The sequence below is a fragment of the Schistocerca nitens genome, chromosome 11, assembly GCF_023898315.1.
Source record: "Schistocerca nitens isolate TAMUIC-IGC-003100 chromosome 11, iqSchNite1.1, whole genome shotgun sequence".
NCBI lineage: Eukaryota > Metazoa > Arthropoda > Insecta > Orthoptera > Acrididae > Schistocerca > Schistocerca nitens.
In genome coordinates, this window is record NC_064624.1 from 29,645,041 (window position 1) to 29,933,398 (window position 288,358).

At 43.1% G+C, this 288,358-nt stretch overlaps 3 protein-coding genes across 7 annotated transcripts in view; all 3 read left to right on the forward strand.

Moving 5' to 3' along the window:
• Nucleotides 1-17,387: 17,387 nt before the first annotated feature.
• Nucleotides 17,388-116,444, forward strand: LOC126213407 (zinc finger protein 676-like). Of its 5 annotated transcripts, none has more exons than XM_049941132.1 (7): nt 17,391-17,464; nt 18,486-18,564; nt 19,072-19,160; nt 39,661-39,723; nt 57,376-57,468; nt 95,312-95,349; nt 112,382-116,444. In XM_049941132.1, exons 3-7 carry the CDS (start codon nt 19,089-19,091, stop codon nt 113,955-113,957), a joined length of 1,842 nt encoding a protein of 613 aa, XP_049797089.1. In that variant the 5' UTR covers nt 17,391-17,464; nt 18,486-18,564; nt 19,072-19,088; the 3' UTR covers nt 113,958-116,444. The 5 variants fall into 5 exon arrangements, with proteins under 5 accessions (XP_049797091.1, XP_049797089.1, XP_049797093.1 ...); XM_049941133.1 differs by having other exon boundaries at nt 17,409-17,519; XM_049941134.1 differs by lacking the exon at nt 18,486-18,564 and having other exon boundaries at nt 17,388-17,464.
• A 107,903-nt stretch (nt 116,445-224,347) lies between these two features.
• On the forward strand, nt 224,348-246,470 carry LOC126212584 (ankyrin repeat domain-containing protein 2-like). The gene is made up of 2 exons (XM_049940014.1): nt 224,348-224,463; nt 245,990-246,470. Exons 1-2 carry the CDS (start codon nt 224,348-224,350, stop codon nt 246,468-246,470), a joined length of 597 nt encoding a protein of 198 aa, XP_049795971.1.
• Nucleotides 246,471-285,551: 39,081 nt separating this feature from the next.
• LOC126212585 (uncharacterized) overlaps nt 285,552-288,358 on the forward strand; it is a 17,253-nt gene continuing 14,446 nt past the window's right edge. Inside the window, exon 1 of the mRNA XM_049940015.1 lies at nt 285,552-285,722. Coding sequence (XP_049795972.1) covers nt 285,554-285,722 — 169 coding nt within the window. The 5' untranslated portion in view covers nt 285,552-285,553. The remainder of the gene's footprint in view (nt 285,723-288,358) is intronic.

Genomic DNA, 288,358 nt, shown 5'->3' on the forward strand with positions numbered 1-288,358 from the left:
GGACGAATGGGGACGTGTCGTCTTCAGCGATGAGAGTCGCTTCTGCCTTGGTGCCAATGATGGTCATATGCGTGTTTGGCGCCGTGCAGGTGAGCGCCACAATCAGGACTGCATACGACCGAGGCACACAGGGCCAACACCCGGCATCATGGTGTGGGGAGCGATCTCCTACACTGGCCGTACACCACTGGTGATCGTCGAGGGGACACTGAATAGTGCACGGTACATCCAAACCATCATCGAACCCATCGTTCTACCATTCCTAGACCGGCAAGGGAACTTGCTGTTCCAACAGGACAATGCACGTCCGCATGTATCCCGTGCCACCCAACGTGCTATAGAAGGTGTAAGTCAACTACCCTGGCCAGCAAGATCTCCGGATCTGTCCCCCATTGAGCATGTTTGGGACTGGATGAAGCGTCGTCTCACGCGGTCTGCACGTCCAGCACGAACGCTGGTCCAACTGAGGCACCAGGTGGAAATGGCATGGCAAGCCGTTCCACAGGACTACATCCAGCATCTCTACGATCGTCTCCATGGGAGAATAGCAGCCTGCATTGCTGCGAAAGGTGGATATACACTGTACTAGTGCCGACATTGTGCATGCTCTGTTGCCTGTGGTTCTGTCAGTGTGATCATGTGATGTATCTGACCCCAGGAATGTGTCAATAAAGTTTCCCCTTCCTGGGACAATGAATACACGGTGTTCTTATTTCAATTTCCAGGAGTGTATTTCATTTATAAACTTGTCCTCCCTTTACAGATTCTCAATTTTGTGTGTTTTCTTGGAAGCTGTTATTTTGGTTATTATATTTCATGCGTCATAGTCTTCTGTTTGTGAAATGCGATAGAATCTGCAGTTATTTTAGTATCACAAAGTCCGATAATCAGTTTAATACTAATTTCCGCAAGGACACATATTTCAGTTCACAGTCAGTAACAAATTTTACCAAGCTGTGGGCCATTTGCTACTTTCAGAAGACATTGCATTAACTTTTGTAAAATTTCTGAATTAAGTTAATCATTTAATGAAAGAAGCTCCAGTTTCTTTTAACGTAGCCGCCATTGCTTCTCGTTATGATATAAAAATAGTTTACAACCTGAAGATGTCTTTCATATTGTGTATATAATTCTTACAATTTCATGTTTGCAATTACGTGTATTTTCTGTTCCATGTATGAAACACATAACTAATGTCTGCAATTGAGCAGCATAAGGAGGGTGAACCAAGAAAAGGAATAACAAAAGTAAAAGCACGATAAGAAGTCGTAACTGTAAGGTATGGGACAACAGTGTTTATCACGCAAGAAATACGACAGTGTAATGTTGACAGCACAGTGTCTCCCATCGCCTTTCTCTCTCTCTCTGTCTCTCTCTTTCCTCCTTATTTTTGTAATGTCCAGTGGAGGAAGACTAAAAAATATGAAAACTACACGAACGTAACCTGCAAGACAGCTCAACAACATTTTACTGCATCTCTTTCTCCCGATATATCGGAAATAAATAGCATTTGCGTATTACCATCGACCATAGTGCTGATCTCATTAAATATATGTGTATTTGTGCACTGGAGCAGGCCATCAGTGATCGAAGTCTCTCCCATGGACCTGTGTACACTACTTATCTCCTTGTTGTACCTCCCTGCAAGTTGCAGTGGGGATCAAGTCAGCATGCATAACTTTTCCAGACTTTTGAGTTCCTGTCAACTGCAGCACTACACGAGTCTGCTGGTACATTCTATGATGTATCGGTGTCAGACATTGAAATGTTTCCAGGCTTCGAGTTTTCACTATATCCTTCACATTCTGCACTCGTAGTCTCACAGAGCTACAAAACGACTATCACTATACTTTCAGCTATGTAGTTCGATTACGGTACTTTCATGCTCATCCCATCGGAAATGGGTGCATGTAGATCATCAGAAAGAGGGATATTCGTATGAATTTTTTAGTACGTTGATGTATATTACATGTATAAAATCAAAGCACACCTGGTTATCTTAGCAATATGAGCATATTCATATAGAAGAAATGTGGAGAATATGACCTAATAACGGTAAAAAAGTACGAAAATAGAGGGAAAGTACATATAAACTCAGGAGAGATACGACAAAATGCGGGAAAATTAAGGGAGAATGAGAGAGTACTTTCGTGTCTGTTTACTGCTGGCAAGTTCTTGTTCATGGAAACGAGTGTGTGACAGCAAAAGAGATATGAGAAAAAACTCGAAATGGAAGCACTGTGGCCCAGGGAAACAGTGATCATCGACAACAATAAGCCAGCCTGAGTAGACTCTTTAATATGGATGGCATAGAAATGTAGAGAAACAAAATTAAATATGTCAGATCACAAGCCCTGGTGTGATCACAGACTTACCTGTAACCTTAGAAAAGACATCATATTTGCGCCAGTGACTGTAACACTTTTTTTTATTTCACGGTTGCAATTTCGGCCTCAGGCCATTATCAAGTGAGATGTTATGGCTTTAAGCCCCGTCAACCTAAAATGAGTTGACACATTTATATGCCGTTGTCATTACAGTTAAATACACTCGTGACTTTGTTACATAGTGTGAGCACACATTCCCATATGCCATGAAACAACGTGGTCTGTAGATACACATGTTCATTAGTCCATCACTAGTCACTTATGCAGCAAACTGCAGCGGCAGATTACTGTTTACAGGCTACTGGTAGCCTGATGGGCTAATGAACAAGTGTATCTACAGACTATGTTGTTTCATGGCATATGGGAATGTGTGCTCACACTATGTAGCAGCATCACAAATGTATTTAATTGTAATGACAATGGCATATAAATGTGTCAGCTCATGTTAGGTTGACATGGCTTAAAGCCATAACATCTCACTTGATAATGGCCCGTTTTAAGGGCAGAATGTTGTAGCCTTAGGAACGCATGTGTTTATGTTCTCTCTCTTACCAATACCTTCCAGGTACCGATCCTAGACTCTATAACAATACTCTATAGTTGATAATCGTTTCTTGTTCTTCTTAACTGTCTGCTATTACACCATGGCACTTTCACCTACTATACATCGACAAGGAGTGCTAAGCTCCTCGACATGGTCGCATGTCGAGAAATCTTGTGCACTTGGAGGGATTAGGACTTGGAAAGCTCCACTCAGTCATGAGGCGTGGAGTGTAGCGGTCTTCTTCTGATCGGTTGCAGGTTAATTCAGTAATTGTGCTGCAGGGCGGCTCGGTCAATGACAGTGTGAGGAGGGTCTTTGACTCTCTAACTTTACCCTAAGACAGTGAGAATGCCCTGCGACTCTCATACGAAGAGAGGTAGATCGTAAATTAAGCACTATGCTCGAGATGTTAGAAATATGTAGAGTGCCTTCTGGTATACTTTGATGATTGTTGTGTTCGAGAATTAACACTGAATGGACGTACTGAGCAGTCATCTATATACATTCGCAATGATACTCGCAAAGTAGAGAAGGGGTGGTTTAGCTATGATACTGAAACTGGGGGAGACATGCTGTCACATCATTGGCTGGTGTTGGAGTTACTGTAAAATTGCTAAACTTGTTCGCACTATCAACTGTGATGCTCATTATTAGACCACATCGATGGTGTCTTTTCCATCCCATCCGTGCACTGGCATGCTGTTCGTTACCACGTAATGATTGAGTGATACCTGTTGTTTCAGTTGGGGAAAAACTTTTGGTGGATGGATAGCATCTTCTGGGGTGGAAAGCACCGAAACGCTGATCACGTGCATGAGTGCAATATGAGGAAATAGTGGAAGAGAATGCAGAGACATCATCTATTCTGTCAGTGTGAGAGACAAGTCTAAATGTAGAGCTCATGAATCACCTTCGGACTGCAGTTTGGAAACCCACTCCAAAGCCATAAAAGCATGTTATGCTATCCACCATAAGAATATGATTTACATCATGCAATGTCTAGTTTCCTGTGGAAGGCCATGGATCAGAACTTCCTAATGTCAGTTTAGAACCTGGCACAGACCTCTGAGTCGTGACAGAAAAAACGAGATTTAGGCATTGTGCAAAAGCGTGTTAGAAAAGAGTGTTTGAAACAACTAAACAGGACCATTGGGAGCATCTCATGCGATTTAGTATAACCTGTCGAATATCATCATTCACCTAAAGTATAGGTGATCAGACTTTAAAGTGGCCTCTACAGTGCCCGTACATTTAATAGGCGGCAGTAGCAGCAGCCGTTTGAGGGACTGGGTACACCGTTAGGAATGCTTGGATGGTTGCATGCTGCGCTATTCTGTGGAGTATTGCGAAGTCTCTTTCTCGGCGCTGGACCGGACTGCAGGTATGTGTCATTGCACCCGCATCAGTGCCTTGATGATTTCTAAATCGTATCAGCTTTTATAGTTCGTAATTTTTATCTGTTGGGCTGATTGATTTGAATGGGTGTGGATCTGTAGTACTTGTATCTAGTTTGGGGATGTACCGCATTGCGTGCATTTCCACCGAATGGTCAAAACAGGGTCCTGTTGCAGTAACTCAAGTCGTTCTGTTTCTACATGGGTTGCAGAAGATGGTGGATATGTCTATCTCCGACTTCTGCTCAGTTCCGACTTAAATTAGAACGGTCACATACGGGAAGCTGTAGAAATGGGAGCAGTTGCAAGATGCGTAGGGGGTGACTAAAACCACGCTGGAATTTAACTGTATCAGCTAGGCTCAGGGACAGGTGAATCGTTTCGAGGTATGGAAGTGCCAGAAATATGATTGAGTAGTGGTTGTAATCATTAAAGGAGTTGTCAATAGGATCCAATGCAGGTATGTGCCTGAATGGAAAGACTCAATTCCAAATCATGGCTATCATTTCTAGCAGATAGCGTAACACTAGAGATCTGGGAAGCCAGTGTACATTTTTTGTGGCCTCAATCGGCACATCATCTGCTACTACTGTTTGGGTTCCTTCTCAATCAGTCATCGCCTATAACCCAGTGGATATGTCGCAGAAGCTCTGATATTGCCTTGAGACAGAATGCGCTACAAATAGTATAGAATTATCTAACTGGGGCAGAGTGAGGGAGTCGCAAATATCGCTTACATACCACGTTCCTTGGCCAATTCACTTTCAAAGTTCAGTGATTTTATCACGAGGTTGCATCGTGGTTGTTAGTACGCATTCCTCCTATTACTGCAACGGTATTTGTCTGGAAGAGAACCACCTCATTCAGAGGTAATGTCGCACCTAGATTTGTAAAGCAGGTATACCTTTTAACATGGATACTTGTGTGCACCTGTTGAACCAAGACTGCTTGTGACAATAACATACAGTAGTTGTTGCGATATGGCCGATTTCGTCTCTCTTTCCAAGACACAGTGGTAGGACTCGCAAGAGAAAACGTATGAGACATGTCCACCCATCGCTAATTTTGTCCCAGTAATATTTCGTATCATAGGCAATCAGTTATTGACGAAGTATTATGTTTAGTAGTACTGGGGGGTGTGTGACATGTTCGCAATTGAGCATCAGGCTTATAAACTGTGTGTTCGTGGAAAGGAAATGACTATGTCCAGTCGTAAGGAAGGTACAGATATTTCCATTTCCAGAGCCACGGCCTTCAGCAGGGTGTATTTCCGATACTTCGCTCATTGTCGAATGCTGTTCAATTGAGACCACTATCGCAACATTTAGTTGTAAGTACAGGGATAAAAGATATATGTCACCGATTTCTTAGGATGATTGATTGTACCTGTGCATGCTCGACCTGCAGCGCCTGTGACCTGTGTGGGAATGATTCACGTTTCTCGTTAACGGCAGCAGGCGTCCGAATGCAGAGGCATTTTGGAGTGTAGAAATATATCTGAACTTCGCCGTCCTCTAGACGACAGAGTAGTGAACTAATACTTAGTATGTGTTGGGCGGATTTTGTGATCAAGTGGAAATTTGAGATTGCGTATGGAGGTGCATTTGCGCTGGACTGTTATTCCCTCCCATGTAAATTGTTCGATTGACTGCATCTGCACATTTCATGACTTTATTTAGTTGAGAGAAGATCGACTGTGGTGTGTGGAAGACACGTTTGCCGGTTCTCTAGACATCGGAAAGACATTAGTTGACCTGTAAATTATAGGAATGATTTCGAATCTGTTACATCACCGACATCGGTATTCTAGAGTGGAAATATCAGTTTCCTCTATTTGTTCCTAGTTACTCAGTGGTTTACAGCACGCTGGACCTCGCTAAAGTTTGGGGTTTGTAGAGAAGTAATTTCCAGTCTCTGTATTGGGAATTATGTAGCGTTAGCGATCGGTGGGATGGTGCCTAGTGCTTGATATCGAGAAGCACCGCGAAAATGGTATAATATTATGGCAAACCATGCGGAAATACGTGTGTTCTTGCAATCCCCGAGTCTGGAGATGTGTGTAGAAAAGAGAGCAGGCAAGGAAGCAGGTTTGAAGCAGAAACATCAACGCGTTTGTTCCGAGGGGGGGTTTGCATAGAAATATTTCCCAGACTATATCTTAGGAACTATACTGCGCGAGCGATCGGCGGGATGCTGCCTAGAGCTTGATATCGAGAGGTACCGCGAAAATGGTATAATATTATGGTGATTCATGCGAAAATACGTGTGTTCTTGTAATCACCGAGTCTGGAGACGTACGCAGAAAAGCGAACAAGCAAGGAGGCACAAACAGTAACGCGTTTGTGCTGAGGAGAAACGAGTGAACGTTAGTACACTTTAGGGCACGTTAGTACATGCTAATGCTCGTTATTACACGTTTATGTACGTTAATATATGTGACACTCTTCGCCTGAAATATACCACTTGGAGTTCATCCTATCGTGTAGTCATTGTAGCTCAATATTCAGACTCCTGTCTTCGGTGGGGGAGCACTATAATTGAATAAGTCTTTCCGTACTTGACGATATGTATGGCACTTTGCGAGGTTTAGTTGTCGGTGCAATATGGTGGTCAGTGTAAAATAACTGCTAAAAGTCTCGTCTGCAGAAGGAAAAAAAGGCTGATGGTGCTTCGATACCGGCAGGATCAGTAACTCGGCGGGTAAATTCGATAAGAGCCTATCATAATGCTCGATTCATTCACATCCTTTGTGCTGGGATATAGGAGCCTCTACAAAGCGGTGAGAACATTTTGATATGTTGGCAGCAGGAAGACTATCACGTTAGGAGCGCTGGGAAGAGTACATTCGATGTTATTCTGCGCTATTTTCGTAAACAGGTTCTGTTAGAGGAATAATTTTCGTGCACACAAGCTGAAACATCAAGTAAGCGAGCGTTAACTATTTCTGGGACAATTCCCGAGAGGTCGACTTGTCTATTATTTTTTACAAAGCCATGTGACGTAAGAATAACATTGAGAACCTTTTAGATGGTGAGTCACCTCGTGGATGTTTCTCAGCGAGGTGTCAGTGACACTGGGGTGGGTACGCAGCTCATATTTTCGGTTAGGGAGAAAGCAGCTTGTGCTATTCTGCTATCAGCAGTAAAGACAAATGCTGCCCTGAGGTATCTCGCATATGGGGGATGCGCCTTGGAGTTCTGTGACATCGGTATAATCGTGACTGTATACTCAGAAATAGAGACAACTTTCACCTACATCCGGTGGTGGCTCGCATTTGTGACGGCTCACATGTCCAGTCGCATCATCAGCAGTGTCTAGGTGAACACATATTTAGATAGGAATTTCTCAGGTATAAAGTATGAATGGGATGTCACCATCTCATGCTTGAGGGCATCTGTACATGGTTTGACAGCTGACAGCCGCGTCACTTCATGGTGGTTGCCTCTAACATCCTGTGTGCTCTACTGGGTGGGGGGTGGCGGAGGGTTCTTGCGTGTCTGTTGCATTATTTTGCGAGTGGTCCTGTAGGCTGTGCTATACGTTATTTGGACAGTTTACGAATACTGAGTGTGTCTATACATCTGTGTATTGTATTATTTAGGAGCAGTTTGCAGGTCTGTACTGAAATTGTTTCGGAAAATTAGGAGTTGTTTGCGTGTCTCAGACTGTGTATTGTGACCCCAAGCACACCAGGGCTAGTGTTTTGTGTCAGTGTGGTATATATTCTTTATCCCTAAATAAAATGTTCCAAAATAAATAGAGTACACTCCTTCCTTACTCCGCCCTCTCCCCAGCAGCCCAGTGCAGGCAGAGTCATTTCCGCACCATTTTCCCCTACAGACCATCATCTTGGATTTCATCACCGGGTGGAGGACAGCATCATCTGGTGGCAGTACTTTGTACTAGGTCAGTTGGACTCTGCATCTCATGGTTGTGAGACAGCCTGCTAAATAAAGACTTGCGTCCAGAGTCGTTTTCCTGCCATTATCCCCCACCATCTTGGGTTATGTCACAGGAGGAATGACATCACCCTCTGGTGGCAGTATTGTGTACTAGGTCAGTTGAACTCTAGATCTTGTGGTGGATGCAGTGGCTGAAATTGTTTAAATAAAGACTGGTGCATGATTTTGACAGTTGACGATTAGCAGGTATGTTTGCAGAGACTTTTAGTGGTTTGCATGTCTGTAGGTTGTGTGGCGTGGTTCCAAGCATGCCAGAGCGTGTGTTCTGTGATAAATAGACTCCATCCCTAAATAAATTGGTCCAAAATAAATAAAGTACAATCCTCCCTCTAACCACCAGCCCAGTGCAGGCTGACTCCTTTTCTCACCAATCCCTAGGAAGAGGTAGCCCAAGTGACCTATCTTTCCACTATTTTCTTAGGATAGTAGAGGTAGCATTATCCTGTTGGAATTTGAGCTTCTCACCATTTTCTGGGGGAGGGGAGGCGAGTTGGGTTAGTGGAGGTAGCCCAATTGACCTATCTTCAGCAACGCAGGATTAGCCAAGCAGTCTAAGATGCTGCAGTCATGGACTGTGCAGCTGGTCCCGGCGGAGGTTTGAGTCCTCCCTCGGGCATGGGTGTGTGTGTTTGCCCATAGGATAATTTAGGTTGAGTGTAAGCTTAGGGACTAATGCCCTTAGCAGTTAAGTCCCATATGATTTCACACACATTTGAACATTTGTACGTATCTTCCAGCCAGAATTCAAACATCAGACCATTGGGGTGGGGGCATCTTGGATGAGGTCATGCGCTGTGCACGTTAGTGCATGTTAGTACACATTAGTACATGTTAGTGCACATTAGTACACATTAGCCTGACAACATCGGTTGGTAGTGAAGGGGATGTGGTGGTCGGTTGAGTATCATGGTGGAGACTTTAACTATTTCCTTGTGAGTCCAGGTGGGTGTGGAACTTGCATCATCAGCTGATGTCACAGTAACGCTCTCTGGCGGTGGTAATGTGTACTAGACCTTGTGGTGAACACACTGTTTGCTGCCATCTTGGATAATGGTACTTGTGTCATCATGGCCATGTTGGATGACAGCGCCCTCTGGTGGTGCCAATATGTACTAGGCCTCATGGTGAAAACACTGTTTGCGGCATCTTGGATAACGGTACTTGCATCATCAGCTGATATCACAGTAGTGCTCTCTGGCAGTGGTGCTGTGTACTAAGTCAGTTGGGCTCTGGACCATGTGGTGAACACAGTGTTTGCCACTGCTGTCTTGGATTACATAACAGACGAGAGAGCCCTCTGGTGGTGGTGCTGTGTACTAAGTCAGTTGGGCACTGGACCTCATGGCGAACACACATGAATGAAATTGTTTACATATAGACTTATGTCCAAGTCCTTTTCCCACAAATCATCAGGAGGAGGTGGTGGTCAGGTGATTGAGGTTAGTACAAGTGACCTTTCTTTCGCACCATTTTCTTAGCTTAGTAGAGAAACCCCAAGTGACCTTTGTTTACCCCCAAAATTCAAACTTGGCGCCAGTTCATAGGAGGAAGTGGTGGTCGGGTGACAGGTTAGTGAAGGTAGCCCAAGTGAGCATCTTCCCACGATTTTCTTTGCTTAGTAGAGATAACCATGGTGTGGTACATTATCCTGTTGGAGTTTGAACTACCCGCCATTTTTCAGGGGGAGAGGGGGTTAGGTTATGGATCATGAACCAAAAACGAGCTTAATATTCTAGTCCTTTGAATCAGGACATGGCAGATATTAATCTGAAAATAACATATTTTTCTACCTGATGAGGGCATACTTAGGAGAAATATAGTCTGTGCCACAGTATTGTACAGGATTTTCATAACAAGTGGGGCAATGGTGTTGGAAACCTCACAACTTATCCAGTTTGTGGAATGATGGTGACATGAACTGTTGTCTGTGGTCCATTGTAATGTGTACCAGGCAGTCAAACCAAGTGGGTCCTGCACAAAGAAAAGTCTTGGCTGGTTTTTCTACAGAAATGTACATAATTTGAGTCATATCAGCCCAACAGGTGTATCTCTCAGTTGCCTTGAGGACTTACCAGAGTCCTCCAGCTGGAGGCAGTAGGCACATAGATTCAATGTATACATAGGAAAAAACGCAGTGTGGAATCATAAAAATGACCTACTGGCCAATGTACATAGTGGTAGCTTCTGCTGTCTGAAGGGAAACACATGATCTAGTGCTTGATCAGCAGCCTTTCCTAGTACTCGGCCAAATGTAGCTGACCTTGACAAGTGTAATTGTGGTAATAGCTCCAAAGTGACTGTTCTTGTACACCTTGATAAACACTTCCTTGCGAAAAACAGCAGCAGACATGATAAGGTGTGGGATGTAGTTGAGATGTACTGCACCACAATGAAGCTTTTTACTCCCTTAAAATACAGCTTTTCTGAGCTGAATTGCCATGTCTCCACTCATATAAGCTCCTCTGTCTGCATGTTGGCTGCTTATTCTGACACGTATTTGGCCAATCAATGATATAGCAAATTTCATTTACCTCGAAAGATAGTTGGCCACCATCTTTTCAGTCCCTTTAACATGTCTCACATCTGTGGCAAATTGACTAATTATTCTAACTGCCAAAACCACGTCAGGGAAAGGCTTCCTTAGGCTATGTAAAAGCAAAAGTGGTGGGCTTGTTGTCTGCATTAACTGTATACAGTATACAACGATAACCCAAAAACAGCATCACTTGAAAGGGTAAAAACAGCTTACCTGTTACCCAGTGACCAGCTACCGATTTAGCACCAATCTCATTCGTCACAGAAAGCGATGAGCAATTTCATCGAAGCACAGATGGCAGCACACCTACACCAACATACTCTACTGAGGACACCCTTCGTGCTACACAGTCCCTGACAATTGTTTGCAGCGGCATAGGTCATCAAGTTGCCCACAAATTTCCTCACTTTTTGAAGATCGGATCTGCTACAGAAGGGAGGGAGAGGGGGCGACTTGTGGGACTAGATGTGTCTCGAGGTTGACATCCAGTATTTTGGGGCATGTTGCATCTCTGTTGTGTATGCAGCAAACTATCAGATCTCATTGGTACATGTTAATTATGGATGCGTATCTGCAGGATGTGAACAAATTTTGGTTTTTGTCTAGCATTTTTATATGTGTGATGTTTATTATGGTTGAAATATCTACAAGTATGAATAATGATATGTGGTAACAATAAGTAAATTACATGTCATAACAGTCTGGCGAGTTTAATCATTTCTTACCATTACCTAAGATGCACTTGATGTGTAAAAGGTGATTAAGATTAATATTTCATTACAGAATTTGGCTGGAGTACACATACGGGGTTGGTGGCTCTTGCATTGTGTGCTGATGGAAGTTTATTGATACTGGTCACAGGCAATTGGATGGCAGTATATGAAAGCCAATAAGAATCACTTAACATAATTATTCCTTTCATTAGGTGAAATGAATTGATTGTTTTAGTTTTAATATGCAGAGCGCCAAAATAACTTATACATTTCTGGTTATTATGAATTTTAGGGTGGGTTACTGATTTTCATATTTGTCTGATGAATGGAAAAAACCAGATGTAGTGTCACAATGCCCTTAGTGAAGCCTGAGGCCTAGGTTAGGGATGGAGTCTGATCACTTTACTGTGAGTTGGCGAAGCCAACAAATGTGAATGGAAGAAAACGTAGGTGTGCTGACAGGACTCATCTGCAGAGTACTAGTAGTGCAGGACCTTGAAACATTGGAATGTGACAGTGCAGTTGTGAGCTACAAAGCCAATGAAGCTCAAGACAGAAGTATGAATGAAATAAAAAACTGATGTGTACTGTAGCCTGAGATATATGTTCAACATTGCAGTAATCTACTTGTGTGCCTTACTTGCGATTTGGCCAAGAACTATGACTAGTTGATTAAATTGTAACCTAACAGAATAAAATACCAGCTAACTTTCTTTAGGGGCCATAGAAAATTCCGAATGAGCTTCTAGATTTGCAGTTCACAGCTGGCTTTGTAAGTGCACTTTCATTCAGTGTTTTATGTATTTGCCTGTCTGCTGTCATGCAATAAAAAAAGACATATGCCATCTAAACAGTGATTTTTGTTTTATTGTGTCTTGTATCAGCAGTTAAGTTTTGCCACTAATACAGTAGACACTACAGTCAACTTCAATTTGGTGCATAATTGGCACATACCTCTCTCAAAAAATGAAACTTCATTTTATATGTAAACTCTATTGAACCTAGTATGAGTAGCTTTGTGGTATGTATTTTGTACTGAGCTTGAATATGAGTACTTTTTTAAACACTACAGAAGAAGGAAACCTATATCCTTGACAAGAAAAAGAAATTAGATAAGTCAGAGTAAGTGTAGCTAATGTTGCAACTTTCTATTATTGGGTTTTTGTACTAAATAGTTAATGAATAGACACTCTTTTAACATGTTCTCTGAGCAATCATTTTGCAAGTATGAAACGTAAACAAAATTTTTTTTAAGTGGCAAAATATACTTTAACTTTCTGAAATGAATCTGGTTATATACTTCAGCAATTACTTTCCTTGCTCAGGAATGCCAATAATTTTAGAGAACACTGACTATAGGCACATAGATATTTACATTACTGCAAAACTATTAGTATTTTAAGATTTCTTAATTCCTGCATAATAAATTCATTTTCGTTTATCGGTCACAAATGTTTCAATGAAATGGCAACATGAAATTTATTAGTGCTTTCAGATGTTTAAGCTGAATTTGAACTGACATCAGATCCCATCAGAACGAGAAACTGTTCTTATAAACACAAACGCCGATTTACTACGAAATATCCTACGCATAGCATTTGCAACTTCCGAAAATTCTCGAAACTGCATTTTGTTTCAAGTTGATATACATTTAAATTCTGGGTGAAAGACTTTTTGAACGAGGGTGACATTTCTAAAATGGGGTCAAGCTTGCTTTACTTCCATTTCTTTAAAATCTGATGGATGCTTCCAGATAAAATATTAAGCTGAGATATCATTCCTTATTACACATTAAACTACGCGGAGCTTATGGCCTCTATTTTGTTCATAATATATTTTGTAACTCAGCATTTTTTGTAATATTTTTTCTATTGTCATTTTCAAATATTGCTGGCTGCTTTGAATAAGGTTATTTTTTCTATTGTGGTCATTGTGTCTTTAGCTGCTGTACAGTTATTCATAGTATTTCAACCAATCTCTACAACTGCTAAAAACTTGAGTCATCACTATTACTCTTCCCTCTGCCATAACTAGGTATCTCTCAGAATTTACTGATACATCACAATACTGACTTCAACAAATATGCAAATATTATATCAGTGAGCATTTCTCTGCCACAAATAGCTATCTTGAATTGCCCAGGTGTTCCTTAATAAGAACTGTAAATGATATGATAACTATAATGCCGGAGGCAGATATCTTGAGCTACACAACTGTAACACCTGAACTTCATACAGTGAAATATTTGTTGTCTGTGTGTGGTGGTAACACTGTTTATATTGGAAACAAAGTTTGGTGAGTATTTTCCCCATTTTTTATGGTTTTGTCCTGTTTATGTCATAAAGACTGAAAAAATCAGGGGTGTTTGTTTGGTTTCAGAGCTCTCTTGTAGTACTAATTTGTTAGTAATGAGCTCTAGAGGGAAAATATGATTGAATTTGTTCTATAGAATTTGCAGTCTCTTGCTTGTATGTATAACAATATTCTTCTGAAATACTGTAGCTTTGAAATCAAATTTCAACACTTTCTTTATCTTTTCAGTTTCTTTCATTTTCTATGGATGCAAAGTGGAAACATTTTTGTTTAATTTTTGTCAAGCTGAAGAGTACGGAAAGTTTGAAATATAGAATGCACAATATACTAGAATATGTTTCTCTTCTTCTGTAAGTACTCTTGATTCTTCATGTTTCCTGAGTGAGAAACCACTCATATTAGTCACTTTCCCTATACTTTCCTTGCCAGTGACCACAATCATGATTCATATTCGCCTTCAGATCATCATCATCAGTTATCTGCCATATTAGCGGGTCCTTTGCCTCTCCATTTTCTGTGATCCATTGCTTCCTTCTTAAGGCTGCTGTATTTTGTACTGTCCATCATGTCATCCAGTATCTGGAATCTCTTCCTTCCTCACTTCCTTTTCCCTTCTACATAACCTTCTAAAACTGTTTTGATTAGTCCATCATTCTTTCTTAATATATGCCAAATCCAATTTCTTTTTCTTCTTTTTATTACATCTAGTAACTGTCTTTTCTCTCCCGCTCTTCTCAATACCCCTTCATTTTTTACTCTGTCCATCCAACTTATTCTTTCCATCCTCCACCATGTCCAGATCTCAAAAACCTCCAGTGTTTCTTTGTCTTTCTTCCTCATAGTCCATGTTGTTTCAGCACCATATAGAAGAACACTCCACACAAGACGTTTTATGAGTCTCTTCCTGAGTTCTCTGTCCAGACCGCTGCAGAAAGTTCTCCTTTTCTTATAAAACGCCTCTTTTGCCATTGCTATCCTTGTTTTAATTTCTGTGATGCACTTCCAGTCGGTGTCTATCCTGCTTCCAAGATACTTAAAATTTTGCACCTGTTCTAGTATTTCTCCATTCAGCATAATTTTTATTTCCTTATTTCCTCCTAGTGCCAAGACTTCTGTTTTATTTGTGTTAATTTTCATTCCATATTTTTTTCTGTTAGTTTCAATTGTGTCCACCAAATCCTGTAATCCTTTTTCCCCTGTGGCTAGAAGGACCATATCATCAGCAAACCTCAAACACCCTACTCTTCTTCCTCCAATTTCTATACCTTTGTCATCTAATGAGCATGGGTCAATCATATTTTCCAAGTATAGGTTGTAAAGAGTAGGTGATAGACAGTATCCTTGTCTTACTCCTTTTCCTAGTCCGATCCAGTTTGTACTTTCTCCTCTCACTTTAATTGAAACTTTTTGATTAAGATATAATGAGTTTACAAGTCTTCTGGTTTTCCAGTCCACTCTCTTTTCCCTCATTATAGTTGCCAGCTTGCTACAAACCACATTGTCATATGCCTTTTCTAGATTGATGAAGCACATATATAGGTCTCTTCATTTTTCAATAAACCTTTCGCACAAGATTCCGTCTATAGCCAAACTGCTCCTCGCCAAGATTCTCCTCCATTACTTTTTCAAGTCTTTTATTAATTATTCTTAACATCACTTTGGCTGCATGTGAAATGAGGCTGACTGTCCTGTGCTCGCTGCATTTCTTGGTTCCATTTCGCTAATGGAATCACTACTGCTGTCAGAAAGTCCTCAGGCCATTCACCACTGCCATATATTTTATTACATAATCTCAATATATCTCTTATTCCGTCTTGGTTTAAGCATTTTAATGTTTCTCCCAGTATTGTATCTATACCTATTGCTTTACATTTTTCATTGGAGCTATGGCAGACTTTACTTCTTCCATTATGATGGTTGGTCCTTTCTTGTCGTCACTTACACTGTTGTGTGATTCAAGTTCCAGAGTTTCTGGTTTGCTATTTGTATCATGTAGCTCTTTTAGATATTCTTCCCATCTCTGGAGGACATCGTCAAGATCTTTGTACACTACCTCTTCATCTTTACTCAAAATTTCCATAGTAGCAATTCCTGCTCTGTTTTGTTCCCATGTCATAGTCTTTACTCTGTGGTATAGTAGGTTGTATCTTTCCTTCCTGTCCAGTTCTTCAATTTCATCACATTGCTCTTTTAGCCCTTTTTTCCTAGCCTGCTCTGTTTCTCTTCGCAGTTCATTATTTAACCTTCGGTATGTCTTTCTTGCATCTTCAGTGCTCTTATTTTTCAATTTTCTTCTCTCCTCCATCTTGGAAATCATTTCTTGTGTGACCCATGGTTTTTTTTTACCTTTTCCCTTTTACATATCCTATATTTTGCTTTCCTGCTTTAATGATTCCTTCTTTCAGCATATTCCAGTACTCGTTGGCATTATGTGGTGGTTCTTTGTCTCTTAATGTGTTGAGACACTCCCTAGACAGCATTTCTGTAATTTGTTCTTTGTTGGATCTTATCTTCTCTAGACCTCATTTCTTCACCATGGTCGCCTTCTTCAGTTTTTTTCATTCTTATTTCTATTTCTGCCATAAGTAAGTTGTGGTTACTATTAATATCTTCACCTGGTAATGTGAGCACCTTCTTGATTCAATTCCTGTGTCTTTCTTCTACCAGTATAAAATCGATTTGGTTTCTATAGTTATCCCCTGGTGATATCCAAGTGTAGAGCCTCCTCTTCTCGTTCTTGAACCATGTGTTTGCCGCTATTAGCTGCCTTTCCCTGTAGATGTCAATTAGCCATTCACCTCTATCATTTCTCTTTCCAAGACCATGACTGCATACTATGTCTCCCTCTTTCCCTTTTCCCACAAAGGCGTTGCAGTCTCCCATTACTATTTTGCAGCATTTTTTATTTTCATCCATTAATCTCTCTATTACATTATACGTTTCCTCTACAATTTGGTCATCATGTTCTGAAGTTGGCATATACACCTCGACAATCAATAAATCTTTTTGTGCTCCTTTCAGCCTTACACCAATAACCCGGTCATTTGCATAGTCTACATATTCCACACATTTAGCCAACCATCAGATATCTCTCCTTCTATTTTGGAATATTAGCTAACATCTGGTGATGAATCAGATGAAGAGCCACAAAAATGAGCAAATGTTAATTTGAAGCAATTAAAGCCAACTGATGGTAACAAAGTTCAGAGCTATTGTAGGCAGCCAATGAAGGTGACATTACTGATGTGCACCCCTTTAAAGAACAGAATTTAGAGACATAGGAGAAACACTTTCAAGGACAAGCAACGCCATAAAAAATATAAAAACATTGATAACACAGGGATATAAATGTTTTCAAAATCAGATATTTTAAGTTATGTAGTTGTTATACTAAAATAGCAATAAGGATTTACCAAAGGGATAGAGTAGGTATCCTATCTAATTTAATTTTCGCATTATATCTTTCCGGTTTTTCCGTACTGGTTGTCTCACAGTCCACGGCAGAGTGCTTTGTCTTGCTGCAAGATCTTTGGTTTACCTGGTTTCTTTCAGTGCGAGTGTGTAGGCAGGTGAATCCTTATGGTTTAGCGGAATTTTCTGTTTGACATTCTCCAGGTAATTTTTAAGCGTTTATAAACTGCAAACAAGAGTAAGTGAAGAAAATTGTTTCGTAAGTAAATTAGTGCACTTCTTCATTTTTATCACAATAACAGTTGAGTTTGACGAGTGTAATAGTTCACGAATATCTTGTGATGACGCTGTGGTAGCTATGTTTGAGTCTGCTGTCTTTTAATTTTTAATGGATGCGTAAGGATGAGATTTTATTCTGTATTTGTGATCACATCACCTATAGTGTGTTTGGTGAAGGTGTACGAGTGTTGTAAATTTTCAGGTTATGTTCATATCAACTAAATACCCGAGTTACTAGAGCTTGTTGTTTTTGGCCTGTCCGGTAAAATCGCTACGTGTATCTTAATAAAAGAAATGGCTTAGATTGTGACGTGTTGTCAGGAGCAATTTGCCCATGCAGTGATCTCCGTCATGTACTTCGTGACTGACGAGAAAAGGCGGACAGTGAAATTCAAACATTCGTTATGTTAGTACGGTTATGTTGACTTAAATATAATAATGATTGTTATGATAATTTGCTGTGATGTAGACATATAGCGGCTCCAGATTTTAGAGCTAACGTAAGCATGTTTACAAGTGCCCACAGTTACTTCATTTCATGCTTTGAGTATTTTCGCATGAAAGGAAATGCTGTAATTCTGTTGCATTTTGCTAGTTTTCCCTGTGCTTTGATTACTCGTGTCGTTAATACTCATCTAATCATGTTTAAATACCAGTTTGTTGTAGTGTGTGGGTTTTAATGGAGTTCTGTATAAGAATACTGTAATTTAGGAACTGGCGAAATACACGGTACAAATTAAATGTAATTCGTCTAACATAAAGCATTACATGTCATCAGAACTTAATAGATCATTCATCATAGTTAGTTAGTAGGAAGTCGTTTTAGTAAACCAGTTTTGTAAGAAAAAACGAACCACTGTTTAATCATGATGGTAATCAAGAATGAGAACTTTCGCACTGCAGTGAGCAATCTATGGTACATGTATATGGTTTTCTTTAATTGCAGGTAGAGATTCCAAAATGATGATGCTTACTATAAAATGAATACACATCCGTGAATGAATACAGATGAAGGAGGTTTCAAGGTAATACCTATGTTGAAAATGCATATTCACTGATAAACAATCTGTAAGTCTGGATTCTCATCATGTCCCTATCAGACTGAAATTAACGCAATGAACGAAGTGTAGAATGAAATATTTGATGTTATTCAGTAATTTCGCTGCAATCTCTTGCCCACTTTGATTGTTTGTAATGCTGAAGTTAGTGCATGCACAAAAAAATACACATTTTCCATAACTGTCACAATAGAAAAGTATCCATGAGCCAGTGATAAAAACGATCAGTATCATCTATCAATACTCAGTTTCCAGGGCATGTTACTTTGAGTGTTCTCACTCTTCATGACCTGAGAAATGTAAATGAGTTTGTATCACTGAACCTACTTTTCCTCATCCTTTCTGAATCTGTTTCCTGTGTAATCACCCATTTGCTGCACCATTAGATGAGTGAAAATACTGCCTTTGAGCTATACTTCATGGTAATAACGGAAACTGAGTACCACTGTTCTTATCTGATTGCTTTTTTTTCAGACTGTAGAACTAAAGCAATGGACCAGGAGCCAGCTATGTGGATAAGAAAAGAGGGAACAGACAAAGTAAAAACAGAGCTATACTTCATGGTAAGTGGCTTACTTGTATTTCTTAAGTGTTTCATTAATGTGCACAGTATGGTGTGTGAATACATAAAATTAATGTCATACTGCTGGAAACATGAGTAATTCTGTTTACTAAACAACTGATGAACTTTCACTCTTAAATATGACATTTTGCACAGTGCATTGAAATAAGCCTGTTATTAAACCTCACATAGAATTCAGCAAGAGTTTCAATTTAATGTTCAGTAAACAGGGAAAACTTTTTAAGGCACAATTCAATTATACTGATAAAGTGGGTATATTCTGCTCTGATACGCTTCTTTTAAATGACAGCCTTAATGTGCAACTTAAGAATAACTATGACCATAGTGAATCTTAGCAGTGCCATTAAATTTATAAATGGTATGGCTGCAGTTAATGCATTATTGCAGTGTATCATGGTACGGAATAAGAAGTGTAATTTATGGATGATGAAGTGACATTTGCACGCCACTAATCCGAAAAGTAAATTTTGTAGTGCTATTAACCAGGTGTTGACCTTGAATATGTGAACAAAGTGTGAGAACTGTCAGCAGAGTCATTCCATGTCAAGTGGCCTAAGGATCCCCACTCGACCATCTCCAATTTCCATGAAATTTTTACAGGTTGTACATATAGACCTTACACAGAGACCTTACATATAGCACTGCCGAATTACAGCTTCATAAGTAGTATGGTGGGGCTACTAGCCACCTTTTCATAAAGGCTCAATTTTTGACATTGCGACTGACCTGAATAAATGATGAACTTTGTTTTACCATTGTTCAGGATCTGAGAGACCTGTTGTTCAGGAACTTTGTGATCCTGTTCAACTTTTTGGGTACAATTTCTTAGCTGTAAAAGAAAAGGTCAAACTATAGTAAATTCATCATAGTGTGCTATCAAAGTAGCTCAAATCTTTTCAAGCCAAATTTTGACTCTAGTTCATTGCCTTGTATCTACTGAAAGAATAACTTTCTGAAGCTGGTACTTTAGTTATCTGCAGCCTGTCAGCATTTCATAAAGCACTGCCAGTGGCATCCAGATTGCTCAAAGAATAACTGAGTTATCTGAGCTCACCTTGTCTGATCAGAAAAAGTTTTTATTTTAGAGACAGACCAGTTTAGTGTCAACAGTTGAGTTTAATAACATGCTTCAACAATGTCTGAACCACATTGTTGTGTAGTGAAGAGTGTTTCAGATGTTGTGTGTGCCTTTTTAAATGATGTAAAGTGTGTTATCACTGAATAAACATCATTTTTCGGTAAGTAAAAATTATTTCAAGGTATGGGGTGACTTTTTAGAAATGTTTCAGGTTATTTAATTTTTCTGTTGTATTCTCAAGGAAGTTCCCATTACCTATGATTGTTTAATATTTTTCATTTGGAAATATACACCACTTTTACTTTATCTAATATTGAGGGTCAACAGAAACATCCGATCTCACGCGTCGGCTTTGACCCGTGACGTAAGGGTGTTGTGGTGTGTGACGTCATTACAGCGCGGAGTTTGGTTTGTGAGTGTCGCGTGTTTGTAGATGTTGCCTCGTTGACGTTACCTAAGTAGGAGTTTTAGGGCCTGTAATATATAGTTTACCTTTTTACTGTACTTTTTGTTTTAACGTCGTCTATGAGGCTTTTATCAGTTTGCCATTAGATTGTTCAATCTTTATGGTCTATATGTTTTGTCGCTACTCGTTATGTCTAATGAATCAATATTGTTTTTTTATTTTTTTTTATTTGTTTCTTTTTTTTATCTTATGATTGACCTACACATTGATCTGTAGCGTAGCCCTGAATATGAGGTTAAGTTGGGAGTTTTTTTTTGGCGGGGGGGGGGGGTCGGGGGGTGCAGCCCCCCCCTGCCTGGCCTTGAGTACCAATTGTTTATTATTATCTTTGTTTGCTATCAATGTTAGCAGATTGTTCTTGTGAAACCTTTGTGTGTGTTGTTTTTCTATGTGTTTTCGTCTTTGTGATACGTATGCAACGTTTCTATATCCGCCATATTGGAAATGTCGTTTCCGCTATATTTGTGACATCATGGGTCAAAGCCGACGGGTTAGATCGGACGCTTCCGTATTTCCAATATTGAAACAAACAGCAATTAGAAGCATAAATTAAATGTAGTGTAATGGATATCAGTGAGGTTTCAGTACGGTGTGTCATTGGTCCTGCAGATAATTATGCATATCAGCTGAAAATATACACACATCAATGAGACTCCATTCCAATCAAAGAATTTTAAGTAGAGTGATAGGAATTAATAAACCAAAGAAGTGAGGTATGTCTTACTGAAAATTCATAAATATGCTTTCTTCACAAAGCAATACTTGTGGACAAATATGCCTTTCTACTGTGATATTGTTGTAACCCTTTTGGTACAAAGAACCACTCTGTTAAAAAGGGTTTACAGATTGTCAATGTGGAAACAGCGAAACAATTGCAAGCAGTGACTAAGAGCAATGTGAAACCTGGTCGGAAATCTGTCCAGCTTGCAGAAACAATTTTTAGCAAAGAAAGCAGAAAAATCAGTCAACTTCAAACCAGTCAGAAGACAAAGCATATTCAGAAGTATCAATTGATTCAATTCTCACTGCTTTTCGGGTCTCCCCTCTAAAATCTCAGAGAATATCCAAAAGGGTTGTGAAAGGTTACGCAAAACAAAAAATAAGTGAAGCTCGACAGGCAATTGTGAATAACATTTCTTCTGCCGGAGGATTCGCCCCAAAAGATCTTCAAACACCTAGTACAAGCAAGATATGTCCAGATTGTGAAGATTATAAGCAGCTGATTAAGGAATTGAAAGAGAAGTTGCAATTGTCAAGGCAGCCTGAAAAATTGCAGATACTGACATTAGTACCACAAAGCTGGACTTTAAAAGAGAGAATGCAAGAATTTGGTGTTTCAGAGAGGATGGTAAAAACAGCTAGGAAGTTACAGGCAGAAAATGGTATACTAACTCTGCTAAAGAACAAGTGTGGCAAGAAGATTCCAGATGCTGTAAAAGAAAGAGTGGTAACATTTTTTCAGAATGAAGAATTAGTCAAATTTCTCCAGGTAAAAAGACTGTGTATCAATTAGAATAGAAAGAAAGATAGTTTTGATGCAAAAATACCTACTCCTGAATAATTTGAAAGACATGTTTGCTGCATATCAGCTTCAGCATGGGCCTGAAATTGGATTTGGCAAATTTTGTGAATTGAGGCCAAAATGGTGCATTGCTGTGGGTGCTGAAGAACCCACTCAGTTTCCGTTTGCACTTTACACCAAACTGTAAAACTGATGCTTGCAAGCACTCAAATTAAAGAAGATTATAAGAGTCTGATTGCTAAAACAGTGTGTGATTTGGAATCCACAATGCATGCTTCATCGCTGAAATCTGTCCTGGAAAAGAATTACTTGAACAGTTTTTAGAAAGTAGTTTAGAAGACAGTGATCCAGTTGATACCATTGAGTTCAAACAATGGGTGAACAATGATATAGATACATTAGAAACAAAGCAGATGACCACTGAGGATTTTATTGAAGATCTGATTTCAAAAACTGACAAACTTTCCACTCATTCTGTTGCAAAGCACCAGAGCAAGCACCTAAATTGTATAAAAGAAAACTGTAAGCCAGCTGAAATGATCATATTAATTGACTTTGCTGAAAATTATTCCTTCATTGTGCAGGATGCAGTTAAAGGCTTTCACTGGAATAACAGCCAAGCAACTTTACACCCATTTGTTGTGTACTTCAGAAATAACTTGGACATCAGCAGTATCAGCTACTGTATAATAAGAGAGAGCCTGAAACGTGATGCAATTGCTGTAAATGCTTTTATAGTGGACTTAATAGAAGATCTAAAGTGTCTCCTTGGAAAAATGACACAAATTTACTACTTCAGTGATGGGTGAGCAGCGCAGTGCAAAAACTTCAAAAATTCTCTGAATCTCTGCCACCATCAAAATGACTGGAATCTCAGCTGAATGGAACTTTTCTGCTACAAGCCATGGTAAATCTCCATGTGATGGAATTGGAGGAACTGTAAAGTGCCTGGCAGCAAGAGCAAGCCTTCAAAGACCAACTGAGGACCAGATTTGACACCAACTGACTTGTTTATATACTGTACAGAGAATAACAGAGGAATCCAATTCATTTCTGTTTCAAAAGAACAAATTGAAACATTAAAAACTGAGCAGGAAGCAAGGTTAAAAAATGGCTGTACAATATCAGGAGCAAGAGAGAATCGCCATTTTGTGCCATTAAATGAAGAGCAAGTTTGTATTAGAAGAGTATTCAATGATACAAACTTCTTTGTGGCAAATGTTGACCAACGTCAAGTGTTTCATTCAGAAATATTAAAGCCTTACAACTGGGCCAATAAATTGCCTGTATATATGATCAGAAATGGTTGATTGGTACTGTGTCTGATGTTTCAGAAGAGGAAAATGTTTCATTTTCATGCACCCCAACTGACCTGCACATTCATTCTATTGGCCAGCTAGGCAGGATGCTTGTTGGATTCCAAACCAACACATTATTTCTGTCATTTCAGCTCCATCAGCAAAAAGAATGAGCTGACATTATAGCTCAACTGTAATTTCTATTAATAACAAATTTCAGCAAATGAATTAAGAACTGAAATATTTGGCCTGGCAACCATAAAGAGTACGACTGGTACATGTATTTTTTAATCTAATATAAATGTAAGTTTATTTGATATGACAAGATTTATGAACCACTTCGATATCACACTGATGAATTTACCGTAGTTTGACCTTTTGTACTAAAACAAAGCTATTGTTCCCAAAAAGTTGAACAGGATCACAAAGTTTGAGCACAACAGGTCTCTTAGATCCTGAACAGTGGTAAAACAAAGTTGATCATTTATTCATTTGTCGCAATGTCAAAAAACGAGCCTTTATGGAGAGGTGGATGGTGGCCCCACCATACTACTTATGAAGCTGTAATTTGGCAGTGCTTCATGTAGGGTCTATATATAATCCTTTAAAAATTTCATCAAATTGGAGATGGTCAAGTGGGGAACTAGTCTAAATTTAGGCCAACTTGACATGGAATGACCCAATAGTAATGTTAAATTTCAGACAAATACCATATGAAAACATAAATTGTTACACAGCCTGTATCTGCAGAATGAATTTGTATGTTGGCAGCGAAGTTTTCATGAAGCAGTGGTGTTACACATTACATATTGACAGGTTTGTTCATAACCACTTTCTGTGTTTGCTGCATGTTGTTACACATACTTTTGTGAAACTGCCAGAATGTTACAGTTACTGGTGTAAATAATCTTACATATACATGTCACTTGAAATCTGATGCAGTGCAGCCATTTGTAGGGTGTTCAGCTATCAGCAGGAAAACAAATTCACTTGGTGCGACTAGTATTTTTATTCTGCCTACCAGAATTGAGGTTCCTGACACAATCACAACTACTTGTGTACTATCTGTGCTGAACAAGTGTGCTTAAACACCCATATTGGGTGCAACTGCAGAAGTACTGTGATAGCATTAATGCAGCATTTGCATTTGAATATATGTGAGTACTTCATTATAGTTTGTATGAACTATGTGATCAGCTTGCAATTCATTTGACGAACAGTATCACAACAGTAATCCTAAACCATCACTGTGAGGAAATTATAGGAAAGTAAATATACTACATTTTATTAAATACAGTAAAAGAGTGGTTAGACCCAACATACTTAAAGCCTTTGCCTTCACCCCTGATGTAATGATGGTTTGGCATACAGAATGATATGTATGCACAACACACATCATGTGAATGAAAAGCAATTTGAAGAGTCATTGACCTTGGACCTGAACCTGAGAACTGTTCAAAGACTAGAAGGTCAAAATGTTGTGCTAGACCCGCCCCCACCCCCCCCCCCCCCTCCTTGAAATATATGTTGTGGTGAGAGACTGATCCATAGTCCAGCTCAAGGCGTAGCCTAAGTTGAAAGGTGGCAGTGTGATTGTGAGCTGACAAAGCCAAGAAATGTGAAAGCCAAGTAAAGGATGTGGTAACAAATTGACCAGTAACACAGCCTAATGTCTACCAAAAAATCTAAATATTGCCCAGAATGTAACTTCTACCTCTGACATTGTGTGCTGTGTTAGTGGGACTGAACTTCCCTATGACCTTAAGAAATGCATGTAGAGATTATTAGTTGAAAGCCAACCTTCTTTGCAAAATTAATAAAGCTTAGTTTTTAAATGGTGTATATTTTGGCATGAGCACGTGCTGGAAAGTAATGGTACACAATTTTTATTTGAAAATTATTGAAGCATTTTAATCAAAACAAACTGTGCTAACATTTTACAACTTTATTCTTAGTGTTTAAATATTTATTTCAAACATAGTCACCATGGCACTGAACACCTTTCTCCCAGTGAGACACTAGGTTGTTGGTGTCATCACTGTAGAATGTTTGACTTTGTTGGCAGACCCACAGCCTCACCTCTGCTCACCCCAATTCACCACTATAAAACTGAAGTCCTTGAAGGTGTTTTGGGAATAGTTGAAAATTAATTTGGTCAAACTGGGACAGTATGGAGGATGATAAATAACAATGGATCAAAGGTGTCAGCCTGTTGCAGGTGCAAAAAAAGTTGTGTGTGGTCTAGCATTGTCATGCTGAAGGAGAGGGTGCTCCACATGTGGATGAACTATTTGAATTTGTGTTCTGTTTTCTGAGGGTTTTCTGACGTGCTGACACAGTTAAATAACACACACACGTTACACACTGCAGTTCAGAACTCTCCAGCAGGAGGGTGCTACATATTGTCAGCAAAGTTGTAACATCAACAGAGTAATATGCATGACAACTGACATGAAGAACAGAATCAAAGCTTAGGAGGCATTATTTTCTGGTACACCCTTGTAGTAATTTGATGCGTTTGACATTTGCCTCAAATGTTGCAGAATGGTTCCCTTGGCATTGCCCAGCATCCATTTGGAAGTCATAATACTATATCCATAACATCAGCCAAAACATTATAACCACTGATCTGCTGTCAGTATAAACATATCCAGGGAATAGCACTTCACCTTGTCTTCCAGTCACACACACTGGGTGAATGGAGTATCAGTGAGCATGCTGTCTGGGTGTAAAATAGGGAATGCACACAATCTGAGCTTGACTGAGAGCAGATTTTGATGGCCTGAAGGCTGCGGATGAGCATTTGGGAAGCTGCACAGCATTAATGCTGGGCTGAGTAAAAGTGGGTCTGCATGCACAATGCTCCAAACACTCCTAATGATGAGTCTGTGCTGCTGATGACCCATGAATGTGCCAGTGTTAACGTCATGACATAGACAACTACAACTGAAATAGGCATGTAACTATTGGCATTGGGTGTTGGCGCAATGGGAGAGCACTGCATGGTCTGATGAATCCTCATACCTTCATCATTCCTTTGGGAGGATGCATTTCTTGTTGTGATCTTCAGTCCGGAGAATGGCGCCTTTAGCTTCTCGGCCTCGGCCTTTTCATCCTCTGCCTTGGCACATTCTGTCAATGCCTCTGCCTCCACTTTGGCCTTTTCCACTCTGCCTCGGCCTTGCCCTTTCGCGCTCTGCCTCGGCCTTGCCCTTTCGCGCTCTGCCTCGGCCTTGCCCTTTCGCGCTCTGCCTCGGCCTTGCCCTTTCGCGCTCTGCCTCGGCCTTGCCCTTTCGCGCTCTGCCTCGGCCTTGCCCTTTCGCGCTCTGCCTCGGCCTTGCCCTTTCGCGCTCTGCCTCGGCCTTGCCCTTTCGCGCTCTGCCTCGGCCTTGCCCTTTCGCGCTCTGCCTCGGCCTTGCCCTTTCGCGCTCTGCCTCGGCCTTGCCCTTTCGCGCTCTGCCTCGGCCTTGCCCTTTCGCGCTCTGCCTCGGCCTTGCCCTTTCGCGCTCTGCCTCGGCCTTGCCCTTTCGCGCTCTGCCTCGGCCTTGCCCTTTCGCGCTCTGCCTCGGCCTTGCCCTTTCGCGCTCTGCCTCGGCCTTGCCCTTTCGCGCTCTGCCTCGGCCTTGCCCTTTCGCGCTCTGCCTCGGCCTTGCCCTTTCGCGCTCTGCCTCGGCCTTGCCCTTTCGCGCTCTGCCTCGGCCTTGCCCTTTCGCGCTCTGCCTCGGCCTTGCCCTTTCGCGCTCTGCCTCGGCCTTGCCCTTTCGCGCTCTGCCTCGGCCTTGCCCTTTCGCGCTCTGCCTCGGCCTTGCCCTTTCGCGCTCTGCCTCGGCCTTGCCCTTTCGCGCTCTGCCTCGGCCTTGCCCTTTCGCGCTCTGCCTCGGCCTTGCCCTTTCGCGCTCTGCCTCGGCCTTGCCCTTTCGCGCTCTGCCTCGGCCTTGCCCTTTCGCGCTCTGCCTCGGCCTTGCCCTTTCGCGCTCTGCCTCGGCCTTGCCCTTTCGCGCTCTGCCTCGGCCTTGCCCTTTCGCGCTCTGCCTCGGCCTTGCCCTTTCGCGCTCTGCCTCGGCCTTGCCCTTTCGCGCTCTGCCTCGGCCTTGCCCTTTCGCGCTCTGCCTCGGCCTTGCCCTTTCGCGCTCTGCCTCGGCCTTGCCCTTTCGCGCTCTGCCTCGGCCTTGCCCTTTCGCGCTCTGCCTCGGCCTTGCCCTTTCGCGCTCTGCCTCGGCCTTGCCCTTTCGCGCTCTGCCTCGGCCTTGCCCTTTCGCGCTCTGCCTCGGCCTTGCCCTTTCGCGCTCTGCCTCGGCCTTGCCCTTTCGCGCTCTGCCTCGGCCTTGCCCTTTCGCGCTCTGCCTCGGCCTTGCCCTTTCGCGCTCTGCCTCGGCCTTGCCCTTTCGCGCTCTGCCTCGGCCTTGCCCTTTCGCGCTCTGCCTCGGCGTTGCCCTTTCGCGCTCTGCCTCGGCGTTGCCCTTTCGCGCTCTGCCTCGGCGTTGCCCTTTCGCGCTCTGCCTCGGCGTTGCCCTTTCGCGCTCTGCCTCGGCGTTGCCCTTTCGCGCTCTGCCTCGGCGTTGCCCTTTCGCGCTCTGCCTCGGCGTTGCCCTTTCGCGCTCTGCCTCGGCGTTGCCCTTTCGCGCTCTGCCTCGGCGTTGCCCTTTCGCGCTCTGCCTCGGCGTTGCCCTTTCGCGCTCTGCCTCGGCGTTGCCCTTTCGCGCTCTGCCTCGGCGTTGCCCTTTCGCGCTCTGCCTCGGCGTTGCCCTTTCGCGCTCTGCCTCGGCGTTGCCCTTTCGCGCTCTGCCTCGGCGTTGCCCTTTCGCGCTCTGCCTCGGCGTTGCCCTTTCGCGCTCTGCCTCGGCCTTGCCCTTTCGCGCTCTGCCTCGGCCTTGCCCTTTCGCGCTCTGCCTCGGCCTTGCCCTTTCGCGCTCTGCCTCGGCCTTGCCCTTTCGCGCTCTGCCTCGGCCTTGCCCTTTCGCGCTCTGCCTCGGCCTTGCCCTTTCGCGCTCTGCCTCGGCCTTGCCCTTTCGCGCTCTGCCTCGGCCTTGCCCTTTCGCGCTCTGCCTCGGCCTTGCCCTTTCGCGCTCTGCCTCGGCCTTGCCCTTTCGCGCTCTGCCTCGGCCTTGCCCTTTCGCGCTCTGCCTCGGCCTTGCCCTTTCGCGCTCTGCCTCGGCCTTGCCCTTTCGCGCTCTGCCTCGGCCTTGCCCTTTCGCGCTCTGCCTCGGCCTTGCCCTTTCGCGCTCTGCCTCGGCCTTGCCCTTTCGCGCTCTGCCTCGGCCTTGCCCTTTCGCGCTCTGCCTCGGCCTTGCCCTTTCGCGCTCTGCCTCGGCCTTGCCCTTTCGCGCTCTGCCTCGGCCTTGCCCTTTCGCGCTCTGCCTCGGCCTTGCCCTTTCGCGCTCTGCCTCGGCCTTGCCCTTTCGCGCTCTGCCTCGGCCTTGCCCTTTCGCGCTCTGCCTCGGCCTTGCCCTTTCGCGCTCTGCCTCGGCCTTGCCCTTTCGCGCTCTGCCTCGGCCTTGCCCTTTCGCGCTCTGCCTCGGCCTTGCCCTTTCCCCCCCTGGGCCCCTTTCCCCCCCCACTCGGCCTCGGGCCCCTTTCCCCCCCCACTCGGCCTCGGGCCCCTTTCCCCCCCACTCGGCCTCGGGCCCCTTTCCCCCCCACTCGGCCTCGGGCCCCTTTCCCCCCCACTCGGCCTCGGCCACGGCCCCTTTCCCCCCCACACGGCCTCGGCCACGGCCCCTTTCCCCCCCACTCGGCCTCGGCCACGGCCCCTTTCGCCCCCCCCGGCCACCACTCGGCCTCGGGCCCCTTTCCCCCCCACTCGGCCTCGGGCCCCTTTCCCCCCCACTCGGCCTCGGGCCCCTTTCCCCCCCACTCGGCCTCGGCCACGGCCCCTTTCCCCCCCACTCGGCCTCGGCCACGGCCCCTTTCCCCCCCACACGGCCTCGGCCACGGCCCCTTTCCCCCCCACTCGGCCTCGGCCACGGCCCCTTTCGCCCCCCCCGGCCACGGCCCCTTTCGCCCCCCCGGCCACGGCCCCTTTCGCCCCCCCGGCCTCGGCCCCTTTCGCCCCCTCCGGCCTCGGCCCCTTTCGCCCCCCCCGGCCTCGGCCCCTTTCGCCCCCCCGGCCTCGGCCCCTTTCGCCCCCCCGGCCTCGGCCCCTTTCGCCCCCCCGGCCTCGGCCCCTTTCGCCCCCCCGGCCTCGGCCCCTTTCGCCCCCCCCCGGCCCGGCCCCTTTCGCCCCCCCCGGCCTCGGCCCCTTTCGCCCCCCCCGGCCTCGGCCCCTTTCGCCCCCCGGCATCGGCCCCTTTCCTCCCCCCCGGCCTCGGCCCCTTCCCCCCCCACCCCCGGGCCCATTGCCCCCGGCCTTTGGCTCTTAGCAAGTCATGCACCTGCCCCTGTATCTGTGGAGCTAATGTAACCTGCGGTGAATAGAGATTACATTGTGGAATATCCCACAAGTGTGTGACCCTTACTTTTCTCGGCGAATTGAATGTTCAAATAACTTACGGGTTTGCTCTCAGGTGTAATCGGTGGACACCGCCAATATTTCGACAGGAGCACACCTTGCCATTCTCAAGGCACAAATACAAGGAAGAAAAAATGTGCAAGCTAATTTAATACCTCGGTTCACAGAGGAGAAACAAAGAAGATACCACACACGGAACAAGTGTCAACACAACCAACGATAACCAACATCAGAAGTGTTGGTGGTTACTATTTATCAATAGGTGAGGTCGCACTAATTTTGTCCCTCTGTTGTTTGAGGAGAGACAGAGCCGGATTCCAAGCAGCATTTAAACAAAATCTACCATCTCTGTTAATAAGGTTGCTTGATAGTCTGATTTCAACAGCTTCCTTAATAACACTATCCCAATAGTTTGACGTGCAAGCCCGAATCTCCGTGTTGTTGTGTTCCATAGTATGATCGGTGTCAAGGCAATGTTCTGCAATAGCGGATTTGCTCGGCTGTTGTAAGCGTGTGTGACGCTTATATTCAATACACTGGTCTTCCACAGTCTTGCTTGTCTGACCAATATATGACATGCCACAACTGCAAGGAATACGATAGGCCCCAACCTTACGCAAACGAAGATCATCTTTTACGAACGCCAACAGGGCCTCAATCTTGGAAGGTGGTCGAAAAACACATTTCACATCATATTTCTGTAAAATACGGATAATCCTGTTGGAAATGCTTCCTGCGTAAGGCACAAAGGCCGTAGACTTAAGTGCCACTTAGTTACTATCGTCACTCATCTGTTGCACAGAAGGCTGATGGTGCAACGCACGTTTGATCTGCCTCTCATTATAACCATTCTGACGAAAGGTGACTTCGAGATGTGCTAGCTCAGCTGCCAAACTTTCAGGGTTTGAGATAACATGGGCCCTGTGAACCAAGGTGCAAAGTACTCCTTCACGCTGAGCTGGATGGTGACAACTATCAGCTTGCAGATAGAGGTCAGTGTGGGTGGGCTTCCTATAAACAGAATGTCCCAATGTACCATCAGTCTTCTTTTTGACCAACACATCAAGGAAGGGAAGGCATCCCTTCTTTTCCACCTCCATAGTGAACTGAATATTCTGGTGGATTGAATTCAGATGTTCCAAAAACCGGTTTAAATTCTCACTACCATGAGGCCACACAACAAAAGTTGTTGTTGTTGTTGTGGTCTTCAGTCCTGAGACTGGTTTGATGCAGCTCTCCATGCTACTCTATCCTGTGCAAGCTTCTTCATCTCCCAGTACCTACTGCAGTCTACATCCTTCTGAATCTGCTTACTGTATTCATCTCTTGGTCTCCCTGTACGATTTTTACTCTCCACGCTGCCCTCCAATGCTAAATTTGTGATCCCTTGATGCCTCAAAACATGTCCTACCAACCGGTCCCTTCTTCTAGTCAAGTTGTGCCACAAACTTCTCTTCTCCCCAATCCTATTCAATACCTCCACATTAGTTACGTGATATACCCACCTTATCTTCAGCATTCTTCTGTAGCACCACATTTCGAAAGCTTCTATTCTCTTCTTGTCCAAATACTTTCAGAAACGACTTCCTGACACTTAAATCTGTACTCCATGTTAACAAATTTCTCTTCTTCAGAAACGCTTTCCTTGCCATTGCCAGTCTACATTTTATATCCCCTCTACTTCGACCATCATCAGTTATTTTACTCCCTAAATAGCAAAACTCCTTTACTACTTTAAGTGTCTCATTTCCTAATCTAATTCCCTCAGCATCACCCGACTTAATTTGACTACATTCCATTATCCTCGTTTTGCTTTTGTTCATGTTCATCTTATATCCTCCTTTCAAGACACTGTCCATTCCGTTCAACTGCTCTTCCAAGTCCTCTGCTGTCTCTGACAGAATTACAATGTCATCGGCGAACCTCAAAATTTTTGCTTCTTCTCCATGAATTTTAATACCCACTCCGAATTTTTCTTTTGTTTCCTTTACTGCTTGCTCGATATACAGATTGAATAACATCGGGGAGAGGCTACAACGCTGTCTCACTCCTTTCCCAACCACTTCTTCCCTTTCATGCCCCTCTACTCTTATAACTGCCATCTGGTTTCTGTACAAATTGTAAATAGCCTTTCGCTCCCTGTATTTTACCCCTGCCACCTTCAGAATTGAGAGAGTATTCCAGTTAACATTGTCAAAAGCTTTCTCTAAGTCTACAAATCCTAGAAACGTAGGTTTGCCTTTTCTTAATCTTTCTTCTAAGATAAGTCGTAAGGTTAGTATTGCCTCATGTGTTCCAACATTTCTACGGAATCCAAACTGATCTTCCCCGAGGTCCGCTTCTACCAGTTTTTCCATCCGTCTGTAAAGAATTCGCGTTAGTATTTTGCAGCTGTGACTTATTAAACTGATAGTTCGGTAATTTTCACATCTGTCAACACCTGCTTTCTTTGGGATTGGAATTATTATATTCTTCTTGAAGTCTGAGGGTATTTCGCCTGTCTCATACATCTTGCTCACCAGATGGTAGAGTTGTGTCATGAATGGCTCTCCCAAGGCCATCAGTAGTTCTAATGGAATGTTGTCTACTCCCGGGGCCTTGTTTCGACTCAGGTCTTTCAGTGCTCTGTCAAACTCTTCACGCAGTATCTTATCTCCCATTTCGTCTTCATCTACATCCTCTTCCATTTCCATAATATTGTCCTCAAGTACATCGCCTTCGTATAAACCCTCTATATACTCCTTCCAACTTTCTGCCTTCCCTTCTTTGCTTAGAACTGAGTTGCCATCTGAGCTCTTGATATTCATACAAGTGGTTCTCTTCTCTCCAAAGGTCTCTCTAATTTTCCTGTAGGCAGTATCTATCTTACCCCTAGTGAGATAAACCTCTACATCCTTACATTTGTCCTCTAGCCATCCCTGCTTAGCCATTTTGCACTTCCTGTCAATCTCATTTTTGAGACGTTTGTATTCCTTTTTGCCTGCTTCATTTACTGCATTTTCATATTTCTTCTGTTACCCAAGGGTTTCTACTACCCCTCGTCTTTTTACCTATTTGGTCCTCTGCTGCCTTCACTACTTCATCCCTCAGAGCTACCCATTCTTCTTCTACTGTACTTCTTTCTCCCATTCCTGTCAATTGTTCCTTTATGCTCTCCCTGAAACACTGTACAACCTCTGGTTTAGTCAGTTTATCCAGGTCCCATCTCCTCAAATTGCCAACTTTTTGCAGTTTCTTCAGTTTTAATCTACAGTTCATAACCAATAGATTGTGGTCAGAATCCACATCTGCCCCTGGAAATGTCTTACAATTTAAAACCTGGTTCCTGAATCTCTGTCTTACCATTATATAATCTATCTGATACCTTTTAGTATCTCCGTGATTCTTCATGTATACAACCATCTTTTATGATTCTTGAACCAAGTGTTAGCTATGATTAAGTTATGCTCTGTGCAAAATTCTACCAGACGGCTTCCTCTTTCATTTCTTACCCCCAATCCACACTCACCTAATTTGTTTCCTTCTCTCCCTTTTCCTACTCTCTTATTCCAGTCACCCATGACTATTAAATTTTCGTCCCCCTTCACTACCTGAATAATTTTTTTATATCATCATACATTTCATCAATTTCTTCATCATCTGCAGAGCTAGTTGGCATATAAACTTGTACTACTGTAGTAGGCATGGGCTTTGTGTCTATCTTGGCCACAATAATGCGTTCACTATGCTGTTTGTAGTAGCTAACCCGCACTCCTATTTTTTTATTCATTTTTAAACCTACTCCTGCATAACCCTATTTGATTTTGTATTTATAACCCTGTAATCACCTGACCAAAAGTCTTGTTCCTCCTGCCACCGAACTTCACTAATTCCCACTATATCTAACTTTAACCTATCCATTTCCCTTTTTAAATTTTCTAACCTACCTGCCCGATTAAGGGATCTGACATTCCACGCTCCGATCAGTAGAACGCCAGTTTTCTTTCTCCTGACAATGACGGCCTCCCGAGTAGTCCTCGCCCGGAGATCCGAATGGGTGACTATTTTACCTCCGGAATATTTTACCCAAGAGGACGCCATCATCATTTAATCATACAGTAAAGCTGCATGCCCTCGGGAAAAATTACGGCTGTAGTTTCCCCTTGCTTTCAGCCTTTCGCAGTACCAGCACAGCAAGGCCGTTTTGGTTAATGTTACAAGGCCAGATCAGTCAATCATCCAAACTGTTGCCCCTGCAACTACTGAAAAGGCTACTGCCCCTCTTCAGGAACCACATGTTTGTCTGGCCTCTCAACAGATACCCTTCCATTGTGGTTGCACCTACGGTACGGCTATCTGTATCGCTGAGGCACGGAAGCCTCCCCACCAACGGCAAGGTCCATGGTTCATGGGGGGGACAACAAAAGTATCATCTATATATCTGAAAAAGTATCATCTATATATCTGAAAAAACACGTAGGTTTCAAGGTCGCTGACTCCAATGCCCGTTTCTCAAAGTCCTCCATAAACAAATTGGCCACAATAGGTCACAACGGGCTTCCCATTGCAACTCCATCAGTCTGTTCGTAGTACTGACCATTGAATAAAAAGCAAGTGGAATTCAGCACATGTCGAAACAAATTTGTTAATTCGACAGCAAACTTAACCTCAATTAGCTGTAACGAATCAGAGAGAGGAACATGAGTGAAAAGTGAAACCACATCAAAACTGACTAAAATATCAGTCATTCAAACACAATCCCTGCAATCGACGTAAGAAATCTGCAGAGTTCTTAATGTGTTGTTCACACCTACCTACTAGTGAGCTCAACAAACTATCAAGATGTTTAGCTACACGAAATGTCGGAGCACCAATATTAGAAACAATAGGCCTCAACGGGACAGCCTCTTTATGGACGTTAGGGTGGCCATATAATCTAGGTGGTACAGCACAGTAAGAATTAAGACTCTTGATAGTCTCCTGTGTCCAAGAACGTTTCTTCAGGAGGCTATTTGTCTTTCTCTCAACACTCTCAGTAGGGTCAGCACCGATTTTGCTATATGCCGAAGCAGAAAGTACACACTGCGTCTTTTTAATGTAATTGTGCTTCTTCAACAAAACGGTGGCGTTACTCTTCCTTTGTGCCTTGAGAATAGCAGGGTGTGCTCCTGTCGAAATATCGGCAGTGTCAGACGACGTCACCCAGCAGCAAACCTGTAAGTTATTTGAATATCCCACAAGTGATTATCCCATTGGATCAATTGTGCCTGGATTGTATGTATTTGCTTATGGTGGGGCTGACAACTTTCTAAAAACTCTACGTTCTGACACAAGGGTCTCGTGGTCGGAGCTCAGTCAGCTAGTGCAACATATACCTCCCCGGTGCAGTTCGTACTAATCACCAAGGGGTTATCCACACCGGCATGCAGACAAGCCACAAGTTTGGCAACACTGCCCTTACTACATGGAAGCTGGTGTTAGAACTTAAAGTTTAACACATATATTTCGGAACGACACAACAACACATATAAGTCACAGAGTAAGTTGACAAGTAAGACGTGTACACGTTAGCATTCGAATGAGCACTGAGTCCCAGTCTAGCGGCCACTGCTCGGCTGGCCGCTTAGGTGGCGCAGCTGCTGCATGGCTGGCAGACAGCGCCGCACGTAGAGGACGCGCGTAATTGTGTGGCGGCACTTTGATCGGCGAGTCACAACAGCTGACACACTTTTAATTCGTAGATTAACTGTTGCTTCTTCAACAAGGACAAACTGGGTGTCATGGGACCCCATGTTCAGCAATGGATACCTACACACACACACACACACACACACACACACACACACACACACACACACACACACACACACACACCTCATGGTGAATTGACAGTATGAGGATACCTCTCATTTACTTCCAGGAAAGTAACCATCCTCTGTTACCAACCAAACATCCAGCAGGAGAAAGGGAAATCAAGTGGAAGGACTGGATGGATTGGGGTTCACACGGGTCTCCATTGTTTATTAAAATGTATTTATTTAAGAAAAAATAACTAAAATCAGATGCATTAGCAGGATTACAAACGACACTCTGAACTTTGATTTTATCCATACTGGATGAGAGTTCGTGATTGTGATTGTCAATGTGAAAAAATATATCGGCTCAACTACTTCTTTATAGTTTAAAAACACTAAGATTGACAGCTGGAAATTGATACATAGCGTAGATAATCAGAGCAGACTGAATGAACAGCTAACTGGTGATACAAATAACTTTTTCAAACATTTCACTGGTTTCTTTTAGTAACTACATTTTTAGCAATTGGCAGGATACCATCATTCATGACGTCCTTGGAACATGTATTCATTATCTGTTTGTATAGACATCTGTGACTTCCTTGTTAACTTGTGCGTGAGCTCACTCGCATTTCAGTGTCGTGTTTGGTTACATGGTGTGTGGTATCAATGAAGACACAAGGGCAGTTACGATAGAGGAGAGAGCCATGTGGTTAGATGTTGAACACCATAGGTGACACCATTTTGAGGTTTTTTTTAATATTTTGTCGACTATGTGGAGATGCACCTCGAAAGACACGGCTGCAACTAGGAAAGTAGCCACGATGTTCTAATTTTATTATCAATTTATTGTGCCTGGTGCATGTTCCATTTTAGCCAGTTTTAACAGAATCTTTTACTTTTTATTATTCTGATGATGGAAACTTGACTTCCGAAATGCGTCAATCTTAGTGTTTTAAACTATAAACAAGTGGTTGAGCCGATATATTTTTTAAGATTGACATTCTGAACTTTTCAAATTTAAGACGTTACATACCCTAGTTTAGTGACAATTCAATTAAGGCAATAGTGAAAGAGAAAAGCTGTGTCTGACATCAGTCCTTAGATTTTACATTCAAAATTTTCACCTTCACAAACTGCAACTCAGAAAATGCTTCAACAAATGAACAAATAATTGTTTCGAAACACGTGGCTAGTTAAGATAACACAGAAGCATAACTCATCTCAAAGGTTAAAACTGAATAGCTATACTGGAAGACAGAGCAATTTATATCTGCCTCAAGACCACTAGAAAAAGGAAATTATTAAGATACACCTCAAAGTGCTTCTAGATAGTTTAATAAAGTAAACAGGTGCACTGATTTCTAGAGCTTCGTTCAGCAGACAGAACAAGTTGCTTTAAATCTTGCCCCAATGAGCAGTTAAGTAATTAATTGTGAGTTAGTGTGCACAGATTGATATAACTGGCTTCAGACACGGTAAAAATTCTCTTAAGTTATACTGTAGCAGATGTGTAAGTGAGTCAGTAAGTGAATGTGCATGCATAGGAGCTCAAGAATGCCATTTAAGAACGAAAAGCAGTAATTAGTACTCAGAACAGACTTTTAGCAGTACATAAATAAAAGGTGAGGAAAGGTCACGCCATGACAACTTTAAAATAACAAACAGTTGGACAATTAAATCTAGTAAGCAGTAACTAGCCCTGAGATGGAATAAATTTCTTTCACTCTTCACCTCACAAATGGCCAGTGAACAAACACACAAAAAACGTTCAGAGCTCAGTAAGACTTACAGTTTTACACACTTTTGCTTCTTCCAGCCCGTGAGCCTCTAATGTGCCAGTTACTTACCAACAGGCTATATTTTCACAAGTCTGGATGACATCTAAATATGACATGAGTGATTCACATAGAGCTGATCAGCATGTGGCCATTCTAACAGTGCGCAGTGGTATGTACAAGAACAGCACTCATCCCATCAAACCCCCAAACATCAAAATGTACAAAATTTTTGTACACGTTTCAAATAGTAATTTACATAACTTGAGTGAAGGCAGCCCATCGGTAGCTGGCAGTGGTGCATTCCATGAGGCTGATGTACAGAGGCAATGTTAACAGCCACAGTGTGACGAGTACACCCTAAGAGTCGAGGTCCAAAACAGTGGGCCACAACAGTAGAAAACTGGAGCAGACAGGGAGTATCTAAATTCCACTGTCATTCTCACTTACTACAGCCACATGACCACAGTAGTTCTAAGGCTAAACATGGTCACTCTTAAAATAGTGTTCAGGATTACCAAATTATTGAATCCACCGCTGAACATGGGGAATTGAATAGCAATAAAAAGCTTGTCTGGTTGCTAGACATTACCCTAACCCCTTCCAAGGCAACACCACAAAGTATCAAGTCGTGCATCACAATCCAAATCAGGCAGTTGTTTGGATGGGAAAGCTCCTTGCATAATGTGACTTTTACAGAGAAGAACCAACAGCAAATACAGACAGCCAAGACCACACCAATGTTCCATCTTTTGTTAACAGTTCTGCCTGCAACTATTAACTTGACAGAACTTTTAAAGGGCTACCAGTCTCTCCAATCTGTCAATTTCGGCTGAATGGCAAATACTGTTTACGTACCCTGCATGGCTGTACCGTGCCCCACGGTGCCACAAGCTCCAAGGAAAAGAAATGACATACACCAGGTGTGGGGCAGGAATTCAAAGAGGAAGCCTGCCATGGCTCAGTTAGTAATAATAACAAAATCATTGTTATCATTATTTGTACTAGTATTATTACTGTAGGCAGTTAATTAATACAAAGATCAGTTAATAACATGATGTTGCTGTATTCTTTCTATCTCCTGCCCAGCATCTCTCTTCAAGGCATCCTCTTTGCGTACACCATGTTGCTTCATTATTTTGTCAATATGCTCTTTCTTAAAGTAAATGGTCTACTATGTTGCTGTCAGTACGGTGATTTCCAATCAAAAATTCTTTGGCTGCTAATTATCTAACATTCTCAACAGATGTCGATATCAGTTTAACGAATTTCATTCTAATCAATAACTGTTTCATTTGTTCTCATTCCAGCACTTAATTCAACATTGCTGGTTTTTCAGTCTTGGTATGCTGGTGCTGCTCCTTTAATAATTTTTCTAGAATTTTGTCTTCTTTTGAGATCAGCTAGTAAAACCCATAGTTTCAATCCAAAGAATAGGACTGGTTCAGCCTGTAGCTCATACTCTTTTTGTACTGTTAGAAATGTGCTTGTCCCACCAAAAGGAGCTAATGATGTTAGAAAAGTAGTAAGTAGTGTGTCAAGGCAGGGTGTGTGTTTTTTAAATAATTTTATCACAAATAAGCATTTACTGAAATGAAAGGTTTTGATGTAACTGTTCTAGACATTTTATGATTGTGATCGTAATAGTAGTATGAGTGATGTGGCACTTGACAGTCCAGTTCCTGCTTCCCCACACAGTTGATGTACACTGTATTGTGTCATTTGATGTGAACAACATTGATTTCATTGTTTGAGGTAGTAGCTGTGTTATTTTATTTGATTACACTACCATTATATGCATATGAAGATAATGAAGCTAGAAAATATGATTGAAAACAATAGCATAGGGAGAAGGCTAAAGTTGAAGATCATAATGGATTTTCAAAGGTGTCGTCATTAATTAGTCTTAAAATTTTTTGCTGCCTCCCATTGAAATATACCATGGTGAACTCGTCACTCAGAATTTCGAACTCAAAAGAGAACACTTAACCAGAAATACTATTTAGTTATTAAGTAGTATGACAATTGGGCTTTATATATGTGATACATTTTATATAATATGGGAGGACTGTGACTGCTTAAGAGTATTTATTACAGTTCGTTATTTTTACCGCAGGCCGAAGTTCACCCATTCAACATGAATATAAAAGAAGAGCTGGAGGAGGGTGTGAATAAAGAGGTAATTATAGAATTTATATGACCGCATGGAATTAATCATCGCTGAGTTGTGAAAAAATGAGATGGTTATCAATTGTGTGTGTATTCACTTTAGCAGTCCTTTGTTTACTTTAAGTTACAATATTATAGTATGACAGGTTGGAAACGAGGGAACAGGTAAAATAGAACATTTTGTTATAGTATACCCATATGGATTTAAACATTGCCTTTGAGCAGGTAAAGTAATTTAGCTGGTGAGTTCATAGAATTGCTTCTTTACATTATAAGCACAAATAAGAATTACATGAGATTGCATTGATGAAGTTACATGAAAATTCGTACCAAGTCCCAAGACTCAAGCTTTGATTTCCTGTTGTAATGAGTAGTTCCCTTAATGGTTCCATGTATGTGAACGCCAGCATTATATGTTTTATGCGCCATGTGATACTGCTGTGACAGTTACATTCAAGGAAAATCTACACAAAGTTGTGCAGAAAAAACTGGTGATCCTAACCTACTGAGTAGAGACCAAGATGTCTGTGCATACACTGCAGGTGTTACGGACAGGCAGTCTTGTGAAGTACTATTGAGCAGTTTTCTGAAAGCTGTCGTAAGCTGCTAGTATAGTAGTGCACACAAAATTGAAATACTTTAGACCTTGTAACTATGAACAGGCATGTCTTTATAGATGGTGTTAGTGCAGGGAGGGGTTACTGGTCATGATGCCAGCACAGCAACAATGGCGAATGAAGCTAAATGAAGCCTTCAAGAAGGCTAGGAGAATAGATTTTCTAGAAAGAGCAGGTAAGTAGTTGTTAGCATCCCATTTAGACAATGAGTGAATATAATTTAATTCCAGTATGATTTACATAGAGGAAAATGGGCATGTGTTAAAATGAATGTAAATCACACACTGAAAAAATATGTGGTGAGTAACTGGATTACAGACAGAAAAGACCCACATGAGAATAAAGTGTAGTTAGCAGATTGTTACACAAAAAATGGTGCTGAACTGGCCCCCCTCTGCCATGTGAATTGTTCATTTATGGAAAAGTGGTTTGTCGCGTGTATAGAAAAAGGCAGAGGTCATTCCAGTTTGTGAGAAAAGTCACAGGAAATATGTGCAAAACTACAGACATACCTAGTTGGTGTAAAAATCTTCATGAATGATTTTGTGATTCTGTATGATGGCTCTTGAAAGAAAGAAATTAATCTGCAAGAATGGAAATGGATCCCATAATTACTGGCCATGTGAAACTGTTTAGTCTCGCGGTTCTAGGCGCGCAGTCCGGAACCGTGCGACTGCTACGGTCGCAGGTTCGAATCCTGCCTCGGGCATGGGTGTGTGTTATGTCCTTAGGTTAGTTAGGTTTAAGTAGTTCTAAGTTCTAGGGGACTAATGACCACAGCAGTTGAGTCCCATAGTGCTCAGAGCCATTTGAGCCATTTTGAAACTGTTTAGTCTGCTTCTCCACAGTGCTGCCATAATGTAGTCAGCCTGTAAAATGAGACCATAGTTCTGAAGCAGTATCTGTGGGATGTAGTATCTGAAGGCTAAGTTGATGTGCCTTTCAATGACTCAGCACTTCTGCTATGCAGTTAGTCATTACTTTATGCCTTAAAGTACATGAAAACAGTAAGATACATTAGAACTGAATGGTACAAATGGATAGGTGTGATGTACCTGCCATTACCACATTGTAAACTAAAGAAGTACCTTTTCTTGTGATGGTGTCAGTCATAGCTAACACACACAACCTGTGGAATGAAAATGAATCTTTCCATAACTGCCTACCTATTTGTTGCAACAAGTATTTTAAGTATAGTTATATGTTGGCAATATAAAAATATTATTGAGTCTGAGAATCCGACTTTCACTACTGTTTGGGGGTTACCACCAATAGCATGCACTTTCATTTATTGCACAAATTTCATCCATATTCATTCTTGCCCTTCGTCCCCCCTCCATTCTTCTGATGCTACCATCCCAGAGGTGTGTCATCTGTCTCTTCAGTGTACATTCCATGGCTTGCTAAATATTTCAAGGGTTTCTGCTCATGGTTTCAGCCAGCTTTGGTCCAAGAGTATTTTGAACATGACAGCTTTCTTGGAGGGCATTACATTCAGGAACTACAAATACATCAGGAATTTACTGTTCAACAGTTTGATGGTAGTATGGTCTTTACATTTTATTCAGTCTGATTTCTGTTACTCCGCAGTGACTCTCCACACAGCGTGCACGTTATGTCCATTCCAGCACTACTATTCAAGAATTAACTATAAAAGACACAGAGAAAGCAATATATCTAACTTGCTATTGTTCTGATGTTTCACCAGTGGAGGCTAATGCATTACTGTGCTGTATAGCTGTTCATTCAAAAGAATTAAGCTGTGTAACAGACCGCGTATACACTTTAAAGTTACTAAAATATGGGATTGCACCTTTTGACTAGAACAACATGGAAGGAATGTAATCAAGAAACAGAGAAGGGGACAGGGAGGAGGAGGGCGAGAGGAGCGCTACATATGTAACTTGATTCCGAAAAACCCCAATTAAATTACGGTATTGTTAGCAGTTGAATAAAGTACAGGCTTAATCTTCGTTTTAAGTAACGGTAATGTAATGCGTACATGCTAATTGGTTTTGATTGCTATGAGTGTTGTTTCAGCCATAATTTGACTGCTCAATAATGCTACTGCTCAATAATGCCACATTCAAGGAGCAGAGATTTTTGACTAAACAAGGTCATGAAAGTTAGCCCGAAGTAACGTTACATAATTTTGGTTAAAGATAAATGGAAGGAGTCACTATCACTGCAAAATAAATTTTTATTCATATCTAATCTCAACATGTCAAATATGCCTGTGTTGTCCATTGTTTTGGACATGTCCAAGGGGACAGACAGTATTTTGATCCTGCAACCACTATGACTCAGGGGACAAAGTAGAGACATGGGTTATCTGTGGGCATTAATTTATGTAAGTGGGGAGTGTTGTTAGACACTGTAAAGGATGATACTACTACTTCAATAGCACCAGGTGAGTTTCTCACACTTGTAACTTCGCAGCTGCGAGAGGCAGCTAGGTTGAGCTGACGACTTCGACATGGTGCTGCTTGTATATTGATAGCTTTCTTTTTTATTGTAGCCATAGCTTCTTTCAATTCTGACATCTTAACTGAGCAACTGTCACAGCCTATACCCACACAGTTCTCCAGGGACAGAGAAAGGCTTTCCATTCTCCTTAGAATTGTAGTACCTATACTTCACCAGCAATGCTACGCTCTTCATCTTAACACACTTGAGGTTCATAGTCTTCCACTACAATCCTTGTCTTTATTTGTATCAATGAAACTCAAAAATCTTTCGTGTAATTTGCCATCACCATCAACATATCTTGCAGCTAAACTCAGTTGGGCAGTGTGTGCTATGTCCATAGCCTCACCGAAGAGTATCCTGTGATAATGAGAATCTTTGATTTCCTCCAGTAATCACGATAACATCACTGTTTCACAGCATGAATTAAGTTCCTTACACATTGTTTTACATATGTAAGTGGCATTCGCTTTAGTGGTCTCAAGGTGATGGTTTAGTTGCAAGTCTCCAGCGTCAATTCAAAATCTTAGAAGAGCTCTAAAGTTTCCCGTGTTACTCACTATACTTTCACGATCATTATCGTTTTCTAATAGACTCCCATCATCTGTATGACCACGCAGGGGAATATTTTGCTTTCCATGAAATATGATTGTTTTTATTATAGGTACAAGATGGTCTCTGTTTTCTCTTATGGATTTATGACATAAAGTTTGCGTTCCTAGTGTAGCGATTTAATTTTGCATCTGTTGGTGCTTTAATGTGGTACTTGAGCTGAGAGTGAGTCTCAAGGTCACCATATTTACCAGTAAGTTTGGCAGACTTTGGTAGTGGTTCAGTCACAAGTTTCTTGGCGATAATGGATTTCTTTCCTCCAGCCATTTTATTATTCACAAAAAGTGAACAGTTAGTGCAAAGAAGTCCCTTTTTAACTTTCAAGAACACCAGCTGTGGATACTGTTTAAAATTATCTTGCACTTGCTTACGTTCAACCTGCCCTTCCTTGTTGTGCTCAGAAGTAGGAAAGACAACCTTTTCCAGGTTTCCTTGGATCTGTGAGAAGCTTGTGTTTTATATAATCAGTAATATACTGATAGTAATACATCTTATTAATTGCCAATATCTGTGTGGTTAAAGGAATTGGTCGATGAACTTCGTTGTGGAAGTTTTGACGAAATGCTGGGTTGTGCCTTTACACCTGGTGGTGTTTTTGCGCCCGAATGGTGACCGGAATCGTCAGATGTGTCTACTTTTTTCCTTTATTACATACCAATCCATTTTATTATATTGTTATGGTGTAGGTAAATTACATGCAAATTATTCTCGAATAAACACTTCATTTGCACTGAAAAATGCAACACTGGTACACTTAGCACTGAAACACACTCGGTCATGCTCCCCATATTTCTAATATCACTAAGCACAAGACTCACTTAAGTCCGTGGTAATAGCCAATAATGCAGTTCACTTTTTATCACTTCCAAGTTACCGCGGAGATTGTAGCTTTCAAACTGACTACCTGGCAGCGACTCTGGTTCTCATATGTGGCTCGGTTGTTTTGAGAACATTCACTGCCAGAATGTCAAATGTACTTTTGGCCACTTCTAAGTCACACTAGTGATGTTACCTTCTGAGCTAGGTTTTCAGCAGATGCTTGTCTGTCACATGGCAGTGGCAGCTACAGCAGGGTTAAGATTAACGACATAATTAGTGAATGACGGCAAGGCTCTCACATTCCCACAAACAAGGAAAAGCTAAATGCAGATAGAGAAAAGCTTCCCCCCTGCGGGTTCGGGGGTTAGAATAGGCCCGCGGTATTCCTGCCTGTCGTAAGAGGCGACTAAAAGGAGTCCCTCCCCCTCAAGGGGGTAGTTACCGCCTGCGTCCGGAGACGGACGGTTCCACGACCTCTATTTGCGGTCATTTTGCTTTTTCACTTCTCGTTTCTTCCTTCCTTTGGTTGGTTACTTTCTTTGCTCTTCTCCACCTCACTGTCTTCCTTACTCTTTCCCCTGCCTAATCTCCTTGCCTTCTCATTGCATTCTTCTCATTGCCTTCTTCTCATTGCCTTCTTCTCATTGCCTTCTTCTCATTGCCTTCTTCTCATTGCCTTCTTCTCATTGCCTTCTTCTCCTTGCCTTCTCTGGTCTCCGCCTCGGCGTTTGAGACACTGTCCTCTCTCTCTCTCTCTCTCTCTCTCTCTCTCTCTCTCTCTCTCTCTCTCTCTCTCTCTCTCCCCTTTTTCCTCTTCTTCCTTCCTCCCTGTGCGCGCCTGAAGGCCGACCCACGCGTTCGCACGCGTAGCCGGTGACGGGGTAACGCGTAATTCCCCGCCCTGGGTAGACATGTAAGGCACGCGCGTACCCCCTGGTAAAGGCCAGGCCCAGGGAGGGGTGATTGCCTGAGCTGATACCTTCTGACCATGCCGATTGGTCCCTCCGTCTGTTTCTCGGGAGGTGTGACCTGAGGTGTAAACATTCACCTAAGGCGGGAGTGCCCTCTGAGAGGGTCCCCACAAGGAAGGAGTGCGCCATCGGAGACGCTGGCAATCATGGGGGATTCCTCCGCAATGGATTTCACTCCATCTCTCTCGACTTCTGCCCAAAAACGGAAACGTGACCAGCTACCAGTGACAAAAGTACTACCGCCTGCCCCACAGTTCCTCGTCGTTTCTCGATCTGAGGACGGAAAGGATTTTTCCTCCGTCAACCCTTTCGTTATCCAGAAGGGCGTCGATGCCATAGCCGGATCTGTCAAATCCTGTACCAGGTTGCGTAACGGTACCTTATTACTCGAAACTGAGAGCGCCTTTCAGGCACAAAAACTGCTTCGGGCCACACTCCTGTACACATTCCCTGTCCGGGTGGAGGCTCACCGAACTTTGAATTCGTCTCGTGGTTTTGTGGTCTATACTAGATCCCTCGACGGTTTGACTGACGAGGAGATTCAATCTTTCCTCGCTGAGCAGGGCGTGACGGCTGTCCATAGGGTCATGAAAAAGGTCAACAATGACCTTGTACCGACCCGGACACTTTTCTTGACCTTCGATAGTGTTCAGCTGCCATCGCGCATCAAAGCGGGCTACGAGGTTATTTCTGTTCGCCCCTATGTCCCGACACCTACGCGCTGCTACCAGTATCAGCGTTTCAATCACACTCGCCAGTCTTGTTCGAATGCGGCTAAATGTGTCACTTGTGGCAGGGATGCCCATGAGGGTGACTGTCCACCTCCGTCTCCTCGTTGTGTGAACTGTCAGGGTGACCATGCCGCATCCTCCCGCGACTGTCCTGTCTATAAGGACGAACGATGTATCCAAGAAATTCGGGTCAAAGAGAAAGTGTCCACCTCGGCTGCTCGCAAGCTATTGGCTAGTAGGAAGCTCACGCTGCTCCCAGCGGGGAAATACAGTACTGTCCTCGCCTCTCCTCGGACTACCAGGGAGGTGGCAACCCAGACATGCGATCTGACCTTCAGCACCACGGTCGTCCGTTCGGCCAGTGCTAAGATCGCGCGGTCGACGTCTCCTCTTCGTCCCATCACCCCACAGACACCAGCCCCTTCATCAGCTTCTGCTAAGACGAAGACCCAGAAGTCAGATGCACGGGCCTTCAAGAAGGAACCGTCCCGTGCAGACTTCCTACGTACCTCGACCTCCCAGCCTTCGTCCGGTACTGTACTTCCACCAAACGACCTTCCGAGAAGGCACATAGGAAGCACAGTTCTCCTTCTCCGCCGCGGCGCATTTCTTCTCCTGCGCCACCCAGCAGTTGCCGCCCCAGGCCGTCATCCCTTTCGCCTGGCCGCACTGCTGGTAGCCGAACATCTGGCCGTTCACCGGCGGAGGAAGCTCCCCCTCCCGGCCATCTTCCCAAGATGGCCGATGAACCTATAGACCCAATGGACGATGACTGTCCGCCTACTGATAGCGGCGGCAGTGCTCGCTCGAAGCCAGGCCCTCAGTGGCCTTTGAGGTGACCCCTTCTTTCATCTTCCCCTTTTTTTTTTTACGATGGCACTTATTCACTGGAATATTCGCAGCATTCGCTCCAACCGAGAGGACTTGAATTTGCTGCTTCGCTTGCACCGTCCGCTCGTCGTAGCCCTCCAGGAAACGAAGCTACGCCCATGCGATCAAATTGCCTTGGCACACTACACCTCTGTGCGTTTTGACCTACCCCCTGTGGTAGGTATCCCAGCTCATGGAGGGGTTATGTTGCTGGTCCGGGATGATATTTACTACGATCCCATCACGTTGCACACCGGCATGCAGGCAGTTGCCATCCGCATTACTCTCCCCACTTTAACATTTTCCATTTGTACCGTTTACACTCCATCGTCGTCTGCCGTTACCAGGGCAGACATGATGCAACTTATTGCTCAGCTACCTGCACCATTTTTGTTAACTGGAGACTTCAATGCCCACCATCCTATTTGGGGCTCTCCAGCGTCCTGCCCGAGGGGCTCCCTGTTAGCAGACCTTTTCAACCAGCTCAATCTCGTCTGCCTCAATACTGGCGCCCCTACTTTTCTTTCGGACACATCTCACACCTATTCCCATTTAGATCTCTCTATATGTACTCCCCAACTTGCACGCCGATTCGAGTGGTATGCACTTTCTGATACATATTCGAGCGACCACTTCCCGTGTGTTATCCATCTCCTGCAGCATACCCCCTCTCCGTGCTCATCTAGTTGGAACATCTCCAAGGCAGACTGGGGGCTCTTCTCTTCCAGGGCGACCTTTCACGATCAAACATTCCCAAGCTGCGATAGTCAGGTCGCACATCTCACGGAAGTCATTCTCACTGCTGCTGAATATTCCATCCCTCACCCTACTTCTTCTCCACGTCGCGTACCGGTCCCCTGGTGGACCGCAGCATGTAGAGACGCTTTACGTGCTCGTCGACGTGCTTTACGCGCATTTAAACGCCACCCTACAGTGGCGAATTGTATCAATTATAAACGATTACGTGCACAGTGTCGTCGTATTATTAAAGAAAGCAAGAAAGCCAGCTGGGCTGCTTTCACAAGCACCTTCAACAGTTTTACTCCTTCTGTTGTCTGGGGTAGCCTGCGCCGGCTATCTGGCACTAAGGTCCACTCACCAGTTTCTGGCTTGACGGTCGCGAATGACGTCCTTGTGGCCCCTGAGGCTGTCTCCAATGCCTTCGGCCGCTTTTTCGCAGAGGTTTCGAGCTCCGCTCATTACCACCCTGCCTTCCTCCCCCGCAAACAGGCAGAGGCGGCTAGGCCACCTAACTTCCGCTCCTCGAATTGTGAAAGTTATAATGCCCCATTCACCATGCGGGAACTCGAAAACGCACTAGGCCGATCACGGTCCTCCGCTCCAGGGCCTGATTCTATTCATATTCAGATGCTCAAGAACCTTTCTCCTGCGGGTAAAGGTTTTCTTCTTCGTACTTACAATCGCATCTGGATTGAGGGACATGTTCCCGCGTGCTGGCGCGAGTCTATTGTTGTCCCGATTCCTAAGCCGGGGAAGGACAAGTACTTGCCTTCCAGTTATCGACCCATCTCGCTTACCAGCTGTGTCTGTAAAGTGATGGAGCGAATGGTTAACTTTCGATTGGTTTGGCTGCTCGAGTCTCGACGCCTCCTTACCAATGTACAATGTTGATTTCGTAGGCGCCGGTCTGCTGTTGACCATCTGGTTACCTTGTCGACCTTCATTATGAATAACTTCTTGCGGAAGCGCCCGACCGCGGCTGTGTTCTTTGATTTGGAGAAGGCTTACGACACCTGTTGGAGGGCGGGCATTCTCCGCACCATGCATACATGGGCCCTTCGCGGTCGCCTCCCTCTTTTTATTCGTTCCTTTTTAATGGATCGACAGTTCAGGGTACGTGTGGGTTCTGTCCTGTCAGACACGTTTCGCCAGGAGAATGGGGTGCCACAGGGCTCAGTTTTGAGCGTCGCTCTCTTCGCCATAGCGATCAATCCAATAATGGATTGCCTCCCAGCTGATGTATCAGGCTCCCTTTTCGTGGACGATTTTACCATCTATTGCAGCGCGCAGCGTACGTGTTTCCTGGAGCGCTGTCTTCAGCGTTCTCTTGACCGTCTTTACTCGTGGAGTGTCGCCAATGGCTTCCGTTTTTCTGCCGAGAAGACGGTCTGTATTAACTTCTGGCGCTACAAAGAATTTCTCCCACCGTCTTTACGACTCGGTCCCGTTGCTCTCCCATTCGTGGAGACAACAAAATTTTTAGGTCTTACATTTGACAGGAAACTTAGTTGGTCTCCACATGTGTCTTATTTGGCTGCCCGTTGTACCCGTTCTCTCAATGTCCTCCGTGGTATGTCGTGGGGAGCGGATCGAACCGTCCTACTTCGCCTATATCGGTCGATCGTCCGCTCCAAGCTGGATTATGGGAGCTTCGTATACTCCTCTGCACGGCCATCCATCTTACGCCGCCTCAACTCCATACAACATCGGGGTTTACGACTTGCGATTGGAGCGTTTTATACTAGTCCCGTCGAGAGTCTTCATGCTGACGCTGGTGAGTTGCCTCTCACCTACCGGCGTGATATACTGCTTTGTCGGTATGCCTGTCGGCTACTGGCAATGCCCGACCACCCATCTTATCGTTCCTTTTTTGATGACTCTCTCGACAGTCAATACGGGTTGTATGTCTCCGCCCTGCTACCCCCTGGAGTTCGCTTTCGTCGCCTCCTTCAACACCTTCATTTTTCACTCCCTGCCACCTTTCGAGTGGGCGAGAGCCACACGCCACCTTGGCTCCAGGCTCAGGTTCGCGTCCACCTTGACCTCTGCTCGCTCCCGAAGGAGGTTACCCCCGATTCCGTCTACCGTTCCCGTTTTGTCGAACTTCGTTCGAAGTTCATTAATATGACCTTCATTTATACAGATGGCTCAAAGACCAATGACGGGGTCGGGTGTTCTTTTATTGTCGGGGCACAAAGTTTCCAATATCGGCTCCATGGCCATTGTTCGGTCTTCACAGCTGAGCTCTTTGCCCTCTACCAGGCTGTCCTTTACATCTGCCGCCACCGACATTCTGCCTATGTCATCTGCTCCGATTCCCTGAGCGCTATCCAGAGCCTCGGTGATCCGTACCCGGTTCACCCTTTCGTGCACCGGATCCAACGCTCTCTTCAGCAGCTGGTGGACGTCGGTTCTCCGGTTAGCTTTATGTGGGTTCCTGGCCATGTCGGTATCCCTGGGAACGAAGCTGCAGATGCCGCGGCCAAGGCTGCGGTCCTCCAGCCTCGGACAGCTTCTTGTTGTGTCCCTTCGTCAGATTGTAGCAGGGTAATTTGTCGGCGCATTTTATCGCTGTGGCATGCCGATTGGGCTGCGCTTCCAGACAACAAGCTTCGGGCCTTGAAAGCTCTACCCGTGGCTTGGACGTCCTCCTCACGCCCTTCTCGGCGGGAGGAGGTAGTTTTGGCCCGGTTGCGAATTGGCCACTGCCGGTTCAGCCATCGCCATCTGCTGACGGCTGCGCCGGCGCCGTTCTGCCCATGTGGGCAATTGCTGACGGTCCGCCACATTTTAACGTCGTGTCCGAATTTTAACACCCTACGTCTCGATATTGGCCTGCCCTGTACTGTAGAAGCCATTTTAGCGGATGACCCACGAGCAGCTTCTCGCGTTCTTCATTTTATCAATTTGACAACCCTCTCAAAGGACATTTGATTATGCTGTTTTCTTTTTTAATCCTATGCCTGTCAGTATGTCTTTCATCGTGTTTTCCGTTTCGTTGCTGTTTTAAACTTGTGACTCGCGGTGCATTCCTAAAGTAGTCTGGGCGCTAATGACCGTTGACGTTGTGCGCCCTAAAACCACAAAAAAAAAAAAAAGAGAAAAGCTTACAATATTGGTTTCCACACAGAAAGACAGAGTAAAAGGAAATTAACACAAATATATTTATGCACCTGCTAATATTGCTACTGCAGAAGTGCTATATTTGTTCTGCACACATTGTACCACTCAATTAGCTTTTTTCACGCACATGCCATGAGAACCTTTCAGTTGAGTGGCCCAAAAACAAAATTTCTTATGCCACTGCTTTTCTAGGGATACATTTGAGATACCGGATATTGTGGATGCAGAGAAAGTGCACCCAACAGGTAGGAGATTTCACAAAAATCATGGAAGAACAAATATGGATGTAACAAGAGGGAAATTGCTGTAAACTTAACTTTGGTGGCTTGCATGGATATTCACTGACAGCTATAATTGTACCAAGTGTGTGACTGCATCATTACACCATTTGACTGGGAAAAGTGGTGGAGAGTAAACCAGCTGTGAATTTGTACTCTACTGCACATAAAACAAGTGGTCACTGCTTTTTACATAAAAGGCTATTCCCTGTGCCTGTTCATTATAGCGGAAAATTTGTTTTTAGTTTTGAGGTACTAGGACAAAGACCATGGGTGTCCAAATGGCATATACGTGAGTTGTTTCCTGTGACTTCTGAAGGATTCTTAGTGGTGCACGCAAAATGATTATATTTATTTTTATTTGTAAAGATTTAGGACAAATTCACAATTACATTCAATTGTAAGATAATTAAATTTGTAACTTACATAGCATCCATAGTTTACGACATCACTACCGTGACTGTGACACTGGAGGGAAGCAGAAAGTTGTCATGATATCTTACATGTTTTATATTTTGTACAATAATGATATGGCATTGTTCTTCAGAAGGAAAGAAGTTTTATTTAAGGAAAATTAGTGCACTTCTTGGCTTCACCTGGGTATGCATTTACTCCAATTCTAACCTCCTTGACTGCCATTACCTTTCATTCCATTCTCTGTCCTTGTCCCACCCCTCTTCCCCAGGGGCCTTTTAGGGTGATTCATTGGCTGAAAAGGTCAAGGTGGTGGTATACTGATGTGATGTGAAATCATAGATCTCTTCCCCCCACCCCTCTCCCTGTGGTGCTTAAAGTGTCTGGAATTTGGGCACATGTTTGCATTGCAGTGCTAACCTCATCTGTAGAGACTGTGGATGAGTATTACCAGCAAATGCTCAGTGTGCCTCTCTCCACATCTGTGTTGACTGAGGAAAGCACCACACTCTCTGCTCACCAGATTACACTGTTCTCTAGAGAGTGAAGAAGGTACAAGAATACAAGACTCAGGACAAATCTACTGACAAAGAGGCCAAAAGGAAGTACAAGCATTTGCCCCCAGCATGTACACAATATCATATGCTACAGCTACAAAGACTGATGGTACTCTTGCCTGTTACTCATTCTGTAGTGGGCCCTCAGGGCCATTGAACTATCCTAGGCCCCCTGTTGGTTTGGGGGATCCCCTTTTGCTGCTTTTTCCACACCTGCTTTGGGATCGATAGCTTTCCATCCACCAGGGACATTTGTCCCCACCTCCCAGCCTGAGATGAATAAGCTTCTTCTGGCTTCTCTTGCAAGGAAGAGGTCCTTGGGGTTATTTCCTTCCCTGGGTTGTACTGGTCTACAACTGGACACCAGCAAGTGCTAAAGGAACCACAAACTGATGGTCACACTGCTTCATGATCATTATCTTTACCTGAAACTGATTCAGAGAAGTCCTTGGCATAATCAAAATCCTGTAAGGAGAGAAAAGACAAGAAAAGTGTTTAAAGGAGGAGGATCTTCCAGTGGGCCCCCATACTAGCAGATCCACTTGTTCAACTCCTGCGGCCAAGGCAGAGATTCCAGCAACCCCTGAGGCCCTAGTTTGAACCACACAATGGTACCCAGAAAGGAGTTCGAACATATGTTCTGGATACACTGTATATCAAACTTTTGCCTCTTGATACACCTTTGAAGGCTGTGGCTGTTCAGGTAAGTGCATTTCGGCATAGTAGTATCTGCAGTGTTTACCTCCCTCCTGATGATAAAGTATCTCATGCGATATTGTTTGCATTGGTTTCTCCTCCCCCCCCCTCCCCATCTTTCCTAATCTTGGGCAATTTCAGTACATATAACCCTTTGTGAGCTTCAACCATGATCACTGGCCATCATAAGGACCTTGGAGTCTGACTGGCACAACTTGATTTGCCTCTTAAATACTGATACCCCCCCACCACGTTTTGGCATGGCACACAGAGTGTTCTTGGTCATTAACCTTTTCATTTGCAGCCCTTGGCTTCTTCCATCCATCCACTGGGGAGTTCATGATGATCTGTGTTTGTAGGGACCATTCCAAAATCTTCCTGTCCCTCCCCCAGCATCACTGCCCTGGATGCATGACCAAATGGGGTCTCAACATTGCTGACTGGAGTGCTTTTGCCTTTGCTGTCGGCCTTGACTCCCGGCTGCATGGAGGCATCAACAAGGCAGCCCAGAATATAATTACAGACATTCATTTGGCAGCTGATTTAGCAATCCTCTGTTCCTCGGGCCTGCTCTGACAAGAGATTACCTTGGCAGTCATCAGAGTGCAGAGGCCATTAGTGATAAGTAGGCAGGCTCTTCAGTACCATAAGTGGCACCAATTGATGGAGCATCTTATTTACTTCAAGTGGCTTCATGCCCAGTTCTGCCACCTGATGAAATAATAAAAAGAAGGATGCTGGGAGCAGCATGTTTCAACCATCGGACCACGTACCTCTTCTCTTCATGTTATCAAGCAATGGGTTGAGCAAAAGCAATTATCCTTTACTACATGCCACCTGGAGCTGTATAAAGCTCCATTCATTGAGTGGGGATTCATCAGTGTCCTAGTCCTCTGTGCTGATACAGCACCAGGGCCAGGTCACATCCACAACCAAATTATCAAGCACCTATCAATGGATTGTCAGCATCATATCCTTGCCATCTGTAACTGGATCTGGAGCGACGACCAGTTCCCGTCATAACAATTAGAAAGTATCATTGTCACAGTGCTGAAATTGGGTAAGATCCAGTGAGTGTCACCAATGTTCTTCGTAAATTGCTGGAATGCGAAGTGAGCTAGCAGCTGTGTGGCTCCTTGAGTCTCAGGGTTTTCTGGCTGCATCCCAGTGTGGTTTTCACCAAGGCTGTTCCACTACAGATAATCCGGTTTGCCTGCAGTCTGCCAGCCAATTAGCTTTTGCCCAATGTCAATGCATTATAGCCATCTTCTTTGACTAGCAAAAGCTGTATGACAGCAGGAGGTGATGCTATATCCTTGCTGCCTTACACAAGTGGTGTCTGTGCAATCCACACCCAATTTTTATGTAGAATTTCCTGTCACAGTGTATGTTCTGGCATCTAGTTGGAGCTTCCCACAGAACTCCACATATCAAAGAGAATGGAGTCATACAGGGCTCTGTACTGAGTGTCCCTGTCTTTCTACAAGCCGTCAGTGGTCACCTCCAGCTGTGATGTCATCAGTATCACCATCCTTACATGCTGACTATTTGGGCCTCTTACTATTGCTCCTCTAGCGTGGGTGTCATTGAATGTAGACTGCAAGGCACCATATGAAAGATGCTGTCATGGGCACTGACCCATGGATTTTGGTTTTCAGGTGCCAAGACCCATGTCATAGTTTTCTGTCAACATGGTATGGTTCATCCACAACCAGAACTTTATCTTCCTGACAAACTACTCAATGTGGCAGGAACTTACTGCTTTTTAGGACTGGTATTTGTTTCTTAGTTGACGTGAATTCCCAGTATTTTTCAGTGTAAGTGAAAGTGCTTGCTGCACCTCAGTACACCTTATCACGTGAGTAACACCAGCAGGTGTGCATAGTGCACTACCCATCTGCAGCTTTACAAAGCCATGGTACAACCCTGTATTGGTTATGGGAGTCTGGTATATGGTTTGGCATTATCCTCAGCATTGTGAATACAGGATCTGATGCACCTCTGTGGTGTTTGATTTGCAACAGGAACCTTTTGAACTAGTCCTGTGGACAGATTATGTATGGAGGCTGGGGTCCATTCATTGTGTATCAAGAGCCAACAGCAGCTTCTCAGTTATGCTACCTATGTTTGCAACTCTCCTAAGCATCCAAACTATCATTCCCTCTTTCCAAACATGGAAACCCATCTTCCATAATGGCGGCCCGGATCAGGGATTTTGATCACATTCCACACCCTGTCCCTCCCCTCTGAACTCCAGTTACTTCTTCCTCCACCACTCCTCTGGGCCCACTCACGTACACCTATGTGGGGAACCCATTGGCCACAGCTTTGTTTTGACCCATTATGAGGTCCAAAAGACACGGACCCTCCTGAGGCCCTCTGCCACCAATTTTTCTCCATCCTTGGTACATCCTGGAGTTCAGCAGTAGTCTATACTGATTGCTTAATGGTTGCTGATCACATAGGCTTTGCTTACACTGTCACGGGTCATACTGAATTGTCTTCCCTGCTGGAAGCTGTAGAGTTTGTAGCCATCTCTCATGCTCTTGAGTATATTCTTTCCTCCACTGGTGGGTCCTTCATTTGCAGGAACCTCTTGACCAGTTTTAAAGCTTTCAAACAGCATTACCCTCAGCATACCTTGGTCATTGCTAACCAGTATTCCCAGTATGCCCTTGAGCACTGTGGATGCTCAGTGATGATTGTTTGGACTCTGGGTTGCGTTGGGATCCCTGGGAACAAACTTACTGATAGCTTGCCCAAATGGGCTACCAGTAAACTGGCTCTAGTAATCAGTATTCTGGAAACAGACATCTGATCAGTATCACACCATCAAGTTTTAGGAACCTGAAATGTGGAATGAATCACTGTGACTTCAAACTACCAGTGATAAGGAGACTGAATCTATGGAGGTCCTCCATGCAGGCCCATCACAAGCATTCTACCATACTCTGCCACACCACTGTCGTCATTCCGGTTCAACAGTGGTCTACATTTTGCTGTACTGTCCAACCTAGCCTCCCTGTGGCAGAATCTTAATCTCCCTGACTTGCTACCCCTGATGCCTCAGTGGCTGACTTAGTTTCATATTTAATTCATGAGGAGGGCTTTTACCACTGTCTTTAAGGGAGGGCAACTTAACCTTTTCGGCCCATTGAGGGGTTGGCAGAACACTCTGTTGCCCCCTCTGCCCAGACCAGGCTGTGGCTGGCTAGACTTGGTGGACCAGCCCGGTTCTCACCCTATCTGCTCTTTTACTCTTCTTCCCCCCTCTCACATTAATCTTTTGTCTCTGTACTTTTCTTGCCCTGTCTGTGTTGCTAGCCTTTCCGAGGCAATTTCTGAGTGGAGTACCTCTGGTAAGTGGTGGGGACTGGGGGATATATGTCCCCTCATTGCATTCTGCTCTCTGGTGCTTCTGGCTGCTCCCTAAATGGGGCGCCTTGGCCTGCCTTTCGTCCTCTGTCTCCTGTTTTTCTTTTTGTCCCTTATATCAGTTTTATAGGCGTCAGGGTTTTCTTCCTCTGGATTGTGTGTGGTAGGCTTTCTCTTACAACAGTCATGTAGACCTTCCTGCCTGTTTGAGAAAGAAGGGATGTATCACCCAGTAGTTTGGTGCCTTTATTCAATCAGCCAACCACCTCTGTCCATCTGCTACCCCTCTCTGTCCATCTGTTTCTGCCACCTCTCTCTTTGTCTGTTTTTCTTCTGTTCCTGTCTCCACATCATCCTGCCCACCTCCATAGGAGGTTGCTGGTTCTTACCTTCTTAGTATTTTAGTCTAGATAGTAAGTAATATGTGTACCTGGCTTGGTTGAAGTGGAACGAGTGGTTTAGGTGGTGATGTAAAATACATCCACTTTCATAGTTGTATGGTTACTGTCTATGCTGGTTGCTGCTTGATATTTAAGAAATAATTTAGATTGATATTTTGGGGTCAGTTGCTTATTGTTGTACCTGCCTTCAAGAATAAACAAAGCTTCGGTTTCAAATATCAGACTTGTGCACCATATTTTCTTGCTGCCTGTTTCTAATTGATGAATATATGTGATTATTAGTGTTGTGGCCTTGACAGCTTCTACACAAGATATCTGTTTGAGAGTCGGTCTCTCTCTCTCTCTCTCTCTCTCTCTCTCTCTCTCTCTCTCTCTCTCTCTTCCCCCTCCCCCTCCCACTCCCCCTCCCCCTCCCCTCCCACTCCCCCTCCCACTCCCCCTCCCCCTCCCCCTCCCCCTCCCCCTCCCACTCCCCCTCCCCCTCCCCCTCCCCCTCCCTAAAGAGCAGGCACTGGAAATACATGGTGTAAATATCATTAAATTTGGTTAATTTTACTGATAATGTGTGGAATGCCATATTCATTTGATTAATGAACAAAAAGTCCTCTTGTTTGTGGGTTAACAGCTGGAAGATTATTTGCATCTATTTATTATCTGAGCTTAATTTAGAAATGTTGCCGCACTCATATATAAAGTTCATATGTGGGAGTACGACCACCCGATAAAGCATGCCATAGTGCCTTTGAAATCAGAGTGGATTATGTGACAGGAATAGAAAGAGAAAGTATGTCAAATAAATACTAAACAATGGCTGATAGCAAAATCAGAGACAATAGAACTGATTTGGATGCATTCTGACACTCACTCTTCCCAATCGATAAGAATCTCTGTGAAGTTGGATGATACTCATGAGAAAGGAATAGGGAGACCTGTCATATACACACAGAAGTTAGCAAGCAGTTATAATTCACAGAATGTTTCCTTCTTTCAGTCCATTGAAGATCCATTGGGAATATCGTGGTCCGCTGATTTTATCAAGGAGGATCCTGAATTAAATTTGGAAATGAGTGTAACTGAGAATATTGTAAGTATTTACATGTCTGATGTATTGCTTGTAGTTCAGTAATAAGTCTTTCGTTAAGTTTGTAGAGTAAAAGATGCATTGCTGTGAAATTGTGACATTGTCAGTTTTTTGGAACGTGTTGCTGTTCATAATTGTAGAGTATTCATGTACTTCTGCACTTGACTTTCATTTCACCTGTAATGTGCTGACTGTTTTAAATAGAAATAGAAAGGGAAGGGGATTGGTGACTGGTATAATCTTGTTTTATGTAGCCCTTGTTCGTATCAACTATATTGTATAATGGCTGTGTGCGATGGTCGCAAAATTCACATTTAGGTGAAGTGTAAGTTCCAATAGTGTAGGTCATTTGATAAATATTCCTCCTTTCAATAACTTCTGATAAATGCAGTTCAAAAGATCATTGGCTGTTGTTATCTTTTGTGTGAATATTATTCTTACATTTGACGTAAAAATTTTTTGGGTTATGAAAAAGAGATAAAATTTGTGTGTTGTAGATCAGCCCTGATACTTTGGCCACAACCTGTATATATTGTGGCAGCTTCTGTGGTGCCTGTTGTATTAGTTTCAAAATTTTCAGTAATCATCACAAGTAGACAGGACAGTAAGTGAAACAGTAGTACTGTTTCACAAGAAGGGTTTTACAGAAATGAGAATGCCACACATAGTAGTCAGGGATGTGCAAATGAGGAGCTAGGCCAAAACAACGAACTGTACAGTGTCCTAGGGCATGCCTGTAGTTGTCAAAGTGGCTTGATTGTAGTTGGTGACCACTTACCATGAAAATACAAAAGGCCATACTGGCCTTTGTATGCAGCGCAAGAGATCACAGGTCAAACAAGATCTCTCCATGGCACCAGGGCCAGGGGTTCAGGGATAGTGTCCACTGCATGGAGTGCTGCTCCCATAGAAAGTGTGTAGAACAGTGTGTTTCTGGTTGTGTGGTCTGGAAAACCATGTCATGTGGTTGGCACTGAAATCACTGATGTGTACCCCCCCCCCCCACTTGTTGCTTTGAAAATATGTAACTTACATTAAATAGTGGTAGACACTTGAGCAAATCTACAAATAGGATGTGTGACAATAACAGTGACCCTGAGTGGCACATGCAGTTTTGCAGTTAACGTCTTAGCTCTGTCAGCTAGTGACATGCAGTGTATGTGGTCTCAGGAGCATAAAATGCTAGGGCTTAATGATGCAGAAAAATTGGGCTGACCATTTTGATACTGGCACATGGCCAGCAATATTCTGTATTAATTGTGGAATTGGGAACTTCTAGGTAATTACATGAGAAGCTAGCAAGATAGCAAAGTAATACTTTGTGATAGGCTGCTACATCTGTCATTGGTAGGTTCAAACAGTACATAGGTGTTGTGGAGATGCTACAGGAACTCAAATGAGAACTTCCAGAAGGAAGGTGATGTTCTTCGGAGGAACACTATGGAGAAAATTTCGAGAATTGCCATTTGAACCTGATTGCTGAACAATTTTGTTGTTTCTAACATACATTGCACATAAGGACTATGAAGATAAAATTTGAGAAATCAGGGCTGATATGGAGGCTCATAGACAGTCCTTTTCCCTTGTAATTGCGAGTGGAATGGGAACGAAAATGACCAGCAGGGTTATGGGGTACCCTTCCCAATGCGCCATTAGCTGGATAGCGGAGTATAGATGTATGTGGAGATACTACGTATAATAAGTAGCTGACTAATGTAGTAGGAGAAACAGTGATACTTTTCATAGTAGTAAATGTACATTAACATATATACAAAATACTCCATTAGAAATTCCCATAATTAGCAGTGTCAGTAGATTAGCACTAGTCACCAACAGCTGGTTGTCAGTATACTTTAGAGGTAAATTTCCTGTGGGAGCTTCTGCCTTAAGATTTGCAGACTGGCTCACCCCACTGCCATCCACATCTTCATTTATGGAATGCGATGTGTAAATCAAGGAATGAACAAATGAATAACATTCTCACCCCATCTCTAGCCAGAGCAGAGGTTACAGTGTTGAAAGCAAATTTAATTTTGTGGAAAAATTTCTGAAACACAACCCATCAAGACAAATTATCATATTTTACTGAAAGAAGCTATACCTGTATAAGCAATTCTTCAGGATGTTTAAAATTATCAGATTTATAAAGAATTTAATATTTTCTCAAAATAATTCTGATCCCCCAGTAAGGTTATGACTGAGTAAATGACAGAAGATGCTTAATTTCTTGTCACGAAATGATGTGCTCTGTTGAGAGATTAATGTAACATATGCACTGTTGTTTCTCAGGACATTTGAGTAGTAGTGTTGGGGTCAGCTGTGTTGTGACAGTTATCCAACATAAAAGCTAATTACTCTCGTTCTGAGGTATTGGTTTAAATAATTTTAATGAACAACGCAAAGGGGGCATTGAAATATTATCAAAAAATGAGCATAGCTTCTAATACTAATTACGTATGAAAAAATTCAATGACGAATTGACAGAATCTGTAAATTAGTTATTAAATTTGTTTACTTCAGTGTAGAAATGACTGAAGCACTGCCGGCCGAAGTGGCCGTGCGGTTAAAGGCGCTGCAGTCTGGAACCGCAAGACCGCTACGGTCGCAGGTTCGAATCCTGCCTCGGGCATGGATGTTTGTGGTGTCCTTAGGTTAGTTAGGTTTAACTAGTTCTAAGTTCTAGGGGACTAATAACCTCAGCAGTTGAGTCCCATAGTGCTCAGAGCCATTTGAACTGAAGCACTAAATATCCACCAATTGATGTTGGATGTTGGAAATAATTTGAATTTGTTGGATAATCAGTAGGCCTGGTAGTTGCAGTGGATAGAGATACAATTATTTCTTAATGGAATACAACAGTATACTTACTCATTAATGGTCAGTTGAATCAAAAGTAGAATTCAGCTGAGGAAAGAGTGATTCCAAGTTTCCTCTTCCAGTTGGCTGTGTGGAATTAAAGGTAGCTCCTGAAAGAATTTTTTAAAATTATATTTATATCAGAAATTGTTTGAATTGCACCCTTCCTTTAAAATACAAATACATACGGAATGGGTTACATTAGGCATGCAGTAATTGTATCTAAAACTTGTAATCTTGAAGATGAAAGTCAAAAACTAATTGCATTTTGGACACCATAGATTCTATACATGGCTCACACAAATAGCGTCATTCATAGTGCAATTTCGGATACTCTAAGAAACTAAAACTATACATAAATCATGTGATTTAAACACACAAGTCTTTCAGTTTTTCATTATATTACATTTTCTTCTTAAAAAAAGATTCATGTTGCACCACAGTCATATGACACATAAGAAATATCTGTTGCTTTTTAAATCATTGGTTGATTTATGTTCAGATCTGTTCAGTTCCAACAAAAAGTGCTGTCACTTTTGTATTGTGAGAAAAATTTTTAGCCTGTGGAATGGGTTTCAAAAAATTACCATAGCTTCTGCATTTTCAGAGATGCTATAGAAATTGTTTTATACTTCTCTTATTTAAAATTTCTACAGTGAGAAACAATCCAGGATTTATCAGATCAAGATGCACATCTTTGCCAGCATCTGTTGCAACTGTCTTCATCTGCAGCATTTGATCCCCGCAATAACCACTTTCCACCGGAATACCCAGCATCCTTAGATATGAGAAGACGTTTGGTTTTTTCAACCTTCAGGGTTGTTGGGTGAACAGTATTATGATAGCATAAGGTAAAAAATAATAATAGTTTTGAATATGAGCAAAAAGTTTGACCTGAATGTAATATATGCTCACTCTGTTGTCCAGAAACCATCTTCCAGTACCATAAAACATGGTTTTTCCTTGAATCTGATTGTGTGCACATTCATAAAAATCAGCCAGCATACCATTTTCTGTGTTTCATCTGATTCCACTCTCCTCTCCTCATTGTACCACCAATAGCCTCTGTCACAACTTCACCATTACATGCAGTAAAGAATAGCAGTCCATTTCCACTTAAAATACTTTCGAACACAAACTGGATATCGTGTACTTGTTTTCAAATAGGTAGGTACAGCCATCTCAAAAAATTGTCAAATTTTTTGGAGACATGAGATCATAATCTTTACATCAGCTATTATTTATGTGACAACACAGCAACAGAAACTGTTTCATGTGTTAGATCTCATTGGCGATGATGGCATGATATAATATTCCTGCAGCATTCAGGTGCAACCTGTGAAGACTGTACTTGTGCATGTGATGAATGAGCACCTTTACATTTGTCTTCATTAATCAAAGAAACATTATCTACAAAGTCTGTCTGTAGATTTCCAGATTTTAGGGATCGATTTTGCACATATCCCTAATTCATCAGATCGTGAGTTTTTCATGAAGCAGTGAAATGTTAAATATAAAATTTATCAATTTCTGATACATCAGTGATGGTACCATTAACTTCTTTATATCTTTGTTGCCTGTCAACAACAATAAATTTTTTTCCATTTTACTTCTTTGTCAGTGGACTTCATTATTTAATGTGAAGTGAAGTTTAGGAGTTACAGCTTTTACACTTCTTTCATGAGTTCATAATATACATGAATTAACAGTAGATCACACGTTCCAGTAATTCCTTACCTCAAGAAAAAATGCTCTTGCCAGTGCATTCACCAGATAGTTGGCATGATACCTACATACATACACTCCTGGAAATGGAAAAAAGAACACATTGACACCGGTGTGTCAGACCCACCATACTTGCTCCAGACACTGCGAGAGGGCTGTACAAGCAATGATCACACGCACGGCACAGCGGACACACCAGGAACCGCGGTGTTGGCCGTCGAATGGCGCTAGCTGCGCAGCATTTGTGCACCGCCGCCGTCAGTGTCAGCCAGTTTGCCGTGGCATACGGAGCTCCATCGCAGTCTTTAACACTGGTAGCATGCCGCGACAGCGTGGACGTGAACCGTATGTGCAGTTGACGGACTTTGAGCGAGGGCGTATAGTGGGCATGCGGGAGGCCGGGTGGACGTACCGCCGAATTGCTCAACACGTGGGGCGTGAGGTCTCCACAGTACATCGATGTTGTCGCCAGTGGTCGGCGGAAGGTGCACGTGCCCGTCGACCTGGGACCGGACCGCAGCGACGCACGGATGCACGCCAAGACCGTAGGATCCTACGCAGTGCCGTAGGGGACCGCACCGCCACTTCCCAGCAAATTAGGGACACTGTAGCTCCTGGGGTATCGGCGAGGACCATTTGCAACCGTCTCCATGAAGCTGGGCTACGGTCCCGCACACCGTTAGGCCGTCTTCCGCTCACGCCCCAACATCGTGCAGCCCACCTCCAGTGGTGTCGCGACAGGCGTGAATGGAGGGACGAATGGAGACGTGTCGTCTTCAGCAATGAGAGTCGCTTCTGCCTTGGTGCCAATGATGGTCGTATGCGTGTTTGGCGCCGTGCAGGTGAGCGCCACAATCAGGACTGCATACGACCGAGGCACACAGGGCCAACACCCAGCATCATGGTGTGGGGAGCAATCTCCTACACTGGCCGTACACCACTGGTGATCGTCGAGGGGACACTGAATAGTGCACGGTACATCCAAACCGTCATCGAACCCATCGTTCTACCATTCCTAGACCGGCAAAGGAACTTGCTGTTCCAACAGGACAATGCACGTCCGCATGTATCCCGTGCCACCCAACGTGCTCTAGAAGGTGTAAGTCAACTACCCTGGCCAGCAAGATCTCCGGATCTGTCCCCCATTGAGCATGTTTGGGACTGGATGAAGCGTCGTCTCACGCGGTCTGCACGTCCAGCACGAACGCTGGTCCAACTGAGGCACCAGGTGGAAATGGCATGGCAAGCCGTTCCACAGGACTACATCCAGCATCTCTACGATCGTCTCCATGGGAGAATAGCAGCCTGCATTGCTGCGAAAGGTGGATATACACTGTACTAGTGCCGACATTGTGCATGCTCTGTTGCCTGTGGTTCTGTCAGTGTGATCATGTGATGTATCTGACCCCAGGAATGTGTCAATAAAGTTTCCCCTTCCTGGGACAATGAATTCACGGTGTTCTTATTTCAATTTCCAGGAGTGTACATCGAGGTGTATTCAAAACCAACAAAATGTGTAATGAATGAAAGTATTTTTTATTTGCCCCATTTCTGTGTCTGCATAACATTGTTTATAAGCTCCCTGAGGTAAAAATACTATGCAGTGTTTTTGCAGCACTTTGTGCATCTTAGTCTTTGGATCCTTAAATATTCTAGTATCCCATCTGTCAGGTGCTTGACAGATTGTCATCTCTGTTGTAAAAACAATCAACTGTTTGCTTCTCTTTTTCTGAAACCTTGTTATTCAGTTTGTGTTAATGTTTGTTTAAACATTATGAAGTTGTGGCACTGGAACAATCAATTTGTTTGTTACTGCATATTTCCAAGTTTGGACTGTCTGGAAGTAGCTGTTCTGCTTTTCCTTAAGTTTTTGGGGATTAGTATGAACCTAAATAGGGGTCTGATGACTACACTCCAGTGAAATGAGTTGTTGCACATTTACTTTCTTTGTACCCACTCTTCCCAACTCTTTCTTCCTCTTTCCATTTACTTTAAATTTAGACATTTGCCAAGTTGCTCTCTTTCCTTTCTTCTGAAGTCTTTTAACTTTTTCTTATCTTTTTCTCTGCATTGAATCAGTTGTAATTGATTTGAATATAGTTTTGCAAAATTTCTCTCTCTCTCTCAAACTTACTATCCATTGTCTTCAACAGAAAGCTAGTATTAATAACGTGTAACAATGCACCAGCCTTCATATACAGATGTATTACTGTGTAACTTATTCAGCAAATGAAACTTTTATTGTTTCACCACAAAATAATTCCCCCATAAATTATTTTCCTTACAGTACACTTTTTTAAAAAATTGTTTAGGTTGAAGTTAACTAACAAAAAATGTAAACTTTCTTCCTGACCTACCTTCTGTGTAGTAAGAATCATTGACGTTAAATTCTTCTTTGGATATCACAACTTAATCAGTATTTTTGGTTGCAAATCTGGCAGAAAACATGAAGAATTTAAACTTAAAATGCCTGTAACACTGTAGCCAAACTAAATGTATTTTGTGACATGGTGTATGCAGTTTAAATCAGCACACAGGAAGTGTCATAATGATCAGTACGTTATGACAGAGTCTTCATATCATTGTAACCTCTACTTGTAACTTTCAAAAAATAGATGGGAGAAATTATTTACATTTTTCCTCCTCAGACAGGAAAATAGCTCTACAGCTAAACCATGGTGCAAAAAACAGAGATAAGGTTAAGAAAATTATATTTTACTCTTGTGCTTACATTTTGGAATGGCCCAAAACTACAAATTGGTGAAACAAAATGGCTGGCCATGACTTAACTTGAGGTGAAATAGCTAGTACTGACAACACACACACACACACACACACACACACACACACACACACACACACACAAAAGTACAAGCAACTTCCCTAGCTCTGGGAATGATTAGTTCCTTCATCTGGAAAGGTTGGTAATACATACAGGAAGGTTAGGAAAGAAGGGCAGGTCACTGAGGCCCAGAGTGTGTCACTCACAAGGAAACATCATCAGTTGGGCCTTATATTTTAGAGAGAACAAAAGCATACCATATTTTATGGAGTAAGAACACTTTTATCTTCAAAAAATTTCCTACAACATTCAGGTGTGCCTTTCACTCAAAATGTAAAAATGTCCATTGTTTGATGTAAAATTCTTGCCAGGCTTAAAAAACAGGCCATATATTCAATGCTGTTGGGAACCTCTCTCTATCTGGCAACTTTGGATTCAACTGGCAGCAGCCATGCACCGATGTGATGAACATGAGTTGTGGAGCTTCACAAGCTTGCTAACACTGTCCCCTTCCTGCCCTACCATCACAAACCCAGAACACTGTCTACCCTATGATGTCACTGCATTCTACAGTGCCAGTGAACTTGAACTGAAAGTTATTTGTATTATTGGCAACAGAAGAGTATTTTCTTTAGTAGTTTCCTAATGGAAAAAGAGAGGTTTCATATGATGTGGGCTATAAATTGAAGGTAATAGCATATGCAGAACAATTTGGAAACAGAGCAGCTGAGTGGAATTTTGGTCTTCCTCCACCAGAAAGAGCCATTCGTGATTGGCTTGCTAGTAAGGAAGAACTGAAAAAAAAGAGGAAGACTAAATGTGCAAATTGAGGACTGAATGCAAAATGGCAAAAACTACACTGTTATCCAAAATTAAAACAACAAACAACACCACCCCTGGCCTGTGTTTAACTCACGATACAGTCCTACATACTGTCAACCAGATGTCTGTATGATCGTGTTCTGCACGGAAGATGGCATTCCGGTCAACTTACAACTATGCCAATGATTTCAGGGCGTGTATGAAATGAGGTAGTGTTTATTGGGTAACCTCACATCCACAATCACCATGTACACAGCTACAGACAGTGCAGTATGACACAGAGAAAATACCTACCAGACTCGGCAGTGGAGGGCCATAGGAAGAAAGGAAGCAGGACAGTAAAAAATTAATGTAGGCTGATGGATTTGTGTGAATTGTTCCAGTGTTTCTTGGATGGGGCGACAGCTCATAGAGACAGAAACTGTATCCCAAAGTCCAGGGCAGGGCCGACCATGTGTGACTTCAGAAGAGAGGACCGTTATTTGGCTGCAAGGTCACAACAGACTGCCTTAGAACTGCACGGCAATTGGCATATGAGATCACACCATCCATTGGACGTGTTGTATCAAAGTAAACTGTGTGCATATGGCTTTGGCAGAGTTGTCTTCATTGTTGGAGACCTGCTGTATGTCTAGCTCTGACACATCTTCACAGAAGTCAGCATCTAGAGTGAACAGACAGCTTGCTTGTGACTCAGGGCAGGCTGCCCTGTCTTGCATTCATTATTGGTGGACCCCATGCTGCATTCCAGGATGTCACTCTGTGTGTCACAGGCATGTGGCATAGGCTGCGATAGTGGGACAAGAATCATGTAGTATACAAACCACTGAGTACTTTGGAACTCCAGTTTGTTTCTTTAGGGTTTAAGGCATGTGTTATAAATAGTATTCTGGTGGCAAGTGATGAAAAGCTTCTGTCTTTCCACTAGCATGTTGCAGCATTGGCTGTTGCTAAACTATGCCCAGCTGGCTCTGCTTTGCAAAGCAAGTTGGCCATGTTTTGCTTCGCAATGCATCACACCCTCACCTGTCTGCAGCTGGCTCTGTTTCAACTCACTTCTGCTCTGGCATATTCTTTTACCAGTGATGGTCGATACACTACATTGACCTTTTCAACAAGACTCTGTCCCTCGGGTTGACCAAACTATACTACCCATTACATCAGTGTTACTGGCGACCATTATTTCCAGTGTTATTTTCCCTCTTAAGAATCGTTCTAACAATTAGTTACCTGAACCTTTTCACTGAATCTTACACATTTCCATAGGGCCCCTTGCCCTGCACCTTAACTGGAACACCATGGTACTAATTTCATTACTATGCTTCTTGCACAGTCATTTCTTACTCTCTCTCCCTCACTAAAAAGCGAAAATAAATCAATTATCCTTCATATTATATCACTGTGCATTCTGCTTCATTCTGCTGCTTTTATGATTCGATTATCCAATGAGGTGGAATCTGAACTATGGCTGGGTCCGAACTTGGTGGTGGTCTTTGTTTTTTATGTACCAGAACAACAACAGGCTCAGCAGAACGAGTGCTGCTGTGGTGGTTAGTATGACAATAGTCAGTGTTGTCTCTTTCCAGTGCTGATTTTCACAATATGAATTTACACACTGCATAAGGTTTCCAGGGAGATTTGTCCCTCCTGCTGATTCAGAAGTGTCTTTATAGATCACATTAGTTCTGGCTCTAGAGTTTGATGTAAGCTGCTCAGATTTGTGGCATGTGGCACTTCCATGGACTCCTTTGGCCAGTACAAATGTGGCTGAGAAATACTCAAGTGAGTTATCCCTGCAGCCACGGTGGACAGACAGAAAGTAGGCCCCATTATGTTGAATGCTGTTCCATTTAATAAGAAAGCATTCACTTTTCATTCTACCCTCCTTGATGTACCCCTCCATTTCTTGCAACAACTAGCTGCTACTACCATGTTCTCAAAGCTAGGGTACAATCCATGTGCCTTGACCTGCTGAAAGTACGATTCTGGCTAGACCACTTTTTAAATGCATTTTCTTTCCTTCTTTGTCCCATTAGCAATTTCACTGCACAGGAATCCTGCCCCACTCAGATTACCATATGTGGACAGACTATGATTTTCTCTCAGTGGCATTTTTGTAACTTTGCTTCCTCCATTTCTAGATATCTTCCTTTGTCTTTTGCAGTTAATAACAGTCGCTGAGTTTTTACTCTTACAAATTTCTTTAGGATTCCCCATGTGACGAGTTATGCACGAATTATGTAGCACTCATGGTGTGCTTGTTTCCCTGCTGCTGTTACAGAAATGGAAACTTTTCTTCCATCAGTTCTCACTGATGCTGCAGCGACTCCAAATTAAAGGGCAAGTCTTTGTGCTCAGGTTCTGAAACCAACCTCATCTTCAGTAACAGTTCCTTCTGTACTTTCGTTAGACCCTTTAAATACTGCCCTTCTTGCAACAAATTTACCCCTAGCTGAAACACTATCTTCTATGGACTGGAACCATTTTAATAACTACTTCCCTATTCAAGACCTCTACTTGGGTTTCTAGTTCCCTGATATTCTGAGTAATATGTAATACTGCTGCTTTTCTACTTCAGCTATCTGCATTTCCATGCTTCTTCTCAGTTTTATATATAAGTTCAAAATCTTATTTGCTTAGCCTTGCTGCCCATCATGTCAACCTATTGGGAATGATTCTTTAACCCCAACAACCATTTTAATGCCACATGATCTGTTATTAATCTAAATGTTTTACTGTACAGATAAAATTTGAAATACGCTAGTCCGCAAATAAGGTTAGCATCCCATTCTCCATTGTGGAATAATTTCATTCTTCAGAATTCAGTTCCCTTGAGCATAAGCTACTGAATGTTCTGCACATTCCATCTCTTCTGATGAGACACAGCCTGTTGCATGGATTCATGCATCACATAATAAAACAAATTCACTATTAAAATCAGGAAACGCCACAATAGGACTCAATTTTAAAGCTTCTTTCAACTCCTCAAAAGCATGCTGCCACTGTTCTGACCATACAAACTTGGTACCCTTCTTTTAACAATTGTGTAGCCTTCTGGCAATATCGGCATATCCTTTTGTCAACCACTGGTAATAGTTCACAAGTCGAGAATGATTGCAACTCTTTTACAGATTAAGATACAGGAAATTCCCATACAGCTCTAATTAATCTTGGGTCTGTCTTAACTCCATCTTGTGGTATGTCCTCGGTATGCTATCTAACCCACTGCAAAATCACATTTTTCTGTACTCAGTGTTCACTTCACTGCTTTTAACTTTAGGAATACTTCCCTTAATCACTGCATATGCTATTTGATATCACTTCCATAGACAATTATTTCACCAAGATACCCAGAGCTTTGCCATGGTTTCAGACTTCTGGGTATTGCATCCAACAATCTCTTAAATGTTACAGGTGCATTTTTAATGAGGATGGCATCCGTCTGATTAGGTAGTCGTCCCAGGGTGCCTGAAATTCTGTTTTGTGCCGGTCCTGTGGTGAAGGCTCTATCTGGTGATACTCTTCAAATCCATTGTTAAAAAATATTAGCATAGCTTTAAATTATCCATAATTTCTGTGATGTTTGGGAAAGGGTATGCATCCATTATGGTTTTCACATTTAGGTGTCTGTAATCAAACCAAAACCTATATTTTTTGCACAACTATTCCTGCCCACTGTTGATGTTACATTCTTCAATTGTTCCATCTTTCAGCTGTTGATCAACTCCAAAAGTGGGTGCAAGTAGCTAGCTATTCTGTATGGTTTGTGGTAGACTGAAGATTTATTTCCTATAGGTATGTAGTGTTGTGTAATATGCGTACCTGATAATGGTCCTTTTGGAAAAAATAAATCACTGAATTCCAAAATTAGTTCTGTCATCTGTTCCCTATTGCTTTCCTCTAGATGCTTCACTTTTGGTCCTCATACAGTTTCAGTGATGTCTGGAAGTTCTCCATGGCTGACTCCCCCACATGTCCCATCCTTCTTCCTCCTCCAAGATATTAGCAATTAACAAATTGTTTGTTAATCATATGCCCTATGTGCTGAAATTGTACATAGAAACAGGTATGTGCATGATATGTCTGTTAAATGAACAACCCACCTGATCTAATACTTCATTCTCTTCTAATGGTTCCATCGCACACTAAATTCGTACCGGCAAGCTAGACTCAACAGTGACACAAAGTAATTTCCAGGACCCTTAGGTACATAATCATGCGAATAGTCTTTCTATGTATGTTCATGGTTTAATTGATTTACCTTTCGCAGCACTCTCCTTGCCGCATCTCTACCTGAACCATTTTTCTGCCACGTTCCACCCTGTGTAGCTGGAAGTTGATTATGGCACAATGCTGATAAAAGAAATCTAATCCCAGAATCATGTCATAGCCCTCAATTTAGTGTGGCACAATCTCTAATTATTGTTTCAATTAAGCCGTATCCAGGTGGATGCCTAAGTCCACTGTCCTATTGGTGTGATGTCTTTATTCCCACTACTTGCAGTCTGTACTGTGGTGGGTTCAATTGCTTCAATTCCACCAGATCACTACTGGTGACTGAAACATGTTCTCGTGTGTCCCATAAATCATGGAATCCTTTTTTCCCTACTATTATTCTTATCACATCCACTTCTGCATACAGTTTTGTAACATCTAGTCTTACTAGGAAGACCATAGGTGGACCAGGGGTCCCAGCTAGTGTTTAATACCTTACTTGTCCCTACCTTTAAAACTGGTTACTTATTCACATCACCATGAGGCTGGGGACACTTTGTCATTACATGGCCTGTTTGCCCAAACTTGAAATGTTTTATGTTATCTGCAAACACTGTCCATTTGCCCTGCATTCGTCAACAAATTGATCTCCTCACACTCTGTAGTTAACTGCGCTGCTGTGCACAAATCTTTCGGACACCCTGTCCACACACATTCTGACATTTCCACATGCAGCCCACTTAAAAAAGAATTGAAGACCCTCTGCTCTGCTTCTTGCAAAATGTCATAGACTTCAGCATCCTACCCTAATGCATTAATTTTCCTCATCCTGTCTGCAAATTGTTCCACAGTTTTTGTATTTTTCTTAGTTATTGCTGCTAGTTGTTCCCTGTAGTGTTTGGCAATATTTTGATCCATATATCTTTGAATTAACCCTTCTTTAAATTCTTGGAATGTTGTGGCTCCCTTCAAAGCTCATGTATACCCTAAATATGTTTATACTTCCTCTGTTAGTCTCTTTGGAACAGTAAATAATACTTCATTAGACTAACCTTACATGTGAGCCAGATATCGAAGGTGAAGACCTGCTCATTGTTGATTTTTTAATCAGGGGTAAGGAGCAATTAAACAATTAAACTTTTATCTGACAAATTTACACTCTGTTGAACAATTGTGATTGTGTCAACCAACTAAGTTCTTTATTATCTGCTGGTAATTGTGCTACCTTCTGTAGCAAAATACAATCTGCTTCTGGTTACGGCACACCTTGTGTCTCTGGTTCTATTGAAGCTTCGTCCTTGATAACATTCACTTTGAGAACTAACATTCACAAGACAAGAAGACAAAATACATTAATTTTATTCTTATGTGTAATTATGAGCCATATTGACTCCCAGCACTGCCCAGTCGTATGGCTCAAGTGATTACATGTGTAACCTTTTCCTAGAAGTGATTTCAAACATTGCACTTAGTGACCCTTGAGGTTACACTGTGCACATCTAACAGTCTCAAACTAATCATGTCTTCCATTACCTCTAAGCATAGAAATATCCACTTGTTCTCCATTTGCAATAAAATCTACTTCATAATATTCACGACTGTCAGTATAAGAATTTTCTTTCTTTTTTTGGTTTTTGATTCACTGTAACACAAGGTGTAGGTTCTAACATAGGTCTAAAAAGAGATGACAAAGTTCTGACATCAGTGTTGCATGACTCTTGGATTGTTGCATGTGGAGAGTGAAATGAGATGTCAGGGAAACTGTAGATATGTTTAATTGCTTTAGTTTTTCCAGCCCTAAGCCATAGTACATCAGGAACAGCTTGGTAGAGGCTTCCAATTGCCTCTCATGTGAAATAGTAGACATCTGTCATTGCTGACAGTGCAAGGAGCAAGGCTGAATATGGGGTCACTCAATGCCGCTGTCAGCAGTCTCTGGATGCGACAGTGATGACCCCACAGTGGTGCAGCTGATAATGGCCGTGAATTTCCTCCAGTGAGCAGACATCTCCCTTGTGCCTCATAGCAGGCCACCCTGTGTAGTGTTCAAACGGCAGACTCCATACTACATTCTAGAATGTCACTGTGTGTGTCACAGGCTTGCGGGTGTTCTTCGCTCTGATATTGAGAGAAGAATCATTTAGTACACGAATAGCTGAATGTTTATACATTCGACTATGTTCGTTGAGGGCTTCAGGCAAATATTTTAACATGACTGTTGGCAGGTGAGGAAAGGCTCCTGAACTTCCATTAATGTACTGCAATGTTGGCTGTTGCTGTACCATGCCCAACTGACTCAGCTTCGCAACACCAGTCGGTCATGTTTTGCTGTGCAGCATGTCATACTCCCACCCACCTGCAGCTGGCTCTGTTGCGGCTCAATTCTGCTCTCGCATTTCTTCTGACCAAACTCAGTTGACATGCTACAGACAAAACCCAACAAGTACTCGCACCAGAGAGCATTGAAAGGACCTACAGTCAAACAAGTGTGTCAGTGGAAAAGACAGTTATGGTGTAGAGTAAGAGAAGACATTATGGTCGAATCTTTCTAGAAGCACAAATAATGCTCTGGCGGGCAGTGAAGACCATCTCTTATATGAAGAAGACAGTGGTCATGAACAAGAAGTAGTTAAATTTTGATATTCAGGGGCGTTTAGGTCAGTTCGGTTTTGTACACTAAGAATTATTTTTAGCCTGGCTTTGCAATCTAATATTAAAAATTGTAACAATGTTACTTTTTAAAAAGTGGTTAAAAATGATTGTATGCTTTACAGCCCGCAGCATCTTAGTCTGTAAAATATACTGAGGGTCTCACTGAAGCCTTCACTGATCATAATTATCCTTCCAATCTTGTACAAAAACAAATCTCTCATGCCTTATCATTAGAGTCTCCCATTGTCTGGCCACAGAGGAGCATTCCTCTTGTAACTCAGCTCCACCAAGGACTGGGACAACTGAATTACATTCTCCACAATGGTTTTGACTACCTCTTGTTGTGCCTTGAAGTGAGAAATGTTCTGCCCACTATCCTTCCCACACCTCCCACAATGGTATTCCACTGTCCACCAACCTACAGAATCTACTCATCCATCCCTACACAATGCCTGCTCCAAACCAATTACCTCGTGGCTCATACCCCTGTAATAGATGTAGATAGAAGACCTGTGCCATACATTCTCCCACCACCATCACAAGCATCACCTATCCCATCAAAGACAAGGTTACCCGTGAAACTAGTCATGTGATCCACACGCTAAGCTGCAGCCACTGTGCTGCATTCTATGTGGGCATGACAACCAACAAGCCATCTGTCCGCATGAATGGCCTCAAAAAAAGTGGACCATGTGGTTGCTGAGAATGCTGTCAAACATGACCCTTCATTTCAATGACTCATTCGCAGTCTGTGCCATATGGATCCTTTCCACTAACACCAGCTTTTCAGAATTGTGCAGGTGGGAACTTTCCCTTCATTCACGTAACCCTCCTGGCCTCATCCTTCATTAGCCATTGTCCTCACCTATTCAGCCTCCTGTTTCATTCCAGCACCATACAGCCCTCATTCCACCATCATACCCAGTATATTTACTTCTCCTCTTTTCTGGTAGCCCCCTCCCCACCTCTCCCATGCCCACCATGTAACCCCGATAGCACGTAGCTGCCCTACCTTCTTTGCACCTCATCCTTGCACCCTCCCCAGCAGCACGGCACTATACATCACCACTACCCTACTATCCTTCCCCACCCCAGCCTCCTCGTTAACCCTGTCCTGTCACCACTCCCATCATGAAGTAGTGCTGCTGCTGCTCACTGTGTGGTTGTTCTAGTCTTGCGCGCGCGCGCGTGTGTGTGTGTGTGTGTGTGTGTGTGTGTGTGTGTGTGTGTGTGTGTGTGTGTGTGTGTGTTTTTGGACGAAAGACTTACGGGCCAAAAGTTTTATTTGTGAGACTCTCTTTGTTGTGCCTATCTGCAACATGGTATCTCTGCAATATGAGTAGTGTCAACTTTGCTTTCTCCTGCTGGTCCAGGGATTAGAATATGCTTGAGGTATCCCTGCCTGTCATAAGAGGTGACTAAAAGAAGTCTCTCACTTTTCAGCCCTATAAGTTTTAGGGTTCGACCTAGCACTTACAAAATTCTACAGAAGCACGTGTCATATGCGGAATGACTCCTTACGTGGTGCGTGAGTTTATCCATAGTGCCCCTTGATTTGATCTCCTGAGCCTCTTGTCATGGCTTTGCATCTCCACCTGCAATTCAACTATTTGGGCCAGGACACTTTCGGGGGTATGTTATCTTCTAACGTTGTCTCCTGTACTCTTTTGCCCCCATGACAGTATTAGATTTCTGTGAGCCCAATATCCAGTATGGTAGCCACTTTGTTGGGGGGGGGGGGGACGACATCATGTACCCGTTTAGTGGTAGTCCCCTGACAACACAGGGCTGATGCTTGAGCTGTAAACTGCCCTCGTATGCCAAGGAGTAGATGCCTGTCTTCCTGGGGCATCAGGATTCTCGGCAATGGCCATCATGCCAGGTGGTTTTTCCTGTGGCTGGGTGCTGCCCATGGGGGGTGCCCCTGATTGGCGTTGGTGGTACCAGGGTGGCTGACCCACAGTGAAGCGGACCAAGTCATTTCTTGCTGGTGACTATTTGTCACCAGCAGTCTCTAAGAAGGGCAAGATCCAGTACAATGCTAACAGATATGATCCTAAATCATTTCCCTCCCTTGCTACACAATGGGAGGAATGTAGGGCTACAGAAAGAAGTCATATTCGCCTCGGTATTTAGTCTGTAGCAGAATGGACAGGGACTCCCTCCTACCTATGAAGCCTCCATTTTTTTGTTGAACATCTTGAGGATAAGTTTGAGGAAGTGACAGCACTGGCAAAGATGAGAAGCTTTGCAGTCTAGATTCAGACAGCATCCTCAGCCCAATCCTGGGCATTACTCGCTTGTGACCAGCTGGGTGATATTCCTGTTTCCGTTACTCCCCATAAAAGCCTTAACATGGTCCAGGGGATTATTTTCCATCGCATCCTCCCCCCTTTGCAGTCCGACGACAAGCTCCACACCGCTCTAGAATGGTGGTTCATTTTATCCGGTGCGTTTACAGGGGACCCAAAGAAAAAGGGTCACCACTGGTGCCCTCATCTTGGCCTTGGAGGGTGATTCATTGCCTTAGAAGGTCTAGGTGATGGTTTACTGCTGATAGTAAACCATACGTCCCTCCTCCTATGTGGTGCTCTAAGTGCTTGAAATTTGGGCATAGGTCTTCCTGTTGCACTTCCAGCACCACATGTTGAGACTGCATATGTCCACTGCATCCAGTTACTTTCTCTACGCCTCCTCCCACTTGTATCAACTGCGGTGAGCAGCACTCCCCCAGCTCGCCAGACTGCACAGTACTCCAAAAGAAGTGGAAAGTCATGGGAGTATAAGACCCTGGACCATTTGACTTACCAAGAGGCTAAACGTAAATTTGAACGATTACACCCCACTCAGTTGATGTCAACATTTGCTGCAGCTACATTACCATCGCCATCACAAGTACCTACTTTGGGAGCAAGGATCACCCAAACACAGGGGACATTGGTCCCCTGCCCCAAAGCCAGAGAAGCAACAGCCTCCTCTCTCTCATCTCCTGCAGAAGAGGTCCCTTGGGACCCTCTCTCTCAAGGTCTCCACTAATGCCACAGCAGGCACTCGCCAGTGGCTAAATGAGCCAAAAGCTGCTGAATGAGGTGGTTCACATTCTTCCTCTGTGCCTGAAGCTACTTCAGAGAAGTCCTCCCAGCAAACCCTGAAAGAGAAGTGAGAGGTCAAACAAACAAAGAAGACTGCTAAGAAGAAGAACCCTCCGGTGGCCTCAACACCCACACTACCTACCAAATCTTCACCTGTGGATGAGGTGGAGATCTCAGCATCTCCTGAGGACCTAGGTGTCACTGATGCCTCATCCACAATAGGAATGGATACAAATGCTCAATCATTGGCAGCAGGTGACCCTGAGGCATAACCTGCTTTCTTGCATGCTCCATACCTTCCCAGCCTTACGATAATGTTGTCCTCCAGTGAAACGGCTGTGGTTTTTTCCACCACCTGGCTGAGCTACAGCAATTATTTGGCTTTACACCTGCTTTCTGCATTGCCCTCCAGGAAACCTGGTTCCCAGTAATGCGGACCCCTGTGCTTTGTGGCTGTAGGGGATATTACAAGAACTGTAGTGACTATAATAGTGTCAGGTGGAGTTCGTGTATGTCCCAAATTCCGTATGCAGTGAACCTGTGCCCCTTCAAACTGCTCTTGAAGCTGTGGCTGTCAGGGTAAGGATGACAATCTTCCTCCAGATTGTGCAGTACCCCTGAACACATTGGCTGCACTGATTCATCAATTCCCTAAACGTTTCCTGCTTGGGAGATTTTAACGTCCATAACCCACTTGTGGGGTGGCACTGTGCTTACTGGCCAAGGTAGAGATGTCGGAACTTTCGTGTCTCACCTCGACCTGTGCCTCTTAAATACAAGGGCCCCCCACACACATTTCAGTGTGGCTCGTGTCACTTAATCAGCCGCTGATTTATCTCTCTGCATCCCAGGACTTATCCCATCTGTCAACAGGAGAGTCCACGATGACTTGTGTGGTAGTGACCACTTTTCCATCTTCCTGTCACTCCCCCAGTACCATTTCCACAGACGTCTACGAAGATGGTCGTTAAACAAAGCAGACTGGAAACTTTCACCTCTGCTGTCACCACTGAAACTCCCCCACATGGTACCATCGATGTGGAAGTTGAGCAGGTCAATAGAACGATTGTTTCTGTGGCAGAAAACATGACCCCTTGTTCTTTAGGGCACTCCCAACGAAAGTCAGTACCTTTGTGGTCGCCAGAAATGGCTGAGGCTGTTAAAGAGCATCGGCGAGCTCTACAGCGACATAAGCAGCACCCTTCCCTAGAGCAACTAATAGCTTTTAAAAGGATCCTGCCCACGTTCACCAGCTTATAAAAAGACGGAAACAGGTGTGTTGGGAGAGGTACGTCTCAACCATTGGGTGCCATACATCACCTTACCATGTCTGGACGAAGATCAGATGTGTTTGTGAGTACCACACCCCTACAGATGTTATTGGCATTAATGTCAATGGTGTGTTTCTAGCAATCCAAAGGCAATTGCCGAGCACTTTGCTGAGCACTATGGTTGAGCCTCTGCATCGGAGAACTATCCCCCATCATTTCGTACCCTCAAACGACGAATGTAAAGGAAAGCTCTTTAGTTCAATGAATGTCACATTGAGCCTATAAAGCTCCATTTACAGAGTGGGAGTTCCTCAGCGTCTTTGCACATTGCCCCGACACATCTCCTGGGCCAGATCGGATCAACAGTCAGATGATCAAACATCTTTGTTCAACTACAAGTGATATCTCCTCATCATCTTCAACCGGATCTGGTGTGATGGCGTTTTTCCATCGCAATGGCATTCCAGTGCTCAATCCCAGTAAAAACCCACTTCATGTGGATAGCTATCGCCCCATCAGACCCATCAACATTATTTGTAAGCTATTAGAACGTATGGTAAGACAGCAGTTGTGTTGGGTCCTGTAGTCATATGGCCTACTGGCTCCATGCAAGGGTGTGAAGGTGGTTTCCGCTAGGGTCACAGTACCATTGATAATCTGGTTTCCCTCGTCTCCCATCCAAACAGCCTTTTCCAGGTGCCAACACCTGGTTGCCATCTTTTTTGATTTATGAAGAGCTTAAGACATGGCCTGGTGACATCACAACCTTGTCACATTATGTGAGTGGGGTCTCCGGGCCCCGCTCCCGATTTTTATCCAAAATTTCCTATCGCTCCATACTTTCCATGTTCAACTTGGTGCCTCCCACAGTTTACCCCATATCCAGGAGAATGGTGTCATGCAGGGCTCTGTATTGTGTGTATCTGTATTTTTAGTGGCCATTAACTGTCTTGCAGCAGCTGTCAGGCCATTGGTCTCAGCTTCTCTGTATGCAGACGACTTCTGCATTTCGTACTGCTCCTCCAATACTGGTGTTGCTGAGCAGTGCCTACAGGGAACCATTCACAAGGCATAGTCATGGGCTCGAGCCGCTGGCTTCCAGTTTTCAGCTGCTGCAAAGTCATGTGTCACGCACTTCTGTCTGCATCGTACTGTTCATCCGGAACCAGAACTCCACCTTAATGAAGATCTACTCACTGTAATGGAGACATATCGATTCTTACAACTGGATTTCGATGCCCGATTGATGTGGCTTCCTCATCTTTGTCAGCTGAAGCTGAAGAGCTGGCAGCACCTCAGTGCCCTCTGCTGCCTGAGTAACACCAACTGGGGTGCAAATCACTCTACACTGCTGCAGCTGTACACAGCCCTTTTTCAATCCTGTCTTGACTATGGGAGTCTGGTTTGTTGTTTTGCAGCACCCTCAGCATTACGTTTACTCGACCCAGTGTACTACTGTGATGATCGACTGGCAGCAGGAGGTTTCAGGATGAGTCCAGTGACCAGGCCAGAGTTCCTCCATTGAAGGTTAGGCGTGCACAACTGCTCTCCAGTTATGTTGCACACATTCATAGTTCTCCTGAGCATCCAAATTACCATCTCCTTTTCCCATCCACGGTGTTTCATCTCCTGCATCGGGGGCCCAACTCAGGACTTAAGATTGCGGTTCACATCCGATCTCTTCTGTCTAGAGTTCTTGCTTTTACCAACTATGCTGTAGGTCCATTTATGTACACCACCATGGTGTACACTGAGACTGAATCTTTTTCCGGTCATTTCACAGGGCCCTAAGGACTCAGTGAACCCTGCGGCTCTCTGCTGTCAGTTCCTCTCGATTATTGACATACACCAGAACCATGAAGTGGTTGCACTGACAGCTCAATGGGTGATGGTCAAGTTGGTTTCGCATATGGAGGACATATTGAACAGCACTCCTTGCCAGACGGCTGCAGTGTTTGGATTGCAGAGCTGGCGGCCATTTCTTGCGCTCTTGAGCACATCCACTCATGCCCTGGTGAGTTGTTTCTTCTCTTGAGCAGCATCCAGGAGTCCATCTGTGCCCTGGAACGATCCAGTTGATACCTGTTGTTTGTGTGGACCTCATGCCACATTGGAATCCCAGGTAATGAACTTACCAACAGGCTGGCCAAACAGGCTACATGGAAACCACTTCTGGAGATTGGCATCCCTGTAACTGACCTGCCGTCATTATTATGCCACAAGGTTTTTCAGGTTTGGGAGACGGAATGGCATAATCTCAGTACGCACAACAAACTGCGTGCGGCTAACACATGGCTACCTCCTCTGTCTCGATGACCCACCTCGGTGTCACTGTGGCTCACATATGACTTGTCATGCACATCTTGCTGGACTGCCCACATGTAGCTGCACTACAGTGGACTTCTAATGTTCCCAGAACCCTACCTTCAGTATTGGGCAACAGTGCTTCAACAGAAGATTTAGTTCTTCTTTTTATTCGTGAGGGGTGTTTTATCGTACCATCTAGGGTGGGTGTCTAGCCCTCTCTCTGAGGTTGCCACCCTCCCTCCATTTTTATTTCTGTTGCACTTTCCTTGCATTTATTTGTCTTTGTGGTCATCTTTCCCTACATGCGTTCATCTCGCCTTGTCTTTTTGGGGTGGAAATTTTAATGTGTTGCAGAGTGGCTGGATCATCCTCTTTTATTATCGTGATCAGCTGACCCAGACCATATGCTCTGTGGTTTTAATACCTTCTTCTGCTTTTCCTTGTGGTGTATGTTCTCCCCATTTTTTTTCGTTCCATTTGTTTTATTATTAGGTGTGGTGTTGGGTGTTTTTGTACCTTGAGCCTTGCTTGTCAGGAGAAAGGGCCTGATGACTCTGCAGTCTGGTCCCAACCAACCAATCAACTTTGCTCTTCATAATATTGATACATTCCATCCAAGGTTTTCCATTACTTGATTCTATACTTTCAGGACATCAGTGCTGTAGGTGATCCGACATTGAAATTTGGGCCATAATTCTAATATTTTGCAGTTATGACCAACTGAAAGAAGAGCTTTTAAAGATGTACTTTATCAAGTTGTCTGTTACTCCACTCCACTGGAGCCACATAATGCCTGAGCAACAAGTACTACACTGTTGAGTAGGTAAAGTGTTTGTGAAATACTGTTTTTTTTTTGTTTTTTTTTTTGCTTTTATGTTTCGTACAGGTAACTTAATTTCATAATAATTCTGAAGTTGGCTAGGTTACTTACTGTCATTCATCTTGTGGTGCGTATATGTAGCTCCAGGATGTGGATACAGTAATATTGTTAAAATACAGGGTGTACATAAAGTCAATTATATTTACTGCACAGTAACTAAGCATTGTACAGAGATCATACATATTGCAGTTTGAAAAGAAACTCTGAAGTTTTTTTTACAAACACTCAATATGCGAACCATGAGTGACCCAGCAGACATCAGTACAGTAATTAAATTCTTGCCATATCCATCCCAGCATGTCTCCTGTATGCACTCCACAGGCAATTTACTCTTACTAGGATGTCCACTTCTCTTTGCTGGGCATAAGCAACCTGTCATAACGAATTTGTTGTGTCAGTGGTAAATAGCCTTCCTTGTTGGTGGCTTCTTACTGTACTTGGTTCTAAACATCTGTTGAAGAGCTGTAGCATACTCGTTTTTGTCAAACTTCAACACACAGAAAGCTCTCTCCACACCTGAACTTGCAGTGTTTGCAAGTAGTGCTATCATTGGCAAATTACCAAACTACACTGTGCTGGTATACATCAAAAAACATTTTGGGGTTTCTCTTCAAAATGACATATGTATGACATCTGTACAATGTTTGGTTCTTGTGCAATAAATAATTGAAAGTTTTCCCGGACTCTATGTACTCCATGTAATACACTACTGTTTCTAGAAAGTAACACATTCAGAAGCAGCGGTCTGTACCATGCCACGATAAGAGGACTGTAGAACAGTTGAAACATAATATGTGATTTAATTGACAGAGAGGTTGTGTGCGTATAGGCCCAGTATTGCCCTTGTTTGTGTGATAGGACAGGTCAGTGTTACACAGCACTGGATGCAGAGATGTCATATGAAATAGCAACATGTAGTCAAGTGCCACTATTCCTTGTCAGTTTCACAAGGTGAAATAGGTTGTGTGTGTGTGTGTGTGTGTGTGTGTGTGTGTGTTTTCAAATGGGGCAGAATTATTGGTCATTCTTGGTCATTCTGTCACATTGTGGCTCACATGAGGCAAGCTGCATCAACAGTGAGGCAGATGTGGAATCAGTGGAGACTAGATACTGGAGGACACAATGTGACCACAGTGTGAGATGACCACAATCTTGTCTGCTTGCAAGGTGTTACAAGTATTGCATAGTTTAGCAAGGTAATGCTTACAGTAAGTGGTCCCAAAAAGGGCAAATAATGCACAGAAAAGGAAAATTAACTTCGAGTAATTGGCAGGATACTAAGAGAGAAAGACTACATGATGGCAGATTGGAACAGAAATCACAAAAGGTAAGGTAGTTCCTGTGAAACAGCCACCAATGCAAGGGAGTGGAATAATGCTGGATTGGTTTCTTTGGTTTTGTAAAAGGACATATGTTTATAGAATAACATGTGTCCTGAATGACAGCATATGTGCCCTGTAGAGTACATGGCTCTAACACCACACCTTATGTGCATCTTCTGGCAATATTATAGTAAAAATTAGTAACATGGATAAAACTAACCACAGTTCTGTCTTTATCATTGATGAAAAAGTTGAATACACACTGCTGTATTATTAAAAGACAATGTGGGGTATGATACTTCAGTTGAATATTGGGTAGTAATATTGACAGCATGATTCAGGATCATGTACACAATACTGAAGTGTGTACAAAAAGAGTATTCTAGGACATTTAAGTATGAAAATTAAGTTAAAGCTGTACAAAGAATACCATGCTTTGATGTACAATGAAGTCAATTTATTTGATAAACTCCATGTAAATAGGTGTGCCAGGCAGAACAAAGGAAGGTAAGACAGACAGTACTTCATTGAAACAAGCTACTTTCAAATATGAAGTCCAGTCAAAAGAAGTGTGTCAGAAAACATTGCTTGGCATATTCTGTATCACCCGAAATGAAAGCTCTCTCTTCAGCATAAACTGGAAAGTGGAATTACAATTCCTGAAGGTGGTTGAGGAAAGTATTTGTGTAGGCCACATGCCATAACATACCGCCACCCGGCTGGAAGCCAGAGAACTCTTCGCCAGCTGTACATGCCGGGAAAGCATACATTCACATATGATGACACATCTCAGATCCAGGAACTCAGTTTGAGTTTCTCAAAGTAGGAATAAATCTTCAAAGAATGTCTGTACCACAATCTAAATCTGTCCAGAATTTGTCCCTCGTTTATGCTCGCAGCTTCAGGTGAGATACAAATGCACAACATGGAACTGAGGTCAGTTGCATGCAAAAGCAGAGTGAGTATACAGACTGCTAAAGAAACAACACAGAAATGGCTACAAAAGAACAACAAAATATGTTAAACGTGTTGACGTACAACAGGTTCTACTTTGTCATACATTGGCACATTCCATGGTATTGTGCCAGAGACAGCTGACATCATATAATTTCATGGTTCGTGACTTTGGTAATTAACTAACACAGTAAATTTAGGGCATGGATCTGATGCAAGATTTGGTTCAGCAAAACAGCTTCTGGTCTGATTAAATTTGTTATGCTTGAAGAAGGTATGGAATGCAAACTAATTATATGGTCTGACCACCATGTTGGGCAGAACAATAACTGGAGAATTTTAGCACTTCATTTCTATCTGGTCAACTGCAAGTACTATGTAGAAAAACAAAAGGTTTTTGTGTTAGAGGATTAGTTACCTACATTGTGACAGGAACTTCGCAGTGATTGAGAAAAGAAAGTGTCAAAAGTTATGGCTCCTTTAAAATGGAAGCATGTCATAGCTTAGGCCTCTGTAGAACCTTCAAAACTGACCATTCAGAAGATGATGGAAGACTTCAAGGGCATAGGATATGTGGAGCTGGTTATCAAAACACCACATGCTTTGAAAATTACTGGTGTGCTCTGGTTGAAGTTATGCCTTGAGGCATAAGGATGCTTCATCCATGTGGAAGACATTTCATTTTGAAACATGGGTGTGAACATGAAGTAAAAGAAATTCTGTTGCATTTTGCTTTTTGGTTGCTCTACAGTGGGTACTGAAACTTGTAAGGAGCAGAAAAGTGATCTATTCGATGTGACGAAATACATGGAATCAAAATACAGGCATTTTATAAAAACCTTGTGTACCATCTGGTAATGTGCCAGCTTTGGGTCTCAACTTGATAACAAACTCATGTTCTATTATTTTACGGCCAAAGTAATAAGTTTACAATAAAAATCAGTTTACAATAAAAATCAGTTTGTATCTTGTTATAATTTTCCTATTTAAAACTTTCAGATTCTAGACAACCTTATCATTACAGTAGAATACATATTGATCTGCAGTAATGCTGTATATCAGTTGCTATACACTGTTTTTCTATTACAATATTATTTATTTTCGAAAACCTACCCTTAGTGCAATTTTGAAAAGCACAAGCAGGTATTTTCAACAGTCTGCATCTTCAAACAACACATATCTGCTATTACATTATTATTAATGGTTTTTGTCGATTTCCTAGAAACTCCGAAATGTGCCCTACAGCGTTATTCGTGCACATGCTTTATTTTGCTATGATTATGTGCATCTGTCAGGTGACACAGATAGAGAATGTGATTGATTGGTGCCTTCTTCCGATAACTAGAAAACTTTCATGGGCTCAGAGACTTACGATACGCTGCCAGGTGCCTTTTTTCTATTAAGTGGTTACACAGTAGAAAATCAACAGTTATTGATCATCTCAAAATCTGTCATTTTGATATTTATGCTGGTACTGAAAGGAGGAACTCCATTACAATATTCCATGGTAAAATAACTTTGGAAGATCAAATTGAATTTTTTGGCCTTGTACCTGTTATCTTCAGTTTGTGTGCCAGTAGGGTCACTGATGGTGGTATCAGTCCAGCTATTGGCGCTGTGTGCTTACTTCTTAATGAAAAAATTCAGTGAAGATGCGTAATGTTAATGTTTTGAAATTGGTCCTATGATGTATTGAGTTTCAGGCTATTGAACAAATCTGATGCGGAATGTACCTCTACAGTCCCATGCATGGGTCAACGCTATACCGTATCTACCCTGTTAAAACCACCAACTGTCTACACTAGATTTTGTCAGTCAACTAACATCTAAAAGTATGAAGTTGGGCATATATTACAATAGTTAATGTATACTTAAGCATGAGAATTTCAAAAAACACCTACATACCATGGGTGCAACAGAAGAAGACCCTAAACGTAGCATCTGTGATGGGAGTGAAGAAACTGCATCACACCTAATCATCGAATGCATGGCACTGCACAGCAAGAGAGACAAATTTTGGGGCAACTAGAAGTGGAGAAATTGTGTCTAACAAAAAACTGGTAAAGGGTCTCCTTGCACTAAGGACACCGGTTGGCTTTAATAGATACACAGGGAGCAATACCGCACAAACTGTTTTAGTGTGGGCAGTGTCAGGTTAGATCAAAGCTGTTTTAGCTTCCCTGCCAAAATCAAACCAAATCAATCCTCCTTAGTGAATTTGTGTTTAGGTATCTTTCTGACAAATTAACTATTATGCAGTGAGATCAAGATGAGTCCAGTTCAATAGGTTGTAATTCAAACTTGGTATGTGCTACATAGTAACCTAAAGCACCATGTACATGAGCATAAAATTATGATCTCATCTGATATGACAAACTTGTCTGTACAGAAATATTAACTTGGATTTGCTTATTTTTAACAGTTACATATGATGGCAGTGTATCATGTTTTCACTGATATTTAATCTAAAATTAATCTTAGAATGTTTGGTAAGCCTCAAAGTGAACAGCATGGGAAGGTTCTTATTTCAAGTTGTTTAGTTTCAACAAAAACAATGTACTTTTAATCACTGTTATTTCAATTTACTTTTGTAATATGCTTTGAAGCTGACTAGCATTGTATGGTTTCTTGAGGTTTTAAATAAGCAGTGCTGCTGTGCCTCATGGTCTTTGGTAATATGTTTGTGTTTCTCACAGTCTGGGCTGGTGAACAGTTTGTTAAGTATGCGTAGGTTTTGACAGCAGTTAAACTGAAGTCTCTGGGCAGCCAACCAATTGTGTCATTTCAGTTCTCTAAAATTGTATGGATGATATGACTGAGCAAAACTTGAGGATTTTCACATTTCCTCATTACATTCAATTGTGGTATGTCTTTGTGACTGAAGAACTTTCACTTTGTGCAACTGATAATTTTGTTTTGTGCTGAACTTTGATAGTGACACAGCATCAAAGATGAACATATATTAACCCAAAGTTGGAACTTAGATTTTAGTTCTGATTTCAAAGTAGCTTATGTAACTGGGGAATCTGTCAAACACTCTTAATTATTCACATAATTAAACTGCATTATATTCAGTCTGAAGAGTTCAACCTTGCTACGTAAACCCATATAATTCAATTTAATGATTTTAAGTATGGCTACTTCTACTTTTGTGTCTTACATTGACAGTATACACCACTCAGTTTAACTTTGCCACTGTGTTTATATTTCCTTATTTAGTTTTCACTGCATTTAAATTCCATTTAAACAACTTGCTTAAGTATACATTAACTATTGTAATATATGCCCAACTTCATACTTTTAGATGTTAGTTGACTGACAAAATCTAGTGTAGACAGTTGGTGGTTTTAACAGGGTAGATACGGTATAGCGTTGACCCATGCATGGGACTGTAGAGGTACATTCCGCATCAGATTTGTTCAATAGCCTGAAACTCAATACATCATATGACCAATTTCAAAACATTAACATTACGCATCTTCACTGAATTTTTTTCAGTAAGAAGTAAGCACACAGCGCCAATAGCTGGACTGATACCACCATCAGTGACCCTACTGGCACACAAACTGAAGATAACAGGTACAAGGCCAAAAAATTCAATTTGATCTTCCAAAGTTATTTTACCATGGAATATTGTAATGGAGTTCCTCCTTTCAGTACCAGCATAAATATCAAAATGACAGATTTTGAGATGATCAATAACTGTTGATTTTCTACTGTGTAACCACTTAATAGAAAAAAGTTTAATCTCTTTCCCATTCAAGCTCTAGGATTATAGAGCTTCTTTTAAAACATGGCTTTGGCATCATTACCTTACCATGTTTTTGCTTCTAGACCTTGGTCCAGTATTCTATGTACTGTCTTGTAAGCCAGTTCTGTATTTCTAGTTTGATCATATTCGTGGTGACTGTAAGGACAGGTTAGGGTCCAATGAATGGAGTCTTTGCCCCCATCCTGGCAAGTCTTTCAGCTTGTTCATTGCCACCAACCCCTGAGTGGCCAGGGGACCCACATTAGGTTTACCCTGTTGCTTCCCCTAGCTCCACCAGAGCTCTGTGACATACTACAATAATCATAGATCTAGTTGCAGGAGCTGCCAATGATTTCAAGGCTGCCTGCTAAATATAGAGGCTGCAGTCGTTGTAGCACCTATGTATATTCTCCACACATGCCCTGATTCCAGTAATTTCAGCTTGGAATACCAAGGCCAGTTTTCCTAGAGAGATGATGCCCTCCAGTCTTTGCTGAATCCCATACACCACAACACCAGCACCTTGGTCTGATTTCTATCAATATGGTGTCACAGTTTTTTCCCACTGCTCCCTACTTCCATTTACTATATTGTAATGCTTGTTGAAGCAGTAAGGAGTTATTATATAGTTGGCCGGCATTTCCCCAGCCATTCCCATATTTGCCTCACTCACTATTTTAGTGTGTGTGTGTGTGTGTGTGTGTGTGTGTGTGTGTGTGAGTGTGAGTGTGTGTGTGTGTGTGTGTGTGTGTGTGTGTGTCTGGATATCCCAACGAGAACCAGTTTTGAGTCGTTATGCACCAGCTGCTGCCTTCATCTAAACCCAAAGGTGTAGTGGAGGCATGTCCGGCATGGCTTCCATCCCAGCAGTTGGGGTGCTACAAATTCTCCCTGTTACGGCTAACCAGGCCAGTCTCTGCACCTTAGCAAAATACTTCGCTGCAACCTGATGTTCTACCTTCTTCCACGACAATACGGCCCCATAGGAGATCCTAAGTCAAACCACCATGGTGTATATCCAGTGCATACCTCAGGGTCTTAAGACTCAGTTTTTGCCATAAGCCCTGTTGGTACTCACTAGTGTACAATTCCCCTTGGAGCAGATGATCTTAATATGAGGGATTCATGTTAGTTACCCTTAGATATTTCACTATCCCCTTCACAGGTAGGGTTTCATTGAAAAGCTTTACATTCCGACTTGAGTATTGGATATGATTCTCTGCGATTGATACAACAGTCTTCTTAGGATTAACCCTTAGGTCCTGTTTAATGCACCAATCTTGCACAATGCCAAGCACTCCTTTTGCCAAGTATTACAATGACAAGGTCATCTGATTATCCTTGGCAAAAACATTGACTGGAATTTAGTTCATAAATGAGTTCATTCACCACTAAATTCCACAATAAAGTGGACAAAAATCCTCCTGGTGGACAACCTCTAGTGGCGTTCATTACCATCATTTCATTCATCATTGTGGCCTCTACCCTCCTTCCACTAAGCGTGGCCCTAGTTCACCCTGATATAGTGGTCAGTAGATCATGTACCTCTGCTGCCCTTAGCATGGAATCAAAGGTTGAATTACTAAAAGCCCCCTCGATGTCCTGGAAGATGCAGAAGGCTATTTCTTGAAAGCAAAGTGCTTTCTCCACCCTCCCAGCAAATTGACGGAGAGTGGTCTCACATGGTTTACCTGGTTGATATGTGTGTTGGTTTGAATGTAGAGGAGTCCTAGTTAGCCTCCTTTCCCCGTGTACATTAACCAGACTGATTGGTCTCATATCCTTGGCCTTGGTATGATCAATTCTCCCTAAATTTGGAATAAAGACAACCTTCACTGCCCTCCAGGCATTGTGAATGACTCCCACTGCTTGGGTAACCCTGAATAACCTGCTGAGGACTCATAAGATTCTCTCCTGCTTGTTTCAAGAGAGCTGGAAAGATTCCATCTGGGGCAGGTAACTTGACCACTTAGAATATTCCTGCCGCCCGTTGGATTTTACTGAAATTGACACACTCCTTGGCCGATTCCCCATCCTCTCTTTGAGTGCCTGAGAACCGTTGTCTTTCAGGGATCATGTTCTGATCTACATTATCGGCCAGAGCATAATGAGGAAAGTAAGTTTTGCGGAGCAGTTCCAGTGTCTCATGTGCTGTCTTTGTATATTCTCCTCCTCCTTCCTCAATATACCTTCTGGATTACTTGGTACTCTAGTGAGGATTTTGTGAAGCCTGGCTTGAGATAAGCACCTCCACATGCTAGTCACTTTAGAACCTTATGAAATATTCTAAGATAAATAGTACAGTAAATAGCAGTGAAAACATGACAAACTGCCATCATATGGAACTGTCAAAATAGGGAAATCATGAAAATATTTCTATACGAACAAGTGTATCATATCGGGTGAGATAATAATTTCCTGCTCATTTACATGGTGCTTTAGGTTACTATGTAGCACATACCAAGTTTGAATTACAACCTGTTGAAGTGGACATATCTTGATCACACTGCATAATAGTTAATTTGTCAAAAAAGTACTTAAGGCACATTCACTAAGGATAAAGGTAAGGGTGTAGTGTAAAATATGCTGTCTTTTTGTGTATGGAAGTGTGGAGTATATTTAGCTCTGGTCAAATTGAGAAGTTTTAATTAAATTTTAGATACCCTGGATCTAGTTGAGTTCCAGACAAAATATGTATTCACTGTACAGTTTGATGTATTGTTTATGCTTGTGGCAGCTTTGCTTACCAGTAGTACAATTTAGTGTTAGTGTAATCAGTGTTTATAAAAATTTATTAATGAAAAACTATTCAGAGCTATATTTAACTCCTGAAGTTGAGATGCATAATTTGATATAGTAGTATTGAATTCAATTTTAGTGTTTTTCTATGTAATATTTGTGAATAATATTTTATAGCTGGAAAGTGACAAATTAGCAGTTGGCTATGAATCTGATTTGTTTAGAGAACAGGCAGCAGAGTTAGGATATTTGATTTGTTGAATCCTTTGTTTATTGCTGTTCCTCACTTATTTTGACCACATTCATCTTTTGGTCGTCAGTGAGTTTATGAGTAAATTAAATCTGTGACAAAAATTCTACTTGCTGTCATGGCATTGACCTTGGAAAAGTCTTAAAATTCCTAAAAGATACTAGTGCAAAAGTTGTATGAATGTGAATTTAAATACTGCCCTACAGTTGTCAGCTTATTCTCACAGGAAAGTATTCCCAATGGATAGCAGGTTATTAGCGTTTCTCTTGGCTTGGGAGGAACATAGTTCACCAGAGCAAACTATTAAATGTATATTTGTTTCTGTTTCAATGTTAAATGAGAAATGTTCAGTGTCAATCAGTTGGATTTAGATCCAGGCTATGGCTTAGCACTCAACAAGTTCGTTTCTGGTCTGAAAGGAATTTTTTAGAAAATAATCAGAGGTGTGTTTTGAATCATTGACCTGCTGGAATATGCAATTATGTGACATATTCTTCTTCCTACATGGAATCATATTCTTTTCTAAAATGTTACTACAGGAAACATCCCCACGCCATGACACTTCCACTACCAAGCTTAGTGATCTATACCTCATCCTTGTTTTGCCCCTTCAGCTTTTTTGTTATGTATATAGGGCGAGTAACTATTGCCACCTAGAATAACTGCAAAAGTATTAGAGTAGCTAAAATGTTTGTGGGACAAATGTTACATGGGACAGCGGGGAACCATAATATGACATTGGTGTTTTGTTGCTAGATGGGTTTGCATCAGATATGAAGGTCAACTTAGTTTTTCTTTTTCATTTTTTTTTAGTGGGATGCTATAGTTTAGTACTCATTTTCTGATAGCGGCTATCAAGAGGAATCAAATCATGCGTTACAGTAAGGTCTGTAAAGGTCAAAGGAGGTCAAGAAGGTGGCATGAACGTCCACTTACAGATGATGTTTGAACTGATGACCATTCAATGCCGTGCTGCGACCATTTTATCATGCATTGAGTGGTATTCCTTATCACATTGGCACTTATCGAAGCACACAATTCTCTCTCACAACTCATGCAAATAGTAAATATTCGTCAAATAGGCCATATGCATCTAACGTGCCATTGATGTGTAAACGCCATTCGACAGTTTTGCAATACAACACTAACAGGAACAGTAAGACTAGTATCATCAAATCAAGTGAATGTGAATGATGTAGTCCTTTGAAGAATGCCGATATGCTTCTCATTTATGGAGAAGACCAACAAAATTCAGTGAGAGCTGGTAATGTTGTACTGCGGTTATAGATTCTAGCGCTAGTTTGCATCAAATCGCAAGGGAATTTGCCATGAGCCAGAGTACTGTTGTTCGTGTTCTGCATCGCCATAAATATCATCCGTGCAATATCAGGCTTCACCAAGAATTAACTGGTACGGATTGGATGCATAGCATTAAATTCTGCTGATGAGCTCAACTTCAGATTGAGGGAGGACACATTTATTAATTTATTTAGTGGCGAGGCTTCATTCGTGAACCATGGAAATACTAATTTGCGTAATATGGATTATTTGGCAACTGCAAATCCATGTACATTGCTGCAAGCTACACACCAAAAACTGTGGTCAGTGATGGTATAGTGTGGGATTCTGGAGGACATAATTACAGGCTCCTATTTCATCAAAGGCAGTAGGAAGAACACCAATTTCCTGCAAGAAACATTAGGTCTGTTATTGGAAGAAATACTTTTAGGAACAGAATGTGGTATCAATACAATGGGTGTTTGTCACATTTTTCGCTGATGGCTAGAAGTGAGTTGCAGAGAGAATTCCCAAATCACTGGACATGGAGGTGATTTCATGGCTGGCTGGTTTGCCAGATTTGATGCCTCTGGATTATTTCTTGGGGGTATTCATAAAAGACATTGTTTATAAAGACGTTCCAACTACACCTGAAGATACGCGAGAGATAATTGTCAGCGCATGTGCTTAAATATGTGCCAAGGTGATACGGAATACCACTGAATCCATGATAGGAGGATCGCAGCACTACATCTTCTGTAAATGGACGTTAATGCCACCTTCATTGACCTTCAAAGACCTTGCTTTTACTCATCATTGGTTTAGTCTCCATAGCCGCTATCAGAAAATATGTAACAAACTATAGCATCCCATTTAAAAAAAGTAAGTTGACCTTTATATCTCTGAAGCAACTAAAAACCGCCATATTGTGGCCCCTGTTGTGTAATGCAACTTTTTTCCCACAAACTTCTCAACTCCTACCATACTTCCAGAGTTATTCTTGGTGGCAATCGTTAGTGAATCGCCCTGTATACTGGACACCATTAGAAAATGAATATGTTAAATTAATTTTTGTCACTCCATGAAATCTTAGACTTATCTTTGGCATTCCAAGTTCGAGGTTTCCTTGCAAACTCTATCCTGTCCTTATTTTTTGAATTTATGAGTGGGTTTATGTCATTTATCATGTAAATCTTCCGTTACTTAGTGACTTTTTACAGCTCAGTCCATTATGTTGCTTCCTATCATCCCTGACTTTTTGATGTTTTTCACTTGGAGCAGCAGCTGATTGCTTACAAATCATTCTGCCCTTCCTCCTCGCTGTTCAAGGATGATCTGACCTTGGCTTATTGGTTACTGTTATTTCCTGTTCTGGGCGCTGACTGTGCACACTTCTTAGTGGTTGTGATATGCCATAGCCTCTAGCAGTGCTAGACTGCTACATCACAATCTTGAAGTCATGCAAAACAGCTTGTCTCACATCACACAAGTGTTTTGTTTTGCTATACTTTTAGTTCTCTACAAGTAAACAACCACTGAGTGAATACATGAGTCATAGTAGTTAATGAATACCATACCATTAAGGCAAGCTACATACTTTTGAGCTAAAGAAATACATACTTACATTGTTGTATGATCTTGTTCTTTCACTAGATATGTAACCACAGCAGCATGAAGCTCTTGATGGAGTGACACATACATGTGTTGCTCTTTTTTGACTGCATGCAAGCAGTACTGACAGCATAACACAACTGCAAAACATTTCTGAGTACTGCTGTAGCATAACAAAACACTCCAAATACTGTTCCCTGCATATTTGCAGAGACTCTTTGACCTCCTTGCTGTAATGTGTTTGCAGTACATATACAGTTGCTGCGCTTTGAGATGGTACTAGAAATGTGGAACAGTATTTTTTTCCCCTTCTCAGTTACAGGCCAGCTAAGGCTTTACATTTCTTTATGCTACTCTTTCATCTGCATGCTTTCTTGTTTCCACTCACTTGACATCCAGTTTCTGTCTTTTTTTTTTTTTTTGGAACTATTTTGCTGTGGAAATTTATCAACTAAATTGTTTCTGTATTTGGTTTTAAATTTCTTGCTTATTTATACAAGTTTCTTGTAGGTCTTGGTGCAGTTCTGTAAGCCAATGAGTTCTTTTCTTAAGTTTTTAGTACTGCTGCACAGTTTTTCTTTTTAGTATGATAAGATTCATTAGCCTTGTTTGCCAAATTTTGTCTCCAGTTATTTTCCTACATATTTATCTATACTTCTGTGTTCCTGAATTTAAATGATTGTACTGGTGTCCTTTTTCCTAATATCTTTCCTTTTTTCATAATTTTCACTATCGTTTGTTGATTCTAAAATTAGTGTTTCTGATGCAGATGTGTATCCTGGCCAAATGACGCCTTGCAAGTCTGAGGTTCTACAATTTTGGAGAAAGAATTTTTACTTTAAAGACCATCTTTCATAGTCTACCTTTTGTGGCTCCATTTTCCCTCACAATTTGGCTACATGACTTCTCATAGATCGTTAAATTTGTCTTCCCCTGATACTCCCATACTTACTATTTGATTGGGATATTGCAGCCCTGTTGTTACCCACTACTGCTTCTTACCAGAGGAGACAAGTAGTCATGCTTCTCCTACTGTTTTTCTTTCTCTCTGTTTTGTGCTTTCTCTACATGAGTATTGCTTAATTATGTACAAAAGTTGAACAGACAATTCTGACACCCATTTTCTAACCAAGTTGTATTCAACTTCTGGTATTGGATTCTGACAACTGCTCTATCTGTTGAATGTTCACTTTTCTAGTATGGTCTGAAAGAAGAATGGAGTTAGTCCTTTGCCTTGGCTAAAGTCTGTTCTTGTCTCAAATGAGGCTGTAGTTCTTTAAGACGACTCGTGTTGTCTTCTGTATTTTAGATTCTTTAAGAATTTTGAATAAAAGCAGTCTTGCTTCATAGTCATAAGACTTCTAAAAGTTTACAGATGTATTCCAATAGTATTTTGCTCCTTCAGTCCTTTATCGATTTGCCCTTCAGAGGACCGTCCTGTCCTAAGCTATCTCTGATACATCTCCTATTTTGGAATTGTTACTGTTGTTTTCTCCTTGAACTTTTCGTGGAATTTCTTTTAAACTTCTGCGAACATGACTATCTGTTATTACAGGCCAGGAATCTTACTTTTATGATTCGGTGATAATAGTCAATTTCAACAGGTATCTTTGTCCAACTCTGGAAATCATCACCTTTTGGGAATTGTGCTTTGTTGTTGGAACATAAGCTATCTGATATCCTCAAATGATATTATTGTTGACCTCATATCTTTATACTGGTGTATGTGGGTTTGTGGGTGGGGTGTTATCTGCCAACAATTTAGCTAAATGTGTTTTTCTTACCATTTTTCCTTTTTTCTTACATCCACAGTCAGACAGACATAAATTGAAACATTTTCTCCTTGGACGGTTATGGAATGTATTTATTCAATATTAATTTGGCAGCTGTACAGTTCTCAAGTGGTAGCCCAGTGTGACGTCTGAATCCTTTTGAGGTTCTACTGTCCTTGTGTTAACCATGTTCACAAATTCCATAATCATTACAAGACAAAATTCTTCGTAATCTGTATAAATGGAAACATTTTCTCCCTGGACGGTTATGGAATGTATTTATTCAATATTAATTTGGCAGCTGTACAGTTCTCAAGTGGTAGCCCAGTGTGACGTCTGAATCCTTTTGAGGTTCTACTTTCCTTGTGTTAACCATGTTCACAAATTCCATATTCATTACAAGACAAAATTCTTCGTAATCTGTATGTCCAGACAATGTTAGTACTTCATGTACTAATTTCTGTCAGTCATGTCATACTGCATGTTTTAATATACACTCCCCAAACACTAGGCATGACATTTAATAACTTCGATGTAGTTCATAGTAAGATGTCACTGGAGAATGGCATAAGTCAAAATTCAAGTTATGAATAAATACAGTTAATAGCAGTTGAGGCAGAAAATGTTACCTCCATCCTGTGCCAGTCTGAGGATAAAAATTTAATAAAATTTTTATGTTTTCCTCTAGCACTTCATCAGATGCTTCTCAACATTGTTCTCAGGACTGTTTTGCTTTCTGCATTGTTCTTGTTACCCTGATTTATTGGTACATGAGCATTAATTATTGTGTACTTCTCATCTAAATATTGAATTATTGCAGGGAGAGAGTCTTTCTGGAGGTATTGAAAAATTTGGTACTGACTGCAAAATAGATTTGCCATTTATGAATGGAGAGCCTAGTTCTCGAGTAGTTTCATGAATTTCTGCCCTGTGTTCTCTGTGAAAAATCTGTAGTTCTCTGAATGTGATATTTCTTCATCTGTGAACATGCTATTTTGTAATGCCAATTTTAACATGTCCATTTACAATGACTGAACGTATTTTGAGTTTGCCAATATTTATTAATGTTTGTATATTTAATGGTCCAAGCGTGTATGTAGTTCTGGGTGTGAACTTATGGTTGGGTTTAGAAGTCACTCCTCACCTCTGCAAGTTGGTCTGGGCTGCCCAGTGCACAAAGGCCCAATTGTGTCATTTGCGATGATGGATTCATCTGTCACTTTTAATAATAAAAATTTTACACAAGGAGTAGGTTCATGACAGATTAAAGATGTTTGTGGTCACTTTTCTTTGTGAAGTGTCTAGTAGGAAGTATGGCTACAACCGAATTACTGGCTTGTGTAGATATTTACAGTACGGAAGGAAAAGTGAGAAAATGGAGAGTGAATTCTTACTAACATTCTGTTTCATTAACTGCAACTATTTATCATGTCCTCTTTAATGATATTTTCAAGCCTCACTTACAGCGTTTTGTGGACCACTCACATGTTGGTGGGCATTAATAGAATTATATTTATTTACTGTCTCATCAGTTGTAAATCACAGGCCATTTCTTCAAATATTTCAGGTGGAAACCTCACCAGGATATGCATCTGATAGTACAAGGTAAGTTTTCATAATTCACTGCAGGACATTTTGAGAAATATAAATTTTTATTACTTGTGAAAGTACTTAAGGTATAAAATGCACTACTGTAATTATTCAATATTACCGATAAACAACAACATTACAAGGCAGTATGGTCAGTAATGTTGTTCTCTGCAACAACCATTATGTAACTGTTCCTAGATAAATAGAGCAAATGTCTGATATCTGTACAGGAAAATAAAAGTTCAGGTGGTATGTCAGCAGCTGTACTGTGCTTAGTGCACATCACCACATGAAAATCACTGATATTCAACAGATTCATCTTGATGGACACAAGCTAATGTCATACTGCAGTAGAACAAGTAAGAAGAAAGGGTGAGTGGCTATACATCCAAAAATTGGAGCTGATTCCCAGCCTTTCAGATTAATGCATATAGTGTTGAACAGCACTTTCAATGCTGTACCACAGTGGTGCTCAGGAAACACAAGCTTTTAGTGGTCACAGTTTACAGGCCACCATCAAGAAGAACCGTAAGTAGCTGGTGCCAGTTTCAGTAAGCTTGTGAAGACTTAACTGGTGAATCCTGATTCTCTTTGTTTCTCCTTTGTCCTGGTGTTTCCTGAAGGCTGACCCATTCATTAAACACATTACAGGTGAGAAGGTAATGATTAATTCCCAGATCTGGGTCAACAGGTAGTGTTCACACATACCCTCTGATACAGGCCAAGCCCAGAGAGGGGTGACTGCCTAAGCTGTTACCTTCCCAAGTGCCAATTGGTCCCTCTGTCAGGAGTTTGGGAGGTGTGACCTGAGGAGTGAACAGTCATTTATGGTGGGTGAATCCTCCTTTGAGGGGACCTCCAATTGGAAGCAGCATACCATTGGAGATATTGGCAATCATGAGGTATTATTTGGCAATGACTCAATCACCATCTTAGTTAGTGTCTACTAAATGTCCTCATAGTATCATGTACCAGAGGTGGTCAGTCCTTTTCTATGGTTAATGCATGCATTCTGAAAGTGGCTGTAGCAGTTGCAGACTCTGTGAAATTCTTTTGTCATTTATGTAATACAACTTTGCTTCTGAAGACTTATTGTGATTTTCAAGCCCAACAACTACTTACAGCATTACTCCTCCAGAGTTATCCTGTCTGTCTTGAGGACCACCGTTCACTGAAATCTTCTCGTGGTGGTCTTCACATTCTTATGCTAGATGGCCTCACTGAGGGAGAAATCCACACTTACCTCTCTAATCATGGCATCACTGGCCCATTGAGTAAAGAAAAAGATGGATGCGAACTTAATGCCTACATGCACTCTTTCTACCGTCTGCTCAAGTAGTGATTGCCTCAGAGATTAAGGCAGGCTATGAAGTCATCACAGTCCAACCATACATTCCAAACCAGATGAGTTCCTACAAGTGTCAACATTATAATAAAACATGTATCCTGTCAAAACATAGCCAAATGCGTTACTCTCAGTGAAGATGTTCATGAGGGCAGCTGTTTGCCTCCTCTCTGCTGTATCAACTGTAATCGCATGAATGTCCATGAGTGAACCATCCATGAGATCTGAGTGAAGGACATCAAACCCCACCCTGTTACTTGCAGTTGTTAGCTAGTGAAAATCCGTGCATTTTCCCATTTGGCATTTATGGTACCGGTTTTGCTATGCCAGGCATAGTGGAGTATATACCCACCCAGACTTGCAACCTCAAGTTCGGTATTGCAGTAGTGAAATCACCCAGGTCACAGTAGCACCCCCGTCTCCTACAGCTGTGCAACAGGCCATCAGATCTTTGCCCCTGGTGGCGAAATCACCTGCTACACAACTGTCAGGCTGAAAGGACAAAAGCTGTACTCCTGCAAAGACTTTCTACAGTTAAAACCATAGTCTTCATCTGCCAACTAGAAAGTTCTAAGAAATCAAACAAAAACGAACGGTTTTCTCCTTCCCTGACTTCTTCAGTGGTGTTGCCACATATACCCTCACCTGGCTGACCATTTTGCTGGTGCCCATTGCTTACTGGTTTTCTGCCATGGAATTCACAGGCTGACCCAGGGGGTAAGCTAATATGTTTGTAGACCTCATGGAACAGGATTCTCCAGCTTCTGCATCCTGTAGCAGTGGATTTTTGAAGGCTGGCACTCAGCAGCCACCAAGGTGACTAACCTTCATGTGTTCCCTCCCCCCCCATTCCCCATTATGACTCTTCTCCAGTTGAACATTCGTGGCATTAGATCTAACAAGGAGGAGTTACAGTTGCTCTTGGAATTGCAGTGTCCACTTGTTTTATGCTTCCAAGAAAAAAAATTGACCTCACAGCGCCTTCTGGTCCTCTGTGATCTTCCCCCAAGGACAGCATTCCACCTCATGGGGAGCCATGCTGGTCATCCATCTCATTGAACACTCGACTGCTAACTGTTGCAGTCTCAATTTTCCTTCCTCATTTCACCTTTTCTCTTCATAACTTCTACACCCCTCTTTCATTAAGCTGTTAATAAGTTGGACCTACTCCAGCTTATTGATCAGCTCCCTCACGGCTATTTGCTGCTGGGTGACTTTAATGCCCACCATCTGCTTTGCAGCTCAGGGAGAGCCTGTCCAAGATGTTCCCTCATAGCTGACTTCCTGAATCATCTCTTAGCACTGGAGCACCCACGTTCCTTTCAGATTCCATGCACATTTATTACCATTTGCACCTCTCGTTCTGCACTGTCCAGCTCACTCATCATCTTGAATGTCCCATTCCCTCTGACACATACTCAAGTGATCACTTTCTGTGTGCTATCCATTTGCCGACTACTAACCCACCTGAGTGCAAATCCAATTAGCAGCTTTCCAAGGCCAACTGCAGGCTTTACCCCTCCCTCACGACCTTTTCACAGCTGTGATGACCACTTAAAGTATCTTCCAACCGATATCCCTACTGCCGAAGTATGTTCCATACCATGCACTTCATGTTTACTGTAGCATGTTCTGTTCCCTGGTGGACTGAGGCAGGCAGCAATGTGGTTTGCTTGCGGAGACGTGCTCTCCACATTTTGAACCATCATCCTGATACATCTGCTGGAGGGCTGGTATCCTCTGTAGGTTATACATCTGGGGCTTCAGAGGCCATCTGCCACATTTACTAGAGGAAATTTTGAAAGACAAGGTTGTCTCAAGGTTTAAATGGTTTGGATTTGTCATACACACTTATGCAGGAAAACATGATACCTGAATGCTCGTTGTATCATTGCCTTTGCTGTCCCCATTAACCATGTGGACTCTCCCACCAGGTATCTGAGCTCCCTTTTCGTCAAGTATTTTACAATCGGTTTCAGTTCTACATCAACGTGTCTCCTTAATTCAGTCGTGTGTTTCCAGCCAGTCAATGCTGTACATCACTGCCCCCTGCTCATATATTGGAGGAAAGTAGTTTGCTTTAAATTTAGACCAATTATGATTAGAGTGAATCTCAGTACATCAAAGCTTCAAATGATGCAGAGGTTTGCATACTGCTTGTTTTTCAGCTATTTTCAGGAAAAATATCATTCAGAAATATCCTCAGAGCTATGAACTGAAGTCATGGTAGCGTCGAACATTGTACAACAGCTGGTTCCTTTTGGTGAAGTGACAACACAATTCTTCAGGTGGCCTTAAATCACAAAGAGCTTCATACCTTGAACAACATCTAAATTTACAGTTCCACATTTTGTGGATTTCTACATTGTCTCAGGCAAAGTATCCAACATAAACACGCTGTAAAATCTTGTGATTTTAAATTTTCTGACGAGTTTAAGCAGATCTATGTTTTTAATCCTTCTTTCCAGTACCATTTCTGTGGACGTTTTTTTAATGTACAACCCAAGCCATTTCTGTATTGTAAATAGAGGCCTTTACCTAAAGCGATGGCCTCCATGGTCATATTACGCCTTTTAGTTGCTTGTAATTACTTTTCCCTTTTTCGGGCATTCTGTACTGCTTGAAATATATCAGCTCTCCTAGCTAATGAAACCAGTGGCTGACAGCCCAGCAAATGTAGGAATCAGAACCTGGATTATTTCACCAGATGTCATTGGTATTGGTAGGAACCTGGGCGTTTTAACACATCATTTCCTTCCATCTTTCTGCCTCAAGGCACCTCTTGCTACTGTCACCAATTCTGTAAATATCACATAGGTTTTTCTTCATCTCTAGCATGTAGTTAGTTGCATTCAGTATTGCTTGAAGGTTAGTCCAGTACCCAATTTAAGTTCGAGAAAACATTGGCTTATCAACATCATATGCAGAAATAGGTTGTTCTATATGAATATCTGTCCCTTGACATACCTGCGCAGCCTTATCAATGAGTATTTGGTGTGCAATATGGTGATCTTTATTTATAGTGTAGGCGATGATGTGCTCTTTGGAAGAAAAACTACCCTCGATATACTGGGGAAAGTAAATGTTTGTCAGTGGTAGTCATAAAACGTCGTCCAAATTGTATGTACACAATTGTAAAGGTGCATTAATACCTTCACTGCGCGATAACAATGGTAAAGTTATTGATGACAGTGCTACTAAAGTGAGTCACAGAAGACGGATTTCCTAAATTCCGTCTCAGGATATGGTGGAGCAGCTTAACACTTGAGAGGGGCAATGCCTCCAGGTCCCTTTCAGAATATGCTGATACAGTAGCTTCATGCTTAGCAGTCATATACACTCCTGGAAATTGAAATAAGAACACCGTGAATTCATTGTCCCACGAAGGGGAAACTTTATTGACACATTCCTGGGGTCAGATACATCACATGATCACACTGACAGAACCACAGGCAACAGAGCATGCACAATGTCGGCACTAGTACAGTGTATATCCACCTTTCGCAGCAATGCAGGCTGCTATTCTCCCATGGAGACGATTGTAGAGATGCTGGATGTAGTCCTGTGGAACGGCTTGCCATGCCATTTCCACCTGGCGCCTCAGTTGGACCAGCGTTCGTGCTGGACGTGCAGACCGCGTGAGACGACGCTTCATCCAGTCCCAAACATGCTCAATGGGGGACAGATCCGGAGATCTTGCTGGCCAGGGTAGTTGACTTACACCTTCTAGAGCACGTTGGGTGGCACGGGATACATGCGGACGTGCATTGTCCTGTTGGAACAGCAAGTTCCCTTGCCGGTCTAGGAATGGTAGAACGATGGGTTCGATGACGGTTTGGATGTACCGTGCACTATTCAGTGTCCCCTCGACGATCACCAGTGGTGTACGGCCAGTGTAGGAGATCGCTCCCCACACCATGATGCCAGGTGTTGGCTCTGTGTGCCTCGGTCGTATGCAGTCCTGATTGTGGCGCTCACCTGCACGGCGCCAAACACGCATACGACCATCATTGGCACCAAGGCAGAAGTGACTCTCATCGCTGAAGACGACACGTCTCCATTCGTCCCTCCATTCACGCCTGTCGCGACACCACTGGAGGCGGGCTGCACGATGTTGGGGCGTGAGCGGAAGACGGCCTAACGGTGTGTGGGACCGTAGCCCAGCTTCATGGAGACGGTTGCAAATGGTCCTCGCCGATACCCCAGGAGCAACAGTGTCCCTAATTTGCTGGGAAGTGGCGGTGCGGTCCCCTACGGCATTGCGTAGGATCCTACGGTCTTGGCGTGCATCCGTGCGTCGCTGCGGTCCGGTCCCAGGTAGACGGGCACGTGCACCTTCCGCCGACCACTGGCGACAACATCGATGTACTGTGGAGACCTCACGCCCCACGTGTTGAGCAATTCGGCGGTACGTCCACCCGGCGTCCCGCATGCCCACTATACGCCCTCGCTCAAAGTCCGTCAACTGCACATACGGTTCACGTTCACGCTGTCGCGGCATGCTACCAGTGTTAAAGACTGCGATGGAGCTCCGTATGCCACGGCAAACTGGCCGACACTGACGGCGGCGGTGCAAAAATGCTGCGCAGCTAGCGCCATTCGACGGCCAACACCGCGGTTCCTGGTGTGTCCGCTGTGCCGTGCATGTGATCATCGCTTGTACAGCCCTCTCGCAGTGTCCGGAGCAAGTATGGTGGGTCTGACACACCGGTGTCAATGTGTTCTTTTTTCCATTTCCAGGAGTGTACAACTCTTCAACGACAGAGATTGGTACTCGAAAACATAGTTGCACAAATTACACCAGAAACCAAGAGAGGGAATGTGAGTAATGCGATGAAATGCACGCCCATACAACTAACGTCGTTTGCAGTAGGATTTTGGAAAATATAGTCAGTTTGAACATTATGAATTACCTTAAAGACATCATTTATTGACAAGTAGCCAACACACATTCGGAAATCATAATTCTTGTGAAACACAAGAAGCTCTTTATTCTCGCAAAGGAATGACTGATATGGACAGATGACATAACATTGATTCCATTTTTTTTTTATTTTCAGAAGGCTTTTGACTCAATTCCTCACAAGTGACTTCCAATTACATTGTGTGCCCCTGGAGAGCACTGGTTCGTGATTCTGTACCAGAAAGGTCACAGTTCGTAATAACTGACAGGTCACCGAAGTAATGTCTGACGTTTCCGAAGTAAGTGTTATAGGCCCTCTCTTGTCCTTGACCTACATACACGATTTAAGAGACTATCTGAGCAGCTCTCTTAGATTGTTTGCAGATTATGCAAATTATTATTGTAAAGTCATCAGATAATGAAAACGAATTGTGAAGTCATAAAGATATCTGTATGATGTGAAAAATAGCAGTTGGCTGTAAATAATGAAGAGCATGAAGTCAACCACCTGAGTGCGGAAAGGAATGTGCTAAATTTCTTTCACATGATAAATCATACAAACCTAAAACCTGTGAACTCAACTGTTTAGGACAGGTGGTAGGGACAGAGCATCAAGTGACATACTGACAAGGGAACCTCCGCATCGCACCCCCATTCAGATTTAGTTATAAGTTGGCACAGTGGATAGGCCTTGAAAAACTGATCACAGATCAATCGAGAAAACAGGAAGAAGTTGTGTGGAACTATGAAAAAAATAAGCAAAATATATAAACTGGGTAGTCCATGCGCAAGATAGGCAACATCTAGGATGGTGTGAGCTCAGGAGCGCCGTGGTCCCGTGGGTAGCGCGAGCAGCTGCAGAATGAGAGGTCCTTGGTTCAAGTCTTCCCTCGAGTGAAAATTTTACTTTCTTTATTTTCGCAAAGTTATGATCTGCCCATTCGTTCATTGACGTCTTTGTTCACTGTAATAAGTTTATTGTCTGTGTTTTGCGACCGCACCGTAAAACTGTGCGATTAGTAGATGAAAGGACGTGCCTCTCCAATGGGAACCGAAAACATTTGATCGCAAGGTCATAGGTCAACCGATTCCTCTACAGGAAAACATGTCTGATATATTCTATACGACACTAGTGACGGCATGTGTGTCACATGACAGGAATGTGTTGTTGACCCACCTAACTTGTACACTTGGTGAATGGGTAAAAAGATTCTTCTACCTTGCACGATTTAGGTTTTCTTGTGGATGTGATAATCACTCCCAAAAAAGTGATCGCAACGGACGGACATTTAATAAATGTCTGAAAATAAAAAATTAAACTTTTCACTCGAGGGAAGACTTGAACCAAGGACCTCTCGTTCCGCAGGTGCTCATGCTAACCACGGGACCACGGCGCTCCTGAGCTCACATTATCCTCACATTATCCTAGATGCTGCATATCTTGCACATGGACTACTCAGTTTGTATATTTTGATTATTTTTTTCATAGTTCCACACAACTTCTTCCTGTTTTCTCGATTGATCTGTGATCAGTTTTTCAAAGCCTATCCACTGTGCCAACTTATAACTAAATCTGAGGGGGGTGCGATGGGGAGGTTCCCTTGTGAGTGCACTATCCAAAAATTACCTCGAGCAATTAAACAGAGTACGGACTTGTGGAGATAACATCTTGGACCTACTGATAACAAACAGACCCGAACTTTTCGACTCTGTATGTGCAGAACAGGGAATCAGCGATCATAAGGCCGTTGCAGCGTCCATGAATATGGAAGTTAATAGGAATATAAAAAAGGGAGGAAGGTTTATCTGTTTAGCAAGAGTAATAGAAGGCAGATTTCAGACTACCTAACACATCAAAATGAAAATTTCTGTTCCGAATCTGACAGTGAGTGTTTATGGAAAAAGTTTAAGGCAATTGTAAAATGCGCTTTAGACAGGTACGTGCCGAGTAAAACTGTGAGGGACGGGAAAAACCCACCGTGGTTCAACAACAAAGTTACGAAATTACTGCGAAAGCAAAGTGAGCTTCACTCCAAGTTTAAACGCAGCCAAAACCTCTCAGAGAAACGGAACTTAAGTGAAGCCAAAGTTAGCGTAAGGAGGGCTATGCGTGAAGCGTTCAGTGAATTTGAAAGTAAAATTCTGTGTACCGACTTGACAGAAAATCCTAGGAAGTTCTGGTCATGCGTTAAGTCAGTAAGTGGCTCGAAACAGCATACCTAGACACTCCGGGATGATGATGGCATTGAAACAGAGGATGACACGCGTAAAGCTGAAATACTAAACACCTTTTTCCAAAGCTGTTTCACAGACGAAGACCGCACTGCAGTTCCGTCTCTAAATCCTCGCACAAACGAAAAACTGGCAGACATCGAAATAAGTGTCCAAGGAATAGAAAAGCAACTAGAATCACTCAACAGAGGAAAGTCCACTGGACCTGATGGGATACCAAATTGATTCTACACAGAGTACGCAAAAGAAATTGCCCCCCTTCTAACAGCCGTGTACCGCAAGGAACAGAAGGTTCCAAATGATTGAAAAAGAGCACAGGTAGTCCCAGTCTTCAAGAAGGGTCGTCGAGCAGATGCGCAAAACTATAGACCTATATCTCTGACGTTGATCTGTTGTAGAATTTTAGAACATGTTTTTTGCTCGGGTATCATGTCGTTTTTGGAAACCCAGAATCTACTCTTCAGGAATCAACATGGATTCCGGAAACAGCGATCGTGTGAGACCCAACTCGCTTTATTTGTTCATGAGACCCAGAAAATATTAGATACAGGCTCCCAGGTAGACGCTATTTTCCTTGACTTCCGGAAGGCGTTCGATACAGTTCCGCACTGTCACCTGATAAACAAAGTAAGAGCCTGCGGAATATCAGATCAGCTGTGTGGCTGGATTGAAGAGTTTTTAGAAAACAGAACACAGCATGTTGTTATCAATGGAGAGACGTCTACAGACGTTAAAGTAACCTCTGGCGTGCCACGGGGGAGTTTTATGGGACCATTGCTTTTCACAATATATGTAAATGACCCAGTAGATAGTGTCGGAAGTTCCATGCGGCTTTTCGCAGATGATGCTGTAGTATACAGAGAAGTTCTGGCATTAGAAAATTGTAGTGAAATTCAGGAAGATCTGCAGCGGATAGGCACTTGGTGCAGGGAGCGGCAACTGACCCTTAACTTAGACAAATGTAATCTATTGCGAATACATAGAAAAAAAGGATCCTTCATGATTATATGATAGCGGAACAAACACTGGTAGCAGTTACTTCTGTAAAATATCTGGGAGTATGCGTGCGGAACGATTTGATGTGGAATGATCATATAAAATTATTTGTTGGTAAGGCGGGGACCAGGTTGAGATTCATTGGGAGACTCCTTAGAAAATGTAGTCCATCAACAAAGGAGGTGGCTTACAAAACACTCGTTCGCCCTATACTTGAGTATTGCGCATCAGTGTGGGATCCGTACCAGATCGGGTTGACGGAGGAGATAGAAAAGATCCAAAGAAGAGTGGCGCGTTTCGTCACAGGGTTATTTGGTAACTGTGATAGTGTTACGGAGATGTTTAGCAAACTCAAGAGGCACACTCTGCAAGAGAGGCACTCTGCATCGCGGTGTAGCTTCCTCGCCAGGTTTCGAGAGGGTGCGTTTCTGGATGAGGTGTCGAATATATTGCTTCCCCCTACTTATACCTCCCGAGGAGATCACGAATGTAAAATTAGAGATTCGAGGGCGCACGGAGGTTTTCAGACAGTCGTTCCTCCCGCGAACCATACACGACTGGAACAGAAAAGGGAGGTAATGACAGTGGCAAGTAAAGTGCCCTCCGCCAAACACCGTGGGGTGGCTTGCGGAGTATAAATGTAGATGTAAATATAGAATGCATAGGAATTAGTCTTACGAATAAATTAAATCATAACATCCTTATAGATAATGCTCTGGAGAAAGCAAACCAAAGACTGATTTCTTGGGACACCACTTGGAAAACGTAACGGGTCTACTAAAGAAACGGCGTACACTATGCTTATCTCTTAAGTAGTACTGCAGTGTCCCCCCCTGTCCCCCCCCTCTGTCCCCCCCCTCTGTCCCCCCCTCTATCCCCCCCCTCTGTCCCCCCCTCTGTCCCCCCCTCTGTCCCCCCCTCTGTCCCCCCCTCTGTCCCCCCCCTCTGTCCCCCCCCCCTCTGTCCCGTCCCCCCTCTGTCCCGTCCCCCCTCTGTCCCGTCCCCCCTCTGTCCCGTCCCCCCTCTGTCCCGTCCCCCCTCTGTCCCGTCCCCCCTCTGTCCCGTCCCCCCTCTGTCCCGTCCCCCCTCTGTCCCGTCCCCCCTCTGTCCCGTCCCCCCTCTGTCCCGTCCCCCCTCTGTCCCGTCCCCCCTCTGTCCCGTCCCCCCTCTGTCCCGTCCCCCCTCTGTCCCGTCCCCCCTCTGTCCCGTCCCCCCTCTGTCCCGTCCCCCCTCTGTCCCGTCCCCCCTCTGTCCCGTCCCCCCTCTGTCCCGTCCCCCCTCTGTCCCGTCCCCCCTCTGTCCCGTCCCCCCTCTGTCCCGTCCCCCCTCTGTCCCGTCCCCCCTCTGTCCCGTCCCCCCTCTGTCCCGTCCCCCCTCTGTCCCGTCCCCCCTCTGTCCCGTCCCCCCTCTGTCCCGTCCCCCCTCTGTCCCGTCCCCCCTCTGTCCCGTCCCCCCTCTGTCCCGTCCCCCCTCTGTCCCGTCCCCCCTCTGTCCCGTCCCCCCTCTGTCCCGTCCCCCCTCTGTCCCGTCCCCCCTCTGTCCCGTCCCCCCTCTGTCCCGTCCCCCCTCTGTCCCGTCCCCCCTCTGTCCCGTCCCCCCTCTGTCCCGTCCCCCCTCTGTCCCGTCCCCCCTCTGTCCCGTCCCCCCTCTGTCCCGTCCCCCCTCTGTCCCGTCCCCCCTCTGTCCCGTCACCCCTCTGTCCCGTCACCCCTCTGTCCCGTCACCCCTCTGTCCCGTCACCCCTCTGTCCCGTCACCCCTCTGTCCCGTCACCCCTCTGTCCCGTCACCCCTCTGTCCCGTCACCCCTCTGTCCCGTCACCCCTCTGTCCCGTCACCCCTCTGTCCCGTCACCCCTCTGTCCCGTCACCCCTCTGTCCCGTCACCCCTCTGTCCCGTCACCCCTCTGTCCCGTCACCCCTCTGTCCCGTCACCCCTCTGTCCCGTCACCCCTCTGTCCCGTCACCCCTCTGTCCCGTCACCCCTCTGTCCCGTCACCCCTCTGTCCCGTCACCCCTCTGTCCCGTCACCCCTCTGTCCCGTCACCCCTCTGTCCCGTCACCCCTCTGTCCCGTCACCCCTCTGTCCCGTCACCCCTCTGTCCCGTCACCCCTCTGTCCCGTCACCCCTCTGTCCCGTCACCCCTCTGTCCCGTCACCCCTCTGTCCCGTCACCCCTCTGTCCCGTCACCCCTCTGTCCCGTCACCCCTCTGTCCCGTCACCCCTCTGTCCCGTCACCCCTCTGTCCCGTCACCCCTCTGTCCCGTCACCCCTCTGTCCCGTCACCCCTCTGTCCCGTCACCCCTCTGTCCCGTCACCCCTCTGTCCCGTCACCCCTCTGTCCCGTCACCCCTCTGTCCCGTCACCCCTCTGTCCCGTCACCCCTCTGTCCCGTCACCCCTCTGTCCCGTCACCCCTCTGTCCCGTCACCCCTCTGTCCCGTCACCCCTCTGTCCCGTCACCCCTCTGTCCCGTCACCCCTCTGTCCCGTCACCCCTCTGTCCCGTCACCCCTCTGTCCCGTCACCCCTCTGTCCCGTCACCCCTCTGTCCCGTCACCCCTCTGTCCCGTCACCCCTCTGTCCCGTCACCCCTCTGTCCCGTCACCCCTCTGTCCCGTCACCCCTCTGTCCCGTCACCCCTCTGTCCCGTCACCCCTCTGTCCCGTCACCCCTCTGTCCCGTCACCCCTCTGTCCCGTCACCCCTCTGTCCCGTCACCCCTCTGTCCCGTCACCCCTCTGTCCCGTCACCCCTCTGTCCCGTCACCCCTCTGTCCCGTCACCCCTCTGTCCCGTCACCCCTCTGTCCCGTCACCCCTCTGTCCCGTCACCCCTCTGTCCCGTCACCCCTCTGTCCCGTCACCCCTCTGTCCCGTCACCCCTCTGTCCCGTCACCCCTCTGTCCCGTCACCCCTCTGTCCCGTCACCCCTCTGTCCCGTCACCCCTCTGTCCCGTCACCCCTCTGTCCCGTCACCCCTCTGTCCCGTCACCCCTCTGTCCCGTCACCCCTCTGTCCCGTCACCCCTCTGTCCCGTCACCCCTCTGTCCCGTCACCCCTCTGTCCCGTCACCCCTCTGTCCCGTCACCCCTCTGTCCCGTCACCCCTCTGTCCCGTCACCCCTCTGTCCCGTCACCCCTCTGTCCCGTCACCCCTCTGTCCCGTCACCCCTCTGTCCCGTCACCCCTCTGTCCCGTCACCCCTCTGTCCCGTCACCCCTCTGTCCCGTCACCCCTCTGTCCCGTCACCCCTCTGTCCCGTCACCCCTCTGTCCCGTCACCCCTCTGTCCCGTCACCCCTCTGTCCCGTCACCCCTCTGTCCCGTCACCCCTCTGTCCCGTCACCCCTCTGTCCCGTCACCCCTCTGTCCCGTCACCCCTCTGTCCCGTCACCCCTCTGTCCCGTCACCCCTCTGTCCCGTCACCCCTCTGTCCCGTCACCCCTCTGTCCCGTCACCCCTCTGTCCCGTCACCCCTCTGTCCCGTCACCCCTCTGTCCCGTCACCCCTCTGTCCCGTCACCCCTCTGTCCCGTCACCCCTCTGTCCCGTCACCCCTCTGTCCCGTCACCCCTCTGTCCCGTCACCCCTCTGTCCCGTCACCCCTCTGTCCCGTCACCCCTCTGTCCCGTCACCCCTCTGTCCCGTCACCCCTCTGTCCCGTCACCCCTCTGTCCCGTCACCCCTCTGTCCCGTCACCCCTCTGTCCCGTCACCCCTCTGTCCCGTCACCCCTCTGTCCCGTCACCCCTCTGTCCCGTCACCCCTCTGTCCCGTCACCCCTCTGTCCCGTCACCCCTCTGTCCCGTCACCCCTCTGTCCCGTCACCCCTCTGTCCCGTCACCCCTCTGTCCCGTCACCCCTCTGTCCCGTCACCCCTCTGTCCCGTCACCCCTCTGTCCCGTCACCCCTCTGTCCCGTCACCCCTCTGTCCCGTCACCCCTCTGTCCCGTCACCCCTCTGTCCCGTCACCCCTCTGTCCCGTCACCCCTCTGTCCCGTCACCCCTCTGTCCCGTCACCCCTCTGTCCCGTCACCCCTCTGTCCCGTCCCCCCTCTGTCCCGTCCCCCCTCTGTCCCGTCCCCCCTCTGTCCCGTCCCCCCTCTGTCCCGTCCCCCCTCTGTCCCGTCCCCCCTCTGTCCCGTCCCCCCTCTGTCCCGTCCCCCCTCTGTCCCGTCCCCCCTCTGTCCCGTCCCCCCTCTGTCCCGTCCCCCCTCTGTCCCGTCCCCCCTCTGTCCCGTCCCCCCTCTGTCCCGTCCCCCCTCTGTCCCGTCCCCCCTCTGTCCCGTCCCCCCTCTGTCCCGTCCCCCCTCTGTCCCGTCCCCCCTCTGTCCCGTCCCCCCTCTGTCCCGTCCCCCCTCTGTCCCGTCCCCCCTCTGTCCCGTCCCCCCTCTGTCCCGTCCCCCCTCTGTCCCGTCCCCCCTCTGTCCCGTCCCCCCTCTGTCCCGCCAACCCTCTGTCCCGTCCCCCCTCTGTCCCGCCAACCCTGTGCCGCCCCCTCTGTCCCGCCCCCCCTCTGCCCCGCCCCCTCTGTCCCCCCTCTGACCCGCCCCCCCTCTGACCCGCCCCCCCTCTGACCCGCCCCCCCTCTGACCCGCCCCCCTCTGACCCGCCCCCACCCTCTGACCCGCCCCCCACCCTCTGACCCGCCCCCCACCCTCTGTCCCGCCCCCACCCTCTGTCCCGCCCCCACCCTCTGTCCCGCCCCCACCCTCTGTCCCGCCCCCACCCTCTGTCCCGCCCCCACCCTCTGTCCCGCCCCCACCCTCTGTCCCGCCCCCACCCTCTGTCCCGCCCCCACCCTCTGTCCCGCCCCCACCCTCTGTCCCGCCCCCACCCTCTGTCCCGCCCCCACCCTCTGTCCCGCCCCCACCCTCTGTCCCGCCCCCACCCTCTGTCCCGCCCCCACCCTCTGTCCCGCCCCCACCCTCTGTCCCGCCCCCACCCTCTGTCCCGCCCCCACCCTCTGTCCCGCCCCCACCCTCTGTCCCGCCCCCACCCTCTGTCCCGCCCCCACCCTCTGTCCCGCCCCCACCCTCTGTCCCGCCCCCACCCTCTGTCCCGCCCCCACCCTCTGTCCCGCCCCCACCCTCTGTCCCGCCCCCACCCTCTGTCCCGCCCCCACCCTCTGTCCCGCCCCCACCCTCTGTCCCGCCCCCACCCTCTGTCCCGCCCCCACCCTCTGTCCCGCCCCCACCCTCTGTCCCGCCCCCACCCTCTGTCCCGCCCCCACCCTCTGTCCCGCCCCCACCCTCTGTCCCGCCCCCACCCTCTGTCCCGCCCCCACCCTCTGTCCCGCCCCCACCCTCTGTCCCGCCCCCACCCTCTGTCCCGCCCCCACCCTCTGTCCCGCCCCCACCCTCTGTCCCGCCCCCACCCTCCGTCCCGCCCCCACCTCTGTCGCGCCCCCCCTCTGTCGCGCCCCCTAATCCTGGCATCAAATGCATTTACAATATTTCCGTAGTAGGTGGATCCAGTTGTAATATTTTCATGGTAACGGAAGAAACGACTTGCAAACATTGGCGGACATTCACACTTTTCCTGTGGATTACACTGGATGCAGGCCTTTAGGGGGGGGTAGTCTTTGGGAGCATACTAGCATATATATGCAATGGCACTTCGCAACTAGCCTCGGCCAAATGACCAAGTAAAAGTTGACGAAGTCCCATTAGTCCCCCGGCCCCACTAGTTACATGATGGAGGGGTACTGGAGTAGGTAGATGGAATGTAAGAAACGGTTTTTGTTCATAGTGACAGCTGTTAGGTTTGAGAATTGAGAGAACAAGGGAAGGAAAAAGCAGAGGTCACAGCTGTAGTGCCAAACATTTCAGCAAATGTGTAAACCATCAGCAGTGTTACTGTTCAGGCTGTAGTGTGTGTTGATAAAATAAACTGTGCACTTCCATCATCACTGCATGAGTAGTTCATGAATGTACCTGCTACAAAAAATGTTGTGCGGTAAAGATTAAGGATATGACACAAGTACCCAGTACCTACACAACACTTACATGGAGGTCTCTAAAACAATTCATAAATAATTAACATCAAAATTTATGTATTGTTGAAGTTTTGCAGAAATTCTGTTTCTTATTCTGGTTTGTTTATGCCAATAGCATAAAATTTTAATTGTAAATTTTATTTCTACTACTTTAAGAAATAGAAAGGTATTTGTTTGAAACCTCACTTGCATACTTTTTGATTTCTTTCTTCATTATTTATATTGTGTTACTTCACTTCCATATGTATGAAAATACATGTTGTAACTAATTGAGTTAAAAAAAAAGTTACAATATTTAGTGATGCAGTTGTCAACTTCTAGAATCTGGCACAGTGGTACTAGTTACGTTAAAAACTGATTTGATCCCAATTAAGAGTTTAGAAACAATCGAAATTTACCAGATACGATGCCAAACAGAACTTTATACCAAACGCAATGCAAAAAAGTTAAAAGTTACAGTTAGAACAAAAGAAAACACTGGAGCATGCATGCCTTCAGTAGTTTGTGATCTGTCATGTGCAACGTGATGCACGTACTAGGGAACTGAAAGGCATCACAGTTCTAATCTGTGGGAAAGGGTTTAATTGCATGTGGAATTATGGGACCCAGATACTATAGGGGTAGCTCATGCATCAGCTATTATCATCAGCTATTATCACTGCCACTCTATATGTAGTGTCAGCCTGCAGTGTTTAATGGGTGATGTCGCTTTTGTGTGTGTGTGTGTGTGTGTGTGTGTGTGTGTGTGTGTCCCCTTCAGTCATTCATGTTCTGCAGTAAAAAATTTTCAAATGGCTCACTGCAAAAATATACTGGCAAATGTACAACCATTTCCATCTTTTCACACAGTATTTCCATTTGTGCAAGGTTTCATATAAGTTGCAGTGCCAAAAACACAGTCTGATTAAATCCATCTGCAATTGTCATTCACATTCATTCATCAGTATGCAATTTTTTTCCATACTCATGTGACATTGAATATTGTTCATGAACAGTCATTATCCATCTGATTAACATCCATACAAGATACCTAATCAAAATATTTATGCTTGCACTAGTTCTTGACTCATTGGGAATCAAACAAAAACAATCTGTTTACTAGGTGAAATAAATATATCATTTCTAAAGTTGAAAGTGTTTGCCAGACACAGCAAAGCCATTTACAGAGCTAAGGTAATAGAAGAGGAACATTGAAAAATTATTTCTCTTAATTAAATCTTTTTCAATTAAAACATGTAACTGAAAATTTTCTTGATACAATTAATAAATGCGTGTAGACTATTAATTTGTAGCACTGTATTTTAAAAAGATTGTAACACTTGAAAGTGAATATTTTTTTAGTTCGCATCTAAAAATTTCAAATCATATTGGCAGTGACTCATATTAATCATTATTTTTACCTCATCTGTTCCTTCCTTCTGGTGGAATATTATAATTTTAAATCACTAAGAGTTACTATATATGTAAGTCCTTATGCACTTTTATGAATTCTCACTTATAGTACTGGATTTATGGACACCTAAATATTGTTTCATTGTTGTATGTATTTCAATATTTAACATTATCCTCATTACTCTTCAGATTGACTCAGTGTACTAGTGGGAGCTGTGGCATACCATGTGAAGAAACTTGTCAGCATAGACTGGTCCAGGATGAGTTGGTGATAGACATGAAGTCAACACACGAGTTTGGTACCAATACAGAAGATACGACTGTTGATAAGAACTGCTCAGTTGCCACGCGATGTAACTGTAGTACGAGGGAAAAGGAGTTACATGTATATAGCTGTAATTTCTGCCAACAGAGCTTTCCATCAAAATACAGATTCATAAAGCATGTGTTTAAGCACATTGAAGGCACGCAACCACCTTCGTATGTTTGTAAGTGGTGTGGTGAAGTATTTCACAGTAATGTTAGTTTGAAAAAACATTTGAGAATGAGTGAGAGTTATCATGTCTTAATTGCTGGAAACCGTAAAAAATATGGCTCTAGTGAAGAGCATCAAAGCAGTATCTTCTCAGATAGTGAGCCAGAAGTTTCTATCGCAGAATACAACGAGCTGAATTCGTACAAGGGAACATGGAAAGCTGCTAGTGACATAAGTAACACACACATGACAAATAATACCGAGGAAACAAATCATTATGGATCGTTATCTACAACTGTTAATGTCAGATCACAGGGTGATCTACTTACTGCAAACAGAATCCACAAATGTGATATTTGTGGCAAACATTTTGCTGGTGCAGGCAATCTCAAGAAACATGGATTAATTCACACTAGAAAAAAACCTCACAAATGTAAGATGTGTGGGAAATCTTTTGCTTTCCCAAGTGATCTGAAGAAACATGTATTAATTCACACTGGAAAGAAACCTCATAAATGTGAGCTTTGTGGACAATCTTTTGCCAGGAGCAGCACTCTCATTAGACATACATTAATTCACATTGGAAATAAATCCCACAAATGTGAGCTTTGTGGACAATCTTTTGCCAGGAGAAGCACTCTCAATAGACATACAATAATTCACAGTGGAAATAAATCCCACAAATGCGAGATTTGTGCGAAATCTTTTGCGAGGGCAGACTATCTCGAAAGTCATACATTAATTCACACTGGAAAAAAATCCCACAAATGCGAGATTTGTGGGAAATCTTTTGCCAGCACAAGTAAACTCAAGGCACACACATTAATTCACACTGGAAAGAAACCTCATAAATGTGAGATTTGTGGGAAATCTTTTGCTATCTCAAGTGATCTCAAGAATCATGTATTCCTTCACACTGGAAAGAAACCTCATAAATGTGAGCTTTGTGGACAATCTTTTGCCAGGAGAAGCACTCTCAATAGACATTCATTAATTCACACTGGAAAGAAATCCTACAAATGGGAGATTTGTGCGGGGGCAGGCGATCTCAAAAGTCACACATTAATTCACACTGGAAAGAAACCTCATAAATGTGAGATTTGTGGGAAATCTTTTGCTTTCTCAAGCAATCTCAAGAAACATGTATTACTTCACACTGGTAATAAACCTCATAAATGTGAGATTTGTGACAAATCATTTGCCCTCTCACATTATCTCAAGAAACATGTATTAATTCACACCGGAAAGAAACCTCAAAATTTTAGAGATTCGTGCGAAATCTTTTGCTAGGGCAGGCAATCTCAAGACACACAGTTTACACACACCAGGAAGAGACCCCACAAAAGTTATGTTTGTGGCAAATCATTCTTAGATCAGCTGATCTCAAGATAATTGCATTAGGACACATTGGAAGGGGACCTCATAAATGTGATACCTTTGACAAAAGTTTCACTCAGTTGGGCACTCAAGATACATCAGAAAGAAACTACAAGCAAGGGTTAGTTTTTTGTAAGTAGGTTTTCCTGGTTGATGCCGTCAGGGCGTGTAAAATAATGGATGAAGCAAGGGGAGAATAAATTGTAATGCCCGTGAAATAACGTACAAATGTGGTATAATTGTGGAACAATGTATACTATAGAGTGGTAACAGATAATGTGACAATATAAAAATCCATATCTGCTGCTTGAGATGGCAAGAAATTGTATTACTAAATACTCGAGAAACATGACTCAAATGTGTTTTTGTCAATAACACTGCTGTTTTTTTCCTATAGCTCTTGAGACAAGTAAATTGTGTATTGTGATGAATCCCTATGTTTGTCAGTAATTGTAAGTACCATGCAATATTCAGTATAAGGCCAAGGATATGTGATGACTTGCTGCTTATTATTCCAAACATAGTCATCATGTAGTACTTAAAACTGTGCATTTTAGAAACGATGACCTCAAAAAGATATTCATGGCACTTCCTTCACAAAGGATAGTAAACTCAACACTGGAGAAACATGGTTATGGGAATTATTTTAGTCAGGTATGTTTTCTCAAGAGATCTGTATGGGAAATGAATAGTGTGTACATTTATATTCTGTTAGTACTAATCCTGTATTAGTAAGAGTAACGACAAATATTGCTACCTGCTTAATAGCATGTTTGTTCACCTTTAGAACACAATACTTCGACAGTTCTACACGATATGGACTTGGCATGTCATTTATGTGTTTCTGGATGTATGTTGTACCAGTTGCATTCGACACGTTCAGATCAGGTACATGGTGTGGTCAAGATGTTAGGTACCATACTACTAAGGCAACTGTAGAGTCGTTCTGCATATGTGACATGGGCAGTTATCCTGCTGGAAGATGCCTTCACCATGGGAGAGCATATCAGGCATGAAGGAATCTATGCAGTAGCAATAACTCACATAGTCGGCAACTGTCATGATGCCTTCAATTACTACCAGATGTCCCAAAGGAGCCCGAGTGACTGTCCGCATAGCATAATGGGCCCTCCACCTGGTGCCATTTGCCTAGATGATAGCATATCTGGATGTGGCAACTTACCGGGTGTAACAGGAAATGTCACACGTCCTGACAGTTGGCAGTTGACATTAGCATTGACCTTCATTCCAGCATCAACGATCCCTTGCCCACTGCAGTTGCAATTGAACATTTTTGTGGAGCCCCATGTTCAACAATATACATTCATTTGTGGGTTCAAAAACTTCTATGGCTGTTCAAGCATTAGATACGACACATATTGCCACATGTCAACCTTCACAGAGCAGGAAGCCTCTGACCTGCATGATTTGAAATGGATAGGTGTATTACATGTTTTCATAAGGTTATCGATTTATCATCTTTCAGCCCCTTTCCACAGATGTTCACAAAAGTAGCATAGATCCAGCCTACCAGCTTCACCATTTTGAGGTGCTTGTTCCCAATAACAATGCCACTGTAACCTGCCCTTTGCTAAAGTCACTTATGTCATTGGATTTACATGTCTGTGACCCATCTAATTGGTAGAACAATTCCTTGTTAATTTCTGGTCTGCTTATATACTTGTAATCTGCTTATTGCATCATGTACGTACAACATGTGGCATTCATACTCCTTGCAGGCAGTATTCATGACATTTTTGCTCACCATGCATCTCTACATGAATGGGTCAGATGCTAAAATGTGTAATCTAATAAATTCATTGTTCTTGGTTGCCATTTACACCAGTGCACAATAGCTATATATTTTTTGTTTTACAAAGCTCTGTACATGATTGAGAGATAATGAAGATAGGTCTTATGCACCAAAGCTCTTAATTATTTTTTCAGCATTCAATACCAAGTAAGTTCTACACAAAATTAAATAGGTAAACAAACATTAGGTCTTACAATTTGATTCCAATTATTCGTATACACAATAACAACACTTTGGAGAGCTCAGAACGTGAGTACTAAATATTTTTTGCGTTTTATTCAAAATTGTTTCCAATGTGGATACTTTCCTTACTTTGTGTAAATAAACATGACGTTTTTGGAAATCTGTATTCATGCTTTCTTTTTAATTTCAGAACGATTGTTTTTATTTCCGATTTCTGACCTGTTTGTTATTGGCGAAAGTGGTTTAGTATGTCAGCCACAGTTGAAACAACTGGAGATAGTTATAATTGATTGGCACTGTTCTGTTTTGCTACACTTCAGCTGTGACACTTTGTAGTGATGTGATTACATTTTATTCCATCTTTCTCATGATAGGACATCCACAACTGCTGTATAGATTATTCATAATAGGCATCATCCTTATACCATTGTATTAGATATTATTTTCCAATAAAAGGAAAGAAAAGCCATGTTTCTGGACAATAGACTTATATTCCGATGAATCTGAAAATACACTACTAAGTGTGGTGAGTATGCATATTATGAATGTCTAAGAAAAACATTAAAATTTGTAGTAACATGTTTCAAAAGGTACACAATATGGACTGAATATCTATTTGTGTGAGCTGAAGATGGTTCATGTAGCATTTGTCTGGTACACGAGATGTAAGCAGAAAATGAACATATTCAGTGGTTGTGTGGGAATCTAGGCAAAGAACTGAGTCTATGTAAACACAATAGATACCCATAAATTAAGAGTGTAACAGCACCTAATAAAATCATAACCTAAGCTTATCATGACAGAATAAACTATTGTACAAGAATGGTCAAGGATAAGTCAATTTTAGGATGTGGATTCAATACAAAAGGAGGTTTAGCTCAATAATATTTATAAGATTCATTATTTTTCCTATAATCTCTGCAGTTTGTAGTACAAAAGTTAAAATTGCAAAGTTATTGAAGGATACATTATAAACTGATAATATAGGCATAATAAACTAATCTCCTTAAGACAACTATTACACTATCATTGTTTTATTCAATCTTATTTCATGTACTTAATTGATATTGATTCTTAAGTAATATGTCATTGGTTTGGTCCTTAGCTAAGTGGAATGTAATGCTCTCACATGTTGCAAAATGACAAAATTATACAATAGAAACAAACTAATACATATCAGCATCCCATCTCCTAATGCTTAGTTGTAAACGAGCCATGACTGAATTGTGCCAGGATCCAAAATCCACTTAAGTATAAAATTACCCAACAGCTGCTGCTCGTGCACCACATGATCTGAATGGTTCACAATATCTTTGATTACATATGATCCATATAACCATTGTGAGGACAACTACAGTGACTGGAAGAGAGATGACACTGGGTCAACCACTCTTTATAGGTATTCCAGCTTACTCCTCTGTGATGTGTGTCAATGGTAACTTGCAATTTTCCCAAACTAGTATTCATGAGTGGTTTGTAGAAAGTGTGTGTGTGTGTGTGTGTGTGTGTGTGTGTGTGTGTGTGTGTGTGTAGGCAGGCTGTTGGTTGGGTGCCACCACAAAAGGTGTTTCAGGCAAATTAGCAGAAAAGTTCAAAGCTGTAGTGTGTGTAAGTTAAATGATCAGATAACCTAATGGTGGGTGTGATACGTATGTAATACGAATGTTGAATAAAAGTCTACCATCAGAGAAACTCAATAAGTCTGAAGTGTTAATGCATGGTCACAGCAGAGAACTACTGCTATAGTTGACTGTGCTATCAAATACGGCAATCTGTTCCCAATGGACCTAAATAAAAATTTGTGCATTGTCTCAACAGTGCGAGAGCAAGGGAATTGTTTAGTTTCCTCTAACATCAATGCAGTTTCACATTTAACGACACTAGTGCAGAGTAATAAAGTAGGATGCTTGTAATAATTAGTGTTAATGCACAGTTGAATCTCGAACTACATGACAATCTGATGGACACCCCTTGCAAACAAACAGGACGTCCGTTTGCCAAACATGGCGTTCATAATTAGGTACACAGGTGACAGGGAAAGAGAAGGTGATAACACTCAAATCGGCAACTGGTGTAAGTTACAGACAGGGATATCTGTATATTTAACACATCTATAGATGATGACAGTTGTACAATAGCAGCAGTGCAATAATACGGCAAGGTTGACACCTACATGGAGTACATCATTTGCATGTGTACTGATGCATGAAATGAAGTATTAGTTATGGTTTGCTGGAAGGTTTCAGTGGGCACTAAGTTAGGGCTGAGTCTCTCTTGCAGTCTTGGCTGAATGGCAGTGTGCAGGGTATTAACTTGCAACTGTTGCGTGCGTGTTACACAGCAAGATCTGTAAGGCTTTGGTTACTTCCAAAGTAGCAGTCAGTTTGCACAGTTCCGTATGTATTAAGTCACGCTGGGTCGTGTTTTTATGTTCCTTATATTGCAGTATTAGCACAGTGGCTGTATTATGAATTTGTCAGTTGGTAGCCAAAAGGTTGTCTTCAGTGTGATTGAGCTGCCCATGCCAGCATACTAGGATTTCGTGGTACAGCATAACAAAGAATGAAGCTCGCAGGAGCTTTATCACAGCAATCAGCATCAGTCCGAGCTGGGATACCAAATTTGTTTTCAGCACAGCTGGACTTCCATTAAAACCAAACTCGCATAGCATTGTGGAGTGGTACTGTGACTGGTTGTTCACAGGATGAACAGTGTCTGTAATTCAGTGAAGGAGAATTAAATAGGAGTGAAAATACAGAGATGGTAGTAGATATTGTCTGGTTGTTTCTGCTTACATACTGCAAGAGTTCACTCATGTAGAGGCAATTGCAACGGAGTACAAAGGTTCAATGGCTTTGCAGTCAATCTATAGCCTGGCACAGGTGCTAGTTATCTTGAAACTTTGCATAAGTTTGTCGTTTATTATTCCTTCGAAAAAATAGTGATGGTTTAAGTGGGGCTGAATGTCGAGAGGACTGAATACACAGCCAATTGTTTTTGGCATGCTGTTAGAAAGAACACAAGACGTTATAGCCTGGTATATTTCAGAATTAGGTCAACATTTGGCCAAAGTGTGTGATTTAATGTAGTTGTGCTAATTCTATACTTTGTTAGGAAACCAAATGTGAGTTTCTATCCCCACTTTCCTGAAAATCTAGTGAGAATGAAACCACATTCTGGAACTGTCCATTATGTAAACTGGCATGAATATGAAGATGTTAGATTTAGGACAAGAATGTCAAAATGGGAGGCAGTAGACCTACCCAGTAGTGATAACTTCCTTGGTGAGCTATGGGAAAGAATAGAGGGCTTAGCTATAAACCAGCTTCAATTGTCTGTAACGAAATTAAAGTTGAGAGTATTCGTTACATTTATAATTGTAATGAATTAAAATATAATGGATGGTGCAATAAGGATAGGTGAACTAGGAAGGGAATCATAATCAACTGTCTAGGCTCATGATGTTTCAAGCAAACTGGCATGTTGTGCCCCACACAGCTGAAAACGGGTGTCCACAATAGTCAATTTTTGAAAAGGACTGTAGTCTTGTGACTGTTGAGGGACCTAACTGGTCCATACCAGTCCTAATTAAATTAGGTGATAAATACAGATGGCAGAACATGACAATATGAATTGGAAAACAGAAATACATAACAGGAAAAGAGGTAACATCATGCACTACAATTACTGAAACTTAGATTTAATCATAGAGAGAAGCAAAAGGAAGGGCAGGAGCTTGTTGCTAGATGAATCAGACGTTTTTCGTCATCTCATCAGCCTATCAAGGTGTAATGAACCTATGAGTGGTAGGAATCGAAGTGAGTGTGCTCCTGGCATACACGATTTGTGTCGTGAAGCCATAGATTATTCTGCTGCTATAAAAGTATGTCAAAGCTAAAGGTGGGAAAGGAAGATGAAATGAGCAGAAACGCCTATAGATACGTGAGATAAGTGAGTTTAAAGAGGGTAAGCATTTAAAGTTTTTCTCAGTGATGCAGTGCTGGCAAGTAGTACATTAACTTTTTAGGTGTGTAAGGCACTGGGGTGGGTCCAACGGTATAGCTATTTAGAGTTTACTACGTGTGAATGCAAAATGTGGTACGTATCAGTGGAAATGAAAGGATCACAAAATTAACCTGTATCAGTAATGTATCCAGATACACAGATATTTTGGTTAGTGACAGATGGCGAAGCACAGAGCAGTTGAACAGTTTGTATGAAGCATTCTAAATCTTTCCATAAACGGAATTGTGATCATCAGATGAGTTTGCATTTACGTCATCAAAATAGCAGAGCCTAACTGGCAGGTAAAACACTTTACTGGAGGGACAAATGCACAAAATTGTGGGTTAGTGAGTATTTAATTAGAGTATGAGCGTAATTGATAACATTGGTGGTGGCCACATTGGTAAAAAGACTTCATTGTTCATATTTCTTCTTGAAGCAGTGAGCAAGGCTGAAATTGGTGTGATGCTAGGTGCATCAGCCAGGAACTGCTTGGGAGATGTGGTTCTGTTCTGCTGAATGCCTCATTTTATTCGATGGAGGAAGTAGATAATGTCCGAGGTCCCTTGCACAATGGCGTCCAGTAATGTAGGACAAGTGTTCATAAGCATCAAATGGAGGTTCCATTATTATAAAAATATAGATCAGTGTTCAAACTGGAAACAATGTGAAACATTATTGCCTGTGTATACATAGTATTCAAAGCAGTGTAATGGTAGGTGAAACATTGAGTCAAAATAACACAGTAGTGTAGGAATTAGATAGTTACGCACTCAGGGAACACACTGTTAATTGTCTAAGAGCGAACGTTGTGTTTCATAGATATTTGTGTTGGGTGTGAGTGAGTGGAGCCACTACAACCCTAATTGAGGTACTGTAGTTCTCAGTGTGCAAATAGGTTACGCATGTTTTTGTGTGACATCAAGATGACTGATGGTAGAATGGACCATAGTACAAAGACGAATCAGAAATAAGTGACATGACTAGACAAGGGTCTCTTTGATCGCTAATCGCTCCATGTTACGCCCCTGGAGGAACCAGAAGGCCAAACAACATCCTCCTGTCTCATCTGCGTGGGGTAGATGTTGAAAGACACTAACTGCCCGTCTAGCGAGTCCCATTGGTTCCTGTCACACACAAATTGTTGAGCAGTTAATGATATGGAATAAACAGGAGGGCTGTACATCGAGCAAGGCATGTCACATTTCTCACACTATATCGTTGTTTAATGGTCTTACATCCTTACGTTAAATGTAAGTGGTTGTAAGAGAAAGCAGTGCTATTATCTTTCAGATTATGATGCACACAGGATGCAGTTCTAAACTAGATGGAATCACCTTTGTGGGTGTTGCAATTGAAACATACCATACGAATATTTTAAAAGAATGATCAAGGTTCCAGATAGTTCTTTTAGAGAGTGGTAAGTCCATAATTAACAGGGCATACATCTAATTTGTAAACCAACTATATTCCAATTGCCAAGATATATGAGCCAAGATGATGTGAATAAATCATATATAGAATTAGTGGGGGCCAAGACGAAGTGCTTAGCGATATTCCTGTCACTGCTCAAACACTTACTGTTTGACAACTGATGTGCCAAATCATTCCTCTAGAAAATAACACTGGCTCCTTGCTTAACTAACCAATTGAGAGACGGCACATACCAGGCAGTAAATCTCTGGGGAATAGCTAAAGCGGACACTGCAGCAAGGCAGTAGTGAAAACTCTGTAGTATTGGCTGGAATAGTGAAACGGAACTACGAATGCTATGGTACTAGGAGAGTGACATGGGCAAGATTAGCTCAGACATGTCCCTTCTTAACGGAAGAAGGATAACAGAACTGATTCGGGGACATGGTAGCAGGGACAGGAATAACAGGGAAGGTTAAGAAGCTAACTGCAATGATATGTGACTACAGAATTTCTCCAGACTGTTCGTCACGCATTAGCAGTAGTGTAAGAAATCATGTCATTGAAAAGTTGTCCCTATTCCTCCTTGTTTTCTGAGAATGAGAACCAATGACTCTACATGGATTTTTTAGCAGATTGTCAGGTTAAAAGAGGCTAGCATAATCTTCAGCATAACGAGCCAGCACTATTGGACTAACGGCAAAATGGTACAAGCATGGATCCATGCATAAATTTATTCATATCTGCGGGGTTGACTCTACATGGATTTTTTAGCAGATTGTCAGGTTAAAAGAGGCTAGCATAATCTTCAGCATAACGAGCCAGCACTATTGGACTAACGGCAAAATGGTACAAGCATGGATCCATGCATAAATTTATTCATATCTGCGGGGTTGTATCAAAATTATGTCCACTTGGACGTTAACCATTTGTAATACAGGCAAATACCACCAGGTCTTGTGGGAACAACTAGTTTTAATTTTGACTAGACATCTGAATAGTGGTAGATGCAGTAGAAGCGCAACTACAATTAAGAAATACTACTATATTACTTGGCCAGAGTACACGCAGTGTAGTTCACGATACCACAAGTGGATGGAGAGATAAAATACATCACTGTAGTGCACGTAATAAGTAAGTTTTCCCTGGAGGATATTAAATCACAATTACTGTGTTACCCATAAAAGAAAGATATAAAATCATTATTGCATAAGAATGATGCACATTGACTGATCAAGAGTATTTCAAATGAAATATTGTGTTGAAGCTTAAAGGAAGATAATCTACCACATACTAGTACCTACCACTGATTCCCTATATTTTTAACATGCTGGATTTAGGGTCTCGACATGTAACAGTATCTTCTGACAATGGACTTACCTATGATGTTAAGGACTTCACATTTGAAGTCTATTGTAAATTAGGTGGAAAATCGAGGAAAGTGTAGTTTTTGAAGGAGTAATACATTTCCTATAATGGCATATGGCCAAATTCGTAACCATAAATCGCTTGTTTCACCAGATCAATCCACGTGAGCCATGATACATTCCACCACTTATTACGAAGACGAGGACTTACTCTTGTTGTGTTATCCATTACATACAAAGAATATAGATTATGTGATGTGCAAAGATGCTGCCAAACAGCAACGTATGCCACACTATATGCATGCATTGGCCTGACTACCAGTAAAATATTGCAGAGCGAGTTATTCTTTGTCTACAAAAGGCTAACACAACTTCCAGATAATATTGTTTTATACAACATAAATTCCCACTAGTGTATACTACGAGAGTCTTGGGTAAATTCAAATAGCTGTGGTTCGCATATTTTAGGCGAGTGTGTCAAGTACATGATCTCTGTAGGTTACTCATTGCATGAATTAGTCTTTACTGTTAACTTAAAACACTTGATATAGAGGTCCTTTGGTTGTTGCAAATTTGGTTCCTATTGTTGTTGTGGCCTTCAGTCCTGAGACTGGTTTGATGCAGTTCTCCATGCTACCCTATCCTGTGCAAGTTTCTTCATCTCCCAGTACCTACTGCAACCTACATCATTCTGAATCTCCTTAGTGTATTCATCTCTTGGTCTCCCTCTACGTTTTTACCCTCCACGCCACCCTCCAATACTAAATTGATGATCCGTCAATGTCTCAGAACATGTCCTACCAACCGATCCCTTCTTCTAGTCAAGTTGTGCCACAAGCTCCTCTTCTCCCCAATTCTAATCAATACCTCCTCATTAGTTATGTGATCTAACCATCTAATCTTCAGCATTCTTCTGTAGCACCACATTTCGAAAGCTTGTATTCTCTTCCTGTCCAAACTATTTATCGTCCATGTTTCACTTCCATATGGCTGCACTCCATACGAATACTTTCAAAAACGACTTCCTGACACTTAAATCTGTACTCGATGTTAACAAATTTCTCTTCGTCAGAAACGCTTTCCTTGCCATTGCCAGTCTACATTTTATATCTTCTCTACATCGACCATCATCAGTTATTTTGCTCCCCAAATAGCAAAACTCCTTTACTACTTTAAGTGTCTCATTTCCTAATCTAATTCCCTCAGCATCGCCCGACTAAATTCGACTACATTACTTTATCCTCGTTTTGCTTTTGTTGATGTTCATCTTATATCCTCCTTTCAAGACAGTGTCCATTCTGTTCAACTGCTCTTCCAAGTCCTTTGCTGTGCTTGACAGAATTACAATGTCAGCGGCGAACCTCAACATTTTTATTTCTTCTCCATGGATTTTTATACCTACTCCGAATTTTTCTTTTGTTTCCATTACTGCTTGCTCAACATCCAGATTGAATAACATTGGGGAGAGGTTACAACCCTGTCTCACTCCCTTCCCAACCACTGTTTCCCTTTCATGTCCCTCCACTCTTCTAACTGCCATCACGTTTCTGTACAAATTGTAAATAGGCTTTCGCTCCCTGTATTTTACCCTTGCCACCTTAAGAATTTAAAAGAGAGTATTCCAGTCAACATTGTCAAAAGCTTTCTCTAAGTCTACAAATGCTAGAAACGTAGGTTTGCCTTTCCTTAATCTTTCTTCTAAGAGAAGTCGTAAGGTCAGTATTGCCTCGCGTGTTACAATATTTCTATGGAATCCAAACCGATCTTCCCCGAGGTTGGCTTCTAACAGTTTTTCCATTCGTCTGTAAAGAATTCGTGTTAGTATTTTGCAGCTGTGACTTATTAACTGATAGTTCTGTAATTTTCACATGTCGACACCTGCTTTCTTTGGGATTGGAATTATTATATTCTTCTTGAAGTCTGAGGGTATTTCGCCTGTCTCATACATCTTGCTCACCAGATGGTAGAGTTTTGTCAGGACTGGCTCTGCCAAGGCCGTCAGTTGTGCTAATGGAATGTTGTCTACTCCCGAGGCCTTGTTTCGACTTAGGTCTTTCAGTTCTCTGTCAAACTCTTGACGCAGTATTGTATCTCCCATTTCATCTTCATCTACATACTCTTCCATTTCCATAATATTGTCCTCAAGTACATCGCCCTTGTATACACCCTCTATATACTCCTTCCACCTTTCTGCTTTCCCGTCTTTGGTTGGACCTTGGTTTCAATCTGAGCTCTTGATATCCATACAAGTGGTTCTCTTTTCTCCAAAGGTCTCTTTAATTTTCCTGTAGACAGTATCTATCTATCTTACCCCTAGTGAGATAAGCCTCTACATCCTTACATTTGTCCTTTAGCCATCCCTGCTTAGCCATTTTGCACTTCCTGTCAATCTCATTTTTGAGACGCTTGTATTCCTTTTTGCCTGCATCATTTACTGCATTTTTATATTTTCTTCTTTCATCAATTAAATTCAATATTTCTTCTGTTACCCAAGGGGTTCTACTAGCCCTCTTCTTTTTACCTACTTGATCATCTGCTGCCTTCACTATTTTATCGCTCAAAGCTACCCATTCTTCTTCTACTGTACTTCTTTCTCCCATTCCTGTCAATTGTTCCCTTATGCTCTCCCTGAAACACTGTACAACCTCTGGTTTAGTCAGTTTATCCAGGTCCCATCTTCACAAATTCCCAACTTTTTGCAGTTTCTTCAGTTTTAATCTACAGTTCATAACCAATAGATTGTGGTCAGAATCCACATCTGCCCCTGGAAATGTCTTACAATTTAAAACCTGGTTCTTAAATCTCTGTCTTACCATTATATAATCTATCTGATACCTTTTAGTATCTCCAGGATTCTTCCATGTATACAACCATCTTTTATGATTCTTGAACCAAGTGTTAGCTATGATTAAGTTATGCTCTGTGCAAAATTCTACCAGATGGCTTCCTCTTTCATTTCTTACCCCCAATCCACACTCACCTAATTTGTTTCCTTCTCTCCCTTTTCCTACTCTCTTATTCCAGTCACCCACGACTATTAAATTTTCGTCCCCCTTCACTACCTGAATAATTTTTTTATATCATCATACATTTCATCAATTTCTTCATCATCTGCAGAGCTAGTTGGCATATAAACTTGTACTATTGTAGTAGGCGTGGGCTTTGTGTCTGTCTTGGCCACAATAATGCGTTCACTGTGCTGTTTGTAGTAGTGTACCCGCACTCCTATTTTTTTATTCATTATTAAACCTACTCCTGGATTACCCCTATTTGATTTTGTATTTATAACCCAGTATTCACTTGACCAAAAGTCTTGTTCCTCCTGCCACCGAACTTCACTAATTCCCACTATATCTAACTTTAACCTATCCATTTCCCTTTTTAAATTTTCTATCCTACCTGCTCGATTAAGGGATCTGACATTCCACGCTCTGATCCGTAGAACACCAGTTTTCTTTCTCCTGATAACGACGTCCTCTTGATTATTCCCCGCCCGGAGAGCGAAATTTGGGTCTATTTTACCTCTGGAATATTTTACCCAAGAGGACGCCATCATCATTTAACCATACAGTAAAGCTGCATGCCCTCGGGAAAAATTACGGCTGTAGTTTCCCTTTGTTTTCAGCCGTTCGCAGTACCAGCACAGCATGGCCGTTTTGGTTATTGTTACAGGGTCAGATCAGTCAATCATCCAGACTGTTGCCCCCACAATTACTGAAAAGGCTGCGGCCTTTCTTCAGGAACCACACGTTTGTCTGGCCTCTCAACAGATACCCTTCCGTTGTGGTTGCACCTACGGTATGGCCATCCGTATCGCTGAGGCACGCAAGCCTCCCCACCAATGGTTAGGTCCATGGTTCATGGGGGGCGAGATTGGTTCCTAACTGTTATATAAATGAATGCACTTATCTCTTGTCTCTTCATGTATTTAATTAAGAACTTTACTTGCCTGTTGTGGACAAGAGAGCTATGAATTCTAAAGAAAATTTTGATAGTAAAGTGGAAATATGATAATAATTGAAAATTTGGTGTGTGTTTTTTTTCGTACGAAGCTCGGCAAAAGTAATATTTATTGCTGTAAAGAAAACATTTGAAGAAAATGGCTCTGAGCACTATGGGACTTAACTTCTGTGGTCATCAGTCCCCTAGAACTTAGAACTAATTAAACCTAACTAACCTAAGGACATCACACACATTCATGCCCGAGGCAGGATTCGTACCTGCGACTGTAGCAGTCGCGCGGTTCCAGACTGTAGCGCCTAGAACCGCTCGGCTATTCCGGCTGCCGAAAACATTTGATTAATAGCAACTACTGGAAAGACACTTTGTTACTTGACGTCTCCAATTATCTATTTCACTTCAACGCTGCTTGTGAGCTGGTCAAGTAAAACATTCTTCTACCTCAGAACTGTGATTTTCATCTTATAACAATGTAGTACTGATTAAACATCGGTTGCAATAGTGTAAATACGTTCGTAAAAATTCCGTTTCACATGACGTAGAATCTTTAGTGTACATAATGCAAAAATCACAGTTATTTTATGTATCACCACAGTGTGTTTCTCACTTAAAGGAACGTCTGAAGCTTTACTGAGCATCATAGTAACCTCCTGGTGATGTTGATAGTAGCCCCTCACATTACCTTTTAGTGGTACATTATTGTTATTAGAAGGCAACTGATCTCTCTAAACTCTTGTCCAGTGTGTAAGCAATTACTTCTGGTCATACTTTGATCATTTACACTATCACTGCTCTCGTCACTTTGCTGTTAATATGCAGTATTTTGTAATACAACAAGGTGCACTCCTATTTTAGAAAGTAGTTCTTGCAACTTCTTGCATAAAAAAAACTGCAAAAGAAAGATGGCAAAATTGGCCTCAACTGGAGACTGGTTCTACAGTATAGCACAATTCGTTTGCACTAGTCAACCAAAATGACTGCCTGAACGACAGAATTATTACTGACAATCACATCAATAAAATACATTTCTTCCCATAGTGAAATCACTCCTACCCAGAATAAAATACCACATGAAACTCGTTCAAACAAACAGTACCTCAATCCCATGACCTCTGGGCTTAAGCATGCTTATTTCTCAAGGCATACTGAGGATATGCTGACAGCAACTTGTCCTTTTTTCCTGCATTTCTGCATGATAGTACACGTGCCTTCTCATAAATTATTTTGAGCTGGAGGAAGTGACACTGTAGAGGGTGGCAGAGCTTGACCATGTTACAGCTGTAACCAGTTCTACCACTGTAACCACTGTATGGTCAGACAATGGATATCTGCACTAAGAGAAATCACTGGTATGATGGAATTAGGGGTTTCGTATTGAGGCATGAACTTCCTAGTCTTCCCTTTCTTAATAATGGGCTTACGAATCAAAAGTAGGTCCCTAGGTTTATACTGAGAAAGTACAGCCCCTTTGTTACGAGAGTTCATCTTGTTTCTGGGTAGCTTATATTTATTTTGCTTTATCTGCTTCCAGATAGCCTTGAGGTGACAACTTTTGCCAGATCTCCGACAGATTGGAGTTTATCATGTTCAAATGGGGAGCTCATAGGCCGCCCATCTATATCTAGTTGATTCATGTATATGACACAATTGGTTCAAATGGCTCTGAGCACTATGGGACTTAACTTCTAGGGTCATCAGTACCCCAGAACTTAGAACTACTTAAATCTAACTAACCTAAGGACATCACACACATCCATGCCTGAGGCAGGATTCGAACCTGCGACCGTAGCGGTCGCGCAGTTCCAGAGTGTAGCGCATAGAACCGCTTGGTGTATATGACTACACTCCTGGAAATGGAAAAAAGAACACATTGACACCGGTGTGTCAGACCCACCATACTTGCTCCGGACACTGCGAGATGGCTGTACAAGCAATGATCACACGCACGGCACAGCGGACACACCAGGACCCGCAGTGTTGGCCGTCGAATGGCGCTAGCTGCGCAGCATTTGTGCACCGCCGCCGTCAGTGTCAGCCAGTTTGCCGTGGCATACGGAGCTCCATGGCAGTCTTTAACACTGGTAGCATGCCGCGACAGCGTGGACGTGAACCGTATGTGCAGTTGACGGACTTTGAGCGAGGGCGTATAGTGGGCATGCGGGAGGCCGGGTGGACGTACCGCCGAATTGCTCAACACGTGGGGCGTGAGGTCTCCACAGTACATCGATGTTGTCGCCAGTGGTCGGTGGAAGGTGCACGTGCCCGTCGACCTGGGACCGGACCGCAGCGACGCACAGATGCACGCCAAGACCGTAGGATCCTACACAGTGCCGTAGGGGACCGCACCGCCACTTCCCAGCAAATTAGGGACACTGTTGCTCCTGGGGTATCGGCGAGGACCATTCGCAACCGTCTCCATGAAGCTGGACTACGGTCCCGCACACCGTTAGGCCGTCTTCCGCTCACGCCCCAACATCGTGCAGCCCGCCTCCAGTGGTGTCGCGACAGGCGTGAATGGAGGGACGAATGGAGACGTGTCGTCTTCAGCGATGAGAGTCGCTTCTGCCTTGGTGCCAATGATGGTCGTATGCGTGTTTGGCGCCGTGCAGGTGAGCGCCACAATCAGGACTGCATACGACCGAGGCACACAGAGCCAACACCTGGCATCATGGTGTGGGGAGCGATCTCCTACACTGGCCGTACACCACTGGTGATCGTCGAGGGGACACTGAATAGTGCACGGTACATCCAAACCGTCATCGAACCCATCGTTCTACCATTCCTAGACCGGCAAGGGAACTTGCTGTTCCAACAGGACAATGCACGTCCGCATGTATCCCGTGCCACCCAACGTGCTCTAGAAGGTGTAAGTCAACTACCCTGGCCAGCAAGATCTCCGGATCTGTCCCCCATTGAGCATGTTTGGGACTGGATGAAGTGTCGTCTCACGCGGTCTGCACGTCCAGCACGAACGCTGGTCCAACTGAGGCGCCAGGTGGAAATGGCATGGCAAGCCGTTCCACAGGACTACATCCAGCATCTCTACGATCGTCTCCATGGGAGAATAGCAGCCTGCATTGCTGCGAAAGGTGGATATACACTGTACTAGTGCCGACATTGTGCATGCTCTGTTGCCTGTGTCTATGTGCCTGTGGTTCTGTCAGTGTGATCATGTGATGTATCTGACCCCAGGAATGTGTCAATAAAGTTTCCCCTTCCTGGGACAATGAATTCACGGTGTTCTTATTTCAATTTCCAGGAGTGTATTTTACGCAGAAGTTACATAGTCGACCTACCTGTCCCAGTCACTGAGTGGTTTATGTAGTAAGACAAAATCCGAACTGTTGTGGGTATTACCTATTGGATGGAAAGGAGTGTTTCTCAGTTGTTTGGTTCGTAGTAATTTGTACACTTGTAAAAACAGGATGTACATAAATTAATCCTCTGTTCAGTCAAAATATGATCAGAACTTCTGAATGATAAAACTTAGCTATTGACAAAGGCACGTGTTACTGTTTCTGTAGTCATATTTGCAACTTGTACTATAATTACATATTTAGGAAAAGATCAGTGGTAGATAGGATATATTTATTATTTTATATGGTCTGTGACAACAGTCTGACAACGTCTAAGACAACATTCTGAAATGGTGTTGTAATGTCTGTAGCGCCTAGACGTGTTTGCAAGGCAATTTAAGTTCATTGTGGGACCACAAGGCAAGTAGTTTATTATGTCCTTCTGAACATCAGTCTGTCTATCTTCCCATCAATACCATGTGTCTTTTCTGGCATTCATGGCTTTTTGTCCATTAAGACACACCTGCAAACTGTCATGATACTGAGCTATTATACATGCTTGCAACTCTTTCTGCAATGATGGCTCTGTCGCTCAGGGGGATTTATGTGGCGTAGGATATAATGAACTGTGACAAAATGTGGAAGAGAATTGTACCAGTGACATTGTACATCTCTCAATTCTTCTATTAAAGCATTGTCAGTCTGAAACATTTTGACCTTATGGCTCAGTGCATCAGCATTCAGGTGTGAACAGCCTGGTTTGTGGCATACGTCATAATCCTATTTCAATACTTTGAATGCCCAACGAGTCAAGTGACTGCTGGGGTCCTTTAAACTGAGCCTCTACAAAATAGCAGTATAATCAGAGACCACAGAGAATTTTCTTCTGTGGAAATAACATCTGAAATAGTTGACTCCGAATTTAAGTGCTAGCAACTATTCTTGACAAAGAACAGCACTGATAGCATATTTGAGGTGTATGTTCAAAGGATAAAAGGTTTTTCAGAATCAGTATATTACTACTGTGAACCTCTCAAATCATATTTAAGTTTCCTCATAACCAATTCAAATCCCTCTGTCCGCTTAAGCACTGTACCTTACTTTAACAACTTCGTCAGCTGTCTTAGCATAATCCTTTACCAAAGATGGTAATAACTAGTGAGGCCAAGAGAAGTTGCATCTCTTTAATGACAGTGTGCCTGGAAGAGTCTTAACTGCTTTGGTTAGCGGTGGATCTGTCTTAACCTCATCTGAACTGATAATATGTCCCAAGTTAACCTTTGACTGTGCAGAACAAAAGCTTTAAATTCAAATGTGTGTACTGTAAACTTGATACAACGTACCTCCATCTCACCAAACGTTCCTCAGTACTCCTTGAAAATATGATACCAGCAAAATACACAAAAGACGTTGTAGGCTTCAATCATCTTAGTAGCAAGTCAGCGAACCTTTGGAAAGTGACAGGCGCATTTATAAGGCTGATAGGCATGTGTAAAAACTCATACAACCTTCATGGAACCACAAATGCGGTTTTTTAGGTATTCTGGTTCAATCGGAATTTGGTGGTAATTAGAATATATGTAAAAGGTAGTAAAATACCTACAGTTTACTAGTCTGTCCAATGTTTCTTCGATATGTGATACAGGGTAGGTATCAATGGTAGTTACCTTGTTTTCTGCTTGTACCTTAATGCATAGGCGATAGGGTTTTTGGGTACCACAGCGGTAGGGACCAAGCAGGGGTTCGCAGAGGATTGATCTATCCCTGCAGCCAGCTGTTGTTGTGTAACATCCTGAACAACAGATTGTAGATAAAATAGGAATCCGTCCAGTTCCGAGCCTGTCCAGTTTCTAAGCAATTGACCTAATGTCTTCACTTTGAATTTCGTGTTGTACAATGTCAGTGTTTCTCTGCCTCATGATGACTGGGTGTTGTGTGTTGTCCTTAGGTTACTTAGGTTTAAGTAGTTCTCAGTTCTAGGGGACTGATGACCATAGATGTTAAGTCCCATAGTGCTCAGAGCCATTTGAACGATTTGAACAAACTGGCATATACTGCGGTTTCTCGAATAACCAAGCATGTTGCTTTAATACTGAGTACAAAAGATTTCACTGACACTGGCAACTGTATCTAAGCCTGATTTTTAAGTAAGGTCGTTACTGTGCAAACTCTTCTTCTGTCAGCTGCTTCCTGCTCTTACACTTTAACTTATTTTCACACTGAAATTCTTCCTCTACAACTTCCTGAGCACCAGCAAATATTGTTCCACGTGTCATCTCTATATCTCCTTACCGAAAGTCATCAGTAAGTACTGGAGGACAAAACTTTTTTACCAGTGTCTTTATTTTATTTACACTTCTCACATGAATCAATGACCTGTAGAGAACGTTGTTTAGACAGAGTGTATCAATGAGAAAGTCCACTCTAGGCAGCATTTGGAAGTCTGTCCTGTGCCACCGCTGATTGTTACCAGTTGTTTAAATTTCAAATGCCCATATATGTGGTTCTGTTGCAGGTTGTGGAAGAGGCCTCATTCCACAAATTCTTAGCGATTGAGGGTCGCGAATTCCACCGAAATACTTGCCTCGCTGATTCGAACAATATGTGTCCCATAATCTACCAACACCCAGTACCGGTGTAGGAAATCCTTCTCTAGAATGACACTGAAATCCCTTCTGCGTCTTCTTCCAACTTTCCTAACAAAACCATAGTTCTTACCATGCATCTGCAGGTTTACAAAACATATTCCTGTGGCAGTTTTATTTCTTCTCTTAATCCATTAATGTAACAACGCAACGATTTAACTGCACTCTTATCATTAAGAGAAACAAATAATGCTCTAATTTGAGTCCCTGTATCTACTGACACTTCGACATCTCTTCCTCTGATATTGGCCTCTAAAATTATGTTACCCACCTCATTTACACTTTTGTCTTGGGCTGGATAGATTACCCACGTTACGTGGACGATGGGTGGTGGGGCCTGATTCCTGACCATTTCCCCTGCGTGTACTCACATTTTGTCTATTATCACGTGGAGAATTCCGCTATTGTAGATTCTGTCTCTGATCCTTTTGGCAGGCAGCACTTGTATATCAGTGGTTGGAATTCGTGTCATTTACAAAAATGTGGCGCAGCTTATTATTGATTTGCGACAGAGAAGAGACGAACTTCGTAGCCACCTTGCAAAAAAGAGTCACTCTTACTGCTTCATGTAGTGAAGTAGGCGAGGCCAACTTCACTTCACTACATATCTGCAGATTTATTCCACATATGAAAACACCAATTGTTCTTGCTCTAGCTACCTCAATTAACATGTCATTACATGTTGCATCCCACCCTAACACATATGTGCCACCCAACACAGCTCGTATTTGATCAGCAAAATCTTCATTTAGCTTGTGCCTTAAAGTGGATAAATGGTCTCTGTAGTAGCTGACTTCTTATTTGTCAGAATAGTGTTCTGCCAGGTCGTAGGCCTGGGCTTCACAGAAAGGTAATTAAAAAGATTACCAAGGGCTGTCCTGAAAGTTCCGTAAGTGGTCTACTGGTTTGGGATCTTAGTATTGAACTCCGTTACATCTGGGGCAGATGCTATTGAAGGTGTTGTCGCATACACAGGTGACATCCTAGTAGGTGTGTCTGCAGACTCCAGGGCAAGACTTTAGGCAAAGGCTAGCGATGTGCTTGCTCAGATGCAACGTCAGTGCAAGAGCAACAACTGACTATAGCTGTTCATAAAATCACATACATATTTCTGAAGCGAAGGCTTTCTCCTAATAGGAATCCTTCCCTGAGGCTTGACGGAATACCTGCAAAATGCATCACTGCTAGTAGATATTTAGGCTTTCTTCTAGTCGAGGAAAGAAACTGTTTAGATCACTAAAAATCTGTTACTCAGATAGCGGCTAAAATTATGCATATTATTGCCTATTCTTGGAGTGCTGACTATAAATTATCATGTCATGTGATGTGGTCATATCACGAAGCTAGCTTCGGCACTATTATGGACTTCACTGCCAGCATCTTGACAAATCATCTTAGACTAGGGAGCAACAAAACAATACTGTGACGAATTCAGTGCGGCATACTTCTGCAGCTCGCTGTGTCTTTCGCACTACACCTGTAGAGGGTTTATTGGTGATAATCGGATATGTCTGATGGGTATCGTGATATGTTACAGGGCAACGCTGTTTTGGTTAGGGTGTGAGCAATATGATCATGTGTGTGAGAACGCAGGAATGCACATTACTGATAAAAGACATTTATGAGCCTGTGAGTTAGATGAATAGCAGTCTGATTCTGACATTAGGAGCACTACAAGGAGTGTTTAACGCATATTGTCAAGCATCATGAAGAGATTCAAATTGCACGAGGAGGTATGGGGCACAAGGTTGAGGTGGAGGTTGAGGGCTCAGTCCGTATCCCAAACGTCTGCACCATGTGGGATGTAGTAACACACGAATCTGTGAATGTATAAAGGAAGATTATGGTGATCATGTCGTTCTCAGATGTCCCCTATTTCAGGTAAAGAGAGATTGCGGAAAATTAGACTGCAATCTGCAAGCAATTGCATGCGACCAAATTTTTAGGTCTAAAGTCAATATGATAGCGCATCAGATATAGAAAAGGCAACTGCTTAACTTTCAGTCTACAAGATCAAGCGGACGTTCTGAGTATCAAAATAATGTCAACAGTTCACAAAATGCATTTTCTCAATTATAGATAATAATAGGCACATACAAATATAATTAAGGGACCACCCACACGGTTATGCATTGACATGAGGATTGTTGAGTCATGCACATACCAATGTGGGTGATGTAGAATAGTGTAGCAACGATAGATTCAGAAGTAGGTGTAGCTGGAGTTAGTTGGCAAACCTGACGTTCTTAAGACAGAAGTCATTCACTTGGATCTTGTGTTAATTCCCATTATTTTCATTTAAAAAATTAATTCTTATTTTTCAACTGTTCTGTTTCAATTCTACGTTAATATTACCAATGGTTGCTGTTTACATTATTTACTACTACATATATAATATGAAACAATGTGTGTCACCATTATTAACGAATATGTACGACCTGTGTAGAGTTTCCAGAAAACAGATCTAAAATTCGTAGTAATGAACTGAATTGAAATGAATTGCTTGAAATTTTATTGCATCTTATAATGCATCAACATATTCCATGTACTTAGGTCTGTCATATGGCAATTTTAACCTCACTATGGTTAGCAAAATTTCATTCGGCCAAGTCCAAAGATGCCACAGATCGTGAACGTTCTTTAAGAAAGCAGTAACACTTCCATTTTGCTTTTCCGAAAATGTACGCGTAAAAGAGACTGCAGGGAAGCTGTTTGCAATGGTTCCTACAGATGCTGCAGAACTAGCTGTAGGGGTTCCTGAAAAACTTGCAGCTGTCCGACAGGCATTGTGCTCAGTTTCATCCCTTTGCGCCAGTTCTTCACATTATTTCTGTAACACTAACTTCTGCCAGGTAAGTATATTGATATGTTCAGTCGGCGTATGGAAAGGGTCCGTGTTGGCATTCCCAGCAGCGGCTTCTTGCACTCGAATCTCTCCAGAAGGAAAAACAATTACTTGAAAACCACGTAAATTTGACAATAATGATGTCACAACATTCGAATGAAAATTAGGTCACAACTACAACGATTTACAACGACTGCAACTCACAGAGAAGCGGCAACTGAGTATAAGTAAGCATGGCTAGCGGGACTTACTTTGATTTGTCGGCAGGGAAAGGTGCGCCAACGACGCCATCGACGTCAATAACGGCACGTCGTCAGCAGGGACGACAACTAAGACCCTCGGAAATGTGGCACCGACCCACGGCGGTCACTGGAACTCTCGCTGAATGAAGGCATAGCGACGGATGCGGTGGCTCGGGCGGGACTGGCACCCACAACGATGTATTCGAATCCTGCAGATGACATCTGCATACAGGAATTGGTGAGATCAAGGCAATTTTAGGATGTGGGCGTCGGGGAGTGCATGAAAATCGAGGGAATTTTTCGAAAATGACAAGTGGATTGTGGTTCAAAACAACTGTCTGATTTTTATTTCTGAAATCAACGTCTAACGGATACAAGTGGCGCTTGGGAGGCGACTAACAAACTGAGGAGCATATTGCTCAAGAGATGGACAGATGATCCAGTCGAAGGCTAGCTGCCAAGAGCGAGTTAGGTCAGACCGCGCATTACCATTTGCAGTTCTCTGATTGGTTGCTGGAGGATTTTCTAGAAGAGTTCCATTGTCAGCAACGCTTCACCTAAGCATCATCTTCTCAGAATTCTCGCTGTCAGAATGATATGAATGTGACCAAAGTGTGGACCGGTGACGATATCCAGTGGTAACTGGTACCAAACCAGCAATCCCTGCCTAAGCATGGCTCTGCAGCGAAACACAGTTTGGTTGTATAAAGAACGAAACTTTAAAAGAATTTAAATATTATCACACCCCATTGTGGAAGAGAGAACTAGTGTGAGCTCCAGGCAATTGACAGGTGGCAGAAGCAAGAGTAAAAATACGTTGATATAAATCTAAAAACCGCATACTGGCACCCCCTATGTTTTATAGAGAGTATTGGTTTCTCTATTAGAAAGCTATACTCTGAAAACAGTTTATACAGTTATTAAACACGCCATACTGCCTTAATTTCGGCCGACCAGAGTGGCCGAGCGGTTCTAGGCGCTAGAGTCTGGAACCGCGTGAGCGCTACGCTCGTAGGTTCGAATCCTGCATTGGGCAGGGATGTGTGTGATGTCCTTAGGTTAGTTAGGTTTAAGTAGTTCTAAGTTTTAGGGGACTGATGACCTCAGTAGTTAAGTCCCATAGTGCTCAGTGCCGTAAATTAGATTGCTCCATAAGGGCACTCTTTGGATACATAGTTTTGCATTTTATGGTTTCAGTTTCTTTCAAGAAGTTAAGCATCAGACCTCTAGGTTGTATATGCAAGTTTTCTTCCCTGTGTCATGTAAGCTATGGTTGTTAAATCCTAGGTACAGAGAAAGGGCTTGCAATATTATACACCACAGTGTGCTCTTTATATTTGGTATGCAACCTTCTTCCCATTTGTCTACATATTTGCAATCACGCTGTAGGCACTTAATCTGATAAACACGTATGTTACCATAGGCTGAACCGGCCAGTCTTTATGTATAAACTGTTGTCCATTTTTGTTGGGGATAAAATGTGCAGGTATGAATTTTAAGGCACTCATTCACCTATCTGCCTTACCCTGATTTGGTCTACAATACGTTAGTCTACAATATCTTTTCTTATCATCATACTAACGATAACAAACATCTTGCTAAAATTATAAACAAGAAGTTAGGTGAGAACGTGGCCCTCGGTATTCGGTCAGACGGGGGTATAACCACTGTTGTACTATCTCAAGTTGAGTATAAACAGAAGCCAGAGCCGTTTATTGTGGCTAACGATGTGTAACTGGTTAAATGTGGTCTTATTGGCAAAGACATGGAGCATGAAATGTATCCAATTAGTGTGCAATCAGTGCAACCACATTAATGGGTATATCACGAGACATCACCTCTCAAGACCTATTGTTAAGACCACTGATAGTCTGGGATGTCAGCTGGCTAGGTACCTCAATGATATCCTTAAATGAGGATTTTTTTTCTTTTGGAATCGAATATAGTTAAAAATCAGAAGGAAGTTATTGAGCATCTGGAGGCACTGAACATATTTAAAGGAGTATTTACTGAAACATCTGAACTTAGGAAGTTCTTGAGATCGTAGGCAATAATCTGCAATAATCTCTGGACTTAAGAGTAATCTCGTGTATCACTGAAGGGTTGTGTTGAAGAGTATTGTCTCAAAATAATTTATGTGAAAATTCTTAAAGCTTTTTAAATAAAACATACTTTGTTAACATTATGCATCTTTATCCTTCATGTTTCTCAGCATAGTCACCCTGGTGATGAACACATTTCTCTCACGAGAGACCAGTTTATTGATTGTATCACTATAGAATGTTATACTTTGTTGACAGGGCCACAAACCCACTCTGCTTGCAGCAATTCATCACTAGCAAATTGGTGCCCTCGAAGCCGTGTTTTTATTTTTGGAAACAAATGAAAATCAGATGGGGCCAAGTCGGGATTGTATGGAGGATGATTGATGATAGTGATCCCAAGGCGTCGGATTATTCCAGATGCCACAGCCCTCGTGTCTGGGAGTGTCATGCTGAAGAAGAGAATGGTCCATGTGAGGATGCTCCATATGTGGGCACACTCTTGGAATTCGTGCTTCCTGTTTTTTAGGGATCTTCACGCATTGACATAGTTGTGTTACATGGTGTCATGCTACACGCTACAATTAGGAACCATCTACTAGCAGAGGGTTGCAGCTTGTGTGAGGAAAGCGGGAAGATTGACTGAGTACTATGCATGACATATAAAATATCAACCGATATTGATACAGAATAAAAAAATTGGAGGCACTACTTTTCAAGATGTCTGCAAACTTTACTGATCTTATGAAACTATAATTGGTAGTCCTATTTATAATTAGGGGAACAAGCTTACGAATGAAATATGGGGTTGGCTGAGGGCTCCCCCGCAGCCACTGCCTCACATGGCACGTTTTGAACAAAGATTCTTTATTGCACATCCACGTCTAAGGACAAGACAATGGGCTACAAGGGGTATACTAATGATATAATTACGATTTTTATGGTAATAGTGATCAGGTAGATGAAATGTATAAGGCGGTTAATAGCCAAAATCCTTATATTACATTTACTGTCGAATTATCACAGGAAGATAAGCCACCCTATTTGGATTTAAGCATCTCTCTGAATGAAAGAAAAATTCGGTTCAGTATTTATTATATGACCACCACAACAGATAATTTGACACAAAGTTCTTCTGGACATCCCACGTCCCTTAAACATGTTGCCTTTAGAGGAATCCTCTATAGAATGCAGGAAATTCCGTTGAGGGATAGAGAGATAAAGAGAGAACTAGATACCATTAGATATGTGACCCAGGTGAAAGATTATCATTGGGAGATGGTTGACAAATGTAACAGAATATTGGTACAGGGGGTACGAAAAAGGGATCAGAAGGTAGTTCCTCCTTAAGCAGGAAGTGGACGATAAGAAGAAGAGATGTTGCAGAGTATCTTGACTTCGACCAGTCTCAGATTAGGTGGGTAAGTGGTTGAGAGTCTTAAATGTCATAGCTGCATATTTAATATCCAAGAAAATGGTCAACAGTTTATACATCATGAAGAACGATAGGTTAACCTTATGACAATACAGGTGTTCATAAGATTAAGAGACCTCAGTGTGACTGCAGATTCTCAGACAAAATGAGTCAAGCTTCCATATCAGATATAAGGAGCATGATGCAGTGAATAATCCTGTCAGTCGTTTCCTTCCACCTAGCGCTCAATAACCAAAACTTACAGGATGTTAGCGAAGATTCAGATATCTACCACGAGTGCCCCATAGGCCAAATACTGGCACCTTGGAAGAAACTGAAATCATGAAATGTAAAATCAAGCGTAGATAGAGTGATGTTAATAAACTGCGTTAAGGCATTACGGAATGCTTCATATCCATATGTAATAGTTTTGAGGTAGCGTATCCCAGTAGACATACCCTATTTTCTGTAAAAGGTAAAGAATCTTAGCGTTTTGCGTTTAGATTTACATTATCATATATTTTTCATTTTCTTCCGCCACGACTTTTTTCTCTGGAGCTCGCGCTAAGGCACTCATGTATGTTGACGTGAAATTATATGGACATGAGAAAGCCACTGGCTTTTTAAGCTGTGCAAATGATGTAGAGTTCACGTGCTTTCCTTAGCATGAATTAAACAAGTGTAGTAAGTATTACAGTGGGTTGGGGACTTGTTCACATTAGCACAGTTATTCACTTGTTGCTTACAGGCTTCCTTGTTGAAGGTTCTCCTTTTTTAATATGTTCTTATTCATACATTGATTCTAATATGTGGTTGTCAACTGCATTTTTATTGATGTTTCCATTGTAGCAGTGATCTTTATAGGTTGGTGGTTTTAAAATTTCATTTAAGGTTTGTGTCCTAGAGGTATTAGCTTTCTGAAAGCTCAGACTGGGTACAACTCAGTGACAATCTTTTGTCTGTGATGATACATTGTGGTATCTGACCTTATTAGTGGTGTTACATGGTGGTATCTGCCCTTACTACTGGTGTTACGTGGTGGTATCGAATCCTATTGTTGGCATTGTAGGAGACATGTCCACTTAATTACTTTTTATCACATCTGTTAGTAGTGCAATTGGCTTACTGCAGGTGTTGCTATATGTAATAATAGTGCATCTCTTGTTCATGGGCTGTTTTAGTGTGTTAGTGATAGTGCTTTTCCATAACGTTTTAGATATGATGATAGCAGGGATACAAGATTACAGCTTTCTCAGGAGATGCCAGCCATTGTGAACTCGGCCCAGTATGTTGACCATCATATGACATTTTAATTTTGATGTTCGGCTGGTATGGTGTTCCATATGCACATGAATGCAGTATTGGTAAGTCAGAATCCTTACATCTTTATCATGTATGAACTGATACCTGCACGTGCAGGCACATTGTACTGTCTCTGTTTATAATGTTAGTGTGTGGAAGTCTGGTTACCTCACTGTGTGTGAGCACATATTACTGACAAGGCTAATCCACGAGCATGTAAGTCTGTATTGGTTTTATGGGTTGTTTGACCGTAATTAGTTCATGTTATGATATCAGTGGGCGTGATTACAATCTTTTATTTATGGGGCTCTGTTGTGCATTATATAGACCTAGTTCGCTGAACGGTTTTCTGTGCAACCACGAAATGAGAGAGATTTATATTCTGCTTACATGACATATACAAGAGAATCACTATATTTCCCCGTTTTAGATGACCTCTTTGTATATTATGTATGTATTGAGGTATCCTTTTCAATGTATTACTACAATTCTTTTGGTTTTTCTTAGAGTTTCATAGTACACTGCCTGAAAAATGATCGCAACACCAAGAAGGAGTTGTACGACATAAACGAAATTTGGTAAGCGTGTTTCTACATCTGAAAGATGATGTGTATTCACCTTTCACGCCACTCACAAAAGAGTGGCGTTAGTAGCGCCACTACGAGAATCAAAATCAGATTTGTTTTTAATACACGCTGTAATGGTCTTGAGCGTTACGTACTTTTGAGGATGGATGTGGTGAGCTGATGTTAGTCAAGAATGCCTTTAAGGCGACAAAGACACCATTACCAACACCTCACTGAGTTTAAACAAGGTCATGTGACAGGGCTGTGAGAAGCAGGATGTTCCTTCTGTGATGTTGCTGAAAGACTTGACAGGAATGTTGCCACTGGATATGATTGCTGATATCAGTGGTCATGGGAATGTATGGTCATAAGAAGACTGGGCTCCAGATTACCATGTGGCACTAATGAGAGAAAAGACTATCATGTTTGGCGTATGGTTCTGGGCCATCGTACTTCATCTGCAGTAGAAATATGAGCACCATTTAGCACCACATTGACACAATGAACATTTACAAATCGGTTACTTCATTGATAGCTTCGAGCCAGCTGCCCTGTAGTATGCATTTCACTGACCCTAGACCACCACCATTTGCAACTTCAGTGGTATTTAGAGAATAATACTATTACGAATCTTATTATGAGTAACTGTTCATTACTAGCATCATCAACATCATGTTATGTTCTTGCCCTTTTTTGAATATTTTTCTTTCAGAATATATATAGCAGGTGTCATAAGTGGAGGAATATCGTTCACATTTTCAAAAACTCTTATCTTGCACTTCATGGCATAATCCATCTTTGGAATGTTAAATGAGCCTTAAGAGTGTGGAGAGTGAAATGAGATATCAGGATGACAGTAGATTTGTTATATTATGTTCTTTATTCTGGCCCTGGGCCATAATACATCAGCAAAAGCTTAGTGGAGGCGTCCAGTTGCTCTGATGCAAAAGAATTGACATCTGTCATCTCTGAAATCATGATGAGCGGGGCCAAGCTTGGTGTCACTCCAAAGCCACTGTCAGCGACATCTCTGGCTGTGATAATCAAGACAGCGTAGCTGATAATGGCGGTGAACTTCCTCCAGTGACTGGGCGGTTTTCTCATGACTCAGGTTGTGCTGCCCTGTCTTGTGGTTGAACAGTGGAGTCCATACTGCATTCCAGGATGTCGCTCCAGATGTCACAGGCTCGTGGTTTAGGCTGTGATTCTAAGACAAGAATGGCTGAGTACTTACATATTGTAGATTATGTTAATTAAAGGCTTAAGACATGTACTCCAAACATTTTCGTGGTGGCAAGTGAGGAATGGCTTCCATCCTTCGGCTAGAGTACTGCAGAGTCGCATGTTGCTATACTGTGCACAGTGGCACTTGGCCGTGTTTTGCTTTGCAACTGTTACCACTTCTGCACCACTTGTTAGCAGCAGACACAGAGGCTGCGGCAAAGACTGAGACAGCGTGAAGTTTTGCAATTATTTATTGAACTTTCTTTACAATTTCTCCCTCGTCATCGCTGCCCAGCCCTGCGGATCCCTCTGCCTGGCTGCTGCTGTGTAGATTCTCCGACAATGCACGCAACGCACGCCGTTGATCGCACTCGGGAACCACAGGCCACCAGTGCTCCGCAGAAGCCAGGATGCCCTGTGGTTGAGATGAACTCGGCGCCCCAGTACGGGCACGCCCACGGAGCCACGTCGCTGAGAGGTCAGCTGCCGACGCCTGCTGCACCGGCGGCTGGGAAGCCGTCAGTCGCGATGTCCGCGAGGTTCCGTCATGGACGGACCATGCGCCGTGGGGCCGGGTTGCTGTGAAGTCCGGGCGTCAGTCCCCGCCAGCGCCTGTGACCAAGACCACGCTGCGGCCGGTCCTGCTGGAAGTTCTTGCTGTAGTTAGTCAGCCATGGTGCCGACCAAACTCGGGCCAGGTCGGCAGAGCTGAAGTTGACATCTGGCGGCAAACGGATGACTTCTGCGAGCTTGAACAGACTTCCAGAATCGTCACATTCGAAGATTGAACATTTGGACATGGACCACGTCCGTCCTCAGATCCAAACTGCTTCCTAATGGCTTCTGTCTGTCTGGCTGCGCTCCACTATTTATATCCAGTAGGAGGACGTTTTTTACCCTCGGTGGTAGCTTTTTGTTATTACTCCCACAGTATATTGCAGTGTAACTTAGCGTACTGGTCTCACTTCCCTTACTCAGCACCCTCCAGGCTTCACTCGGCGCTCAGTCTATGTGCGTCCTTGCGTCAGCCTGTTGGTAGACTGCTGCTGTCAGTAAGGCTATCTGTGCGTGCTTACTTTGCAACGCCTTGGTCGCCGGCGTGCCTCTGTTTCGCCATTCTCCACTGAGTGAAGCAACGCTTACCACATGTGGCTGCAACACTGCCTTCTGCTAAAAATTAAATTCGTACCCGAATTTACCCTATACCTTAACTGTAGTTCTATCCTATATTCTACTTCTTCTCTGTATACATCCAGGTTGCCCTGACTCATGCCCTACTGGTAATCCATTCTACAGGAATCTCATGGAGCAGTGTTGCATTAACATGCTGAATCCTACATTTTAATAAGACATATACCACACCGATAAATACAATCAACACGGTACTGGTTGAAATACCAATGGTCACTATGCTACGTTTCCACCTGGTATCGTACACCTCCACATGCCTTAATAATTGCTGCATTGAAATTTGACCTTTCTCCAAATCTACTAGTTTATCTATCGTTTGCAACAGTGTAGCATCCAAAATGTTAATATACATCAAATTTTCTCCTGGAGCGATGCTGAATGACGCATCTGGCCAGTACAACGTCAGATGAGTTTCTGTAACCTTGGTGACTCCCGTGACTATCGCTGGTAAGCTGAAACGATCCCCTACTATTTCACAATTTGTCCCATTGATTAGCAGAACACTGTCCCGTAATTACATCTCCGTGGTTGCTGTCCAATTCCCATTGTTATAACACTTGGCTTATATCCTCTCCGTAGCGAATACTGAATACAACCTATGCCTCCTAACTAACTGAAAATGTCGTGTAGTCTTCACCATTATTCTCCAACACTCCGAAGCTTCTACTTCTGCTCTAAATAACTGGATCTCACACGACCCCTTGCCCGTGAAAATAACCCGTTATGGAGAAATGGAAACTGACTCTGTTAGACATCTACTCAACTCTAAACTCGACATAGTAGCATACATCTACTCAACTCTAAACTCGACATAGTAGCATGAGTGTCCCCCTCCTTAGAAATTAATAAAACCTCCTGTGTCCTGAACTGTACGCCCTTCCGCATGCGCTCCCATCTGACCGGATAAGGATGCACTGTGTAACAGTGATATTGTCTCCCCACACTAGTTACTGGAAATCTAATCTCTATATACATCTTAACTAGATCCGTTGTTACCTTAATTCTAGACATATGATAAAAAAGAGACATACTCGCTTCAATTATCAGCACTACGTGCTCTACCTCCTGTGGAAACTCTCCCTCTTGCTGCTTCAGACTCCATCATGCATGTCACGTTCAACAACTCTGTACCTAATCCCCGTATCTCTGTTGTGTGTATATTCACTAACTTCCCTATGCTTTCCTCCCTGTCGTGAATAACTGTTAAAGAATTGTTCAAACCCTCAATATCGTCTCTATCCGCTGTTCCAAAAATTGTTTTCAGCAACTTCCCACCTGCATTCAACCAACCCTTCTTTACTTTCTTTCTGCTCCCTGGAATCATTCTCACGACTTGGCGCAGTTATTCCCTTATTTCCTTATATGACCTTTTCAAAGCCTCGTACTCTTCTTGCACGCCCGTAATATTCCGTTCTTAGATGCAACCGTTTCCACAGTCGATACAACCTCCTGTAGCTGCGGCATCTTATTCCTTACCTGTAGGATGCTGAGTGCCAGCCGAAGTGTCCACTTGTGACATGTGAGGACCACATCCGGTTGTTTCCCGAACAGCACCCCACTTCGCAACGGCATATCCTGTACCTGGCCAGCTTGTGTCAGCTGCCAGAGGACTACGCCCCATACTTTCTACTTGTATCCTATCCTGCGTCACCTACAGAATGGAGAATGAAGGAAAAAACTTCCATCACTACCCCCTTAATACCAATAAAATAGCTCTAGTCCGTGCACAAAAATAATACACACAAGATAATTACTGCAAACTACACATCCCTCGAACGCAACTTATACTTAATACCCAGTTTACTGTCTGCTTCTGGCGCTTCTTTTCGCTTTCTGCCAGAAGGAGAAGTACATATACACGGATCTACTGCCCCCTGGAACGGCTTAACTCCACTAACGTGAACCACCGTTGTCTTGGTAGGCAATTGTAATTTTACATTGACAGGTGATGTTATTTCCACTACCTGGTATGGTCCCTGGAACTTGTTTGTGAACTTCTTGGTTCTCCCTTTTGGAACATACGGATTACTTAGTAGCACCCGTTGGCCTACTCTGTACTGTGGCAACTTCCTCGTTGTACCTCCCATCCGTTCTTGTCGTTCCAACACTTTCGTGTTGACTCGTCTAACTCTCTGCCATACTTCCTTAATGGTTTTCTCAAATTGCCTTACATGCTCGCCCTCCGCTCCCAGCCTTGGACGAATCATGTCAAAAGGTTATGGCATCTTCTGCCCATACACCACTTCGCACGGCGACAATCCTGTCGACGTATGTACCTTACTATTATATGCACTGGTTACGAATTGCAAGTACACATCCCAGTCGGTGTGTTGACTATTTCCATAGTGACTCAACTTCTTAGCGATCGTGGGATGCACTCTCTCCGTTCATCTGTTTGCTTGCGGATGGAATGGATTTGTCTGTAGTTTCTTTACCTTTAGTAACTTACACAGTTGCTTCACCAGGTCAGATGTGAAATTAGTACCTTCATCCTAGATTAAGGACTGAGGTATCCCATACCTGAGTAGCCAATTATTAACTAAAGCTTGTGCCACCATACTTGCTTTCTGATCTGGTAATGCAACCATGACTAAATACCTATAAAAGTGGTCAATCACTGTTAACACATGCTTATTCCCTGCTGCACTCCTATGAAATGGGCCTAATACTTCAATTCCGAATTGATGGAAAGGTCTGTCTGCCTCTGGTAATCTTTGAAGCTGAATCTTTTGATGGCTCAAGTCCACATGCTGTGCGCATGGCACACAATTCCTGACGTACTTGTCCACGTATTGACGTCGAGTCCTCCACCAAAACTTCTCCGCTATCCGCCTATCCGTAGCTCTTCTCCCGTCACGTCCTGAAAGAAAATGGTCAAGCGCCTGTTGCAAAACTTCAGATCTTAACGCTGCTGGTCCGACACCGCGCAGGTCGTATTTCGTAGACTTGCAAAGTAACCCGTCCTGTACTAGGAACTGCGGTTGCTTTCTGAACAATTGGCAATCACTATCCATGGCTTGTGCCCTTTTCCACTCATCTTCAGTCACCCCTGTTACTTGTAATACTGCCATTTTCCTGCTCAATGCGTCAGCATTGACATGTTTCGCCCCTGGCTTGTGTATCACCTCGTATTCGAACTCACTGAGTTTCAGCGCCCATCTCACTACCCTACTCGCTGGGTCTTTCAGACCTAATACCCATTTCACAGCTTAATGATCCGTCACAACCTTAAATCTTCTACCATACAGATAGCATCGAAAGTACGAAATCCCGTATATTAACGCTAACAATTCCTTCTCCGTCGTGGAGTAATTTTGTTCCACCTTGTTAAGATGATGAGACGCGAACGCAATCAGTTGTTCTTTGCCATCAATTTCTTGCCCAAGTACAACCCAAACAGCGTGATTAGACGCGTCACATTGTAGTATGACCTCCTTCGAAAAGTCTGGAACCTTCATAACTTGATCTGATGTCAGTATCCGTTTCAACTCTTGAAATGCTTTCTCGCATTCTGACGTCCACTGGAAGGTAACATCTTTTCTTAGCAACTTAGTAAGTGGCCTCGCTATTTCTGCGAACCCCTGTACGAACTTTCGATAGTAGCTCGCAAGACCAATATACGATTGCAGTTGTTTAACCATTTGTGGAACCGGAAAATCCCGTACTGCAGAAGTGAGATTAGGATCTGTCCGTACCCTGTCCTGACTGATAACATGCCCGAGATAATTTACTTGTGCTTGCACAAAATGGCATTTGTCCAAACTTAATGTTAGCCGTGCTGCCTCTAATCTTATAAACACCTCCTCTAACCGTTCCACATGCTGCTCTATATCTCTTGAAAAAACTATAATGTCATCCAGATACACGATGCATTTTTTCGGTTTCAACGCGCGGACTCCATCCAACAACCTCAGAAATGTTGCTGGAGCGTTTTTTAGTCGAAACGACATTCTTTTATACTCGAAGTGACCACAACGCGTCGTAAATGCTGTTTTTGGCCTGTCCTCTGGACATACTTCAATCTGGTGATGACTTCGCAAATCCATAGTGGAGAAAAATTTACACTGGCCTACGTTGTTTAACGTTTCTGTGATATTCGGATATACGTCCGCCACTATCCGTTCATTCAAATGACTGTAATCGCAACAAAAGTGAAATTTTTTCGCCCCATCCAGTGTCTTCTTCAGAACTAGGACCACGATACTAGACCAAGGACTAATACTGTGCTGGATTATCCCATCTTCCAGTTGTTGCTCTATTAATTGCTCTACTACTGGTTGTAATTGTTTCGGTAGTCTGTATGGCTTACGATACACCGGAGCGTGATTCCCTGTTGGAATACAATGCTGTGTTATCGGTGTAGCAAGTAACTTATCCTGTGCTTCAAACAATGCTTTATACTTTAGTAGTAACGCTTCCATACCCGAACGATCGTTTCCTCTCAAATCATTTACCTTGTCACGAAGTGCAGACGTGCTGACGGTTTGATTTACATCATAGTCTAGCCTCGAACTATCGATGTCCTCTTCATCCACTAACTCTGCTGTGGCTATTACTAATCCCTTCGGCAGATCGACATCATCCTGCCCGAAGTTATCTAAACTCACCGGAACCATAAACTGCCCATTTATGTCCGTTACCCGTGATACACTACTACGAATAAAGCAATGCCTTTCGTCTAAAACCTCACTACTCGGTAGGGGCTTTACCGAGAATAACCCCTACTGTGGCACATCGACATCCACCGGTACCCACATCAACTTCCCAGTACCTGTTCGTACTTTGTCACACGAAATCACCTTTAATGCACTTGTACACAGTTTAGTTGGTATCACCTCAGCTATTGTTGCACCTTGCGACTCTGAAACATTTGAAATGGCTGTACCCATTGAGAACAAGTTCCCATTGACTTCCAGCATATGTTGCGAAAAGTCAATTTTGGCGTGATGTTTAATCAGAAAGTCCAACCCAAGTATCGCCGAAAACCCCTGTTCCACAGTTGACAACATCTCCATTTGCTCCCGAAACCACACGTTCCCGATCTTAAACTTGAGCTGTGTTGTCCCTAGTGCATCTAGTTTTTTATCACCTACTGCGCGCAATCTGTATCTCGGAGCTTCCAATCCATTCTTGCCCACGAGGTCCACATTGACAACTGATACATGCGCTCCAGTATCCACTAAAAATCTTCGCCACTTATCTTTTATCCAGACCATCTAACTATAATCCGCCTCTTCGTGCACTCTCTTTTTACTGGGAATGCCTCCCAACGGCAGGAACACTCCCTTTTTCGTTTAACAGTTTTTTACCTGCTGTATCATTAACCCGTTTCTTGGCTTTACACTGCCATGCCTTATGCCCTATTTTCTGACAATTGAAACACTGTGGTTCCCGACATTGTCCCTTAAAATGACTTTGCTTCCCACAATGGTAACACTCTTTGGAAGACGAAAAAATTATCTTGTCATTACGACTTCTGGTGGCGCTATCCACTTCCTGCCAATGTCTAGCTACACACAATGCTGCTGCTAAGTCACTTGGATTTTCCATCCGTATCCGGCATGAAAAATCCCGCGAGACCCCTCGCAAAAATGCGTCTAAAGCTCTGTTCTGTGCTTCTTTCAATAGAACTTCATTTGCACTCCCATCTTGCGTTAACTCATACGTGTGCGCATTCGTTTTCCTAATTCTGTCTGAAAATTCTTCTACCGTTTCACCCGTGTTTTGCATCATCGCCCCAATTTTTCTCTAAAAAATCTGGCACTGTTTTGTTTCCTAAACCTTTGCAATAATCCCTCAGCCAACTCTGTGAACGTAGTAGCATCCTTTAACCCTTCGTGGTATGCCACGTAAGTCTTTGCGTCACCTACTAACCGTAACCTCGCCATTTGCAAACACATTTCATCCGACCAGCCACACAGTCTAGCCGTAGCACATACGTCACCAACGAAAACATTCACGTCCTCTGATGTTTTACCCGAGAAGGAAGGTATCAAATTAGCCACTGAACAATCTGCCACACCGGAAAAGACCCCTTGCATTCTACGTTATTGCTTCCCGTGCCTGATTGAGTATTTTGCAACAATTGTTGCTCCATCCCCTGCATGTGCTGCTTTTGCAACTTATTTTCTTCAACCGGTTTCTTAACTTGCTCTGTCAATGCGACTATGGCGTCACCTGTCCCGGTTGCACGTGTCTCTGGCTTTTTCCGTGTGGTATACCTCACAAAAAAAATTGTTTTACCCAGAAGCAAGTTAATTCGTAGCACATCTAATGGCAAGCCATCTAGACTTACCGCATTGCCCCGTTACATGACCATAGAAGCCACACACATCATAAGTGCTTGGTACAAATTCATGGCAAGGAGTGACATGACCTGTTAATCCACATAATACACATTCAGATGGTACTAAGTTAACGTGACTATCATTCCCACGAAACTGCAGTAAGTCTACAGGGCTGCTAGGCCTCTAAAATGACACTCTCACATCCCTTAACGTTACCCTCGACATGTCTAGCTACACAGAAAACAGAGAGAGAAGGCAGTTGCTGGACTCATCCTATTCGGTGTTTCTCAGTTGCTCCGCACAGTCCTAGTCAAAGTCGTGGCGTGGGTGCGCCTGACACCACTTGTTACGACTTCTGCACCACTTCTTAGCAGTAGACACAGTGGCTGCGCCAAAGACTGAGACGGCGTGGAGTCATACGATTATTTCTTGAACTTTCTTTAAAATTTCTCCCTCGTCGTCGCTGCTCAGCCTTGCGAATCCCTCCGCCTGGCTGCTGCTGTGTAGATTCTCCGACAATGCACGCGCCTCCCTTGTGACTCGTGGCAGGCTGCCCTGTGTCGTGGTCGAACAGCAGACCCCATACTGCACTCTGGATGTTGCTTTGGGTGTCACAGGCTCGTGGTTTAGGCTGTAATACTGAGACGAGAGTCATTTAGTACGTGAATGGGAATGGCTGAGAACTTAAACGCTTAAAGCACGTACTCTAGACTCTTCCATAGTTGCAAATAAGGAAAGGCTTCCATCCTCCGCTAGCGTACTGCAGAGTCGACATCTACATCTACATCTACATGGATACTCTGCAAACCACATTTAAGTGCCTGGTAGAGGGTTCATCGAACCACCTTCACAATTTTCTGTTATTCCAGTCTCGTATAGAGCTTGGAAAGAACTAACACCTATATCTTTCCGTACGAGCTCTGATTTCCCTTATTTTATCGTGTTGATCGTTTCTTCCCATGTAGGTCGGTGTCAACAAAATATTTTCTCATCCGGAGGAGTGAGTTGGTGATTGGAATTTCGTGAGAAGATTCCATCGCAACGAAAAACGCCTTTCTTTTTATGGTGTCCAGGCCAAATCCTGTATCATTTCAGTGACACTCTCTTCCGTATTTCGCGATAATATAAAACGTGCTGCCCTTCTTTGAAATTTTTCGATGTACTCTGTCAGTCCTATCTGGTAAGGATCCCACACTGCGCAGCTATTTTCTAAAAGAGGACAGACAAGCGTAGTGTAGGCAGTCTCCTCAGTAGATCTGTTACATATTCTAAGTGTCCTGCCAATAAAACGCAGTCTCTAGTTAGCCTTTCCTACAAAATTTTCTATGTGTTCCTTCCAATTTAAGTTGTTCGTAGCTGTAATTCCTAGGTATTTAGCTGAATTTACGGCCTTTAAATTTGACTAATTTATCGTGTAACCGAAGCTTAATGGATTCCTATCAGCACTCATGTGGACGACCTCACACATTTCGTTTTTTAGGGGTCAACTGACAGTTTTCGCACCATTCAGATACCTTTTCTAATTATTTTTTTTAGGAAGATTTGGATCATTTTGACTTACCCTCGGACATTGTGTCCTTTGCAGAACTGCAGTTCGCTTCGTTTGGAATTACTGGATTGAACTAAGTTTGCCAGAAGATGATACAAGTGTCACTTAAAGTTAAAAAACAGCTCCTCATTAGAATATAAAAATAGAAAATTAATTTCTGATGCATGTTACTCATTTACGTTTTGTGTATAAATGTTGTTCCTGTTATTAAAATTCTCCTGTTATTGATATTTATGAGGTAGTTGCCCATTTAACAAGGTTAAATTAATTATTCAATTAATTAATTGTGTTTCATTTGTAAGGGCTAAGATAATGCTGTGCACCGCATAGGCTACATACACAGGCCACACATTTATTATTTGTATAAATTTATGCAAGGTCGAGCAGTGAAGGTGCACATCTATGTAGTTTTATGTCTTTGGTTACAGTTCATGGCTCATGAGAGAGCTATCTGATGTTAAACATCCATTAGCTTTTTACATTGCTGTCTCTTCAGACAGAATTAAAGCGTCGTCTAAAATAATAACTTCTGGAGAAGAAATATGTATCATTTGTGAAAGAGACACTACAGTAGCGGACTTTCAGCATTGTGATACCAACAATGAAACATTGTATCCTTAGAAAAAACTCATCAAACTTCAGCATGAAATCCTGTCACTTGTGTTCATACGAGTTTCTGCAATGTAAAGCATGCCAAGTGGCTTGAGGGTAGAACAGAACTAATGTTTATAACGAGGTTCACTGAGACATAATTACAGTCAAAGAATTCTGTGTCATAGGCAGTTGAGAGTTATCACTATAGTCTGTGATTATAGCACTAATATAGGTTACATTGGGACACTCCATAAGGTGTTCTCCATCTCAAGAACATCAAGGCTGTGCCTTCTGCTCTACAACAGAGACAAAGACGAAAGCGGCTGTTGCAGATTAAACCAGGGATGGACAAACCACAGCTCTCACAGTTCATATGATGGTGGCACGCCGCTCACTGTTCACTCTAGTAAACTTTTTTACCTACCTTTCACTCTTGCCTGGAAACGAGTGGCTCTGCACTTAAAAAACTTTTGAGTCACGCCACTCTAGCTGGAACTGCGGCAGAGGGATCCATATTCGAAATAATAACTTATTTTACTGGAAATTATTTCTGAAGTGGCACACTTCCACAACACAGCAGTTCCAGTAACAAGAGCTGCACGTGGGTCTGTGGCGAACAATCTTGTTTAGTCGTCAGTGGGTTGGGTATTCTACAGTACATGTTTTGCGTCAGTGAGCTTCTTCACCCTAATAATTAGCCCACTGAACATGTATTATAATAAGAAAACCATAAAAAACAAATAAAATGAATCTTTGTGAAATAAATGACACCGAATTTCCTTCCCTGGCTGCGACCCTTACATAGTCACAGTGAGGAGTTTGTGGCTTGTGGTACTACCTAATCTGAAAACCCTTGGCGTAAGACATCTTCCCTTTAGCTGAATCAAATTACAAACGAAGAACTCACAAGTATGTGCAGGTAGGTATGGGAGGCGTTCTCCCTACCCATTCTGTTTAGTTATTGAATAAATACTGGCCTGTGCTGTAACTTTGTAAGGTCTCAGTGCTGCCCTTCGGCTTTGATACACCAAAACAATACTCACGTAGCGGCATATGTTGCTCGCTACAACAACTGGGCACAGAAGGTGATACTTAATGAGAAACGAAAAGATAAAAATTAACTTTAAAGAATCACTGTTTCGACTGACATCTAGAGTTGTTCATCATTCACACTTTCGAAAAGACATATGAGACATTGATGAACAGGTCCTGTAAGTAACTTATATTTAAAGTGTAACTGAGTTTGATCAGACACAGTTCACTTCACTTTGCAATAACAGAAATGTAAAAACATATGTGCATAATAAAACAGTTTCCTCGCCTTTGCAGTATCTGGCTTAGGTAATACGATATTCTAAAGTGAATTCTAAAGTGAGCTGCTCAAAAGGTACAATATCTCAAACACTCGGATGATCATAATGAGATTCGTAATAGTAAGACAAATAAATACACTTTGTCAATACCAATGAATAAGCATATTAAGCAGTTTCTATTTTAAGTGGGAATTAACATTAATCAAAACTAATTAGGACCCACACAACAAACATAAAACTATTAGGGCACGTACTGTGAAGAGAAAAACAAATGTCCAAATGTGTGCGAAATCTTGTGGGACTTAAATGCTAAGGTCATCAGTCACTAAGCTTACACACTACTTAACCTAAATTACCCTAAGGACAAACACACACACCCATGCCAGAGGGAGGACTCGAACCTCTGCCGGGACCAGGCCCACAGTCCATGACTGCAGCGCCGTAGACCGCTAGGCTAATCCGGCGCGGCTGCGAAGAGAATACTTTACACTGTCCAGAAGGTAGAGTACCTTTAAAAATTGGTGGAATTTTAAGACTTTTTTTTTGTCTGGTATTTAGTCCATAACACGTTAACATGTAAGCAGAAATTCTTACTGAGAGTTCACAGAAACTGAGGAACAAGTATATACGAGTATGTATCGCCAAAGTTCTTGACCTTAATAGCTGCCACTACATAACCATCATATAATTAAATCCCTGGAAATGAAAAAAGAGAATTATTTCCGCCCAGTGGCAGCACAAAAAAAGCTTAACCTCACTGTGAACATTTTATCAAACCCTGTTACGAGCAAAACCTAATACTCAACTGAAACTAGACCAAGCACAATTTAACAGAGCATTTATGTAAAAGGCAAATGTCATTATAAATGTAAGCAAGTATGAAAAATCAGTAAACCTCTCTATCGATCATCATAACCATCATATATCACATAGTCACATTTAGGTACATGAGAAACAATGTAACCCAATAAAGTAAGCAACAAATACATGACTACAGTAGTAGTCATAGAATAAATCATTGTCATTTGTTTGTCATGTATTATAAAAAAAAAGGAAACTAAAGTATTACCTTATTCTGTATCCAAAACTGACCTTAAAGAATTGCACAGACGTTTCATGTTTTGTTTCATATTTAGCTATTTCTCGAGCTCGAAGGCCTACGGGATATTAAGCACGAAATTCTTTGAAATAAAAATGAACATCGAAATGCCAATAACGAAAACAGAAAAAATCAGGTTTCCTACAGCACAGAAATAAGTTATTTGAGCGCATAGTCCTAATTACAGGAGAGATATGTGCCAAACGATGACTAGTAACTTTACAACGATTTGCAGTGGTATGTGACGGAAACGAGTCACATTCTGGCTTAATTTTTGCGGGTAATCACAGTGAGCAGGAGATTCAAGAAGACGATGGTCTGCACTTTCTATTGTACTTGTAAACAACACAGACCAAAACCGGGCCAGCGACTTTCAATTAAAAATGTCTCTCCTCTGTGGGAATATACATAATGGATATACGAGTGCATATTGTAGGCACATGGTTGACGACGTATGGAAGCCTGGGTCTGGCCATGACTCGTGCGTGCGTAGCCTATTTGTTAGGCGGCTGCTTGCGATAAGCGGGAAATCCGGGTTCGAGCCGTGGTCTGTCACAAATGTTCCCTGTTGTCATTTGGGCAGACAGCTGACGATTGGCCATATTTGCAACTGTGAATGGATTTCGTGTGTTTCATAACTGCTTTAGTCGCTACTGTGCCTGTTCCTACGGACTTGTGTACATGTCCAGAGGAGCTTTGTATCGTATTTCTGAACAACTCAGGTATTTTAATATCGTATTTTCGATAGTTGTTGCATAAACTAAAATACAGTGGAGACACACCGGAAAGAAAAATGATTTGATACATGTAAGTGCTAAGGATTGCCAGAGAAAAGACCAATTTGGTCGTCAGGTAAAATTGGACCACTTAGGCAAAGCCACCAGTGCAACAGTCCACGTGATTTCGCTAAGCACAGGAACGGAGATGACACGGGTGTGAATGTTACAATGAACCACTGGAGCTGCCAGTAAATAGTCTTCTATTTGGAAGGATTTTAAAATGCGAAGCAATGTGTAATACTTTCGTTTCCAGTGCAAGACTCTTTAAAATAGGAACTGGAAGCAGAATGGATTTAACTTCAAAGCAACGCTACACTGCGTTCACAAAGGGGTGCTTGCTGCAGTTTATCTTGAGGCACTGGTAGTCTGCATATTTTTCAAATAAAATAACTGTTCCGAAATGTGGACTCCACCTCCGATACTTGGCAAAAAATGAAACAATAAATGTAAAATGGGATGGTAGCCCAGCAGATAAACGTCGAAATTCTTCTGACAGGCAAAATTATGAAAACTAATTCCCATCACTCTAAAACTATCCCTTATAAATAGCAGACATCACAGAGGAATAATTTGCAAGACACATCTTTTTCATTCCATAAGAATTCTTCATGCGTAAAATATTAGAAATCTAACGGTTTTTGGGATAACAGAAAAAAGACAAACTAAAAGTCTGACAATACAGAGACTTCAGAAAATAGTATACAAGCATTACAGAGGTTGACATAAATATATTGGGCTTCCAGCACAAGACGAGTTTCAGCAAACATCTTATCAGAAGGAGAAGGATAGTAAGCAGAAAAAGAGGACTACCTGTGGTATGTGCCACCTCGAAATTTACAATAAGGTAAAATACTTACTAACAAAAATACTGGCGTTTGGCAAATTGAATCTGAAAATCGGTTAACTTCTTAAAAATATTTTGAAACAGAATAAACTGACGGATTCTCTTCCACGAGAAATGGAATTCGAGGCAACTAAATAAACAAAGTAGTATTTGCGCTTAAAAGTTCAAAGGCTACATGTGTAAAACACTTCTGCAAGAGTAACCTAAAAAAACAATGATTTCTAAGCATATGCACAAGTATTTTAGTTGCTACTTAAATAACTTGAAACTTTTATATGAAACAGAGAACGGGGAAAGAAAGGTAAATGGTTGGTGGGAATTTCTGACTTTCAGCTGCACTGCATATTGTGGTAAGGCAATGGGAAATGTTGAAAATTTACGCTGGACCAGGACTAGAACCGAGATTTACTGTTTTGTGTGAGTGGTTGCTTAACCGCTTCGGCCATCCGGACACAGTCGCTGACCGACTCAAATTTATGACTTATCGCACGCTGCAACGCAGTGTCCCCCTTCCATTAACCATCTACTCACAAATTACGGATAGCCATAGTAATTTGGATGATATTAGCGCATCTGTACTGAGGCAAACGTCCAGGAGTCGTCGTGCTTTTACAGAAAGGTATATATCTGAGTGATGTCTATCCTGTTCGACGTGTCTGACAGAGCAGACACCACTCAAATATATTTATAACTTGAAACTGTAGCAGCTGGGGTGCATGATCATCATATATGGATATGTGGATATGTGGCTAGTTGTGATAGGTCACGATGTCTGCAGTTCACTACCCTGGGCCTGGTTCCAGTGGGATGGTGGTGGTTGTCGTGGTGGTTCATCATGGAAACACTACTGGTTGAATAATCCCTATATTTCCTATCAAGCTAGTGCAGTGGAGATGGTGCTGAAGAGGTGGCAACCATTCTTCGTTATGTATGGTGCTTCAGTTTGCAGAGGCCTTCTGGTGTCATCAGTGGCCCATCACACAGACAGTGCACTGCATGTTCCCTCAGGCATTGAGGACATCCAGTGGACTGGTGTGGTCAGCACAATAGCAGAAGTGCTAACGCCAGCTGGTGTGCAGCAGCCAGTGGTGGACAGAAAAGGCAGTCACAGCAGTTGCTCTGTTTATGCTGTTCAGTTCGAAGCACACTGGGGCAGGTGGAGTCAAACCACAGCACCCAGCATGGATGACGGCAGTGGTGGGTCCCTACTCAGGATGATGAACAGTGACATTGTTTTCCTGCTGAGGCTGTGACGGCTGGACAGCTAGAAGGTCCAGTCTCAAACCCCCAGGCCGCCAGGAAGGCAACTAACGTCAGTTGACAGATACCGAGTGGGGGTCCCACAAGTGGAGAAGTACCAAGTGGACAGCATCCAGATTTAGCAGGAGCAGAGACATGTGGCTATTGTAGACAGATTCCAGCAATGGTAGCTCCCTGTTTCATCTCAATTTGAAGACTGGAATGGACCTTCCTTCACAGCTAACAGCTAGTGACGACCACATAATGTCTGTTTGAATTGAACTGGTATAATAACAAGCCTGACCAGGTATAGTTTTTGAAACCACAATGCTCCTGGCCACTACAACAGAACAGGCTGGAGGTGCCAAGAATTTCTGTTGGGCAATCATGACATCATTTGGCCCAGGTTTCCCGTCATCTCGGTACCTCCAGAAGCCCCGCCTGTGCCATAACACGTAGTGATTCCTCTTTTCAGAGGCTCAGGGAGGTGTTTTCTACTGCGCTAGCTAACTGTTCATGCCTTAGCATGCTCTATGTTTGAGAGGTCGTGAGACACCTATCTATGACATCATTTGACTGCCTTGGTTGCAGGAGGTAGTTGCTATGAAAGATGGAACTATGGCGCAAAAAAAAACAAAGTATACTCATGTATTCCTCTCCATCACAGATGAAATAACAACACAAATAGATGAACAAAATAATCTTTGTTAAAAAAAGGCCCAAGGTACACCCACAAAATACTTCTTTAAAAGTAAACTAAATAATAAATGATTTGTAACCAAGGAATCAAGTATAATAGTTGTTATTTAGTGCTGTAGTACAGGAAATCGCTTTTTTAATGAAATGATTGTAATTGTTTCAAAGTTTCATTGTAATGTCATGTGTAAGATTCGCATTTACCTCAGGATCACAAGAACTTCTGAATGTACTCATCTTAATATCATTATGATAACAATTTATAAAACATTTTAAAAGCTTTCCTGAATATCGTTAGCATCATCATTTTATAAAACTCCTAAAACAACATAAATTTTCATAAAACCTTAAAAAATCGTGAAGAAAAGTATCATCATAAAATTTTCAATGCACTATCCACTCCTCCCAGCTCACAATACTCACATCAAGAGTAACAAAACATGTCACATGAAATTTATGTTATCATTTTAAAGACATTCAGCTGATTATCAAGTGGGGTACCTAAACACAAGAAATTACATGTTTGTGGGTTATAGCACTGTAAATGGAAACATCAGATACCAATGTAAACAGGCCATGTTAACATGCGTGGGACTCCACTGCCCATTGCCAGGATCGAACGTGGGTTTGCTGCTGGGTGGTGAAGAAGAGGATTATCGGGTGTCTTCACAGATTGCTCCTGATGATAAAATAACAACATTTATTAGTCGTCTGCCACATATTGGCTGTAGGTCGTCTGGGCGAGGTTTGCTTCCACTGACGCGGCCCCCCTACGCTGGGTCTGTAGCGGCGCTGTCGTAACTAGAATCTGCTGCCTCGACAGCGGCGCTCCGGCCTAGGTGGATTGTACTTGCGACAGCTGGAACCATATGCCATTGGCCTCTCTTTGATCGTGTTTCTGGGGCGTGGCAGCTGTGGTATGGATCAGTGCTCCAGTGTCCCAGTACCCCATCTCTGCATCTCTGCGACTATCCCAAGTGGCAGCTGTCTGGTGTCGGTGGGGAAGGGTCCCTGTCTCCGACACCAGTCACGGCGTTTGAGGTGGCAGTGCCCCAGTACGATGTCGGCAGTGCGTTACCACAATGTACCCCAAGTGATGACTCCCATGACAGGTGCCTGTCTGTTGACGGCGTCTGACGATAGTTACGCCGGCGGCGTCACTCTGGCGCCTTCCAGGTGACGACCTGCATTATGGGCGTGACTATTACGATGATTGCACTGACAGTGACGACACCGAACTGGTGTCTGAAGTAAGTGACATAGTCTACGCATTCCAACCCTTCACGATGTTCGATGTTGACGAGATGAGTGCCTGTCCTTAAATATGGCATTCTGCAACTGACATCTGCGGTTCTTCTTCCCCAATGGGTCGGCGGAATATTTTGGTGTTGCTGGGCTGTCGTAACTGACCTGATTACTGCCCTCGATGTTGACACCCAGGTGTGCAGCGAGCTGGATGGTTACACAACGTTCTCCTTTGTGTTGCTGAACTCGTCTCTCCTCCGACCCAATTACACAGTGGTATCATAGCACTAATCTGCGCAAAAGAGTGCAGCACATATATGACTTCTGGCTCCCAAGATTTCTGCACATTGTCACTAACTTCATTACTGTGAAGTCCTACCTTTATGCAACTTAATCGCTTTAATCATTTGACCATCTACACTCACACCCTCTATGGAAAGAATGCGTCTCCTCATTCCGCTTCTACATCTATTTACACATGACTCTATTTACATCATTTTGAACTGTTTACCAATTGTATGATATTTACACAGTCTACTTCCTCTGAAACTACATAATATGGCTTGTCACTACTAACTACATTACAGTTCTCTCTCTCATAAACAATTGTTCCTTACGGTCCTTGAGCATACTTAGTCCTTCCCTTCATGAATGTTCACTCATTAAACTCAAAAAAATGGTTCAAATGGCTCTGAGCACTATGGGACTCAACTGCTGTGGTCATAAGTCCCCTAGAACTTAGAACTACTTAAACCTAACTAACCTAAGGACAGCACACAACACCCAGCCATCACGAGGCAGAGAAAATCCCTGACCCCGCCGGGAACCCTCATTAAACTCCCCTGTTGTTCTGTTCAGTTCAAAATCGTAGGCTGAAGGTTGGTAGGGGTGGAATTTGGGCATCTCTTCTTTTGAGAAAGAAACACACAACTCCAATAACCACAGGGAATACACAAGTGGCTGGCGTTAATGAACTGATGACTACCTGTTGCTGCTTCTGCTTACTTCTGTAGCTTTTCATGTGATCTAACAGGTGTTCCATGCCAACACGACCATGATGGGTTGCAGTCATCTGATCCAGACGAGTGAGCAAATCCTCATGAATGGACTCATTAAGAAATGAAAGATTTTTGGGGAGCAAACTGAGGAAGATAATTAGGTCAGGTACATAAATTTAAGAATGGATCATGCTTATGGCTATGGTTCCCATTATCGCGGCTGGTAAGCAAAAAGAAAATCCTAATGTTAGTCCCACATCCACGCTCTAGGTCTTAGCATATACTGATAAATCGCTATATTATCCTGTTTCCTTCACTTTGCTTTTTCCTTTTTCTTCTCCTCATCCAGTGTTCCTTTCCCCCATTCTACGGAATCTAGGTTCAGACTAGGCAGATTGTCCATATCCCTCCTAAACAGCCGAATTCGGACTCTGTAACTATCAAAGGGCAGTTGGGCAGCTGCAATTCAAAGTTAACCAGCGACATCATCTCTGTTAATTGGTAGAGGCTATTATGCTGTGATACAAACTTCTTAGTTTGTCCCTTCGGCACATAAGGATTCTAACGTAACTCACTGACTCACATGGTACTTAGGAAACACTGCTGTCATACTAGTTTCTCTAAAGCGTTTGTATTTAATTTTGCTCTTGTCTCCATTTAAGTTTCCCTCTCATAACAAAATTCTTCACTGATGAGATGTCTTCTTGTGGCGGGGCTTTGCAAAACTCAAAGGGCGTTGGCATCTTGCACCGAAAAATTACTTCTTATAGGGATAACGCTGTGCTCTGGTGAATCCAGGTAGACAAAGATGGGACTAGACGTCAACAGATCTTTTAACTTCTGGAAAACGCCTCACGCTTAGCTGTCCTATGAAACTCACCTTGGTGGGTGTTGGAAAATTTTGAACGGCCTCAAGTAGCTTTGGATCGGTACAAATTCCGTCCTGCCCTACAATGTGACCCAAATACCAAACATCCTACAATACAAAATGACATTTCTCTAAACTGAACATTAACCATACTAGACACAGACGATGAAACACTTCGCGCTATCGCTCCAAATGTTCAGAAATACTCTTTGAATACACGATTATATCGTCTAGGTATATGATTCACTGTTAGTAGTGTTGCAGGGTTGCAGGGGTCGAACCTGGGACTTTAAATGGCCGAACTGAAGCCAGGACCCACCACGCCGCTTCTCGTCAGGAGGCCGAGCATGTTCAATAGCATCCAGGGGCAGTTCAGAGTGATACAGAGGTATTTGGTAGAATATCTTTATTCACCTGATTTACAGTGTTTTGATGAATACAGCAGAGCTTCAGTGTGCCACCTGCACGCTGTTCCACGAGTCCAGCTGGCTCAGCAACTGCTGGTATGCCGACGCTGTACCGACGCCGCTGCTGGTGTCAACAAGGCCACTCAGCTGTAAGTCGGCCACGCTATGTCCACTCACCGCCCGGCATGCGTTGCGCTTTGCACCGCGCTGGTGCCCACGATTTCAGAGACTGTTACAGTCCCTGGTCCTCGCCGCCCTCTGCCCCATTTGGCCTGCTCTGTCTGACCATGGGATGAAGGTGGTTGTACTGGTCACCCGTGGCCCTTGGCCGCTGCTGCTCCTAGGACAGGGCCAGACTCGAACCAGCGCGCCCTCCTGGATGCAGTGGCGCAACTTTCCGCTAGTGCTGACTGCCAGGTGGCAACACTCGCCGCCGTCACCAATGCTGTTCAGCACTGCTGCACCTCCCGCAGTGTACGCCTCGCCCGGACCTCGGTACGTCAGGTGGGATGTTAACATGGCGTGTCCTGGACCTGCTGCAGACTGCTGTCACTGCCCTCCTTCAGGAAGACCATGCAGTCACCAAGTACGTGGCTGCCATTCCATCCCGTCCCAGTTTTGGGTCCCCAGAGGCGGAATACAACCTGAACAAGTACATAGAAATAAAGTACATATTTCCATAGAATATTTACAACATCGCTGCCAGACTGTCCCCTATAAGCGTAGACCAGCACAGGCGACTCAACTCTCGACTGACCTGGGACACACTGTCACAAGCTCAAATTGCACTTCTCTTTATACAAGTTTTCCCCTCGCTTCTGATGTGGTGTCATAGAGAGACAGAGACTATGACAGGGATAAAATCCCAAATTTTAGCCGCCTACAAATCTTCACTCGGCTCTGGCCTAGTTCCTCGCCTCATATCGCCATAACTTCAAGCAACACAGCAGTTTGCTACCTCATGTTGCTTCACTGAAAGCAAATCGTGCGCGCAATACCGCCGTCGCAGCAACGCGCTCGCGAGTGCCATGTTTGCATTTCCTGGCCCACTAGTTGTCGACTGTTACAACACTCTGAGACTAGCAGCCTTTCAACAAGATTCGCCCCGAATCGAAATATAACAGACGTGGCCTGTGGCTGCGTAACATACCTCGTTCACAAAACTTACATTCTACAGATAAAACTAACGAGAAAATCAAAACATTAATTCTACACCTATACACACTGGTTACCCATGCCATAGGCAACTGATGTGTAGGCACCTCCTCTACTGGTGCACGTCTCCACACTCTCCACACAGCTATACTCAAGAAAAATAGAAAAACCACAGACCCTGTGGCTGAAATGCTCACTGTCATTATCCTGTTGCTCTGATGCTCTTGTAACTTTCGAACGTGTTCCCATGGATCCTCCTGTGCATTAATAAAGGAATGCAACGTTTCCGAATACTCTGGATTTAACGTGGAGTTTAAATATGTCAGATTCTGCGTTGTTAATATCTCCAGAAACCCCTCCGGATAAGACAACATTCCCTGTGACATAGTTAAAGCTGTTTCACCCGTACGCGATGCTGGAAGACTGAAATCCTTCCCCACAATTTCACACACAGTACCATTTATAATTATTGCACTCTCCTGCAGTTGCAACCTCCTTATTTTATCCGCTCTCTGATTGGTATAACAAGTGACCATCACCCATATCGGCGTAAATACCGAATATAACCAATGCCTCCCCACCTTCTGGAAGTAGGAATGTGTCAATAACACCTCTTTCTCACAATCTGAGCCATTCGCAGCCCCCAGGAACAATCAAACTTCGCCTGTACTACTATCCGAAAAAACTGGTCGATTAGGGCAAATCGGTACTCGCCCTTGCGTACAATGCTCCTGCTCCCCCAATGGTAGTACTCCGTGAGTTTCTCTGCTCGCCGAAATAAAAGGTACGTGTTGCGTCCTAATCTGCACCCATTTCTCAATCTCCTTCCATTTCACTGGGTATGGATGAATAATGTAACAGTCATAACGTGAATCAACTCCGACTACTGGAAAATTGAAATCGATGTAAACTCTCGCCCCATCCGTCCTCACCTGTACCAATGACACATGAAAGAATATTCGTATAGTGGCCCGTGTTACTTCCACTACATGTTCTCCATCTGGTGGAAATTGCCTCTTCGCTAATTGTAATCCTCTGAAAAGATCGTATGTCGAGATCATCACTGGACTAATATGCCTGTTTACTGCACAATATACTGTTACCTGTAACATCGTGACTTCTGTACGTGCGTCACTTAATCGATCTGCTAATGCCCTGAGCAACTTGGCAATTGCCAACTTACCATACAATATGTTTAATCGTTTCTGCAGCATCTCTAAATCGCTATTTATAATTTCCCGTGTCTCTCCCGCGTATCGAGTCAACTCCTCTGCTGAGGTTCGTATGAGCTTGGTGTTATTCAAGACCCTCATTTCCAGGCGTGAAAAGCGTGTTGCGTGCCACTCTGTGGTTCCTCTAACCTCACTGACTGCTTGCTCCACCTGAATTACTGATTGATTCAATGGTCAGACATCATAGTCATCCGCTGCCTGAACACCGTTTTCAATATCTTTCCCCCTGCATTTATCCACCCCCTCTTGCGCCTAGTTAGCGCCAGTGGCACACTCTCCACTAAACGAAACAATTGCTCCCTCTGCTTAGCATAAGTCAACTGTAATTCTTGATATTCCACTTGCACTTCTTTTAATATGTGGTTCCTTTACCCCTCGCTATACAATTCCGAGAATGATTCCTGTAATTTCCGTACTTCATTCCTGATTTTCCATACCTCTATTCTTGTTTGAAGCGACTTATGACTTGTAACTAATATATCTGGCTGCCGTGAATACAGTACTCCTGACTGCAAGGTCTGGATTGTTATGCGTTGATGTCCGGCTCCACTGCTGTGACCACAGATCAGCATCCCCATGGCTATCATCCAGCACGTCCACATACGTACTGACCCTGCGAAGAAAAGGAATGAACATGCTTGCACCACCTCTCTTCAAGTTACTACAACGTCGCACGACATCCTCAAAAATTCCCCAATAGTTCACTTTCCTCCTATCGAACTCTCTGAAAACAAAGAAAAAAAAAAACAGTCTCCCCCATACACTGACAAAAAAACTGAAACACATACAAGAAAAACGCAACTATTATCTAACCCACAAAACACAAGAAACGCAAATTATCCCTTGATATAAAAACACAAAATGTAAACATGCCATACAGTATTACACATATAAGAATTTACTCCCTCCGTGACCGTAACACATACAGAACGTTATTTATAACTAACACTAGAACATATACAAACATAATAGTTATGAAAGAAAACTCTAAACTAAACTCATAAAACATATGAAAAACATAGTAGGCCTCAATTACATATAAACAAATAATCGTCATTAAAGTAACATCTTAACTAACACAAGAACACATAGAAAGAGAACACACAAACAAACTAATGCAAAAACTTCATGTTGGCGCCGGCCGGTGTGGCTGTGCGGTTCTAGGCGCTTCAGCCTGGAACCGCGTGACCGTTACGGTCGCAGGTTCGAATCCTGCCTGGGGCATGGATGTGTGTGATGTCCTTCGGTTAGTTAGGTTTAAACAGTTGTAAGTTCTAGGGGACTGATGACCTCAGATGTTTAGTCCCATAGTGCTCAGAGCCATTTGAACCATTTTTCATGTTGGCACTCCTATTTGTTGCCTGAAGTATGGTTCTTTGCGTTGTTTGATTTCTCTGTGTGTAGCTGTAGTCCATATATGAAAAAAAAATGTGTTCTCATATTTGTTTCACTCTTCACGCTCACCTGGTGCTGCTGTTGCACTAATCAGGGGTCACTGTTTAGAGGGAGAGGGCCATGAAGCAACTGCAGACTGCTAGGTAAGGGCGCAGTTCGTTTTCTGCATCGATGGTACGCCACTCAACTCTCCTGTGGCTCGCTGAACGTTGAATTACTTTGGCTGGCCTCTTGATAGACAAGGCAAAAACATGGTGGCGTTGTACTGCTATGACTGGCCTCTTGATAGACAAACCAAGTCACTGTGACGTGCGCAGGGTGGTAAGCATACCAGCCTGTGCTGTCCGCTGCTGTACGACATCCAAGTGTCACCATCATGCGTGTTTTCCACGCTCTTCTTTCCTTCTTGTTGACGCCCATAGCGTGGCGTGAATTGGGCGTTTCATTGATGCGTGTGAGGACAATTTGGTAGGCGCCGTTTGTTCCCGCTTTTTCGGTATGGTGTCGGAAGGGTACATGGGATTTACCAGATTGTTCAAGATTTCCGATGGCAGATAGGAACAGAGAGATCGACAGGCGGAATATTAGGTGAGGTTTTCGCCTTCCAATCCGCCTGTGATGGTGTTATGTGCCTTCGCCAAGGATTCCTTGGACAGTGACGTGCGTCAGCTGTGTTTATCCGTCTGGAGCGTCGAACTGGCAGCGCGTGGCTCGGCAATGTCGCCTTCGGCGTCGCCCATTGTGCTACGCTGTCGCTGCTCAGCGGTAACCAGATTACAAGGTGTTTCCTTGCGGCCGCTCGACCCTTCTGCTCAGCCGCTGCCAAGCCCTCCTCGTTCGTCAGTCTGGTCCTTTGCAACCGGTAAGCTCCCCTTTCTCTCTCTATGTTGTGTTCAGCCTCCCAAAGTTCCTTGTCGTTTCTGCGTACAGAAATTTAAAGTACATTTTAGAAACAAATACAAATCTCCCCTACTTACATTCATTTACATGTTATTACAGTTGCTGGTCACCTCCCATGACCTTTCCATACATTACAATTTACTGCAGAACTTGTCAATCGTTCCATCATTATTCTCATTTAAAAGGACTGAGTTACTTTACTCAATTCAGTTATGAAAGTTACATCCACTGTTATTACAATAATAAACAAAACAATATAAGACATGATGAAGAGAAAAAAACAAACAGGAAACATATAACCTATCCCAACCTAATTATCTAGGCCTTTGCATTACAAAACAAAAATCTTTCTATGAAAATGTACATTTACACTCTTCTTTCTATCTGTTTACTAATAGTTTTTAGCTTTAATATTCCAGCTGGAATCTCGTTTTACGTTCTTTTCTATCTTACTTTTATGTTTGGGACAAGTGGGTGTGCTGAGGAATGAAGGATGGCCATTTGTTAGTATTCTAATTACAAGCCATGGCATTCTTCCTTCTAGCGCTAACTACATTTTCCTTTCCCCCTGCATCTAACTATCTTCTACTTACTACTTTCTACGTAAACCTGGTAGTTCCGTTGCCCTTATTCCTTTTCCTCTGTGTTCTTCCCTATAAATTGGTGGAAATACATGTAGGTTAGATGTCGCTTCCAGTCCACTGCATACCGGTACGAAATTTTCGACTCTCCGATTCTCGCTGCGATCTGGTACAGTTATTAAAAGATAATTTACAACAATTGGCTCTGTTGTTTGGCTGCAGTACTCGTGTGAGTCTGTTACTTGGCCTTCTTCTTTGTCTCCCGTCTGTAACATTAGAATACATTCAAAGGTTACTGCCTCTATGCGTCTTTTTTTACTTGCATTCCTGTGTTTACGTTCTGCAGTTTATGTTACCCTTTTCTCTGGATTTAGGCTTTCTTTATTAGTCCTTCCTTGCGTATCTTTTGGTCCGATTTTGACTTCCTTTGATCTTCTTTGTCGTTCAATTTTCCTTCTTTCATTCCCTTTTCCTAGACATAAAAAACAGAATATTTTATTATTAAAGCTAACTACTTCAACCTAGCATTGTTTGATTTTCCGTCGCGTAACTTGGATGTTGTTACATTTCGTAGACTTATTTGTTCGCCACGTTGAAGATTTGCCCTACAATCCATTTCTCCCCACACATTACGTGCTCCTGAAATCTAGTTATCGCGCCTCAAAACTTGCCCTAGCTGAACGTCACAGAGCCGTGACCAAAAATCTCCTCACATACGTCGCTCTGTCGGCGACCGAAAAATCTCCCAAAACTTCGTCCTTCAACGCATGCCCGCGCGGACTACTCAAAAACGCGCCCCCTCAACGCCACTAAAACAAGGCTCTACGTCTTTGGCAAAAACAAAAAAAAAATAAATAAATAAATAAATAAATAAATAAATAAATAAATAAATCCGATATTTCATTTCGCGAACGCACCCTCCTTTACATGGCTCAATAGGTCGCTTTCAACCACTCATCCTCATAATCTGATTCTGAGCACGCTTAGGCGCTCAAATATCTTCCGTATCATTACTCCTCCGCTCTCTTTGTCGGAACGTCGTTTCCCGTTGCGGAACAATCTTTTACGTAACATGCCCTGTTACAAATTTTTCATTGAACAATCTGCTGATCTCTTGTATCGAAGACAAGACACAAAAATAAGACACTTCACAAAACATGCTATACCTGATACACTCTAAATCCTAGTCATTTCACAACTTATTACTAACGCAACACAAGAAACACAAAGACAAATTACCATTTCTAACCAATAGAGGGTTTCATATACGTTATATGATGTAAACCTAATAATCGTTTACTCTTAATGTACTCTAACTCGTATGAGTTCAGGTGGGCCAGCCTTCTTACTCTGAATGGTCCATATAAACAGAAAAAAATTTCTGGCAGAGCCCCTTTTGCTTGCATGACAGTCGGTGGGATTTCAATAGGACTCAAAGTGTCTGACCTCAAAGTGTCTGACCTTCGCCCCTCTGTCTGCGAACCTTTTGCGTTTTTCTGCCGCCTCCTTTATATTTTCCAATGCCATGTTTACTACAGCTCTGTGCTGCGTCCGCTCTCGATGAGGGAAGTCAACTAGGTCCCTGATTCGGTCTGTCGAGCGTCTATTTCTTAAAACCGTAATCGGCGGAAACTTCGTTATCCCGTGAGGCAGCTCATTCATAACCTGTTGAAAATCAGAGATAAGAAAACCTCCCATTAGGCGTGCTGCTGAGCGAAGTACACTCGGTAAAGGTTTCCTAAATTCTTAATCACGCGCTCAGGCGGATTCGAAGACGGGTGGAAGTCTGAAATGAAAATCGGCTTTATACCGCGTCGTTCCAATGTTTCAACACAATTCTTCGCCCTCAATTGCGGCCCATTGTCGGTAATGATGCTCTCAACTTTACCTACTTGCGATGAGAAGTCCCTGCAGATTGCCTTTGATACCGTCGCTGCTGTTGCCTCACGTAACGGGGTGAACGTTACGCATATTGACGTAAGCTCGACCGCAACGAGCACAAAGCAATAACCACGACTCGTCCCTGGTAATGGACTGAGAAGATCCGCGGCACCTAATTGTTTCGATCTTTGTGGGATTATCCGATACAAGGGAGCTTGGAAATTCTAGTTGTTGTGCGTGGACTTTTGGCACAACTTGCAGACGGAGAGCACCTTCCTGATGCGCCTCTCCATATCCCTAAAATGGCACAGCGTTTTTAGTTTTACATAGCACTTCCTGGCGCCGAAAAGTGCATAGCTCAGGTGCGTGTACCATATTATTTTATTGATCGTCTCTTCGGGGATGCACAAAACCCAACGCGCATCCTCGATTTCCCTACGGTAGAAAATGATGTTTTTTCTTACGATATAAAATTGCCCAGTTCTCACCTGTTCTTTATCTCCCCATTGTTCCTTAATCTTTCGCAAGACTGGGTCCTTATCTTGTTCTCTTGCAATATCTTGCATTGAGGCCGTCACGAAATTCTCGAACGCAACCTTTCTCATGTAGAACATGCTAAAATTACTTTCCTCTAGATCGTCCTGTACAGTGGTGATTAATCCGATAGGGGATCTGGACAGTGCGTCGGCGATAATGTTAGTCGAGCCCGGGATGTGTACGATCGAGAATTCGTGGTGTTGCAGATAAAGTACCCATCCTCCTAATCTCCTGTGGTTTAATTTGGCTGTTAGCAGGAATTGTAGCGCTTTATGGTAAGTGTAGACGCGCTTTTTTCTCCCGAACAGGAAATACTTGATCTTTTCAAACGCCCACACAACCGCCAATGCCTCTAGTTCTGTTACCGAGTAGTTCCTTTCGTATTTCGACAGGGTTCTGCTGCCGAAACCGATTGTCCGTCTTTCAGTGCCCCTCTCGGACTCGAACTCCTGTTTTCGCTGCGTCTGTAGGTATTCAACAATATCTGGTGTGGTCCAGATGCCATCGTATGGGGGAGCTTCTACTAACGCAGCCTTTAGCTTTTGGAACTCATTCTCATCTGTCTCCTCCCACACCCAAGGTGTTTTCTTTCCCGTAAGGGCACAGAGACGAGGGGTAGCCAGACAGTCTGGGTTTATTAATTCTTTGTAGAAATTGTATAAACGTACAAAACCCCTTAATTGCTTTCTGGTGGTGGGAGTGGATAACCGTTCAATTGCATCTAATTTCTCTGGGTCGGCATAGATCCCTTCGGCCGAGATTATGTGGACTAAAAACTTTACCTGTGACCTTCAAACATATGATTTTCCTAAATTTACCGTGACATCCTATGCTTTCAATGTGCTCAACAGGTTCCCCAGTACTTCATTATGTTTCTCCCAGGAGGCTTCGGCGATAATGATGTCATCCACGTATGTCGTGATCCGATCCTTTAGGGTGTCATTCAGGATCGTGTCTAGGCTTCTGATGAATGCAGCCGAGGGTACATTCAACCCGAAAGGCAGTCTTTTGTATTGGTAGCTACGTCCGAAGGCCAGGAACGCAGTGTATGGCCGACAGGAAGATTTTAGTTCGAGAGGCCAAAAACTACTATGGAGGTAGATCGAAGAGAATACGATGAGGCCATAAAATTTCTGAAATAATTTTCTAATTTTTCAGGCCCTTCGGTTTCGGGGTCTATGATCGTGTTGATCTGGCGTGGATCCAGAACCAAGCGAATCGAACTGTCCCGTTTTGTCACTATATGTATGGGGCTCGAGTATGACGATGTAGCGCGCTCGATTACATCGTTGTCTAACATAGTTTGCAGCTCACCTGTGACCTTTTGTTTCATCGCCAGTGGAATGAAGTATGGAGTAACTCTAAACTTTCGATGTTGCTTCACTTGGAACTCGTACTGGAGGTTTCGTACAGCCCCTGGTTTCGGACAAAAAACTTCTAAGTTGTCCTTTAGAATGTTCCTCAGATCTTCTCGATCCTTTATCGCTGTATTCCCGCATGCCTCGACGGTGCCGTCTATCACCTGTGCTAGTTCTTCCTTTACATGAACTGCCTTTTCCAGCCACGTCAGAACGCGTTGTTCGTGTTCTTCTTCCTCACCATTTCTGCCTCCTTTCTCTACAATATGTAGTCGCAGACAGTTAGTAGGGAGCTGCGCCAGAATAGCCTGGTCTTCAAATCTGACCTGCCTTATCTTGTCCTTCTGGAAGGATACTGTGTTGCTACCTATATCAATTAGGGCCTGGTTCTCGTACAAGAAGTCCATGCCTATTATAATTTCGATCGCTAACTTTGGAACCACAATGGAATTGCCTTCGAACTGATGGCTCTGACAGCTAAATTCCAGTCGCACCTGTTGCGATACTTCCATGCATTTTCCCGCGATTGCCCCTCGTGTTTTAATCCTTTTGATTTTAAAGGTAGGCCATGTTCGATCACCCTTGCACCCTTCGAAGGCTGCCTCTGAAATAGCCGAAAGCTGGCTTCCGCTATCTATGATTCCTTGCAGGGCTACTTTTCCAATCGCTATCCTTACTACCGGGTGTAGGTCATTAGTGATGTTTTGTTCGTTTTCTTTAAGCAAATCTTCAATCACGTCCCTACAGTCCAGCATGTGTATGAAACTTTGTACCGAGTTTCTGCGCAGTTGTTTTAGAATTCTGTTGCGCGCGAGCCACCCGTCATTGTCGGGATGACTCCGGTTCTCTGTCCTGTGGTCTCGGATTCGCCGGTCGTACCTCGACAATTTCGATTTCCTGTTGTCTCTGGTCATTGTTTCCCCCTTGATAACGGCCGTCATTTCGAGCGTTATTACTATCGTCGTCGCCGTCTTCCGACTGACGCCATTGCCTGCCGCTGTTCCGATACGACGTTCCGTTCCTAACATTCCCTCCATTGCCGTTGTAATTGCTATTACGCCTGTACGGCTGTTGGCGCGGACCTCCTCCGACAGAATTGTTATAATTGTTATTGTCACGCCTACGGTCCCTGCGCTGCTCTCTTCCCGTTTGCTCAGCCCGACCGTTCACCTGTACTTGTTGCCTTCTGCGGTTTCTGCCCATCTCTCTCTCTAATGCAAACTCTAATTCTCTGAGAAGGTTTTTAAACTCCTCAATATCACTGCCGCATCGTCCTATCGGCGACTCTTGGTAATTCAATGGCAGTTTCATGTAGCAATAACGGATGAGCTCGGTGTCACTACATGGTGCATCGAGGAAGACATTCTTTTTAATTAGAGCCTCGAACAACTTGAAAGGGTTTGTGAATCCCGAGTTGTCAAAGTCTTTACAGAGGACAATCTCCTGCTTGATACGTTCTTGGGTCGCCTTTGACCAATAAGTGCCCAAGAAGATCTCCTTGAATTCCTCATAGGAGGTGAAATTATCTGCGACACCTCGCATTCGCTCGGATACGCTACCCTCTAGAAATCCGCAAATGAAAGATAGCTTAAATTTGAGGAGCCAATTTGGTGGCATTGGCACTAGAAATTGCTGTAAAAAGGCCTGAGGATGCAGAACGTTTCACTGTCTTTATAGTCGTGAAAACTCTGCACAGAGAGCAGGTGTTTGTAATCCATGTCGGTGATCATTTGCACTCCCGAATTCGAGTTCGCGCTGTCTACAATGGTTTCCTTTCCTTGTGGCGTGTTGCACGTTTGGCTTGCAATAACCAGATTGGCCATTTCGCCGACAGCTCGCCTACTATCACCGTTACCTCCCCTGCAATACCGGAAGTTGCTCTACGGATACCGCTAATTTAGAGATCTGTGCCTCATTATTCCTAGTCTGACCGTCGACCTGCTCAATTTCCCCACGCAGTTTGTTATACATGTCTTCATGAGAGTCCTTGATCTCCTTGTGGAATTGTTTTACCGACATTCCAGATCGATCTTCATGCTTTCTATGCTTTTATTATGTTCCTTGATTTGACGTTCAGTACCTCCCTGGATGTTCTTTATATCGCCTTTGATTTTCCGTCCTAGGCTTTCGTTATTTTCCTTCATGCCTTCTATGGTTCAAATGGCTCTGAGCACTATGGGACTTAACAGCTATGGTCATCAGTCCCCTAGAACTTAGAACTACTTAAACCTAACTAACCTAAGGACATCACACAACACCCAGCCATCTCGAGGCAGAGAAAATCCCTGACCCCGCCGGGAATCGAACCCGGGAACCCGGGCGTGGGAAGCGAGAACGCTACCGCACGACCACGAGATGCGGGCATGCCTTCTATGCTTTCTCTCACAGTCCTTAATTCGTTTTTGATTTGACTTGTTAGTTCACCTTTGAATTCCTGCATACATTTCAACAGTATCATAAATTTATCTGCTTCTGTTTTTTCTGGCGCTTCACCACGATTGTCTAATTGGACACCTATGTGGTGCTATTGTGGCGACACTTCCCTATCGCTTTCGTCCTCGCTGTCTTCTTCCCCGTAATTTACAAAATGAACGACAGCCTTAACGTGTTGTTGGGCCTCCGTTATAACGACTTCATTCTGAAGTTGCGGAGCGCCTATCGGGGCCGAGATGTCGACATCCGTGTTTTGTACGTCTGGATTTTTCATTTGTTCGAGCTCAGTCGGCGTTAGCGGCTCCTGACCTATTAATATGATTTCATTTACGTCGTCCGTTTCTGACATCTCGAAATGAGAATTTGTTACTTTATTAGCCAGAAGTTTAGCCTTGCATCTAGTGAACATTGACTAATTACCGCAGGAATTTACCCCCAGAAGACAAAACAAAACCTATCTCGAATGTACAAAAGTTGCCTGAAACAACTTACTTACAACCTCAACGCTGGAAAGCAACGTATTGTAGGTTAGAACCTGCAATAGTCCAAGCTGAAAGAGAAGATTTTACAGTTAGTACACTGTGCTAGGTAAAGATAAAATAAAAGATTAACAGAGTGGCAGTAATTCACCGTTGTCGCTGCATTAATTTCTTTAGAATGAATGAAAACTCCCGTAAAAAAAAAAAATTGTGGATAACAGTAATCCGACTACTTCACAAGGAAACCACGTAATTTCGTATCCTGGCAGGATCGTACATTTATATACAACATACCTCGTGTGGGAGGGAGAAAGAGATGTGAATTTTATTTAAATGCTCTAAATGAAATGCAAGCAGAGCTGTTCAACAGGTAAGTGTCTTATTCAGTGAAACTGCATTAAACTGCATATACAATATTTATTGAAATTTTATCAAATTCATTTAACGATCACTCACAAATTATTCAAATTATGATAAACAAAAATAAAAAATTTGGGTCGGCAGATACCGTAGAAAGAATAAAAAAACAACAAATAGAATTCAATTGGCACCAAGAGCTCACAACGAGTGAATTATATAAGGTGCTTGCCAAGGTATTTGTCTTTTAACATGAGCATTGTATGAATTCATTCTAATTTAACATATAAATAAATTACACGAGACTGGTTGACCTGGTGTAATAAATGAGGAAGGAATAAAAACAACAGCTGAACATATGACTCTCTTAACGGGCAAACGGTGAATAATGTGCCTTGCGTCTTTATGAGCATCTAACACATTGCAAAGAAATTGAAGAAAGCGAAAGAAGAATGCGCAGCTAGGAAAGCGGGCGTTTTCTGTATTACCATGTTCATAACGTGGTCGGCGTGGCGGTGGAATCGGCTGATCAAGTGCGGCTGCATCAACACTCTGCCGGCGACGTAGTTGATAGCGTCTAACATGCCCTACGCTGAAAATAGTGACCGAGAGCTGCTACTGAAAGTTATCATTACTGGACGACGGTATGCGTCCACCTGCAAGTGCAGACCTACGTGCAGCTGTATTAAACAAAGCTCAAAACTGTTCTAACACTACTACCGTCATCGGACATGTAGTAAATAAAAATGATCCCGAGTTAGGGTCTTGATAACGCGCACAGTGAGTGAAGCTCGCCTACTTAGATCTAACAAACTTTGCTCTCTACACTGTTTGCGACGAATGCAAAGTGCATTGTCTCAAGACAAGCGATAAGAGAATCCTTGCAAGTTATCGGAAGCAGTCAATAGTGAACTCCTGCCTCCTCATAAGCAATATTCGGAATGCCCAATGCTAGTGCGCTCCTCGCACCTGGAGAGAGAGAGCCGCACCCCTCCATCGTCTCGTCTCCTCCCTTCTGCAAATTACGTAGCTCGTACTATTTTTCAAAGCGAACATTAGATTCTTGCCAATGAAGAGGTCCTTTTCAAACTTTCCTCCCTCCTTGCCATCGCATTCCACGAGGAAAAGAGAGTGATGCTCTGTGTGAGACAGAGAATACAAATGAATCAAGAGTTCTCCCCCTGAGCATTGCCGCTACGTTCCCAGGTGTTCTGCTCGCGGGAAACGGCTAAAATTCCCCGGGTCACTAGAGATTCTTGGACGCCCAAGTCGTGCTGTCGCTATTCAACTCGCCGCTCTGTCCGCGTTACCTAGAATCGTGACAAAGCTGTTTTTCGTTCTAAGTTTGTAGCCTAGGGCACATGTGCGAATGTCCACGGCTTCCCTTGGCAGCGTGTTGATGTATGCGGCGTTTTCGCCTGTCGCTGATCCTCTGGGGACCTGCCCTCTGTGAAGCGTGCCGACATAGACGCGCGACCGCCGTTCGCCCGTGGGCACTACCTGTGTCCACCTGGTCGCCGGGCTTCCAAGCTAGGAAAGCATCAGAAGAGTTCCTTTCATGCACAAAGTGTACCTAGTTTGCAAAGAGAAGAACCATAGCCTTTTACCGATGCTTAATGACGCAATAATTCACCTCCATCACACTTCATATATTGCAATAAACTAATGACTGATTTTAAAAGCAATTATCTCCTTTAATTATAAACATTAAAAGCTTTCACGTTTTTCACCTTGACTGTGATCGGTGAGACAAATGCGGCAACCCAGTTTCTCGGTGAGGCTCTTAAGGGCCTTGAAGACACTATTCGTCTCTTAGAAGGAACTCAACCTGGTGACAGTCAGTTGGGTCGGATCCGAGCACAGTTAGCGCATTCAACCAATCGGATGGCTGACTTAAATACTTTAGATGTGGGACAGCAGCGTAGAAAATAGGCCGCTGAGTTGGGATCTCTGGTAAGTGTGTTGCAATTTGAACTTACATTTTTGGAATGGGATGGGATGAAGTCCCCCCCCCCCCCTCCCTCCATGAACCATGGACCTTGCCATTGGTGGGGAGGCTTGCATGCCTCAGCGATACAGATGGCTGTACCATAGGTGCAACCACAACGGAGGAGTATCTGTTGAGAGGCCAGACGGACGTGTGGTTCCTGAAGAAGGGCAGCAGCCTTTTCAGAAGTTGCAGGGGCAACAGTCTGGATGATTGACTGATCTGGCCTTGTAACCAAAATGGCCTTGCTGTGCAGATACTGAGAACGGCTGAAAGCAAGGGGCAACTAAAGCCATAATTTTTCCCGCAGGCATGCAGCTTTACTGTATGGTTAAATGATGATGGCGTCCTCTTGGGTAAAATATTCCGGAGGTAAAATAGTCCCCCATTCGGATCTCCGGGCAGGGACCACTTAAGAGGACGTCGTTATCAGGAGAAAGAAAACTGGCGTTCTATGGATCGGAGTGTGGAATGTCAGACCACTTAATCGGGTAGGTAGGTGAGAAAATTTAAAAAGAGAAATGGATAGGTTAAAGTTAGATATATTGGAAATTAGTGAAGTTCGGTGGCAGGAGGAACAAGACTTTTGGTCAGGTGAATACAGGTTTATAAATACAAAATCAAATAGTGGTAATGCAGGAGTAGGTTTAATAATGAATAAAAAAATAGGAGTGCGGGTAAGCTACTACAAACAGCATAGTGAACGCATTATTGTGGCCAAGATAGACACGAAGCCCATGCCTACTACAGTAGTACAATTTTTTTGCCAACTAGCTCTGCAGATGATGAAGAAATTGATGAAATGTATGATGAGATAAAAGAAATTATTCAGGTAGTGAAGGGAGACGAAAACGTAATAGTCATGGGTGACTGGAATTCGAGAGTAGGAAAAGGGAGAGAAGGAAACATAGCAGGTGAATATGGATTGGTGGTAAGAAATGAAAGAGGAAGCCGTCTGGTAGAATCTTGCACAGAGCATAACTTAATCATAGCTAATACTTGGTTCAAGAATCATAAAAGAAGGTTGTATACATGAAAGAATCCTGGAGATACTAGAAGGTATCAGATAGATTATATAATGGTAAGACAGAGATTTAGGAACCAGGCTTTAAATTGTAAGACATTGCCAGGGTCAGATGTGGACTCTGACCACAATGTATTGGTTATGAACTGTAAATTAAAACTGAAGAAACTGCAAAAAGGTGGGAATTTAAGGAGATGGGATCTGGATAAACTGACTAAACCAGAGGTTGTACAGAGTTTCAGAGAGAACAATTGACAGGAATGGGGGAAAGAAGTACAGTAGAAGAAGAATGGATAGCTCTGAGGGATGAAGTAGTGAAAGCAGCAGAAGATCAAGTAGGTAAAAAGACGAGGGCTAGTAGAAATCCTTGGGTAACAGAAGAAATATTGAATTTAATTGATGAAAGGAGAAAATATAAAAACGCAGTAAATGAAGCAGGCAAAAAGGAATACAAACGTCTCAAAAATGAGATCGACAGGAAGTGCGAAATGGCTAAGCAAGGATGGCTAGAGAATAAATGTAAGGATGTAGAGGCTTATCTCACTAGGGGTAAGATAGATACTGCCTACAGGGAAAATTAAAGAGACCTTTGGAGAAAAGAGAGCCACTTGTATGAATATCAAGAGCTCAGATGGAAACCCATTTCTAAGCAAAGAAGGGAAAGCAGAAAGGTGGAAGGAGTATATAGAGGGTCTATACAAGGGCGATGTACTTGAGAACAATACTATGGAAATGGAAGAGGACGTAGATGAATATGAAATGGGAGATACGATACTACATGAAGAGTTTGACAGAGCACTGAGAGACCTGAGTCGAAACAAGGCCCCGGGAGTAGACAACATTCCTTTGGAACTACTGACGGTCTTGGGAGGACAAGTCCTGTCAAACCTCTACCATCTGGTGAGCAAGATGTATGAGACAGGCGAAATACCATCAGATTTCAAGAAGAATATAATAATTCCAATCCCAAAGAAAGCAGGTGTTGACAGACGTGATAAATACCGCAATATCAGTTTAATAAGTCACAGCTGCAAAACACTAATGTTAATTCTTTAGAGACGAATGGAAAAACTGGTGAAGCCGACCTCGGGAAAGATCAGTTTGGATTCCATAGAAATGTTGGAACACGTGAGGCAATACTGACCCTACGATTTATCTTAGAAAATAGATTAAGGAAAGGCAAACCTACGTTTTTAGCATTTGTAGACTTAGAGAAAGCTTTTGACAATGTTGACTGGAATACTCTCTCTCAAATTCTGAAGGTGGCAGGTGTAAAATACAGAGAGCGAAAGGCTATTTATAATTTGTACAGAAACCAGATGGCAGTTATAAGAGTCTAGGGGCATGAAAAGGAAGCAGCTGTTGGGAAGGGAGTGAGACAGGGTTGTAGCCTCTCTCTGATGTTATTCAATCTCAAGCAGTAAAGGAAACAAAAGAAAAATTCGGAGTAGGTATTAAAATCCATGGAGAAGAAATAAAAACTTTTAGGTTCGCCAATGACATTGTAATTCTGTCAGAGACAGTGAAGGACTTGGAAGAGCAGTTGAACGGAATGGACAGTGTCTTGAAAGGAGGATATAAGATGAACATCAACAAAAGCAAAACGTGGATAATGGAATGTAGTCGAATTAAGTCGGGTGATGCTGAGGGAATTAGATTAGGAAATGAGACACTTAAAGTAGTAAAGGAGTTCTGCTATTTGGGGAGCAAAACAACTGATGATGGTCGAAGTAGTGAGGATGTAAAATGTAGACTGGCGACGGCAAGGAAAGCGTTTCTGAAGAAAAATTTGTTAACATCGAGTATAGATTTAAGTGTCAGGAAGGCGTTTCTGAAAGTATTTGTATGGAGTGTAGCCATGTACTGATGATGGTCGAAGTAGTGAGGATGTAAAATGTAGACTGGCGACGGCAAGGAAAGCGTTTCTGAAGAAAAATTTGTTAACATCGAGTATAGATTTAAGTGTCAGGAAGGCGTTTCTGAAAGTATTTGTATGGAGTGTAGCCATGTACTGATGATGGTCGAAGTAGTGAGGATGTAAAATGTAGACTGGCGACGGCAAGGAAAGCGTTTCTGAAGAAAAATTTGTTAACATCGAGTATAGATTTAAGTGTCAGGAAGGCGTTTCTGAAAGTATTTGTATGGAGTGTAGCCATGTACTGATGATGGTCGAAGTAGTGAGGATGTAAAATGTAGACTGGCGACGGCAAGGAAAGCGTTTCTGAAGAAAAATTTGTTAACATCGAGTATAGATTTAAGTGTCAGGAAGGCGTTTCTGAAAGTATTTGTATGGAGTGTAGCCATGTACCGAAGGCAAACATGGACGATAAATAGTTTGGACAAGAACAGAACAGAAGCTTTCGAAATGTGGTGCTACAGAAGATTGCTGAAGATTAGATGGGTAGATCACATAACTAATGAGGAGGTATTGAATAGAGTTGGGGAGAAGAGTAGTTTCTGGCACAACTTGACAAGAAGAAGGGACCAGTTGGTTCTGAGGCATCAAGGGGTTACAAATTTAGCATTGGAGGGCTGCGTGGAGGGTAAAAATCGTAGAGGGAGACCAAGAGATGAATACACTAAGCAGATTCAGAAGGATGTAGGTTGCAGTAAGTACTGGGAGATGAAGAAGCTTTCACAGGATAGAGTAGCATGGAGAGCTGCATCAAACCAGGACTGAAGACCACAACAACAACAATAACAACAACTGGATGAAATTTGAGGATTTTGACTTGCGCTATAAAGGGGAACATGGAGGCCAGCCCAGGAGTGGCATGCTTCTGGCGCCCATTGAGATAGACGCCGTGTTTGCTAAATTGCCGAACTCTTTGGTTTATTTCTTTCAAGGTCTGACCGAGTTGATGGTACAGCGGATTGACAAGTAGAAAATTCTCTGTGGTTGTTGGGTCAACTTGAACAGCACGAGGCCGCTTTTCGCGTCTCGGACCGCATCGTTTTGTCGTTACTGTACCAGCTAGCTAGAGGCAAGTTGCAGAGCATCCTCTCACGAGCCATAGCCGAAGAAAATTCCTTGGAACAATTAAGGGGAATTGTAATTAATCAGTGGTTAAACACCAGGATTCGGAAACAACACAAGTGCCGCCACACTTGGGAAGTGCAGCGAGGTAACGAGCAGTATATAAGTATCTTGATAGAGTCCACACAGCCTCTTTGGTCTTGTTGATTGAACTACCGGAAAGTGAATTAGTTTCTATCGTCCTCAAAGGAATGTGTGTGGTGGATAAGTCGCATTTTATTTTGGGAAAGCAGCCTGAAACTGGGGCGAACTCCGTCATGCCGTTATAACAGCATCCACATTGCCCCTTGAGAGCAACGGACGTCAGGAGGTTGCGATGAGCGACATGGGTGTCGATTCCGGATTGCCCACATCAGTAGAAATTAGTAAAAGGGAACCTGTGCGTTGTTTCGGATGTGGAAGTTCAGCTCATTTGGTACGCTCTTGTGGTCAGCCTCGCGATCCTAGAGCCAATAGAAGACGCTGGGTTGCCCCACGAACCTGGTTTTGAACGTTTAGGCCTTGATATGCCCATGTGGTCACCCCCGCGTCGTCCCTTTTGCCTTATGTTTGTGTTCGGGTAGGTGGCGAGCCCCTTTGCACTCTCCTGGATTTAGGCAGTTCTTTGTCATTATTGAGTTTTGAATGGTTTTTGGTATTTGGGCGTCTTACTAGGCTTCGTTCAGTCCCATCTCCAGTGCAGAAATGTCGAGAGGCCAATGGCCAGGAATTTCCTTTGCAGGGTTGGGTTCGGGGTAGTGTATTGGTTGCCGATTTTTCCTGGCCTGTATCCTTAGCCTTGGTTAAGGGACTCCCTGTTAATTTAATATTGGGGTTTGATTACATTTATAAAACCGCGCTCATCTTGGTTTATTCTGGATGCACCTTTTCCTTTAAATTTCCTTCTAGTGAGATGTTTGGCCTTTGTGAGTGCACAAAACCTGGGGTAAGCTGAACCGCCAGGACTTTCGGCATGGAGGTTATTGCTTATCAATTTGATCTACACCACGTTTCGCCCAGTTGCGCGACTTCTTACACAGTTTTCTCAACTCCTCAACGATAACCTGGCAATTACCAGCGTTCTTGAATGTCATATACGTTTGTCCGATGACACCCCCATTAGGCAAGCTCCTTATCGCCTCTCACCCCCGAAGTTTAAGGTACTCAGGATTAAGATATCTCAGATGCTGGAAGAGGGAGTTATTAGACCCTCTACTTCTGCTTATGCCTCTCCAATCTTTCTGGTACCTAAGGATCAGGGGCGCGATTTCAGACCAGTTGTGGATTACTGGCGTTTGAACGCAAACGTTGTACTCGAGTCAGTACCCATGCCCAATATGCATAATACTTTTGTTTACCGGGGATAATTGGTTTAATTTTCTCGATTCGAATCAGGCCAATTATCAAATTTCTTTGGCTGAAGAATTTAAACATGTCAACGACATTAGCACGGATTGGAAATTGTTCGAGTTGAACAGAGTTCCCTTTGGGTTAGCCACCGCAGCGGCAGTGCTTACTCGTTTATTGGACAATATTCATGGGGACTTGAAGTTAGTTTGTGTCTGCAATTATTTGGACGAGTTGGTTACCTACAGATGTACGTTCGAGGATCATTTGGAGGAAATTCGGCAAGTTCTTTTGAGGTTACAGCAAGCTGGTCTGACGCTGAAATCTAGTAAAATCACGCTGGCTAAGCGGGAGGTATTCTTCTTAGGGCATATAGTCTCCGGTCAGGGTATACATATTGATCAAGAGCGAACGAAAGCCCTCCAGGCGTTGCCTCCAGCTGTTGATAAGCGGGGAATCGCCAAAATTATAGCCATGGCAAATTACTTTAGGCGTTTTCCCCAATTTTGCTCGGCTGGCGACACCCTTAAATCAGTTACGCCATAAGGGTGTGCATTTTGAGTGGGAACTTGCCCAGGAGGCTGCCTTCGAGCATATTAAAACTGCGTTAGCTAATCCGCCGGTTCTTGATGTACCGGATTTTAGCAAGAGGTTTATTGTGCAGACTGATGCCTCTAATGCCGGAATTTCTGCTGTTCTTCTACAGGAATTCGAGGGGCAGCGACAACCATTAGCTTACGCGTCTCGGCGGTTATTAGATGCCGAGTGTAAGTACTCAGTCAACGAGTGCGAGGCCTTAACCGTTTTATTAGCGTTAGAGAACTATCGATTCTACCTCGAGCATCGGGTTTTCCAATTGGAAACCGACAACCAAGCTTTGAGCGGGTATTGGCGAGGCCGCGTAAGACTGGACGTATTGCCAGATGGGCAGTGCGTATTTCAGCATTTAAGTTCGAAGTTAAGCATGTTAAAGGTTTTCGAAAGTGTCTTGGCGGATGTTCTTTGCAGGATGTTTGCTGAAGAGGTGCCTAGTGCTGGAGGGAAGCAGATGGATTGTGACACTCTTAGATACAGCGTATTAGGTCAATTTCCGCTCCTGCACACCATCAGGATCAGGACCCTGTGTGTCCAAACATTAAGCAGCTTGTGTTGGCAGGAGAGCTCGAGGAAGAATATAAGATTAGGAAAGGTATTCTGTGCAGGAAGGTCGGCGATGCTCGGCAGGCCAAAGTCTGTTTGCCAGCTACCTTGGTCCGTCCGGTTTTCAATTATTTTCATGATTCCTTGGTGGGTGGTCATTTGGGTACTTATAAGACACTCGAAAAGATCAAGGAGCATTTAACTTGGCCCTCCGTGGACCAAGATGTTAGACAGATGGTAGCTCAGTGTCACTTATGTAACATAGTCAAACCTAACAATGCCCTTCAACAAGGCTAATTGACTTCGGAATGAGAGTCCTCTCCTATGCACAAGCTCTACATAGATTATTTGGGGCCGTTGCCTCGCACTAAAACGGGGCAGCGATATGTATTCGTGGTAACTGATGCATTTTCTAGGTTTACTTGGCTTATTCCTAGCCAAACGTTACCGCTACCACCACGATTAATCACTTGACTAGTGATTTTAGTGTTTTCGGCCCATCTAAGCAGCTGGTTAGTGATAACGCTCCTGCCTCTTTTTCGGTCCCTTTTAAGACCTTCTGCTTCCAGAACGGTGTTAAACATATTGTCAAAACCCTGTATTATCTCTAAGGGTTAATCGCAATCTCAAATCCACTTCGATTATTTATCATCAGAAAACACGCAGCAAATGGGATTCCAATCTTCCCTGGCTCAGTTTTGCTTTTAATACAGCCATTCATGAAGCCTCGCGAGTTACGCCTGCATCCTTGATTTTTTCCTACCCAGTTAATTCCCCATTTTCCAACTTGTGGGAAATTCAGGATCTTATTCCACCCCAGGTTAATCTGCGGGTCGTCAAGGAAAACTGGATTGGGGCCAGGCATAATGTACTGAGGGCTCATCATAGGCAAGCCCAGCGTTACAATCGTAGTCCCGAAACCTTTAAGGGTAGGCCCGGGGACCGAGTTTATGTCCTCAATTTCCGTGGGAGGCAGGTGCATGGGGACAACCTTAGTAAATTTACTACTCGTTTTCAGGGGCCTTGCACTATTATACGTGTATTAGGCCCGGTCAATCTCTTGGTTAGGGAGAACAGCTCAGGCAAGCACTATCGGGTTCACCTGTCGAGTTAAGTTCACGTAGTTCACGATTGGAGTTAACCCCTTCCTGTGTTAAGTTTGAGGGGGGGTGGGGGGAGGTTGAGGCGTGCATGACTCGCCGTCTCACTATTTGGTAATTTACACCATGTTTTAAGGTATTTTCATTTCACCACGTTGATTTAAATTACTGGCGTTACTGAGTTGCTGTTTTGCATGACTGTCATCAGTGCTCGTAGCGCGTATCGATATATCACCTCTGATAGGATCTTTCCTCCGCTGCTTTTGTCGTGGAGGGAGTCGGAACGTGCAAGGAGGAGAGTTCATGGCGGCAGTTCGGGTCGTGAGCTGGGCCATGCCAGTCAGTTGCAACGTGTCTGGAGCGCAGCCTGGGGCAGCCAGTCGCCAACTTCCAGCAGCAGTGAGCCCTGTGTGGAAATCACCTGCCTGACCACTGCCGCCACACATAACTTACGCTGGACCTGACTTTTGGTGGATTGCTTGTAGGTTGGTTGGTCCGAGGACATCTCCTTGTGACTTATTCGACTGGGCCGCTGGGGGTCTCTGCACAGTGCTGGATTCTGTCTGGAGCTGTCCGATCGGTATGAGCATCGTCGCTCGCCGAGCCGAGACGTGAAGGTTGAGTCGTTTTGAGCATTATGTTGTAGGTTCCGGCGTTGCTGTTGTGGAGGTTTTCCTGTGAGGAACAACAAGTGAAGTGTTCTAGATAGCCGCCGCCTGGAGGAATTGATCAAATTAATTTACCCATAGTCAAGTGCACCAGCCGAGTTCTCTCCCCTGTGGCCGTTACTGTTCTGGTTTCCTGCCCTGGCCGCTAACGTAAATTCAGGCAGTGTTCATTTTGGGTGAATTTAACCGTATTATCGTGTTTCGTAGTTAAGTGAACCAGTGGAATTTTCTGCCTTGTGGTCATTAGTGTTCTGGTTACCTACCCTAGTCGTTAACATAGATATTAGGCAGTGCCTTTTCCTCACCTGATATTGCTACTCCCATCATGGTGTGTTGTTTTGGGAGCTCAGTTCACATACGCGTTTGTTTTTGGGGGCCTTGAATTTTCGTGTACTCCGTCGTAGCAAGCAAGCAGCTGGTTGGTCGGTCCGTGACTGTCTCTTGGTTGGTTTCGCGCGAATCAAGGGTAGTTTAACTCACCACCTGTCTCGCCTAAGTGAAAGAGGGCAGACCAATCCACTGGGGACTCTTGAGTGCCGTTCTCTTATTTATCCTTTTGGCAGTGTTAATGTTGTAATTTAACTGTATTTTGTATTTTTAATTTGGCAAGATTAGTTGTGGGCCTTCAACTTTGGAAACATGTTCTCAGAGTTTCCTTCAAGTCCAAACATTATCGCCTTTGCTCTTGAAAGGTTATTGTAATTTTCTCTGAAAGATTTTACAAGTTATTGTGAGTCTTCCACCGTTGGTGTTGCATAAGGAAATTTTTAAACTTAATGTATTGCTTTACCTATTGTTGCAATATATATTTCCTTAATTTGCAGAATTGAACTTCCTGGCCTTCAGCCATCTTATTGCATTTGTTTTTCTTTCTGTGCACCTTGTGGGCCATCAACCCTTTTAGCATCTTGAAACATTGTTTCCTCCTGCCTTCAGTAATCCTCATAGTACTCCGTCGTCAGGCCTCGAGTGGCCTACCGGGATCATCCGACCGCCGTGTCATTCTCAGTGGAGGATGCGGATAGGAGGGGCGTGCGGCCAGCACACTACTCTCCTGGTCGTAATGATGGTATTTTTGACAGAAGTCGCTACTATTCTGTCGAGTAGCTCCTCAATTGGCATCACAAGGCTGAGTGCACCACGAAAAATTGCAACAGCGCATGGCGGCCTGGATGGTCACCCATCCAAGTGCCGACCACGCCCGTCAGCGCTTAACTTCGGTGATCTCACGGGAACCGGTGTATTCACTGCGGCAAGGCAATCCTCATAGTATATTTGGAATTTTGAAGATTTAATCTGGCGGCCTTCAGCCGCTCCGCATGCTGATCACATGTATGTATACGATTTATGTTTTCGTACATTGAACTGTGTGTCATGTCTTTTCAAAATTGAACTTATTCCAAGGCATCTGTTTAAAGTTCTTCAGCAGTGAAGCAAATTTAATTCTTTCAAAAGTTTATTTGTGAACTAAATGATAATAAATTACAGTTGTGAAATGAATCCGACAGCAACTCCCTTTGCCCTTTCCACAGTCCTAATTACCTGTTAGCCCTGCATGATTTATCGGGAGTTCAGGGAATGTAGAAGAGCATTCAAGACTTGGTGTCCGTGTTAAGTTATCTGGAAAATATTATTAAGTGCGGGGTTCTTAGTACGCATGTATTGAGGAATGTATACAGGAATGAGTAAGCTGCGAAGTGAACCTAGCCTGATCACAAGTGGGAGATGATAAATACATCATTGCCAACTGCCTGCATCCATCATCAAGGTGACATATCAACCAAGCATAACTGTAGACTTCCCACTACCAGGACAATACTATATTTTCTGATAGGAATTTTTCACTATTATTTGTTTGTCATGGATTTTTAGATTTTTGTGATTGTAACTGAGAGAAAGATGTGTTACTATTCCTATAGTGTGTTTCTTCTTTTTCTTCTTGCATCTGCTTTTTTCACTGGCCTGATCACATGGTGATAGTCGTGGATGGAGGTATCTCGGATCAGGAGGAATCGTTATGTCTAATAAAAAGAAGTAAATTTTTGTTTTTGGAGAAAGTAAAAATCTGAAGATCATGTTTCATAAGGTGACTGAAGGACAGGAACAGTTAGTAGAAGAACTTAAGGAAATAGTGAAAACCAACCACAGAAAGACACACAGCAAGGTTAAGAGACATAAGAAAAAGAAGGAAGATAATTTTTTGTAGATAGAATAGATCAGAAACAAACTGCAAAAACAAAGTGTATGCTTTGAGCTGTTCTAAATGCAAATTTGTAGAAAATTCATTAGCAGTTATTTGAGAGAGTGACAGAAATTAACACAGCTTTCAAACAAAGAATTCCTTTGAGAAGGGTAAAACATATATTAATGAACCAGATGCTTTGGGGCGTCAGCACAAGGTAGTGGACACAGAATGTGTAGTAAGAATAGTAGTAGTAAGAATATTCAGACAGAAATACAGAATTACGGTAAGCAGTACTACTAGTTGTGAGAAGAAATTCGAGTGGTTAGACAAAATAAGAAATAGAATGAAAGGAAAAGTAAACTGTTTTCTCCATTTTGGTAGTGATAGCGATGAAAGCTTTTGTAAATGGATGAGATTGGTTATAAGGTCAATTTTGTGTCTAGAAAATACTAATGAGGAGCTGGAGAATATAACAATAAGGGAGATAAACAAATTGTTGATGAAATAAAGTATTGGAGGATGTTAAAAACTTTTTCAAGATGCATAAAGTAAAACGAAGAGAAATATGTAATTAACGTGTCGACTAAGATTCAGTGCATACAAGTGGAGAAGAAGTATAAGAATAGGGATGAGGAAGAAAAAGTTCGAAATAGAAGGTGAAAGACATTGGCATACATGAAGTAACGTAGGAACTGTGGAGAGGTAGGTTTATCCTGTACTGGGTCAAGATGTACTTAATGGTCCCAAGGGCATCATGCTGTTAAAGAGAAGTTATGTTAGAATAAGTTAATTCGAAATGGTGGAGAACCCTGGATATTAGCATAGAGTGACATTAATAGAACTTTGGTTAGACAACATAAATAGAGAATCTCGCAATAATTCATCGAATAAAAGAGAATTCTGGACAGAATTGACAGGTGTGAGGTACTTATACAAAGAGGTACCACTGGAAGAAATAAAAAGTGATCAGTAGTAGAATAAAGGAAGAAAATTTAGATGGTGAGTTTCCTAAATAGCAACATCTAACCATAGTAGAGTTCTGGAAGTATAAGAATAATTGTCTGGCTATCTTTACATAAGAATTTGACTTGTTCAGAGCATTATTTGGGTGACTGGATGTGTTTCTCTTACATTATGGATTAGGAAGGAATGTTGCGGTGTTTGAAAGAACTTATCTGGTTGCAGTAATGGGGTATGCAAAAAGATGAAAGTCTTGATGTTGTATGAGGTGGTTGTGCACCAGGAAATGGATCTTGTGTATTAAGTAGCTATGGATTGGAGAAAATTCTGGCTGTAAGTTGTTATGAGTAAAGGTGTAGAGCCTGCCAACAGCATGTGATTTGCATAGCTAGCCTTTAGGGGCATATGGATCCGGTAATCAGTTTCACTTTTCCAAACGCGCTTGCGTCTAACAGTCATCTCTTTCGCCTGACTTAACTGTTCCAGGCTGTTACCTTCTCTGAACGCGGTCGTGTACTCCAGCCGGGCGGAGAAGTTGGCAACACTTAAATGGTCGAATACACGACGAAAATTCCAGAATTACTCCAGCAATTATGAAAGATGTGTTAAGAAACTGAGTGAAATGGCTCAAGTATTGTGTAGATCCGAAAGGTCCACATCTACACATTTAAGTGCCTGGCAGAGGGTTCATCCAACCACCTTCACAATTCTCTATTATTCCAGTGTCGTATAGCGCGCGGAAAGAGCTCTGATTTCCCTTATTTTATTGTGGTGATCGTTTCTCCCTATGTAGGTCGGTGTCAACAAAATGTTTTTGCATTCGGAGGAGAAAGTTGGTTATTGGGGTTTAGTGACAAGATTCAGTTGCAACGAAAAACGACTTTGTTTTAATGATGTCCAGCCCGAATCCTGTATCATTTTACTCTCCCCCATACTTCGCGATAATACTAAAGGTGTTGCCCTTCTTTGAACTTTTTCGATGTACTCCGTCAATCCTATCTGGTAAGAACCCCACACCGCGCAGTAGTATTCTAAAAGAAGATAGACAAGCGTAGCCTAGGCAGTCTCCTTAGTAGATCTGTTACATTTTCCAAGTGTCGTGCCAATAAAACGCAGTCTTTGGTTAGCCTTCCCCACAACATTTTCTATTTGTTCTTTCCGATTTAAGTTGTTCGTAATTGTAATTCCTAGGTATTTTGTTCAATTTACTGCCTTTGGATTTGGCTGATTTATCGTGTAACCGAAATTCAACGGATTCCTTTTACCACTCATGTGACGACCTCACACTTTTCGTTATTTTGGATCAATTGCCAATTTTCGCACCAATCAGATAAGTTTTCTGAAACTTTTTGCATTTTTTTTTATCTTCTGATGACTTTATTAGTCGATAAACGACAGCGTCCTCTCCAAACAACCAAAGACTGCTGCTCAGATTGTCTCCGAAATCGTTTATGTAAATAAGGAACAACAAAGGGCCTATAACACTAGCTTGGGAAACCCAGGAAATTACTTCTGTTTTAACTCGATGACTTTCCGTCAATTACTACAAACTGTGACCTCTGACAGGAAGTCACATGTCCAGTCATATAACTGAGACGAGATTCCAAAAGCACGCAATTTCACTGCAAGCCACTTGTGTGGTACTCTCATGCGCAAAAGTATCCGATCGACCTGGATTGTGATCCACCTGATTTGCATGCAACCAACATAACGTAGCTGTCTAGCGGGTCCTCTAATCGCTTTGCGGTACAGTCGTTCGACTATACAAAATGGATACCACGAGAGACCACTAAATGACACTGTTCTTTAAGGCAATCAGTGCGATCTAACGTCACACCATGATACTGCAAAAACTAGAAAAACACGTAATTAGAGATGAGTTAGTCGCTAACGCCTGTACAGGTTACAATGATTTTCAAAAGCATTACCATCTCATTACAATCTGAAACAACTGACTATGGCACATAAACTATGTAGCAGTCCTTAAACAAAGTAAATGTTTGCATGAACAACATATTACGAGACAATGTCTGGACTAATAAAGGTCTATGACAGTTCGAAGTATTTCTCCTCTGCGCACCTGCTAAATGTCCCAGTGACGATTAGTTTTTGCATAAATTGGTCGTTAAAGGAACTAGTTAAAGAAAACGCGATAAACAGCAGTAAACGTGAAATTTAAAAATTTTCCCGGCGAACTGAATATTCAAAAAGATTTCGGGCTTGCAGCCGGTCGTCGTTAGTAAATGCTCTATTGAAACCGCAATATCAATGGAGTAAGATTATTAACGTCACTGTACTAATTATTCATGAAGAATTATTTGCCATGTTTGAACTATAATTGACATGACGAAATTTTTGTTCTGGTTCTGGACAGAAACCCAGCAGACGTAACCACTACTAACTAAAATACACTTTCGCACCTACCCAGGACTTGATCAAGGCAACGATAATCATTGCTGACTAGCCGTAAAGAGGCGTCAAATATAAACGTTTTCACCACTATTAGTTAACACGTCTGAACTTTGAACGAAATGACGAAATTATTTCTGATACATCAAAACCATTATTGCCCTGTTAACTAACCATGAAAGACGTTTAATATACTCTCCTTCACAAGTAACCAAGTATGCATGTGCTAAAAATTAGAATGCTATGATTTAAAATGTGACGGGATTTTCTATCCAGCACGTTATCGAATTGTTAACTAAGTAAAATCAGATGTTAGAAATCGAAGTTATTTACCAGCAGCGAGCCGTATCAATGTGAGATGTGAGATGCGAGAAAGAAACTTTTGCACCAGTCCAGGAAGTAATTCGAAGGCCACATTGCTGCCAAATGTATGCTACAATGTTTCCATTTCTCCATTAGACTAGTGACAAGCAGAAGACGCCTGCTAACGTGAAAAGTCTCTTCAGCTTGTAGCCACAGGACAAGCTCGCGCAACACAGACGTGGCAGGGCCGGCGTTGGCGTTAGCGCCGGTTGCTGCCACTTTGACGGGGACCTGAATTAAGAAACGTAAGCGCAATTAGTTACTGATTGCAACTTGAACATCAGATGTAAATATCAGGGGAATAATTTAAGGGACCCTCCTTTTAAGTAGCTGTTGTAGTAATTTTTGTTATTATGTCTTATAAGAAATGCAAACTAAAGAAAATTATTCTCCAGAAGCGATTAGGTTCTGTAGTATCACCTGACGCCGTTAACAGAATGAGTAAATAATATTCTTTTTTCTATTAAATACGTGAAAATAATTTTTATGACACAGGACTTCTTGGCACTACTGCTGACACATAATGAAACAGATGGAACCACAACATGACACTGCTTACAAAACGCGAACATCGACAAAGACATTTCCTACACTGCGAATTACACATTGTTTTGTCTATATCTCACAATCAGTGTTATGGTGTGTGATAGAAGGCACTTTCTACATCACTACCACTTCTCCTATTGTTTGTTCCAGCCACGAATGTTTCGTGGGAAGGACGATGGCTGGTAAGCATCTATATGCATTCTAATCTCTCTAATTTTATCTTCACGGTCTCTCTGCGAGATATAAGTAGGAAAAAGCAACTTATTGCCCTACTATTCAAGTTACGTACGGTCCACGTATGAAACAGTAGACCATACTGTGTACAATCCAGTTGATATACTTGCAGGTACAGTGCCCATTCTTCTGATGAGTGATTTCTGTAGCTTTACTATCCCGTGCTCACGTAGTTCTATATCTATTTTGTCGTTTATGCGACGGTTTATAGGGGGGACGACGTTTCGTTTACAGAAGTAACTAAAGTCCACATTTAGTACACACTATACCCAGAAAAATGAAATAAAATTTATCACGATAAAGGTACAAAAAGCGTCTGTCCGATTAATTCAAAGTATTTCAAGTCGTTAAGGATCATCAACAAATTATGTAAATTCGGCCACGAAATGCTCTTTGTCTATGTTGAGTCCATAGTCATACAGGAGCGTTACAGAACTACCAAAAAATTTTTGAAATCAGCAGTGTGTGCAGATACATAAAGTAAAAAATACAAGTAAAGGAATAAATCCGAAAATAGTTGATTTGTGATTATATGGTCGGAAAAATACATTTTCTTTACCATTTGTTATCCATCTGCCTGTCTTTGCGTCTGCCAAGACCTCTTGTTCTCAGGACATATAAAGATATGAAGTAGAAAGTGCTAAGGTCCACGGTCCCGTGGCCGTGTAAATAAATTTAAGCTCTTAAGTTACTTCTCTCGAAAGATACAGCTTGGTATATCAAACGTTCTGATACATAAATGCTACAGACGAATATTGGTCAAAAGTGTTGGGCCAGTTGGTTTAGCAGTAAAGTGCGCGCCTGCAATTAGGAAAGTCTCAGGATCGAATGTCGTTTATATTTTTTTTTTTTTTGGTCATCAGTCTACTGACTGGTTTGATGCCGTCCGCCACGAATTCCTTTCCTGTGCTAACCTCTTCAGCTCAGAGTAGCACTTGCAACCTACGTCCTCAATTATTTGCTTGACGTATTCCAATCTCTGTCTTCCTCTACAGTTTTTGCCCTCTACAGCTCCCTCTAGTACCATGGAAGTCATTCCCTCATGTCTTAGCAGATGACCTATCATCCTGTCCCTTTTCCTTATCAGTGTTTTCCACATATTCATTTCCTCTCCGATTCTGCGTAGAACCTCCTCATTCCTTACCTTATCAGTCCACCTAATTTTCAACATTCGTCTATAGCACCACATCTCAAATGCTTCGATTCTCTTCTGCTCCGATTTTCCCACGGTCCATGTTTCACTACCATACAATGCTGTACTCCAGACGTACATCCTCAGAAATTTCTTCCTCAAATTAAGGCCGGTATTTGATATTAGTAGCCTTCTCTTGGCCAGAAATGCCTTTTTTGCTATAGCGAGTCTGCTTTTGATGTCCTCCTTACTCCGTCCGTCATTGGTTATTTTACTGCCTAGGTAGCAGAATTCCTTAACTTCATTGACTTCGTGACCATCAATCCTGACGTTAAGTTTCTCGCTGTTCTCATTTCTACTACTTCTCATTACCTTCGTCTTTCTCCGATTTACTCTCAAACCATATTGTGTACTCATTAGACTGTTCATTCCGTTCAGCAGATCATTTAATTCTTCTTCACTTTCACTCAGGATAGCAATGTCATCAGCGAATCGTATCATTGATATCCTTTCACCTTGTATTTTAATTCCACTCCTGAATCTTTCTTTTATTTCCATCATTGCTTCCTCGATGTACAGATTGAAGAGTAGGGGCGAAAGGCTACAGCCTTGTCTTACACCATTCTTAATACGAGCACTTCGTTCTTGATCGTCCACTCTTATTATTCCCTCTTGGTTGTTGTACATATTGTATATGACCCGTCTCTCCCTATAGCTTACCCCTACTTTTTTCAGAATCTCGAACAGCTTGCACCATTTTATATTGTCGAACGCTTTTTTCCAGGTCGACAAATCCTATGAAAGTGTCTTGATTTTTCTTTAGCCTTGCTTCCATTATTAGCCGTTACGTCAGAATTGCCTCTCTCGTCCCTTTACTTTTCCTAAAGCCAAACTGATCGTCACCTAACGCATTCTCAATTTTCTTTTCCATTCTTCTGTATATTATTTTTGTACGCAGCTTCGATGCATGAGCTGTTAAGCTGATTGTGCGATAATTCTCGCACTTGTCAGCTCTTGCCGTCTTCGGAATTGTGTGGATGATGCTTTTCCGAAAGTCAGATGGTATATCGCCAGACTCATATATTCTACACACCAACGTGAATAGTCGTTTTGTTGCCACTTCCCCCAATGAGTTTAGAAATTCTGATGGAATGTTATCTATCCCTTCTGCCTTATTTGACCGTAAGTCCTGCAAAGCTCTTTTAAATTCCGATTCTAATACTGGATCCCCTATCTCTTCTAAATCGACTCCTGTTTCTTCTTCTATCACATCAGACAAATCTTCACCCTCATAGAGGCTTTCAATGTATTCTTTCCACCTATCTGCTCTCTCCTCTGCATTTAACAGTGGGATTCCCGTTGCACTCTTAATGTTACCACCGTTGCTTTTAATGTCACCAAAGGTTGTTTTGGCTTTCCTGTATGCTGAGTCTGTCCTTCCGACAATCATATCTTTTTCGATGTCTTCACATTTTTCCTGCAGCCATTTCGTCTTAGCTTCCCTGCACTTCGTATTTATTTCATTCCTCAGCGACTTGTATTTCTGTATTCCTGATTTTCCCGGAACATGTTTGTACTTCCTCCTTTCATCAATCAACTGAAGTATTTCTTCTGTTACCCATGGTTTCTTCGCAGCTACCTTCTTTGTACCTATGTTTTCCTTCCCAACTTCTGTGATGGCCCTTTTTAAGAGATGTCCATTCCTCCTCAACTGTACTGCCTACTGCGCTATTCCTTATTGCTGTATCTATAGCGTTAGAGAACTTCAAACGTATCTCGTCATTCCTTAGTACTTCCGTATCCCACTTCTTTGCGTATTGATTCTTCCTGACTAATGTCTTGAACTTCAGCCTACTCTTCATCACTACTATATTGTGATCTGAGTCTATATCTGCTCCTGTGTACGCCTTATAATCCAATAATCCAGTATCTGATTTCGGCATCTCTGTCTGACCATGATGTAATCTAATTGAAATCTTCCCGTATCCCGGCCTTTTCCAAGTATACCTCCTCCTCTTGTGATTCTTGAACAGGGTATTCGCTATTACTAGCTGAAACTTGTTACAGAACTCAATCTTTTTCTCATGGTAACCTCCCCCTTGGCAGTCCCCTCCCGGAAATCCGAATGGGGGACTATTCCGAAATCTTTTGCCAATGGAGAGATCATGACACTTCTTCAAATACAGGCCACATGTCCTGTGGATACACGTTACGTGTCTTTAATGCAGTGGTTTCCATTGCCTTCTGCATCCTCATGTCGTTGATCATTGCTGATTCTTCCGCCTTTAGGGGCAATTTCCCACCCCTAGGACAAGAGAGTGCCCTGAACCATGGATTTTTCAGTCTTCATTTTAACCTAGTGTTGACCTCTCAATGATGTAACAATTGGCCAGAAACATCGCGTGTTTCGGTTTACCCATTTAACTGTACTCTGCTTCTCCCTGCTTGGATGACTAGAGTAGTTTAGGGACACACACGTCATCGAAGTGATGTCCAATACAAAAACTGGCACCAGGGCACTAAGCAAAAGGAATTACGGTTATGTGTGTTATGTAATTGTGTTTGCACAGAACTCTCATAGTGCGAGTCATTCTCGCATTTTTCTGATTATTCGCTTTCGGTATTGAGTTTTCCACTCAGTACTGAATAAAAATAATCTCTCTTATATGCTCCCGTCGGTACTGGAGTCCTGGCTGTACAAATAACTGAGAGTAATATGCCTTCTGATTGGCGTCAAACAAAATTAATTCTTTCACTTTGATGCCCTCATCGGATTTGACGTCATTTGCCATGTGAAAAAAAAAATATTGTTCCCATAGTCGTCTTGATCTTCTTGATCAATGATCACAAAATAATTTAAAATCAATAGTCCTTTGAATGACTGAAAAAGTGAAATAGACTCATTGAGTTACGTGTATGTTATGGTCTTCTTCTTTCAGTTAAATGTCTTAGCTGGTGATGATCAGTCGTTTTCGATTTAGTTATATCACACCTTCATTTGAAAAAAGTTTCAGACAAACACATTTTCTTTTTGTTCATAGCAACATAAATGCTCAGTAAGAGTAATCGAACGGTAAACAAAACGTTCTTTGGCCATGAAGTTTCCTCCCTAATGACAAAATGGATTCAGTATCGTGTCCAGTTTTCATTCTCCTCTACAACAGCATTTAGCCGTCGGGAAACACAGGCAACAAGTTTCCCGGTGAATCTGTTATTTTGCGACCGACCTTCCATGAATCATGAACTGCTTCGGACAGCGGTGCCTTGGTTGTTGGTGTAGGTCTTCTACACCTGATAATTTTCTCCATCTCTGCCCATACGTGCTCTACAGGATTGAGGTGAGCACCTTTTGGAGGCCAGTCTAGGAGATCGATGTCTCCATTCATTTGAAACCATTATTTTACACAATTCGCTGCATGTACTGGGGAACGGTCATGTTGGAATATTATACTGGCTCCCGAAAACCTCTGACGAACAGAAGGAAGCATTATGTTCTGCAGTATTTGGCAGTAGTAATGAGTAGCAAGCGGACGGTCCAGTTCCCACAAAACGCCACAACCATCTGCTGATATCCATCCCCAAACTGTGACAGAAGTTCGGCCACACCTTTGCCTCTGATGAGCACAGTTTCTGTCAATTCTCGCTCCACGGAGCGATGTACAAGGACAGAAATATTTGGCGCAGCAGAAAACACCTTCTCGTCCGTAAATATAACTCGCTCCCAGTATGAAAGTGACTTATTCCTGTATTCCAGAGCGAAGTTTAAACTGGCAGCTCTACGTTCCTCTTTCAACGTTTCCATAAACGCGGATTTTCGTCCACACCTTCCCTTCTCGTTGAGACGTCGTCGTATGGTCGACCTGCTCTCGCTTAGCTGAAGGATGTTCCTTATCTCCCTGCTGCTCCTGAGTGGGTCGTCACCACTTCATCGGAGTACACTGTTGTCTTGGTACTCCGTGGTAGTCCGTGGACGCCCAGGGAGACGACGGCGGTTCACGTGGCCTTCATCCGCCATCCTCTTTATCCAAAGATGAATCGTCGATTTGCTACATCCTAGGGCACGGGAAATGGCGCTGATACAGTATCCATCTTCATAAAGCGCAAGAATGCGACCTTTATCGAATTCCTTGAGCTGAGACATTGCAGGTAAGAACCTAGTGACAAGGCAAGAGGAAACGAAGTGCTATACAAGCGAGACAGCACTTTCTTCGCCTCCGAAGTCACATTCATTCCCGTCTACATGCTACGAAAAATATTTCATAAATAAAGCCCTCTTAAGTTTTATTTTGAGTATCATGGCTATTACCTTGTCTCTAATCTTCATACATAGTAATAATGAAATCGTTTTCAGAGATTTAAAGCGACATTTAGAATCATGTAGTGATTCAGGCCATGGTGCTCTCGCTACAGCACGCCGTAGACGTCTGTAACAACACATTCAGCCAGTGGCGGGTCAGCGTAGTGGCTAAAGCACTAGGTTTCAGTCTGCTTTCGGCCGGTGAGCGGCGAGGACGTCTTCTTTACGTCCCGTCCGCAGAGTCGCGAGCGCGCGTAGTTTGTTTACTTCCTCGCCGCAGCTAATACTCGCGTCCGTTAACACTGAGTCGCCATGGCTCATTCGTACAGAAAAGCTACCATCAAGATCAGCTTCCAGCCCGACTACGCACGACCACGAGCCTTTGAAGTCGAACGATTCATCCGTGAAGAAGTTCAAATACCAACACAGCACATCATCGGTATCCACCTATCCATCACAAGTAGCGTCGTTTACGTCAAGATGGTCGATGACGAGTTATGTCACGCAGTTGTGAACAGATGCGCGAACGCTCTCAAGTTCAAACACTCCGATGGTCACATCAGAGAGGTTACTGTTGACCATGCTGGACTAGAACTACGCACACTAAGAGTCTTCGAACTCCCTTTCGAAGTACCACCGGACGTCGTTACCTCAGCTTTCCGCCCTTATGGGACGGTAATTAGCCAGGTGGCTGAAAAATGGAACACCTTCGAGACGTACCAGGTCCTCAACGGCGTCCGACAAGTAAAAATTGAATTAAAGAAACATGTGCCGTCCTACTTAGTCATAGGTGGCTGTCGAGCAATAGTAATGTACGACGGACAACCTCGTACTTGTTCTGGTTGCAGCCAGGAAGGTCATGTGCGTTCGGCGTGTATTCAACGTCGGGTTACACAACTTCCATTGCATGACACGACACCACCTCCTACGCTCACGGCCCTCCCCCTCAATTACGCAGAGGTGACACGATCGACCGTCATGACAGACGCCAACCCCACTGGAAGACAGGAAGCGTTAGAATGCGCACCTGTCGCCGGTCCTGGATTGACCAACACCATTACGGTGTCTGCAAAGGTTGAAGAACGCCGCCCATCGACTGCACGTGAAGATTCGGACGAGAGAATGGAACTCGACGCTAGGATTGTACCGACCTCTGCCTTTCTACCTGAGGGGGATGCTATACGGGAAGCACAAACTCTTTCGGACACAGAAACCCACGTCCGCAAACAAAGGTCACCGAGAAAACATAAAAAGCGACGTCGCACACCCTCAGACGATTGCCTCCGGCGGACGTCTTCTCCAGTTGACGACCGGACGGCCGACGAAACAACGAGGAAAATGGATGACACGAGATCGCCCTCACCTGTCACTTTGTCTGATTTTGACAAACCCGATTCCGCTCTCTCGGACAAACGGATGGCCAGCACAGCACCCGCCGTTAGTACACAACCGGAAACAACTGCGGATTCACCCTTAGTCACTCAGCCCATCAGTGTTCTACCGCAGCCACCGTTACCTTACGGACCTTGGGCGGATGACATTGAAGACGATTCTACTGCCGCTGTGGTTGATGAGGAGAGGGGTCTCTCCTCCCACACCTCGGCCCCTCCCGAGTAGCAACAGATGACGGTGCGGACGCGGCCAGCAGATCACAGGCCCCACCTTTTACGGCGACACTGACGGCGGCCCCCACCGCAGGAAACGGTCTACAGACCTATCGCTTAACGACCATCAACATTAACACCATTCGGACACGTACGAAGTTGTCGCTGCTCCAAGACATGCTCAATGCAGCAGACGTTGACATTGTCTTTCTCCAAGAAGTCTTCGTCTCCGATTTCCCGGGTATGTATGGTTATACGGCTCATGTGTCCCACGCCTCGCCAACTAACAGTGGAGTCGCAATTCTCCTCAGAGAGGGCCTCGAGACGAACGAAGTCCGTTATCTCCCCGACGCTAGAGGAATGGCCGTAACGGTGCAAGGCGTCCGGTTTATCAATGTGTACGCCCCTTGCGGAACGAATCGCCGTCGTGACCGATCGCTCTTCTTCGCAGAAGGAATAGCAACGCTTTTTCATGGCAGGCACGATGACTTGATATTAGGGGGCGATTTCAATTGCACCCAAGCACCTAAAGATCAGCTGCCACGACATTCACCGTGCCCCGAACTTGGGACACTCATCGGCGATCTCCAGCTGGTAGATACATGCGAACATATCCGAGGAAATAGACCGGGATACACCCATTTCACGAGTCACTCGTCTAGTCGCATCGATAGGATTTACGTCTCCCGTTCTCTCGCGGCAACAGTGAGTGACGCGGAGGTGTGGCCAGTAGCCTTTTCTGATCACGAGGCCTATATATGTACCATCACCCTTTGTCGCCAACGGGTGTGGCGCAGCCGACATCCCTAGAAATTAAACCTTGCTCATCTCGCTTCTCCGGATTGTCGACGCGCCATTGAAGACACATGGAGTTTGTGCGTCCGCCGCCTCCCAACGTATCCTACGTCGATTAGTTGGTGGTTAACCTGCGCCAAGCCGGCCCTACGGCGAACCTTTATTACGTATGGTCGTGAGACTGCTGCTTGGAGGTGGCAGACGATTTTTATTTCACCGCGAATGCGCCTCCTCGCCACCCACACCGGAACGACAGTTGACAGTTCAGCGTGCGAAAGCACAGATCGTAGCCCATATGCGCCGACACCTCGAAGGGACGATCGTCCGAGCGCGAACACAAGACAGACTCGCAGCGGAACGACCCACCATGTACCACGTCATCCGAGAACGTACACTGCGAAGACGGGCGCCGATACATGCCATCACCACAGAGGACGGCCGTCATCACACCACACAACGGGATATTGCTGCAGCCTTCTTCGACCATTACGCACGACTTTATTCTGCTCAATGTTCCGACCCGACGACGATGACAGCAGTCTCACAGCTGGTTTACGGCCTTGTCCCACAGGATTTACAAACTGAATTATTGAACGACATTACGGAAGACGAAGTTATCGACGCCATCGGTAAAGGAGCGGCGATTAAGTCTCCTGGCCCCGACGGGCTCCCTGTGGAGTTTTATAGAACTTTCCAGTATTTACTGGCTCCCAAGTTAACAGACATTTGTCGGGAGCTTATGTCCCCCGCGGTGCCGCTCCCTGCGACCTTCGTAGAAGGAATAATTATACCGGTTCACAAACCTAAAGGTGGGGCTCGAATACAAGATTACCGCCCGCTAACACTCGTCAACTGCGACATGAAGATATTCACCAGACTATTAGTAAACCGTCTACGACCGACCCTATCTTACGTCATCTCGCCAGATCAGACTTCCCTAAGGGGTATCAACAACATCCACACAGCACTGTGTCGATACCGTGGCTTCATAGCCCTAGCCAGGGCACGCCGCATCCCGGGTGCGCTGGCATCACTAGATTTTAGCCAAGCTTTTGATCGAGTGGATCACGCGTACCTAACGTCCGTTCTCCAGCACATGCAGTACCCACAGCAATTCACAGACGTCGTGACGCGCCTCCTCCAAGGGGCGACTTCCAAAGTGCTCGTTAACGGGCGTCTCTCGGAGTCCCTCCCGATTTTCTGCTCCGTGCGTCAAGGCTGGCCCTTGTCGACGTTACTATATGCTCTGGCACTGGAACCGCTCCTCTGTGGCCTCCGTCAACGCCTCACCGGTCTTACCCTCCGTGGCGTCACATTTCGCTGTACAGCATATGCAGACGACCTGGTTCTCATGTTCCGCAATCGCGACGATGTCAACCTAGCACTAGAATGGATTACCACGTACGGTGTGGCTTCCGGCAGCTGTCTCAACGTCGCCAAATCGGTCGGCATGGCCATGGGAGACGGGTTGACCCCAGCGTGTGTCGAACCCCTACAGCTTCGTGGCACTATCAAATGTCTGGGAATAGAGTTTCACGACGACATACGGCGCACTGCGGCTCTTAACTACCGCCGCTTATTACAACAAATTCGGGTCCAGATCTTCAACCTTCGTCTGCGGACCCTCGACATTCTTCAAAGGACACACTTCGTCAATGTTTACCTCGCATCGCGCCTTCCACACATAGCGCGTGTTCTTCCAATACCGTTACTGATGGCTCGACGTCTATTAGCGGCATTCGGAGCCTACGTCAGTACAGGCATGCTCTTCAAAGTCAGTTATGAGTCACTGACCCTTCCCCCAGAAAGGGGAGGTCTTGGTCTAGTCCATGTCCACGACAGAGCTGTGGCCCTGTATGTCAGCTCACACTTCAAGCTGTGGCGCTACCACCCGGAAAGTTTGACAAGTTTGCTGTTGGAGTCCTTATGCCCCCACTGACGACGCAAGACATACCCCGACCCTTCTACTACTTCGGGAACTTTTACATTGAACACAGCTATGTCCGTATCGCAGTACCACCGACGAAACAGGCGTCGGCGCGGGATATATATCATGTCCTACAGCAGAGGCGCCCACCGAACATCATGGAGACCAAAAGCCCTCAGGTTAATTGGAAGGTGGTGTGGAACACGATTCACGCAGTTACACTGGACACAGCCGTCCGATCCACATGGTACATCACAGTCAATGGTATACAGATCACCCGATGACGCCTCCACAAGATAAACATGGCGGAATCGCCTCTCTGCGTTGACTGCGGGATACCAGACACGGACGAACACCGTCTCACATGTGGCGCGGCAGACGACGTATGGCGCTTGGTGCGACAAATTTTGTCGTATTTCCTAGGAGTGACTCCGGAACACATTACACCTCGGTTTCTACTATTTCCGGATCAACAGTATTTCCCGCGCGCCAAGACCAACGCTGTCACGTGGATCCGTGCGCATGCGGTACACTACTTATTTCACGATGGACCTAAAGATGTATTCGACTTTTGGAACTACCTACAAGAACGTCACTGCAAGATCTTACGGAACCCAAAATACAGACAGTATTTTTCTAATTACTTAGGGAGTGCCCTACGCGACCCTCCACACAGATGGATCATCAGCAGGTAGGAGAAGATACCCATTGAGTGAGCTGACAAGACTAAGTTCGATTCTCGGTGGAATAACATGATATACGTGAAGACGTACCTGGATGATGAAGCGTAAGGAGAGTAGCGACACACCCTTCTGCACCCTGTATGAAGCATTTTTTTATTATTTTTTTTTTTCGTTTTCCCCTTATACATTACCTCGGTGTAGGAACGTGCCGAGATATGTTTTCTTTTTCTCGGAGCACGATGCGGTGCTAGATACATTTATTTTTGTTGTGGTATAAAGTAAAACCACATTAAGAATGTATTAAAAACAGTAAATAAAAATGAAAAAAAATAATAATTCCCACAAAAGATTTCCCCTCCCCATCTCTGATTCCTTGATTCCTTGACGGATGAGGGGGACACTGTGACCAGGCCTCGGGTTACGACCCCTCATCGCTCTGCCTTCCCCGCCCTCCCCCACCTACTAAAAAAAAAATAAAAAAACCATCAGCGATGCATAATCATAAAAAACAAAATAAAAAAATAAAAAAAGCCTAAAATATTTGCGCTTGTTACATCAGTTGATGGATGACTCATAAATAACAGCATCGTTCTGACTTAGTTTTTGAAACTTTATGCATTTCTTCGATTGACCGTTATTCACATGTGACGTAATTAGCTGTTTCTTTGAAATAAATGTTATTTTTGCTTGATACTTTTACAATTTTATGGCGCGATGGTGATGAGCTCCTGTAGACCTACATAACTAGAATTAGTCTACTGGCACGTATCAGGAAGCTTCTCTGTGCTACAATTATTTTACATAAGCTACTGTGCAACTTGCGCAGGAAATGAAATGTACTTATTCATGTAACAGCCAGTGGAATAAGGAGCCGGCCGATGTGACCGAGCGGTTGTAGGCAAAAAAAAAAAAAAGGTTTCAAAACTCTTAGAATGAGGTGCGAATCCTGCCATTACAATTATTTTTTAATTTGATGTAAACATCGAGTTACTAGTTTAGATGGAAAATGCCACTTTTATAGTTTACATTATTTGTAGTATTGTGTGTATATGCCTTCGAATGCTCTGTGGAGGAAATCAAGAACATTTAATCTCCAGTTGCTTCCGTAATATAAATACGCCTCAGTTCCAAGATGAACTCCGCCTTCAGTACATAATACTTCTGCTTCTGTATTTCTAGCAGTACCATACCTACAGGTGCTAAACTATGCTTCAACTAATGATTTCTACAGCTATACGAACACAACTTGTGATGCCTCTTAGGATAAGTACTTACGCAGTGCCATCAGACGAAGAGACATACCTTTGATTTAAAACTCTTCCTACTTCGACAATGAGCATTTCATTTTAGGGAAATCTACATCTACATCTACATCTACATTCATACTCCGCAAGCCACCCAACGGTGTGTGGCGGAGGGCACTTTACGTGCCACTGTCATTACCTCCCTTTCCTGTTCCAGTCGCGTATGGTTCGCGGGAAGAACGACTGTCTGAAAGCCTCCGTGCGCGCTCTAATCTCTCTAATTTTACATTCGTGATCTCCTCGGGAGGTATAAGTAGGGGGAAGCAATATACTCGATACCTCATCCAGAAACGCACCCTTTCGAAACCTGGCGAGCAAGCTACACCGCGATGCAGAGCGCCTCTCTTGCAGAGTCTGCCACTTGAGTTTATTAAACATCTCCGTAACGCTATCACGGTTACCAAATAACCCTGTGACGAAACGCGCCGCTCTTCTTTGGATCTTCTCTATCTCCTCCGTCAACCCGATCTGGTACGGATCCCACACTGATGAGCAATGCTCAAGTATAGGTCGAACGAGTGTTTTGTAAGCCACCTCTTTTGTTGCTGGACTACATTTTCTAAGCACTCTCCCAATGAATCTCAACCTGGTACCCGCCTTACCAACAATTAATTTTATATGATCATTCCACTTCAAATCGTTCCGCACGCATACTCCCAGATATTTTACAGAAGTAACTGCTACCAGTGTTTGTTCCGCTATCATATAATCATACAATAAAGGATCCTTCTTTCTATGTATTCGCAATACATTACATTTGTCTATGTTAAGGGACAGTTGTCACTCCCTGCACCAAGTGCCTATCCGCTGCAGATCTTCCTGCATTTCGCTACAATTTTCTAATGCTGCAACTTCTCTGTATACTACAGCATCATCCGCGAAAAGCCGCATGGAACTTCCGACACTATCTACTAGGTCATTTATATGTATTGTGAAAAGCAATGGTCCCATAACACTCTCCTGTGGCACGCCAGAGGTTACCTTAACGTCTGTAGACGTCTCTCCATTGATAACAACATGCTGTGTTCTGTTTGCTAAAAACTCTTCAATCCAGCCACACAGCTGGTCTGAAATTCCGTAGGCTCTTACTTTGTTTATCAGGCGACAGTGCGGAACTGTATCGAACGCCTTCCGGAAGTCAAGAAAAATAGCATCTACCTGGGAGCCTGTATCTAATATTTTCTGGGTCTCATGAACAAATAACGCGAGTTGGGTCTCACACGATCGCTGTTTCCGGAATCCATGTTGATTCCTACATAGTAGATTCTGGGTTTCCAAAAACGACATGATACTCGAGCAAAAAACATGTTCTAAAATTCTACAACAGATCGACGTCAGAGATATAGGTCTATAGTTTTGCGCATCTGCTCGACGACCCTTCTTGAAGACTGGAACTACCTGTGCTCTTTTCCAATCATTTTGAATCCTCCGTTCCTCTAGAGACTTGCGGTACACGGCTGTTAGAAGGGGGGCAAGTTCTTTCGCGTACTCTGTGTAGAATCGAATTGGTATCCCGTCAGGTCCAGTGGACTTTCCTCTGTTGAGTGATTCCAGTTGCTTTTCTATTCCTTGGACACTTATTTCGATGTCAACCATTTTTTCGTTTGTGCGAGGATTTAGAGAAGGAACTGCAGTGCGGTCTTCCTCTGTGAAACAGCTTTGGAAAAAGGTGTTTAGTATTTCAGCTTTACGCGTGTCATCCTCTGTTTCAATGCCATCATCATCCCGGAGTGTCTGGATATGCTGTTTCGAGCCACTTACTGATTTAACGTAGGACCAGAACTTCCTAGGATTTTCTGTCAAGTCTGTACATAGAATTTTACTTTCGAATTCACTGAACGCTTCTCGCATAGCCCTCCTTACGCTAACTTTGACATCGCTTAGCTTCTGTTTGTCTGAGAGGTTTTGGCTGCGTTTAAACTTGGAGTGAAGCTCTCTTTGCTTTCGCAGTAGTTTCCTAACTTTGTTGTTGTACCACGGTGGGTTTTTCCCGTCCCTCACAGTTTTACTCGGCACGTACCTGTCTAAAACGCATTTTACGATTGCCTTGAACTTTTTCCATAAACACTCAACATTGTCAGTGCCGGAACAGAAATTTTCGTTTTGATCTGTTAGGTGGTCTGAAATCTGCCTTCTATTACTCTTGCTAAACAGATAAACCTTCCTCCCTTTTTTTATATTCCTATTAACTTCCATATTCAGGGATGCTACAACGGCCTTATGATCACTGATTCCCTGTTCTGCACTTACAGAGTCGAAAAGTTCGGGTCTGTTTGTTATCAGTAGGTCCAAGATGTTATCTCCACGGGTCGGTTCTCTGTTTAATTGCTCGAGGTAATTTTCGGATAGTGCACTCAGTATAATGTCACTCGATGCTCTGTCCCTACCACCCATTCTAAACATCTGAGTGTCCCAGTCTATACCTGGTAAATTGAAATCTCCACCTAAGACTATAACATGCTGAGGAAATTTATGCGAAATGTATTCCAAATTTTCTCTCAGTTGTTCTGCCACTAACGCTGCTGAGTCGGGAGGTCGGTAAAAGGAGCCAATTATTAACCCAGCTCGGTTGTTGAGTGTAACCTCCACCCATAATAATTCACAGGAACTATCCACTTCTACTTCACTACAGGATAAACTACTACTAACAGCGACAAACACTCCACCACCGGTTGCATGCAATCTATCCTTCCTAAACACCGTCTGAACCTCTGTAAAAATTTCGGCAGAATTTATCTCTGGCTTAAGCCAGCTCTCTGTACCTATAACGATTTCAGCTTCGGTGCTTTCTATCAGCGCTTGAAGTTCCGGTACTTTACCAACGCAGCTTCGACAGTTTACAATTACAATACCGATTGCTGCTTGGTCCCCGCATGTCCTGTCTTTGCTCCGCACCCTTTGAGGCTGTTGCCCTTTCTGTACTTGCCCGAGGCCATCTAACCTAAAAAACCGCCCAGTCCACGCCACACAACCCCTGCTACCCGTGTAGCCGCTTGCTGCGTGTAGTGGACTCCTGACCTATCCAGCGGAACCCGAAACCCCACCACCCTATGGCGCAAGTCGAGGAATCTGCAGCCCACATGGTCGCAGAACCGTCTCAGCCTCTGATTCAGACCCTCCACTCGGCTCTGTACCAAAGGTCCGCAGTCAGTCCTGTCGACGATGCTGCAGATGGTGAGCTCTGCTTTCATCCCGCTAGCGAGACTGGCAGTCTTCACCAAATCAGATAGCCGTCGGAAGCCAGAGAGGATTTCCTCCGATCCATAGCGACACACATCATTGGTGCCGACATGAGCGACCACCTGCAGATGGGTGCACCCTGTACCCTTCATGGCATCCGGAAGGACCCTTTCCACATCTGGAATGACTCCCCCCGCTATGCACACGGAGTGCACATTGGTTTTCTTCCCCTCTCTTGCTGCCAATTCTCTAAGGGGCCCCATTACGCGCCTGACGTTGGAGCTCCCAACTACCAGTAAGCCCACCCTCTGCGACCGCCCGGATCTTGCAGACTGAGGGGCAACCTCTGGAACAGGACAAGCAGCCATGTCAGGCCGAAGATCAGTATCAGCCTGAGACAGAACCTGAAACCGGTTCGTCAGACAAACTGGAGAGGCCTTCCGTTCAGCCCTCCGGAATGTCTTTCGCCCCCTGCCACACCTTGAGACTACCTCCCACTCTACCACAGGTGAGGGATCAGCCTCAATGCGGGCAGTATCCAGGGCAACCACAGTCTTAGTCCGATCGGGGGATGCTTGGGACGAGCTGGCCGTCCCCGACAAACCCCCATCCGGACCCCCACAGTGATGCCCATTGGCCACAGCCTCAAGCTGTGTGACCGAAGCCAACACTGCCTGAAGCTGGGAGCGAAGGGATGCCAACTCAGCCTGCATCCGAACACAGCAGTTGCAGTCCCTATCCATGCTAAAAACTGTTTTGCAAAGAACGTCTGAACTAATCTAAAGAGAGCGCAAACAAATCGACAAAATTTAAACGGTTATTAAAATACAAGATTGCCTAGAAAATGCAGTAATGCTGCTACTAACGCACTGCTGACACACTGCTCGGCAGCGGAAGGAGACTACGCGATTTTACACTATTCAGGTACTAAAACGCGATGCTACAACTCTCAAATACTATAATACGCCCGAAATTTATGTATCAAACAATGCAAGTACCAAAAACACGCAAAGAAATTAAGAATTAAACTATGTAAGAAATGAGTGAGCTAGAGTATACGACTTGCTGCTGCAGCTGCTTATCCAACGGCGGCAGGGTTGCTCAAGACGTTTTAAGAGGAAACTAAACTCCTTCACCTACAACAACATTAAAATAGCGGGCTGTGGATCTATTACAGGCCACATTTTGTCACATTTCACTGGCAGGAAGGAAAAGAGATGATCAATAACACAACAAATCTCCCAGCAGGAATGTTGAAACGAAGTTAAACCTCTCGTGTTGGGAGGTTACGTGATTTTATTTAAGTGATTACAGCATCAAGTGAAAAGAACAATGCAGTTGCCATCACGAGCACACTGCTGGTGTATGATGTTGCACTGCCTGAACCGCAAAGCCTTAAATTCTGCAATCTGTATGTATCCATTGTACACTAAATTACTGTTACGGTACAGTTTTGGATCCTAGTTTGATAATTGCGTGGTGTGGGTTCGATGCTCACACAGGTCGTTCATTTTTTAACACTCACTAACGGATCTACTGCATCTCTGGTGACACCAAGTGAAGAATATTATGTCACCCCATACTTCAGAATCCGCATAAACACCATATCCCTTCGCCAGCAACAGGGACAGAGTGTTTAAATTGCGCCACAAGAACGGCGGTAGTCGCAGAAGACAGAAATTCTGTTCGGGTAAACATGCACTAAAATTTTGTTTCATTTAATGACTCAATGGGCATTACGTCCACAGGGCTCATACTTAATGCAAATTTGAGACGTAGAAAATTCTGCTGATGGAGTGGAGTTCGAATTCGGTTCTCTATGAATGGAACGTATCTAGGTTGGAATCTTGGTCCAGTACAAAAATATTTATAGTTTCCTTGTAAGCCATAGTGTGCACACCGTAGTATCAGCATAAAATAACTTTCATTTTTAATGTCCCTTCATGAATTGTCAACAATAATGATAGCTGCCATTATTGCTAGTCAAATGTATGAGCATCTTACTACTGGTCAGCAAGGAGTTAATGTTTATATCTGTTTATGGATGGATAAAGGGGACAGTGGGTGCGCGGGTTCGTTTCCGGGGGCAGAAAATAAGTGTATCGTTATTACATATTGATAAATCTCGCTGCAGGCGAATTCGATATTTAACATTTGATTTTACTTAGTTATCCATCTGATAACGTGCTGGGTACAATACCCTGTCACAAAATTTTACATCACACCATTGCAATTTTCAACACGTGCTCACGTGGTTACTTGTGAAGGAAAGTATATTAAACGCCTTTCATGGTTAATTAACAGGAAGCTAAGGGTCTTGATTTGGCACAAAAAATTTCAAAAAAATGTTCAAATGTGTGTGAAATCTTATGGGACTTAATTGCTAAGGTCATCAGTTCCCAAGCTTACATACTACTTAACCTAAATTATACTAAGGACAAACACACACACCCATGCCCGAGGGAGGAGTTGAACCTCAAGTTCAGGTGTGCTAACTGATAGCTTACAAATCAATCGTTTGACAAATACTTGAAAGCTACTCATCATTCTAAAAGCCAAACAAGAGCAACACCATTAGTTACACGGTTATTTAGTAAGCACGAAAGCTTCCGTGAGATGCTTAGTCACTCTTAGTTGCAGACGCTACAACAGAGGGATCCCACATGGCGGTATGCACAGCTGTGTAGTACCGAGAGCTTATGACGCCCTTGAATGCACTGATACCTGTGTCCCGCCACTCGCCCCTAGTTTCTGGTGCTTGGGTTAGTTACACCCCTCAGACATCAACACTCTCATCACAGCACACAGCATCAAAATAGTTCTTCACCCCTAAAGCAAAACTGCCCTTGGTCACCACAGTGTCAACTACAGCCACCTGAAAGAATCCCCCCTCCTTCCTTGTTGCCCTTGCTACCCTCATAACGTCCTCCACTCCACCACCTTTTACCCTGACCTGTGGAAGACTTCCCATGTTCTGCTGTTCCCTAAGCCCAACAAACCCCCCCTCTGACACCTCTTCCTATCGTCTCATCTGCCTCACCTCCATGTTCAGTAAGGTCTTCGAGTCACTCGTCTCCAGCCATATTCATCACCACCTTAACCAGCACCACCTCTGTTCCCTCACCCAGTGTGTCTTCCGGCCCTCCTTCTCAGCAAACGACCAGCTCCTTAACCTTACAAATCTTCTTTCTCCCCAACTTAACTCCGATCACTTTGCTATCTTTGATTCCCTCAAACTTCAGAACGCCTACAACCGTGTCTGGCATGCTGGGCTCCTCTTTAAACTCCAGATCTACACTCTTCCCATCAATTTTGTCCATCTCGTTGCTTCCTTCCTCTCCTGTCGTCCTTCCTATCTCACTATCCACAATACAAACTCTCATACATTATACATTCCATCCCATTGCTGGCGTGCCTCAGGGCTCCATCCTTCCCCTTCTCTACTACTGTACAGTGCAGATATGCCCAAAACTCCCACACCTGTTCATCTCCTCCAATTTGCTGATGACATTGCCTTCCTGGCCCTTGATCATACCCTTCAACAGTCATAATGTACCCTTCAAACACACCTCGAACAGTTCACTGCCTGGTGCAACCAGTGTCTCCGTCGCATCAACCCTTCCAAGATACAGGCAATCATCATAGGTCATACCACCCGCTCCTTCTGGCTCCACAATTTTTACCTAAAATTTACAGTCATCCTATCCACTTCACTCCTACCCTGAAATAACTTGGCCTCACTCTCGACCATCACCTCACCTGGACTCCCCATCTGCTTACGATCCAACACAATGCACACAATAGACTCTGCTTCCTGAAACTCCTGTCTGGGTGGACATGGGGACTGCAATTCACCATCCTTCACACCTACAAATCCTTGATCCACCCCATGCTTTGCTATGCCAGCGATGCTTGGATTTCTGCCCCTCCCATATTCTACAAAGCCCTCGCCTTCCATATCTGCCTCCCACTACCCATGTGGATCCTCTATGACCTCATCCCCTTCCTATCACTCCTTCTTTTCCTCGAACACATTCACACCCTCTGCATTGTCTGCTAACTCGATCCCACCCACCCCATAACGTCGTCTATCCTCTCTAGCCCCAGCCTTTTGCCAAGCCTTTACCATTATATCCCACCCTCTATCTCCACACCTTCCACTTCCTTTCCTAACACAACTTCCAACAGCTACCCCTCCCAGATGATGAGCTTTGCCCTGATCTCTACCTCTCCTACCAACTCTAACCCCACCTTTCCCCTTCCTATTCCTCAGGGCTCCCCCTACCCTCTTCCTCCCTTCCACTGAGAGGTTTTCCTTCCTCCTACGCCCCCACTCCTTCCTGTGCCCCCCTTCTGTGTCTCTGCACTCTCTCCTGACTTGCCTTCCCTCTCCATCTTCCACGCCACCCGTCTCCTGCCTCTTGGTGCACACTTGACCCCCCCTTCTTCCCACACCCTCTAGGCCCCCTCCCCCAGTGCACCTCCCTCTCCTCTTTTTTCCCTCTTCTCAGGCCTCCTCTTCCTCGGCAGGTCCTTCCTGGCAGTTTTTACTCTTCGTGTGTGTTCCATTGCTTACAATAGTTTTTTCAAGTGTCTCTCGTTCTGTGTCTTATTATACTGTAGCCAACTTTTAACCTGTGCATGTGACTCCAGTGTATTTTATGTGCTCCATGACTCGCGAACTATGTTCTTTTAATTTTTTGTCGATTTTTTTAACTATCCCATAATGAACGTCCCATTGTCTGTGTATATTATAGCCCCCATTGTCTTCACTCACTTTGTTTTTATGTTTCCCTTTTACCGCCTTTTTATGTATCGTTTCTTCTTTTTATTAACTGTAATGTCACTCAGCTGAAGAGCAGCGGATTGTGCCACAGCCAGCCCTCCCCTGCCCATATGGGGCATGGGAATGAAATCACAACGAAGAAAAAAAATAAGGTAAAGAAGGTTGCTTATAGTGTGACCTGCAATTTTTGTCCCACATTTAAATACATTTTTCATCATAAAAACTAGAACTGCAGGGCAATTTCAGGAAAGATATTAGATTATGAACAAGGCTCCGACGAGCATTTTGACATGTATGACACAAATATATTGTACATAAACTACTGAAAATTTAACCTGGGGTCTAGTATGTAATGTTTAGCAAATGTGTAACAACAGTGAATACACAAAATGCATATTTTATTCTGAGAGTACACTACACAGTTAAATTTTTGTGTATTTTCAAGTATTACATTAAAACTATTCCTGACGTCCACTTTTAACTGGAAGATCAGTACTTTTAATTGTTTTCATTTGCACATCGTCAATTTAAAACAATCTAATGCAGATGGCTAAACTACAGGGCAATCTATCATCAAAACGAATATTTCAGGGCAGGAGGGCTGGATGGACAAGTATCACACTCTAGCAGGTCGTGACCACTAACTACACAGCAGAATATTTTGATGTATAGGTTAGCTTAAGCAATGGGAAAATAGAAATTTCATTATTCACTCGTAGTGTAATTCATATTTATTTATCATCCCTTTCAAATCATATAATGACTTCAATAACACATTGTTCCAACACACATTTATTTTATCAATCATGACTCTTTTAAGCTGAGAGTTTTTTAAGGGTTGCCTCGAATCTTCTAAATTATCTCTTCCGGATGTGGTTGGATACATAGAACAGCCAGTAATCGAAGTGGGAAATGCATCTGGAAAATCTCAAGGAATATTAAGCCTTCCTACTGCTACTAATTACTAGCAATATAATTCTCATTGTGAACTACTAATATTTCCAGTAATGAAAGCATGTAGTGGCAAATAATATCGATCATTAGACATAAACGACAGTGATATGTTTCAGTGTGTTTTATCTATATGAATGTTCTTCTTTGTTCTGTTATTCTGGTGCTCGCTCTCGATGTGTTTTGGCCCTAACTCGCCGCATTTGTAATTTGTGCTTTAGTGTAAACATATCAAGTTATCTTGCAAGTCAAATTGTCGAGACTTATCGCTCATGGCGTGATACATCACAGCGTAGATTACGTCCTTACATTCAGCTGAGACATAGGAAAGAGGTTTTCTGCGCCTTTCATACTTTAGCACACCCGGAGTCAGGGCTTCAACTAAACTGCTGGCAAAATACGTCACACACAACTAGCAACCACCCAACAAGCAGTGGGATAGTTGACTTCATCATTCTCTCAAGGCTAAGTTAATGACACGCAGTTCTAAGTGGATGAAAGCTTTGCCTCTGGCGTTGCTAGGCCTTCGATTGGCGGTGAAGGAAGATCTAGCTCTTTCACTGGCAGAGTCGGTGTTCGGCAAATGAGTACATCTGTCTGGTGAGCTACCGACAGACAAACAAACCTATGAACCTATCTCCTGAGGAACACGTGTCTGATTTTGGTAGCTTATTAAAAGAGAGACTGTCACATATCAACATGCATCCTTGCCAGCAGAGCCGTTATCATAGATGAGGATCTGGCCACTTTGTCGCACATCTGGCTACATACTGACACTGTACGTCCCCCTCTCCACCAACCACGTACAGGTCTGTTCCGAGTGCGGTGTGGATTACCAAACGACTTCATGATAGATTATAACGGAAGACGGTCTCCGTAGAGTGGCTGAAACCCATTCACCTTGATGCAGAGGACAGAGAACAGAATAAAATATGTATTCACCTTTGAACATGTTTACATATAATCGGTGTTGTCATATGTTATACAATTACAGTATTACAGTTATTTTGCAATTATCCTTGCCTAATTAAGTTGCAAGGAGGTTTTTACATAAGTAACGTTAATATATGAGATTAGTTACATGTTCTGTTACTGCATACGAAGTATTTCATTAAACACTTGAACACCTCTGACTGTGTAACAACAGTACTGACTGTAAGTAAAGTAAGAGGCGCTTTACCTCATTAAAAACAGAACTCCCTTCCCAGTGACAGAGAGACAACTGAGTTTCTCCAGTTCTGGGACACTAGAGTCTCTGCTGCTCCGTTGAGTAACTACCAAAGCGAAATGGAGGATAGCAAAATTGTCTCCCAGTGTCTCGATCATCTGAAATCACGTAGTGCTTAAAGAAAAACAAAAAACTGCGTTATTCTCTGATACTTAAGCTCATTTTGAAGTAAACGTCCTTAAATAGTATATATGATATGGTTAAAAATAAAGTCTAAGTGGGAGCCACTGCCTTTGTCAGGTAACACAGCAAATATTTGAAGTACGCGCATGTTGCAATCTTACTCTTCCAGACCGTGAAATGTAAAGACATTTCGTGTAGAAATCGTTAACTGCACCTTATGTACCATGCACATTCTCTACATTTCACAGACTGTTTGGTAGGTGTGATAAACGCGGTTGAGGGAGCTAACTACATCGAATTTTAAGCAAAACAAAACCCTAACGAAAGAGAAGGAGCATTTATCTCAAGAAATAAGAAACTGAATGAAGTCATTGAACTGCCAGCAGCAGTCTGACGTTAACGCATTCCGTATTTATACGTAACTAAAAGAAATGAGTAAAATAGTAACTAGTGAAGATGTAGCCACAATGAGATTTCAACTGGTGATTTCTACAATGAAAGTGATTTTATTTCACAAACGCAGCGTAGTAACCGCTCACATTGGTCGGAAACACGAGGTCAGTACAGAAATCTGCTACCAGAACCAAAGTCATAGCCGGAGGCTGCGCAAATGTTTTGTGAGAGTCGTGTTCACGTGATTACTATTCCTGAACAACAAGAGCAATATGAAAAAAGTCAGAATTTATGCAACAAAAATTTGTTTTACCCTAAATCGCTTAAGTAATTAATGGTTAAATAACGTACTGAAAGTAAAAAAAAAAAAAACTTATAGAATGGCATCATAAGAGTAGGTTGGAAGCATAACTCACATGCTCCTAAAACATAAATTTTCACAAATGACTAAAAACGTGTTTTACATGTGTCGTGCGCATGTCCCATATATTGACATCAGTATGTGCAAGAACAATGGCTATAAATTATTAGGTATATTTCAGATTATGTTTGCTTATTGAGAAATTACAATTATTTAAGGTTATATTATTGATCATGTGAGTTTTGTTAATGAGCTATGGAACATGTAAGTTTTGACAATCCCCATTTTGGATCTTGTGAGTTTTGGTACTGAGCTTTTTGGACGATGTTGGTTTCGCGGGAACTATCGTGTTGCGACTCGATATGCAACACTTTTTGGTTCCGACTGCAAGCCTCTTTCTCTTCTACAGTGAATATATAATATTACATTCCGATGTTAATCATGATAAATACCAATTAATCATCTTTTATGGACTTTGCTTGTGTTAGTTTACAAAAGTTATTCTCTAGTTTGGAATACCGTTTGTAATTTTATAAAAGAAATGTCTACCGTGCACATTTCTTCAGTGTAATGATCAAAGAAATTTACAAATTTTCCATTCATGAGAACTAATTATTGATCACAAAGAAAAGTATAATATTATAATCTGAAAAATAATTCAAACTTGTTAAGCATTCTTTGAGAAGCAAGAAACTACCAAATACCAAAAGAAAATAAGCTACTAAAATAAAACTGAAGATTTGAAAGAGATTAACTTCTAAAACTGAAAATAATTTTACTCTTCTATGTCTATATCACAACATGAAGTTCCTCTTGAATCAAGTCACACATACACTCATGATCAGTTTGATCCAATGTATTCTCATCAATGACGTGCTTATAGAACTTGAGCTCCTCAATTTCTCTCCAGTTTTCCCCATAATGGGCAGTCAGAAGTTTTTCAACATCTCTCCTTTTCCCCGAAAGACTTTGAATTCTTTGGTTGGATAAGTTCGGGATGTGTAAGTGCATTTATTCCTGATTTAAACACAGATCTAAACACTACAAGGTCATTTCTGTACGTTTGTTCACCACACACAAGAATTTTATTTCCCATTCCGCGCTTTATGTAAATGCGCTTAAATTTTGAAATTAAAAATTGCCATGATCCTGAATTTCGTAACGCAATTTTCACACAATTCTTGAATTCGGCAACACTGGAGTCTCTTCCTACCAATTTCAATGTTGACTGACTCGAAATAATCTCAAACACTTGTTCAAGCTGTACTATTACTTCCATTGTTTCCATTTTTCTTTCTATATTTCCAAACACACGGCCTGGAGGAATGTAACTATGACTGGTGACTGGAAAAATCATTTCAATTCCATCGATATGTGGGGGAGACTTTATGGAAAGCCAAAACATACACATCGCAATGAAACTGGAGTTCTTATTTTGTGCAGCACACCCATCACATAGTCCGCAGCTCGTGGTCGTGCGGTAGCGTTCTCGCTTCCCGCGCCCGGGTTCCTGGGTTCGATTCCCGGCGGGGCCAGGGATTTTCTCTGCCTCGTGATGACTGGGTGTTGTGTGCTGTCCTTAGGTTAGTTAGGTTTAAGTAGTTCTAAGTTCTAGGGGACTGATGACCATAGATGTTAAGTCCTATAGTGCTCAGAGCCATTTGAACCATCACATACCAATCGAATTTGTTTGTAATGGGACATGTCTAGGGAGTTTAACGTATCAAACACACATGCGGCTATAGTGTCTGAATCTCGACTGAATTCATTTTCTGTCCAACAATAAGAACTGACAGTGGAACGGTTTAACTCAGATTTACTGTGACTTTTAACAATGGTAAAATTCTGTACGTAAATGTGTCTGCTATAATAGCATGACTATCTGGAACTTTCGGCAATGGAATATTCTTCTCACAATCAAATGAAAGAATTAACGTTTCAAAGTCTTTCTCCTTCAGGGTGTTAAAAAATGCCATATATTTTAACTTGTAAACCCTTTTTTCAGTAATTAATTGAGTTTTCTTGCTAGGGTCTCTCTGATGTTTTAACTGTTCAGCTAGGCTTAAGCATGTAGAACACATCAGTTCTCTGTGTACCAAAGCCTACGTTGTATTTTGTGTTAAAGATGTACCTGAAGTAAGATAGCTTCACAGGGATGTTTTCGGGCTTGAAGAATAAATTTTCCATAACATTTTACAGTTCATTTTTTCAGACAGATACCGTCTTTCTGTTCGTCCTCTACAGTAATGTGTCTCTATACACTTTAGACTATCTATAAACTTCATGACACAGTCTCTCTTGGGTTCATAGTCTGCCGCCCTCCTGAAGCCACCTCTCCGGTCTTGTACAAAACGATGCTGATGAAACTGTTTAGTGACATTATTTATTCTAAATCGTGACACTCCCAATACATTTATAAAGGTTGACATGCAAACTGAAACTTTATTTTTCTGTGTGCTTTATATAAAATATTTCGTCGTTCTAAGCAGCTGTGACTTTTGGTTTTGACTTGATTTTTCTTTTCTAGGTCGACGTCTGATGACGTTGCAAATTTCCACGTGCTTCAATATGAACTGATTCTGATAATCTCTTTCCGTTGTTTTATAAAACAAATCATGAAAGTTTTTAATATCGTTCATAGAAAGTGAACAACAATTAAATGCTCCTCCACGGTGTTGACATGTTGGATACTGGGGCAGCACTGAAGGTTTGTACCTATAATGACAGAACAAACTACACTGTGAGGTTCTGTTTATTTTTCAAAAATGGACTTAAAATATTGAATTTGCGATTCCTCATGTTAAGTTCCAAAGAAAGAGTCCTATACATTCTTACGTAGAGGAACAAATCAAGTCAATAACAAGAATCAGTTTAATTTGAAAACGATGAAGAAAACAGGATATTCTAACCTCATTCGTTTGGCTTCCTGACTTTACCACATTTCTGGGTGCTGTGAACGTTTCCTTGGTCTTTGTCTTTCTCCAACGGGTGAAACTTTTCTTCCATGACTTGTGTCTTAAATCAGTTTTATTCCAACGATTATATTGAATTATATTCCCGAAAATAACTGAACAGAACAGAAAACACACTCCACTGGCATCAATATTTATTTACTACTACACAAGAAAATGGCACAGTGTGAGCTAATCGCTGATTCGTCAAGATGAGGTACGGCACAAAACTCACAACGTCCAGCGGATCATGAGACTTTTGAAACTAACCATGAAGTTTAACACCAGTTTTCTCAAGGATCTTGTGCCAAATGTGAATAACTGTTTCTTGATTTTATATTCTATGTATAAAGCTATATGAGAATATGTCGGCAACTCAATTTTCATTATTTTGGATCATGTGAGTTATGACTCTAATGTACACATAAATAACATAATGCATACAACGCCAAGATTTTTCACGAGACTAAGTGGATGGAAGTACAGTCGTTCTCAAATAAAGTTATCGGTTTCATTCGATTTAGTGTTCAACGTACACAAGTCCTAATTTCTCATCAACGCATCCTCAGAGTTACCTGCTTTTTATCTTTTCGTGCGACCGGTGAAGTGGATGGTAGTGGACTGATACCTCTCAAGTTCGAGCTTTTAGAATTCTTCGTACCCAATACTGTGTACAGATCTTCCTTGTCTTTTAAAAGAGGTAGTTGTACGTCGTTTTCCCGACTACGTTTTCCCTCACATTGTAGTCTTTACAGTGTTAGCGTCGAGTTCACTGGAGTAATTCTAAAGCGGACTTCTGTCAGACATCGCCGTGACTGCTTTTCTATGAAAGGAGCAGGTGGTAAACCGTAGACACGGCATGCGGAATTCTTCTTAATGTCAGGATTCCCCACCCCACACGACGCAAGAGTAGAGTGACTGCTGTTTAAATTTCCTGGCACATTAAAAATGCGTTTCTGACCGGGATTCGAACCTGGGACTTTTGCCTTTCGTCATCAAGTGCTTTTCAAATGATCTATCCACGGATGACTCACAATCAGTCGTGACATCTTTACTTCCGCCAGTATGTCATCTCCTACCCTCCAGCCTTCATTTTGGTGTCTGGTGTTCATATGGAGAGACGCTTCAATCGTTTACTCACATAGCGCAAAGATCCAAGAGGCTTTCAGAGGCATTCCTGAAAGTGAAAGGTGTCCGTGGGCTTTGACAGACAGATAGAGAAACAGATAGGAGGATAGTTGCAAATTTACAGTATTGGCATTGACCTCAACGTCAAAAAGTAGTTCATTATTTGTAGAAAAGAAGATTAGCACTCTCTGTCGATGTTGTAAGGAGTCACCATCCAATTTAAAGGGGATTTGTCTAGAAACGTCAGTGAGCTGACGAACAAAATAATCGATAAGCTAATAGGTAAGTTGTCGTTATAGGAGTTCCACGGTATCAGCCCACGAAGATTCGGTCTTGTGTGCCACACTGCCCACCTCCTGTGTCTCCAGATCATCTACAAATTTAATCCTGCACTCTTTCTGCTACATCGTACACAAAAGTAATAAGTGAAATTTAGTTGCCGCTAATAGTATTGCGATATTAAAGGCCTTCAGTGGATAAATACCAACGGCCTTGCTTCAGTGGTAACATCGGTTTCCGTCAGTTCACCGACGTTAACTAAATTTCACTTATTACTTTTGTGTACGATGTAGCAGAAAGAGTGCAGGATTAAATTTGTAGATGATCTGGAGACACAGGAGGTGGGCAGTGTGGCACACAAGACCGAATCTTCGTGGGCTGATACCGTGGAACTCCTATAACGACAACTTACCTATTAGCTTATCGTTTATTTTGTTCGTCAGCTCACTGACGTTTCTAGACAAATTCCCTTTAAATTGGATGGAGACTCCATACAACATCGACAGAGAGTGCTAATCTTCTTTTCTACAAATAATGAACTTTTTTTGACGTTGAGGTCAATGCCAATGCTGTAAATTTGCAACTATCCCCCTATCTGTCTCTCTATCTGTCTGTCAAAGCCCACGGACACCTTTTACTTTCAGGAATGGGAATACCTTCAGTAGCCTCTTGGATCTTTGCGCTATGTGAGTAAACGATTGAAGCGTCTCTCCATATGAACACCAGTCACCAAAATGAAGGCTGGAGGGTAGGAGATGACATACTGGCGGAAGTAAAGATGTCACGACTGATTCTGAGTCGTCCGTGGATAGATCATTTGAAAAAGCACTTGATGACGAAAGGCAAAAGTCCCAGGTTCGAATCCCGGTCAGAAACGCATTTTTAATGTGCCAGGAAATTTAAACAGCAGTCACACTACTCTTGCGTCGTGTGGAGTGGGGAATCCTGAGATTAAGAAGAATTCTGCATGCCGTGTCTACGGTTTACCACCTGCTCCTTTCATAGAAAAGCAGTCACGGCGATGTCTGACAGAAGTCCGCTTTAGACGTACTCCAGTGAAGTCGACGCTAACACTGTAAAGACTACAATGTGAGGGAAAACGTGGTCGGGAAAACGACGTACAACTACCTCTTTTAAAAGACAAGTAAGATCTGCACGCAGTATTGGGTACGTTGAATTCTAAAAGCTCGAACGTGAGAGGTATCAGTCCACTACCCTCCACTTCACCGGTCGCACGAAAAGATAAAAAGCAGGTAACTCTGAGGATGCGTTGATGAGAAATTAGGACTTGTGTACGTCGAACACTAAATCGAATGAAACCGATAACTTTATTTAAGAACGATTCTACTTCAATCCACTTAATTTCGTGAAAAATCTGGGCTTCGTGTGCGTTATGCTCTTTATGATGCCATTCCACATCGCTTTGCGAACGCTACGCCAACTCAGGGGGGAGACACCCGAGCACCTGAGCTAGAATCCCGATCTCTCCTCGTGCGAGCGCCACGCCCTTCGCCCCTTAAAGTAAGCTCTGATCGATATACGATTCCAGTAGGACGAGGACGTGCAGCGGACAGTTAGGGACCTCTTCCCGCAGCAGCACAAGCGACTTTACCAAACGGCTCTGTTGAATCCGACACGTCGGGCTCATAATTGCCTCAATACTCACGGCGATTTTTCCTGATTCCCATACCGATTCTGTACTGTGCGTAAGGTTTACTTTCGACCACTTCATTCATCTTTTACGTTTGACTGAAACTTTTTGCTGAAGCTTAACGCGATAATGCAATAAATACTTCTATGCTTAGGGCAGGTATCAGGCAGCATAGAAGTATTAAGATACAGTACTACCGTTTTCGGATTTAATTTGTGTACTGAACGATTTTCGTTCACTTGCAGACTCATGCAGTGTACTCGCACTTTTCTCGTCCAGTAAGATAAGCACAGACCAAATTGCAAGAGCTACTTCTCAAACTATAAAGAGGAACACCTTCTACCTTCTCAGTATTGAATCTTTGGCTCCATTACAGAAATACAACCTAATTACACTATTGGCCATTAAAATTGCTACACCAAGAAGACGACGACCTACAGACGTGAAATTTAACCGACAGGAAGAAGATGCACGTGATTAGCTTTTCAGAGCATTCACATAAGGTTGGCGCCGGTGGTGACACCTACAACGTGCTGACATGAGGAAAGTTTCCAACCGATTTCTCATACACAAACAGCAGTGGACCGGCGTTGCCTGATGAAACGCTGTTGTGATGCCTCGTCTAAGGAGGAGAAATGCGTACCATCACGTTTCCGACTTTGATAAAGGTCGGATTGTAGCCTATCGCGATTGCGGTTTATCGTATCGTGGCATTGCTGCTTGCGTTGGTCGAGATCCAATGACTGCTAGCAGAATATGGAATCGGTGGGTTCAGGAGGGTAATACGGAACACCGTGCTGTATCCCAGCGGCCTCGTATCACTAGCAGTCGAGATGACAGGCAACTTATCCGCATGGCTGTAATGGATCATGTAGCCACATCTCGATCCCTGAGTCAACAGATGGGGACGTTTGCAAGCTACAACCATTTGCACGAACAGTTCGACGACGTTTGCAGCAGCATGGTCTATCAGCTCAGCGACCATGGCTGCGGTTACCCTTGACGCTGCATCACAGACAGGAGCGCCTACGATGGTGTACACAATGAACCTGGGTGCACGAATAGCAAAACGTAATTTTTTCGGATGAATCCAGGTTCTGTGTAAAGCTTCATGATGGTCGCATCTGTGTTTGGCGACATCGCCGTGAACGCACATTGGAAGTGTGTATTCGCCATCGCCATACTGGTGTATCACCCGGCGTGATGGTATGGGGTGTTATTGGTTACACGTCTCGGTCACCTCTAGTTCGCATTGACGGCACTTTGAACAGTGGACGTTACATTTCAGATGTGTTACGACCCGTGGTTCTACCCTTCATTCGATGCCTGCGAAACCCTACATTTCAGCAGGACAATGCACGACCGCATGTTGCAGGTCCTGTACGGACCTTTCTGGATACAGAAAATGTTCGACTGCTGCCCTGGCCAGCACATTCTCCAGATCTCACACCAACTGAAAACGTCTGGTCAATGGTGTCCGAGCAACTGGCTCGTCACAATACGCCACTCTTGATGAACTGTGGTATCGTGTTGAAGCTGCATGGGCAGCTGTACCTGTACACGCCATCCAAGCTATGTTTGACTCAATGCCCTGGCGTATTAAGGCCGTTATTACGGCCAGAGGTGGTTGTTCTGGGTACTGATTTCTCAGGATCTTTGCACTGAAATTGCGTGAAAATGTAATCACATGTCAGTTCTAGTATAATATATTTGTCCAATGAATACCTGTTTATCATCTGCATTTCTTTTTGGTGTAGCAGTTTTAATGGCCAATAGTGTAATTTCGACGTTACAATCCAGTATAACGGCTGTGATTCATGAATTAGAAGTACGTCATTTTGCGTTCAATGTTGATGTGCCATAATCATCTGGAACTCTGTACAGTTCTGCCTAAAATCTTAAAGTCTCGCCCAAATTGAGAAGAACTGTTGCTTCCATTTCAATGTTCCATTATTTGAGACATCCACTCAATTTGTTTCTTTACCGGTTGACACCATTATGTAAACTTCCTATCTTGTGACTGACGGTAGGAGAAAGTTTAGAAAATAATTATTTCATAGTAATAAAGAATTATACATATTTCTGATATTTTTTAAAGCTCTGCATCACAGGAGCAAACTGGTACTGGTAAGTCAGACATGAATGACAAGTGGGTCACACTGTTTTCGTTATCTTGTATTGCCTGCGAGGGAAACCCAATTATTATTCTGTATTGGTGATTTTACTTCTCCTCGTATGGTGGGAAAGGGGGCTTACAGAATAAAACGATAGCAAATGTTTTAGTTTAGTTGTAAGACATATTCTCTATGACAGACTCAACACTTGACCTACGGCTGGTTCGGTATTGTCTGTGAGGAATCTCCGGAATTGTCACCCTGCTTAAGTATTTGCTGGTAAGGCACCCCAGACTTTAGTAGCAAACGGTAAGTCTACTTTGCGAACTAACTCCTACAAGACATGCCTCACTGGTTGTTATGAGCAGGATAATACGAATTCCGATCGCAAAATTTCGTTTTCCTCAATAACAGGACAGATTACAGGCATCAGTGGTACTATAAAGTAGCACTACGGTTCCTTCTGACGCTGTTAGTATCTCTATTCTGAAAGACTTCGTGGTCAAGTGACACCACTCTCTCGAAAGAAATAGGGAAATTATGTCTACACCCTTTCTGAGAACACGTGCAAAATAATTTTGCTGCAACAAAATGGGAACTCCTCAAAACGTAGTCGATTTTCGGCTGTTCGCTTGTGGTAGCCGCTTCGAAGAGAAAGGATACCTTGGTGTTATCACACACCAAAAAAAAAAAATTTTGCATCACCTCACTTCTAAGAGTTCCGGAAACTGTACAGAAAATTGGAATAGAGATCAACATACACATCATTTCCGCCCTTTTTATTGCTCATGAAAACCACACATTGCATGTTGTACCGTCATACAGTAAGACCTACAAAGGTGGTGGTCCAGATTGGTGTACACACTGGTACGTTTGATACACAGTAGCACGTCCTCTTGCATTGATGCACGCCTGTATTCGTCGTGGCATACCATCCACAAGTTCATCAAGGCATTGTTGGTCCAGATTGTCCCACTCCTCAACGGTGATTCCTCGTAGATCCCTCAGAGTCGTTGGCGAGTCACGTCGTCCATAAACAGCCCTTTTCAATCTATCCCAGGTATGTTCGATGGGGCTCGTGCCTGGAGAACATGCTGGCCACTCTAGTCCAGCGATGTCCTTACCCTGAAGGAAGTCATTCACAAGATGTGCACGATGGGGACGCGAATTGTCGTCCACGAAGACGAATGCCTTGCCGATATGCTGCCAATATGGTTGCACTATCGATCAGAGGATGGCATTCACATATCGTACAACCGCTACGGCGCCTTCCATGACCACCAGTGGCGTATGTCGGCCCCACATAATGCCACCCCAAAACAGCAGGGGTCCTCCATCTTGCTGCACTTGCACCACGTGTCTAAGGCGTTCAGCCTGACCGGCTTGCCTCCAAACACGTCTCCAACGATTGATTTAAGGCATATACGACACTCATTGGAGAAGAAAACGTGATGCCAATTCTGAGCAGTCCATTCAGCATGTTGTTGGTCCCATGTGTACCATGCTGCACGGTGTCGTGATTGCAAAGCTGGACCTCGCCATGGACGTTGGGAGTGAAGTTGCGCATCACGCAGCCTATTGCGCACAGTTTGAGTCATAAAACGACGTCCTGTGGCTGCACGAAAGTCATTATTCAACTTGCTGGCGTTGCTGTGAGGGTTCCTCCGAGCCATACCCCGTAGGTAGCGGTCATCCACTGCAGTATTAGCCCTTGGGTGACCTGAGCGAGGCATGTCATCGACAGTTCCTGTTTCTCTGGTTCTCCTCCATGTCTGAACAACATCGCTTTGGTTCACTCCGAGACACCTGGACACTCCCCTGGTTGAGAGCTCTTCCTGGCACAAAATATCAATGTGGAAGCGATCGAACCGCGGTATTGACCGTCTGGGCATGGTTGAGCTACAGACGACATGAACTGTGTACCTCCTTCCTGCTGGAATGACTGGAACTGATCAGCTGTCAGACTCCCTCTGTCTAATAGGCACTGCTCGTGCATGGTTGTTTACATCTTTGGGAAGGTTCAGTGACATCTCTGAACAGTCTAAGGGACTGTGTCTGTGATACAATACCCACAGTCGTTGTCTATCTTCAGGAACTTTGGGAATTGCGGTCATGAAAAACATTTTTTTATCTGTGTACTTGTCTTGTGATGGACAACATTTACCAACTGTGTCTTCATACAGGTTTCATGTGCAATAGTTGAAGGTGCTATGTAAGAGCAAAGAGTAATGATGGTGTGTTTCAGAATCATCAACAATGTCTGCAGTGAATAAGGTTCGAGACACTGGAGCTGTGGACCTGGGCGCCCTTCTGGATGCGGGATAGGGCGCTATGGTGACGCTGCTGTCTGGAGAGACACAGCTCGTGGCGCACAGATCGGTCCTGGCCACCAGGAGCCCCGCCTTCGCCGCCATGTTCCACCACGACACGCTGGAGGCCAGCAGCGGCCAGGCCACCATCGCAGACGTGGAGGGGCAAACGCTGAGGCAGCTGCTGGCCTACGTGTACACCCTCCAGGCCCCCCAACTGCCCAACATGGACCCCCAGCTCCTTGCAGCTGCTGATAAGTGCGGATTTTCGACCCTAAAGGCCGTGTGTGAACATCAGCTGATTGCACAGCTGGCCGTAGAGAGTGTGGCGGCCACAGCTGTCCTCGCCATCAGGCATTCGTGCACTGACCTAACTGTGGCTGTTGTCGCCTTCATGAAGGCCAACGTCCAGGTAATGGCCACACTGGGTTGGGCAGATGCAATGCTGAACCAGCCTCAACATTTTATTCAAGTGACTCGTCTTGTTGCTGCGCCACTTGCAGAAATTAGGTAAGCACAAGACAAGACACTCCTCTGCATTTTCCAGTTCTATCCTTACATGGGTCTGTACCATAACATTGACCAACGTCTACAGCAATTTGCTAATAGTTCACGACATTTTCATTGCTTTCTCATAACGGCTTCATCGAATCTCTAATCTGAACTGTTTTCATTAGGAGTTAAGTTAGCTAAAAGAAGTTTTGGAAAACTCGATATTTTCGTAGCTTCGTAGGTTGTATTAACCTCGAAGCAATCCATCCTTATATGTAGTCACTATTTCCGTTATACTACTTGTGTACAACACATTATTTGGGTTTTGGCATCATGCTTCTGAACAAAGATCACGTTGATAGTATACTCAGCAGGTGGCATTTTCGATTTGGGTGTGCTGCTCAGTATAGACATAGACAAAGAAATTTGTGTGTTTTTAAACTGTGCACGTGAGTGCTTGAACCATTCTCTGCATGATGTACAGGTCTTCACAAAAAATAATGGTTCTTCACAAAAAAAGTAATTGCTCACTGCCAGTACTTCGCTGGCAGTAAGCTAGCCACAAATAGTGTCACACTACATAAACACAAGCTGAAGGGGGGGATTAAGTACGTGTCTCTTTACCAGTACCAAGTAGCAGTACGCTGGAAAACGAGTCAGTCAAGGAGGGCAGCAACGTATTCATAGTTATCCATTTCTCACGTTGTCATGCTGTAAATGCTGACTTGCCACAACTTTTAGTTCTAGTAAATGATACTGCTTTGTCAACATTGGGTCCACATTTATGTCTCACAGTGCCCATTCAGCTGCCAAGATGACAACTAGAACTGACAGGTGAATCTCTGCACATATCATCAACCTATTACCTTGCCGTACACAGCTCATGGTCTAGGGGCTAGCGTTACTTTCTCTGGATCACGGGATCCTGGGTTCGATTTGCAGACGGATTGGGGATTTTCTCGCCCTGGTGACTGGGTGTTGTGTTGTCCTCATCAATTCATCATCATCTTCATTATTTGTGAGAGTGACTAGATTGGATTGTGGAAAAGAAAATAGACTGTGTAAAAATTGGGACTTTGTTCAGGTGCTAATGACCACACACTTGAGCACGCCACAAACCAAACATTATCATCATCATCATCATCGCCACCACCTTGCAGTTCCTACTTTCACAAGCATCCCACCAGATGCGGGTAGTAGTGGATAGCTTTGCATTAGTACACAGTTGAGGATATTAAAACTCAGTGACTGAGAAGCATAAACCACATACTTGGGAGTTCAATATGTCAGTGTAATCCAGAGCTGGAGTTCCTTTCAGACTGCCAAAGCACATATCTGCTACAGCGCAGGACAGCAGGAAAGTTTTCTGTGTCCCATAATTGTCTTTTATTTTCTTGGTATGTGTGTGCAGTATGCCAGGCATTTTGGAGGAAAAATTATTTTATTACCCCCAAGCAGTATGGGTATAGTCTGATATAACTTTTAAGGAACATCAAGTGAAACATACCACACTCCGCTGCTCGGATCCACAATACAACAAACCAGTCATCTCAACAACATGGCAGTTTAGAGTGGTCCTAGACAATGCCTTATCTTTCCTTCACATTTTCTTCTCGTCTCTGTCGATTAGTTACCCCAAATATTTGCTCTACTTTGGTGCAATGTCTTTTACAACACACACGAAATTTTGTGTAGGAATTAACAAAGTACACTATTGGCCATTAAAATTGTTACACCAATAAGAAACGCAGATGATAAACGGGTATTCATTGGAGAAATATATTATACTAGAACTGACAAGTGATTACATTTTCACGCAATTTCGGTGCATAGATCCTGAGAAATCAGTACCCAGAACAACCACCTCTGGCCGTAATAACAGCCTTGATACGACTGGGCATTGAGTCAAACAGAGCTTGGATGGTACAGCAGCATGACCTATCAGCTCGGAGACCATGGCTGCGGTTACCCTTGACAGTGCGTCACAGACAGGAGCGCCTGCGATGGTGTACTCGACGGCGAACCTGGGTGCACGAATGGCAACATGCAGCTTCAACACGATACCACAGTTCATCAAGAGTAGTGGCTGGCGTATTGTGAGGAACCAGTTGCTCGGCCACCATTAACCAGACGTTTTCAATTGGTGAGAGATCTGGAGAATGTGCTGGACAGGGCAGCAGTCGAACATTTTCTGTATCCAGAAAGGTCCGTACAGGACCTGCAACATGCGGTCTTGCATTATCCTGCTGAAATGTAGGGTTTCGCAGGAATCGAATGAAGGGTAGAGCCATGGGTCATAACACATTTGAAATGTAACATCCACTGTTCAAAGTGCCGTCAATGCGAACTAGAGGTGACTGAGACGAGTAACCAATGGTACCCCATACCATCACGCCGGGTGATCATCATCATCTTCATTATTTGCGAGAGTGACTAGATTGGATTGTGGAAAAGAAAATAGACTGTGTAAAAATTGGGACTTTGTTCAGGTGCTAATGACCACACACTTGAGCACGCCACAAACCAAACATTATCATCATCATCATCATCGCCACCACCTTGCAGTTCCTACTTTCACAAGCATCCCACCAGATGCGGGTAGTAGTGGATAGCTTTGCATTAGTACACAGTTGAGGATATTAAAACTCAGTGACTGAGAAGCATAAACCACATACTTGGGAGTTCAATATGTCAGTGTAATCCAGAGCTGGAGTTCCTTTCAGACTGCCAAAGCACATATCTGCTACAGCGCAGGACAGCAGGAAAGTTTTCTGTGTCCCATAATTGTCTTTTATTTTCTTGGTATGTGTGTGCAGTATGCCAGGCATTTTGGAGGAAAAATTATTTTATTACCCCCAAGCAGTATGGGTATAGTCTGATATAACTTTTAAGGAACATCAAGTGAAACATACCACACTCCGCTGCTCGGATCCACAATACAACAAACCAGTCATCTCAACAACATGGCAGTTTAGAGTGGTCCTAGACAATGCCTTATCTTTCCTTCACATTTTCTTCTCGTCTCTGTCGATTAGTTACCCCAAATATTTGCTCTACTTTGATGCAATGTCTTTTACAACACACACGAAATTTTGTGTAGGAATTAACAAAGTACACTATTGGCCATTAAAATTGTTACACCAATAAGAAACGCAGATGATAAACGGGTATTCATTGGAGAAATATATTATACTAGAACTGACAAGTGATTACATTTTCACGCAGTTTCGGTGCATAGATCCTGAGAAATCAGTACCCAGAACAACCACCTCTGGCCGTAATAACAGCCTTGATACGACTGGGCATTGAGTCAAACAGAGCTTGGATGGTACAGCAGCATGGCCTATCAGCTCGGAGACCATGGCTGCGGTTACCCTTGACAGTGCGTCACAGACAGGAGCGCCTGCGATGGTGTACTCGACGGCGAACCTGGGTGCACGAATGGCAACATGCAGCTTCAACACGATACCACAGTTCATCAAGAGTAGTGGCTGGCGTATTGTGAGGAACCAGTTGCTCGGCCACCATTAACCAGACGTTTTCAATTGGTGAGAGATCTGGAGAATGTGCTGGACAGGGCAGCAGTCGAACATTTTCTGTATCCAGAAAGGTCCGTACAGGACCTGCAACATGCGGTCTTGCATTATCCTGCTGAAATGTAGGGTTTCGCAGGAATCGAATGAAGGGTAGAGCCATGGGTCATAACACATTTGAAATGTAACATCCACTGTTCAAAGTGCCGTCAATGCGAACTAGAGGTGACTGAGACGAGTAACCAATGGCACCCCATACCATCACGCCGGGTGATCATCATCATCTTCATTATTTGCGAGAGTGACTAGATTGGATTGTGGAAAAGAAAATAGACTGTGTAAAAATTGGGACTTTGTTCAGGTGCTAATGACCACACACTTGAGCACGCCACAAACCAAACATTATCATCATCATCATCATCGCCACCACCTTGCAGTTCCTACTTTCACAAGCATCCCACCAGATGCGGGTAGTAGTGGATAGCTTTGCATTAGTACACAGTTGAGGATATTAAAACTCAGTGACTCAGAAGCATAAACCACATACTTGGGAGTTCAATATGTCAGTGTAATCCAGTATGGCGATGACGAATGCACGCTTCCAATGTGCGTTCACGGCGATGTCGCCAAACACGGATGCGACCATCATGATGCTGTAAACAGAACCTGGATTCAACCGAAAAAATGACTTTTTGCTATTCGTGCACCTAGGTTCGTCATTGCGTACACCATCGCAGGCGCTCCTGTCTGTGATGCAGCGTCAAGGGTAACCGCAGCTATGGTCTCCGAGCTGATAGTCCGGTCTGCTGCAAACGTCGTCGAACTGTTCGTGCAGATGGTTGTTGTCTTGCAAACGTCCCCATCTGTTGACTCAGGGATCGAGATGGCTGCACGATCCATTACAGCCATGCAGATAAGATGCCTGTCATCTCGACTGCTACTGAAACGAGGCCGTTGGGATCCAGCACATCGTTCTGTATTACCCTCCTGAACCGACCGATTCCATTGGATCTCGACCAACGCGAGCAGCAATGTCGCGATACGATAAACCGCAATGGCGATAGGCTACAATCCGACCTTTATCAAAGTCGGAAATGTGATGGTACGCATTTCTCCTCCTTACACGAGGCATCACAACAACGTTTCACCATGCAACGCCGGTCCACTGCTGTTTGTGTATGAGAAATCGGTTGGAAACTTTCCTCATGTCAGCACGTTGTAGGTGTCACCACCGGCGCCAACCTTATGTGAATGCTCTGAAAAGCTAATCACTTGCATCTTCTTCCTGTCGGTTAAATTTCGCGTCTGTAGCACGTCATCTTCGTGGTGTACCAATTTTAGTGGCCAGTAGTGTAGATAAAATCTTGGAGGAGCAAGCATCGTATCCCTACCCTCCTGTCTTGTTTGATATTCTCTATGGTGTTAATAGATCCTGTCCATTGAATACCAAAAGTTTCCTTCTACTTTGGCAAAGCAGGTGATCTTCAATATCCAACATGCTGGAGCTACTGATACATTTATGGGGATGGCAGTATTGATTAGACATATCCATACCCGTCTCCTTTCTTATAAGCTGTATCACAGGTATGTATGCCACACGCAAGTTTAGTTCCTATGTTTTTCAAGTATTTTTAAGCATATGTCTGCAGTACACAACGGTGTGTTTCAAGCAATGTAAACGTTATCTTTGAGATGATATTGTTTACACTGCCAAAGCCGATTTTTCTTTTAAGTGTAGCCATTGTTTTAAACTCCTCAAGCAACTTTGTTCGTTCAGCGTAATGTGAAATGAAAATTAATGTGTGAAAATGAAACACATTACCAGTGAAGTGTTTTCGAGAATATCTGACTCTGAAACATTCCACGTAAATTTACTTTTACCTGCTTTACTCAAAAGTAAATTCCGGAAATACTCTTGATAACTTTTATAATCTACTTAATGAAATTCCTGGTCACAATTTTCTTCAGTCTCTTAGACTTCACAACATATTGCTTGGTGTCTGCCCATCTGATTGTGGTGAAGTCAATTTGTTATATAACTTCCCATTCAGATCTGTATGGCCATGACAAGCTTGACATTGTTTCTGTAGTAAGCTGATAACCCACTTTACCAGATTGTATTGCCATCTCTCTCTCTCTCTCTCTCTCTCTCTTTCTCACACACATACACACGCACACACACATTAGTTATTTATCACGCAGCTCCAAATCTCCTAACTGGCAAAAGTAGCAACCAGCTGACTTTAACTACTTCCTTTGTGAAGTCACGATTTCATGACTCTTCACGGAAATACATGTTGTCCTTTGCGTTATGGAGCCTCTTTATCGTTACTTTCACTAACATTTACTACCCCATCGCAGATCCGGCAAGTGAGAATAGCCTAATAAACTGAAATTTTTAATTACGCTGCAGTGGTCACCTCAGATCAGATGTCGGGCATTAAGACATTTATATTCACCCTATTTGCAAGTGGCTCGCAAAATCGGATTTTGCAAACCGATTTCCCAATATCGCTTCTGGTTGGTCATGTGAAAACTTCAAATCGATTCTCGAAATTCGCTTCTACTCGTCAGTTTTCCAATTCCGCAGTCGATTTTCGCTCCCATGGAAACGCATTCGGTTTTTAAACGTGCTTTCGCTGTCAGGTTTAGTCACGTTTTTTAACATTTTCGGTTAATATGGAAGGTTAATATGGCTCTTTGCACAGTGGAAAATATGTAGCAGTATTAGACTGAAGCTGTTTACACTTCGTCTAATTGAAGAGAAGTAGCGATTGCGATGATTAAATCAGAAACAGTAAGAGCCGTTTTCCAGGCGCCATATTTAACAGGGCTAACATATCCGCTTCAGGCATTAACATGTAAACATGACAGCAGAAAACGGTTCCCCAAATTCGGTTTCCATCATTCGTGTGATGCGTTGTAGTGACTGTTTCTCTGTAGCTATCTTACACACGCACACACACACACACACACACACACACACACACACACACACACACACACACGTCGATTCGTCATTGCTGTTGGATTGTGCCTCACATTGACCTCTTGAGTAAAAGTGATTGTTTGCCCATGTGCATCAATTCCGTTTATTGTACAGCATTTACATTTCTGTGATAATGTTTTAATGTCAGTTAAATTTCCCACTGGATTGACTCCATTCTGTCATGAGTCGTCATCTTTCTGCACTGCTACTTCCTCTGAAGCACCTTCCCAGCTAAGTTCAAAACTTGCTGTCGAGTTCATTTTCGGTGTCTCTTATAGCCCATTCCCTGGCACGTGAGCTACAAACACTTTGAACACTGTCTGATGATCATAGTGTTACGGTAATAACAGGTAAGTACAATTAAAGGTCTGAGACAGCCTGTTTGGTGTCCTTCTAGTTTCTGTGTGATGTATCCCGCTGAAAAATTCTTCTGCCAGTCCAGATTTATTATGGGCCATTATATTTATCTTTTATTTGTGCTTACTTTTGAACAATTTGTTTTTTGGGGTGATAAGCTCCAGCTGTACGGAGAAGTAATCTAGAAATTCGTAGTGGTCTGTACCGCCTATGCAATTAATTGAAGGCAGTTTGTTTATTGTCATATGCTTTTCGCTTCTTTTATTTGGGAAGCATCATCAGTGGCATGTAATACATATTTCCTTTTATAGTCGCAATAAACGTATTGTGTGGTAGATATAATATGCTGCTCTATTAAATTTTGTCATGCTTTTCTCTTGCTTTTTAGATTAGAATGAACTACTGTAGCACAAATTCCGTAATGTGAACTTATCGTTCAGTGTTACTTACGATTTCCAGCGCTGTTGACTGATATGTGTGGTCGTGGAGATGTATTAGTTAGTTTCCATACCTCAGCTGGCCGATTTATAGCGTACTTTCACCCATATTTGTCACATAGCATATATCACTTGCACCTTCCATTTTGTGATCAATATGTGTGTTTTTTCAGTGTGTAGTGTTGCCAACTGCCGTTGTGTGTTTGTCTGTCTTTTGTGTGTGTTGTGTTGCGATTTGATATTTTTCATTTTTTGCTTGTGTGTGTGTGTGTGTGTGTATGTCCTGTGTATAATCGTGTAATTCTTTTTTGAGGGGGTGATTTTTTGGGTTGTTCATTAGAAAATCATTTATGTTAACTGACAAACTATTCTTGTTCAGAGTGTGTGTTCAACTATCCCTGTAAACACTCCCTCAGCAGTGCTGCCTGTACTGTGGAGACCCCTATACACCCCCACCCCCTATGTGAATACACTCACCCATGCAGTACCTCTCTCTATGCAGTGCGCTGGCCACCACAGGGGGTGGCCCCATCCCTGGCAGTCACCATCAACCTCTCAGTGACCACAGCCGGACTCCTACCACAGCTACACCACCCACAGCTCCCAACCACGCACCCCCAGCTGATGATGCAGCTGTCTCTCGCATGCAAAGAGTTGCAGCACTGTTTAAACACTTTTTGCACATGTGCTACCACATTCCGCGGTGTTGACTAAGTGTTACTTGAAAAAAAAATTGAATCCCTGGTTTTTTAGTTTACGAATGAAACAAAAGTTACAGACCTCGGAAAAAATATATTCTTTTATTGTATTTGAGTGGGGATACCATGAAATCATCATTTGAGTAGGTATGCATCAGAGAGATGGTTTCTCTGGCTTCACAGTGAACATTATGTTCTGTTCAGAATTATTGAAATGCTCTTATGTGATAAATGTGGCATAGGAAGCATATCCATTTCAAACGATTCTTCGTTCATTGGTGTGCAGTTTCTGCTTTCAATGATGCTTATTTATCTTACAACTTATTTCCAAAGAAAATGTCTGTGGAAGCATGGTTTTGTTGAATTACGATTCAACAAAACCTAGATCTCAAGCAAATGAGTAATTGTGGATGTAAGTGCATACAGTTTCTCAGAAAGAAATGATGAACAAAGAGTAAGTGGGAACAGGAGTAGGAGGAACAAAAAGTAAATATTCGACACAGGATTGAGGGTATGGCTTGTTTTGAATGTGTGTTCGAATATACTTTGAATTTTCTCTAACTGACATTTATGAACATTTATATATACAGTGACCATTGAAAATTTGTGTTAAATTTGTGCCCAGATATCCTGATTATCAGAGGCAGTCTATCTGACCACACCCCGAGCTCTGACTCAATCTTTGTCATAGACGCCCCACCACTGATTTCCATACACTAGTATCAGAGTTTCTGCCATGGGGTATGTGTGAATAGCAACAATGGGTAGAGGAGTTAGTGGGAAACCTTGGTTCATCTTAGTACAATGTGTTTGAGAATCTCTAATGGTAGTGTTTGGATATCACAGGCGAAAACATCAGCCACAACGAAAGTTGGAGAGAAGTGCAGGTGTTCTCATGTTGCCTAAACGTTAATGCACCTGCATGCAATAATCAGAAAATCTGGCCAGTCTTGTTGTGGGTGTGATTGAGTGGAGATGCATGTGGTGCTGTGTGCCTTGCCAACTCCAAGCAGGTGACAGAGTTTCGCAGGTGTTTTGAGTACAGTTCTCTGTTCATCATGGAGCAGTTTTTGTGAAATTCCAACCTAAAGTACATTTTTTAAATCAATTACCAATGGTAGTAGTCACAGATAGTTTGCTTTACGAGAAAAAATATCGCTATCTGAGAGTGGATTGGTAGTTTTGCAGTATGACTGCATTGCCTACGCAGTTCACTTTAAAGTTAAGGACCGTGCATTTTGTATCAGAATCTTACTCATACAGACCTGTACTACCAACGGTGAGCTTATTTAACATCTTTTAAATTAGTCAGTGCAGAATGCAACGAGATATTGTTAACTATTGAAAGGCGAAACATAGGACCAAAACGATCATTTTAAAAAGTTGATAATGTGGTATATCATAGACCATCCACACACCTTGATGCTTGATTACGTCTATGTCAGTGATAGCATCATCCAGCAGGTTAAAAGCTCATTATACAAAGCCAGAATCGTGCAACAGTTCTTTCAAGAGGACGATAGGGAACCAAATTTCATGTCTTGGCGACCAAAATCGACTTGCCTGTACCTAGTGGAACACACATAGGATGCTATTGGGTGCCAACTCCATGCCAACGAACAACCGGCCCAATATGTATGGGAATTGATCTGTGCATAGTCCCAAAACCTACCAAGGACTTGTAGAATTCATGCCACGCACAATCGTTGCTGTATTTCATAAAAAGGTAGACTGATGTGCTATTTAGCAGCTGATTATAATGTTTTGGCTAGTGTGTGTGTGTGTGTGTGTGTGTGTGTGTGTGTGTGTGTGTGTGTGTGTGTGTGTGTGTTTTTTTAGCAGCGCTATTTGACAAAAGCTCTTGACCAAATGATGTGAACAGCATGTGTAGTAACAGAGAAACCACAGTTCTAAACCTGTAGACATTTATAGCTATGATACACAAAATACAAAATACAAAATCAATACACACAGCAGCATATAGTTTGGCAAAAGGAAACAACGCAATATTATTCCCCATGCCTCTACAGATAACACAGAGTATAACACAATTTCTTGAGGTATAAACAACTGAACGCCATAATAATCAAGACAATGTGACTAATTTTTGCAAGCAAGGCAAGCACGTGTGATAAACAATAACACTGATGACAAAATATTGGTTCTACACAATAAACAATAAAGTAAAAGCCCATGACTCCAGCAGAACAGTTAACTAGTTAGAAATGACAGAATGTAAAGCCAGATGCAGTAAGCAACTACGAAACACATTTTTATGCATTTCCGCACACTACATGTAAATCCATAGAAAACTATCCTCACCACAGCAGCAAAGAGACTGTAGACTGGTATAATCTTACTGTAGGACAGACCGTCTGGAAACGATACTATTGCTACAAACATTTGTGATCGCCAGCTCTGAAGGAACAATTTAACTTTATTCGTTCAGAAGTCATTTGACAGTCACTGAAATGAATTTACTTTACTATAGTTAATATTCAGTGCTCTACCTGGAATCAAGGTGGATGTAAGCTTACGTAGCACAATAGCTTCCGTCATTAAAATTTGAAGTTACATATTAATGAAAATTTAATATTGAAAATTAAATGAAGAAATCTCAAAACCTGAAGCACTAAGTGAATTAGCAATGCGAAAGCCAGTATTATAAGCACTCAAATAAAATTAAAACTGTATTTTCCACCTAAATACACTTGTGACAATCTTGCACTGTCGTAATTCTGAGGTTGTTTTATATGATCTTTTGATCGTTTAGATTTACTCAGAATTATTTAAACACAGTGACAGGGAAATTAGAATTCAATTTCTGAATTTAGGATAATTACTTTAAGAGATACTTTTAAAAAATTGGTTGTGTTCAGTAATTAGCTATGAAGTTTATGACCGTAATGTTAAATGTTGAAAAACAGTGAGGGAGAGAGAGAGAGAGAGAGGGGGTGATACATACGTGCGTACGATGAATCCCTTCCCCCGAAAATTTCTCTCCTTCGTATTTCCTCTGTGTTACCATAGGCGACGAGTCAGTGATCTCATTTGTACTAAGGTTGCCGCACACGCGAGGTCCTATTCGCTTCCATCACCCTGAGTGGAATGCGTTAAGTTCTAACAAATGTTCGCCAAAATGCAGTATTCTACAGTACTTGTCCCCTGCGCAGAAAACTGCACGTAGGTCGTGAGTCCGTAATCTTGAGGCTGTATTAAACTCTTAGCGAAATTGATATTATGTGAATAACTAAATTTTAAGGTATTTTTGTTTATATGGGACGCCACTCGCTTTTTATAAGTAGAACACCACAAACTGCACAATTACATTCCATTTTAAGAGTCATAAATAATTTCCGTTCTTCAACAAAATAATGAGCTACGTATTTCCATAATTACTATCACACTGTTCTCAGCTATATGTCTAAATGACCAGAAATTGCTGACCAAGTCTTAACTCTGACCTTACAGCCTAACCACTTCGCCCGCCAACCAAGCTAGGTGCGATCCGAAGATTACCAAAGGGCTTCGTTTCCTTTTCGTTTAGCAGTTGTTTATTATTCTGCTGGTTATTAATGCTTGTGAAATAATGGAATGATAGCACGCTACTGAGAGATGCTTTAATTTGAAATGCAAATAAATATGCTCTTTAGTTTGTCTCATTTTAATAACGGAAGATGATCATTTTAGGCGCGCAACTTCCAAACGCAACAGCCAATCGCGGAGAAGGACCACAGTTTAGGCGGTCTTTCTCATGATACCATAACCGAATAAATCATCTGTCACTGGTATCTCACACCACATTACGTCACCTTGCCACTTGTGCCTTCTCAACTGCTCTAAGAAGACCTTCTTGCACCTGTACATGACGGCTCTACGGCCAGAAATATTACAACACTTCTGGTTACTTAGGTTCACTAAATATTCTTGCCTTGTTTATCGTGGCTGTTGCGGTCCTGTGTGGTTGACGTTCACTGACTGATAATTGGTTAGGACCTTCATGTCTCCAGTAAGATGGAATCAATTTGTTACTACCACCTTGCATGCAGTAGCCATTTTCCTTGAAGTTGCGTTGGCTCCATATTCCATCTTAGATTATGTTGGATGTGCTTGCTTTCCAGAAACTGAATTTCTGAAGACGACTTTACGAGACGAACGCTGCTGCCATTACAGCTTTCTCTTTATCATGCACAGTTTGACCACTCCGGAAATTTTGACATCGCCAGACATGGCACAGGTAACTAGCTAACCAGGTTACTGTGCTTCAGGACTTTCTGAGCCACTTAACGTGAAAGTCATGCACACAACCACAGGCTTTATTTCATTATCGAAAGTAACATACATTTTCAAATAACCTACGAATATTACGGTCGTTATAATTGTAGAAATCATTCATTATTATGCTTTTGCTTTCCTTAAACAATATCTGTTACTCCATTCACTTTCACACGACAGTTAACATACTTTAAAAAACGTCAATGTGTCCCCCTTTTTGTTGAAATATCATGTAAGTATTACTTCAAGGAAATATTTCTTCAGATAACGTAACTCTAATTGAATCATTAGCTACTTTTAATAACATCACATTTTCCAACAGGATGACATACTTACGAATGCCGTAATAAATAAAAGTCTTACTGACTAATAACTTTTTGAGTTTAGTATATGTTTTTATTACAACACTCTGTCATATATCATATATGTCATTTATCGTTTACTTACTGAAAAATCCAATTTTCAGTTTGAAAACCTATAGACTAAATTACTATGTGCTTCTGCTCTATACTTATTTCTAAACCCAAATCATTCATAATATTGACAGATTTTCTAAAATGGCAGAGGGCAAAGGGTCTAAGAGCATCCCTTGCTCACACTTTCATTTGCTTTGAGCTTTCACTTATAGTGACTTTTGTAATAATTTTCTCAGTCTCTTTCACAACAATTTTTCACTGTTTTCCAAGTCCTTCATCACGACCCACATTATTTCTTTTATTTTTTTCAAGGCCCTTTTTCTAAAGCACTGCCACTTTTGGTACATTTTATATCTTTTCAAACTTGAAAAACTCAAATGCATGCAAGAAATAATCTAGTTTTTATGGTTTAGCACATATTAAACATCCATTTATTTTAGACTATATTTTATGCCTGTTAATTATTATTTTGACCTCTATGTGTGTATTTTCTCAACTCTACTATATTCCTTGTACCAAATGTCTTCATCAGTGTTAGAAATTCCAAAACGCAAGCATCAGTATGAGGAATATTTGCAATTTTCTTAAGTCCACTGGAAATAAATTTGAATTTTCTTACTTCACGATTAATTTCACTCGCTTTCTCTTGAGTCTTAACAAGATCCAAATGTTCTGTTTTGAACTTTGGATGTTTCAGATTTTCATCTTGCCCACAAATCTTATCTTCAGTTCCTTCTGTCATCTTGATCTGAAGTCGCTGTTTCTTCTCATTTAGAGTAATTTCCTTACGAGGGGGAAAGTCTAAACTAGTCATCACTACTGCACTCAGCTGCATCGTTCCCTAGATATAACTGTTTTATTTTCCTTTGCTCGACGTGCTGCTAGAAATTCTTCAGTTCATCGATAAATTTCTTTGTCATCTTCATCCTCTTCTAACAAGTTCCTCTTAGAATCTTACATGTAATCTTCCTCTTCATCCAGCGTTGATAGTGTATCTCCCTGATTTTCGGTGATTTCAGGAAAAATACTGTCAGAGTCACGAGCTTTTATTTCATTGGGCACACATCCTATAATGTTAGTATTATCTTCATGACGGATGACTTTCCGCCCACACTGAATAAACACCAAAACCAAACCAGAATGAGTTTTGATTACAATTGTATGGGGATAAGGTTCATTTTTCTCTTTGACAGTTACCTTCTTTTGATAGTCTTCTCTACATATTGGTTCTCATTTAGAGAATGGGATTATCTCATCAAAATCTATTTGCACAATTTCACATGAATTGGTGTGCAAGGCTTCTTCTTTTCCTCCCTTTCTACTATTGGGGTAGACTCTTATGGGTCACTATCTGTCCTATTTTGTTCAACTTTCGCAATTTCTAACCTGTCATACGTTTGACAAAGTTCCCAAAACCACGCACCACGCAACATCAGCTGAGACGGCTTCTAAATAGCACTTTATTGTTGCCTTCCACAGAAATATGCCCTTTCTTCGGTACTTCCAGACAATGTTCTTCATAATCCATTGTCTTTATTTCTTGTCCTGTAACACTATGCCCTACTCTATTTGATCTTTTTCAGTTTCACCTACCTCCACACCAATCAAGTCTTCTCTTACTCTGTATGTCGGTACCTCAGTGTCATACTGCCGTGGTTGTGAAACGTGTTTCCAACAAGATCATGCTCTACGTTTCTGATGCTATCTTCAAGCTGACAGTACTTTTGCAGTCATTCTTTCTTTGGTCAATTTCTTTTTTCTGCACACAATAGACCCGAAATCTGAAAAGAGGTTAATTCTCCTCATATCTGAGCCCCCAACAATTTTTGAAGTTACCTCTATCAGGATTACGAAAACTTCCATAACCATGTCCTCTCATCATAGTTATTTGGTGCCCATTGGAGCTTCCTATTTCAGGTAGATTATGATTCCTGAAAGTTCTTTGGTCGCTCATTTTATGTCACCGATCCTCATATTCAATTTTCTCTGAGAAATTGTCAACTGTATCATGATTGCTGCTGATGTAACATTTCAAATCATCAGCCAGTTTCTTGCATAACTCCCACAATATCTCAGATTCTAAAGGCCTATCCTTGAAATACTTTAGTCTTTTATATCAGGTCTCACAGTAGGCCTTCATAGTATTATGTCCAAGAATGTCTGACATTTTTGCGACGACATTTTTGCACAGACCAAAATTCCTCTAAAATTTTCTGTTGAAACGCCAAGAACGTCATATGAGACATGTCTAAGTTCAACCCCCATGTCTTTGCACTACCAGTCATACCATCAAATGCTAAATTAATCTTTTCCTCACCTTTCATGTCTTTTGGTACCACTCGTTAGCAATACCTTATGAAATCCGCCAGATGCCAACCTCCCTGTTTGGTCTGAGGATTGTTTTTCTACTCTTTGCTCAAAAGCTCTGTTTTTTGCACAAACAAACGAGTACTATTCACTTCATTTCAAAATTATATGTGATATGACTCTGTTTCACTACAAGTTCATGACCAGTGAAGACGTGACTGTAAACGCTCCAGACAGCCGTAAGATAACAACATTACTGTCATTCACTATGCAGCTCGACAAACTGTATTGATGGCCTTGACTGCCATTTCTTTTCATAGCGGGACTCATTTGGTTGGCATCCGTGACACCCTTACAGCATAGCGTTATTGTTTCTTCTGCTTGTCTTCGTGCTTGTCAAGTCCTACCTTGGCCAGGAAGGTCATCACGTCTCTCTTCAACTGAGATCGTTTGGATCATTGTGGGCAGGGCCCTCCAATCAGCTTGGGCGTTCGACGATCTAACGCGCCAGTCGAACAGAATTAGGTACACTATCCCTCAGCAATACATCAAACAACTTCATGAATCCATCAATCAATGGCATGCCGAATAACTGCTTACATAAGAACCAGAGGTGGACCAACACATTACTGAATTGCTCAGTCTGTGGAGCTCTTTCTCTTGAATCAATCATCAAATTTTTCTGAAATAGTAATAATTTGTTTGAGTGTACATGTGCTTCAGACCTACAGATTTCCATCCCATTCGGATAATTTCTCTGTTGTGTGTCTCTTTTTTTCTTAGAGTGTACATCCAAACGACAGTACCGAAAAGTAACTATAAAAGAAATCCTAGCTCATACAATTAGATATGCCTACTAATTACCTATACATGAAGTACTTTAACATGAACAGGATATATGGTTTCAGCTAATTGGGAGCATGCTCATAAATGATGTCTGTAGTGATGGCCATGAAATGAGAATTTCTGATAAGTTCAAAATGATAATTTTCATGATTACATATGTTATCGGTAAAATAAATTATTTAACAGCAGTCCTCCGTCACATTTTCTAACAGAACACAGGCAGCAGAATGTTAGCTTAGTATGATCTGACAACATCCTCAAGGCTGTGTTTAGTAACGCAACGGTACACCACATATAAGTACCACTGGGATTCTCGAAGTCACAGATACCGGATCTCTAGCCATGGCAGTAAACATTGTGGATCACAAGAAAATACTATAGAGCAACAGTTCTGTACCCAAATATCTCTACACTGCGCTGGAGCCCCATGGCAAAGACATACCAATCAACGTAGGCTAGATAAATCAGAAACTAGGTTTTATTCCATTGATTTGCATGGAAACTAGCTATTAACAAGAAAGGCTGACCACAATGATAAAAGTTGGCTGGTTGAATGTAATTAATGACATGATCTTCATGAGAGAGAAATTGTACAGGAATCTATGAAGTCCACGTCAGCAATGCCCATAATGACATTTAACATACTGCTGCTTAAACTGAGTGAGGAAAAGAGCAACTGACATCCAAATCGAAATGAGTCTCATTCTTCAAGCGAATTAGACTGATTACGTTTAAGTTGAATCATTATTTTAAGGAAAAGAAAGGTTGAAAACACACATTCTTCATGATTAAAGAACTTTTATTTATAATTCAAAGTGAAAGATTTAAAGTAACTGTTTAGGTAAATTCTCATACTAAATAAGAAATTATAGTTCTTGTGCTGATCTGATACAGATTTTACATTGTCTTTACACATCCATTACTTTGCAGGTTCAGCATATCTGACTGGTCTCCACTAATACCATATCATTTCAATGCATCTTCATTGTTAATAATGTTTGCTTTATTCATATCTTTTCATTGCGTTTAATTCAGTTCAATTTCATTATTGTTTGTATGAGACACAATTTCTCAAATTGTCTTCGTAATAATGGAACGATATTTTCACATTAGCTTTATCTTGCTGCTGGCTATTATCGAATCAAATATTTTTCTAAAGTTTTACACGAGTGGAAAGAAAAAAATATAATTTTATGTAAAACAATTGTTTTCAGAGTCATAAAGTTAAAAAACTGGAAGTATAATAATTGTTCTTTCCTGTTTCCACTTCAGCATTACACAGCCCTCTCTACCACCCACAGTCCTTTCACTTAACTCCTTTTCCACTGGCACATCATTCCATTCCACTGTTCTCTGTTTAACCTCCCAACTGCACTTAGCTGCCTTACCCTCTCTCCACCACATCCCATTATCCCCTCAAAAGCAGCACTTTACCACCCCCACACCCCTACCTTGATATCCACCTACCGGCCTCAGCCTCCTCCTCGCCGCCACCACACAGACTGCTTCTTTCTTCATGTGTTGTTGCTCAGGGCCTGGCCTTGGCAGCCAGAGACAGCGGTCATATATGTGTAAGTTATGTTTTTTCCACAACAGATTTACAGTATCGAGTTCCCCCACTCTTAACAGCCAGTTACCCAGACGTGCAGATGGATCCATATGAATGCCACCGCAATTCACAACATAGGCTTCTGATACCTCGGCCTTCCTGAGCATATGCTGGTCTGGGGCAAGGGTGGGGGGCCTTATTGCATTGCAAGCGATTCTGAGACACCAAATGCTAATTAAGGGGATAGACCAAAAAAATACACAATGATAATGTGAGCACATGATAGACTAAATGACTTGTACAATGTCATGGATGAAAATCTGTTTGCAGCTGATTATCAGTACAGTGGAACTAGCCATGGAAACTATTGCATGTGTCTACATGTGAACAACGTTTCTTGTTCTATATGAGTGCGCAATTTCACAGTTCAGAGTGTGACTCAGACTTACAGGATTAGTACATGACTTTCACCTCTGTCAGTGCTTTATGTACTTTAAAACCAAGTATTGTTAACGTTTGTATTCCAAGCTGTTGCCAGATGTACAGTTGTTCAAAATATGCATTATCTAGCTCACCATTCTAAAGAAAGACCAAGATAAGACTCACATTATTCTCTGAATATGAAATGCGTTTTAGTAAATGAACTGTATGAACTACTAATCCATTAGTTTATTTTTATGGACTCATTTCCAGTAGAAAAAGTGACATCAATATCTGCATGAGCACATAATATTTATAGAAAGAGAAACTGAGTGTTTGCTTGCTGGTTATTTGATGTGTCAGTGTAACATCTCCCTTGACAGTATAAACAAAGGGTTTTTCTTCTTAAATGCTCTTGGTGTGTAAGGAATTTGCTGCATCTTACTCCTCATGACATGTAGCACACATTTTGTGGGAGTGGATTACAGGTATTGTCTGTTAGGAATGTTATCGTTAGGTTGCTGGGTGATACTGGAAAGTTGCCATTTCTCAGTACTTACATCAGTGGCATGCAGTCTGCCATGTATTCAGTAAGCCCAGAATGGCTTACAGTAATACGTCTAACAGTACTGTACACAAGTATATGAAATAATAATTTACTGTTTAAAAAGTTTTTCTGGTATGTCAGACACATAGGAAGCATAAGAATCCAGTTAAAAGGTCCTGTGTGTGTGTGTGTGTGTGTGTGTGTGTGTGTGTGTGTGTGTATGTGTGTGTGTGCACACTCGCATGTGCACACTCTTGCACTGGTGTGACCTTGTATGTATGACTGAGTTATTTACTAATGCATATAAAAACCATATATGTTTGGGTGTGAGTGGGGTTGATGGGGAGGCAGATTGTGTGAAGTAGTAATTTTCTCTATTAGGACAGTCACGAATAACTGGGCTGAAATTTTTCGCTTTCATGTGAGGAAATTTTCTTTACATACCTTCATATGTTCATGTTAGAAGGGATTACCATGCACAGAGAGATATTGATAGGTGTATCAAGTGAATGTTTCAGTGGAGTCAAGTACTGGATAACTATAGCTTCTTGAGGTCTAAGCTACCCACTGTCTGAAATGAGTTATGGAGAATATGACAACTGAATTATTTGACCTGCCAGGTTAGTCAAGGGCACTAATGCACTGCTTGGGTAGGCGCACTGACCCCGGATGAAATCCGCCTGGCGGATTAACGACGAGGGCTGGTGTGCAAGCCAGCCTGGATGTGATTTTAGGCGGTTTTCCACATCCCAATAGGTGAATACTGGGCTGGTCCACATGTCCCGCCTCAGTTACACGACTCACAGACATATGCAGAATGTTCGCAATATTCCATGGCTTACACTAGATGCAGACATCTGAGGTACACTAATTCCATCCCAGGGGGTAAGAGTAGGCGACAGGAAGGGCATATGGCCATCCTCTGACACTACCATGGCCAAATCCATAGTAACAAGGCCGATCCCGAATTGAAGTGGCACAAAGGCCCAAAGCAAATGATGATGATAACTGTATTATTTATATGAGAGGAAATGGACAGTGGATGGAGACTTTAATGAGGAAATACTGCCTTGTGTTTAGACACTATAAACTGACTTTCAGATTGTTCCCTATCATAGGGGGGAGGTTTTCACCCTGCTATATGGATATGTATTTAGAACAGCTCACAATTTCGCTTCTATGATAGTTTCCTTCATTTGGTCTCTGTATTTATACTAAAGTATAAGAATCTTGATGGTTTGTGTAGGTGAAAGGGTACAGTACCGCTCGACATTGAAAAGAGGTACAACATTCTTCGTTATTCTTGTCAGAACAACATATTTTTTAATAATAACTCAATTTCACTTAATACACCGAAGCTGGATACCAGTGTAAGAAAGAAGGACCATTTATTTATTTAATTGATCACATGTGCACTCCCACAAAGTAAATCCCTACATCCAATTTGGTGAGATCTGTGAAATGAATCAATATATGGTCGTCTGCTAACCACAGGTAGTGAATGTGTAATATATAATCATCTTTGAGACGGTCCTTTGGTCACCTTTGTTGGAAACAAAGAGATGAAATTTACCTGAGCTTTGAGCGCCTGAAATGTGGCTGACCAATACAGTAGCCTGGTGCTCCCCCACGTCGGCGGAGGTGCGAGATAACCTGAAGAACGGCCATCTTTCAGCACTCTGGCACTGGATCTTGTGTTGGTAAGACCTGTCTTAGGTGTACTCCATAAAGACAAAAGAGTGGAGGGAATGGTATGCATGTGAAATACTTCAGAGTAGTTTGGAATAATTATTTCACTATTTCAGGAACTTTTGGGGGGAGAATTAAATGACAGGCAGGTAATATTAAGGGGAACGTAGTAATCTTCGTAAGTGACCAACGGTCACAATGAAACCACGTGTAGCAATAAGTTGAAATACTTGCGAATGCTAGTACTAAGTTGAAATACCTCCGAGTGCTAAAGTTAAGCTGAATTACTGGTGTGTGTACTGTAAGTTGGAAATATTTAAGAAATGGCGTGTGCAGGACTTGAAATTAGAGACGAGCACTTCTACGTGGTGAGTACTGTGTGAGTCTCAATCAGTGTATGAGACAAACGATAAAGGTATCAGTTGATGACTCGCGTGTGGGACGAATATGATCTTAATATTACTTTGCGTGTTATGTTTCTGTCTGACGCTAGATTCAAACTCTAATACTCTGAGAGAAAAGCAAGGTGAGTCAGGCGTCTATCCAGCAACGCCACTTGGCTTGCATTGCACAGGAAGACGTGCATATATCGTCCAGAGTTCGTAGTGGGAAAGAAAAGTTACGAAGTGGGGCAGTGTCGTGTGAAACTGGGATGAATACTAATTGAAGTGGGAAAGCTGAAAGTGAAGTGATTCTAACGCTGTGACTATTCTTTGTGATGTATTCTATGTTGTCAGTGTGATGTATTTCATGTAATTTAAGTATGTGTGGTTTGCATGGGAGAGTAGCAAGATAGGTTCAGAGGCAATGGGTTATGCATGTTCCTTTTTGTACCGCTCGGTCTGGAGTAAATTCTCGTCATGATGGGTGTGAGAGTCGAAGTGTGAGATATAGCAGAAGATCCATCATCCTATCCAGAAAGTGCACTGTAGCGTTAGATAATTACGAGACCATAAGAATCACCAATGTAAATCCATGCCCACTGGTCGGAGTTTCTCATGTGTAATTGTTGTATAAAATGTAATGGTGTGTTTAGGTTATCTTTAAATCATAATAGAATTTATCGGAATAAAAATGATAGTGAAAAGAAAAAGATTTGTGGCCTTGTTCTTCGAATAGTGTTTAGTCATGATACCCAGAATTTATAATGTGTGCGCCATTCATATTCAGTGCGATGGCCACGTGTTGATCAAAGCCGTTGGGTGCATATATCGTCCAGAGTTCGTAGTGGGAAAGAAAAGTTACGAAGTGGGGCAGTGTCGTGTAAATTACTAATAGTCAGATGTGCGTTATCCGTTTCCGTTGCGCAATATTCATCAGGAGATAATTTGTAGCTTAATTGTGGGTACAAGAGCTCATGATCAGTCATTGATGTTACTCGATAAATAAGAACAAATCCACTCGCTTGGCAGACCACTCATCTTGCAGGCCTGACTGCTTGATGCCACAGTATGAGCAAGGCATGTGGGTGCCTCTCACAGGAGCCTTCCTGGAGACGAGAAAAACAAAAGGTTGTTCCTGGCAGCTGAGGAGGGGGCACTGCAGGAGATGCAGGTACTGCTTGCAGTAGGGGCAGACGCTGGAGCGAAGGACACAGTGCGCATCAGTGGCCTGCACAGGGCAGCAAGGGAGGGACACATAGAGCCAGTGAGGTGTCTAGTGGATGCTCGAGCAGTAGTTGATTCTAGGACCAACTTACAGAATACACCTCTGTACTTGGCACCATGGAAAGGGCATGTAGCTGTGGTCCGGCCACTGGCGGCATTGTCTGCTGACCCCAATGCCAGGAATCAGTGGGGGATGACACCACTGCACAGGGCAGCACTCGATGGCTATGTGGAGGCGACAGCAGCACTGCTGGCTGTGGGAGCCAGCCCAGAGGCCAGGGATGACAGTGGTGCCACTCCTCGTCATCTCGCCAGGAAAGAGAACCACCAGGATATCGTAGAGTTGTTAACTTGAAGCTTTCACTCCAAATACTATATGTGGAATGCAACACGTAAAGCTCCACTACTTAATTTGCCATTATTTTTAAAACATAGAATACAAAAAAATAATCCTGTCATTAAACACTTATACATATAATTGCACTAGTAGCACCTCAGCAAATGCAACAATGGGAGACACCTGTAAACTAATCTATGTAACTGTGCCTTGGAGGAAACAGCATGAAAATTTTTTCTTGAGCAACATTTACAACACTTAACAACAAAACTGAAAATACTCAACAATAAACACCAGTTCTGTGTCACACTCTCGAGTTTTTACCAGTATATTAAATGTTCAAACCACTTACGGTAATGCAGCCAAGTGTCGTCTTTGACAACTGCTGATACTTCAACATGCAAATACACAATCATTTTCAAGTCACACACGGCAAAATATTAGTAGTTGTCAAATATCCCACACGATTGCATCTCCTTCAGTTGTTAGCAGACCTCTACATTATTTGACTATGGAGAAATACTTGACAGGAGCATATATGATTCTTTGTTAGGCTAGTGTACACTACACCATAGCAACACTACTATCATGTAAGCTGTATGCTCAACTAAGCCACTACATATTTTGCGAACGAAATATGTAAGTGCACTATTTCATGTGTCTTGTCTGGTGTAGGCAGTAATTCATTATGAAACTGTACATTCAACAAATCAGTGACCCTGGCTATCGGACTAAGTATGAAACAAATCGAAGTGCAGGTTCTGATTATGTTGCCAATTATTACAAAGACTAGCATTCATTACTAAAATTTCACACCAGACAAGACTGAAAACAGCAATTAGTTCAATAATTAAATACCAATGAGAAATATTTAGTTAAGTTTATCCCTGATTCGAATTGAAAATTGCTGTTTCCTAAATATATGATTGATTATGATAACACCAAGGAGATTTATATGGTCTGCTCGAATGAAAGCAGGAAACGCATAATGTGATATTTATTTCAGCACAAGATTACATCACAACTTTCTTCATGAATACCAGAACAAGAGAAAATACTTTTCAAACACTTTATGGTATTGTATCTTGCATGATTCAGTCTGCTACAAAGAGTCAACATAAAAAACATTCTATGACTCTTCAGTGTAGGTGGTAAAGATTGTTATTATGGCAGACAGCGTGTCAATGTAGTGAAATGTAAGTATTGTATTTATAAGACAGAAATCAGCATTACACTTGCTTCCAGTGGTGAAATGTGGGGCTGTGAATTTACCAATGTATTTAGCTGTTCGCTTTGTTTGAATTTCAAATGTTCTTTCTTAGTACAACAGTTAATTGCCTTTGTTAGTTGTTGTTAATGCATCTCTCCAAAGTTACTAAGGTAACTTATAATTATACATCATGTTGAACAAATTTCACATTATTATGATTATTTAGAATCGAGTTACTGCAAGAGTTCAATCATATTTTGCACTAATTATAATAATGATTTTGTGAAAATAATTACCACTATGCTCAATAGAGTAGTTACAAAGATCAGTTTTGTGACTGATTCTTTGCTACTCATAAAGATGCTTATTTGATAGTAATGTCACAATATCATTCCTTCAGTGTCTCCTTATTTCGATGTCATTCCATGAAATACTGGCAAAAAACATAGAACAGACTTTCAACTTTATGATGCATTTACTCACAGTATTACAAATTTGAGTTATAGTTGACTTTTTTGAGCGGAATTTTAATATAATTGAACGATAATATTAACTGACCATTTGGTACATCCTTTATCAAAAATCTTGTAGTTCAGTTGAAAACAGGGGCAAAATATTATTTACTATCAGTGAGACACTATTACTAGAGTGCAGATTTAAATAAATCTTGAGCTGACAATTTCTGATTCCCAAAATGTAACTTAAGGGAAAAAGTTCAGTTTAAACTCATTGACACATGAAGCTAAATTTTTACAAAAATTGTATAAGTTATACAGACTATAATTTCATTGTGAAGGTAATGTTATGAAATATGGATATTAATTTTACATATAAGTATTCAGATTTCATAATAAGTATCTCATTATATATATATATATATATATATATATATATATATATATATATATATATATATATATATATATATATATAATGATGATACCCAACAATTTCTTAATCATCTTAGTATTCACGGCAACAATTGGATGGAGCAAGTGCAAGTGACTGACTTTTAGGTAAGGGTTGTCTAGTGCCGTGAAGGTGCATATTAACTATCAACAACATTGAAGGCTTCCTCAGCATAAATTCATTGAATCAGATAATGAGGGATGTTGACTCACAATCTAGGCACACTTCAATATTCCTGAAATCACTATTAAATTGGTTAACTTGTACAGTAGTGGTATCTTTGGGATCAATTTGATCAGTTATATCCTTGTTTGATAATTTTCACTAGTCCTTCAAGTTCAATGATAGTACAGTCACAGTATGCACTTATCAGCATCCATTTAGCTAAGGTTAGCAATCCTGTTGTTGCCTGTAGACTGCTCTGTAAACAGCTGACCCACCACCATTACTAACAATGCAGTCTCTTAGCTACAAGATATTTTAAATTTCACCATAGCCCAGTTGCGATTTGATGATAAGTCTGTTCCATTTGAAAGATATATCATTGTTCTACAATAGGTAATATGATGGATATTCCTTACTACATTCACAGTGGCCAACATTGTGTTTGAATAACTGTTCATATGCACCAGTGCCTGCATGCTGCCATCTTCATTCTTGACACTCCCACTTCATAAATAACATTCATGCTTGTATCGCCACCAAGTCCACTCACATACATTAAATGTATATAAACTTTATGATTCACATAACATATCCATCCACTAAACAAAAAATGTCATACTTGACTGAACTAGGTCTATATCAGATTCGAAAATCCTGTTTATGCTTCTGCTTTCATGTTAATGATCTCAACCCTTCTCCAAAGCCTTTAGTTCTATTCTGGTTTCCAGACAGGAGTACTCTCAATATATTTGATGGATTTGCACCCTTTTAGAGAAGGAAATTATTGTATCCAGATAGCAAAGTCCATCCCACAGAAAGGACATTGAAAAAGTCAAGTAGATGAGCCCAAACATAAAACTGTCCATGATCAATGTATGCAGAACAGAATAACTTACAATTGAGTGTTATTCAAGATGTAGTGTCGGCAGACTTGCCAACACTACGCACACTAATTGAAAGAGGCGGCCAAGATGCACGCGCTAACTCACGAAGGATGGAGTGAGGTCTGAAACAGGAGACTTAATGAATGTGATAAAGAAAATACGTATCTTTGGAATATACTTAACTTTTAATACATCCTTGTATACATCGTTCTTGATGAGACATCTGGAGATTGTGGCGATACAAGTGACTCTTTATATACAAGCTATTTAAGGCTAATGGCGCCTTGCTAAGTCGTAGCCATTAACTTAGCTGAAGGCTATTCTAACTGTCTCTCGGCAAATGAGAGAATTGGCTTCGTCCGTATAGTCGCTAGCAACGTCGTCGTACAGCTGGGGCGAGTTCTCGTACGTCTCTCGAGACCTGCCGTGTGGTGGCGCTCGGTCTACGATCACACAGTGGCGACACGCGGGTCCAACATGTACTAATGGACCGCGGCCGATTTAAGCTACCACCTAGCAAGTGTGGTGTCTAGCGGTGACACCACATTCCTCCCCCGCAAATCGGCGAACGGTCGTGTTATAAGGCTTCCGCCCGCCGTGGGGAGGACCCCATGTTGACGTATGCAATGAGGCGGGAAGCCTAACAACAGGCGAGGCTGTGCCACCCGCACCCGGCCATTCGGTCCGAGGGGAGCTAGGAAACGCCTGAAAACCTAGTCCAGGATGCACGTCAACATGCGGTGTATGCGCCCGTAGAGAGACAGGAGGGGAGGAGGGGCCGAAGGGTCGACCTCCATGTGGTCGGGGCACCCGACGGGCGAAGACGACATCTGGTCCGGAGCGGGCAAGAGGTCCATGGTGGAGGACAGCGGTCACGGGAAGCGAGCGGCGGCGCGTGACCCAGGGAGGCGCCAGGCGGTTGCAGCGACGCGTCCACTGCGGGCGGCGCCGGCGGGAGAACAGGAGGCGGCGGCGGCGGCGCGTCGCCATGAGGCAAAATGGAAGGCAGCGTCGGTAACACCTGGGGATGAGGCGAGCCAGTAGATGGGTCCCCAGGGCGCTGTCCGGACGGCACCGTCGCTGAAAGCAGACGGGGAGCGGCAGAACCCAGGCGACGACAGAGGCGCAGCTGATTGAGATGCCGACGCACCTCACCAGAGGCCCCCAAAACCAAATACATCGCGCGGCCAAGGCAGCGAAGAATGCGCCCTGCGAGCCAACGCCGGGAACCGCGATAGTTGCGATAGAAAACAACGTCGCCAGGAGCAAAAGCAGTAGTCTGCCGCTGCACTGGAACCTGATGCGGCGGATGCAGCAAAGACATCAAGGTTCGATGAGGACGACCATGGAGCAACTCAGCCGGCGAGCGACCATCGCAGGGCTGAGAGCGATACGAAGACAAAAAGAGCAACAATGCGTCCGCCCTAGAATGCGACTCTTTCAACTTCAACATCTGTGACTTGAAAGTCCGGACCAACCATTCAGCGGCACCGTTTGACTGAGGCGAAAACGGCGCGGATGTCAGATGTTGAATACCATTGGCCTTGCAGAATGACTGAAATTCTGCGGACATGAATTGTGGGCCATTGTCGGAAACAATAGTCTGTGGAAGGCCTTCAATGCAAAAGAGAGCGGACAACGCTTGGATTGTGGCAGATGACGTCGTGGAAGACATCTGGACAACAAATGGAAAGTTACTGAAGGAATCGACAACAACCAACCATCGAGCATTCCAGAATGGACCAGCAAAATCGATATGTAAGCGTTGCCAAGGGGAAGTGGCGTGCGGCCATGCAAAGAATTTCTGCGGCGGTGCGGATTGGTGTTCGGCACACGCCACGCAAGAAGAGCACATATTCGTAATCGCAGCATCGTTTCCGAACCAAGTACAGTGCTGACGAGCAAGTTGTTTCGTACTCACTATACCCCAATGTCCTTGGTGAAGAAGCCGTAAGACAGAGGACTGTAACGAACGTGGGACGACGACTTTGGATTGATCATTATCCGAACGCAACAACAAAACACCACGTCGTACAAAAAGTCTCTCCTTGTGAGCAAAAAATCGGCGAACCAACGGATCCTCGATCCGTGACTTTGACAAGGGCCATTGCGTAACAACAAAACGCAAAACAGTAGCAAGGACAGGGTCAGCAGCTGTGGCTGTAGCAACACGACGAAAATCAATCGGAAACGATTCGACCACGTCATCGGTTTCCGAATCAATGAACATGCAAGCAGGTTCGGAAGAATCGAATGCTTTATCCTCAGCAACAGGCAAACGGGACAACGCATCAGCGTTTCCATGTTTAGCAGTGGACCGATACAAGATATCGTAGCGGTACTGCGAGAGAAAAAGAGACCAGCGAATGAATTTCTGCGCTGTACGTGGAGGTACAGGCTTTTGCGGATGAAAAAGCGATGTCAAAGGTTTGTGGTCCGTGATGATGGTAAAGTGACGACCATACAAGAAATCATGAAACTTCGTAACACCAAACACGAGAGCCAAAGCTTCTTTCTCTATTTGTGAATAATTTCTTTGCGCCGACGACAGCAATTTGGACGCAAAGGCAATAGGGCGATCATGTGAACCATCTTTGTGCGCAAGCACAGCACCGATCCCGAAATCCGATGCATCGACCATCAACAAAAGTGGTTTCTGGGGATCGAATGGCGTAAGGCAAGTATTAGTAAGCAACGCCGATTTCAACTGGCGAAAGGCGCGTTCGCATTCCGTCGTCCAGACGAATGGAACACCTTTACGGCGTAAGCAATGAAGCGGAGCTGAAATGGAAGAAGCGCGCGGCACAAACCTGGCATAGTAGTTAATTTTTCCCAACACACTCTGGAGCTGTTTCAAGTTCTGTGGCGAAGGCAACTCCTGTATGGCACGGAGGTGCTCTGGACTCGGATGTATGCCTTGGGCATTTATGACATGGCCCAGATATGGTAAGTCACGAGCAAAAAACACACATTTGTCCTTCCTCAAGCGAAGACCATTTTGTCGCAAGACCTGAAATAACGTTCGTAGCTTGGCTAAATGTTCGGCTTCTGTCTTTCCGGAGATCACAATATCGTCCAGATAGTTCGCAGCAGTAGGGACCGACACACAAAAAGTTTGTAAATATTGCTGAAACAATGCAGGGGCGGATGCACACCCGAATGGCAGTCTTTTGAATCGGTACAATCCAAGATGCGTGTTAACCACCAATACGCGCTGGGATTCTTCGTCCACCGGTATTTGCAAGTACGCATCTGCTAGGTCCAATTTCGAAAAGTATTTACCCGGGCACAGTTTATCAAAAAGATTTTCCGGGCGGGGCAAAGGAAAAGTTGCAGTCACAAGTTGTGGATTCACAGTTGCCTTGAAGTCCACGCAAAGTCTCAATTTTCTGGAAGGTTTTGGCAAAATTACTAAGGGTGATGCCCAGAGAGAAGCCTGCACACGTTCAATTACAGCTTGAGATTCTAAACCGTGTAATGTTCTTGCGACCTCATCACGCAATGCGTGGGGAACATTGCGCGCTCTGAAAAATTTCGGTTGCGCGTCCACTTTGAGTTCCAAATGTGCTTCATAGTTCTTAGCGCAACCAAGGCCCGGCGCAAAAATGTCTGCAAATTCCTCACATAGATTAGAAACACTGGCGGAAGGCACAGTCTGATTCACTGAGAGGACCTGATTTACTATAGACATGTTAAACAACTGAAATAAATCTAAACCAAACAAGTTCACTGCAGTAGAAGAACGAAGAACGTAAAATGACACAAGTTTTGTTTGTCCCTTGTATGTGGCAAGATGGCTGCACTGTCCTAACACAGGTATCCGCTGTCCTAAATAACTATTGAGCTGAACATTTGCGGCACGCAATGGAGGTTTGCCCAGTTGTTTGTAAGTGTCGTGATTGAGCAATGAAACTGCAGCTCCGGTATCGCGCTGGAATGGTATCACTTTGCCTCCAAAGTCTAAGTCTACAAAAAGTTTATTGTCCCGCTGACGACAAGAGCGACTTTCACGTGCAATTTGAACTGATACAGGTACAGAAGCACTTGCGACTTTACTGGATTTCCGGCGACGTCGACGCACACGTTCTGTGGGACGAACACAGTCACTGTTAGAGAAAGTGGCACTGGACAGGGTGGAATTAACGACATGAACGTCCATGGGCGAAGGTCCACGAGCCTGATTGTCCCTGGTTCGATTCCGGCGCGAAGCAAAGGGCCTGGAATGGTTTTGATTGTCTGATCTTAGCTTTTTCTGGCAAACACTTTGAACATGTCCTTTCTTATGACAGTAAAAGCAAATAGCTTGGCGTGACGGGCAATTTTCACGTGAATGTCTAGTTGCACACCACGGGCATGATTTTAGCACTGCATTGGCATGCTTACGCAGCACACGTGTTTGCGAGCTAGGCTGCAGCTGCTCGGACGTGCGCGAGGGCCATTTAACGTCCCGTGCTGCGCGCCCGGCGGGCCGGTTAATGTGACACACTGCTGGCGAAGTTTCAAATGATTCCTGAGCAAAGTCAAGTGGTCTTGCCTATCTAATATGTCTATCACTTGTTGAAGGGAGGGATTAACTAGTTTCAAAATCTGTTCCCTTATGCGAACATCAGAAACGTTCTGTGCAATTGCATCACGCACCATAGTATCTGAATAAGGGAGTCCACATTCACATTGAAATTCACAATCCCTAGTAAGTCCTTGCAAAGTTGCAACCCACTCCCTATTAGTCTGACCGGCCGTACGTTTGGTACTAAAAAACGTATACCTTTTTGCAACTACATTAACTGTTTCCTTGAAATAGGCATCTAAAGCAGACAAAATTTCTTCGTAGGACAGAGTTGCTATGTCGCGTCGGGGAAACAATTTCACTATCACACGGTAGGTGGACACACCGACACAAGAAAGCAAAAACAGCTGCCGCTCATTACCTTGAATTCTGTAGGCGGCCAGATGGAAGCCAAACTGGCGTGACCATTCTGGCCACGTTTCTTGCGTTGAATCAAAATTACGGAAGGATGGTGCAACGGCGTGTTGTGGCTGCGGTAGCGATGAAACGCCGGCGGCCGCATCGGGGTGCAGCGCACGTTGACCCTGGATGAGCTGTCCAAGGGCATCCAATAACGCCTGTGTCTGCTGATTCTGCAAGCGATAAAATTCGGACAGTACATCTGGCGAAGCCATGACACAAGTAATGTAAGCAAAGCAAGAAGAACGAAGACCGTTTTTACGCTCGTCGCCAAAATTGTAGTGTCGGCAGACTTGCCAACACTACGCACACTAATTGAAAGAGGCGGCCAAGATGCACGCGCTAACTCACGAAGGATGGAGTGAGGTCTGAAACAGGAGACTTAATGAATGTGATAAAGAAAATACGTATCTTTGGAATATACTTAACTTTTAATACATCCTTGTATACATCGTTCTTGATGAGACATCTGGAGATTGTGGCGATACAAGTGACTCTTTATATACAAGCTATTTAAGGCTAATGGCGCCTTGCTAAGTCGTAGCCATTAACTTAGCTGAAGGCTATTCTAACTGTCTCTCGGCAAATGAGAGAATTGGCTTCGTCCGTATAGTCGCTAGCAACGTCGTCGTACAACTGGGGCGAGTTCTCGTACGTCTCTCGAGACCTGCCGTGTGGTGGCGCTCGGTCTATGATCACACAGTGGCGACACGCGGGTCCAACATGTACTAATGGACCGCAGCCGATTTAAGCTACCACCTAGCAAGTGTGGTGTCTAGCGGTGACACCACACAAGATTTGTTGATTTATGGGTATTAATATTATGTAATTGAACTGCTTGTTAATAAATGCAGTAGAGCTCAACAATTCATGTCAGCTGTGGTACTTTGTCACATACATCCGTGGTCAATGTTTTTACAAATTGAATTCAATCTTAATTTTACTTCATTGCTGAGCAAACAACTAAACATATCTATTATCTACTTAAAACTGATTAATATACCTCCAGAGCTAAGTTTAATTTATTTTATAGCAACGCTGTCATTTTTGTAGAGACCTTAATAATATGAAGGAAAGATAAACATATCAGTGACAAAACCTAATCTAAATTATGTGGTTCACATTCAAATATGTTATTATAGATGCTGTTTCCTTTAAGAACAGACAAATCTTAAAAGTACCACTTACATCTACACAACTGTATTTACAATTTTACAGAAGAAATTTCCATTTCTCATAAGTGTATTTACTCAAAATATATCTTGAAGTCTTTGTGGATGTATATTCCTTTGATACATTGCATATAACAAAAGATGTGTGCCCTTGTGATGTATGTAAATAATGACATAGGGGCCAAAATATAGCAATTGCCAGTCTCAGTTGGGTTTAGGTAATCTAGAAGGCTTATTACAGCTTTATACAAGTGCTGTCACCTCTACGGTGAACTCTTTTACTCTCTTGAAATTGGTGTCAAAGGACAATTCTCCCATTTCTGCATTTCGTGTGTGTAATCAAAATTGGTCAAACCTGTTTCTCCAAAGGGAACACTTCTTTTGCAATCTTGGGTGATGGCATAATCCATTCATTGTTCTCCCTACCAAACATTAGTTCATTTGGGGTACATTGCGATGAGGTATAGGTTACATTACTAAACACTTCTTCAAATAATGGCAAAGAATACTCCACAGTTTACTTGAACAGTAAGTCCACATGACATTATTGAATTCATTTAATACCCATCCATGATGGCATGATACAAGTATCTGTTTGAAAACATAGACCTGTAAAAACTGCTTTCGTTTCCTGCTAGTAAAATTGTGTGCATTATCATTCCAAATAAACTCTGGTTTGCAAAGTTGAAGAATGTAATTTTCTATAAATCGGTGGATTACTGTGGTGCTGGTTACTCTTGTCAAAGCATATAGTTTAAAATGTTTCAAAAACAAGCAAGGATGTGTCAGGTGCCTGCACATGCAATTTGAAGGGGTCCAAAATGTACTAAATTCGCTTGCAGTTTGCAATGTATCGGGAAACTTAGAGCCGGATGATCACAATAGATCAGGGGTGCTCAACTTTTTTGTACTTGAGATCTAGTACATGAAATTTAGTCCGTTTAGAGATCTGCTGACGTAGCCTTAGCAGTATAAACCTATTACGAGTAAAAAAATTCAATAATTTTTGTTTACTTACATGAACAGCACACACTTTCCATGGATACTAACACGTAAACAGGTCCAGAACCTGAAAAATCTTTTACCACACTCTTAGCTCCTCTGTATGTCGCGCAGGATGCGGTGGCTGATGCCCAGTAACCAGTTTTCGTCCAAAATGCTGGACGAGTTCATTCGTTTGTTCAGAAGGGGAGGCCGGCAGGCGTTCGCCAATTTTCGGCGGGTTGGCGATGACAGAATCGACGCGCACGCCTTGATACCTCTCTCAAACACTTTCCCGGAAACTATTCGGTACAGGAATTTCATTTTTGCTTTACTTGTACCTTTATATATCAGGTTCATTACGATATATCTATCATTTCGTTAATGGTCATAGTTATTGTGATATGTGGAAGTAAGACACTGCGCGAAATTCGAAAAACTTTACAGTGAAACATAGGCGTCGCTATGACTTTACGTTTGGTGCTTACTACATAATACGTTGCTGTGTATGAAATTTAGCTAAGATATTGAACTTTTCTATAGACATGGGTGGAAGTTTCTATCTTCCAGCAATCTCGAGAAAATTGATCTTGCTATCACGATCGCACCATTCCAGCGATAAGGCTAGAGTGAAATATTCACAACATTCCTCATATTTATAAACAGTTTCATATATAGTAATAAGTTTTTGGAAAATGGTAGCACACAAAGAGGAGAGTATTTTATCATATGGTTATTATGGAAAAGTTCATTATCTTCCGCATTATTCCATTAACTACGGACTTTTCTGATGAAACAATGTAATTTTTAAGGGCCATCGATAGCTGGTGACACTACAAATGCTATAGGTTTTGGAACAAAATAAGTGAAGTCATTAATGGCTGTACTTTCTCATAAGACGCTGACCTTACTTTTCCTCAGTTCCTCACTTAAAAAAATAAATAAATTACTGTTTCAGAATTCTCTCGCAATTGCGTCTGCACAACATGATAGTGAGATGAAACTGCCTAAACTCTGCTGAGTTTTGGCGAAAGAACCAAATTGTTACCTGGCTTGCTAGGTTTAACTCAAAATTCACCACCCCTGACACTTCTCTGGAAGTTACAAATGTTGGAGAAACCAGGCGATAATGTTTGACAAACTGGGCGAAAATAAATCGCGGCATTTTCGCTGGAATTGTTTTCAGATACTAACCAAATAGAAATGACACACCTTTTTGAATGGTCACCATGATGTTGTGAGCGCGAAATGGCCCCACTTAATATTTACAAAAAAATGTGAGTACGGGCTTCAGTTTAGAATGGCACTTCCCCCCCCCCCCCCCAGCGTTCGGCGTTTCCCCTACCGCCCCCCCCCCCCAGCTACCACCAGTACCAGTCTCCCCGCACATGCCCTGCCATGTGTGCATCTACCGATTATGGTATTTTGCCTGCGCTATAACAACTTTCGGCAATGTCTAGTGGTTAGGGCAGCGTTACTTTATGAGCAAAAAGAAAAATTTTTTTAAATACAAAATTCGTTATGTACTGAATTTCATTCACAACATAATTTTTGATGTGTGTAAGTACCATCCTGAACCTACAAATACTAAAAATGGTATTCACTGTGAAAAGTCACATTTATTATTAATACTTAAATATTTGATTAGCTGAAAAATTTTAAAATCCAAAGTAACAGACTTGATAACAGTATTTGTAAAACGTAGGCACAGAAGTTTCACCATTCAATTTATCCATGGTATCATATAGGTTAAAAATTCTCAAACTTTAAACACAAAAAACACCATAATCAATACTCTTTACTGACTATTTTAATTACATGAAAATACAAATGTTAATTTAATCGCCATAAAAAGTGTTAGGGCTATTACTTGATTTTCGAGACATTGCAGTTTATCTATCACGATGAAACTGCAGACGTTGCGTGTTCTCACTCTCTGAGTCATAGAATGTTACCCTTTCGTTTATTATTGAATTCTTTGTCATGATTACCTCCTCCTTGGCACGCCCATTCCAGTAATACAAAAGAATGGCTAGCCCAGACTGGAGAGACCACGACAACACTTTTACAATTGTCAATTTTTATGCTTTGTTTGTCGACGTCTCAGCTACACACACACACACATGTAGTGGAAGCGATAAGCGGCAGTGAAAGTGGTAAGCGGTGAAACATTTGCAGCCACATTTAAACAGACACACTATTTTCTTGCCCACTTGTGAAATGCGTCTTATTTTCCGGTCTTCTAAAGGCTTGTAGTACCCGCTGTATCCAAACACTCTCAATTTGACATCGCTTGATGTTCTCCAGTAAGCAACTATACAGGTCCATTCAAGAAGAGAAGCTAATAGTTCAGGCGGCGGTGATATAAGCAAATGCGAACAGAACATTTCATACGGGTTTCCAGTCTTTGTAGGTTACAGAAATACAGGTGGTTATACAGGTAAGTCTCCATTTCACGTATTCATATTCATTTTGCTACGGTTTTTTTTTTGTCATTTTTGTTTTGCAGTTCAAGTTGTGAATCTGTGATCGAATTCACATCGTATCGCTTAAGTATGCAGTGCCATTGATTAACTAAAACATTATGACCACCGGCTCTATAGCTTGTTTGTCCATCTTTCGAACGAAATAAATTACTGATTCTGCGTGTCAGGGATCCGACAGTTTGTTGGTAGGTTTGTGGATATATGTGGCATTAGATGTCCACGCACAGGAAACTTTGGGTGTGCCCCAGGGAAGTGTGTTCGGACTCTTGCTGTTCATATCGTATACTTATCACCCTGCGGGCAATATGAATAGTAATCTCAGACTTTTAGCAGGTGATGCAATTACCTATAATGAAGTACTGTCTGAAAGAAGCAGCGAAAATATCCAGTCACATCTTGATAAGTTTTCAAAGGTGTGCAAGCATTGTCAATTCGCTCTAAATGTTCAGAAATGTATAATTTTGCCCTTCACAAAACGAAAAACCGTAGTATCCTATGACTATAATATCAGTGAGTCACTCTTGGAATCGGCCATCTCACTCAAATACCTGGGTGTAGCACTTTCTAGGGGCATTAAATAGAATGATCACATAGGTTCAGTCGTGGGTAAAGCAGGTGGTAGACATTGGTTTATTGGTAGAGTACTGGGGAAGCGAAATCAATCTACAGAGAAGATGCTTACAGATTACTCGTTCGACCGGTTCTAGAGTGTTGCTGAAGTGTGTGGGACCCAAACCAGATAGGACTAACAGGTGATATTGAACGTATACGGGGAAGAGCAGCACGATTGGTCACATGTGTATCTAGTCCTTGGAGAGTCTCACAGAAATACTGAAGGAATTAAACTGGCAGACTCTTGAAGACAGACGTAGACTATTAACAAAGTTTCAAGAACCAGCTTTAAATAATTACTCTACGAATATACTACATCCCCTACGTATGGCTCACATAGGAACCGTGAGCGTATCAATCTATTAAACACCTTAAACGCCCTTTCTGTGGGGCTTGCTTTGGGTTGGAGTGGTGATACCAGTATGTATTTTATTTTATTTGTGGACGTGAATCCCTTCCGTTATCAGTTAACAGTATCTGTGGCTTCCCTACTCTCGGGGGACAGTCGTCTGTAGTTCTTCTAGTAGTAGAACCGGCGGTCACTGACCTCACTGCATGCAATTTAATATGCTTGGAAGAAACATTATAGAAGGCAGTTACACCCCCTTTTCCTTTTGGATAACGACTGGCAGCATCCAATGATACTATGTCTAAAGTTTCTGTGGGAACTATTGGATGTAGTTCAATTAGTTTTCATTTGTAGGAGTGTTTGGTCTTTTGACAAGCACTACATTTTCGAATTACTTGGAGAATTCGACGCCATATGTTTTAGAAATAGCAGTATGTGTCTTATATTATCAGTGCATTTAAAAACACAATAACGACCCCATATGTTGTGAGTGTAAAGAATGAATTCATCTACAAACTTTTCATGTAAGAATACGGAGCACCGTTCTTCGTTACGTATATGTCAGTGAAACAGTAGTCCTTCACATGGGATAACAGGTATTGTAAAGTTGTTATCATTATCTCCTTCACATAGTTTGAGTCTTACCTTTTTCCAGCTCGGGTTTTCTTGCAAATGCTCCAGGCCACTGCGCGTTTTTAAGTAATAGAGTGGTGTGTTTTGTCTTGCATAAGTAGGACGCACATTTCAGAATTCTGTCTGGTAAATTCTAAAAGTTCATTCAACCCTTGGGGTGGCCTCGCCAAGGCGCCAGCAGTTATGTTTTGTTTACCTTTGATGTACACTTCCTCGAAACTGAATTCCTGCAAGCGAAGGCACCAGCTAGCAATTCTTATGTGCAACAGTTTACACACCAAGTGAAAAGAAAGTGCCTCGTGGTCACAGTACTTTGATGTGTTTTCCCCGCAAGTAACATTCGAATTTCTTAAAAGCACACACTATAGAGACAGCTTCGAGCTCCGTTACTGAATAGGACCTCTCACATTCAGTAAAAGTTATGCTTGCAAAACTAAATATCTTGGGTGTCGGTTGTCTCAATGATTTGGAACAGGAATGCCGCAGACCTAGCGCAGACACAGGAGTGGGTAAACAAAACTCTTGTGACATGCCTAGCATTCGCTTAGAGTAGAGCTGCTTTTACATTGCCAAAGTCGGTCTGACACTGATTGGTCCATATCCGTGAGTTATTCTTCCGTAACAGGTTTAACAGGGAATCGCTGTTCAGCAACAGGTCGGGAATAAATTTTCTAAAGAAAGATACAGAGCCCAGATAAGCTTTTAGTGTTTTTTTTGTTTGAGGGGAGGGGAGCGGGGGGGGGGGGAGATGGTTGCACATAGTGTCCCTGGATCTGCACAGTACCTTTTGGTGATATGATTCGTCGTACAAATTTGACCTTTCCCTTCCCTAATTCCTACTTCTTTACATTTGCTGTAACATCATGTTCTAAGAATCAGTATACTTCTTGTACCAAAAATCGTAAATGCTCTTCCAAGATAGGCGTTGCTATTAGCAAGTCGTTTATGAAGTAGTTCTGGCCCTAAAACTACAATATGTGATCAAAAGTATTCGGACACAACACTGAAAATTACTTACAAGTTTGTGGCACCCTCCATCGGTAACGCTGGAATTCAGTACGGTGGTGGCCCACTCTTAGCCTTGATGACAGCTTCCACTCTCGCAGGAATACGTTTAATCAGGTGCTGGAAGGTTTCTTGGGGAATGGCAGCCCATTCTTCACGGAGTGCTGCACTGAGGAGAGGTATCGACGTCGGTCGGTGAGGCCTGGCACCAAGTCAGCGTTCCAAAACGTCCCAAAGGTGTTCCATAGGATTCAGGTCAGGGCTCTGTGCAGTGAAACCACTCCGACACAGGCCGTGCATTATGAACAGATGCACGATCGTGTTGAAAGATGCAAGCGCCATCCCCGAAATGCTCTTAAACAGTGGGAAGCGAGAAGGTGCTTAAAACATCAATGTAGGCCTGTGCTGTGATAGTGCCACGCCAAACAACAAGGATTGCAAGCCCCCTCCATGAAAAATACGACCACACCATAACACCAACGGCTCCGAATTTTACTGTTGGCACTACACACGCTGGCAGATGACGATCAGGGGACATTCGCCATACCCACACCCTGCCATCGGATCGCCACATTGTGTACCGTGATTCGTCACTCCACACATTGTTCAGTCGTCCAATGTTTACGTTTATTACATCAGGCGAGGCGTCGTTTGTCATTTACTGGTGTGATGTGTGACTTATGAACAGCCGCTCGACCGCGAAATCGAAGTTTTCTCACCTCCCACCTAACTGTCATAGTACTTGCAGTGGATCCTGATGCAGTTTGTGTGATGGTCTGGGTAGATGTCTGCCTATTACACATTACGACCCTCTTCAACTGTCGGTGGTCTCTGTCGGTCAACAGACGATGTCGGCCTGTACGCTTTTGTGCTGTGTGTGTCCCTTCACGTTTCCACGTCACTACCACATCGGGAACAGTGGACCTACGGATGTTTAGCAGTACGGAAATCTCGCGTACAGACGTATGACACAAGTGACACCCAATCACCCGACCACGTCAAAGTGCGTGAGTTCCGCGGAGCGCCAAATTCTGCTCTCTCACGATGTCTAATAACTACTGAGGTCGCTGATATGGAGTACCTGGCAGTAGGTGGCAGCACTATGCACCTAATATGAAAAACGTATGTTTTTTAGGGTGCCCAGATATTTTGATCACATAGTGTATGTCTAACGTGGAAATGAAGACATTTGGGCTCACATTCAAGCCGAAAAGTAAGAAACATTCATAGCTTCTGCCACCAAATCCGAAGGCTCTGTACTTCACACTGTCTTCATGGAAATCACTAAGCCAATTTTATGCCTTTAAATCGATTGTCTTAAGGTATTTTACGTTGAGGAACTAACTGTTGTTCTTAGTTGTCAGGACATGTTCTAACGGGAGGAATAACCCTGTTTGCATCCCTATCGTCGAGTAAAAGCTTGACGCCAGTGTCGTGTTTGGGGGATAGCTAAAACAGGACTATAGAAAGGCAATATGAGAGTTGTATGACAACCCAATCTATCATCTTCTCAGTTCCCTTCCTTGCTGTCTCCTTCTTGGACCCGGTACGGGGTATCAAGAAAAACGGAATGTCTCATGTGGATAAACATCCCTTTTATAAGGGTAATCGCCGGTCGGGGTGGCCAAGCGGTTCTAGGCGCTTCAGTGGGGAACCGCGCGACCGCTACGGTCGCAGGTTCGAATCCTGCCTCGGGCATGGATGTGTGTGATGTCCTTAGGTTAGTTAGGTTTAAGTAGTTCTAAGTTCTAGGGGACTGATGACCTCAGATGTTGTGTCCCATAGTGCTCAGAGTCATTTTTTTATAAGTGTAATCTTCTGTTATTGCTGGGCGCTTTTCAAATACATTCTCATACCGAAATATTAAGTCCTGTAGCTCCTCATTCTCGTCTTCTAACAAACAAACGGATTCACTCTAACTTCGCTTGTACTAGTACCAGATCCTTAATTCTTTCATGCAGCTGTTCGTCTTTTGTGCCTCACGAAACAATATATCTGAATAAAGAAATTGTACTGTGATGCCTGTATTTGGCAGAGGCTTGTTTTCTATTGTACTGGTTCTGATTAAATCTATTGATAGACTTTGTTCATTAATTGTAAAGAAACAGTTTCACTGTCCTGTGTCAGGCTGTACTTTGTACTGTCAAAAGGATATCCATACCAATAACACAATCAAGTTTCTCAAGCACCAAAAATAAGCATTTTAATGAGAAGGTTCCGATAGTAATGGGTATTATGAACATCAACAACAGCAAAACGAGGATAATGGAATGTGGTCGAATTAAATCAGGTGATACTGAGGGAATTAGATTGGGAAATGAGACACTTAAAGTATTAGATAAGTTTTGCTATTTGGGAGCTAAATAACTGATGATAGTCGAAGTAGAGATGATATAAAATGAAGACTTGCTATGGCAAGGAAATCGTTTCTGAAGAAGAGAAATTTGTTAATATCGAGTATAGATTTAAGAGTCAGGAAGTCTTTTCTGAAAGTATGTGTATGGAGTGTAGGCATGTATGGAAGCGAAAATGGACAGTAAATAGTTTAGACAAGAAGAGAATAGAAGCTTTAGAAATGTGGTGCTACAGAAGAATACCCAAGATTAGAGGAGGTACTGAATAGAATTGGGGAGATGAGGAATTTGTGGCACAACCTGACTAGAAGAAAAGATCCGTTTGTAGACCAAGAGATGAATACACTAAGTAGATGCAGAAGGATGTAGGTTGCAGTAGTTACTCAGATATGAAGAAAATTGCACAGGATAGAGTAGCATGGAGAGCTGCATCAACTGGACTGAAGACGACGACAACAACATCAACAACAACAACAACAACAATGAGTATTAATTCTTGATTTTTACCTCTTTAGATTTTCTCCCAATGTCGTCTGGATTAGACAGTTCTGCACGGGGTAGGTTGGTATGTGTGTTTTACTTATGCAACTCATTAAATAAGCCTTGTGAGACTATATTTGTCGATGCACCTGTATCCAGTGCAATGTGCGTATCTAAATCAGCAATCCTGTCAGCAGCTCTACTGTTCAAAACAAACAGTAGTTTTCAACAATAGTGGTGCGGACATGATGACCCTTGCATATGCTGTTATTTATGCATATTAGACGATGCTGGTTCTAATTTTGTGCTCAGCATTTGACTATGCCACTATGGCTGCAGTACATTAGGACATGTCTTTTTATAAAACAGGTCTGAAGTCTGATGACAAAAAAACTTGTGACCACAAACGTGAAGTAAAGTACGAGTACCACAGATGGTGATCTGTGGCATCTCTGCCGAAAGAACTCAATGCTTGTGCGCGTACAAGTGGTTTGGATCACACTGTTCGTCATACGTTGTTGAAAATGGAGCTCTGCAGCAGACGCTGGCCGGAGTGGCCGAGCGGTTCTAGGCGCTACAGTCTGGAACCGCGCGGCCGCTACGGTCGCAAGTTCGAATCCTGCCTCGGGCATGGATGTGTGTGATGTCCTCAGGTTAGTTAGGTGCACGTATTTCTAAGTTCTAGGGGACTGATGGCCTGAGAAGTTAAGTCCCATAGTGCTCAGAGCCATTTGAACCATTTTCTGCAGCAGACCACATGTTGACATGTTGACGCAACTACATCGACAATTATGATTGCAGTTTGCATGATTTTTGATACAGTAGTTCTATGTTCGTCTCCACAGACGCCGACATCGAGGTGAACGGTGGCTCGAAACGTACAGCGCGTCACGGACGCAGGCTGGTGGGTGCAGTATTGTGCTGTGGAAGACTTTCTCCTGCGCTTGCAGGGGACCTGAGGCAGGAACCGAAGACACACTGACGGATGAGAACCACGTGCATCCCTTCGTGCTTGATTTATTCTTCCCCGACGGTGATGCCATCTTTCAGCAGTACAATTGTCCGTGTCTCGGAGCCAGAGCCGTGCTACAGCTGTTTGAGAATCGTTATAGTGAACTTACGTTGGTATCTGGGTGACCACGTTAGCCTGATGTAAATCCTATGGAACCCGTCTGGGTCGCTATCGGGTGCCATCACCGCGTGCGCAAATCGGCAGCTCGTTATCTACGCGGACTGCATGACCTACATCTACTTCTGTACTCTGCAGACCCCCTTGAGGTGCATGGCAGAGGGTACGTCCCACTGTACTAGTTATTAGGGTTTCTCCCCGTTCCATTCGTGTATGGAGCACTGGAAGAATGACTGTTTGAATTCCTCTGTGCGTGCAGTGATTATTCTTACCCTATCCTCACCACGGAAACATACAAAATGGATCGATTCTGTGTCGCCATTTCAGCAAACCATTACTTAATAACTTGTCATATACTTCGACAGTTTTACACGAACCGAATTAATGTTTAAGGAACGAGAAATGGACGAGTGGGAGAAACCACTGCCTAAAGTACCTAAGAGAGATATGTCATTTGAAGAAAATTACGCCAAGCCTTAATTTCTGTAGGAGAAAAGGCCGAACCGGGAAAAAAGTCTTACGACAAAAGATTAGAGCGCACTGTACAATTCCATATAGGACAAGAAATATTGTTGTGCGTGCACCCACAGTGATCAACGATGGAAAACTTGACCACAAATGGCAACTCTTATACACTGGCCGATTTCTAATTACACTAGTCTCTCATCCAGGATCATATAGATTGGCTTACCCCATAAGTGGAAAAGACAAAAACCCTTATCCCCACAAGTATCTAAAAGAATTTGTACATGGAATGGGTTCGACAAAATCTTAGATCAACTCATGAAGTCACTGTGTTTAAGTATAGTGAACATATAAGACGTTCGCTTAGCTATTTATATGTGTAAATAGAAATATGGTAAGTCATTATTTATTTAAGGTTTTGTTCAGTGACAAAAGTGTGTTTTGAAATAAGTAATAAGCTGAATCAAATCATCATGATGGCAGTTCACTGCTAAAATACATACACCTTCCAACAGCAAATTCATAACTTTGGTGGGGAGAAATAAATGATGTAGTATTACGAAGAGGGATAATGCGCAAGGTGAATCGCAGGACAGCAACCTCAGAGTATGGGCGAAGGCAAAACGAGTCCAACACGCGGCTTAACACAGCAGACACTCAGACAGCATTAGTACCTGTACACCAAGTAGAATATATTCGAAAGATTATGAATCTAAAGTGATTGCTGAAAATACCATGTTTACACTGTATGAGTAAAACGAATGAAGGAAATAGAACTAAGATAAGGAAATATTTAAATGGAAGGAAAAAAATGAACTAACCACAGGAACATATGTACATAACTACATTACTGTCTACTATATATACAAAAAATTCTACATTATGGCTATACACAGTATAAACTAAACAGTGTAGTAAAGGAAATAAGTATGTATCATGAAAGAATGAATAAGTCTAGGGATATTCTCACACTCTGAATGAGCTACGAGAGGCTACACTGTGCCTCGTCTATGAAGATACCTATTTGCTTCACGTGCACTCACTGTAGCAATAGAGAAGAGATAGAATAGGTGAGTCCAAGCGATGGTCATGGTGTTAATAATTCCACTCTCACAAAAAAGGCTTGAATTCTGAGAATCTCTCAGAAAATAGTGAACTAAAAACATTTGCATACTGAATGACAATATGAATGTGATAAGCGTGAGTGGTACGTGAGTTGGCCTTGGAGTACTTAGTTTTTAAGTTACCATTAAGTTTTTTTTTACAGGGAACGATGAAAGGACACGTCCCAATAACGAGAAGAGACACAATTTAGGTAGCTGGTACCAACAGAAACAGGCTGAATAATTATTTATATATAAATATGTATACAAACATGATAGTATGTTATGGTTGTTGTAGTTGTGGTCTGTAATCCATACTATTGTCGATTTCTTCTTAGATATGTTGTTGTTGTGGTCTTTAGTCCTGAGACTGGTTTGATGCGGCTCTCCATGCTACTCTATCCTGTGCAAGCTTCTTCATCTCCCAATACTTACTGCAGCCTACATCCTTCTGAATCTGCTTAGTGTATTCATCTCTTGGTCTCCCTCTACGATTTTTACCCTCCACGCTGCTTTCCAATACTAAATTGGTGATCCCTTGATGTCTCAGAACATGTCCTACCAACCGATCCCTTCTTCTAGTCAAGTTGTGCCACAAACTTCTCTTCCCCCCAATCCTATTCAATACTTCCTCATTAGTTATGTGATCTACCCATCTAATCTTCAGCATTCTTCTGCAGCACCACATTTCGAAAGCGTCTATTCTCTTCTTGTCCAAACTATTTATCGTCCATGTTTCACTTCCATACAAGGCCACACTCCATACAAACACTTTCAGAAACGACTTCCTGACACTTCAATCTATACTCGATGTTAACAAATTTCACTCTTCTTCAGAAACGCTTTCCTTGCCATTGCCAGTCTACATTTTACTGTATATCCTCCCTACTTCGACCATCATCAGTTATTTTGCTCCCCAAATTGCAAAACTCCTTTACTACTTTAAGTGTCTCATTTCCTAATCTAATTCCCTCAGCATCACCTGACTTAATTCGACTACATTCCATTATCCTTGTTTTGCTTTTTGATGTTCATCTTATATTCTCCTTTCAAGACACTATCCATTCTGTTCAACTTCTCTTCCAAGTCCTTTGCTGTCTCTGACAGAATTACAATGTCATCGGCAAACCTCAAAGTTTTTATTTCTTCTCCATGGATTTTAATACCTACTCCGATTTTTTCTTTTGTTTCCTTTACTGCTTGCTCAATACACAGATTGAATAACATCGAGAGACGCTACAACCCTGTCTACCTCACTTCCCAACCACTGCTTCCCTTACATGTCCCTCGACCCTTATAACTGCCATCTGGTTTCTGTACAAATTGTAAATAGCCTTTCGATCCCTGTATTTTACCCCTGCCACTTTGAAAGTGATTATTCCAGTCAACATTGTCAAAAGCTTTCTCTAAGTCCACAAATGCTAGAAACGTAGGTAGCCTTTTCTTAATCTAGCTAGTCGTAGGGTCAGTATTGCCTCACGTGTTCCCATATTTCTACGGAATCCAAACTGATCTTCCCCGAGGTCAGCTTCTTCCAGTTTTTCCATTCGTCTGTAAAGAATTCGCGTTAGTATTTTGCACACGTGACTTATTAAACTAATAGTTCGGTAATTTTCACATAAGCCAACACCTGCTTTCTTTGGGATTGGAATTATTATATTCTTCTTGACGTCTGAGGGTATTTCGCCTGTCTCAAACATTTCGCTCACCAGATGGAAGAGTTTTGTCAGGACTGGCTCTCCCAAGGCTGTCAGTAGTTCTAATGGAATGTTGTCTACTCCCAGGGCCGTGTTTCGACTTAGGTCTTTCAGTGCTCTATCAAACTCTTCACGCAGTATCATATCTCCCATTTCACCTTCATCTACATCCTCTTCCATTTCCATAACATTGCCCTCAAGTACATCGCCCTTGTATAGACCCTCTATACACTCCTTCCACCTTTGTGCTTTCCCTTCTTTGCTTAGAACTGGGCTTCCATCTGAGCTCTTGATATTCATACAAGGAGTTCTCTTTTCTCCAAAGGTCTCTCTAATTTTCCTGTAGGCAGTATCTATCTTACCCCTAGTGAGATAAGCCTCTACATACTTACATTTGTCCTCTAACTATGCATGCTTAGCCATTTTGCACATCCTGTCGATCTCATTTTTGAGACGTTTGTATTCCTTTTTGCCTGCTTCATTTACTGCATTTTTATATTTTCTCCTTTCATCAATTAAATTCAATATTTCTTGTGTCACCCAAGGATTTTTACTAGCCCTCGTCTTTTTACCTACTTGATCCTCTGCTGCCCTCACTACTTCATCCTTCAAAGCTACCCATTCTTCTTCTACTGTATTTCTTTCCCCCCGTCTTGTCAATTGTTCCCTTATACTCTCCCTGAAACTCTGTACAACCTCTGTTTTAGTCAATTTATCCAGGTCCCATTTTCTTAAATTCCCGCCTTTTGCAGTTTCTTCAGTTTTAATCTACAGGTCATAACCAATAGATTGTGGTCAGAGTCCACATCTGCCCCTGGAAAAGTCTTACAATTTAAAACCTGGTTCCTAAATTTCTGTCTTACCATTATATAATCTATCTGAAACCTGTCAGTATCTCCAGGCTTCTTCCATGTATACAACCTTCTTTTATGATTCTTGAACCATGTGTTAGCTATGATTAAGTCGTGCTCTGTGCAAAATTCCACCAGGCGGCTTCCTCTTTCATTTCTTACCCCCAATCCATACTCACCTACTACGTTTCCTTCTCTTCCTTTTCTTACTATCGAATTCCAGTCACCCATGACTATTAAATTTTCGTCTCTCTTCACTATCTGAATAATTTCTTTTATCTCATCACAGATTTCTTCAATTTCTTCGTCATCTGCTGAGCTAGCTGGCATATAGACTTGTACTACTGTCGTAGGCATTGGCTTCGTGTCTATCTTGGCCACAACAATGCGTTCGCTGTGTTGTTTGTAGTAGCTTACCCGCATTCCTATTTTTCTATTCATTATTAAACCTACTCCTGCATTACCCCTATTTGATTTTGTATTTATAACCCGGTATTCACCTGACCAAATGTCTTGTTCCTCCTGCCACCGAACTTCACTAATTCCCACTATATCCGACTTTAACCAATCCATTTGCCTTTTAAATTTTCTAACCTACCTACCCGATTAAGGGATCTGACATTCCACGCTCCGATCCGTAGAACACCAGTTTTCTTTCTCCTGATAACGACGACCTCCTGAGTATTCCCCGCCCGGAGATCTGAATGGGGGACTATTTTACCTCTGGAATATTTCATCCAAGAGGACACCATCATCATTTATCCATAGAATAAAGCTGCATGCGCTCGGGAAAAATTACAGCCGTAGTTTTGCCTTGCTTTCAGCCGTGTGCAATACCAGCACAGCAAGGCCGTTTTGGTTAGTGTTACAAGGCCAGATCAGCAAATCATCCAGACTGTTGCCCCTACAACTACTGAAAAGGCTGCTGCCCCTCTTCAGGAACCATACATCTGTCTGACCTCTCAAGAGATACCCCTCCGTTGTGGTTGCACCTACGGTACGGCTATTTGTATCGCTGAGGCACGCAAGCCTCCCCACCAACGGCAACGTCTATGGTTCATGGGGGGAAGATAAAGAAGGTACAGTGCGTAAAATGTGAAATGATACTGGCGTCCTGTTCTACCAGAGAATACATAAAAGGGTGGGATCATACTTTGAATAATGCAAGTAACAGATATGAACGCAGAACACAAGTGTTCAAGACAATTAAACATGATCAGAGCTTATCTAAATATTCTTCCACCAACATTTCTTTTGGACACAGCTTTCGTAGTAAGGTCTTTACAGACATGAGAAATACAAGCAGTGATCAAACTTGCGTGTGCCTACAGTGATGAAACGTTCTAACTGCCCTTTGTAGTGGCGTAAGACGTAGAACTTTACGACGATTTGATCCCCAGACAGGACAAAAAGTAGTTTCAGCGGTACTTACACGTCAAATTCGATTATTTATGTTACGTACGTTCGAAAAATGCGCTGCTACTGCATACTGTCGTCCAGTAATCATGGACAACGCCAGTATACAGTCTGGGGGCAGTAGTGTTAGATCTTATTTTGATTTGGCTATAAAGCATATGCCATTTAGTAAATATTACTGCACTGTGCGACTCAAAGATACAGTATAAACATGCCCGCTTCAAACAGAGGTATGTACGAAAATAAAGATGAACATATACCTACATTCTCATGTTTCCTTAAGCCGAAATCAAATTTTTCACTCGTCAGCTATCTGTCTCTTCCCGTCTGCGATTCTCGGTGGAAGTGTTGCGTGTATCTGACAGCTATGTGTATTTGAACGAAAGTCCTTTACAATATATCTTCTGCAAACGGAGGCAGTTCCTTTCATTTCTGTATTGCTGGATACACAGTAGCGTGCAACATTCGGATACAATGGCGGCCAAATTTATGATTGTACACACATAAAAAAAAAGCTTTGCATCATCTCGGTTTCGCGAGTTCCGGAAGCTGTACAGAAAATTGGAATAGAGATCAACAGAAACATCATTTCCGCTCTTTATATTGCTCATGAAAACCACGCGTTGCGTGTTGTACCATCGTACAGCGAGACCTTCAGAGGTGGTGGTCCAGATTGCTGGACACACCGGTACCTCTGATGCCCAGTAGCACGTCCTCTTGCATTGATGCATGCCTGTATTCGTCCTGGCATACTATCCACAAGTTCATGAGGGCACTGCTGCTCCAAATTGACCCATTCCTCAACAGCGATCCCTCAGAGTATTTGGTGGGTCACGTCATCCATAAACAGCCCCTTTCAATTAATCCCAGGCAGATTCGATAGGGTTCATTTCTGGAGAACATGCTGGCCACTCTAGTCGAGCGATGTCGTTATCCTGAAAGAAGTCATTCACAAAATGTCCACGATGGGGTCACGGATTGTCGTCCATGAAGACGAATGCCTTGCCAATATGCTGTCGATATGGTTGCACTGTCGGTCAGAGATGGCATTCACGTATGGTACAGCCGTTACAGCACCTTCCATGACCACCAGCGGCGTACGTCGGCCCTACATAATGCCACTCCAAAACAGCAGGGAACCTCCACTTTGCTGCAATCGCTGGACAATGTGTCTAAGTCGTTCAGCCTCCAAACACGACTCCGACGATTGCCTGGTTGAAGGCATATGCGACACTCATCGATGAAGAGAACGTGATGCCAATCCTGAGCGGTCCATTCGGCATGTTGTTGGGCCAATCTGTACCGCATTGCATGGCGTCGTGGTTACAAAGATGGAACTCGCCATGGACGTCAGGAGTGAAGTTGCGCATCATGCAGCCTATTGCGCTGAGTTTGAGTGGTCACACGGCGCTCTGTGGTTGCAAGAACAGCGTTATTCAACATGGTGGGTGTCAGGGTTCCTCCGAGCCGTAATCCGTAGGTAGAGGTCATTTACTGCAGTAGTAGTCCTTCGGCGGCGTGACTAAGGCGCTTCATCGACAGTTCCTGTATCTCTGTATCTCCTCCATGTACGAACAACATCGCTTTGGTTCACTCCGAGACGGCTGGACACTTCCCCTTGTTGAGAGCCCTTCCTGGCACAAAGTAACAATGCGGACACGATTGAACCGCGGTATTGACCGTCTAGGCACGCTTTAACTACAGCCAACACGAGCCGTGTACCTCCTTCTACATCTACATCTACATTCATACTCCGCAAGCCACCCAACGGTGTGTGGCGGTGGGCACTTCACGTGCCACTGTCATTACCTCCCTTTCCTGTTCCAGTCGCGTATGGTTCGCGGGAAGAACGACTGTCTGAAAGCCTTCCTGGTGAAATGACTGGAACTGATCGGCTGTCGGACCCCCTACGTCTAATAGACGCTGCTCATGCACGGTTGGTTACATCTTTCGGCAGGTTTAGTGACATCTCAGAACAGTCAAAGGGACTGTGTCTGTTATACGATACACACAGTCAACGTCTATCTTCAGGAGATCTGGAAACCGGGGTGATGCAAAACTTTTTTTGATGTATATGTTATGATGGCGATGGACAGCATTTCCTTATCTTCAAGAAATAAGAGGTAAATATCACTCTGGTCAAAGGACAGTTAACATATCAATCAATGTATATTGTTTCAGTGGTAATGGCAGCGAGAAGCTGTGTAAGTGCCAACTTAGACGCTGTTGTTGAAAGTACACACTTCGAAATAATCCACATAATCCGCCCCTCTTTACAGCGCCTGTACTTAAATACCACTATAGCCTACTTAGTTCGGAGTGACTGTCTCTTACGTAGGCTTGAAGCGAAATTGTATCTACTTTCTTCAAATGGATATATTTTGCCTTTATTCGCGGTGAATTGGGATTAGACCCTCGTAATTGTAATGGCGCTTCCTGTCAGATCAGGATTATTTGTTGCTAAGACGTCACGTATGTTTTCGTAGGCGTGGGCTCCTAATCCAGGGCCTCGAAATTATTTTCGGAGAAAGCATTTAGTGGAATTTCGGACGATGTTTTATGCCGATCGCTGGCTTGAATTATGCATTTTCGTCAACGTCTTGCGGGTACATTGAAGTCACCACCAACTATTATTGTATGAGTGAAGTACCTGTCTGGTAACGAGACGCAACTTTTTCCCGAATCTTTCAGAAACTACTCCATCTGTGTCTGGGAGTCGATGTGAGGATGTATTTGCGCCGCGAATGATTAAGTAGTGCTGAGAGTTTATGACGACTGGTTGTGGGTAGACTTGATGTTACACGCTGTGACACTGAACCGATAATGACGACCGTTCGGTTTGCGTAGATCACGCGGGCGATAACTACGTCACCAGTCTAGTCTATGACGCAGAGGCCTCCAAAAATGGCTCTGAGCACTATGGGACTTAACATCTGAGGTCATCAGTCCCCTATAACTTAGAAATACGTGGACCTAACTAACCTGAGGACATCACACACATCCATGCCCGAGGCAGGATTCGAACCTGCGACCGTAGCGGTCGCGCGGTTCCAGACTGAAGCGCGTAGAGTCGCTCGGCCACACCAGCCGATCAGAGTTCTGCATCCAGTGTCGATGTGCTGGCCAAGTAAGGACGTGTTCACCTTTTAGGTGGAAGCGGCTGTAGCAAGGTAGCGATTTCACGCCTATAAGTCGTATTTGCGTAGCTGCATCACTGCGGATGTGCGACAGGAATACTCCGCGTGTTTAAGCGTGTGTGTGTGTGTGTGCCGGAAGTGCGGCCGCGAGTGCTGGCGTCATATCCCCGCTGTGACCGCGGCCGGCCAGCGGTTAGCGGTCAGCTGACAACCTGTTTGTTGTCTGAGCCGCTTCCCGCAGCCCGACTGCCGGCGTTATAATAGCACAGGGCGTGGGAGGCCAGCCACACGGCATGGCCTCCACTGTACAGACCAACTCAAATTCGCTACAGCGGTAACAAACGGCTGTAACTAACGATTACAGAGAGTGTAAAAGAATGTTCAGAATGAAACTCCCCGGCCGATTAAAACTGTGTGCCAGACCGGGGCTCCTACTCGAAACCTTTGCCTTAGAGCACTTGCCCATGAAAGGCAAAGATCTCGAGTTCGATTCACGATCCGGAACACAGTTTTAATCGGCCGGGGAGTTTCATATCAGCGCACACTCCGCTGCAGAGTGAAAATTTCATTCTGGAAAGCTCAAAATTTTCACCATTGCGCAAATGCCTTGCATCGGAAGGAGGCGAAAACTTTTGAGTCAACGTCTCCCAGAACGTCGAATCCCTCGTACTACGTCCTCTGCCACCTGGACCTCAGGGCCTGACACCCACGGATTTCTTTGCATTGGGTTGTGCGAAAGACCATGTGTATACGCGTCCTTTGTCGAACATCATCCCAGAACAAAACGCAAATATTAACTTATGGCCTTTTGCCGAAAAGAAAACATATCACCTTGTGACATCCCGATAAGAGTTTCTCTATATTTGTTCCAAGATTTTGTGAAATCCCCACTGGTAGTCCCCAATATGCCTCAAGAGCTACGAAATATTGTTTCATGTGTAGAAGAAGATGTTTAAACAAACCACAGTCACTATCGTTAGCTAACAGCAGTAAATCTTTAGTTCAAGTTGATGACACGCTATGTCCAACGAGACCGATTAAAAAAGAAAAACTTGTCGATTTTGTCCATATCAAAGAAAGCGGAAAACTGTCCACAACTGTATTTCTAGCGAAATGGCAACGTGATAAGAGAGTTCACGAAAAGTGTGAAAAACTGGTGCAATGAAAAGTAAACCTTAAATTTTCTTGTAGCATGTTCCAGGGTATCAGTTACTTTACATTGTGACTATTACTTAAAAAAAAAAAAAGGCCGATTTAATATCAGCAACGAAATTCAAAAAATTAAAGTTGTTTAAAGTTGTTTCTAGTAATAAATTTGTGTTTATTGTTATTTCAACGTGGGTTATTTTTTAGAAATACATATATCACTCTTTAATCACTCTTATATATATATATATATATTAAAGAGTGATAAAAACGACGTGCAAGAACGAAAAAGTGAAAAAGTGGGAGAAAAATATACTTTAAAAGTCCAAGCGGTCTAAGAGATTGATGTTTCATCTTACCACGTTTACATGCGACACATCTTCCGAAAGACGAAAACCGAATTTCGGAAACAGGTTTCGCTGTCGTCTTTACGTGTTAAGGTCTGAACAACTTTGCTACCCCAGTTAAATATGGCGCCTGGAAAACAGCTGATTTAGTCACCAGAATCACTATTTCTCTGTAAACAGCTTCAGTCCAATATTTCCACGTACTTTTGACTGTACTCAAAGCCACTCCGTCCACATTAGTCGAAAAGTTTTAAAAACAAGATGAAAAATGACACTCCAAGTGCATTTCAAAACCGGTTAAGTTTACCTGGGATCGAAAACCGATTGCGGAATTGAAAAACCGGCAACTAGAAACGGATTTCCAGAATCGATTTTGAGGTTTCTAAAGACCACCCAGAAGCGGTACTGGGAAACCGCCTTACGAAATCCGGTTGCGGGATCCCCATGAAAACGGGTTGATGTGTTAATATCTCACATCTGATCTGAGGTTGCGATCCAGCATAAATATAAATTTAATTTTGTTGGACTGCTCACACTTGCCACATTTGATGTTCCGCTTAGAGATACAGGAACGTATTGAGAGGTCGATAGGAGGAAATACCAACAAAAATGTGTCGGTGGGAGTGAGGTACTGAACGTCCACACAATCGTGAGTCTGTGTTTTATCGGCAGATACTGCCAGCGATGAAGCGAAAAGCTACACAGTAATCACATCGAGGGCTAACAGGCGAATTTTTAACCTCGAAAATACGATGTAGAGACAGCTGAACCATCTGTTAGCTGTGTGTACTGTATCTGTTTCGAAAAGTACTAAGTGGTGCTTATTGCTACTGCTAAATTGTAATATAACATACACTATGTGGTCAAAATTATCCGGACACCCCTAAAAACATACGTTTTTCATATTAGGTGCACTGAGCTGCCACCTACTGCCAGGTACTCCATATCAGCGACCTCAGTCGTCATTAGACATCATGAGAGAGCAGAATGGGGCGCTCCGCGGAACTCACGGACTTCGTGGTCAGGTGATTGGGTGTCACTTGTGTCATACGTCTGTATGCGAGATTTCCACACTCCTAAACATCCCTAGGTCCACTGTTCCCGATGTGGTAGTGAAGTGGAAACGTAAAGGGACACATACAGCACAAAAGCGTACAGGCCGACCTCGTCTGTTGACTGACAGAGACCACCGACAGTTGAAGAGGGTCGTAATGTGTAATAGGCAGACATCTATCCACACCATCACACGGGAATTTCAAACTGCGTCAGGATTCACTGCAAGTACTATGACGGGAAGAAGGTGAGAAAACTTGTATTTCGTGATCGAGCGGCTGTTCATAAGCCACACATCACGCCGGTAAACGACAAACGACGCCTCGTTTGGTGTACGGAGCGTAGTCATTGGACGATTGAACAGTGGAAAAACGTTGTGTGGGGTGACAAATCACGGTACACAACGTCGCGATCCGATGGCAGGGTGTGGGTATGGCGAATGTCCTCTGATCGTCATCTGCCAGCGTGTGTAGTGCCAACAGTAAAATTCGGAGGCGGTGGTGTTAGGGCGTGGTCGTGTTTTTCATGGAGGGGGCTTGCAATCCTTGTTGTTTGGCGTGGCACTATCACAGCACAGATACATTGATGTTTTACGCACCTTCTTGCTTCCCACTGTTGAAGAGCATTTCGGGGATGTCGATTGCATCTTTCAGCACGATCGAGCACCTTTTCATAATGCACGGCATGTGGCAGAGTGGTTACACAACAATAACATCCCTGTAATGGACTGGCCTGCACAGAGTCCTGACCTGAATCCGATAGAACACCTTTGGTGCCAGGCCTCACCGACCCATCGATACCTGTCCTCAGTGCAGCACTCTGTGAATAATGGGCAGCCATTCCCCAAGAAACCTTCCAGCACCTGTTGAACGTATGTCTGCGAGAGCGGAATCTGTCATCAAGGCTACAGGTGGGCTAGCACCATACTGACTGAGTCAGTAGCGAGCCAGTGTGTGTGTTTGACCTTCCGTCGAGCTGCAGACCCCCTTGAAGATGCCCCCCGCAGACGGGGACGAAAGATTGGGAATTGACACGGAATTCATCAACCGACCACGGGATAACAGCCCGGATAATTATAATGGACATGACTGTAGTGTTGGGTGTGTGAAGCAATGTGTTAGACGAGTGAATATTGTCCGAGACTCGTCGCCATCTGCTGTAAATGACGTCCTTCTGGGAGTAGTCTGACTTTAACCTACAAAATTAGAACTGTGACTGGAAACGACTAACAAACGCTGTGACACTGGAATACCCTATGTGTTTTCTGACTAAAGCGCGTCTGGTTAGTGTTGGTAGGCAAGACTTTCAATCAAGAGGATACTATACACAACGTACGTATCTGCTGCATCTTCAAATGGGTGGTCAGTTCCCACAGTGATCGTTAACATGATTACACTCACGGATTTCGGACCGGCAGCGCGGACGACGTCACACCGACTTCGTCAGGCAAGTGATTATTCATCCGAATATAATCTGGCAGGAAAATTTTCTCTTGTGATCAAATGTTAGAAATATCTTCGTAAAAAAAAAACCAAATGTGCTGAAGCTATTTTTGTTCGCTATTGTTACTACTTTTTCACGTAACTGAAGCTCTCACCATTTTTAATAGCGCTTCCAGTAAATTTCAAACACTTGAGGCATAATTAACTTCATTTGTCCAACAACTTTTCATAAGCAATATTATATCATGTTAACTGGTAGTTCTTGGTACATGATAAATGAAAAGCAGCAATTTTCTGTCGTTCTACAGTATTAATTTTATTGTTTTTCGGCTTACAAGATCATCTTCAGACATTTACTGAGTATTGTCACCAAAGAAGGTACAATGTCTGTGAACAACATTGTATTCTGTAGTTACACTGATAGTTGTTTCTTCTCTCACTTGGTTTGTGTATCACTCCCCATGTTTTATACCTGCTGAAGAAGCGTTGTCGAGTACTAATTTTATTTCATTTTATTCGTTTTGTTTATTCTTAGAAGCTGTTATGTAGGCGTGCCATTCCCATTTTGTGTAAAAGTTTTGACTGTCTACATCATTTTTATGTATTTACTTTTCAATTTTCTACTTTTTCATTGCATCACTACCACACTGTCAAAGATGTCACTTACTGAATGTTTCTGCTTCAATCTATACTTGTAACTTTAGTTCCTATGTCGTTTACAAACATTGTAACTTGTTTGGTGACAATACTCAGTAAATGTCTGAGCATGGCCATGTAAGCCGAAAACCGGTTAACACAAGAAAAGTAATATTGTAGAACAAAAGCAAACTAGTGCTTTTCATTTATTACCAATATTGTATTTTAGCAAATAATTTTCCTCTCGACACTGTACTAATTTTTACATTTGCGACTACTATTATTGGCAGTGACACACACTTTTCCAGTCTATTTTCCTTCCGTCCTCACCGAATATAAATGTGCTATTTCAGTGTATGTAAGTGTTGCTCTCGTACTTTGCGTGTGGTCCAGTTTTTACGTCGTAATTTGTCTTTATTGCTGTGTGCTGATTTTCTTTTTCTTAATGCTATACTGTTCTGACTCGGCGCCAGGTGCAAGTCTTCTTTGAGGCCATTTAGACGAGTTTCGTGTCGGTCGTGAAATGATAATGAGGACAATGCAACATCCAGTCCCAGAGAGGAGGAAAGCCCCAACTCGATCGAGAATCGAACCCGGGCCCTTTCGGTTGGAACCGTGGCACGCTGACCGGGAGCTACCGGGGTGGACTGCGTGTTGGGGGAACACGTGCATCGCCTGCCAGCCACCACGAAGCCAGCTGGCTGCAGCGAGTCACAAAACATTAAGTGTGTTTTCACTAGTGAGGTAGCTAGAAGTCTCTGAAACCCACAGGGGCGTGTTGCATAGCATGTGTTTATATATCAGCAACAAGTGTGCAGCGGTATTCTACGCCACTGTGAGGCCTCGTCCGCTTATTAGGTAAAGATTAATGACCAGATCCCACCGTGTGGACGTAATATTTAATTGTTTCTGGCAACAGTTAAATTTTCTCGGTTTCAGATTCTTCAGAGTGTTACGTACGCTAGTCCGTGTGTACATTTCATTACGGACGTATCAGCTTTACTCGACATTCGTTAGACGGGCGCGGTCATTTCCGGTGGTGGCAATATTACGGGGGTTGCTGTTTAGTCGGGTGAGCAGCCCCGCGGACGGCACATTTCTCTGGGCTCGGCGGCGTGCAGCCAGGCACTCGCGCCTGCTGCGGGCGCCTCCCGTCGAGCGCGCCGCCCCCTCGCCGCCGTCTCGCCGCCCCTCGCCGCCCACACGCGCTCGCTGCAGAGGCACGCGGTCCCCGATCAGGTGCTCGTCCCAGGCACCGCATCACAACCACCTGCTAGAGTCGCTTTCTCAGCACATTTTCTAATTTGCTGCCCTCACCGTCGCAGGAATGATTTCCCCTTCGTCAGTTCTCTCTCTTTGCGTACTTCGCTTAGCGCGTCACGTGCCGGCGACGCTCCCTGGTTGCGTCATTTCGGTGGTCGGTGGTCGGAATGTTTTGAAGCATCTCCGCGCTATCCACATAAAGTGTTCAGCATCAGTCATTGTGATCAACAAATTTATTTTTGCAATAAGCCCAGCTACCTACAGTCTGTCTCACTTCAATACTAAACAAGGGCAGGCCTGGCGAATTTTATTTTTTATTTTACTTTATTATTATTATTTTTTTTGGTCCATCACTTGTGCACATCTTCTTCAAGCCTTTAGTGGAACTTGCTCTCGCCCTAAAAACATGTGGCGAGTGTTCTTCAGGAGTGCCCCAGGGGAATGTGATAAGATCGCTGCTGTTCTGTATATACACCGTGGTCCATTGATCGTGACCAGGCCGAATATCTCACGAAATAAGCATCAAACGAAGAAACTACAAAGAACGAAACTTGTCTAGCTTGAAGGGGGACACCAGATGGCGCTATGTTTGGCCCGCTAGATGGTGCTGCCGTAGGTCAAACGGACATCAACCACGTTTTTAAAATAGGAACCCCTATTTTTTATTACGTATTCGTGTAGTATGTAAAGATATACACTCCTGGAAATGGAAAAAAGAACACATTGACACCGGTGTGTCAGACCCACCATACTTGCTCCGGACACTGCGAGAGGGCTGTACAAGCAATGATCACACGCATGGCACAGCGGACACACCAGGAACCGCGGTGTTGGCCGTCGAATGGCGCTAGCTGCGCAGCATTTGTGCACCGCCGCCGTCAGTGTCAGCCAGTTTGCCGTGGCATACGCAGCTCCATCGCAGTCTTTAACACTGGTAGCATGCCGTGACAGCGTGGACGTGAACCGTATGTGCAGTTGACGGACTTTGAGCGAGGGCGTATAGTGGGCATGCGGGAGGCCGGGTGGACGTACCGCCGAATTGCTCAACACGTGGGGCGTCAGGTCTCCACAGTACATCGATGTTGTCGCCAGTGGTCGGCGGAAGGTGCAAGTGCCCGTCGACCTGGGACCGGACCGCAGCGACGCACGGATGCACGCCAAGACCGTAGGATCCTACGCAGTGCCGTAGGGGACCGTACCGCCACTTCCCAGCAAATTAGGGACACTGTTGCTCCTGGGGTATCGGCGAGGACCATTCGCAACCGTCTCCATGAAGCTGGGCTACGGTCCCGCACACCGTTAGGCCGTCTTCCGCTCACGCCCCAACATCGTGCAGCCCGCCTCCAGTGGTGTCGCGACAGGCGTGAATGGAGGGACGAATGGAGACGTGTCGTCTTCAGCGATGAGAGTCGCTTCTGCCTTGGTGCCAATGATGGTCGTATGCGTGTTTGGCGCCGTGCAGGTGAGCGCCACAATCAGGACTGCATACGACCGAGGCACACAGGGCCAACACCCGGCATCATGGTGTGGGGAGCGATCTCCTACACTGGCCGTACACCACTGGTGATCGTCGAGGAGACACTGACTAGTGCACGGTACATCCAAACCGTCATCGAACCCATCGTTCTACCATTCCTAGACCGGCAAGGGAACTTGCTGTTCCAACAGGACAATGCACGTCCGCATGTATCCCGTGCCACCCAACTTGCTCTAGAAGGTGTAAGTCAACTACCCTGGCCAGCAAGATCTCCGGATCTGTCCCCCATTGAGCATGTTTGGGACTGGATGAAGCGTCGTCTCACGCGGTCTGCACGTCCAGCACGAACGCTGGTCCAACTGAGGCGCCAGGTGGAAATGGCATGGCAAGCCGTTCCACAGGACTACATCCAGCATCTCTACGATAGTTTCCATGGGAGAATAGCAGCCTGCATTGCTGCGAAAGGTGGATATACACTGTACTAGTGCCGACATTGTGCATGCTCTGTTACCTGTGTCTATGTGCCTGTGGTTCTGTCAGTGTGATCATGTGATGTATCTGACCCCAGGAATGTGTCAATAAAGTTTCCCCTTCCTGGGACAATGAATTCACGGTGTTCTTATTTCAATTTCCACGAGTGTATGAATGTTTCAAAATGGTTCAAATGGCTCTGAGCACTATGGGACTTAACAGCTGAGGTCATCAGTCCCCTAGAACTACTTAAACCTAACTAACCTAAGGACATCACACACATCCATGCCCGAGGCAGGATTCGAACCTGCTACCGTAACGGTCATGAATGTTTCAGCTGGACCACTTTTTTCACTTTGTGATAGATGGCGCTGTAATAGACACAAACGTATAAGTACGTGCTACCACGTAACATTGCGCCAGTGTGGACGGTACTTTTTTCGTGATACATTACCCCTGTCAAAATGGACCGTTTACCAATTGCTGAAAAGGTTGATATCGTCTTGATGTACATGAAACCTCCCCTTAGAAAAATTTATGAATGATTGTGCTGATAAACCCCTTACGTTATTTGATTTTCAAACAGCTGAGCAAAACTGAACGTACTTAGACATCCCTCTCTTTCCTTATTCTGATCACCACTAAACTGACACACAATATTTTTAGCGCAACGCAATCTGACTTTCAATAATCCCTACTTACAATTGGCTATTGTGATCAAAATGCCCAAAGGGCGTGTGCAATGTATGCTGCTCGGTATCCTGAACGACATCATCCAAGTGTGCGGTCCGTTAGCCGCATAGTTACGTTATTTAAGGAAACAGGAAGTGTTTAGTCACATGTGGAACGTCAACCACGACCTGGAACAAATGATGATGCCAAAGTAGGTGTTTCAGCCGCTGTCGCGACTAATCCGCACATCAGTAGCAGACAAATTGCGCAAGAATCGGGAATCTCAAAAACGTCGGTGTTGAGAATGCTACATCAACATCGATTGCTCCCGTACCGTGTTTCGATGCACTAGGAATTGCATGGCGACGACTTTGAACGTCGTGTACAGTTCTGCCACTGGGTACAAGAGAAATTACCGGACGATGACAGAATTTTTGCACGCGTTCTATTTAACGACGAAGTGACATTCACCAACAGCAGTAACGTAAACCGGCATAATATGCACTACAGGGCAACGGAAGATTCACGCTGGCTGCTACAAGTGGGAACATCAGAGACTTTGCCAGGTTACATCTACCGATGTTACTACAAGATGTTTCACTGCATGACAGAATAGCGATGTACTTCTAACATGATGGATGTCCGGGACATAGCTCGCGTGCGGTTGAAGCGGTATTGAATAGCATATTTCATGACAGGTGGATTGGTCGTCGAAGCACCATAGCCATGGCCCGCACGTTCACCAGATCTGGCGTCCACCGATTTGTTTCTGTGGGGAAAGTTGAAGGATATTTGCTATCGTGATCCACCGACAAAGCCTGACAACATGCGTCAGCGCATTGTCAATGCATGTGCGAGCATTATGCAAGGCGAACTACTCGCTGTTGACAGGAATGTCGTTACACGTATTGCCAAATCCATTGAGGTTGACGGACCTCATTTTGAGCATTTATTACATTAATGTGGTATTTACAGGTAATCACGCTGTAACAGCATCCGTTCTCAGAAATCATAAGTTCAGAAAGGTACATGTATCACATTGCAACCAGCGAAATAAAATGTTCAAACGTACCTACGTTCTGTATTTCAGTTTAAAAAACCTACTTGTTACCAAGCGTTCGTCTAAAATTGCGAGCAGTATGTCTGTGAGTATTGCAGCGCCATCTGAAACATTCATATATCTTTACGTACTACACGAATATGTAATATAAATTGGGGGTTCCTATTTAAAAAAAGCGCAGTTGACGTCCGTTTGACCTATGTCAGCGGCATCTAGCGGGCCATACGTAACACCATCTGGTTTCCCCCTTCAAGCTAGACAAATTTCTTTCTTTGTAGTTTCTTCGTTTGATGCTTAATTCGTGAGGTATTTGACGCGGTCACTATCAATGGACCATCCTGTATGTAAATGATTTGGCATACACGGTGGGCAGCAAATCTGAGGTTGTTTGCTGATCATGCTGTGGTGAACAGTAATACGTCGAAGTTGTGTGACTGTAGGAAGATACAAGACGACTTAGACGAAATTTCCAGTTCATGTGGCCGCGTGGTATGAGGTGCCTTGCCACGGTTCACGCAGTTCCCCTCCCTCCTCCCTCCCATCTGGAAGTGTGTGTGTTGTCCTTGGCGTAGGTTTTTGTTTAAGTAGTGTGTGCGTCTAGGGACCGACGACCTCAACAGTTTAGTCTCGTAGCAGCTTACCACAAAATTCCAAAAATTTTCCAGGTCATGTGACACATGGTAGCTAGCCCTAAATGTGGAAAGGATAAGTTAATGCATATGGGTAGAAAGATGAATCATGTAATGTTTGGATACAGTCAAGTCGTTTTGGACTCAGAGAAGTCGTTTAAATATTTGAGTGTAACGTTACGACGCTATATGAAATTGTGTGAGCATGTGAGAAGTATGGTAGGGAAGGCGAATGGTTGGCAGTGCTTTATTGGGATAATTTAAGGAAAGAGTTGTTCACCTGTAAAGGCGCGACCAATTCTTCAGCGCTGGAAGAGTGTTTGGGATGCGTACCACATCGGATTGAAGGGAGACATCGAAGCAGTTCAGAGGCGGGCTGCTACTTTTGTTACCGGTAGGTTCGAACAACGCGTAAGTATTGCGGAGATGCTTCGGGAATGGAAAGACGACGTTTTTTTCGAGAAACGCTACTGAGATAATTCAGAGAACCGCCGAACGACTGTCAAACGGTTCTACTGCTGCCAACATACTCTGCGCGTAAAAACCACGAAAATAAGACACGAGAAATCAGGGCTCATGTGGAGGCATACAGACAGTCGTTTCTCTCTCACTCTATTTGCGAGTGGGACAGGAAAGGAGATGACAAGTAGTGGAAACACGGTACCCCTGCGCCACGCACCGTATGTTGGCTTGCGGAGTATCAGACGTAAATGTAGATGTAGACGTGCCGATAAAACGAACGGATAGTTTTGTGTGATGGATGTGTGTGGGCAGCTGGTCTCTGCGCACGGACGAGAGGCGCAGTGCTGCGGTCAGGACGTCCTGCACAAACACTTCCGCCACGCGTGTCGTTATATAGGGCCCGTGTCCTGTGTTTCTATGTCAGGCCCAACAGCTAATCATGAATCCGGGAGACGTGGCTGCATCGCTGGTGGTTTTGCTGGTGGCAAATGACAACGCGTTGCTCGATTGTGTCTGTAAACAGATCAAATTCTCCAAAGACCTGGCGGGTAGACTTCCAGTGAGTCCTGGTTTACTAGAGATCTGGAATACGTACTGTATACTTAACGGTGAGTACTTTATTTCGTACATTATGGACCTGCATGACGTTAAGCGCTGTGCGGTTTTCCACAACTGAGAGGTGGTTTGCCTTGCACATACTGTAACCAAGGAAGATAATACGTTCTCAACCTCACAGTAAAGGACCATCTTTAATTCTGAAAAATGCAGTTCATTTTCAACCTTTTAGGTCAATGGACTTTTTCAGCCCTTTTCGGACTGAGAAGATATCGTGTATTACTATTTCAAAAGACTGTAAACTAACCATCTACTTTCCCTTCATTCAGCCCGAAACGCTTCCCACATTTGTGAGACATGTGTAAGTGAGAGGTGGCCAAATGCATTCCATATTATGAAAGCATGTTTGTGGAGAGCTTGTGTGTTTCCTTGTCAATATTGGGCCCATGATGTGTGTACTGTAATCCTACATTATTTGCAGATCGAAGGATACAGCAATACAGGGTAATTCAAAGTGAATACGACAACAACAAAAGGCAGCGATTGTTTGACGCATAGTGCTGCCTCGATAAGAATTACAGACAATGTGAAGGAACTGGCTAATAATCTGGTAATAAATCTGCAACGTAACTTTTTCAGTTTTTCGATACGACGTGTTCAATCGTAAACATGTTTTCGAGCCACTGCCGGGTCATCATCAGATGGAGGTCTTACAAGAACATAATGCCGTGGACCAAGTGTAGCTACATGCAGCGTTGATGCTGCTGGCTGAAATGACGGATATTCAGTAATCGGCGACGAAACGTCTACGAAACCGGAAGTTTGCCTACGTTTTAGGTAATTACGGTACACTGCCTTGTGGTATCTGTATCAAATCTCTTCGTATAATATACATTATTAAGTTATCTACACAGATATACACAGTATTTAGTTGCACTTGGTTTTACGCTGATTCACAGAAAGTAAACACAGCATGTTTTTAAAAAGAATATTGATATGACAGATATGACACTTTACTCCATCATGGCCTTTGACATGAGATACACTGTATTACAGCACAAATATTACTGGTATAGAATTTATAATTCAGTAAATTTTGCTAGCTGCAGGAGTGTGTTTATATTGGCAAGGTAATTTTACACAGCGCTCATTATGAACACTCTGTTGGTCATATCAGTGACAATCTTTCAGTGCTACACATTGCTGAGAAAGAAATACAGATGGACCTCCTTGAACAATTACAGATTTACATCCAGAAACTAAAATCACCTCAGAAAATACTAAATGAATCATCACTTTTTCTTCCCTAATTTCCATGACATCCTGGCACCAAATCAACAAAAATGAAAGTGCTAACACATATTCATCTTCCTGTATGAATTTTGTTCTCCCTGTCATGCAACAACTATAGTATTCCGTAATTTGTAAAAAGTTTTTAGTTGCCGAGTAAATGGTCCACTCTATTTGTACACCTTTTGCATAACTGTTAACCCATATTAAAATTATGTTGCCAATGTGAAAACGCTCCTGCAGCTAGGAAAATTTCGAGGTCATCGGTCTCATCGGATTAGGAAAGGATGGGGAAGGAATTCGGCCGTGCCCTTTCAGAGGAACCATCCCGGCATTTGCCCACAGGGCAGTGCACTGTAACTACCTAAAACGGAACAAACTTTCGGTTTCGTAAACGTTTCGTCACCGATTACTGAATATCCGTCATTCTAGCTAGCAGCATCAACGCTGCATGGAGCTACACTTGGTCCACGGGGGCATAATGTTCTTGTAAGACCTCCTTTCTGATGATGAGCCGGCAGTGGCTCGAAAACATGTTTACGGTTGAACATATCGTATCAAGAAATTGAAAAAAAAAAAACAAACAAACAAACGACTGGTTGCATAATTATTACGAGATAAATCGCCAATTTAAATCACAGTCGCGGTTCGTCATCCACAATGGATATACTGAAAATGTAAAGGAATCTTCTGAATTTGGGAAGTCCAGAAAGTATATCCAATCGGAAGATAGTGCGTATGCCGTGGTACATTACACGAAAACTCGGCTTCATATGTGGGGGACATTCTTGCAATCGGCTTCCTGCTGTCACAGCGCAGCTATGCAGCTAAGCTCCTCCCAATGGCCACAACATCCGCAGGTGGCAGCGTCGTTTTGAAGGAACAGGATGTTTGTGCGAAAAGAAAGAAGAACAGGCGGTCGTCAGAGGATCGTCGTTTAGGTCAGAGGCGGGTGCGAATCAGCTGAGTGACCAGCGCTCCAGCTGAGGCAGGGAAACGAGCAGAGTGTGCGCTCCGGGGGGAAGTTAGCCTCGTGCAGCTTGCCGTAACAGGCAGGGAAGCGAGGCGTAGCGAATCAGGGGCAAACTTGTGGCATTGCTGTGGTGTCTAATGTCTCGTTCTTTTCAGTGCATCAGATTGAGGTGCTGAAGAAATAGTTTCATTATATTCCTTTCATTGGATAACGCGTAGGAAAGTGAAGTAATTACTTTGACATCTGGCAGTTAAATACTCCTTTGACTACTGCCTATATTCATGGAAATACAGTAGACCGACAAGAAAGCTTATTTAGAACACAGCTCAAGCAACGAAAGACAGATTAAATTCAGCGCTTCAGTGTAGAAAGCCGCTTTACCGCAGTGCTCTGACTAGCCACTTCAATTGCACAGCGCACTGCACC

What these genes read in the sequence shown, in the direction of transcription:
- LOC126213407 (XM_049941134.1), top strand. Translation starts at nt 19,089, where the DNA reads ATGGACCAGGAGCCAGCTATGTGGATAAGAAAAGAGGGAACAGACAAA. An exon ending in AGGAGGGTGTGAATAAAGAG is followed by an intron (nt 39,724 to 57,375) that starts GTAATTATAGAA and finishes TCCTTCTTTCAG; the next exon opens with TCCATTGAAGATCCATTGGG. An exon ending in TGAGTGTAACTGAGAATATT is followed by an intron (nt 57,469 to 95,311) that starts GTAAGTATTTAC and finishes CAAATATTTCAG; the next exon opens with GTGGAAACCTCACCAGGATA.
- LOC126212584 (XM_049940014.1), top strand. Translation starts at nt 224,348, where the DNA reads ATGAAGGCCAACGTCCAGGTAATGGCCACACTGGGTTGGGCAGATGCA. An exon ending in GCGCCACTTGCAGAAATTAG is followed by an intron (nt 224,464 to 245,989) that starts GTAAGCACAAGA and finishes TGCCTCTCACAG; the next exon opens with GAGCCTTCCTGGAGACGAGA.